General features: G+C 38.6%; 1 protein-coding gene and 3 pseudogenes across 1 annotated transcript; 1 reads left to right on the top strand and 3 right to left on the bottom strand.

The window, feature by feature from the left end:
• Positions 1 to 35,721: 35,721 nt before the first annotated feature.
• On the bottom strand, positions 35,722 to 228,067 carry ZPBP (zona pellucida binding protein). Its single transcript, XM_056138230.1, has 8 exons — positions 227,941 to 228,067; positions 226,024 to 226,104; positions 199,759 to 199,884; positions 142,748 to 142,897; positions 140,107 to 140,325; positions 84,302 to 84,378; positions 79,236 to 79,413; positions 35,722 to 35,816 (listed from the first exon to the last, which is right to left on the bottom strand). The coding sequence occupies exons 1-8, from the start codon at positions 228,065 to 228,067 to the stop codon at positions 35,722 to 35,724; spliced, it is 1,053 nt and encodes a 350-aa protein (XP_055994205.1).
• On the top strand, positions 134,538 to 136,236 carry LOC130045382 (translation factor GUF1, mitochondrial-like; annotated as a pseudogene).
• LOC130045385 (histone H2A.V-like) lies at positions 168,796 to 169,203 on the bottom strand (annotated as a pseudogene).
• On the bottom strand, positions 175,381 to 175,929 carry LOC130045384 (chromobox protein homolog 3-like; annotated as a pseudogene).
• Positions 228,068 to 230,502: the final 2,435 nt, after the last annotated feature.

Genomic DNA, 230,502 nt, shown 5'->3' with positions numbered 1-230,502 from the left:
CAAGCTACGAGAGTATCTTGCCCACATGGTAAAGCCTGGCAAGCTACCCATGATGTAATCGATATGCCAAATACAGTAATAATAATTTTCACAATGGAGATGTTACTGGGCCCACTCGAGCAAATCGATGAACAATGGGAGGACAATGCTACAGTGCTACAGTAGATTATTTAAACATATAGAAAATTTATGTGAAATTTACATGAAACCCCTCTTTGCTGTATTTATTTATTTTTGCTTTTTTGATTCACACTCAGAGAGGCTCTGGGGTTAGTCCTGGCTCTGCACATAGGAATTACTCTTGGTGGTACTTGGGGGACCTTATGGGATGCTGGGGATTGAACCCAGGTCGGCCACATGCAAGGCAAATGCCCTATCTGCTGTACTATCACTCTGGCCCTGCTACATTGATTTTAAATATGTAAAAAACATCATTTTTATTAACTCTTTAAAAGTCAATGTTACTTCAATTGCAATATGATAGGGAGAATTTATCTATGTGCTATTTGTTAACATATTGGGGTAGTGGCGTATGTAGTTATCAAGAGGAAGCACAAGATTAGTGGAAGGCTTTACTACTACCTTTGCATCATTGGATTTATCAACCAAACAAGAGCCTTACGTGAGGAATTGGGAGAACTAGACAAAAGACATGTACAGGGCCCACCTTTCACAACCAAAAAGCTAAGTACACATTCTTCTTCAGTGCATTTATGCAGGATAGATCAAATGCTGGAACACAATTCAAGCATCCAGAAATTACATAAATAGAAATTATGTCAAGTACCTTTGCAGAACACAATGCCTTAAATTGTGCTAAAACACAGTGGTAGAAATTAACAACAGAAGGAAAGTTGAAAAAGCTTGAATATTTGAAGACTGAATAACATACAGCTAAATAACAATGGAATGAAAGAGAAGACAAAATAAGAAATAAAATTATTCCTCAAAACAATGAGAATAAAGAGACAAGCTATTAGAAGCCATGTGACACAGCAAAAACACTGTTAGGCAATACAGGCTTAAATCAGGAAAGAAGAAAAAGCTCAAATCAGTGACTTGAAAAACTAGAAAAAAGAACAAATGAATATTAAGGTATGTAGAAGGAAGGAAGAAAGTAATAAAAGTTACAAAATAAATCAATGACAGAAATCAAGAGAATACAAAAGGTCAAAAAAAAGACCTTGGCTTTTCAAAGGAATAAAAGATCAAACCCTTAAGTAGACTAAGAAAAAAGAGAAACTTCAAATAAATTTAATCAGAGATGAAATGGAAGAATAACAACAGATACCTTATAAATACAAAGGACTAAAAGAGGTTACTACAAATAACTCTATGCCTGTAAACTGCAGAACCTAAAATAAATGAATAAATTCTAGTATCATACAACCAAAATTCCCCAAACTGAATTAGAGGAAACAGAAAACTTTGGCCTTTGGCCCTCCCGTTGATCATCGATTTGCTCTAGCGGGCCCAGTAACGTCTCCATTGGAGACTTTGTTGTTACTGTGTCTGGCATATCGAATACTCTCGGTAGCTTGCCAGGGCTCTCCGAGAGGGGCGGAGGAATCAAACTCGGGTCGGCCATGTTGGCCGCGTGCAAGGCAGACGCCCTACCCGCTGTGCTATCGGCTCCACCCACTGGAGAGGAAACAGAAAACTGAACATACCAATCATGAGTAATGAAATTAAAATTGTCATTTTTTTTTCAAAAAGAGAATACGCCCACAGAGATGCCTCAGCACTCAAAAGTCACCATCAAGTTAAAAATTTAATGCTAGTCGTATCACTCTATTTAAAATTTTAAACTTCAGTGGGGAGATACAACACTTTTCACACACTTTCCTCTAAGGAAACTTTTTGAGATCATTTTTAGCGGATTATTCATAACAAGGAAAACAAAATAACTTATTCAATATCTGCTTTGAGGACAGGTTTGGGTGGTGGTGGGGAAATTCCAAATCATGGTGGTGGGATGGTGTAATGGTGTTGAAGGTGTTGAAATATTGAATGTAATAAACTATTTGAACAATTTAAAAATTACTTCTCAAAATCCATAATACAGATTTTTCCCACTGCTCATTCTAGTAAAATTTTAGAGCACTCCTGAATTGCTAGTGCCTGAACTCCTCAAACTCTTCCAAACTATGAAACACGAATTCTTTCTAAAAGCTTTTGTGAAGCTAATAATACCCAAATGCACAGAGATATCACTCCAAAAGTACAGACTGATATTCCTAATGAATAGAAATGCAAATATCTTCAACAGAATCTCAGCAAACCTAATCTAACAATTAAAAAGGATTACACACCATGACACTACATGTTGCTTCATCCCAGGGATGCAAGGATGTTTTAATGTGTGCAAATAAAATAATGTAATATGCCCATAAAGGGAGTGATAAAATAATATAAGCACTTCAATAGTGTAAAAATCTAAACACGAAGAAGGTTGTGTGTTCATGGGCTCTCTGAACTGCTCTATCTTTCCACCCATGTTCCGTGCCCTAGAGCCTCTGTGTGGGCCTGAATTGGGATGGCTGTTGGCCAAGGGAAGACGAAGAAAGAGTTGAGGGCCAGGCTGGCTGATCTTTGTAGTAGTTTATTACAAGGAAGTTTATCCCATAGAAGAAATTTATGTTATGGAGGGTCCAGTTTCTCTCAAGCACATGTTCTCCTTGCTAGTCTCTCCATGGTCCATCTTGCAGCCCTGTTCTCTCCTTCTCCAGCTCCCTTGTCTCTCCACTCTCTTGGCTCCAACTCAACTCTAGTTTGGGGTGACCCTCCACCCAGTCTGGTAGCCAAATCAAAATAAGAAAGCCCTTCCTGACTGCCCCAGGCAAAATACCTCCTTATGGTGTTTTTCTCTTTTCCTCAATTCAATAAACTATCAATGATCAACTATTCCTGAGGCTATGCAGGAAGGACAGAACAGTGTTACTTACAAATAGGAATTGTGTAAAACCCAACATATATTCATGATGAAAAAAATTAAAATAGGGAAACACAAACAAATCTTGGAACAGAGCAGCTTGCTGCAGAGATGCCTTTGGACTTTGCAATAGGGCACTTTCGCAGGACTACTCCCGATGGGAGCAGATGGCTATACTTCACAGGCCCCCTAGGAATCTGGGTGGCTGCCATCCAGAACCCAACAAAAAGTCCAGGTATGTGGAGGCAATAGCAGCAAACGCCAGGCCTCACTGAACAGGGGAGGAGCCCATCTCTCTCCTCCCTGCTCTTACTCCATCCAATCCCTTGGGACTCTGAGATAACGCCCACGAACTGCCCCTGGCTACTTATTAAACTCCCAAATGACCATGATCCAGAGACACACAAAGGAATCTCAGGACCAGCAGCTCACTGCAGAGATCTTTCCAGATCCAAATTATTAAAATTTTAAAATTCCAGGAGCGAGAGGGGCCATGTGACATTATATGCTATTCATAACAAATAATACAAACCAAATTGTCTAGCATAGGCAGGTTTGAGTGGTGGTGGGAAAATTCCAAATAATAATGGTGGGACTGATGTCAAAATATTGAATGTAATCAAAGTAGAGAGAGAGTATTGTGGAAATTGTCTGCCACACAGGCAGGGGAAGGGTTGGGATGGGGGTGGAGGGAATACTGGGGATTTTGATGGTAGAAAATGTGCACTGGTGAAGGGATGGGTATTTGATCACTGTATGACCAAAACTCAAACATGAAAGCTTTGTAACTGTATCTCATGGTGATTCAATTAAAAAAATTAAAATAAGGCAAGCCCAAAGTTAACATCATTTTCAATGGCAAAAAACAAGAGCTTTTCCTCTGAGATCAAGAAAAAGGCATCTATGGATGCTAATTTTCTCCACCTTTATTCAATAAATTTCTGAAAATTCTCACCACAGTACTAAGACGAGAAAAATAAAATTGTAAAAGGTAAAACTAACACTGGTTTCAGATAACATCATAATAACATCATCACACAGAAATTCCCCAAGAATATCAAAAACTCCTATAAATGATAAATTTACCAAAGTTATCCAACTATATAATCAACACACATACATTACATTTTGATATGGAAATAACTAATTAAAAGAGAAAGAAAAATGAAACTTCATTTTAAATGGTACTTCAAAAGAACTAATGTCTAAGTACTGACTTAGTTAATGATGTGAAATACCTATATATTGACAATGTTGAGACACTATGGAAAGAAATATGGGGATAACAAGAATGAAAAATACTTTATTTTCATGAATTGGAAGAATTAACATTGTAAAATGAGCATCCTTCTCAGAGCCTCATACAGTTTCAATGCACTTCCCATCAAAATCCTGATGACATTATTCAAAGACTTGGTACCTATTTGTATAGAATCATAAGGCTGAAATAGTCAAAGGGATTATCGGGGGAAAAGAAGGTAGGAGGCATTGCATTTCAAGAATTGAAACTTGTCTGTATAGAATCATAAAGCTCCTTTAATAGCCAAAGCAATTCTCATAAGGAAAAAAGAAAATGGGAGGCATTGCATTTCTTGTCTTCACATTACATTATAAAACTATAGTTTAAAACTGTGTGATACTTAAATAAAGATAGGCTTTTAGTAATAAAATTGTAATCCCAGAGATAAACCCTCACACTCATGGCAATTGATCTACGACAAATGAGTTGGCTATATGAAGTATAGTAATAAAGTCTTTTTTAACAAACAGTGTTATGTTAAAGACTAGGACAACAACATGGGGGAAAAACAAAACCGGAACCATATTTTACAATATTCAGAAGTGTTAACTGAGTGGATTAGAGACCTTGAAACAAGACCAGAATTTATAAAATACATTGAAGGAAATAAGAAAAGAAAATACCCACTGTAAGGACACTTTGAATGAGTCTTAAATGTTTTGACTCTAGAAGCAAAACCAGCAAAAACAAGTGGGGCTACATCAAATTAAGTGTCCATGCAAGACAAGTGCAGTTGTGGAAGGATGACAGGAAATAGGGGTGATATAGATACAGTGATGGAGTGTTGTGGGGACTTTGGTGGAAATGGAAGGCAACCACTCTGTACCATACACCTTGATACTAATGTAGTCATCTAATTCAAGTTGTAATAAAATAATATCAACAGTCTTGTGACTACAATTTTTAAATAGTTACCGTATATGTCAATTTTCAGGAAATATAAACATCCTCAACTTAATAGTTTATATAATTTATTTAATCAATTTATTTTAAAAATACCCTGAGGTTCTTTTTTAAAAAAATTAATAAAAGAAGTGTGATTTACAATGAGATGATAGTTGAGATTTTGACATATAGTATTTTGATACCGAATCCACCACCATCAACTTTCCTCTACCATGCTCCTTCATGCAGGGGAGCAACTGGATCTACCACCTTGAAAGGCACATTTCAAAGTTCTTTGATTATAGTGTAGTCAGCCTATTTTCAGAGTTGTATAGTGTATGCTTTGGATATATAGTTATACCATTTTCTCGCATCACTGGTATAACCATGGGCCCCTGACCCCTGTACTCGCATTACCTCTTGTTCTCATCTTTTTCCAACTCCCCACCTTGATTTCCACCTTTCTCTGTCACTCTCCTTTCTATATTCTAGGTTCAAGGTTGATCTAGGTAATTGCTATTACTACATTCATGGTCACTGTCCTCCTGTTCATCGATTTGCTCAAGCGGGCCCAGTAACATCTCCATCATGAGACTTGTTGTTACTGTGTTTGGCATATCGAATACATCACGGGTAGTTTGCCAGGCTTTGCCGTGCAGGGGAGATACTCTCGGTAGCTTGCCGGGCTCTCCGAAAGGGGCGAAGGAATCGAACTCGGGTCGGCCATGTTGGCCACTTGCAAAGCAAACGCCCTAACGCTGTGCTATCGCTCCAGCCCATTACTACATTATACATTATATTTCTTCATCCAGTTCATTCTGTATACCACAGATAAGTGAGATCATCCTGTTCATCCTTCTTCTGGCTTACCTCACTCAACTTGTTATCCAACAAGTTTGCAGCAAATTGAGTGATTTGCTGCATCAGATTCTATTCTCTCTCTCTCTCTCTCTATATATATATATATATATATACATATATATATATATATAGTAATCCATTCATCTGTTAAGACACCTAGGTTGATTTCATATCTTAGATATTATAGTAAGTGTGCATAAATAAATAACGGTGTGCATATGTCCTTTTGAATGAGTGCTTTTCTGTCTTGGAAACAGATTCCCGAAAGTGAAATTGCTATTCATATGGCTACTCAATTCTAAGTTCACTGAGTACTCCATACTGTTTCCACGGGGATTGAAATAGACGCATTCCCATAAGCAGTGGATGATAGTTCCTTTTAAACCACATCACCTCCAACAGAACTTGTTCCCAATATTTTTGATGTGTGCCATTCTCACAGGTGTGATATTGTATCCCATTGTTATCTTGATTTGGATTTCCCCAATGATAGTGATGTTGAGCACTTTTTGTACCTATTGACCATCTGCTTGCCTTCCTCTGAGAAGTGTGTGTTCATATCCTCTCTCCATTTTTGATGAGAACTCTGGATTTGTTGTTGATCTTTGTGAGTATTCTATATATTTTAGATATCAACCCTTTATTTGATGTGTTGAATGCAAACATTTTTTCAAATTTATTTAGCCCATGTTTCTTTCACCATGTATAAATTCTTCTATTTGTTGTAGTCCCATTTGTTTAGTTTTTATTTTGTTGCAGTTGCCAGTGCAACAGATCACTAATATGACTTTGAGGTCCAAATCTTGGAGCATTCTCCCTCAATTTCCTCAGTGTTCTATATATTTCTTGCCGGCTTTCAAGGCTTTTGATCCATTTTGAATTGACTTCTGAATAAAGTGTGAGATATGTATCCATATCATTCTTTGATATGCCAAACAACAAAGTAACAACAAAGTCTCCAATGGAGACATTACTGGGCCCGCTCGAGCAAATCAATGAACAACGGGAGGACAGTGACAGTGATTATTAAATATAATATTTAATATATTACATAAACCAATTCTTTACATGTGGTTATCCAGTTATCCCAGTACCATTTGTTGAAGGGGTTATCTTTATTCCATTTTATAGTCTCACCTTCTTTATCAAAAATTAGTTGTCCTAAATATGAAGCTTTGTATTTGGTTATTTAATAATTCTGACCCATTGGTCGGAAAGCCTGTCTTCATTTCAGTGTCATGCAGTTTTGATCACTAGAGCTTTATAATGCAGTTCCAAATTAGGTGATGAGATACTTCCTGATCTTTTTTTCAGTACGGCTTTGACTAGTTTGGGTCTTTTCTGGGTGTCTTCTGATTTTATACAAACTTTACTGCTGACTTTTCTAGGTCCTTAAGGAATCAGTATGAGAATACATTGAATCTATTTAGTAGTTTAGGTAGGATGGTCATTATAACAATATTTATTCTTTTGAAAGATGAGTATGGAATTTTTTTTTATTTCCTAAAGTCTTCTTCCTCTTCCTTGAGTGATTGAACAGTGAATAAACAACACACAGTTGTCAATAGAAACCTCCTCATAATATCTTGGATTCTCAAAGGGTTGTAATTTCTCCCCTTTTCTGTCTGATCCAGTCTGTATATTTTCTCTCTTTTTCTTTGTAAATCTAAATAAAGGTTTGTCTATATAGTTTATCCTTTAAAAAAAGCACCTCTGATTTTGTTGATTCTTTTTACTGCTTCTTGGTTTCTATATAAATGATTTCTGCTCCAGTTTTTTAGTACTTCCTTCTACTATTTTTAGGGTTCATTTGTTTTTCCTTCTCTAGATTTTTGAAGTGTGTGTGAGAATGTTAACTATTTCTTCTTAATGTTAAGCTGCACATCCCCCTCGCCCCACACACACCTTAGAACAGCTATAAATTTCCCATTAGAATGGCTTTTGCTGTATCTGATATATTTTGATAGCTTATACCTGCAATCTCTTTTTTTCAAAAATATTTTTATTTCTTCCTTGCTTCCCTCTTAGATTCAGTTGTTATTTAGCAATAATTTGTTCAGCTTTCAAGTCTTGGATACTTCTCCAATTTTTTTGTGATTTCTACTTCATGGCATTTTGATTTGAACAGTACTTTGTAAAATTTTTATTTTTTTAAATTTATGTATGTTTGCTTATTATTTAGTATGTAATCTATTCTGGATAAATTTCATGTGTATTAGAGAAGAATGTGTACTCAGTTTGGGGGAAGGTGAATAGTCATGTATATAACATTAATCCAATTATTATAACTTGAAAGTTAGGGTTTTTGCATCTTTGCTGATATTTTGTAGGGTTGACCTATCTAGTGCTGAAAGCATAACATTAAGTCTCCCACTGCTATTGTGTTCCAACCAATGTTTTTTTTAAGATATGTGGGCAGAAGCTTTGAAATTTACTGATTTCATGCATAAATGTTGCTAAGAGTTAGCACTTCTGATCAATTATTCCCTTAACCAGTAAGAAGTGTTTGTCTCTGTTTCTAATTACTTTCTTTAAACATTTAATTTAATTTTTTAAATAAAATCACCATGAGATATACAGTTAAAAAGTTATTCATGATTGTATTTCAGTCATACAATGTCCCAACACCTGTCCCTTCACTAGTGTAAATTTGGTGTAATGCTATTTCTTCTAAGTATGGTAGTACTGCCTTTTTGTTATTACTGGGACTGAATGATTTCCTATGATTTTACTCTGAGCCTGCAATTATCCTATGGATTAAGGTGTGTTTTCTGATGATAGTGATCTGTGAGTAGAGTCAAGAATAATTCATGATCATCAATGGGAGGAAATAAGGAAGGAAGGAAGGGAGGGAGGGAGAGAGAGGACCCAGAGATAGTATAGTAGGTAGCCTTGCACTACCTAGGATTCGATATCCAGTCCCTCATATGGTCTTCCGAGCCCCACCCAGAGTGAGCCCTGAACACAAAGCCAGAATAATCCCTAAATGTTGGCCCAAAACAAATAAAATAATAAAAATTAAAATTCTACAAGCAGCAAGAGGAGTAGACATATACTCATTTAAAGAAATAATACCGACAAAATGAATGAAACCATAGAATTCTGAAGAGTTAAATTTTTCCATTATTTTAAAGCAAATTTAAAAGCAAATTTAAAATCTCAAAATCCGTACACATTATAGAATACATTAGGTCTTATCATGAGTTTAATAATGTTTATACTTTTATAATTTGTACAGATAATTCAAAAGTTGTACACCCTAATTCCTGTTTTTATACTCATTGTTTATCTGTTTATCTGTTCTTTATACTCACTGTTTTGCTAATATTTTAATCTTACTTTTTCAATTGTTTTAAAATTGTAATAGCAATTATTCATTTCACTTCGTATCCATAGTTGCTATTTTATTGTATTTTACCCCTTCATACTTCACTGAAAATTATATTTCATGGTAAATTTCTATTGGTGATAACATTGTTTTCATTAAATTATATATTTATGCATTAAATGGACAAACAGATATATTTTGATAGAGATGTATACTATAATTTATAAGGTAATGAGTTTTTATGTGATTGATGACTGAATATGAGTAGAAAATCATAAAGAAAGGGAAGGCCTGAGCTAAGTAATTAACAAAGTTGACTGAAGAGACAGTTAAGACAATTATTCTCTCTAAAGCACTACAGAACACACACATATATTAACACACACAAATATAGAGAGAGATTTATAAATATATGTGCACACATATAGATATATATGTAAGCATGTTCAGGGCTTACACATGGCTCTGTCCTCAGGGATCACTTCTGGTGTTATTTGAGGGGGGCTAAATATGGTGTCAGGGATTGGATTTTGGTCAGCTCTATGAAATATAAGCATTTTAATCCCTGTTAATCATTTAACCCCTTAATCTCTCTGGCCCTACAGAACAAAGTTCTTCTTTTTTTTTTTGCAAGCACATGTGGAAAATTTGTAAACAAGTTACTTTAGAAGTCATGAATTCCCTACATCTTACAAAAAATTGACATTACACAGATTATAAATCATCCATTTCACCCTCTGAATCCAGTAATAATAATTGTTTTGGGGGGCTCATACCTGACTGTGCTCAGGGCTTACAGGGATATTTGTTTTTATATGTACAAATTAAATAGAAATCCAAATATATCATAGACACTGGTCAAAATTATCAATAAGATGTAACTGATCAAGAAAAAGAAGAAAAGCAATTAAAACAAAAATGGGAGGGGCTGGAGCTATAGCACAGTGGGTGAGGCATTTGCCTTGCACACTGCAGACCCAGATTCGATTCCCAGTATCCCATGTGGTCCCCCGAGCACCACCAGGAGTAATTCCTTAGAGCAGAGCCAGGAGTGACCCTTGAGCATCACCAGGTGTGACCCAAAAAGCAAAACAAACAAAAAAAAAATCAGTAATGGGAAAAGTAAAATCACTTCAAACACTAGAGACATAAATTATATCATATTTTATTGTGGAGACTGTTGTACCATGACAGATTGGTCTCATGAGTCCTAAATACTTTTCCTAAACACTGTCAATAACACAATAAAGAAGCATAGAAAAACTAAATTATTTCACATTTGAGGAATGACACTGGTAAGTTTCCTGTTTTCCTTTTTGTCTTTCTCAGATCACATGTCAGCAGCATCAACAGACCAATATATATATACACATTTTCTTGAGATATATATAGAAAAATAAAAGGGTGGGAAAAAATAACTTAACAGAAAGCCTTTCTTGCCCAAATCATACTATTACAGGCAAACACCAAAAATGTATTGTACCTTTAGTTCAAAAAAGAGGTAGCGGGGGTATGGTTCTGCCAGCAGGTCAATCTATACCTGTGATGCAAGTGCATCAGCAGCCTGGTGGCTCCTTCAGATTTCCAGATACCCCCAAATTGCTGCTGTGCCTTTGGCCAGACCCCAAAAACTTGGGGTAAAGTTTACCAAGAAAGTAAATGGCCAAAAGTTAGGTATGTGGGAGACACACCCACAAACCACCTCTGGCTCAGCTATATAATTGGAGGCATGGCCTCTCTGGTTCCCAATCAAACTGCTTAACAGCCATGATCCCAGATACTCAGAAATAAATCTCAAAACCCAATGGCTTTTGGCAGAAATATGTCCGGTCCCTGCAGTGGATTACTAGCGCTGGGTCAACACAAGTGGGAATAGGTTTCGTGCCTTGACCTGTTGCCCCTGGCGGCCCAGTGGCCACCGTCCTCCAGAGGCCACTGGACAGTCAGGTTTGGGCCCACAGTGATGAGACACGTGGGGCCTCACGGGATGGGGGTGGGGCCGGCCCTTTCCTCCCCACCCCAACGAGACCCTGAGTCACTGCCCACGAATGGCCTCTCTGGCTCCTGATCAAGGTGCTTAATGACCATGATCCCAGAGACTCAGAAACAAATCTCAAAACCCAGTGGCTTTTGGCAGAAATGGGTCCGGACCCCACAGTAGGTTAGTGTCACCGGGCCACACCAGGGGCAAGAGGGTGTTGTCCCTCCACCTGCTCCCCCTTGGTGGCCCAGTGGCCACCATCTGCCAGAAACCACTGGACAATCAGATTTGGGCCCACAGTGACCAAACACATGGGGCCTCACGGGATGGGGGTGGAGCCGGCCCTTTTCTCCCCACCCCAATAAGACCCTGAGTCGCTGTCCATGAATGGCCTCTCTAGCTCCTGATCAAGCTGCTTAATGGCCATGATCTAAGAGACTCAGAAACAAATCTTGGAACCCCGTGGCTTTTGGCTGAAATGCGTCCAGCAGTAGGTTACTGTTGCCTGGCCACCCCAGGGGGATAGGGGTGCTGTCCCTTCACCTGCTCCCTCTAGGCAGCTCAGTGTCCGCCATCCTCCAGAGGCCACTGGACAGTCAGGTTTGGGCCCACAGTGACGAGACACCCGGGGCCTCACGGAATGGGGGTGGAGCCGACTCTTTCCTTCCCATCCCAACGAGACCCCAAGTCGCTGCCCATGTATAGCCTTTCTGATCAAGCTGCTTAACGGCCATGATCCCAGAGACTCGGGAACAAATCTCGGAACCCATCAGGTTTTGGGAGAAATCCCTCCAGATTTAAGCGTTAAAATTTCGCATGGCCACTACTGCAGCCATGCGACATCATATGTTATTCTTAACCAGGAACAGAAAACAAATTGTCTACTGTTGCCTTTTCAGCAGATCTGAGTGTCGCGGTAAAATCCCAAATAATAATGGTGGGTCTGGTGTCAAAATATTGAATGTGATCAAAGTGGAGAGAGAGTAATGTGGAAATCATATGCCCCACAGGTAGGGGGAAGGTGGGGGATGGGGGCATACTGGGATTTTGGTGGTGAAGAATGGACACTGGTGAAGGTACGGGTGTTTCATTGTATGACCAAGACTTAAACCCAAAAGCTTTGTAACTGCTCTCACAGTGATTCAATAAATAAAATGATAAAAAATGGAAAAAAAAACCCACAACAAAAAAGAGGTAACTTTGCACCTGCCACCAGCTGAAGCATATGACATTTCTAATTCCCTGCTTGAAAATGCCAATTTCATTACTGTACCTCTAATTCTATGAAGTGAGGCGACTCTTTGGTTCACTCTTCTTTGCAAATGATTCACAGGAGTTGTGGGAGGGGATTGGAGGGAAGGGTATTGAGATCCTTGGGGGAGGGAGATAGGTACATTGGTGATGGGTGTGGTGTAGTTTCCCAATCAATAAGTAAAATAGGGGTTGGAGCAATAGCACAGTGCGTAGGGCATTTGCCTTGCACGGGGCCAACCCGGGTTCGATTCCCAGAATCCCATATGGTCCCCTGAGTACCGCCAGGAGTAATTACTGAGTGCATGATCCAGAAGTAATCCCTGTGCATCACTGGGTGTGACCCAAAAAATAAAAAAAAGATCAATACCTGGAAATCAGGTTTCCAATTATGTCATGGGCAGGTATATCCCTGACCTGAAAGAATAAGCCACTGGAAGGAACTGGATATTTTTACTCTGCTGTTAAGTGTATGGTTAATATCCTTAGGGAGTAGTAGTTCCATATCTGGGACTCAGCATTATTTCTCTCTGTTGGTCATTGATGCTTTGGTAATTTTGGCATTAAGAGATGTCCTTGACAGTAGAGCTTTGGAAAATATTTGTGCTATTTTGGTCTATATACAAGCCTATCTCTAGCCTCGATTCAGATGCCCATAGTGGTTTATGGGGTAGCTGATAATGAAACTTAGCAAATGTCAATGGAAAAGACATTACTTGGTTGCTCACTGCTTCTTTAGTGCACAGTTCATTCCAGATCCTGGTCTTCATACTTGGTATCTGTGCTCAAGATATTCATCACAGTTCCTTATCCCAGACCTAGTATTCTAGTCATCTCCAGTACTCTAGTCAGTTTCCTTTAAGACCCTCAGTTACAACTAGGATACTGCTCACTATATAAGTAACTGATATTTTCTTTCTCACTGGTTTTAAGGAAATTTATGTATAATCTGGTATTATTCTCAACTGTTTTTCTGGAAATCTGTGTAACAATCTGGTAGAATCATGGGATCAGTAAAAAAGTACTAGGTTCAGAGTATAGTAATAGAATAAACATCTATTTATTCATTATTGTAGATTGTAAAGGCACATTTTCATAGCTGTCATGTCGTCATTCTGTGCTATCATAAGTCCAATTTAGGAGTACTATAGTCTTCGATGAACTTAATTTAACATAGGACTCAGACATACCTGAGAGAGAATCTATCATTCTTCCCTTTCTCTATTAACAATCTAATTTCCCCTTGATATAAGGGTTCATCGGTGCAACCAATATCCTTTATTTTTATTAAATCTTATTTGAGACACTATAATTTATAATATTGCTAAATGATAGGATTACATGCATTTAACATTCCAACACCAGAATTCCACCAGTATATACTTTCCTCCACCTTTACTTCAGTGTACCCCCATGGCTGAGCTCTATAAACTCACTATATTCTGTATACCAGTTCTCATTTTCTGCTGCCTTTGGTCATTGTTTGATTCCTTACAATATTAATTGTAGCCCATATATGAGATAATTTTATTTTTGTCCCTCTCTTTCTTAAGAACTTCACTCAGCAAGATGAAAAGTTGCATATAGATACATTCACATAGAGGTAAACTACATGATTTCATCTTATAGCCAAGTAGTAGTTCATTATGTACATATACCAGTTTCTTTATCCAGTCATCTTAAGTAACCTTCTTCTAATCAATTGGTTCAATGCATGAAGTGAAAATTCTAGCTAAAAATTCATTGTAGTTCTGGAATAGCATGTTTCCCAAACTGCATTTATACGAAGCATATTTTTTGCTAAAGAATATATAGGGTAAAAGTGAAAAATCATTCACATCATCTAATGTTCCTCCTCCAAAACTCACAAAATTCCAAGACCCATGGATCATTTATAAAAGTAAGAATGCCATATTACCTTAGTTATATAGATAGGGTTAATTCTAAGTAATTCTAAATCCCATTATAACTTTCTTACGGTAATAATTTTAAAACCACAGGTTGTAAAATCAGTGAGGGTTATCATGATCAGCTGTTATTAGTTGGTGATTCAAAGTACATATCACACTCAGGAGAACATAAGCCTAGCTTACTATATGATCTCATTCAGATAGCCACCCTATGTCTTGAACAGTTCACCTCACTATTCTATTAGTTCAGTGCCAGGAAACATGGTAAGACCAATATTACATGAGCAATAATTGCTAACCTTCATTGCTATAAATTTAGTTACACGGTCAGCAGTTCATTTATAGCCAGCATATTTCACAAGCAATGTTTTCTTGTGAAATATACTATAATAAAAATGGTTAATAAATCCAAAGTAGGTGGTTTTGGTTTAATTATGTTGTCAGGGAAGTCAAACTCATTTCATTATAAATTTTGTCCAATGTAATCAAATTGCTATCCAGAGAGCTGGCTGTTTACATGCTGGTAAATGTTACCATAATGGAGGGTTATTGTTGAATTTTGCTTTGGGAAATCTTGGTGTTCTGAAATGGCTGTAACTGGACAATGACTTTGTAACTAGGGAAACCATACATCATTGTTATTACCACTCCTTTGTCCAGGAAACAATTATCAAGAGAAAGGTTTATTATTGTACACAGAATAGTTATCTCATTCATGGGATTACTAAGGTCTCTTCTGCTGAGTTTCTCTTTAATGAGTATTCTTCCACAATTTTTGCTTATATGGAGAGATCTAATCTCATTTTCTCGCGACATCTTCATCGAATTTCCAATCTTTTTCTTTCGAAGTTTTTGACCAGAGCACTAAACTGTTGACTAATTAAAATATTCACAGATCAGGTCATACTATCCCCAACATGAAAAAAATCATTTTCTGTTCACAGTTTCTTCAAATTAGATTTATCCTAACCACTCACCTTGGGGCCATTACTGTAAGTATGGGCATGCAATTTCACTTTTGAATGTGCCGGTATTATACATAATGTTTATAAATCAGGCTCATTTCTTTTCCTAGTAATGCGTCACTGAAAAATCTCCATAAGGTCATAGATATAGAATGAAATGATAAAATTGCATTAGGAAATTTTATCATCTGTACAAACAAGTTACTCTGATTTCAGGATATGTCTGAGTTCATATCCCACAAACCAACATACCACTCCTACTAGCTAATGCAGTGCTACTGTGCATACCAAACTTTGTATCTCAGTGGTTCACACTATTACTACTTAGTGATTTGTGTGAGGAAATTTATAATTCCTCTTAAACATCTCCAATCATCATGGAATCTTTAACACAGGGATAAGCATGGTACACCACAGACAATAAGGGTCACAGAATCACCTGCAGATAAGATTATGACAGAGGTTTGAATGCTTAAATGCCTTGTAATAAAACAATAAAAATAATTCCACCTAGTCAGATAAAAGAAAACTTAAAAGTACTGAGAAAATGGCATTCATATTATCAGCAGTTGCATACCATGTACCCAGAGATCTTTTGATTTATTCTATTAAACAAACATCACCCAAAAAGCTATCTAATTATCTTTAATGCCTATTCCCCAAGATCCAAAGGCAAAATAGCTGAATTATAGTAAGATGTGAAAGAAGTAGTTTTTCGACCCCCACATTTGAAAATCACATTAATCTACCCAAAAATGCTTATTTGCTGGTTTATCAATTTGATAGGTCACTGTATCACTGTATCACTGTCATCCTGTTGTTCATCAATTGACTCGAGCAGGCCCCAGTAACATCTCCTTCGTCCTAGCCCTGAGATTTTAAAAATGCCACATTCAAGATTCTTTCAGGGTCAGGAGAATGAGACCCATCATTGTTACTGGTTTTTGGCATATTGAATAAACCACGGGGAGTTTGCCAGACTCTGCCATTTCCTTCATGCGTGAGGCTTGTCTGAACGTGTGGAGAGGGGTCTTAAGCATGGCTGTGGCTGGATCCGGAGGTCTTCAGCTTCTGGGGCTCTGCTTGGGGTGGGGAGAAAAACTCAACACATCGTCCTCCAAGGGGCCCCAGTGAGAACAGCCAGGCACGAAGGCAGGAGACTCTGCAATGTTCTCTTCCAGGAGCAGGGTTTATAGTTTCAGGCTTGGAGATCTAGGTATAGGTAATAACACTTTCAGAGACATCTACTAATTCTATTTAGAATGAGCATTGTAACCTAAATAATTGATGGAATCAAAAAGAATTTATCTAAGTGCTATTACAGCTAAACATTTTGGAAGTTAGTTAGTACTAGTACAATGATTCACACAACCTACAGCCTGATTTAAGATAGACCTGGACTTAATTGACCTCTGCCATAACATGACCCTAGTAGTTTTCTAAATTTCATGGATGGTATAAACTGAGTCACATAAAAATAATAAAATATCTGTTATTTTTATTTTCTATTATACAGTCATTTTAGCATAATACTAAAAGATACTTTTGGAAAGTCTCAAAAAATGCAGCACAATCAAATTTAGTATCTCCTTTCTCAAACAGGTCGGATTACTGTCTTCTTCCTCAAGGTTTATGCCTCACCCCTTTTATGACATATACAGCTGTCTGTGAATTGTTATGAAAATTAAATTAGCTAAGGAACCTCATCATGATTGTCATGACTTAAATCAGGCTTCTTTGCAATAGAGCACTGGTAAACAAACCTAAAGTTTAATACTATGGTAGAGTGAATTAGATCATCTCCTTTCAGTCATTTTGAGCAAAGATTGTGAGCAACTTTTCCATGTCAATGATGTTTGTGGATCAAATAAATTTGATCACTGCTTCAGCCTCTAATTCCTACCTATCACTTCCTGTCTTGTGGCACTAGTCCAGATCTATTTCAGTGACAGTATCTCGTTGCCCATTTTTTGATAACAGAGAATTACTGTCACAAAATCCAAGAAAATCAACACTTTTTCACCAAGAAGTCCTCCAAGCCTTCATGAAAGAAGTGATCTCCATGGCTCTTTGGGGTTAAGTATTGAAAGGAAGTAAAGGTATTATACAAAAATCTACATCACATTTAAATCTACAGCCTTTGGGACCTTAAACAGTATTCCAACCACTTTTAGGTTACATGCCCCTATGTAATATTTTGTGTTTTCTGTGGTCATGTGAAGCTTATTGTGAGGCTTAAAATAAATCCATTTACTTATTCAATTTCTGATAATCATTGTCATAGGAATTAAAATCTATATTTGTAAGTTAAAGCTTTCTCTTTCTTTAAATTTCTGAGTTTATTATTTAATAATAAAGTATTACTTAAAAAATACCCTGAGCTCATCATTTTCTTTCAGTAAGTGCAATTAGATACAGCCTATTTTCCACAACCCTTTTGCTTCATAATCTTTATTAATATATATTATTTCATCTACATTTGGAATGTTAGTGTCACATCTCAATAGGCATTTGGCTCCAGCTGATGATAGGTTCTGCCAATGGAAGCCATGAATTACTGATATCAGTATAGTCTATCTTTGTCTTTGCATCTATAAAAGGACAGAACTTTGTAAATAATTATTAGGAAAAGCTGATCTATGTGCATTAAATAGCAGCTAGTATGCGTGAGTCATTTAGATCTGTAGGGCAATCATTTTTCAGAAGTGACATGAATGTAAACCCAGGAAATATAAGAATTTGAGACTTGAGATAAATCAGCATCAATTGTCATCATGTTTGTTTGTTTCTGGTAATACCCAGAAATGCTTAGAGCATATTTTGACCTGTCCTCAGGGATCATTCCCATTGAGTCTCAGGAGACTTTAGACAGTGAAAGGAAAGTATTCTGAAACTCCATCTTTTAACATAGAATGAACTTCAAGTATAGCTTCCAGAATGTGGAATTTGATGAGTAAAAGATCAGAACCAAGGATCAAAAATCCTAAACTTACTTGATAGCAGGAAGACCTTTGAATATCTTATTTGAATGGATTTTGTATTGGTTAGTTTATCCATTTGGGGGGTGGGTATCTTAAGTGACTATTCTTTCTCAGATACTTCATATTGAGGATTTGGAGACATATACTGTGTCTCCATAAAAATTCTTGGCGGAATGTCAGTTTCTACAGATCACCCTGGATTCACACTTCAACCTGCATGAAGTAACTGGATCAGCATGTTGGGATATGAGTAGGAGCAGCAGAGCTTATTAATGTGAAGGATATATAATTGTATCTAATGAAAATGTGATTATGTAAGATAAATGGATAATTCACCACATATTGTATGATGGCATACATCTATTAAAGCATTATTCTCTATAAAGGGCTGTCAACAATGCACATACCTATTTTCTACTACTTTATAGTGGCAGGTAGACACATTCAGTATAATATAAAAGAACTAGATTTTTTATCCTCATTTTTAAATGAATGGTTGGCAAATTCAATGCCTGGAATCACAATAGACACATGAAACATGAAGAATAAAGGTACAACAAGAAGTATGAAACAAAACAGAGAAAAGATGCCTAAGGTAAGAATCATAAAAAGAAACACTGCAGAGTTCATGCACTAACCTTAACTGTTGGACTGGGGGGTAAGCAAGTAACTCCTGTCATTCAACAAAACTACATCAGAATTGACATAGGCTTAACCACTGACAAGGTGCACAAATATGAGGAAACTGCATTATTGACATACTTGTCTTTTTTGAAATGAAAATAATGAAAGTCAGAACTGAGCAAATGAAACATGAAAAGCTATGTGAAAAGTTTCAAACAAAATATTTCACATACAAAGAACTCAAGAAAAGTGAGAAGAAAGAGCAGATTTATTATTATATTTTAAGATAATCTCAACAGCAATAACTCACCAAAAATAAGGAAACTATTTACATTCATAAATCAAGTAACATATAGAGATGGTGCAATGAAGTAGTGCGTCATACACTGGGAATAATATCTAGGAAAAAAATCTGACAAGTTGTCTATAGAGGGTTAGAAATATATATTTACCTAATAATTCTAATTATTTGCTGGAAATAAAATTTTAAATGCCACAAAATATTAAAAAAGATGTCAAATGTAATGCTACATGAGTCAAAATTGGGGGGGGCTTGAGAGAAAACAGGGAATTTTCCTGGAACATGGATGATCTGTTTTCAATTCTTGGCACTTCATATGCCAAACCCACTAGGATTGATCAGGAGTAAGCTCTGAGCAATACGGTAGTGGCCCAAAAGTAAAAAAACAAAAGTGAGGGTTTTCTCCCTCTCCCAAGTCAGTGAATAATCTAACCCGGGATGTCACCTCCCCTGTGCCCAAGTTTCAGGCATCATATCAAACCATGGGTCGCCCACCCTCCCCTAGCACCTTCTGGTTCGTCCCCAACACCTCGGCTGGTTCTCTCTCTCTTCCAGGTCTGTACACACCCCACAACCGGTACCCATAGGGGGTGTGGCCTATTTTGGGGCTGTCAGCCACAGATATATTACCCATATCTAGCAATCTGGTGTCACATCTCAGTCTCCATATGACCACAACAACATGAAGAAATTGAGAAAATACAGGAAGAAATTAGAGCAAAAATAGGAAAGCTACGCACAGAAATGTCATGAATAAAGGATTCAGTAGAGGAAATAAAAAACTCAGTGTGTGCTTTCAACAATAGAATGGCTACGGCCGAAGACATAATTCTGTCAGCCGAAGACATAATTCTGTGAGCTTGAAGATGAGCTGCAGGAAGCGTACCGGCAACAACAAACAATGGAAAGAGACCAAAAAAGAGCTCTAGAGCAAATAGGAGTCCTAGGGGTTCATTTCAAGAGGAACAACATTAGAATCACTGGAGTACCAGAAGGTCAGGGAAGCCAAAGTTAAAGAAATCATTGCTGCAAAGTTCCCAGAGCTGGAGAATCCAGGCATCCAATTCAAGGAGCCCGAAGGGTGCCAGCTAAAAAGAGACCATAACAACACTCCAAGACATATAGTTAGAATGATGGATGCCATGGATAGAGACACAATACTGCAAGCAGCAAGGCCAAAGAAGGAAATCACATACAAAGGAGCACCCCTTAGATTCACAGCAGACCTATCAGAGGAAACCCTCCAAGGTCGAAGGCAATGGTGGGATATAGTGAAAAAACTCACTGAAATGAAGACTTCACCAAGAATACTTTATCTGGCTAAACTCTCACTCAAACTCGAAGGAACAGTACAATATTTTGTGAATAAACAACAGCTCAGGAAGTTCATAGACTCAAAACCAAACCTAAAAGAAGGGCTAAAGTGGCTACTGTAAGAAAAGACAACCCCTGCAAGCACAACAAACCCTACAGAAAGATGACACAAAACCCCATAACAATAATCTCGCTCAACATCAAAGGTCTAAATTCACCAATTAAGAAACACAGAGTGGCAAAATGGATTCAGAGACAGAACCCAACATTCTGCTGCCTACAAGAAACACATCTGAACAGTCAGAACAAACACAGACTTAAAGTCAAAGGATAGAAAACAATCCTGGAAGCTAAAAGAACCCTCAATAAAGCTGGGGTGGCCTTTCTCATATCGAACAACATAGATTTCAGGTTGAAAAAGATTAGAAGGGACAGTGAAGGTCATTTTTTATTAATCAAGGTATATGTACAGCAGGAAGAAATCACACTCTTAAACGTATACATCCCCAATGAGGGACCAGCAAAATACCTATAAGAACTGCTAACAGACCTTAAAAAGGACATTGCAAGCAACACAATAGTAGTTGGAGAAATCAACACTGCCTTATCACCTCTGGATATATCGAGATTAAAACTCAGCAAGAAAATAATGGCACTGAAGAAAGAAAAAAAAGGAGAGGGTTAATAGGTCTATCCCCAAAAGAAAGAATACAAATTCTTTTCCAGTGCACATGGAACATTTTCCAGAATAGACCATTCGCAGGGCCACAAGGCATACCACAACAGAATCAGGAAGATAGACATTGTATCAACTATCTTTTCAGGCCATGATGCACTGAAGATAGAAGTTAATCATGTACAGATGCAGAAAACCAAATCAAACTCCTGGAAATTAAACGACTTAATGTTGAACAAAGAAAACTGTCAGGAAAGAAAAGGTAAAAGGTAAAGGCACTCCCGTTGATTGTCGATTTGCTCGAGCGGGCCCAGTAACGTCTCCATTGGAGACCTTGTTGTTACTGTGTTTGGCATATCGAATACTCTCGGTAGCTTGCCGGGCTCTCCGAGAGGGGCGGAGGAATCGAACTCAGGTCAGCCATGTTGGCCGCGTGTAAGGGGAACGCCCTACCCGCTGTGCTATCGCTCCAGCCCCTGCCGAATCAACTAGCCCTGAAAATGGATGGCGCTGGAGCATCGGGCCCATACCCGGCCATCGCTGGCAGTCGGTGACGCATGAGAGGGGGACGGGAGCGTCAGGAAAGAAATCAAGGAATAAATCAAAAGATACCAAGAATAGCCGAAATAAATACTAGGAGTTTGATTCCATGACTTGGAGGCCAGCAGCACATGCTAGGGGAGAAGGCAGCTAGATAGAGAGGGGAGCACCAAGTAAAGGGTGTTGGAAGGATCCTCCCAGGATGAGAGATGCATTCTGAAAGTAGACTATAGACAGAACTTAATTGCAACTCAATGCCTCTTTTGCAAACCACAGCACCCAAAAGGAGAGAGAACAAAAGAGAATGCACTGCCACAGGGGTAGGGTGGAATGGGGGGAGGTGGGAGGGATGGTGGGAGCATTGGAGTGGGGAATGGGATGGAGTGGTGGTGGAGGGATGGGTACGATCATTGTATAACTGAAACCCAAGCAAAAATTTGTAAGTCTACAACTGTACCTCATGGTGTTTCACTAATAAATTTTTTTTTAAAAAAGAACCCTAAAACCTCTACAAAGAAACTCCTAGAAACAATGGACTTGTGTAGTAAAGTTGCAGGCTATAAAATCAATACGCAAAAGTTCATGGATTTCCTATACGCAAATAGTGAGAGGAGAAAGTGACAGGAAAAAAACACTCCCGTTCACAATCTTGCTTCAAAAACTCAAGTACCTCGGAATCAGATTTACTAAGGATGAAAAACACCTGTACAAAGAAAACTACAAAACGCTACTTCAGGAAACAAGACAGGACATGAGGAAATTGAAAGATATCCCCTGTTCATGGATTGGGAGAATTAACATTGTCAAAATGGTAGTACACCCCAAAGCATTGAACAAATTCAATGTGATTCCTATAACGATATCCATGACATTCTTCAAAGAAATGGAGCAAACACTCCTGAAATTCATAGGGAACAATAAGTCCCTACGAATAGCTAAAGCAAATATTGGGAAAAAGAAAATGGGAGGAATCAATCTCCCCAACTTCAAATTCTACTACAAAGCAGTAATAATTAAAACAGCATGGTACTGGAATAAAGGCAGAGCCACAGACCAATGGAAAAGCATTGAATATACTGACATTCCCCCCCCCCCCCATATAAGATCATCTAATCTTTGATAATGGAGCAAGAAATGTGAAGTGGAGAAAGGAAAGCCTCTTTAACAAATTGTGCTGGAAATACTGGACAGCTACATGCAAAAATATGGGCTCAGATCTCTACCTAACACCGTGTACAAAAGTAAGATCAAAATGGATTAAAGACCTCAACATCAGACTGGAATCCATATGGTACATTAAATACAAAGTTGGCAAAACCCTCCACAACATTGAAGCTAACAGTATCTTCAAAGATTTCATGCCACTGGCCAAGCAAGTGAAAACAGAGATAGACAAATGGAACTATCTTAAACTAAAAATCTTCTGCACCTCAAAAGAAACAGTGACCAAAATATAAAGTCAGTCTACAGAATGGGAAAGAATATTCACCCAATACCCCTCCAATAAGGAGTTGATATCAAGGATATACAAAGCATTGGTTGAACGCCACAAGAAGAAAACATCCAACCTCATCAAAAAATGGGGTGACGAAATGAACAGAAACTTTCTCAAAGAAGAAATCCGAATGGCTAAAAAGCACATGAGAAAATGCTCTACATCGCTAATTATCAGGGAGATCATCAGGTCAAAACAACAATGAGATATCATCTCACACTACAGAGGCTGGCCCATATCCAAAAGAACAAAAGCAACCTGTATTGGCACAGATGTGGTGAGAAAGGACACTCCATCACTGCTGGTGGGAATGCCAACTGATTCAGCATTTTGGAAAAAAGTATGGATGATTCCAAAAAAATTAGAAATTTTACTTCTATTTCACCCTGCAATATCACTCCTAGGAATATATCCCAAAGAGGCAAAAAAGTACAGTTGAAATGACATATACAACTCTATGTTCATTGCTGCCCTGTTCACAATAGCCAAAATTTTGAAAAAATTCGAGTGCCCGAGAACAGATGACTGATTAAAGGAATTTTGGTACATCTACACAATGGAATACTATGCAGCTTTTAGAAAAGATGAAGTCATGAAATTTACATACAATTGGCTCTACATGGAAAGTATCATACTAAGTGAAATGAGCCAGAAAGAGAGGGACAGATATAGAAAGACTTAACTAATCTGGGGAATATAAAGTAACAGAATGGGAGTTGAACACCCAAGACTAGTTGAGATAAGTACCAGGAGGTCTGCTACATGGCTTGGAAGCCAGCAAAACAGGCTGGGGGAATAGGCAGCTCAGATAGAGAAGGGAACACCAAATAAAAGATGTTTGGAGGATTTGCTCAGAACACAAGATGTGTGCTTAAAGTAGACTATAGAACAAACACGATGGCCACTCAATACCTCTATTTCAAACTACAACACCCTAAAGGAAAGAGAGGTGGGCCTGGGTGGGGTGGAGGGATGGCATGAGAGGGTGAGAGGGCTACTGGGATCACTAGTGGTGGAGAATGGGCACTGGTGGAGGGATGGGTACTCGATCATTAAATAACTGAAACCCAAGCACAGTGCTTTTAAGTGTACAACTGTACCTCATGGTTTTTCACTAATAAAACTAAATAAAAAGAATAAATAAATAAAACAAAATACAAACTAAAAAAAGAGTTAAATTTATTTAAGAATAAGTGAAACTTTGGAACAATATCCATGTTCAACGACATAGCACTGGAGCACTGTGTGCTATATAAGGTAAAAGGTAAAGGCCCTCCCGTTGATCGTCGATTTGCTCGAGCGGGCCCAGTAACGTCTCCATTGGAGACTTTGTTGTTACTGTGTTTGGCATATCGAATACTCTCGGTAGCTTGCCGGGCTCTCCGAGAGGGGCGGAGGAATCGAACTCGGGTCGGCCATGTTGGCCGCTTGTAAGGCGAACGCCCTACTGCTGTGCTATCGCTCATACAACTAATAACAAAACAAAAACAAAACCCCCTCAGGCACAATTACATTTTATAAAGAATATATGAGAGTAGGGCTAGAGTGAGAGCACAGTGGGTAGGGCGTTTGCCTTGCACGCGGCCGACCCGGCTTCAATTCCCAGTATCCCATATGGTCTCCTGAGCACGACCAGGAGTAATTCCTGAGTGCAGAACAAGGAGTAAGCCCTGTGCATTGCCGGTTGTGATCCAAAAATTTTTTAAAAAATAATTTAAAAAATGAATTTATGAGATTAAGCACTTTGGTTTCTTTGGGTTAGAAACCAAAACATTCAGGAAGGAGGAGCAAGCCTACATAAGTAACCTAACCTCACAGTTTAAGAGCTTGGAGAATGACCAACAAAAGGACTCCAATCTGAACAAGAGGGAGGAAATAATAAAACTCAGAGCAGAGATTAATGAGATGGAAAATGAAAAAATAATCCAGAAGATTAATGAAATCAAGAGCTGGTTCTTCGAGAAAATTAACAAGATCGATAAATCTCTAGCAAGACTCACAAAGGAACGGAGAGAGAAACCCCTAATAAACCAAATCAGAAATAAAAAGGGGGTCATTACAACAGAAACTACAGAAATTCAAAAGATCCTCAGGGAGTACTTTGAGAAGCTTTATGCCACAGAACATGAAAACCTCAAGGAAATGGATACATTCCTGGATTCCTATAGACTCCCAAGGCTGAACCAAGAAGACATGGAATACCTGAACAGAACTTTCACCATCAAGGAAATTGAAATGGTAATAAAAAGTTTCCCCAAGCACAAAAGCCCTGGCCCAGATGCATTCACTAGTGAATTCTTCCAAATCTTTAAAGAGGATTTAATCCCAATCCACTTTAAGCTTTTTCACAAAATTTAAATATCAAAAACACTTCCAAACAGTTTCTATGAAACAAATATCACCTTGATACCAAAATCAGACAGAGATACCACAAAGAAAGATAATTACAGGTCCATATCCCTGATGAACACAGACGCAAAGATCCTCAACAAACTATTAGCAAATAGAATCCAACGACTCATTAAAAAGATCATACTCCATGATCAAGTAAGATTCATCCCAGGGATGCAAGGATGATTTACATTTGGAAACTGGTCAACATAATCCATCATATCAACATAAGAAAAGGTAAAACCCATATGATCAGATCAATAGACACAGAGAAAGCATTTGACAAGATCCAGCACCCATTTATGATGAAAACTCTTAGCAAAATAGGCATTGAAGGAACTTTCCTCAATATAGTCAAAGCTATTTACCACAGGCCCACAGCAAGTATCATTCTCAATGGGGAAAAATAAAAGCCTTCCCTCTAAGATCGGGCACAAGACAAGGCTTCCCACTTTCACCACTCTTATTCAATATAGTACTGGAAGTCCTGGCCATTGCAGTTAGTCAAAAGAAAGGTATCAAGGGAATAGAGATAGGAAAGGAAGAGGTCAAACTATCACTATTTGCAGATGATATGTAACTATACTTAGAAAACCCTAAATATTCTACATAAAAGCTCCTAGAAACAATAGGTCGGTTTAGTAAAGTGGCAGGCTACAAAATCAACACCCAAAAGTCCATGGCTTTCTTATGTACAAATAACAAAAGAGAAGAAACATTTAAAAAATACCATTCACAATAGTATCTCAGAAAATCAAGTACCTCGAATCAGGTTAAACAAAGAGATGAAGGACCTATACAAGGAAAATTATAAAACACAGTCACTGTCACTGCCCTCCCATTGCTCATAGATTTGCTCAAGCAGGCCCAGTAACATCTCCATTTTGAGACTTGTTGTTACTGTGTATGGCATACTGAATACGTCACGGGTAGCTTGCCAGGCTTTGCCATGCAGGTGAGATACTCTCAGTAGCTTGCCAGGCTCTCCGAGAAGGGCAGAGGAATTGAACCCGGCTTGGCCGGGTGGATGCTTGCAAGAAAAACACCCTACTGCTGTGCTATCGCTCCAGAAATAAAAGAGGACACTAGGAAATGGAGACACATACCCTGCTCATGGATAGGAAGGATTAACATTATCAAAATGGCAATACTGCCCAAAGCACTATACAAATTCAATGCGGTCTCTATCAGGATACCCATGACATTTTTCAAAGAAATAGACAAAACACTCCTGAAATTCATATGGAACAATAAACCCCCACGAATAGCTAAAACAATCCCTGGGAAATAGAAGATGGTTTGCATCAACCATTTTGGTTGGCAACTTCAAACTGTACTACAAAGCAGTAATTAAGACAGCTAGAAACAGACCTGCAGACCAATGAAACAGAGCCAAATATTCTGTCACAGACCCCCAAATATATGACCACTTAATCTTTGACAAAGGAGCAAGAAATGTGAAGTGGAACAAGGAAAGCCTCTTCAACAAGTGGTGCTGGAAAAAATGAATAACTACCTGCAAACAAATGAACTCTGACCTCTGTCAAATGCCAGGCACAAAAGTCAGATCAAAGTGGATTAAAGACCTCAATATCAGACATGAATCCGTAAGGTACATAGAGGAGAATGTAGGCAGAACTCTCCATGACATTGAAGCTAAAAACACCTTTAAGGATGAAACAGCACTGACCATGCAAGTGGAAGCAAACATAAACAAATGGGACTACATCAGACTAAGAAACTTCTGCACTTCAAAAGAAACAGTGACCAAAATACAGAAAGAGCCTACAGAATGGGAAAGAATATTTACCCAATACCTATTTAAGAAGAGGTTAATATCCAGGATATACAAGACACTAGAAGAATTGTACAAGAAAAAACCTCCAACCCCATCAAAAATGGGGTGAGGAAATGAACAGAAGTTTCCTCAAAAAAGAAATACAAATGGCCAAAAGGCACGTAAAAAATGCTCCACATCGCTAGCCATCAGAGAGATGCAAATCAGAACAACAATGAGATATCATCTCACACCACAGAGACTGGCACACAATAAAAAAATACAAAAGCAACCAGTCTAGCGTGGATGTGGGGAAAAAGGGACACTCTTTCACTCTTGATGGGAATGTCCACTAGTCCAGCCTTTCTGAAAAACAATATGGACGGTCCTTCAAAAACTAGAAATTGAGCTTCCATACGACCCCACAATACCACTTCTGGGAATATATCCTGAGGATGCAAAAAAGTCACAATAAAATGACATCTGTACCTATATGTTCATTGCAGCACTGTTCACAATAGCCAAAATGGAAACAACCCAAGTGCCCTAGAACAGATGACTGGTTAAAGAAACTTTGGTACATCTACACAATGGAATACCATGCAGCTGTCAGGAGAGATGAAATCATAAACTTTGCTTATAAATGGATAGACCTGGAGAGTATCACACTAGTATCATGCTAAGTGAAATGAGTCAGAAAGAGAGGGACAGACATAGAAGGAGTGCACTCATTTGTGGAGTATAAAACAACATAACATGAGGCAGACACCTAAGGACAGTAGATACACAGGACAGATAGATTGCTCCATAGCTGAAAGCCTGCTTCATGAGCAAAGGGGAACTAGAATAGAGAAAGAATCGCTAAGATAAATATGCCTTGAGGAATCGATCGGGATAGGAAATGTGTGCAGAAAGTAGATAAAGGACCAAACATAATAACCTCTCAGGGTCTGTATTGCAAACCACAATGCCGAAAAGTAGAGATAGATTATGGGGAATCATGTCTGCCATGGAAGTAGAGGGAGGGTGTAAAAGAAGGAGTTATATCGGGGATGTTGGTAGTGGGGAATGTGCACTGGTGGAGGGATGGGTGTTTGATGATCATGTGATTGTAACCCAAACATGAAAGCTTATAACTATCCCATGGTGATTCAATAAAATTAAAAAACAAAACAAAACAAAAAAATACATTACAGATAACATTCTGTCATAAGAAAATAGTATAATTTAAATGTTGTGGTCACTAATAACTCCATTTTTATTATTATATGTAATGTGGCAATTAACAGCATTGGATATCATTTTTCATCCTAGAACATGATTTAGTTTCTTAGGAAATAAAACTGTTAATATAAAGTGGGATCATAACTGTCTTCCTAAACTCTGATCATTGTAACCATCATATCATGCAGTATTAAGAATTTGACAACAAAAGAACAAACTTGTTAACACTGATATATATATATATATATATATATACATATTTGCTTTTTGGGTCACTCCTGGTTCTGCACTAAGCAATCAACCCTGATGGTGCTCAGGGGACCATACGGGATGCTGGGAATTGAACCCGGGTCGGCTGCATGCAAGGCAAATGCCCTACCCGCTATTGTGTTGCTCCAGTCCCCTAAATATATTTTTAGTGATAATAAAAATTAATATTAAAAATTACACTTTGCTAGAATTAAAAAACTAAGTAATAGAAAGGCTTTATTTTGATAAAAAATAAAAAATAGATGTAACTGACTAAATAACAACAATCTCTCCTCTGTAGTGACTTATAAATTTTATCATAGTCATATTAATAAATTTCAACAATTATATAATAAATTTTATGTTACTGATCTTAGTGATATAATTAAAATATCATGTGCATGGCTACATCACTTGTATCACTTGTCACCTGTTGCTCATTGATTTACTCGAGAGGGTGCTAGTAACGTCTCCATTCATCCCTGTTGCGTGCTAGCATAGACCAATTGCATCTGTTCACTCCAGGAACACGAAGAGCATCAAACCGTTTGTTTAGGGTCTTGACGAAGAGGTCAGATCATCTCGTAGGTGGGAGGCCAGGTGTTCTTTTGAAGTCTTGTGGAATCCAGTCAGTAACAGCTCTAGTCCAGCAATCATCTCCAAATCACATTACATGTCCAACCCATGTGATATTCAACGGCTCGGCAAATGAAGCAGCATCCCTGATACTTGATCCTTGATGGAGGTTGGAACTCCGTATTCCTTCTGTCACTTGAGTGAAACGTGATATTCCAAGCATAGCTCTTTTTTTTTTTCCCTTTATTTTATTTTATTTTTTTTAAAGTTGTAGATTTACAATTTTTTGTGCTTTGGTTTCAATTATACAATGATCAGATACCCATCCCTCCACCAGTGCCCATTTTCCACCACCATGGATAATATCCCTCCCACCCCCATCCCCCCATCCCCCCTGTCTCTGTGGCAGGGCAATCCCCTGTGTTCTCTCTCTCCTTTTGGGTGTTGTGGTCTGCCAAAGAGGCATTGAGTGGCAAACATGTTCAGTCCATAGTCTACTTTCGACAAAGCATAGCTCTTTTGACTCCTCTTTGGGATATCCGAATAGCATTCTCATCCTGTTTTCGTAGGGCCCAGGTCTCTGAGGTATATGTTACTGCAGAAAGAACAGTGGGGTGGAAAAGATGCATCTGGAGCTGGAGTTTCTTCACCCTCTTAACCACTTCTTCGACGCTCTTGAAGGTGTTCCATGCCACTCTCTTCCTCCTGTGCAGTTCTGGCACCAAGTCATTCCTCATTTTGAGTTCTCGACCCAGGTACACATAACTGCTGCATTTGGAGATGTTCATTCCCTTGAGAGAAAATGGAACATTAGGAACTAGTCTGTTTCTCATGAACATTGTCTTCATGAGATTCAGCTGCAGTCCGACCTTTCCACACTCATAGTCAAAGTTGGCCAGCATTTGTGTCACTTGGGTGATGTTTGGTGTTATTAGAAGATATCATCAGCTAAGCGGAAGTGGTGTAGTTGCCGACCATCTATCTTAACTCCCATTCCTTCCCATTCCAGTCATCACATGACGTTCTCGAGGGTGGCACTGAAAAGTTTTGGTGAAATGGTATCATCCTGCTGAACCCCTCTCTTGACATCGATGATCACTTCCTTGTAGAATGGTGAGATCCTAGTGGTGAATTCATAATACAGCTCTTAGAGGATCCTGATGTACTGAGTTTGAAGGCCCTGTTTGGCTAGGGCTTTGCTGAGCGCTTTAGTTTCAACAGAATCAAAGGCCTTCTTTAAATTGATGAACGTTAGACAGAGCAGCATCCTGAACTCTCGAGAAACCTCAATGAGCTTGGTCACCGTGTGGATATGGTCCTCCTGTTGAATCCTTTTCAGAACCCCCTAGCTCGCATGGTTGTCCTTCGTCTAGTGTTCAGCCAATCCTATTCAGGATGACTTGAGTGAAGAACTACTTTTAGACAACAAACAACAGGCAGTTGACACCTGTCTTCGGAAACTCTCGAGTTCATTCACCAATGTGGTTTAGAGCGAGCCTGAGGCAATCACAAGCTAAAGTCAGAGCTCACAAAGCTCTGCAGAGAAGTGATAAAGGTGGACTTCAAAGTGCTACCTGTGTGTATGCTACTGTGTGTATGCAAGTTTCCATCCCAGTGGAAAATCACAGGACTCTTCTGTCATACAAGAAGAGAGACATCCACAACATCGGCAACTATCACATGACTACATACATGAATAAAATTATGAATGAGATTAATAATCTATAAACATCCCTATCTAATTGATTAAATGGAGATTATATCTGCAGTCAATTAAAATAAATATAATAAGCAACAAACATTGATGTTGGGATCCAAGTAAAAGTAGTAATGCTTCCTATTTTTCTCTGATTTTGTTCACTCCTATCACAAGGTTTTTTCTCATTCCTTATACTTTTAAAATCTCTGCCAAATAAAATTTGTATTATCTAAACTAAATATACTTTTTAAAGTTTTCATATGCTCAGATTAACTCTTTCATTTTGCTTTCTCACATTTTTTTTTCTTTTTTGTTTTTTATTGGTCCACTCAAAGTGGTGCTTTACCTGATGACCTGATGTCTCCACCTGTTTATTCATATCTCCCCCTCTATGGAAAAACCCTTTTATTTGAATAGCTAAAAATAAGATAAGCTGCACAACAACAATTTTAAAGTTCAATGAGATATCATATTTGCTTTAAGGCTAAAGTAGTTAGCCTTAAATAAATATTACATCTCTGTTACTTTCTTCTTTATTCACCACTTTTTATCCCAGATCCCCTACACGCCATCCTTTTAGGTTTTGGGTCACATAGTGTGGTGCTCAGTGCTTACTCCTGGATCTGTGTGCAGGGACCATTGCTGGTGAGCTCAGGAATATAGCATGCCATATAGCATGCCAGGGATTAAATCTGGCTTGTCTGAGTACAAGGCAATTGCATTATGCTCGTACGATCTTTGCAGCCCCTGACTATATCTTTTTGACCTTATTTTTATCTAAAGTCTCAGTGACTATCATTATTACTCTATCTCTGTTTTCTCAGGATGACTGGCTCTATAGACAATATATGTATTCATCTCAGGAGAATCATGTTAAATTCCTCAATAATAGGAAAAATTAATTCAAACAGTATAAAGGACAATTCACTATATAATAAATCAATTTAAGAATTTTAGCTTTTACTCCTGTAGAGTTCAAAACAGTAGATTTTTTAACACAATTATTGAAAACGTTAGTGAAACAATAATCACCAACACAGTAAAATATTACACATACAGATTAGTAGTAAGGAGAAAGGTCTCAAAAACTTACAAACACATCAAGAGCTGAGAGAAAGTACATCAGTTTAGGTGTATGCTGAAAACCATGGCTCAATCCACGTATGACATTGTTTCCCCCAGTACCATGAAGTACAGTCTTGGGAGCCACCAGGCCCTAGCAGAAAGTCCCAGGTCCTCCCTAGCACTCTGGTGCCTGAGCATAAAATCCATGGGTCCTCCCATTGAGTCCCCAGCCTACTTGGCCAAGAATCCCTGGGAGGTAGCCTGAGCAAGCCTGGGGACCCCTGCCATGCAAGACAAAAAAAGAAACACAAAAAAATTAAAATCACAAGAAAAATACATGATTGAAATCTCCAAGCTCCTTAGGGGTGGGAATGGGCTCCTCCCCCAACTCCCAAGTTTTATCCATAACTTGGCAGTCATACCCACAAACTGTCTCTGGAGCCATTTAATCTCATCAGTGGCCAAAATGCAGAGACTCAGAGATAAAGCTCCCAGAAGAGAGCAACATAGAACCTCCAGACCCTATGCCAGGCTGTCTTCACTGAAGCAACTCAAGAACAGGGGCAGGTGAGTTTCCCTCCAAGCCTGGGCAGCTGAAAACCTCCAGATCCCAACCACAGTCATGCTCAAGGCTGATCTCCTCAGGTTCAGGAGCCTCACTCACAAGGGAACCTGCAGAAAAACCCAGGTATGCGGGACCCATGACTGAGATCTCCAAACTCACTTGGAGAGGGAGATTTCAAATTTTCCAGTAGCTTGGCAGTCACACCCACAAACTGCCCCTGGCGCCATATACTCTCATCAACAGCCATGATGCCGAGACTCAGAAAAAAAGCTCCCAGAAGAGAGCATGTGGGCCTCACCATGAGTGAACCTACTGTATAATCGTATTCTAAATTTTAGAATTCCTGGATAACGCAGTCGTGCAACCTCTCATATTCTACACCACTGACGTACTAAGAGTACCACTCAACATTTGATTGGGTTTAACAAACATGTTTGTAATCTCCTATACAAAGACTCAATGGCTCCAAGATGAAATACAACAATCTTCACACACTTTAAGGAAACTTTACTGGGTCATTTTCAGCAGGTAATTCATAACAAGCAATACAAAATTATTTTGGTTCTGCTTTGGGGGGCACGGTTTGGGATCTGGGGTGAAAATATTCAAAATATGGTGACGGGAAGGTGCAATGGTGGTGAGATTGGTGTTTGAATATTAAATGTAATGAATTAATGTCAACAACTTTATAAAAGGAAATAAAATTATTTTAAAAACACGGGAAACTTAGAACATTATGAAAGCCCAAAGGAATGTTTTTGTTTGATTTTTGTGTGGGGGTTATACCTGGTGGTGCTCAGGATTTACACATGGCTCTGTACTCTGGGATCATTCCTGGCCTGGCTCAGGCACTCAAGCTCAAATCTAGGCCTGGAGCATGCCAAGTTAAGTATCACACCCAGTGTATTATCTCCTTAGCCACCAGCAGGATGTTTTTATGGAATTTCACCAGGGTTGGCTGCTCAGATTGTGGCTCAATGTTAAAGAATAAATCTTGTATTTGTGATGCCCAGGATTTAATTTAGTTTAACAAGTAGCAATAAATGGACACTGCTTTTGAAAGAGAAAGAAAAGAAATAATACCAGGCCCAACAATGGCTTCCATTTTTACTTGTCTGAGAATCTCTGGATTACATTTTTACAGAGAATATCTAAATAAGAGATTGATCTTTAACTCGACAACTAAAACTAACTGAAAAAAAAAATAGAGCAATTTGTTTTCTGTCAATGTGTTACAAAGCTAAGCCTTTTCTCTAACCTGTGATTTGTCACCTTCTATAAATATCTTTATGAAATATAGATAGCAAAAGGAAATAATTCCGTAAACAGTACCAAAGAGGATACAAATATAAATTATAATTAAGAAGTAGAGAAACTACTAATTTGGACACTTATGTATTTTCTTTGCACTAAAATCCTTAATGTTTATTATTTTTTCTCATTGAACACTAGCATCCAGAGTGAGAGATTAAGCATTAGATAAATCTAGCAATAGCATTAGTTACAGTATACTTTAACAGGGAAGGCTATAAAATACAATTTCTAATTATTGTTTGATTTCCTACGGTGTTGGGGAAAGAAATTGCTTAGTTTCTCTATTCACAATGTGAAAGTTCTAATACTAATTTAGGCACATAAAATTATTCCAGTATAAAATATTTGAAAGGACAGTTCAAGGAACTTAAAACCAAAAAATTTAAGATAGGTGAGTTAAAGATCCATATTATGATTGGGAAGAAGTTATACTGGGGGGGTGCCTAAAAAATACGCTGTTTACAAGGATGGTTTAAAGAGATAATTGGGAACTATTAAAGGTCAAACTAAAAGAAATAAAATACCATTTAAACCGAATAATTAAACAAGCTAAAATTAAAATTATCTAGTCAGAATAGAACATTATACAATTTTTTAAAAAAAATTCTTTTAGGATATAATACATTTAAAATTATTTTTTTAGAGACTAACACCCAAGAATAGCTAAGATAAGTACCAGAAGGTTCACTCCATGGCTTGGCCAGCTGCACATGCTAGGAGGCAGCTCAGATAGGGAAGGGAGCACCAAGGAAAGGGGGTTGGGGGGGATCCTGCCAGGATGGGAGATGAATGCTGAAAGTAGACTATAGACCGAACATGACTGCCACTCAATGCCTCCTTTGCAAACTACAGCACCCAAAAGGAGAGAGAGAACAAAAGGAAATTTCTTGCCACAGAGACAGAGACGGGGGTGGGGGGGGGAGGGATACTGGGATCATTGGAGGTGGAGAATGGGCACTGGTGGAGGGATGGGTACTCAATCATTGTATAACTGAAACCCAAGCACAAAAATCTGTAAGTATGCAATTGTACTTCATGGTGTTTCACTAATAAAAATTTAAAAAATAATAAAATTATTTATTTTTTTAAGACTGCACATAACAGTGTTCAAGACTTACTCCTGGACCTATGCTCATGGATCAATCCTGGCAGTGCTAGGGGGACAATAGTTAGAGTGATTGAACCCTGGTTGCTCTCATGCAAGGCAAACACTCTACCCACTATACTATTCTCCAGTTTCTTTCAAACATTTTAAAACAGCACTGATCAAGAGATATTTTGGACTTATGTGTAGGTCATCTGGCATTAGTCAATAAGGATTACCAGATGTTCCCTTCATAGAGAATTTCGACATGAGTGTTTCAATTAAAATGATGACACCACTTGTTTTTGTAAAATAAAATATATTTAATTTGGCATAACAGTGATTTATTATATACTAATATTTCAAAACTAAGTTAGTATTTCAAAATATACTTTTTCATTTAATAAACCACTGAATAAGTAAAAATAATGGCCTATAAGCATGTTTTTGCTCCAAACGCCAAGCTGTTATTGCACTGAAGACAGTGAAGTCCATCACGGGGATTATAAGATCCAGGGCTGCAGATCACTGTGAATAAAGAATAATTTAATAAGTGACATTTGCCTAAAGTGCCACATAAGTTAATTTTAAAAAGAGGATACATTTTAGAAGAAACATATCCTCCTTTTTTGATAGGAATATCATTGCTTTAAATATTAAATAAGCTTCAGGTGTAAAGCCTTATAATCAACATTTGAACATTTTAATTATTGTAAAATACTTGTAACATCTTTACCATTTTAAACATTTTAAAGTTTGCAGCTTAGCAGTATAAAATAAATACATTTTTGTACACTCAATCTACAGAACATTTTCATCTGGTGAAAACTGACACCTCACCATTTCCTCCTCTACTAACCTCTGTTAGCCACAATTCTAATAATTTTTCTATGAGTTTTGTCATTTCAAATACCTCATGTAAATAAAAGTTTAACTATTAATAGATCTTGGCATAAATGTCATAAACTAACCAGAAATGGTGAGTTTAGAATTCTCATTGGGCTACCCTGTTAGCTATAACAGAAGTTATAAAGATCAATACCACAGATGAAACCAAATGTGAAATGGGAATAATTCCTTAGCTGTAGAAATGCAGGTTTTAAAATGGGAAGGGCTTGCCTCTTATTTCTAATAATCTCCTGGCTTTAAATCCTCATCTAATAACTAAGTGATTTTAGAAAAAAAATTTTAGACTAAATTAAAATATGTTTGATCATTTCCAACATGTATCAATTACTATGATCATTTACCACATATATCTTTGCATGAGAGAAAATAAAGAAGGGCAGGAAGAAATCATCTCTGTCATAGAACTTTGAGAATCTAAAGAGTTTTGAAATATTTTCATTACATTTTACTCATTTTTAACAGTTACAAAAATAACTTACACCATACTATTATTTACAGGATTGATATCAGATTACTTTAAAGGAGAAAGTATATAGTATTATATCATAGAGAGAGAGAGGAAGAGAGAGAGAGAAAAGAAAAAAGAAAAATGCCTGGTGTAGAGGCAGACTGAGGGGTGGGGATGGAGGGAAACTGGGAACATGGGTAGTGGGAAATGTACTCTGGTGGAGGGATGGGGGTTGGAACACTGTATGACTAAAACCTAATCATGAACATTTTTCCAAGGGTCTATCTCACAGTGATCCAATAAAAATAAATAAATAGATGGTAGAAATACTTCAACAATATATTTGCATAGACCTACCTATCTACTTTAATATCACTAAAGTGATAGTAAATATATATTTACAGTAAATATTTATATATTGTATCCGGGACCGAGATCTCCAAGCCTACTCAGATTGGGGCCGAGCATCCTCCACCCAGATCCTCCAAATTCCAGTAGGCGGGGGTCACACCTACCACCTGGCCCCCTGGCACCGTGTAATCCCATCAATGGTCAAGAATCAGAGACTATAAAAACCAGCTCCCGGAAGAGAACAGTGCAGTCTCCTGCCCCCGCACCTGGCTGTCCTCGCTGGGGCCCCTTGGAGGGGAGCGGGTTGAGCTTTCCTCCCCACCCCGATCAGGGCTCCGGCAGCCGAAGACATCTTATTATGACATCTTATTATCTCATTCCTACTTTGGACAAACTGGCAGGCTACCGAATGTAGCCTGCCCACACAGCAGAGTCTGGCAAACTCTCCGTGGCGTAACCAATATGCCAAATACCAGTAACAATGATGGGTCTCATTCTCCTAAAGAGCCTGAATATAATCTCAGGGTTAGGATGAAGGAGATATTACTGGGGCCTGCTCGAGGCAATTGACAAATATTTATATATTTTATATATAAATGTCAAAAGACCCCGTGGCCGCCCACCTACCAGATGGTCAGACTTCTTCGTCAAGATCATGAACGATCGGTTTGAGGCCCTTCATGTTCCCGGAGCGAACAGATGCCATTGGGCTACACTAGCACGCGACAGGGACAAATGGAGACGTTTCTGGCGCCCGCTCGAGCAAATCGATGACTAACGGGAAGTTAAGTGATTAAGTGATAAATATATAAATAATAACAAATATATTTACTGTAAATATATATTTACTAAATCACAGTCCTCCCATTGTTCATCGATTTGCTTGAGTGGGCCTAGTAACGTATCCTTCGTGAGACTTGTTTTTACTGTGTTTGGCATATCAGTACATCACAGGTAGCTTGCCAGGCTCTGCCATGTGGGCGAGATACTCTCAGTAGCTTGCCAGGTTCTCCGAGAGGGGTGGAGGAATCGAACTCGGGAGGGCCATGTTGGCTGCATGCAAGGCAAATGCCCTAACTGCTGTGCTATCGCTCCAGCCCTTATTTACTAAATATATTTAGTAAATATATATTTACATTTACAATATAAACATTCACTACATATATATGTCACTACATTTATATGCATGTACATATATAGTCACATGAAGAACATCTACATGTATACAATTCTGAATTATTATTAGTAAATTATTATTAGTTGGATTTTTCAATGAATTAAATTTACATCATATTAGCTTTGACAAACATGAAAAATAAAACTATGAAGATTTTGAGAACATATTTGCAGATCACTTAAAATCATTTTTGGATCTAATAATGGGAACGTATTTAATGCTTTAAAAACATTTTCATAATAGGAATAAAACATTCCAAATTAATGAAGGAACTTTGTGAAAATCCAAAGAAAACATCATACTCGGTGGCTAAAATATAGCTTTTCCTATACGGTTTAAAAGATAAGTTTAATTATTATGTTTTAATTTAACACAAAATTGGAAATCTTATTCAGAGCAATTAGGCAAGAATTAGGGAATTCAAACTGAAGTGGTGAAGTAAAGTTGTCTTTGTGCATATATGATAATATCTTTTAGGAAAAATGTCCAGAAAATAGCACCAAATTATTTTTTTGAAAAAGAAGCCAATGTAACCTAATTAACAGCATTCATCAAAGTTATAGGATATTAAAAATACATGCAAAAATTAGTTGCAATTTAAGCTCTAATTACAAGAGCATAAAATAATACTTAGGAAAAAACTAAATGATGTAGGTGAAATGCTAGTATACTTAAAACTGCCAAGAATTTCTGAATTAAAGGCAGAAGCAATTGAAAAACATATGTTGGAATACTCAATATTTAATGATAACTTTATTTGTGCAATTCTGATAAAACTTTCAGAGACATATTTTGCATAATTAAAGAAATTTATTATAAAATTCACTTAAAATCTCAAGGAATAAAGATTTTAAGATCTCAGAACAGTCAAAATAAATTTGAAAACCACCAAAATTGGAAATATCACATAATATTAAAATAATACAAAGGTCAAATAATTAAAACATGGTACTGCTATAAAGACAGTCAGTCTCACAGACAGATGAAATAGAACTCAGAAGCAAACATGGAAGCATATAGTAAAATGTTTTTCTAATAAAAACTATTATTAAATGAGAAAATAATGGTTTACAAAATACTTCTAAAATAAAATTATAAAAAATGAATGAGTTTATATACAAGAATTAAATAATAATAGACAAAGGTCTTAAACATAAAACTAGTAGAAGAAAACAGGGGGGAATTTTTAAACAATAGAATTTGCAAATTTTTATGACAACAAAGCATATAGAAAAAAGACAAATTGAACTATATACCAAATTTAGAACATCTGTACATACATGAACATTATTACCAAATAAAAAGGATACCTACAGAATGGAAGCAAATATTTTCACGGCATAAACTGCCAAATAATAAGACATAAAAATAAACAAAAGTTAATCTAAATGATAAAGACTTTCAATGGGCATCTCTCAAAAAATTTTATTACAATAATTATTAACAACCTGAATAGGAAATCAAATTAACAAATCATTGGGGAAATGCAAATCAGAACCATATTAATAAGTGACTACACAATATCAAGATAGCAAGATTAAAACATGGAAACAAATAATAGTTTATCAGGGCATGGGTAAACTGCAAAAACACTTGAAACTTGAGGTTAGAGACAGTAGAGTGGATTAAAAAAAAAAAAAACCACCTTGCATGCAACTGACCTAGATTTAATTCATGGCACAGGTTATGGTCTCCAAAGATCCACTAGGAGTGATTAATGAACACAGAAAAGGAGTTAGCCCTGAGCACTGCTGGTTGTGACCCCCCCAAACTGACCGACCAAACAAATAAACCATCAAAAAAACAAAATATCCAACAAAGTCTTGTGGCTTTGTTGATGTTAACACTGTGTAGACTATGGAAAACAATATGGTGGTTCTTCCAAATATTAGAAATAGTATTGCCATATAAACCATATAAACCAAAAGCCCGCTTTTGGGTATACATTATAGATGCATGTTTGTGCCCCACCCAGAAAATTTTACATTAAAGACCTAAAGCCAGGGTGTTTATATTTTCAGACTGGTCCTTTTAGGATATAAGGTCAAATGAGGTAATCAGGATGGTACTCTAATCAGGTACTATTTTTGTTTTTCATGACTATAGGTACTATAAGATTATAAGTATTATAATTATATGATTATAAGTATTAATGTTCTTATAATAATGTAGAGCTCCCTTTCTCTTTTATTTTTCCTCAGCACAAACCACAGAAAGATCAGGAAAGAACATAGTAAGAGAGTGGTTTATTAAAATTCATTCAACAGAATTCACTAGAAATAAAATTGGCCAAACCTTTAAATTGGAACTTCTATCCTTCAGAATTGTGAAAGCAGTATGTTGTTTAAGATGTCTATTTAATAAGATTATAGAAACATACAGCCCAACTTGACAGAAATTGAAATAAAAACATGGATCAGAAAAAACAGCAAAGAGTTACATGCTATTGATTCTAGTTCGATCCCCAGCACAGTTTAGTAGTTCCTAAGCACTACTAGAAGTTCAAATGGCATAGTACATTCTTGGAGTACTTGAGGCCCTGAACTCCATTCCAAGAACTACATGGGACCCCCTGAAAAACCCCAGATGTGTGGTTTAATTTTTGTTTGTTTTCTGGGCCACACTCAGTGGTGCTCTATAATCAAGAATCACTCATAGAGGGTTCCAAATGTTCATATGAGGTGATGGGGATCAAGTCCAATTCAGCTGTTTGCAAGGCAAGTGCCCTACCCACTATACTAATTCTTTGGCCCTCATGATGCAATATTTAATAAAAAAAATTCAAGTAATTAGATTTTTCTCTCACTGTGATGCAGGGAAGATTTTCTTATCAAGAAAGAGAGATAGATCCAATCCAGGTATCGGCCAGCCCAAGGGTAGAGTTGCGAGGGACAGGAAATGGGAATGCAGATGGCTGCGGGAACCGCCCATTGTCCTCCTCCCATCCAATCCAGGTATTGGCCAGTGCAGTGGGCCTTTCCAAGGCCATAGAAATACCCCATAAGAACCATAAATTAGCCTCTTAGGTGGAACCTTCACTAGGGCATCTTAACCAGCAGGAACACATTAAACCAATAACTCATCACCTACATCTCAATTAATATTACACCACAAACACAATAGTAACAGTGAGCGTGAAGGTTTAAACCTCACAGGTCACAATGGTAGAGCAACACAGAAGCCCACCAAAACTACTTAAGAGACAAACCCAGATGACCTCAACAATAATAAAGTGCTACACAACCTCTCTGACAAGGAATTTAGAAGGGAGTTACTGAGGATGCATAGGGAGATAAAAGACGCAATGGAACGCACCACCAATAAAATACAAGAGGATTTTAAAGTAGAAATGGGGAAAATATAAATAAAACTACAAACGGAAATGTCAGATATGAAAAACCTGGTAAGTGAATTGAAAATCTCTATGGAAGGCCTCAGCAGCAGAGTAACAGCTTCTGAGGATAGAATCAGTAAGCTTGAAGATCAAGTGCAGAGACTCTCCAGAAAAGAGCAGAAAATGGGAAAGAGACTCACAATCAGAGAACAGATGTCAAAAGAAGATAGGGATGAATTCCAAGAGGAATAACATAAGAATTACTGGAATCCCAGAAGGACAAGAAGAAAACTCTGATGAAGAAACTGTCAAAGACATCAGTGTTAGGATATTCCCAGAGCTGAAAAATACATGCGGCCACATTCAGGAAGCCCAAAGGGTACCAGCTAGAAGAAACCGAAATAAAAATACCCCAAGACACATCCTGATTAAAATGACAAAAACCTAAGACAGAGACAGAATTCTGAAAGCAGCAAGATCAAAGAAAGAAATTGTCTCTAAAGGAGCATTCTTAAGATTCACAGCCAACTTGTCTGATGAAACCATCAGGGCCCAAAAACAGTGGTTGGATATAGTGAAAAAACTCAATGGAATAAATGCCTCACCAAAAATATTTTCCCAGCTTGTCAGTCATATCAGAAGGGAAAACACACAGTTTCACAGACAAACAACAGCTCAGGGACTTCACAGACTCAAAACCATGGTCACAGCAACAACTAAACGGGCTACTTTAAGACAAGACAGCCCCTCAAATATACCAAATTTTGGCAGAAAGATGGGACAAAACCATTATGGGACAAAACAAAACAATTATCTCTCTCAACATCAATGGCTAAATGCACCAATTCAAAGACACAGAGTGGCAGGATGGATCAGAAAATTGAACCCAACATTCTGCTGCCTGCAAGAAACACATCTGAACAGTCAGAGCAAATACATACTCAGAGTCAAAGGCTGGAAAACAATTATACAGGCAAAAAACTCCAATTAAAAAGCTGTGGTAACCATTCTGGTATCAGACCACATTGGTATCAGATTGAAGGTCATAGAAGACAGTGAAGGTCATTTCTTATTGATAAAGTGAACTGTACAGCAGGAAGAACTTACACTCCTAAATATATATATGCACCTAATGAGGGACCAGCAAAGTACTTAAATCAACTACTCATAGACTTGAAGGAAGACATGGACAGCTACTAGTGGGAGATTTAAACACCACTTTATCACCTCTCAATAGATCAACCAGACATAAGCTTAAGCAAGGATATACTTTATCAGAAATTAGAAATAGAAGAAAGGGACTTAGAAGATATATACAGGACACTCCATTCTCAAAAAGTGGAATATAGATTCTTCTCAAGTGTGCATGGGACATTCTCCAAGATACACCACATGCTGAGCCACAAAACATGCCTCCATAAAATTAAGAAGATAAAGACTGTTTTAACGATCTTCTCAAACCATGATGCACTAAAAATAGAAGTAAATCACACTCACAAACAGAAAATCAAATCAAACACCTGGTAATTAAAGAGTTCACTACTGAACAACGAGTGGCTTAGAAAGGAAATCAAAGAGGAAATCAAAAGATTCATGGAAACAAACAAAAATGAGGACACGAGTTACCAAAACGTATGGGACACGGCAAAAGCTGTGTTAAGAGGAAAGAAAGTTTATAGCTCTATAAGCATTCCTCAGGAAGGAGAGTGAGCCTCCATAAAAAAAACTAACTTCACAGCTCAGGAGCTTGGAGAAGGAACAACAAAAGGAGCCCAATCCGAACAGGAGGAAGGAAATAATAAAACTCAAACAGAAATAAATGAGATGGAAACCCAAAAGAACAATCTGAAAGATCAATGAAACTAAGAGCTGGTTCTTTGAGAAAATAAACAAGATCGATAAACCTCTAGCAAGACTCATAAAGGGAGAGAGAAAACCCTAATAAACTGAATCAGAAATGAAAAGGGGAACATTATAACAGAAACTACAGAAATTCAAATTTCGAATCCTCAGAGATTACTTTGAGAGGCTTATGCCACCGAACATCGAAAACCTCGAGGAAATAAATAAATTCCTAGATTCCTATAGACTCCCAAGGCTGTCAAAAAAACCTGGATTACCTGAACAGACCTAGCACCATCAAGGAAATTGTAATGGTAATAAAAAGTCTCCCCAAGCACAAAAGTTCTGGCCCAGATGGATTCATTAGTGAATACTTCCAGATCTTTAAAAAGGACTTGCTCCCAATCTACTTTAAACTATTCCATGAAATTGAAATATCAAAAACACTTCCGAATAGTTTCTATAAAGCAAATATCACACTGATACCAAAAGCAGACAGAGATATGACAAAGAAAATTACAGGCCGATATCCATGATGAACACAAACACAAAGAAACTCAACAAAATATTAGCAAACAGAATCCAAGGACTCATCAAAAAGATCATACACAATGACCAAGTAGGATTTATCCCAGGGATGCAAGGATGGTTTAACATTCACAAGTCACTGTCACTGTCACGGTCTTCCAGTTGTTTGATTTGCTTGAGTGGGCCCAGTAACATCTCCATTGTGACATCTGTTACTGTGTTTTGGCATATCAAATATGTCACAGGTAGCTTGCCAAGTTTTGCTGTGCGGGCAAGATAATTTCAGTAGCTTGCCGGGTTCCCTGAGAGGAGTGAAGGAATCGAACCTGGGTCAGCTGGGCAAGCCACGTGCAAGGCAAATGCACTACCTCTGTGCTATCACTCCAATCCATTCGCAGGTCAATCAACATAATTCATCATATCAATAAAAGAAATAATTAAAAACCATATGATCATATCAATAGATGCAGAGAAAGCATATGACAATATCCATTTGACAATATCCAGCACCTGTTTATGAGTTTATGAAAACTCTCAGCAAAATGGGCATCAAAGGAACTTTCCTCAATATAGTCAAAGCCATCTACGACAAGCCCATGACAAGTATCATTCTCAATGGGAAAAGAATAAAAGCCTCCCCTCTAAGATCAGGCACAAGACAAGGCTGCCCACTTTTACCACTCTTATTCAGTATAGTACTGGAAAATTTGGCCATAGCAGTTAGGCAAGAAAAAGATGTCAAGGGCATACAGATAGGTCAAGCTATCACTATTTGGAGATGATATGATACTATACTTATAAAACTCTAAAGACTCCATGGAAAAGTTCCTAGAAACAATAGGTCAATATGGTAAAGTGGCAGGCTACAAAATCAACACACAAAAGTCCATGGCTTTCTTATATACAAATAACGAAAGAGAAGAGACATTAAAAAAATAAAACCATCCACAATAGTTCCTCAGAAAATCAAGTCCCTTGGAATCAGCTTAACCAAAGAGGTGAAGGACCTATACAAGGAAAATTACAAAATACTACTTCAAGAAATAAAAGAGGACACTAGGAAATGGAGACACATCCCCTGCTCATGGATTGGGAGAATTACCATTATCAAAATGGCAATACTGCCCAAAGCACTATACAAATTCAATGCAGTCCCTATCAGGATACCCATGACATTTTTCAAAGAAATAGAACACTCCTGAAATTCATATGGAACAATAAACCCCCACGAATAGCTAAAACAATCCTTGGGAATAAGAAGATGGGTGGCATTACCCTCCCCAACTTCAAACTGTACTACAAAGCAGTAGTAATTAAGACAGCATGGTACCGGGCTAGGAACAGACCTGCAGACCAATGGAACAGAGTTGAATATTCTGTCAAAGACCCTCACATACTTGACCCACTTAATCTTTGACAAAGAAGCAAGAAATGTGAAGTGGAACAAGGAAAGCCTCTTCAACAAGTGGTGCTGGGAAAAATGGATAGCTACCTGCAAACAAATGAACTCTGACCTCTGTCAAATGCCAGGCACAAAAGTCAAATCAAAGTGGATTAAAGACCTCAATATCAGACATGAATCCGTTAAGGTACATGAATCCAAAGTGGATTAAAGACCTCAATATCAGACATGAATCCATAAGGTACATAGAGGAAAATGTAGGCGGAACTCTCCACGACATTAAAGCTAAAAACACCTTTAAGGATGAAACAGCACTAACTATGCAAGTGGAAGCAAACATAAACAGATGGGACTATATCAAACTAAGAAGCTTCTGCACTTCAAAAGAAACAGTGACCAAAATACAGAAAGAGCCCACAGAAAGGGAAAGAATATTTATCCAATATCTATCTAAGAAGGGATTAATATCCAGGCTATACAAGACACTAGTAGAATTGTACAAGAAAAAAAACCTTCAACCCCACCAAAAAAATGGGGAGAAGAAATGAACAGAAGTTTCCTCAAAAAAGAAATACAAATGGCCAAAAGGCACGTAAAAAAATGCTCCACATCGCTAGCCATCAGGGAGCTGCAAATCAGAACAACAATGAGATATCATCTCACACCACAGAGACTGGCACACATTCAAAAGAATAAAAGCAGCCAGTGCTGGCGTAGATGTGGAGGAAAAGGGACATTCTTTCACTGTTGGTGGGAATGCGCACTAGTCCAGCCTTTCTGGAAAACAATATGGATACTCCTTCAAAAACTAGAAATTGTGGGGCTGGAGCAATAGCACAGCGGGTAGGGCGTTTGCCTTGCACGCGGCCAACACGGGTTCGATTCCCAGCATCCCATATGGTCCCCTGAGCACCGCCAGGTGAAATTTCTGAGTGCATAGCCAGGAGTAACCCCTGTGCATTGCCGGGTATGACCCAAAAAGCAAAAACAAAACAAAACAAAACAAAAAAAACCTAGAAATTGAGCTTCTACATGACCACACAATACCACTTCTGGGAATATATCCCAAGGATGCAAAAAAGCACAGTAGAAATGACATCTGTACCTATATGTTCATTGCAGCACTGTTCACAATAACCAAAATCTGGAAACAGCCCAAGTGCTCTAGCACAGATGACTGGTTAAAGAAACTTTGGTACATCTACACAATAAAATACTATGAAGCTGTTAGGAGAGATGAATATCATGAAATTTGCTTATAAGTGTATAGACCTCGAGAGTATTATGCTAAGTGAAATGAGTCAGAAAGAGAGGGACAGATTTAGAAAGACTGTACTCATTTGTGGAATATAAAATAACATAACATGAGGCTGACACCCAAGGACAGTAGATACAAGGGCCAGGAGTATTGCCCCATACGTGGAAGCCTGCCTCATGAGCGGAGGGGAGAAGGCAGATGAAACAAAGAAGGGATTCTATGAAAAAGATGTCTGGAGGAATAAATCAGGATGGAGGATGTGTGCTGAAAGTAGATAATGGAACAAACATGATGGGCTTTCAGTGTCTGTATTGAAAACCATAATGTCCAAAAGTAGAGAGAGAGTATGGTGAATATTGTCTGCTATGGAGGCAGGGGGAGGGTGAGGAAGGAGGTGTATACTGGAGATATGTGTGGAGGGGAATGTGTACTGGTGGAGGAATGGGTGTTTGTTTGATCATTGTGTGACTGTAACCCAAACATGAAAGCTTATAACTTCCTCAAGGTGATTCAATAAAATTTAAAAAAAAAAAGAAAGAGACACACTTGAGAAAATGAGCAATATGACATAAACATTTAAATTTTATTTAAATTACAAAGAAAAATATTTACCAAAGATAATGTCCACAATATTTATAAGACAATGGAAATAATTCTAATTCTAGCTGATTTTGAACTATTCCATCTGCAAATAAGAGCAATAAATACAAATAAAATTATTTGAATGAAAATAAAAAGTAAGGGTAGCCATATATTGAAGAAATGTTAACTCTGAAAGAAGCTAACTGTACTAGAAAAATTCTTGGTATATATTACTAAAGTGAATAATCATTATTTAATATACTCGGGGGTAGCTAAAACTGAACAGAAATTCACTATATTATTGGTTTAAAAAAGGGTGAAGGGTCTTTTTAGGTATACCATGTACATCAGGGTGAAACAATGACCGAAAGCTTGGGACTTTGCACTGATAAAAATATGGGCAAGCCAAATAATGCCACCGGACTCAAACTCACCCTAAGATGGTGGTGGTGGAGGGGTTGCTAAGCATAGATTTTGCAGAACAGCGTCATGGTTATACACACTGGACAGTAAAGGGTCTGGAAGTGGCAGGAGGTAGCACAGTAGCTTTCCTGCCCTCGGCAGTAATATGGAACAACTATCTTAGAGGTTAGCCCATCTCAGGTCTGAGAAATGTCAAGGCAGAAGGGCACAGCTTAAACAAGTCTACTAACTTTGCCATGCCTGTCTCCTTGAGCTTACTAGAAATCATATCAGTTCTCTCAAAGCACTGATAAAATGAAGACATGTAAAATTAGTCCCGTGGAATAAATTAGAGTAAATTCTACGACTAACCTCTTGTCACAGAAACCCCTTATCTTTCAAGAGGGTTCTCCCAACACAGGCTTCAATATTTTCCTTCAACATGCTAGAGCATTTCTGATCTGAAGTTTATTACTTTTCATTCCCTCCTTGCGCTGAGGCCCTACAAGTTGAAACTGGTAAAAAAGCGTCTAAGGTTGCTAGAAAACCAGTATACAGTATCAAGCCTAACAGACTTAATAAAACATGACACAAACCTTTCATGAAGTAGCAGCAAATGTGCCAGTAGTATTATCTCTCAGAGCTGCCTAAGCCGAGCACTCATGCACTGGGGCCAGGGGCACTCGTGAATCAGTTTATATGCTGGCAGCTAGGGCTTATCCAAAGACATGAAACATTAACCTCAGGTTTCTACACAAGTGTGCTAAACTTTGGCTCTGCAGGTATTGCCCATAATGGAAAGTACAAATCTCCCAGCAACTATGAAGATTGACTCACTGGATAGCTATTGCTTGGTACACATGATTACAATCTCCAGAGCCTTCCCAGGAAGGCTGAGTTTTGACACCAGCAACTAAGACCCATGGATAAAACGCAGACCAGCTAGACTTCAGAACTAAAATACCTACAGAAACTTGTAACACTAATCCCAGCTGTCATGCAGGCTCAAATAAATCCAGAATCTGCTCAATTTTGCGCATGTAAGTCTCAGTTCATTGCCTAGGATAGTTCATATTCAACAATTCATAACCCTCATGAAGCACCAGATTTAGCTGTATTGATAGACTGAAATCCCAGGAGGGTATTCAAATACAACATAACTTTTCTAAACTGCCCAAAGACAATATCAAGGCATTAGTACTACCGATGTTCAATGAAATGTAGTGGAACACAGCTTAGATAAGAAATTCATATATTAAGGAAACCCACAAGACAGGGTTATTAAAATGAAACTTTTCAGGCAAAAAAAATGAATTTTGCTTTGGATTTTTGGCTATACCATGCTCCCAACACCCACAATTTAAACTCAAATATTAAGAATTTTGAAAATCATAATTCTTTCATTAATTTTTTTAAAAATAAAATATAAAAGGGGGCTGGAGTGATAGCACAGCAGGTAGGGGTTCAAATGCTCAGGTTCAAATCCCAGCACCCCATATGGTCCCCTGAGCACTGTCAGGAGTAATTCCTGAGTGCAGAGCCAGGAGTAACCCCTGAGCATCGCCGGGTGTGACCCAAAAAGAAAAAAAATGGACGGTAAAAATCTTGGTTAGAAAAGTTCATTTTGGTCAAAAATCTTTCTATCTGCCAATTTATTACTCAGATTTGAAGCAGTGAAAAATTTTTTTCCAACAAAACATAGCTTAGTCACTCACTGATTTTAAATCAGCTCTGTGAGAAAGACTTGGTCTGAGAGATAGTACTATGTGTAAGGTGCTTGCCTTGCAAGGAGTCAACTTAGCTTGATCCCAGCACTGCTTCTGACCCCTGAGCATAGGTCGCATCATATCAGGAGTCAGGCCTGAGTCCCACCGGGGAGTTTCACCAGTGTGCTCAAAAAACAAACAAAAAAAAGATATTAATTGGTCATCTATAAAAAATAAATAAATGCTACTTTGAAACAGAAAGGTACATAAAATTTATAAAAATAGGGAAACAACTAAGTAACAATGGGAACTTCAAGATTATCAGAATGACTTTGACTTTCTTTAAATCAAAAGTGAAAATAAACTTAGAACTTCAAATGTAAACTATAAAGAAATGTCAAAGCAAAAATACTTAGGAGAACTAATTAGTGGAATACAGAAGCGTATCAACATGCTAAAAGCCAGTAGCAAAATTCATATGGATAATTATGTGAACATATAATTGTTCTTCCAGGAGCTGGGTTTTATAGTCTCTAGGTCTTGGCCGTTGATGGGATTTCATGGCTCCCAGAAGAGAACAGTGCAGTCACCTGCCTCTGCACCAGACTGTACTCACTGGGGCCCCTTGGAGGAGGCTGGGTTGAGTTTCCCTCCCCACCCCAAGCAGAGCCCTGGCAGCTGAAGACCTCCTGTTCCAGCCACAGTCATGCTTAAGACCACTCTCCACACGTTCGGACGAGCCTCACGCATGAAGGAACTGGCAGAGAAACCCAGGTGTGCAGGACCCAGGGTGTAGATCTCCAAGCCTGCTCGGATTGGGACTGGGCCTCCTCCACCCAGATTCCCCCATCTTCCAGTATGTAGGCGTTACACCCACCAACTACCCCTTGGCACCGTGTAATCCCATCAACGGCCAAGACCCAGAGACTATAAAACCCAGCTCCCGGAAGCATGTAGCCACATTTGCAGCCATGTGAAATACTATTATCTAGTTCTTATTCTGGAGAACCTGGCAGGCTACCAAAAGTAACCTGCCCACACAGCAGAGTCTGACAAACTCCCCGTGGCGTATTCAATATGCCAAAAACCAGTAACAATGATGGGTCCCATTCTCCTGACCTTAAAAGAGCCTCAAATGTGGCACTTTTTAAAATTTCAGGGCTAGGAAGAAGGAGATGATACTGGTGCCTGCTCGAGGAAATTGATGAACAACAGGATGACAGTGATACAGTGATAATTGTTCTATCAGTGATGAATTATAAGGACAGATATGTTGCCATGAAAAGTCACTTTGTCTTGATTTATTTAGAGATGCATTTGACATGTTAGTTTAAAAGCAACAGATGCAATTTTCTTTCTCAGTAGTATCTTTGTCATTTTACACTTATTACTTCTATATTTTTATATTTGTATAAAATAGGTCAAATGACAAAAAATAATTTTAACTAAAAATTAACTTAAATTTTTAAACAAAAAAGACAAAGAGTGAAAAATCACAATATGATATAAGTTTACAGCTGTAACAATAAAAACAAAAATATCAAAATGCTTATGGAAATAAATTACTGTTTTTACTTCTCTGTCATAGATTACACTCTCCAATCAAAAGGCACAGAGTTTCTGGATGGATCAAGATAAAAAATCCAATTCTAAGCCACATATAAGGGAGACACACTCAGAATAAAAGATTGGAAAATAATTGATACAAGTTATATAAAGTAGGGGCAGTAACATTTATATCATACCAAATAGTATTCAAACGAAAGGAGGTAAGATGATATAGGTAATATGTAATATGATACAATATGATGTTTTTATTAAAGTAAATAAATCAATATATAAAGAAACAATATATCAATATATGAAACAAATGAAGTTTAACGATGCATTTAAAAATTTAAAACTACTAATAGATATGAAAAGACAAATTAAACAAAATCTAGTAATAGTGGGAGAACTCAACACCCCATATCATCTTTAGAGAGATCAACCAAACAAAATATCAATATGGTAACAAGAGTATTAAATGAGGAATTGAAAAAACTGGGCTTAATACATATGTTTGGGGTCGAGACATAGTATGGTGAGTAAGGCATTATTCTTTCAAATGGTTAACCTGGATTCAATCTGTAGCACTACATGTGGTATCTGGAGCTCCACAAGGAGTGAACCCTGGACACAAGCCAGAAGTAAGCCCTGAGCACCATTAGGTTTGGCCCAACCTTCCCTGAAGAGAAACCCAAAACATGTAAACATGTACAGGGCTCTCCAACTCATATAATACCCATTCTTCTGTAGAACACATAAATACTATCCAGAATAGACAACTTGGTTCTACATAAAACATTTGTCTATAAAGTCAGGAAAATGTAAAAACTATCACATCTTTTCTCAGAGAAAATGGCAGAGTTAACCATAAAAAGAAAACCAATAAATGCTCAACTATCTGTAAACTAAAAATCATACCATGGAAAGAGGAAAGTTAAAGAGGAAATCAAAGAATAAATAAGTTGGTTCCTCCAAAATAAGCCCACCATCACAGTCCTCCCATTGTTCATCGATTTGCTCCAGCGGGCCCATTACCGTCTCCATCATGAGACTTGTTACTGTGTTTGGCATATCGAATATGTCACGGGTAGCTTGCCAGGCTCTGCCATGTGGGCGAGATAGTCTCAGTAGCTTGCCTGACTCTCCGAGAGGGGCGGAGGAATCGAACTTGGGTCGGCCATGTTGGCCGCTTATAAGGCAAATGCCTTACTGCTGTGCTATCGCTCCAGCATAAGAAGAAAGATTATTTTGACAGATTTGTCAAAACTATATCAATAAAGAAAAGTAATAATCATATGATCAAATCCATTCATGCAGAGAAAGTTTTTTTAATTAAGTTTCAAAATCCATTCATGATTAGAAATTCTTAATAAAATAGGAATAGAAGAAATTTACCTCAAGACAGTACAGACTATAAACAACAACTCCACAGGTAATATGGGAATGTTTCAATAGTGAGAAACTGAAACCTTATATATAAGATCAAATCAAGGATGCCTATTTTCTCCAACATTTTCTAGCATAACATTGAAGTTTTAGCCACAACAATCTGTAAAGAAAAAGAAATCAAACATATCCAAAATAAAAAAAATAAATCAGTATTTGGAGATGAAATAATATTTATAGAAAAACACAAATATGCCACTATAATTCTTTAGAATAATAAATCAATGCAGTAAAAAAACAGTCTACAAAATAAATACACAAAATATTTTACTGCTCCACGCAAATAAAAAAATAAAAGAAAAAGAAATTAAAATAGTAACCCATTTGTCATGTTTAAAAACAAGTATTTATAAATCAATATAGTAAATGAAAGATATATATTGAAAATTATTAGTCACTATTAAAAGACACAGTAGATAATACATGTAAATTTTTTTTGTTCATGAATTAAATGAATTAACATGGTCAAATGACCATATTACCAAAGTATTGCACAAAATCAGTGTAATTCCTATAAAAATATTAAGGGTAGTTTTTTTTAATTTTTTTTAAATTACTTTTGCTTTTTGTGTCACACCCAGTGATCTACAGAGGTTACTCCTGGCTCTGCACTCAGGAATCACCACTGGGAGTGCTCAGGGGAACATATGGGATGCTGGGAATCAAATCCAGGTTGGCCGCGTGCAAGGCAAACACCCTACCCACTGAGCTATTGCTCCAGCCCCTAAGGGTAGTTTTTAGACACACTGCTAAAATTCCCATGAAATGTTAAAACCTCTCTTAATAGGTAAAGCAATTCTTAAAGAAAAAAAGAAAGATGAGAACATTGCTATTCTTTAAACAAGACTATGAAGTAATAGTAATCGAAACAGTATTGTACTGGAGTAAAATCCAACATTCAGATTAATGGAATAGAAACAAGGGCATGAAAATTAAATATGAGATGCAGGAGAGTTAATTAACAATTAAATTGAGAAAGTTTCTTCAAGATATTGCATTGGGAAATCTGGATAGCTTTGATGACGAACTGAAACTGGGCCTTATCTTACCCTATCAGCATCGATAGAGGACCTGATGGTGTAAGTACAGAAGATTAAGTACAGCATCATTGGTCTGACCAGGATGAGAAGGCATCGATCACATCACAACATTTTCAACACGGGAGAAGAACTGTTCCTTAGAACATGTGAAAATAGAGCTGTCAGTGGTGTCGGTGTCCTTGTCAACACAGACTTGGCCATGAGCCATGATTCCAATGCCTAACAACCCAAATTGGATGATTGCGCTTGAATAGATGTGGCTCACTAATGGCAGTTTCTATCTTCATCATCTACGCACCAACATCCAACTATGATGAAGAAGAAATTGAGAAGTTTGACATGATGCTGGAGAAGTTCTATAAAGAAGACCACACCTTCTACAAGATCACTGTCGGTGATTTTAATGCCAAGATAGGACCAAGAAGATCAGCCAAAGAAATCCACATCGGGACCCATGGCCTAGAATGGAACGAACAGGGTGAGAGACTGTCTGAGTTCATCATGTCGTCCAAGACCATCCATGGTAACTCACAGTTCCTGAAGGCCTATTCTAAAAACTGGACATGGAGGTCTCCCGGTGGACAGTTCCACAACAAAACTGACCACATCATATTCAATCGACAGTTTTGCCTGACCGATATCGCTGTTGTCCCCAAATTCCAAACAGGATCGGACCACCATCTCCTTCATGCAAAATTCTCCTTCACAAGCAGAAAGAAAGGACTGCAAAGTTTAAGAAGAGAACTCCCAGAATGACCACCAACTGGGAACTCTTTGGCACTATTGTGGCAACATGGGAAGATGCCATCATTTGACAACATCAATGAGGAATACAATTTACTGGTTCAGCACCTCCATGACTGCGCAAGGAATGCCAAGAGTGGAAAAGCCACAAACAGACACCTGTCTTCTGGAACTCTCAAGCTCATTTGCCAACGTGGTTCAGCATGAGCCTCAGGCAATCACAAGCTAACATCTGAGCTTGCAAAATTGTGCAGAGAAGCTATAAAGGAAGATCTTTAAGAGAGAAGAGCAGCAGTGCTGGCTGATGCGGCAGAAGCTGGGAAAAGTATTTGCAACGCCAGCCTGTCCTTAGCCAACTACAAACCAAATGACTGCCCTCCGACGTCCTGATGGATCTATCACATCTTCCAAAAGAGCAATGGAGATTATCCATGACTTCTACTCAGATCTTTTTGATAGCCATCTCCACCTTCCCACATACCAAATTCCGTAGCATAGATATGTCATTCCCAACATTCTCCCTTCCAAAATCCAACACACCATTTCGTCAGTAAAGAAGCGGACAGCACCCAGTCCAGACAAAGTCAGACCTGAACACCTAAAGAATCTGCTGCCATTACTCATCAAAGCACTGGCTAGGCTCTTCACATGCTACCTGTCTGAATGCAAGGTTTTATCCCAATGAAAAACCAGCAGGACCGTTCTATTGTACAAGAAGGGAGACATCCATGACATTGGCAACTATCGTCCAATCTGCCTGTTGTCTGTCATCCTGAATAGAATAGGCAGAACACTAGATGAAGGACAACCATGCAAGCAAGCCGGGTTCTGAAAAGGATTCAGCTTCTTCGACCATATCCACACAGTGACCAAGCTCACTGAGGTTTTGCGAGAGTTCAGGATGCTGCTCTGTCTAACGTTTATCAATTTAAAGAAGGCCTTTGATTATGTTGAGACTGAAGTGGTCATTGAAGCTCTAGCCAAACAGGTACTAGTTCAAAGTCAGTACATCAGGATCCTCCATGAACTGTATTATGGATTCACCACCAGGACCTCACCATTCTACAAGGAAGTGATCATTGACGTCAAGAGAGGGCTTCGTCAGGGCAATACCATTTCACCAAAACTCTTCAGTGTCATCCTCAAGAACATCATGCAATGATTGGAATGGGAAGAAATTGAAGTGAAGATAGACGGTCGACAACTACACCACCTCTGCTTTGCTGATGACATCATTCTAATAACACCAAACATCACCCAAGTGGCACGGATGCTGATCGACTTCAACTGTGAGTGTGGAAAGGTCAGACTACAGCTGAATCTCACCAAGACAATGTTCATGAAAAACGAACTAGTCCCTGACATTCCATTTGATCTTAATGAAACAAACATCTTTGAATGCCGCAGCTATGTGTACCTGGGTTGAGAACTCAACATGAGGAATGACTTGGCGCCAGAACTGTGCAGGAGGAAAAGAGCAGTGTGGAATGCCTTCAAGAGCATCTAAGAAGTTGTTAAGAGAATAAGAACCACTGCCTCCGGGCACATCTTTTAAACTCCACCATTCTTTCTGCACTAACATATGCCTCAGAGACCTGGGCCATATGAAAACAGGACGAGAACACTATTCCAGTATCCAAAAGAGGAATCAAAAGAGCTATGCTTAGAATATCACATTTCACTCAAGTGACAGAAGGAATGTGGAGTTCCAACCTCCGTCGACGATCAGGAATCAGGGACACTGTCTCTTTTGCCAAGGTGTCGAAAATCAGATGGGCCAGACAAGTTATGCGATTTAGAGATGATCGTTGGACTAGAGCTGTTACCAACTGGATTCCCCGGAATATCAAAAGGACACGTGGTCACCCACCTATGAGATGGTCAGACATCTTCATCCAAACCCTGAACAAACGGTTTGAGGCTCTTCGTGTTCCTGGAGCAAGCAGATGCCATTGGGCTACACTAGCATGTGAAAGGGACAAATGGAGATGTTACAGGCATCTGCTAGAGCATATCGATAATCAACGGGATGGAAAATGATACAAGTTTAGTGATCTTACCCCATTTACAAAAGTTAATCCAAACTGGATTAATGACATTTATATGATACCATAAATCATAAAATAATTTGATAACAGGTAGAATTCTCCATATCAACACCAGTGTCTTTGATTCAATTACACTAAAAAAAATATAAAATTAACCCAAAAATGAACAAATGTGACATCAAACTAAAATATTTCTGCACTGTGAAGGAAAAAATCCCTCCCCTCCCCGCAAAAAAGACAGTAACTTAATGAGAGAGAATATTTCTGTATTATGTAGTTACTATCAAGATGTACACAGCACAGTGAAATGTACAGAGCTCAGAGAATGCTGAACAACAAAAAAACAACACAACCACAAGGAAAGAGATGAAAAAATACTTCCTCAAATAAGACATGTGGGTGATCAATAATCATATGCAAACATGCTCATCATCATATGAGAAAATCATAAACTTGACAATATTACCTAACAACAGTAAGAACTATTATCCACCCCTCCATCCCTCCTTCCACCCAAAGGACACAATAAGAAACCTTTAGTCACTACTGGTGGGAATATCATCTGGTTCAGTCTCTATGCAAAATATTGTACAGATAACTCAAAGAATTAATTTAGAATTCCCATATAAACCTGTGATTTCACTTCTTGCATTTATAAAAAAATACTAAAATAACTCTAAAAGACAGATGCACACCTATTGTATATTGCAACACTTAACACAATAGTTTAGGCTATAGAATCAATCTAGATGTCCAACGAAAGATGAGCTGATTATGAACCTGTGGTATATATGCATAAAAGAATATCATGAACCTATTAGAAATGATGAAATCATTCAATATTCTGTAACTTGAATATTACCTAGAAGATACCATGTTAATGAATAAGTCAGAGTAAAAGGACAACTATAGTGATGCTCTCACTTATCTGTGGTAAACAGAATTATTGGATGAGGGAATGCAAGGTATTTAGGAGATTCATAGATCACCCAAAATCACCCTTGACCCCAGAGTATAGGAAGGAGAATAGAGATAGAAAGAAATAGAGGGGTACATAGAAAAGTCACATGGGAAGCAATGAGGCAGGAGTCAAGGGCCATTGACACATTAGTGGTATAAATGAGTGGCATACCTATATATCCAAACCACACATTTAACAATAAGGCATCAGGTTCAAAACATAAGAACTAATTTTACAATGGGCCTGTAAAAAAGAAAAAATAAAAAAAGATGGGCTTGTGTCAGGAGGCAAGCTAGGGATGGGGGAGAACTTGGGGACAATGGTGGAGAGAAGTTGACACTGGTGCTGAGAGACTGGTGCTACAACATTACATGACTAAAGCTCAACTATCAATAACTTTATAAATCATTTGCCTTAATAAAAGAGATATTTTAGAAATTCAGAATAAGCTAAAAATTGGACTTCAAAATCCTAAAGTTAGATTTAATAAAATTATATTGTAATTTAAGTTATCTGGGAAATTATAGCATTTTGATGATGTTGGTCTTCCTACAAAAGAATATCAATTCTCTTACATTTTTTCCATAAAAGCATTTGCTATTATAGCATGTTGAAAGTAAATTTTTTTCAGAGAATTTAGAGGCACAACAATTAAAACCAAAATTAGAATGTATGTATAAATAGTTAATTACTTAGAACTGTAAGGAAATAAATAAAACTTCCAAAGTAATCTAAAATATGAAAAGAATCCTGAAACTCAGAGAATTAGAAACTCTTTGAATTCAAGAGATTAAAAACTAAAAATCCAAGAAAACTCAGACAGCAACAGTTACGCTCCAGAAAGGAGATAAACATGTAGATTCAGAACACTCAACTATATGCAAAGTTTTATATAACAATTATGTACAACAAAAATCACTTGATCACTTGATATCCCGCTACTCATCGATTTGCTCGAGCAGGTGCCAGTAATGTCTCCATTCATTCCTGTTGCATGCTAGCATAGTCCAATGGCATCTGCTCATTCTAGGAACACAAAGAGCCTTAAACTGATCAGTCAGAGTCTTGACGAAGAAGTCTGACCATCTCGTAGGTGGGCAGTCACGCGATCTTTTGACATCCCGTGGAATCCAGTCAGTAATGGCTCTAGTCCAGCGGTCGTCTCTAAATCTCATTATGTGTCCAGCCCATCTGATTTTTGATGCCTTGGCAAACGAGACAGCATCCCTGATTTTTGAGCGTTGACAGAGGTCAGAATTCTGGATTCTTTTCTCATTTGAGTAAAGTGTGATACTCTAAGCATAGCTTTTTGAATTCCTCTTCGAGAGACCCGAATAGCATTCTCATCCTATTTTCGTAGGGTCCAGGTCTCTGAGGCGTATGTTAATGCAGGAAGAACAGTGGAATCGAAGAGATGTGCTCGGAGCTGGAGGTTCTTCATTCTCTTAGTTATTTCTTCGACGTTCTTGAAGGCGTTTCAAGCCACTCTCTTCCTCCTGCGCAACTCAGGTACCAGGTCATTTGTCATGTTGACTCCTCAACCTAGGTACACATAACTGTTGCGTTCAGAGATGGTCGTTCCGTTGAAAGTGAATGGAACGTCAGGAACAAGAATGATTCTCAGAAACATTGTCTTTGTGAGATTCTGCTGTAATCCAACCTTTCCACACTCACAGTCGAAGTTGGTCAGCATTTGTGCTGCTTGGCTGATGTTTGGTATTATTAGAACAATGTCATCAGCAAAGCAGAGGTGGTTTAGTTGCCTACCATCTATCTTCACTCCCATTCCTTCCCATTCCAGTTGTCGCATGACATTCTTGAGGGTGGCACTGAAGAGTTTGGGTGAAATAGTACCACCTTGCTGAACCCCTCTCTTGACATGGATGATCACTTCTTTGTAGAATGGTGAGATCCTGGTAGTGAATTCGTAATACAGCTGATGGAGGATCCTGATGTATTGAGTTTGAACGCCCTAGGCTAGGGCTTCGATGACCACTTCCATCTCAACAGAATCAAAGGCCTTCTTTAAATCAACAAACATTACACAGAGCAGTATCTTGAACTCCCGAGAAACCTCAAAGAGCTTGGTTAACATGTGGATATGGTTGATGGTGCTGAATCCTTTACAGAACCCAGCTTGCTTGCATGGTTATCCTTCATCTAGTGTTCTGCCAATCCTATTCAGGATGACTTGAGTGAACAGCTTGTAGATGACAGACAATAGGTAGATAGAGCGATACCTGCCAATGTCGTGGATGTCTCCCTGCTTGTATAGTAGTACAGTCCTGCTGGTTTTCCACTGGGACAGAACCTTGCATTCAGACAGGTAGTGTGTGAAGAGCCGAGCCAGCGTATTGATGAGTACTGACAGTAGGTTCTTCAGGTGTTCAGGTCTGACCTTGTCTGGGCCAGGTGCTCTTTGTTTCTTTACCGATGAGATGGCGTGTCGGATTTCAGAAGGGAGAACATTGGGAACGACATATCTATCCTGCGGAATTTGATATGTGGGCAGGTGGATGTGGCTATTAAAGAGATCTGAGTAGAAGTCATGGACAATCTTCTCCATTTCCCTTCTGGAAGATGTGACAGATCCATCAGAATTTCGGAGGGCAGTCATCTTGGTCTTGTAGTTGTTGAAGAACAGGCAGTGTTACAAAAATAATCACAACAAAAATAAGCATGTTTTATGAGAAAATTACCTAATGTTAGGGATAGAATCATCAGTATGATATATTAGAGGTGTAATTTATTTCAAACATCCTAAATGGTTAAACTCATAATTCACAAATTATTAGGGCTAGCAGTTAAGAATATAGTGAGATAATTAACTCTAGAATGAATAAACTCTAAATCTAAGACATCTACCATATTAGTAAAATGATACATGAAATGATCAAATTGTATTAAGTAATATGTAAACTGTTAGGGGAAAATTACAAAATGGAGAGAAAAAAATGAACAGAAACTTCCTGAAAAGAGAAATACAAATGGCTAAAAGGCACATGAAAAAATGCTCGACATTGCTAATCATCAAGGAGATATAAAACTAAACAACCACGTGATATCACTCCACACCACAGAGACTGGCATACATCCAAAAGAACAAGAGCAATCAGTGCTGACTTGGATGGGGAAGAAAGGAACTCTCCTTCATTGTTGGTGGGAATGCTGACAGGTCCAGACTTTGGAATATGGACATTTCTCAAAAAACTATAAATACCTCCCATTTGACCCAGCAATACCACTGAGAACATACACTGGGGAACCAAAAACACAGCAGAAACACCATCCTATGTTCATTGCAGTACTATTTACAACAGCCAGAATCTGGAAACAACCTGAGAACCCAAGAATAGAATAATGGATAAAGAAACTATGGCACATCTACACAATGGGATACTATGCAGTCCTTAGAACAAAAATATTTTTAGACCAAAAGTAGTTGATACCATTAGTAAAGCAAGCCTACAAAAATCACTTAAGTTATTGAAAGGCTATCTATAAAAAATGAAGCCAAATTCAGAAATAGATAAATCCCCAACACAGAAAAATGTTAACACAGCCCTTTATATAAATAATATCTCAATGTTAAAAGACTAAACTCTCATTAAAGGACACAGAATGACTGAAGAGATTAGGAAGTAAAATCCACCAACTTTCTGGTTACAGGAAACATACCTAAATTTAAAGGATAGTCACAAATCAGAAAGAACAGATGAAAAGTAATTATACAAGACTATGGTAAGGTCAAAAAATATTTGGAAATGTCATAGTTATATCAGATCAAATTGCATTTGATCTATAGAAAGAAGTAAGAACGAGGAAAGGACTGCTTATTTGTTAGGGAACAATGTTCAAGAATACTCTTATGAACATATATGCAGCAGCTGAAAAGTCATCAAAGTTTGTAAAACTTTTGCTCACAGACATAAAGAACAACATCAACAAAAACACAATAGTTGAGGAACTTCAATAATTCACTCTTGTTATTAGACTAATGGAATTCATTTGCTGATGGAATATCAGCACAGATACAAGAGCCCTAAATGAGAAATTAAAAGAACCAGGATTAACTGAAATATCCAGGGTTATCCATCCTAAAAAGGACAAATACACATTATTCTCTTTTGTGTATAGTACATTCTCCAGTAGAGATCGCTTACTAGGGAATAACTCAAACATACTTTAAATCACGAATAAATAAATTATGTTAAATATCCTCTCACATCATAATTCCATAAAGGCATAAATCAACCATAAAAAGAAGTTGGGGGGAAACCTCCAACATGTGTAAGCTAACAAAATAATGCAAATAAACATGATAAAAGTGGAAATAAAGGAGAAAATAAAGAGTAGCACCTGTCTTAACAACCCTGGGTAAAAAACAACAAATAAATCCCAAATATAGTAGAGGCAGAAAATAATGAAAAGTAGAACAAATATCACTGACAGAAATTAAGAAAACAATAGAGTCAATGAAACCATATTCTTACTTTCAAAAAGAATAAACAAGATAGAGAACCCTTTGGCTAGCTTCCCTAGGCAAAAAAGATAAAATATACATATAAATCACATCAGATATGGCAGGGGAAAAATTATAACAGACCTCTCTAAAACTATATATCATGATAAGTTACTATGAACAGCTCTGTTCTGTTAAATTAGATTACCTAGAAGAAATAGATTCTTAGAATCATGTAACCTCTCCAAACTGAATTAGGAGAAAATAGAGAACCCAAACATACGAATGACAAGCAATTAAATTTAAACAATAATTAAAATTCTTTTCATCAGCCCATCTGGATCAGAACAAAAAGTCTGATCCAGATGGACTAATTGGTGCGTTTTATCAAGCCTTCAAAAAAGACCTGCTACCTTTATTCAAGTTCTTTTGAAATATTTAAGAAACAGGAATTCTTTCTAACAGTCTCTGTGAGGCCAATGTTACACTAATACCCAAAGCAGATAGATATATTACTAAAAAATAAAGTTTCAAACCAAGCTCCCTGATGAAAATTGATGTAAGAAAACCATAGCTAATCAAATCCAACAGCATATCAAAAAGATCTTGCACAATGATGAAGTAGTATCCATCCTAGGTATGAAAAGATAGTTCAACATGAGCAAATGAAACATCACATTAATAAAATAAAAAATAAGAATTATATAGCCCAGAGAGTAGGGCATTTGCCTTGCACGCAGCCAACCTGGCTGACCCGGGTTCGATTCCTCCATCCCTCTCGGAGAGCCTGGCATGCTACCGAGAGTATCTCACCCACATGGCAAAGCCAGGCAAGCTCCCTGTGACATATTCGATATGCCAAACACAGTAACAACAAGTCTCACAATGGAGACATTACTGGGCCCACTCAAGCAAATCGATGAACAACGAGAGGACTGTTATACAGTGCTATGATCATATAAATTGATGCAGAGAAAGCTTACAACAAGATATAAATAAATAAATAAATAAATAAATAAATAAAAGCACTCAACAAAATCTTCCTCAAGATAGTAATTCCCATTTATAACAAGCCCCCAGCCAGTATGATTATTTTTTTTTTTTGCATCACACCCAGCGATGCACAGGGGTTACTCCTGGTTTATGCACTCAGGAATTACTCCTGGCGGTGCTCAGGGGACCTCATGGGATGCTGGGAATCGAACCCACGTGCAAGGCAAACACCTTACCTGCTGTGCTATCACTCCAGCCCCGCCAGTATCATTCTTAATGGTGAAAAAAAGATATAAATACCTATACTGCAGATATAAATACCTATACTACAAAACTTGTATAATACTTAAGATATAAAATAAACATTGGGAAGTAGGAAAATGCCCATGTTCTTGGATTGGAAAATTAATGTGTTAAATGACTAATCTCCTTATGTTAGTTATGTTAAACCCCTAGAACTTCCCCTGAAGGAGTGGCTTTACTTCTGTTTGTTGTTATGACAATGTTCAACCCCACACATGTGTACCCCCATTCTTCATGATTTCTATGTAACTTTGCTGTAAGGGGTAAGAGGGGTAGAGGACTTTCAGGTCTATAGGAGATTAGGATGATGGAACTACGACTAAGAATTGTGCTGTAAGGGAGAAACAGTACTACTTTGGGGAGGATAGAGAAATAAAGAGACTACTAACAAGCCTGGGGACCTGTTTCTCATTTCCCTGGTCCTTCATCCCTCCACTGCCGTGGGCCAGCCAGGGGAAACACTCTCGGCCACTGAATGCTCGAGTCACGTGTGCCCGTGCTTTTCCTTAGAAACTCACAGCATATGAATAATAAAAGCAGTGCTTTATTATTTGAAGAATTGACACATAGATCAATGAAGCATTTTTTTCTGGTTTGATAGAATATCTAGTTCTATCAAATATTGAAATTAATTCAAATATTAATATCTTATATTAATTTGTAAAAATATAAGATAAGCTCACAGAAACTCCTATGGATATAAAATAGAAAGGAACATATAGAACGCATGTTATTATGCCAGCACATTAAAAAAATGGCAGGATTACTATTAAATTCTATTCATTATGGAATTTATATAGGGCATATTCATTATAAAAAGGCAAGTAAAATGAAAGGAATAACTATCAGATGAATAGTAAAAAAAATTGGCTTTTTTAACTCTAGTTTGCTGGTGTAAAATTAAAGCCAAAAATTAATTATTAGATCCAATCAGTGAGTTAATTAGCAGAATCACTAAATCCAGGTTAACAACCCAAACCCTGCACATGTCCAGCTTGATTATATCAAAACACAAATAATGGAACCACTAATATTTTAAAACATGACCATAATCATCTTTAGGAAGACTTTAAAACTCTAGGTCCCATAAATTGCTAAATCACTGGTAGAAATGAAATTGTACAGCCACTTTAGAAAATAATTTGGTCTTTTTTTCTTTTTTATAAAGTTAAACATACACTTATCATATGACCAAGCAATCAAATCATAATAATAGGCTTTTTTTCCCAGAAGTGAAAACATGTCCACGCAAATACTTGTACAGGAATGTTCATATCAGCTTTATTTGTAATGGCCTAAAACTGGAAACAACTCAAATGTCCATCATCAGGTAAATGGATAAATAAAAGTGGTATATCCATATGGAACACTACTCAGCAATAAAGAGGAATAAAGTAGTATTTGCTATTTGATAAAGCTCCAAGTCATTCTGCGGAGTGGAAGAATTAAAGACATACACTGCATGACTATACTATAAAATAAACAAAATTTCAAAACTATAAAAATAAATACAAATATAGTGATACAATTCAATCAATATTTTTTTGAGAAAGTTGTTCAGGTAAGATAGATTGCAATGGTATAAACAAAATTTGTTATCATGTCTGAGATCCTTTTCTTTACTGTATGGATAATTTTTATAAGTATTTGTATTTTTAAGTTATTCAACTGCATAACTTCAACATAAATAACTAATTTTATATCAATGGGTAAACTCAAACCAAAGTAAAAGTTATTTATTTACTAATCATCATGCAAATATTTCATCTTTGTACCTCACTGAATATTTGAAGTATAAAACTTTACCCTATAGAAAAAAATTATCTTATACAAATAACAAATATATCCTAGAATGTAGGGAAAACAAAATTTCTGAGACTTTTATGTAAAAACTTCTATTGTGTTTTGAGTCTCTTTAAATCTCAGTATATGAAGCAAGTAGAAGAATATGAATTTTGTTTAGAAGGTGTGGTATGGTCACATTGTTTATAGTTATACTTTAAACTTTAGTTATTTTACATTTTATGGAAATTATTTTATTATTAATAAGTCAAATATATACCACACACACATACACACATTCTGTGAAAATAGAAACCACCACCAACAACAGAAAAAAAGATACTCTAGGCACAAGACAAAATAACCACAGGAAACTTAAAATTTGAGGAAAAATTATAAAAATTTATATTAGAAAAATCAAGATGAGAAAAATATTGAATTTTCTAAAAATATTTATAAAATATTTCTAAAATAGAGGTGTCCTAATATCAGTCTTTTATAAAACACTTAAAAAGAAAGAAAACTAGACTAAATTGTTTTTGAGACAAAATCTCTCAAATAAAGGCTAACACTATATATAAAATACAAGTAATTATCACATATAAATTGTACATGTTAAGTTTATGGAAGGGAAGATTAACCTTTGTGTATTATGAAACATAAAGCATTTAAAAGAATCATCTATCTGGTATGTAAACAATCTAGGACAATTGAATTTTATTCATGTTGTAAAATCAAACAGGTAATGGAACTAAATCTCCATTGTTAACTTATTAATGACATCTGTAGAGCATCCAATTGGAATCATACCCAACTGGCATAATTGTAGACAATGATAATGGATACAGGCAAAGGATACCTTATTTTACCACATTTTTTGAGCACTTTCCTGAATATTTGGGTCAGACCAGCAGAACAATAAAAATAAACACATAGTTTAAAATGTTGTGAATAAAAAACTAAATTGTCTTTACTCCCATTGACTACTGTTAATTATAAAAATTGCAAAAACAAATACTTCTTAGAACTATACTTTGAAAGGTCTTATGGAATAAAAAATGCTTTTTGAATTTTGATTAAGCAAAGTTTTCTTGAATAGACACAATATCTTTGGGTCTTAAGTAAAAAATGACAAACACAGGGTCATAAAAGTAACTTAACAGGCTGAGCTCCTGTTTTGCATGAGGGAGGACAGGGTTTGATCCCGAGCACTGTTGTGCTCCTTTCAGCATAAAGCACAGTTGTGATCTCAAAACAAAAACAGACCAAACACCCTGAATACAAACAAAAGAAGTCTTATAAAGATTAAAACATCTAGTGATTTAAAAATATCATTAAAGCAAAATATACACATTATGGACTTTTTAAAAGTATATATACATAAACCTTGAAGCTGGAGAGATACTAGAGCAAGTAGGTTACTTGCCCTGCATGCCATTAACCTGGATTTGATTCCTAGTACCCTATAAGGTCTCCCAAGACCTCAGGAATGATCCCTGATCAGAGTTTGGAGTGAGATTTTTTTGTTTTTTTGGATTTTTGGGTCACACCCGGCGATGCTCAGGGGTTTCTCTTGGCTCTGCACTCAGGAATTACTCCTAGCGGTGTTCAGGGGACCATATGGGATGCTGGGAATTGAACCCGGGTCAGCTGCATGCAAAGCAAATGCCCTACCCACTGTGCTATCTATTGCTCCAGCCACTTGGGATGAGCTTTGAGCACAGTCGGGTATGGCTCCTGATAAAACAATATATATTGTTCAAGATAGATATATGCATACATACATATAAATATATCTTAAAATAGATATATACATATATCTATCTTAAACAATACATGTTGTGAAAGAATTTAGAAGAAAATAACCTGATAACAGGATAGGTGAAATTACATGAACAGTTAGCAAAACTGTATTTTTAAGTGCCAACAGAGTGAATGATACAACTATTGATATTGTGCCAAAGCAATAGTACAGCGTCAAGGGCTTGTGCCTTACAAGCAGCTGACCACAGTCAGATCTTCGGCATCCATATGGTCCCCCGAGTAGTTCCTGAGTAGACAATCAGCAACACCTGAGCATTGCTGGATGTCCGCAGCCCCCCACCTCCCAGCCAAAAATAAGACAGCTGATATTATTAGTTAAGAGATAAATGTATATTTAAATGCATAAAGTGAAATTATCAAACCTTGATTAAGATAGCTAAATTGGGGCTGAATATTATATAGAGTAAGGCACTTGCCTTCCACAAAGCTGTCCTGGTCCAAGCTCTGCCAAGAGTGATCCATGAGCACAGAACCAGGAATAAAGGAGTAAGCCCTGAGTATAGATGGCTGTACCTCCAATTTCCCTTCCCCCAAAATATAGTGAAGCTGATCAAGACTAAAAGAATATGGAATCACTAGAAGTCTCATACACCGATGGATTTATAAAACTGTACAACTACCTTCAAAAAGCAGGGAATCTCTGAGACTGAACATCATTTATGATAGTACTCTGAAATTTACCATATTTATTTATACAGCAGAAATAAAACTGCTTATTATAAAGAATAAAATATTTAAATGGAAATATTCATGCAAACTTTACTCACAATTAGAAACAACTCAAATGTCTACAAATAGTTTATTGAATAAATAATGAAATGTATAATAAGCAATTTTAACTGCAAAGTGGCATAAAAGAACAATTAAAAGGAATGGAATATCTGATTTTCTTAGTGATATTACTTAAACAATTTAATCGCATAATAAAATGTGTACATCTGAAATTCAAACATGTACATAAAATAAGTAAACAACTTATTTCAGTTGATTAAAATTTATTTTTCTAAAAATAAAGCTCAGCCTATTATAATTTCATTGGCGAACTCTCTGAACCACTGGGGTAAAACACTATTATTACAATTTTACCAACATACAGAGGAAAGTACATTTCTATTATTTTTTATGAGTAGGGTAATCATGATGCAAAAAATCAGATGTTATAATACATGCAATAATATGATCAAACTGTAGCACTGCAGCACTGTCCTCCCATTGTTCATCAATTTGCTCGAGCAGGCACCAGTAATGTTGCCATTGTGAGACTTGTTGTCACTGTTTTTGGCATGTCAAATACATCACGGGTAGCTTGCCAGACTTTGCCAAGCTCATACTCATGAGAAAAATTCTGATCAATCATATAAAATACCACAGCTAGGATTGTACCTCAAAGTGAAGTATTTCATGTTACATTTCAATGACTGGTAAGATCAGCATATCTATTTTAATATTAAAGATTTACTCAATGTCACAAAATAGGAAAAATAAATAAATCACCTATAATTTTTAAATAATAACCACATAAGTGTTTCTGCTACCCCTGAGGTACTTGCAAAACAAATACGATTTATAGCATTTGCAGATGGTAATATTTGTTATCAAATAGTATGAATTTCATTTTAATATAATAAAATTCTAATGTAACTACAAAAATAAAGCAATAGTTGTACTTAAAGAGTCGCATAGCAGATTTATGAAATCATAAAAATATTAAATTGATTTAACTTAGAAAAATAGAAACTTGAAAACAAAAATGTCAGGTAGGAAAACTGAAAATAGTTTAGATGGTGTGGCACTGTAGCACTGTCCTCCCATTGTTCATCAATTTGCTCAAGCAGGCACCAGTAGCGTCTCCATAGTGAGACTTGTTACTGTTTTTTTAGCATACTGAATACGTCACAGGGAGCTTGCCAGGCTCTGCTGTGTGGGCGGGATACTCTCAGTAACTTGCCGGGCTCTCTGAGAGGGATGGAAGAATCGAACCCAGGTCGGCTGCATGCAAGGCAAACGCCCTACCCACTGTGCTATCGCTGGAGCATGTACCTAAAGATGATGTACCTAAACTTAACATGAGAATCATATTATATTGGGTTTAAAGATTCCAATCCAAATGTAAATAGTGACAGATTGAATTCAAAAGACAAAATCATACATTGACTAAATAAATACCAATTAAACACTGAGAAGTAAAATATTTAAAGAGGAGAGTACAACAATTACATATAATCACATTTCAGCTATCTATCTTAAGTTTGCTAAATAATATTGAAAAGACAATACAGAGATTAAGATATCTGCTTTGCAGACAGCTGACCGTGGTTTGACCCCAGGTACCAAACATGGCCCCAAAAGCATCACTAGGAGTGATTTCTGAGCACAGACAAGTGTAGCTCCCCAAACAAACAAAATCCCAACATTTTGGTAAGAATCAGTCTATAGTTATTCCATGAAAAACTAATGTATGAATTCCTATAAAGATATTTTTAAATGTGATTATGTTTATATTGAGTTGGCTTTAAGGAGATAATCTGGTGCAACCAAACAAATCAAAGTCTCCATTAGTAAAAAGAGAGTCTGACCTTGACACTAACCTGTGGGCAATAATATTCTGCCTATTTAACCTACCACTCCTGAGGATCTACCCTATGGATTATATCTTTTCACCCAAATTTTAGTAATCCATCTATATAATCAAGAGTGAAAAGACTAAGAAAAAGAAATATATAACCTTACATTAATATCTTACAAATAGAAATCAGAGGAAATACTTTACAAGTTATTAAAAACGTTTACCTTAATGATAATAGTATGAATTTAATTCAAGTAATAGTTGTCTTAATCATGTATCTATCATATGGCAAAATTTTAAAATACACAAAATATCATCAGAATAATTATTTTAGTCGCACTGTTCTTCTGTTGTTCATCAATTTGCTCAAGCAGGCCCAGTAACGTCTCCAATGTGAGACTTGTTACTATGTTTGGCATATTGACTACATCACAGGTAGCTTTCCCAGCTCTCTGAGAGGAGCAGAATAATTGAACCCGGGTCGGCCACATCTGCTATGTGCAAGGCAAACTCCCTACCTGCTATGCTATCTCTCCAGCCATTTATTTTAGTAAGAAAGTAAATTTTCTTTGTATAATTAGTTATATGATCAGATTTTAAAAAATAAACAAATATGGTGTTTAAGAGGAAAATTAAATATTATGCCATATGCCAAACATGTGTAAATTCTTGAGTTTGATCTCAGTATCATATGGTTTTCAAGTATTATTAGGTTGGCCCTTGTGGTCCCTAAGAACCACACCACAAAATTTGGGTCACACAATGTTGACTACTAGGGCAACAAGACTGCTGAACAGAGCACAGCACCTTAACACACTGAAGGGAAGATGAAGGAGGAAATAGCCTGGAGTTGCCCCAGGCCTTGGAAACCACCAATGCAACTCTTATAAATGAGTGAAGATACATGATATTTGATTAACTAGAAGAGCAAGACTCAACTATTTGGCTATGAACATGTGTTACACTTCAGGAAATAGGGGATGAGAAATCCCACGGAATAACTGCACAAAAAGGCTGACCAAGTCAGAGCTACAGTCTAAAAAGAGGAACAATGATAAAGGTAGTGACTTTCACTTCTGAGTTTCAAAATTAAAACTAATAATTCTTTTATTTGTCCCTATCTCCCATTCAATTAGTTCCTTACGTTAATCCACCATTTTATTTTGGAAGCTGAAAACTTGTTTTCTATGTTCAAATGTCCACAGATGGAGAAGAATTTTACTTCAGATGGATCACATACATTAATTAATTAAAAAGTATTTTGAAAATTACACTTGGAATTATCAGAACTGTTAACATATAGATGAGGTTTTAGAGATAATGCTCTAAAGCAATGTTTCTCAGGGGGTATGGTGCTGCCAGCAGGTCAACCTATTCCTGTGGTATGAATACATCAGCAGCGTGGTGGTGCCTTCAGGCTTCCTGACACCCCAAAATTGCCACTGTGCCTTTGGCTGGACCCCAACAACTTGGGACCAAGTTTATCAAGAAATTAAATGACCCAAAGTTAGATATCTGAGAGCCAGGCCCACAAACCACTTCTGACTCAGCTACACAAGCTCATTTATAGGCCTTATTTCACAAACCCATAGATAAATCTTGAAAGACATCAAAAGCCAGAGTTAATCTCAGACCTCAGCATGGCTGAGCAGACCAGGGTAAATCTGAGGGGGGGGGGCGGGTTGGCCTGGTGGCTTGCCCCGGCAGAGCCCCCAGCAGCCACTTGCTTCCATAATCTGATGAAAATTCAGGTATGTGGGTTTTATGACTGAAATCTCCAGGCTTTCTTGGGGTTTGAATGGGCTAGCTACCCCATACCTCCCTGTATTTCCAGAAGCCTCAGCAGTCACATCCACACTCAAAGCTTCCACCCAACTAAAAAGCTACTTCGGCCTTACCGTCCTGATAAAAAACTGAATGCCCTGAACAAATATCATGACCTCTTAGCACCTGTATTGCAAACCATAACGCACAAAAGGAAAAGGAGAAAGAGCAAGAAAGAAAGTGCTTCCTGAAGAAGGATGCTGGGGGTGGGGGGTGGGGGGTTGAGGGATGGTGGTAGGGAAACGGAGGGCATTTGTGGTGGGAATGGTGGAGGGATGGGCGCTGAATCATTGTATGACTGAAACCCGATTATTAACAGCTTTGTAATGGCCTATCTCATGGATATCCAATTTAAAAAAATGTAAAAAAAAGTTATGTGGAGTTCATACCCAATTCATCCAGCTTAATCAATGACTGAATAAGTAGCAGTACTTCACATTTAAAAAAATAATAATAAAGCAATGCTTTTTAACCTTTTCCTGATTATAGTTTTGTTGTATGGTAGAAATAAATAGAATGAGATTCACAATAGTAAACCAAAATTCCATGTGAATATTATATGAATATTTGTTAGCAAACATTTTATGAATACTGTATGAATAACAAACATTATTAACTCCCTGGAAATAATCCATATTTAAGAACCAGCAAATTGATTCAATAATTTGAAAAACATATACTGGTTATAGTAAACTACAAACAAAAGTATCAAATGAATGATGAGCATTTTTCTCTTGATATCACAAATCTGTCACTGTCACTGTCCTCCCGTTGTTCATCAATTTGCTCGAGCGGGCCCAGTAACGACTCCATTGGAGACTTTGTTGTTACTGTGTTTGGCATATCTAATACGTCACGGGTAGCTTGCCAGGCTCTGCCGTGCGGGCGAGATACTCTTGGTAGCTTGCCGGGCTCTCCGAGAGGGACAGAGGAATCGAACTCGGGTCGGCCATGTTGGCTGTGTGCAAGGTAAATGCCCTACCTCTGTGTTATCGCTCCAGCCAGGCTGGCTTTAGCTCAGTGGTTACTTCGTGATATCACAAATCACAAATCACAAATCATCCTGTTATTCGTCGATTGCCTTGAGCAGGCCCCAGTAACGTCTCCTTCGTCCTAGCCCTGAGAGTTTTTTAAAAAGTGCCATATTCAAGGCTCTTTCAGGGTTAGGAGAATGAGACCCATCATTGTTACTGGTATTTGGCATATTAGGTACGCCACAGGGAGTTTGCCAGACTCTGCCATGTGGGCAGGCTACATTCGATAGCCTGCCAGTTTGTCCAAAGTAGGAATGAGATAGTAAGATGTCATAATAAGATGTCTTCGGCTGCCGGAGCCTGGTCGGGGTGGGAAGGAAAGCTCAACCCGCTCCCCTCCAAGGGGCCCCGGCGAGGACAGCCAGGCGCGGGGGCAGGAGACTGCACTGTTCTCTTCCGGGAGCTGGTTTTTATAGTCTCTGAGTCTTGGCCGTTGATGGGATTACACGGCGCCAGGGGGCCAGTTGGTGGGTGTGACCCCCGCCTACTGGAATTTGGAGGATCTGGGTGGAGGATGCTTAGCCCCAATCTCGTGACATAAAATATTAAATTAAATCAATATAAATAATTATTTAAAAATCCTAAAATATTCAAAAAGTGAAGCTGGAAAACATATATTAAAAGGTATCAAGACAGAACATAGTCCTAGGCTAACATCCTCTCAACATGGGGATTTCTCTTCCATTTTTTCCTACTCCACCCTCCCAAAAAAAGAGAAATATCAAGAAAAATTAAATTTACTCAGTATAAACTCGACATATGATCTTCAACTGTTTACCTCTCTGTATTAATGTTATGTGAGCAAATTTATACAAGTACTAAAAATGTCTACTGATATTTTAAAAATTGCACTAATAATGCCATATTTATGAAAAAGTCATTTCAATTATGAACATATCTACTCAAGGGAAAGATATTCCCTTAAAAATTAAAAATCACAGGAGTACAGTGCCACCAACAGGTAAACCTGTATCATCAGCAGCCTGATGGTGCCTTCAGGCCTCTTGATACCCCTCTGGCCAGACCCCCATAAGTTGAAACCAAGTTTCTCAAGAAACTAAATGGTCAAAGTTTAGGTATGTGGGAGCCATATACCTATGGTTCAGCTATACAAGCTCAGCTACACAAGCTCATTTATCAGCCTTGCTTCAGAGACCAATAAATAAATCTTGAAAGAGATCAAAAGTCTCAATTAATATTGAACCCATGCAAGGCTGGACAGGGGTAAGTTGGAGGGGGTTGAGTCAGCCCGGTGCCCACCTAAACAGATCCTCCCACAACTGCTTGCTTCCACAATCCAAAATCGTCACCATGCCCCCCTCCTGACTCCACTGTCTACAATGGACCTTACCGAGATACAATCTGCTGAAAATCCGGGTATGTGATTTTGTTACTGAAATCTCCAGGCTTTCTCATGATTGGGATGGGCTACCTCTCCCCACCACCCCTATATTCCTGAATGAACCAGTAGTCACCCCCACAAAACAACTCCAGCAACACTATGTAGCTTTTTTTTACCAGCCTTGCTTCAGATAAATAAATCTTGAAAGAGATTAAAAGCCACAGTTAATCTCAGACCTGTGTGATGCTGAACAGAGGGGGATAAATCAGAGTGGGGTAGGTCAGCCTGGAACCCACCCAAGCAGCAGCAGCTTGCTTCCACAATCCAAAATCACCATCATGCCCCCAGCCTTACTCCACCGTCTAGGATGGATCTCACCAAGTTAAAATCTGCTGAAAATTCTAATATGTGGTTTTGTGATTGAAATCTTCAGTCTTTCTTGGGGTCGGGATGGGGTACCAATACCTACCTCCCCGTACTTCCAGAAGCCTCGGCAGTCACATCAACATCCCAAAGCTTCCACCCAGTTGAAAAACTACTTTAGCCTTACCGTCCCGATAAAAAACCGAATGCCCTGAACAAACATGATGACCTCTTAGTACCCGTTTTACAAACTATAATGCACGAAAGAGAAAGGAGAGAGAGAAAAAAGAAAAGTGCCTATGACAGAGGAAGGCTGGAGGCTTGGGGGTGAGGTGTTGGGGGTGTGTGGAAAGGAAACAGGAGACATTCATGGTGGGAAATGTACACTGGTAGAGGCATGGATGCTGAAAAACAGGAAAGAATGGGATGAAGTGCAAATAATAATAGAATGAATAAGCTAACTGTGCAAACAGTATGCTATCAAAAACCAATTACATAAAATATATTTTAAACAATATAAAGTTAAAGCTAATAATTGTAAGTGATATAACACATAAAAATATGTAATTTCATTATAGTGAAAATCATGAACAATTTAATTCAGGATGAGCTGAATTCCCATTATTGAATTAGTGATGGGAAAGAAATATGAATGCACATTTTTATAAATTTATACAAGAAAATTATTTTACAATAATGAACTCTAATTATGAATAGTATTTAACAGCAAAAGTAATTCAAATTCTAACAGAATGCTTACCGAATATAATTCCTTTTATTAGTAGTCATTTTAAATAAAACAAATGTGAAGATAACAGAGTAATAGGAAACTATGTTTAAAACTTAATAGTGAAGCAAAAACGTCTTAAGAGTTTCATTATTCCAAATGAATAATTATTGATATCTGTAAAAACTATAATGAAAATAAATATCATGTGATATATACACAAATAAAGGCCCATCGATTTGCTCGAGCAGGCCCAGTAACGTCTCCATTGGAGATTTTGTTGTTACTGTGTTTGGCATATGGAATATGTCACAGGGAGCTTGCCAGGCTCTGCCTTGCGGGCAAGACACTCTCGGTAGCTTGCCAGGCTCTCCGAGAGGGGTGGAGGAATCGAACTCGGGTCGGCCATGTTGGCTGCGCGCAAGGCAAATGCCCTACCGCTGCGCTATCGCTCCAGCCCTCATCTGGTAGAGCGGAGGACTATAGTTGTAGTGATATATACACAAATATTAAAAATAAATTTAAAAAATTATGAAACAACATTTGAACTGCCTTTCATGTTCTAACACACTAATATTCAAGTTTCAATGGAATATGTAATCTGTCACTGTCACTGCCCTCCCATTGTTCATCGATTTTCTCGAGCAGGCCCAGTAATGTCTCTATTGTGGGACTTTGTTGTTAGTGTGTTTTGCATATTGAATACATCACGGGGAACTAGCCAGGCTTTGCTGTGTGGGCAAGATACTCTCTGTAGCTTGCCGGGCTATATTTTACCTTTTATTATAATGTAACAGATAGTAAAAAAATATACATAAATGTACTAAATAAAAAATGCTTACAAGGAAAACCTATCTAAAAATAATTTAAGTCATAACATACTAAAGTATATGCAACTCTTCCTATGTATTGAATCACATCCCTTTCTTCTCTCCACAAATCAATAATATTCTTTTGTGTTTATGGTAATAATTTTCTTGGATTACATTATAAATTTTGTGTTAAAATACATTTCCATAGAATAATTTTGTCTATGACTAAATTTGTGTTTGAACTCTTCAAAAAATTATATTATGAAATATGCCCATATCTTTCGATCCCAATTAATTAAACATCACTATTCATTCATACATGTTAACATTAATGGAAATTTGGTTTGTCTCTTTTTGTAACAATTAGAAAAATGGTGCAATTTAATTTGCTTGCATCAAATGCTAGATCAGAGAATGTAATAGTTAAATACACCTAGTACTGCTGGGGGAGAGGGTAGCAGGGTATGTGGTACTGGAACATAAAACAGGCAAGTAATGTATACTTAAACCATTTCACCACAACGACATTTTTCCTCTTTTCCTAAATATCACCTTCATGTATATTACAGACATAAACACATAAAGGAAACTAAGTATTATAGAACATAATGGAAAACACCGTCTTCATTTTCACGAAAAATTTCCTCCAAAATACACAAAATCACAAACACAATTAAAACTTTTTTTCTACATAAAAGAACTTCAAGGGCGGAAGAGATAGTAGAGAAGTTAAGGTACTTTCTCCGCACATGTCTTTGATTTCTTTGCACTTGGTCCCCTAAGAATTGCCAAAGTGATACCAAGGCACATTCAGGAATAAGCCCTGAGTCTCACTGGGTAAGTAAATCATCAAAAGACACTGCAAAGAGTGAAAATTTAATATATACAGAAAATAAATGTAAATATATATTACTAATATGTGCATAAGCATCAAAATATTTATATCCATAATGTAAATAACTTTCACAAAATATTTTTAAAAGACAGAGTAACTTAAAATGGGAAAACATTCTGAAAACTACAGCACTAAGTAAAAGTCCAAATGGTTAATGAATCTATGAAATTATGATATCTAGTCACATCAGAGAAATGTACATTGAACACAATATAGTATTTAGATTCACAAAAAGTAATCAGTTAGATTCACTATTAGAAACTAACTAACAGTTAGAAACTGTTAGATTCACAAAAAGTAATCAGTATTATGATATAGCAGTTGTTCAAACAATTTGTCATGTCAGGAGATTAGTGAATTTACAGAACAGTTTGGCATGATGGTGAATATTAACTATGTACATACTCTGATCTAGCTTTTGCTTCAAGAAAATTAAATTCTAACAATTTTCTAATGGTTCCAACCCAGCACCCCATTCCAAAAAAATTTATACTAAATGTAGTTAATAAATGTTTTACCATATTTCATTAGGATATTACATATATCTAAACAAATAGTTACATATATTTAAAGTAAATAAACAATATCTAAACAAATTTGAGATGAGAAAAATAATATGTGTATATATGATAATTTTCCACTATTTTAAAATGAAATAGTATTTCACTGGTCATTAGAAGTACAGAATGATATTCACAGAAGAAAACATCACTATTTATTCTATTGCTAATAAAGTAAATAAGCCTCACAAATACTATTAACATGTAATTTGATTCTTCATAATTTGGCATAACCTTTACATGGCTCTTTTCAATATAAATTATTTTACAAAAGTTGGCATAAATGTGGTTCCATGCATTTCATTTTGCACATATGAATCAATATTATATATCTGTCATATAACTAATGTATACAGTCTTCTAATTCAGCAATTATCTACCTTCTAATGTACCACATGTTATTTTGAAATCGTAGAGTGGCAGATTTGTGTAATAATTGTAATAATGCCATAAATTATTGCATGCAGTGGGGCCCAAAACGCCAAATTATATATAATGACATCTACTCAATAAAGGATATGTCTTGATAAATTTGTCTACCAACTATAATAATTACTATGTTTATATGGTGGTAATTGCTCGAGCGGGCCCAGTAACGTCTCCATTGGAGACTTTGTTGTTACTGTGTCTGGCATATCGAATACTCTCGGTAGCTTGCCGGGCTCTCCGAGAGGGGTGGAGGAATCGAACTCAGGTCGGCCATGTTGGCCGCTTGTAAGGCGAACGCCCTACCCGCTGTGCTATCGCTAATTAAATGTTAATATTAAATGTTTAATTCAATAATAATAATATTACTAAAAATAAATATTACACAAATACTAGTTTACGTTACTGAGCAATAACAATTTACTTTATAAAATTCAAAAAATAAATTTTACTCGAGTCTAGTAAAATTATATAAAATAATGAAAATATAGAAAAATAAATTTTATTCTAAACTAGAATAAAATTATATAAAAACATAATACCTATGAACATGTTAAATTTTAACTCTTCTGATTTTGCTTTCAAAGTTCTTGTGATACTAATCCTCTAGTCCTGCCAAACAAAATAATTCTGGAAATTAGTTGCTTGCTAATGTTCTTCCTAATTTAAAGTGTCCTTGAACCTTGTATCACCGCTACACCTTTAAATCTCAAATAAACCAGAAAGTCTAGTCATTTTGTAAGTCCAATGTGTAAGTAAATCATCCAATGTGTAAGTAAATAAGTATTTTATTTCAGAGCTCAGTTCAACTTAATCTTTTCATTTTCTGTACATACTTAAAAAGTATATAATTATATACTTATAAAGTCTATATAACTACTTATAGAGTTTCATTGTTTCATTAATGATCTCCTACATCTCTAAACTCAATGGGGCAAAGAGTCGGGATTTGGGAGAACAAAAATTACTTTGTGACTTATAGTTAAGATTTTCTCCATAGTTCACATGGAGTCTATTACCAAAAATTTAAAAATTGTTTAACAAACTTACTAAACAATAAAAATAGAATAACGTAAATAATTACAAAAGTCACAAAATTAGCTTTGTAAGTGTTTTTGGTAAAATTTATATTGGATTTCTTGTTTGCTTTCAAGTATATCTTACCAAATTTCATATTCTTAAATAACATCAGAAAAGACTAAAGCAAAGTGTAAACAAAGTAAATGAAGAAAAGTAAAAAGATACTATTATACTAAAAGAAGCTTTGATTTTTGACCTGGGCTGGCGCGATAGCACGGTGGGCAGGGTGTCTGCCTTGCATGCCGCCAACATGGCCGACCCGAGTTCTATTCCTCCACCCCTCTCAGAGAGCCCGGCAAGCTAACGGAGAGTATCTTGCCCACACGGCAAAGCCTGGCAAGCTACCCGTAACGTATTCGATATGCCAAACACAGTGACAACAAAGTCTCACAATGGGGATGTAACTGGGCCTGCTCGAGAAAATTGATGAACAATGGGAGGACTGTGACAGTGATTTTGACCTTAATATGAATTAATATGAAAAGAGAAGAGCAGTCTGAATCGAACAGGATTATTTTAGTATTGTTTATATTGGAAACTCTTTTAAGATGTAAAATGAATTGAATTGAATGACCTAGTTTTTAAAGGTAAGGTAAAGGTAAAGGCCCTCCCGTTGATCATCGATTTGCTCGAGTGGGCCCAGTAACGTCTCCATTGGAGACTTTGTTGTTACTGTGTTTGGCATATCGAATACGTCACGGGCAGCTTGCCAAGACCTAGTTTTTAAAACAGAAATTGTTTGAAAACAGACTCAGCTTATCCTAAAAGCCTTTACATAACTGATGATGAGTGAAAAAGACACACAGCTACTCGGATTCTTCATTATAGTCAAAAGTGATAAAAAAAAACTAGTAATAAAACACTGCATAGTTACTTTAAAAATAATTTTATAAAGACCTTTGATTTACAAAGTTCTTGAGTTTTAGACATAGAGTATTTCATCACTAATCCCACCAATTTCCCTCCACTAGTGTTCTCACACTCCATCTGTCCCTCCCATCCCACCCACACTGCCACCCTGACAGACTTTACAAGTGGTTGTAGCTTAGATCTCATGTTCTCAGTGTTTTGGGACTGGGTCTTCGGTTATACTGGTGATGTGGAAAGGGGGTACAGTTATTTTATAATATCTAATATGTAACAGTAAAAATAAGAGACTTTTACATAGGCATAATAAAACTAAAATTCTTATATGTAAAAATCAAGATAATAATAGTTCATTACATACCACAGCACTCAGGACATTTTGGATGTTTCATGATATTCATTCCATACCCTGGAAAACAGCGATTAATCCAAACCATTTGGAGAGTACCTTCAATATAGTATATTTCTGGCAATGGCTCTGCACGTCTGCCGAGAACTTCTACTTGTTGATTAAAAAACCTCTCTATGATTGTTTTAGCCTAAAACAGAAATACAAAAAAAAAATTATCACAAAAACGGAATTTTTGAACAAATAAGAATGTTTCAGATTTAGAAGTAGAGGAAACAAAATTTTCATTATTTCTTATATTGATGGAATTTTAAAAAAACCTTAAAACATTTTAAATACCAGTACATTAGACTGTGCCTGAAGTGATACTAGTAACTTGATGGCAAGTATATGTAAGAATATACATTCTGAAGAAGCATGGTTTGACCCTTAGAATATGTATTTATGTAACGGAATATTATCTCACCAAAAAAATTTTAAATGTCATTTTTAAAGCTTAAGTGTTTCTAAAAGTACTAGAAATTTAATTCAAAGAACCCATATGATCATGTAAGAAATTTTTGTTGCTTTTGGATTCTAGATAACATATGGACATCTGATAAAATCAAGACAAGTCTTTGAAATTAAATTTATTTTAAAACTATATTCAAATAAAATGTTCTTGGAAAAAATATAACTGAAAACACTAAAAAGCTAGATAAAAAGGTAGTACACTCTCTAATGTAATTTGACTAAATTTTTTTGTTTTTTGGGGGGCTACACCTGAGTGAACTCAGGGCTTACTCTGAACTCTGTGCTCAGGAATCACATCTGGTCATGCTGAGGGTATGCAGTTCTCTCAGCCCTACATTCTCTAATTTTAAATAACACTACAAAACTGAAGAAATTAAATATATTTTTTAAATTTCTATTTTTTTTAATTTATTTATTGAATTACCATGACAACAGTTACAAAGCTTTTGTGTTTGAGTCTTGGTCATACAATGATCAAATACCCATCCCTTCTCCAACACACATTTTCCAGCACCAAAATCCCCGGTATACCTCCCATCACAGCCCTACCCCTGCCTCTGTGACAGATAATTTCAACATTACTCTCTCTCTACTTTGATTATATTCAATATTTTGACACCAGTCCCACCATTATCATTTGGAATTTTCCCCCAACACTCAGACCTGCCGAAAAGGCAACATCAGACAATTTGCTCTCTGTTGCTGGTTATGAATAGCAGATGATGTCGCGTGGCTGGGAGAGCGGCCATATGATCTTGGAATTCTAAAATTTTAGTAATTAGATCTAGAGAGATTTCTGTCAAGAGCTGCTCGGTTCTGAGATTCATTTGTGTGTCTCTGGGATCATGATCATTACAGAGTTTAATAAGTAGCCAGGTTGGTTGTTTGTGGCAGCATCTAAGGATCCCATCAGGGTGGGGAAAGGAGAAGGACTGGTTCGTCCCCAATCCCGTGAGGCACAGAGTGTGTCATCACTGCTAGCCTGTACCAGGATTTTCCAATGAGTTCTGGAAGATGTCAGCCGCCAGGCTTCCCAAGGAATAATTGGAGGGATGACACCTTTTCACATCTGGGGTGGCCCAGCAAAGTGGCCTAATGCAAAGTCTGGAAGCATTTCTGCCAAGAGCTGCTCAGTTTCAAGATTCTTTTGTGTGTCTCTGGGATCATGACCATTATGGAGCTTAATTAGCAGCCAGGGAAGCAGTTCATGGGAGGCATCTCAGGGTCCCATTGGGGTCAGTGAGCAAGGAAATTAAATATCTGATCTTGACTAGAATACAGACTCTTAGAGAAATGAAATAGAACTGAGACCACACAAGTAAACTCTTAGAACAGTTATTTTTTGACAAAGGATCTAGGTGAACTGGAGTAAGACAGCCTCCTCAACAATAGCACTAGGAAAACTAGTTAGCTACGTGCAGGGAAAAATAATAAAGAAAAGAACATGAAGTGATGAAACTGGACTCTTCTCTCATACCACATAACTTTAAATGTTCAAAAGGTATAAAGAACTTCATGTTAGACCCAAATCCTAAAATCTATCAAGTCAAAAATAGAACTTTGCATGTTACTGACTTCTTAAATGTCTTCAACAACTAGATTTAGCTGTCAACTGAAACAAAAACAAATGAAACTACAGAAGTTTTTTAATTGAGAAAGGAATTATGGTTAAAATTAAAAGGACATTCTACTGAATGGGAGAACTTTTTTGCACACCACACATCTGGCAAAGGGTTAGTACAGTGGATAGAACATTTGTCTTGCACATTGCTGACCCAAATTTGATCACTGGTATCACATATGGTCCCCAAGCACTGTGAGGAGTAATTCCTGGGTACAATGTCAGGAGTAACCCCTATGCATCAACGGGTGTGGCCAAAAAACAAAAAAACAAAATCTATAACGAAACTCAGCAACAAACCACCCAATTAAAAATTGTAGAGAAAATTTGAACAGGTTACTCAAAGACATAGATGACCAACCGGCATTCTTTTAAAAAGTTTATCATTTCTGATTATAAGGAAGAGGCAAATCAAAATGACAAAGAACTATCACCTCACATAAGTAAGAATGTCCTATTCTCAAAGCACTGGATATAACCAGTATTGGCAGGGCTGCACTTAAAAAAGAGACGTTCATTCAGGGTTAGTGGGATTGCCCATTGGTTCCTACTCTATCAAAAACAGTATGGAGATCTCAAAATATTTTAAAAAGAGCATGACTTCAGCAATTTCACTTGATGATACTGATATCAAGAACACAAAGAAATTAATTTGAAAAAACATGCACACCTATATTTGTTACAGCTCTGCACTGTAACACTGTCCTCCTGTTGTTCATCAATTTTCTCGAGCAGGCCCAGTAACATCTCCATTTTGAGACTTGTTACTGTGTTTGGCATATTGAATACGTCACAGGTAGCTTTCCAGGCTTTGCCATGGGGGTGAGATACTCTCGGTAGCTTGCTGGGCTCTCTGAGAGGGGTGGAGGAACCAAGCTCGGCTCAGCCAGGCTGGCTGCTTGCAAGGCAAACGCCCTACAGCTGTGCTATCACTCCAGCCCGTTATGGGGTATTACTATTGGTAATAAAGTAATAAAGTAATACTAATAAAGTAATAAACTTTAATAGTAATAAAGTAATAAAGTAACTTTATTACTAACAATTTTATTAGTAAATAAATAAAGTATTAGTATAGTAATAAATAGTATTAGTAATTAGTAATTTATTAGTAATAAATAGTAATAAGTAATTAGTATTTAGTATTTATTAGTAATAAATAGTATAGTATTAGTAATAAATAGTATTAGTATAGTATAGGGCAAGGTCTGGAGCGATAGCACAGCGGTAGTGCATTTGCCTTGCATGCAGCCAACATGGCCGACCCGAGTTCGATTCCTCCGCCCCTCTCGGAGAGCCCGGCAAGCTACCGAGAGTATCTCGCCCGCACGGCAGAGCCTGGCAAGCTCCCCGTGACGTATTCGATATGCCAGACACAGTAACAACGAAGTCTCCAATGGAGACGTTACTGGGCGCGCTCGAGCAAATCGATGATCAACGGGAGGGCCTTTTTTTTATAGTAATAAAGTATTAATAAAGTTATTAGTAATAAATTAATAAAGTAATACCAATAAAGTATTATTTTATTAGATAACACTGATATAATGCTATTTTTGGATAAAATTAAAATGGTTGTGAGTTTGCTTTTAAAAATAATAGGGGCTGCAAAAGGAGAGAGAGAACAAAAGGGAATGCCCTGCCACAGAGGCAGGGTGGGATGGGGGGGGGTAGGGGTGGGAGGGATATTATCCATGGTGGTGGAAAGTGGGCACTGATGGAGGGATGGGTATTTGATCACTGTATAGTTGAAACCCAAGCACAAAAAATTGTAAATCTACAACTGTACTTCATGGTGTTTCACTAATAAAAAGAAAAAAAATGGAAAAAAAATAATAGGGGCTGGAGCAGCACAGTAGGTAGGGTCTTTGCTTTGCACGTGGCTGACCCGGGTTTGATTCCCAGCATCCCATATGGTCCCCGGAGCACCACCAGGAGTAATTCCTGAGTGCAGAACCAGGAATAACCCCTGTACATCACCTGGTATAACCCCCAAAGCAAAAATAAATAAATAAACTAGTAAGTTGATCATATCTTATAGGAAAATGTTCCAAAGTGAAAACTACATACAGTCAGACAATTATTTTAAATACATTCTGTCTCAGGGGGCTGAAGCAATATCACAGCAGGTATGGAATTTGCCTTGCACATGGCCAACTCAGATTTGATTCCCAGCATCCCGAACACCACCAGGAGGGATTTCCGAGTGCACAGCCAGGAGTAATCCCTGAGCATCGCCAGGTATGACCCAAAAAAGGAAAGAATAAATAAGTAAATAAATAAATAAAAAATAAAAACATTCTGTCTCATGTTAGAAATAGAATAAAAAGAATAATATACACTATTGTTAGCAAATGAGCAAAAAATTATGAAATAAAATGAAATTTAATTAAACAGAATTAGGGATCAGAGAGATAGTATAGAGATTTTCCTCGTATGTAGCTGGACCTTAGTTCTTTACTCAGTATTTCATATTGTCCCTGGAGAACCACTGGAGTGACTCCTGGAGAAGCCACTGAACACTTTTAGGTATGGCCTAACAATCTAAAACAACAACAACAACAAAACCACAATAACAACAATTAGAAGAAGTGGCCCAGATGGTGAAGACTGCCCATTATCTGCACCAGGTACAAAAATGATCAACCAACCAAGCACTGTGAGTGTTCCTAGAGAAAGTGTGCAGCAGTGATCAGCAAACATCTAGTGAAATTTTCATGGGAAGAACCTCCAAACAGGAGAGAAATCAGCAGCACAGCCCAACGCAGACTCAAGAACAATGCTTGTTCTGATATGTATGAAGGTTGTTTTGGTAAATTTGTATATCTTGTTCATTGATTTATCTTATTTTTGGATTCCTTAAATGTTTGAGTTTTATGCATATGAATCTATTATGCTTACTTACACACTGGCAATTTCTTATTCTTTTATCTAGTGTCACGTAACATACCTTAGTCAGTCTTTTGGTTGGTTCACAGTTATGGTCTTTACATGGCTTGGATCCTTTTGCATTTTCTAGAGATGAAACTGAGAAATTATATTATATTTTTTCATGGGTATAAAGCACTAAGTTATAATATTTAAATTTTCTTTTTAAATAGAAAACAAATTATTTAATATTTCTCTTCCATTAAGAAACTACACTACATAATCACTCTTATCAGCAAAAACCCCATTCTACAGATTTGTTTTATATGTTAGAAAAATCTTACTTTAGACTAACCTTAATAATTAATCAGTTATAGTGCTGGGATAATAGCTCAATGGAATGGAGGTTATGATTTACATGCAAGAGGCCTAAGTTCTAAGTCTGGTGACATATAGCTCCCTAAGTACTGAACCATATTCGTACCTGAGCTGGGTATGCATCCCCCAAACAAATAAACAAAAAATAGAGCTAGTCAATGTTCTTGATAGTCCTTGATTATTGATTTTATGTACTATTAACAAATCATTTGAACTTTTTGAAACAAATACATGCATATACAAGTATAAAGATCTCTAAGTCTACCCATAAAATTTATTGTGTATCAACTGACTAAATCTATTTATTCTCCACAAAATTATAAACCATGACAATATTAGAGAGGGCATAAGTACAGACTACTATAGTGACAGTACTAACTAAAACAATATTTCATGAAAGTAATTATCAGGAAATTACTATACTCCAGGAATTATTCCAGGATTTTTGGGTACGCAAAGTAATCATAATTTTTTAAATATCTACCATTTTGAAAATTACATCATGATTCAAGTAGAGATAGCAATAAACAAGCTATACATATCATGTCATGATAAGGTGGGAAGTATACTAGTTAAAAATTTGTAAGTCTACAACTGTACCTCATGGTGTTTCACTAATAAAAATTTTTTTTAAAAATTAATGGGGTTGAACTGATAGTACAGGGTAGAGTGCTTGCCTCCTAGTCAACCCATAAAATTGACTTACCAGGGTTCAATCCGTGGCACCTAAATAGGGACTGTAAACCCCACCAAGAGTGATCTCTGAGTGCAGAGCCAGGAGTAAGCTCTGAGTATTGCAGAGATGGCCCCCAAACAAAAAATAAAATAAAAAGACAAAAAGCAGGAGTAGGACACCTCCCTCTGGGTGCAAGTGCAAGTAAATAGGGAACTGGTGGTCAGCAACCACAGCTCCTTCAGTGTCCTGGTGTGTGGGTGTATCAAGCACCCTTTTCCTATACTCTTTTCACCAACTTGGACCACGGAGGTTTGCATGGGTGAGCTCCCAACTAAATAGCAGCAGCCCCAGCCCGCCATCAAGTCATGCTCCCCTAGGAGCTACAGGAGCAACTTCTGGGCATCACAGAAGCAGCACTCTCCTGCATCTATCACTCATGGCACATGCTGCTCTTGGGAAAGAACTCTAAGTCTCTGTAGAGGGTTTCACTACCACAAAGACAGACTCTTATTAGCATAACATTAACTCTAACCATATACCAGAAACATTCACAAAGGTAATAATAGTCATAAGAATTATTGAACACTATATTATGTCAAGAGGATAGAAAGGGCCAAGATCATTGAAAATATTTTCAGAATCAGCGAACCTCTGAGTCCTGGCATCCAATATGATACCCAACCACCAGAGGCCAGGAGTGATTTCTGAGTGCCTAGCCTAGATTAACCCCTGATCATAGTCACAGGAAGGAAGGAAGGGAGGAAGGAACAGAGGGAGAGAGGGAGGGAAGGATTCCTGGAATTTTCATATGGAACCCTAAGCAACTAGTTAGTAGTAACACAATTGGCTAGAACAGCTCTAGCTGGGAAGGAGATGAGGCAACACTTGTCTCATTTTCTCAGAAATCTTTCTGGTAGAAGGGCAAAGTAGAAAAACTCATGTCCAGACTTCAACAAAACCAAAGTGAAAACAGCACAGAACCTTAACAAGCTCACTGAACAAAGACAGTAGCAGGCTGGAAGACACTTGCAGTACTAATGTTAGAAACAAAGTATAGCCATTTTAGGCATGAACCAAAGAGCAGCCGTTTTAGTTATTAGTTGACATTTTAGCATTCTGTATGATTATGTAACTGACAGCTGAACTGGGCAGGATCCTGAGACCACATCTTGGGAAAAGGAACAGAACTAACAAAATTTACAATGCTCACAGCAGCCGTGTGTCAGCCAATCATTAAGAAGCAGGAATCTAGTGGTCAGCCAGGCATGGATAAAAATAGAACAAAGGGGCACCCACAGGTGTCACTAACCTATCAGCTTACAGATCAGTTAGGGAGAAAAAACAATTTGGTTTTAGGGTACTTAAACCCTTCCCTGCAGTTGGTGGGGGTCGTGCCCCAACCATTTCTCTATGGAGTGCAGCCCTGGCCGGGGTCAGTCCGTAACAACTTTCTCTCTTCTCTCCTTTCTCTCTCCTCTCTGTCTCTATCTCTGTCTCTCTCTCTCTCCTTTCTTCCTCTCTTTATCCCTCTCTCCCCTCCCTCTCTCTCCCCTTACCCCCCTCCTTCCCGCCTCTGTCTCTGTCTCTGTCTCTGTCTCTGTCTCTGTCTGTCTCTCTCTCTCTCTCTCTGTAACAACTCTCTTTAATAAAATCTCTGCAACTCCTTATGGGTGTCTTGTGTTCGAATTGTGGACCCTAATATTTGGGGGCTTTCCCAGGATTTGAATAATGGCCCATAAGTAGAAAGCCTCAATAGGTAAGTCTGTCTCAGACTGGTTGGGGCCCTGAAGGTCAGTCTAAAATTGCGAAAAATTGGATGCAGTATGGTTCATAGAGACCCGAACTCCAGGGGGAAGCCCCTATTGTTTGTTGTCTTCTCCAGGTAGGAGGGGAGTCAGGTTTCTGGGTTCTTCTTTTCTTTTGAACAGTCTTTAATTGTCCTTTGTAACCATTTTTCTCCCCAGCAGGGGATGTTTTGTGGAGCATAGTCTTCGATTTGTATTGCTGGTGTCTTGTATAAGTCTGTGTCCTTTTAAGTATGGGTCAGGAAAATTCAAAAGAGGCTCCCAAGCCCCAGGATTTTGTTCTAAAACTTTTCAAAGATTATCAGTGTAAGGTTTCAGAATCTAGTGATAAAGTCTATCCTGACAAACGTCTGACCACCTTAGGCCTACAACTTTGCCAGTATTGAGTTTGCAAGCTTTATATTAACTAAAGAGTTTTCTTGACACGTTTTAACAAACAGAAAACAGACTGGTCAGGTGGGGAAACAGGGGAGGAGGTTCCCAATTGACTGATAGGGCTAATTTTGCCCTGGGGACTGCTCATTCCTTTCTCAGTCCATCGGATTTCTCCCTGACATTCCTGAAAGGTTAGATTGATCAATCAATTGCACATGTGTGTACATATATGTAATGTATGTAGTCAGTGTGTCTGTCTGTGTGGAACACTTAAATGTGAGAGCCCAAAGAAGAAGAGAGATAAGAACTTTTGAGACAGCACACAGCTTTGCCTTGTAAGTCTCAGCTAATTTTAATGAGAAATTACGCTATTTAGTTTAATAACAGAGGTACAGAAACTGTCAAAATTAAATCAAAGAAAGTTTTCTCATGGTTTCATAAACACTGACACTACAAGTGTTTTAATATGCTAGTGTGTCAAAATGTACATAATTGTCTTGTTTCTGTATTGTATTATTAGAATATCTGACCAGAAAATCTAGTGAGTTGAAATAATTGTGGTACATAAAAATCAGGCTCAAAGAGTAATAGTTTAGTTCAAAATGAGAGACTCTAGAGTTATAAAATTGGTTGCAAAACTTTCCCCTACCAGTGTTTTACTTGATCTCTGAGGTTTTCGGTAACTTTCTCAAAGAAATCTGAATGGCATGAAGGCACATGAGAAAATGCTCTACATCACTAATCATCAAGGAGATGCAGATCAAAATAACAATGAGATATCATTTCATACCACAGAGATTGGCCCACATCAAAAGAACAAAAGAACCAGTATTGGCGTGGATGTGGCAAGAAGGGGACCCTCCTCTACTGCTGGTGGGAATGCCAACTGGTTCAGCCCTTTTGGAAAACAGTATGGACAATTCTTAAAAAATTAGAAATTGAGCTCCCATTTGACCCAGCAATACCACTCTTGGGAATATATCTCAGAGAGGCAAAAAAGTATAGTCGAAGTGACATCTGCATTTGTTTGTTCATTGCAGCACTCTTTACAATAGCCAGAATCTGTAAAAAACCTGAGTTCCCAAGAAAAGATAACTGGTTAAAGGAACTTTGGTACACCTACACAATGGAGTACTATGTAGCTCTTAGAAAAGATTAAGTCATGAAATTTACGTACAAGTGGTACTACATGGAAAGTATCATGCTAAGTGAAATGAATCAGAAAGAGAGGGACAGACATAGAAAGATTGCATTTATCTGGGGAACATATAGTAACAAAATAGGAGACTAACATCCAAGAATAGCCGAGATAAGTACCAGGAGGTTTACTCCATGGCTTGGAGGCCAGCCACACATGCTAGGGGAAAAGGCAGCTCAGATAGAGAAGGGAGCACCAAGTAAATGGTGTTGGGAGGATCCTCCCTGGATGGGAGAAGCATGTTGAAAGTAGACTATAGACCGAACATGATTTCCACTCAATGCCTCTTTTGCAAACCACAGCACCCAAAAGGAGAGAGAGAACAAAATGGAAAGACCTGCCACAGAGGCAGGATAGGATGAGGGGGGATGGGAGGTGGGAGGGATACTGGGATCAGTGGTGGTGGAAAATGGACACTGGTGGAGGGATGGGTACTCGAACACTGTATAATTAAAACCCAAGCACAAAAATTTGTAAGTCTACAACTGTACCTCATGGCGTTTCACTAATAAAAATTTTTTTAAAAATTCTAGAACTATTTATCAAAGAGTTAATAATGAGTTATAATGGGCTGGAGTGATAGCACAGCGGTAGGGCATTTGCCTTGCACACAGCCAACATGGCCGACCCGAGTTCGATTCCTTCGCCCCTCTCAGAGAGCCCGGCAAGCTACTGAGAGTATCTCGCCCGCACGGCAGAGCCTGGCAAGCTCCCTGTGACGTATTCGATATGCCAGACACAGTAACAACAAAGTCTCCAATGGAGACGTTACTGGGCCCACTCGAGCAAATCGACGAACAACGGGAGGGCCTTTACCTTTTTACCTTTTAATGATAATAATGGATATAATAGCACTGTAGCAGCCTGATAGTCTGAAGCCACAGAATTATACCTTGGTACAAGTTTTAAAGATATGAGGCTTTCCTGCTGGAATTCCATACCAGCTTCAGAACTTCTTAGTGAAAAAAAAAAAATGAGTCACTTTAAAATTCAAGCAGTTAACAGCCCCTTTGGTTTTAGTGGTTTCTGAGAAAAAACTGTGTGGGTAAGGTGCAAGGCCCTGAGCTGCCCCAGAACACAAGTAGATGCCAGTCAAGAAAATAACTAGTCCACTAGTGGGGGGACATCCGCCGCAGCTCCAGCTCCTTGGGACAGTCCATCACCTAATTGGCCCCTCCTCTCCAGGTGGGTAGGGGGAGCCCAAGCCGGGAGCTGCTCCTCCCCCCCATCCCCACGCCTTTTTTTGCTGAACCCCAGAGGGGGGACACCCACCGCAGCTCCAGCTCTGAGGGACTGTCCACCGCCCCTCCTCCATTCCAGGATCCCGGATGGGAGTGACTCTGGGACGGGCTAGGGGCGTGGCCACTACAAAGGGGCGTGGCCTCCCAAAGTGGGCGTGGCCTTCTCCTGGGCAGGCTACCACTTACGAGGACACAGTTATATTTTCCACTCCGAGCACTCAGAACTTTTATCCCATACCTTGTCACCTAATACCGACTAAAAATTTCTGACCACCTCTACTATAATACAAAATGCCTACTCCATTTCTAACAAAAGACCTGTTTGAAATGAGCTGTACAAACTCAGTACGAAATAGCACCTCCTCCAAAGTTTCACTCAATGCCGGTTATAAAACAAAGAATAACACCTGATTGAGAAGAAAATCGGACTCAGAAAGGTAGAAGGGTGACTACCATTGACCAACCTTATCCAAAATCCTTTCCCATGGTAAGAGGGAATAGCACCTGTGATTTCAGAGTTCTACCTCTAGGCAACCAAAACAACATGAAAAAACAGCTCAAAGAGAATGCGAAGAAAAGAATCCCGAATCCTCAACCGAGGTTCTCCAGAAGTATGCCCTCTTCGATAAAGAATTCCAGGATGAAATGCAAAGGGTGTTCAAGGATCTACTCAAAGAATCAATGGAAGAGATATCCAGAAAATAAAAGAAGAAATGAAAGAAACAACAGAACAGATAGTCAAGAAAATACAGGAAGAAATGAGAGCAGAAATTAAAAAGCTACAAAAAGAAGTCTCACAAATAAAGGATTAAAAAGATGAAATTAAAAAGTCAGTAAGTGCCCTTAGCAATAGGAAAAGTGCAGCTGAAGAGAGGATCAGCGAGCTTGAAGATGAGCAACAGAAATTCCATAGGGAACAACAAGCAATAGGAAAAGACCTCAAAACAGCTTGAAGGAGAATCAGAGACCTAGGGGATAATGCCAAGAGGAACAACATTAGAATCACTGGAGTACCAGAAGGACAGGGAGACAACCCCAATGAAAAAGCTACAGTCAAAGAAATCATTGCTGAAAAGTTCCCAGAGTTAAGGAAGGCAGACATCCAGATCCACAGAGCCAGAGAGGTACCAGCTAAAAGAGACCCCAGGAAAAACACTCCAAGGCATATCATAGTCAGAACGATGGATGCTGTGGACAGAGACACAATATTACAAGCATCAAGGTCAAAGAAGGAAATTACATACAAAGGAGCACCCTTTAGATTCACAGCAGACCTATCAGAGGAAACCCTCCAAGCCCTAAGGCAATGGTGGGATATAGTGAAAAAAACTCAATGAAATGAACACATCACCAAGAATACTCTATCCAGCTAAACTCTCACTCAAATTCGATGGAACAATACACCACTTTGTAGATAAGCAACAGCTCAGGAACTTCATAGACTCAAAACCAAATTTAAAAGAAGGACTAAAGGGACTCCAGTAAGATAATAAGGAAAACACATAAATACAACCAACTCCTACAGAAAGATGGCACAAAACCTCATGACAATAATTTCCCTTAATGTCAATGGCCTAAATGCACAGACCAAAAGACACAGAGTGGCAAAATGGATCCAGAAACTAAACCAACATTCTGCTGTCTACAAGAAACTCATCTGAACAATCAGAGCAAACACAGACTCAAAGTTAAAGGATGGAAAACAGTCCTGCAAGCAAACAGCTCTCTCAAAAAAGCTGGGGTGGCCATATTAGTATCCAACAACAATAATTTAAGGCTGAAAAAGATCAGATGGGACGGTGAAGGCCATTTTCTCTTCATCAAGGGATACGTACAACAGGAAGAAATCACACTCTTAAATGTATATGCACCTAATGAAGGAACAGCTAGATACTTAAAACAACTGCTAACAGATTTTAAGGAGGACATTGCTAGCAACACAATAGTAGTTTGAGACTTCAACATTGCCTTATCACCTCTGGATAGATCAACAAGAACAAAAGTCAGCAAGGAAACATTAACTTTAAATGAAGAAATAGAAGAGAAAGGACTTATAGACATATACAGGGTTTTACACCCCAAAAAGAAAGAATACACATTCTTCTCCAGTGTGCATGGAACACTTGCAAAAATAGACCATGTGCTAGGCCAAAAAACATACCTCAATAGACTCAGGAACATAGAAATAGTACCAATAATCTTTTCAGACCATGATGCAATGAGGATAGAAGTGAATCACACACAGACATAGAGAACCAAATCAAACACCTGGAAACTAAACAACTCACTGCTGAACAACGAGTAGGTCAGGAAGGAAGTCAAGGACAAAATCAAAAGGTACCTGGAAACAAATGAGAATGAAGACAAGAGCTACCAGAATTTATGGGATGCAGCTAAAGCTGAATTAAGGGGAAAATTTATAGCCCTTCAAGCATATCTCAGGACGGAAGAAAGGATGCACATAAGCAACTTGACTTCACAGCTCAAGATCTTAGAAAAGGATCAACAGAAGGAGCCCAAATCGGGCAAAAGAAAAGAGATCATAAAACTTAGAGCAGAAATCAATGACATGGAAACCAAAGAAAAAATCTGAAAGATCAATGAAACCAAGAGCTGGTTCTTCGAGAAAATAAATAAGATAGATAAACCACTAGCAACACTCACAAAGAAACAGAGAGAGAAAACCCTAATAAACTGAATCAGAAATAAGAATGGGGATATCACAACGGAAACCAAGAAACTCTAAAGATCATCAGAGACTACTTTGAAGGTCTGTATGCCACGAAACAAGAGAATCTAGAAGAAATGGAAAAATTCCCAGATTCCTATAATCTCTCAAGGCTGAATCAACAAGATCTACAGTACCTGAATAGACACATTCATATCAAGGAAATTGAAACTGTAATAAAAAAGTCTTCCCAAAAACCAAAGCCCAGGTCCAGAGGGATTCACTAGTGAATTTTTCCAAACATTTAAAGAGGACCTACTACCACTCCTTCTCAAGCTTTTCCAGGAAATTGAAAAAACAGAAACTCTCCCAAACAGTTTCTATGAAGCCCATATCTCTCTAACACCAAAAGGAAACAAAGACACCACAAAAAAAAAAAGAAAACTACAGGCCAATATCCATGATGAACACGGATGCGAAGATCCTCAACAAAATACTAGCAAATAGAATTCAACAACTCATCAAAAAGATCATACACCATGACCAAGTGGGATTCATCCCGGGGATGCAAGGATGGTTTAACATTCGGAAATCAATCAACATGATCCATCATATGAACAAAAGAAAAGATAAAAACCATACAATCATATCAATAGATGCAGAGAAAGCATTTGACAAGATCCAGCACCCCTTTATGATGAAAACCCTAGCCAAAATGGGGATAGAGGGGACTTTCCTCAATATAGTTAAAGCCATGTACCACAAGCCTAGAACAAACATCATCCTCAATGGGGAAAAACTGAGAGCATTCCCCCTAAGATAAAGGATGAGACAAGGATGTCCACTCTCTCCACTACTGTTCAATATAGTACTGGATGTACTTGCAATAGCGATTAGTGAAGAAAAAGATATTAAGGGCATCCAAGTAGGAAAGGAAGAAATCAAGCTCTCACTATTCGCAGATGATATGATACTATACTTAGAGAACCCTAAAACTTCTACCAAGAAACTCCTAGAAACGATAGACTTGTATAGTAATGTTGCAGGCTATAAAATAAATACCCAAAAGTCCATGGTTTTCCTATACACAAACAGTGAGAGAGAAGAAAATGACATGAAGAAAACAATCCCATTCACAATTGTACGCCAAAAAATCAACTACCTAGGAATTAGTTTAACTAAGGAAGTAAAGGACCTGTACAAAGAAAACTACAAAACGGTCCTTCTTGAAATAAAAGAGGACTCGAGGAAATGGAAAAATATCCCCTGCTCATCGATCAGGAGAATTAATATTGTCAAAATGGCAATACTTCCCAAAGCACTGTACAAATTCAATGTGATTCCTATTAAGATACCCATGACATTCTTCAAAGAAATGGAGTAAACACTCCTGAAATTTATATGGAACAATAAGACCCCTCGAATAGCTAAAGCAGTTCTTGGAAAAAAGATAATGGGAGGAATTAACCTCCCGAACCTCAAACTCTACTACAAAGCAGTAAAAATTAAAACAGTATGGTACTGGAACAAAGGCAGAGCTGCAGACCTATGGAACAGGGGTTGAATATACTGACATCTCCCCTCAAACATATGATCATCTAATCTTTGATAAAGGGGCAAGAAATGCAAAGTGGAATAAGGAAAGCCTTTTTAACAAATGGTGCTGGAAAACTGGATGACTACATGCAAAAAACTTGGCTTAGATCTCTGCCTATCACCATGTACAAAAGTAGGATCAAAATGGATCAAAGACCTCAACATCAGACCAGAATCCATAAGGTACATTGAAGACAAAGTTGGCAAAACCCTCATGACATTCAAGCTAATGGTATCTTCAAAGATGTCACGCCATTGGCCAAGCAAGTGAAAACAGAGATAAGACAAATGGAACTATCTTAAACTAATAAGCTTCTGCACCTCCAAAGAAACAGTGACCAAAATACAAAAACAGTCTACAGACTGGGAAAGGATATTCTCCAAATACACATCTGACAAGGGGTTGATATCAAGGATATACAAAGTCCTGGATGAACTCCACAAGCCAAAACATCCAACCCTATCAAAAAGTGGAGCAATGAAATGAACAGAGACTTTCTCAAAGAAAAAATCCAAATGGCTAAAAGGCACATGAGAAAATGCTCTACATCATTAATCATCAGGGAGATGCAGATCAAAACAACAATGAGATATCATTTCATGCCACAGAGACTGGCCTACATCCAAAAGAACAAAATCAACCGGTGCTGGCGCAGATGTGTCGAGAAAGGGAAAGGTTGAACTACAGCTGAATCTCATGAAGGCAATGTTTATGAGAAATGGTCTCGTTCCTGACATTCCATTCACTCTCAATGGAATGACCATCTCCGAATGCAACAGCTATGTGTACCCAGGTCGAGAAGTCAACATGACTAATGACCTGGCACCCAAGCTGCACAGGAGGAAGAGAGTGGCTTAGAACGCCTTCAAGAGCATCGAAGAAATAGCTAAGAGGACAAAGAACCTCCGGCTCCGGGCACATCTCTTTGATTCCACTGTTCTTCCTGCATTAACATATGCCTCAGAGACCTGGGCCCTACGCAAACAGGATGAGAACGCTATTTGGGTGTCCCAAAGTGGAATTGAAAGAGCTATGCTTGGAATATCACGTTTCACTCAAATGAAAGAAAGAATCTGGATTTCTGACATCCGTCGACGATCAAGAATCAGGGACGCTGTCCCGTTTGCCAAGGTGTCAAAAATCAGATGGGCTGGTCACGTAATGATATTTAAAGACGACCACTGGACTAGAGCTGTTACCGACTGGATTCCAGGGAATGTCCAAAGACCGCGTGGCTGCCCACCTACCAGATGGTCAGACTTCTTCGTCAAGATCATGAACGATCGGTTTGAGGCTCTTCGTGTTACTAGAGCGAACAGACGCCATTGGGCTACACTAGCACGCAACAGGGACAAATGAAGACGTTTCTGGCACCCGCTGGAGCAAATTGATGATTAACGGGAAGTCAAGTGATCAAGTTACATCTGCGCTTGTGTGTTCATTGTTTCACTGTTTACAATAGCTAAAATCTGGAAAAAATCCAAGTGCCCAAGAACAGATGACTAAATAAAGAAACTTGGACATTTATACAATGGAATACTTTGCAGCTGTTAGAAAAGATGGAGTCATGAAGTTTGCATATAAGTAGATCAACATGGAAAATATCATGTTAAGTGAAATGAGTCAGAGAGGGACAAAAGAACTCATCTGTGGAATATAAGGTAACAGAAAGGGAGACTAACACCCAAGAATAGTAGAGATAAGGACCAGGAGGTTTACTCCATGACTTGGGAGCCAGCCTCAAATGCTGGGGGAAAAGGCAGCTCAGATAGAGCAGGGAACACCAAGTAATGGGTGTTTGGAGGACCTGCTCTGCTCAGGTTGGGAGATGCTTGCCAAATGTAGGCTATCGATCAAACACAATGGCCACTTAGTTTCTCTATTGCAAACTACAACACCCAAAAGGAAAGAGAGAGCAAAAGGGAATGCCCTGCCACAGAGGTGGGGTGGGGTGGGGGTGGGGGGATATTGGGATCATTGGTGGTGGAAAATGGGCACTGGTGGAGGTACTTGATCACTGTATGACTGAAATATAAACACAAACATTTGTAAGTCTGTAACTGTACCTCATGGTGATTCACTAATTAAAAAAAAAGAAACAAACAAACAAAAAAACCTTTTAGTATGTTTCGGTTAATTCCTAATGTGAAGTGAACTTTTGCCAAAGGAATATGTGTTATAAGAACTTTAATTTTGGGCACTGTAAACCTTTTTGGACATCTAAAGAACTGATGTAATGCTTTTGAAATAGCACTGCAGAGTACAGGTTTCTCATGCTAAATGATAACAGTGATTGGCAATTTTGTGTAAAGGAAATGTGTAGAAAATTTGAGGTTGTGTTTGAGAGGAACTGAACAAATTGTATTATTATAAGAAACTCAAATTATATATGCAGAATTGTTCTAGTACCTCTGTGGCAAGATATGTGGAAAAGATTATTAGATGGGTGATCCAGACTCCTGATGCAGAGCTCTGAGACTATTGGAGTCTTTTAAAAGATTACAGGAAATCAAGGTTTTCAACATGGGATTGAATAAACTAAACATGATGTTAAACTGTATCCTTTATCCCTACAGATATATAGTTTCTTTTGACCAAGACTCACAGCAAACAGGTGTATTGCAACTCATTGTGAGTAAAGTGGAGGATTTACTTTTCTCTTTTTTGAACCTTCTGCATGTTAGTTTGCATAAATCCAGATAAAAGTCCTTCCTCTCTGTAATAGAGTCTATCTCTCTTGCAGACAGGAAAACCAGCCCTGGGACCCCAAAACCCTTTTAGGGAAACAGTCAAAGGGAATAGTCTAAATGACAGAAGCAATTAAAATAAACCTCATAGAGACTCTAAAGGCAAGCCAGCTATAGGATGGATTGGAAAAAGTCCCTGCTATGAAAATAATCAATCTGTAGATCTGCAATGACTGACCCAGCCTTGGCCCTACTCTCAGCATCAGAATCCTAGAAATCAAGATCCCGCTCAGCCTTGAAGAGGGGATGGGATGAGCTCCTTTCTGCCAGGACCTACAGAAAGTAATATGTCCAGGGAAACCTCCAGCTCACCCTGCAGGCACGAGATCACCTCCAGCTCATCATGGGACCTGATCTTCACATCTTATGGCCAGGCCTGGGTAATTCTGATGTGTCAGATAAAAAAGAAATGCCACTATTTGTGTGTCTCCTGTCTTTAGCCAATCCCCAGGACTTCTCAGTAAATAATGGGGTACCCCAAATGGAGAATTCTCCAGTCTTGCTGATTTATGCAAGGGAACAAGTCTGATTTATTAAGTCATCTGGCAAATTTAAAGTGAAAATGGAGAGTAAATCATGTTTCTGTAACTTGCCTCTTTTGTAAAAATCAGATTCTATTTCCACAAAAGTTACTGAATAAATGCTAATAGGCTTGTTTAAACAACTATCTAACCTCTCAGACAAAGAAAACTGAAATTACATGCTGAGTATGATTTAATGACCTCAAAGAAAACAGTGAAACAGGTTGCCAATAAAGGATAAGAGACTACAAAAGAAGAAATGAGAGCAGAAACGACAAAACTGCTATCAGAATTAACAGAACTGAAGAGTATGACAAGTGTAATTAAAAATAATGATAAATGTAAAGTATGGCTGCAGAGTGTCTCAATCTGAAGATAAAATCAGTGAGATCAAAGATGAGATCAGTAAGCTTCTAAAAACAAAACACAATGGAAAAAGTCTCCAAGTAAATAAATAGCACACAAGAGAGCTATGGAATAAGTTCAAGAGAAATTTGTTACTGTGTCTGGCATATTGAATACTCTCGGTAGCTTGCCGGGCTCTCCGAGAGGGGCAGAGGAATCGAACTCGGGTCGGCCATGTTGGCCACTTGTAAGGCGAATGCCCTACCCGCTATAGAACAATTATCAGAGCCCCTGAAGAAGAGGAAGATAATGTTGATGAAGATCATTAGTCAAAGAAATCACAGATGAAAAATTTCCAGAGCTGAGGAGTGTAGATGCCCAGATTCAAGAAGCCTAAAGGATCCCAACCAAGAGAGACCCAAATAAAAATACTCCTAAGCACATCATAATCAGGTCAGAAAAAAATGGCAGGAAACTGTTTAAAAATTCAATGATACAAATGCCTCATCAAGAATAATCTACCAAGTCAGACAATCATTCAGATTTGAAGGATAAACACAAAGCTTCACAGATAAGTAACAGCTCAGGAATTTCATAACCTCAAAACCATTTCTACAAAAACTGAAGAGCTTATTTAAGAAAAAAAATCCCAAAACACATATTCCTTCTACACAATGAGAGCAAAAATCTCCTACCTGTCAATGACTTCACACAATATCAATGGTCTAAATGTACCAATCATAAAACAAAAAGTGGTAAGATGGATCAGAAAACTGAACCCAACATTTTGCTGTCTATGAGACATATTTGAATAATCAGGGGAAATACAGGTTCAAAGTCAAAGACTAGAAAACAGTTTTTCAAGCAAGCAATACTCTTAAAAGGTAGTGGTGGCTATACTCCAATCAGACAACATAGACATGAAGTTAAAAAAAAAAGGCATAGGGATAGGGATGTCTCTTCTTAGTGATCAAAAGATATGTACATTATAAAGGACTCACACTCTCCCATACATTGATACACCTAAAAATGGGTCACCAAAACTCAAAAAGGAAGCACTTGCTTTGAAGAAAAATAATGGAAGAGATGGCCTTATCAGCCACATATAAAGCAAATATATGTTCTTTTCAAAGCCAAATACACATTCTTCTCAACTGCATACAGGACTCTCTCCAAGAGAGACCACTTGTCCGGTCAAAAACCATACATCCAGATCTTCACAGCTACTACTGTGTGGGACTGCTGGCTTTCAAAGAAACTGCATACCTCCAAGAGTATGACTCCTGATTCCTGCTTTAAATTAGGTTTTTGATCTGAAACCCTTGGAGCAGAGCCCAGCTGATGCTACCCATATTAGATGCAGTAAAGACAAAGGCTGTGTGTGCTTTCCACACCCAGGCCTGTGGGGAAGGCGTTCTTTGCCACAGCCTCCTGGAGCCCCCCTGGGGAAAGCAGTGGAATCTGGAGTCTAGATGGGTCTCCGATGCCCAGATTTCCTTGGCCAGAGTGTGGCCTCTGCCCACGGAGAAATACTTGCAACCACATATCAGACAAGTGATGGGGTTTGTTTTCTGACTGACTAGGAGCGAGGGCAAGGAGCGAAAGACACGACCCTGAAGGAAGATTTTTTTCTATGGGCAACCATGTGGTTTTGAAGGGACACTGGACGCTCCTAATGCTTGGTTCCTCCAACAGGTAAGAACCAATGGTGGGTGTGGTTTTCCCAGCGGGCAGTCTTCTTAGTGGCTGCTAATTTCTCCCACCATATCCCATAAGATCCACAAATTGGCCTCTTCTACATAACTCTCACCAGGGCAGCCTTCCTACCCCAAACATATTGCCAAAACTCTGTTAGCCCCTACTCCAATAAGCATCCCTCCCAAATCCACAAAAGTAACAGTAAGCATAAGAAACAATACAAACCTAATCAAAAAGTAACAGAGATGAAATGGTGAGATATTTAATGAGCTCAAAGAATCAGTGGAATGGATAACCAATAAAATACAGGAGGACACAAAAGAAACAGTGGAATGAGCATTCAATAAAATACAGGAAGATATGAAAGCAGAAATAAGAAAACTACAAGGTTAAATATTAATAAAAAATCAGTAGTTGAAATGAAAACCTCAATGGATGCCCTCAACAGTACAGTAACAGAAGCTGAAGACAAAATCAGTAAGCTTGAGTATGAGCTGCAGAAAACTTGCAGATGATGGAAAAAGACCTCAAAATAACCCAAGGGCAGACAAGAAAACCATAAGATGAATTCAAAGGGAACAACATAAGACATATCAGCATACCCAGAGGGACAGAAAGGCAACCCAGTGAGGAAGTTATAGTCAAAGACATCATTGCTGAAAATTTCCCAGAGCTGGAGAATGCAGGCATCCAGATCCAAGAAGCCCAAATGATACCAGCAAAAAGAGACCCTAATAAAAAGACTCCAAGACATATCCTAATCAGAATGACAAATGCCATACAGATGCAATACTGAAAGCTTTAAGATAAAAGAAGGGCATTTCAAACAAATGAGCATCCCTTAGATTTATAGAAAACTTACTGTATGAAGGGCTGGAGCGATAGCACAGCGGTAGGGCATTTGTCTGTATGAACCCCCAGGATACAGGTCAATGGCGTGATATAGTTAAAAAATAACTTAATGAAAGGAAGGCCTCACCAAGAATACTTTATCCAGCTAGACTCTAATTCAGATATGAAGGAATGATACACAACTTAATGAAAACAACACCTCAGGAATTTCAGAGACTCAAAACCAACTTTAAAAGAACTAATGGGACTACTTTAAGACAAGACAAACCCCAGAAACACAACAAATATCTAGATGAAAAAATAGCACAAAAACCTATGACAATAATCTCTCTCAACGTCAATGGTACCAGCGCCTGACTGTCCTCGCTCGCCGGGACCCCTTGGAGGGGAGCGAGTTGAGCTTTCCTCCCCACCCCGACCAGGGCTCCGGCAGCCAAAGATCTCCAGGACCAGCCACCACCATGCTGAGACCACTCTCCGCACACATGAAGGTACTGGCAGAGGGACAAAGTCACGCAGGTTCCGGGGCCGAAATCTCCAAGCCTACTCGGATTTGGGCCGAGCATCCTCCACCCAGATCCTCCAAATTCCAGTAGGCGAGGGTCACACCCACCAACTGGCCCCATGGCGCTGTGTAATCCCATCAGCAGCAAAGACTCAGAGACTATAAAACCCAGATCCCGGAAGAGAAGAGGCAGCCGCGTGACATCTTATTATGACATCTTATTATCTCATTCCTACTTTGGACAAACTGGCAGGTTACCAAATGTAGCCTGCCCACAGGGTAGAGTCTGGCAAACTCCCCTTGGTGTACCAAATATGCCAAATACCAGTAACAATGATGGGTCTCTTTCTCCTAAAGAGTCTTGAATATAATCTCAGGGCTAGGATGAAGGAGACGTTACTGGGGCCTGCTCGATGCAACGACGAATAACAGGATGATTTGTGATTGATTGATTGATTGATTGAACGTCAATGGTCTAAATACACCAAATAAAAGACACAGATTGGAAAAATGGATTAAAAAGTTGAATTCAACATTCTTCTGCCTACCAAAGAATATCTGAATAGTAAGACTAAATACAAACTCAAAAAATAGGAAACAATTTTTCGAACTACTTTTACAAAAAACACTGGTAATCCATAATATTATATGATAACATAGATTTCAAAATGAAAAGATTAGAAGAGACAGTGGAGGTCATTTCTTAATAAGCACGGGATACTTACATCAGAAAGAAATTACACTGCTAAACATACATGTACCCAATGATGGAGGAGCAACATACTTAAAACAACTACTAATCAAAATCAAGGGGAATAATGGTAGTAACACAATAGTAGTTGGAGACTGCAATACTGCTTTGTCACCTCTTGACAGAGCAAAGAGACTAAAACGCAGCAAGAAAATACTGTCTTTCAAGGATGAAATAAAATAGCACTGTAGCATTGTCCTCCCATTGTTCAGTGATTTGCTCAAGTGGGCACCAGTAATGTCTCCATTATGAGACTTGTTACTTTTTTTGGCATATCGAATATGTCATGAGTAGCTTGCCAGGCTTTGCCGTGCCGGCAGGATACTTTTGGTAGCTTGCTGGCTCTCTAAGAGGGGCAAAAGAATTGAACCCGGGTCTGCTGCCTGCAAGGCAAATGTCCTACCCACTGTGCTATTGCTCCAGTCAATAAATCAGCAACAAATCAAAATATTAAAGCTATATCAGTTTAAAGACATGATATCACTGAATTGGTTATATATTAATGAATAAACTGTGAATATGTATAAATTATGCCAACAAGGGTTAGAAGGAAATAAAGATAAGCCAATATTTGCAATATATTGATGCAATCAAATAATCAAGACATTTTGCAACCCCTTCTCTTCTAGTCAATATTGAGATGGAACCTCCAGGGCTAAGAAAGGAATCATACCAATTGGAGACTTGTGACTTGGACCATAGGGAACTCCTTTCATGGAAGTAATGACACAGTTAGATTCTCTTGACTCCGGAACAAGACATAACTTGAACAATACCTTTGTACTTATGAGGACCACAGGCCCTGCCAGAAAACCCCCTGTGGAGACTGTGAAGTAGAGATCTCCTTGACTGAGCATCATATTTTTTTCTCAATACCACGGTTATAAAAATGTTACTCTACCTTTTCTAGACATACACTGATAATTCTTCCACTGCACAATTTCATGACTTCCCCTCATAAACATGCACTATTTTCCCTGAAAAATTCTAAGACACACACAGACTATTATGTCACCCGGACTCTACTGTGTATAAAGCCAAATGCGACACACCTACCATGCCCCCTCATTTCACCCCAAATTTCTTATTCTAGAAGTGTTTCCCGAAGTAAGATGTGTAAACACAAAAGGGGCTGCAGCGGTGTTCTATCTCTCCCCGCTGCCGGAAGTTGATGGCGATGGGCAGGCGAAGGAAGGAAATGAAGGCCAGGAAGGTTGGTGTCAGTTGCAGTTTATTCCATTCCCATCTCCATTCTCCTGATTCTCCTCCTGCTTCTTCTTCCCCCATGCTACTTAATTCTCCTCCTCGATTCCCCTTCATTCTCCTTTTGGCTCTGGATTCTGGGTCCCCCAGTCCACTCTTAGAGTCTAGTTAAATCCCCAACATGAGGGGTTTGGGCTTACACATAGGTGTGGTCATAATTAATAGGGATAAAGTTCTTTCCCTCAGGGGATGCTTCTAGAACAGATACTCTTTCAGCAGGACCACCCTGCTGAAATAGAGAGGGTTTTATTGAGAAAGATATAGATATGGATATAGGTTATATATATAAATATAGATAAATATGGCCCACATGGATTTACTAGTGAATTTTTTCAAACCTTTAAAAAGGATCACTTTCTAATTCTTTTCAAGAATTTTAGGAAATTGAAGAAACACTCCCAATGAGTTTTTATAAGGCAAATAACACCATGATATTAAAAGTAGACAGCAACACTACAAAAAAAAAGAGAACTTAAGTCTGATATCCCTATGAGAACAGATGTGAAGGGACTTGACAAAACTCTAGCAAACAGCATCAAAAACTCATCAAAAAGATGATATGTCATGACCAAGTAGGATGCATACCAGGATTGCAAAGATTTAATACCCCCAATTCAATCAACTAAATATACCATACCACTCACTCACCCAGGGCCCCTTCCCAGGGCCACGCGTCTACGGTTTTCATCCTTGATCTGTGGGGGATGGGAATTGAGGCACACCGTGCTAGCCCAAAGCTGAGCCCTTACGCCTCCTTCTGCTCACTCACCCAAGTCTGTGGACTAGCATCTGGACTGGCTGGGGGTGTGACCACCACTTAGGGGGCGTGGTTTCCTCGAAGTGGGCGTGGCCTTCCCCAGGGCGGGCAGACACTCTCGGGGCCGCAGTTATATTTCCCACTCCCAGCACTCTGTATTTTCATACGAGCCTTTATCACATAATTCTGTGAAAAAAAATCCTGGCCACCTCAACTACAATACAACAATAATCCGTTGGCCTTCTCCAATTCTAACGAAACACCAGTATGCAAACAAGCCCAATATTAAAGAGCACCTCCTCTAAAGTTTCACTAGATGCCTGTCATAAGCCAAAGAATAATGCCTGAGAAGAAGGTTAGACTCTAGAAAGGGAGAAGAGTGACCACCATCGACCAACCTTATCCAGAATCCTTTCCCACAATAAAAGGGAACAGTAATAGTGAATTTCAGGGTTTTACCACTAGACAACCAAAACAAAATGAAGAAACAGCGCAAATATCCACTACAAGAGGAAGAAGAAAAGAGTCCCGAATCTTCAACCGGGGTTATCCACAAATATACTCTCTCCCAAAAAGAATTCCGAGACAACTGAGCCTCTGCCTCTTCCTCTTCGTCCCCAATGCTGTGCTGGTCTTCTTCCCCACCCAGGTCAGTTTATCCACGAGTATTCGAATCCGGGACTTGACTTTCTCTGTGCAAGCGCCCCAGGTGTCCTCTCGGACCCTGGGACAAAAGCAATCCTAGCCTCTTCCTCTTCCTCTTTGTCACCAACGCTGTGCCAGTCTTCTTCCCCAACCAGCCTTTACCCCTCCCACACACCAGGTTCCCGTGGGGGCGCGGCCTCATCAGAAGTGGGCGTGGCTTCAGCAGAAGTGGGCATGGTCTAATTTTATGTTGGCCAATGCTCATGTGGCTGCAGGTAGTTTAGTCATACCAAGAATATCTATTGTAACATTACAGTCTCCATACCTACACACCAACATGAAGAAACAACACAAATCCCCACCACGTGGGGAGTACAATGAAAAGAGTTCAGAAGCCTCACTAGGTGCTACTCACCTAAGGGACCTCTCTGACAAAGAATTCAGGTATGAAGTCATGAAGATGTTCAATGAACTCAATGAAACAGACAGATATCCAGTAAATTGAATGAGAACATCAAAGAAACAATGGATCAGACAATCGAGAAAATCCAGAAAAAAATGAGAGCAGAAATTGGAAAGCTATGCACAGAAATGTCACGAATTAGATTCCGTAGATGACATAAAAACTCAGTCTGTGCCCTCAACAGTATAATGACCACAGCTGAAGACAGGATCAGTGAGCTGGAAGATCAGCTGCACAAACCCAACAGGCAACAAAAACAATGGCAAGGGACTTCAAAATAGCTCTAGAGCAAACCAGAGTCCTAAGAGATGATTTCAAGAGGAACAACATTAGAATCATTGGAGTGCCAGAAGTTCAGGGAAACAATCCCAATGAAAAAGCCATGGTTAAACAAATAATTGCTGAAAAATTCCCAGAGCTGGACAATGCAGCCACTCAGATTCAAGGAGACCGAAGGGTGCCAGCTAAAAGAGATACTAACAAAAACACGCCAAGACTCCATAGTTAGAATGATAAATGCTCATCAACAGTAAAACGAATTTAAGGTGTGGACAAGTCAAGAGGAAGAAGAAGAACCAAATTGCAATGCCCTAAAAGCTAGACAAAATTGGTTTTTGAAGGGAGAGGGAAGCAGACTCCAGCGTAGAGCTGGCCACATTCCAGTTTGAACTGCATAATTCTCTTCCTTTCGTTTCGGGGTCTCTACCTCTCATCTAGTATTTCCTAAGTAATATTGTTTTTCTTTAAAAATAAAAAGGGAGCCGGTCTTCTTCCCCTCCCAGGTTCAGTTAACGTGCCAGTATTCGAACCCGGTACTTGGCTTTCTCTGCATAAGTGCCCCAGGTGTCCTCTAGGACCCTGGAATGACAGCATCCCTGAGCCTCTTCCTTTTCATCCCCAATGCTGTGCCGGTCTTCTTCCCCACCCAATCAGTTTATCCACCAGTATTCGAACCCAGGACTTGGCTTTCTCCATGCAAGCGCCCAGACATCCTCTAGGACCGTGGGACAGAAGCATCCCTGAGCGTCTGCCTCTTCCTCCTCATCCCCAGTGCTGTTCCGGTCTTCTTCCGCACCCAATAAGGAGTTTACTGTGCAACAGGTTAGACATTCATTTATAGAAGCTGAAACACAATTTGCAGAGAGATTATACTGAATGTGTTTAATATTAGTTAAATTGGTGTGTCCCCCAAAACAAATATATATACATATATATTATAATATATACATATATATTATTAAATGGCTGGAGCGATAGCATAGCGGGTAGGGCATTCTGCCTTGCACATGGCTGACCCGGGTTCTATTCCTCCATCCCTCTCGGAGAGCCCAGCAAGCTAACAAAAGTATCCCGCCTGCACAGCAGAGCCGCACAAGCTCCCTGTGGCAAATTCGATATGCCAAAAACAGTAACGAGTCTCACAACGGAGACGTTACTGGTGCCCACTCAAGAAAACTGATGAACAACAGGAGGACAGTGCTACAGTGCTATTATTAAACACATTCATAGCATATCTATGTCTTATGTACTTAGTTTTGGGGATACTGCCAGTGGTGCTCAAGGCTTATGCCTTGCTCTGTGCTCAGGAATCATAACTTGACATGGTTCAGAGACCAAATGTCAGGAACTGAACCCAGATAAGTGATATGCAAGATAAGTCCCCTACTGCTATTTCTCTGGCCCTGATGCACAAACTTTAAATGGTTATGGTCAATGTTTTGTTATGAGCATTTAAACATAACCAAATATAAGAAAAACAAAAATAAAATGAGCAAAACAGACTTTTATTTAGAGACCCTGCAAGAGGGCAGTATAAATAACACTTAAGAAGTGTCAAAAGAAAAACATAACACCTGAAGCCAGAAAACTAAATCCTTCAAATGTGCCTAGAAAACATATTTTCAAAGAATATTGCTATTTTGTTATCATAAACTCTGTCTTCCAAGAAATGTTAAAATAAATTCCTAAAAATAAAGAAAACAATAGCTAACAAGAGTTCACATAAAATTAGAGAAAAGAGGAACACCTTGCAAGAAATCCAAGTTCTGTCTTGGACATGTATCTCTCTTTTCCCCTCACATTTAACTAAATAAATTTATGTCTTATTTTTAAAGATACTTACAAAGGTAGATATACTATTTATATACCATTTAAAAATCTTTCAAATTAAACAGAACCTAAATGGGAAACAAAGATTCTAAAACACATTTACTGATAACTTATTTTAAGGTATTTAATCAAAAGACAGTCACTTAACACTTGATCATTTGACCACCCGTTACTCATGGATTTGCTCGAGTGGGCCCCAGTAATGTCTCCATTTGTCCCATTGTGTATAGAATGGCATTTGCTCATTTTAGGAACACGAACAGCCTCAAACCGATCATTCAGGGTCTTGACAAAGAAGTATGATCATCTCGTTGGCGAGCAGCCACGTTGTGTTTTGACGTCCCGTACAATCCAGTCGGTAATGGCTCTAGTCCAGTGGTTGTCTCCAAATCTTATTACATGTCCAGCCCATCTGATTTTCGACACCTTGGCAAATGAGACAGCACCCCTGATTATTGATTTTGGATGGAGGTCGGAACTCCGGATTCTTTCTCTCATTTGAGTGAAGCGTGATATTCCAAGCATAGCTCTTTTGATTCCTCTTTGGGAGACAAAAATAGTGTTCTCATCCTGTTTTCATATGGCCTAGGTCTCTGAGGCGTATGTTAATGCAGGAAGAACAGTGGAATCAAAGAGATCTGCCCAGAGCTAGATGTTCTTCGTCCTCTTAGCTATTTCTTTGACGCTCTTGAAGGCTTTCCAAGCTGCTCTCTTCCTCCTGTGCAACTCAAGTTCAGGTCATTCGTCATGTTGACTTCTCGACCTAGGTACACATAACTGTTACATTCAGAGATGTTCAGTTCATTGACAGCAAATAGAACGTCAGGAATGAGACCATTTCTCATAAACATTGTCTTTGTGAGATTCAGCTGTAGTCTGACTTTTCCACACTCACAGTTGAAGTCAGCCAGCATTTGTGCCACTAGGCAGATGTTTGGTGTTATTAGAACGATGTCATCAGCAAAGAGGAGGTGGTGCAGTTGCCTACCTTCTATCTTCACCCCCATTCCTTCCCATTCCAGTCACTGCATGATGTTCTTGAGGGTGGCACTAAAGAGTTTCCGAGAAATGGTATCACCCTGCCGAACCGCTCTCTTGACATGGATGATCACTTCTTTGTAGAATGCTAAGATCCTGGTAGTGAATCCATAATACAGCTCATAGAGGATCCTGATATGTTGAGTTTGAATGCCCTGATTGGCTAGGGCTTTGATGACTGCTTCTCTGATCAGAATCAAAGGCCTTCTTTAAATCAAAGAATGTTAGACAGAGCGGCATCTTGAACTCCGAGAAACCTCAATGAGCATGGTTATCATGTGGATATGGTCGATTGTGCTGAATCCTTTGCAGAACCCCGCTTGCTTGCATGGTTGTCCTTCATCTAGTGTTCTGCCAATCCTATTCAGGATGACTCGAATGAACAGTTTGTAGACGATAGACAACAGGCAGATGGGCTATAGCTGTCAATGTCATGGGTATCTCCCTTCTTGTATAGTAGTACAGTTCTGCTGGTTTTCCATTAGGACAGAACCTTGCAATCAGAGAGGTAGCATGTGAAGAGCCGAGTCAGCGTATTGATGAGTACTGACTTCAGGTGTTCAGGTCTGACTTGTCAGGCCTCCTAAAGAGGAATTGAAAGAGCTATGCTTGGAGTAGCATGCTTCACTCAAATGAGAGAAAGAATCCGGAGTTCAGACCTCCATCCACAATCAAGAATCAGGGACGCTGTCCCATTTGCCAAGGGGTCGAAAATCAGAGGGGCTGGACACGTAATGAGATTTGGAGACAAATGCTGGACTAGAGCCATTACTGACTGGATTCCATGGGATGTCAAAAGATCCCGTGGCTGCCCACCTACGAGATGGTCAGACTTCTCCGTCGAGACCCTGAACGATCAGTTTGAGGCTCTTCACATTCCTAGAACCAGCAGACGCCATTGGTTCCACTAACACGTGATAGGGATGAATGGATAAATTACTGGTGTCTACTCAAGCGAATCGATGAGTAACGGGATATCACGTGATCAAGTTAGCGAAAGTGTTATTAGACAAAAATAGTTATTGAAACCATTAGGAAACAAAATAGGATACATTCAATAAGAGAATATGAGCATTTAAAGTAAATAAATACTTGGATTTTGGAAAATATCAACATGTTATTGATACATCTATATGTTAATTAAGAAAGAGGAGTAAATTTATAAATTTATAAATTACTTATATCAGAAATGAAATGTGTTTTTAGTGGAGAGACTTACACAGCAGTACTCATGGCTTACTTCTGACTCTGTACTCATAGATTAGACCTGGCAGGTTCTCGCGACCATTATGTGGTGCCAGAGATCAAACCCAGGGTTGCCTTGTACTTGCTCCAGCTAAGAAATGAGTTGTCCTAAATACTGGTCATATAATATCAAAGTAATAGAATATTTTTCAACAACGCTGTACCCATGAACTTAATGATACAGATGAAATGGATCAATTGATAGAAACAACCTGCCAAAAACCAAACAAGAAGGAAAAGATCATATGACTAGGTCCAAATCAATCAAAATATTAATAAATAATGTTCAGAAGAGGTAGAATCTGGCACATTTATGCATAAAATTACCAAGCACACAAGTAAATAAACTATACTAATTTATAAACTATAATTCACAAAACAGAAACAAAGAAAATATTTCCTAAGGCATTATATTCTAACCATAATTATCCTAATACAAAAATCATGGGAAGAAATACAGATGGTAAAAAGGCACAAAACAGTGCTGAAAGATATTAAAGAATTATTGGTTATTATAAACAGTGCCCCAATAAAGACAGATTTACATATGTTATTTTAGATTATGTGAATTATTGTACTATTAGAACAGATACAAAGCAGTGGGAAAAATATGATCTCCCCTTTGATAATTTTCAAATGTAATACCAAGATCATAAACATCAGAATAAAAACTAAATGAAAGTTCATTAAAAATAAAAATCCATTTTATATTAAAGGACACTATAGAGTGTAATGGAATCCATAGAATAAAAATATTTCCATACAATATATATAATACAGGTATAGTATGTAGTCCATATTAAAAACATTAAAATTATTCAACAAAAAAGACAGACAACACAGATTTTTAATGGGTAGTGTAGTAAATAAATTTAAACAATGGAACCACCAGTCACGTAACAAAGCTATGTATTGAATCAACTAGAACTGAGTCCAGAGATCAACTAGTAGCCTCATTATATTCTGGAGGGTCCAGGGCAGAGCCAGCCCTGTGCTCAAGTATAATTCCTGTCGATGCTATGTAGAGCCAGGGATGGAACTAGAGCCGGTTATGTGCAGTATACCATCTTTCCAGTCCCTGGCCTCAGACTTCTTCACAAAATTATTAGCCCTATTTGATCAGAAAGTACATACCACATCCCCACTTGAAAATGAAGTCTGCCAGCTGACTTATGTAACAGAAGAAACTGTAGGCAGCATCTCCCCTGGTCTCAGAGAACAAGTAGTAAATTCCTCCAAAAAGATACCTACATACTGGGGCTGGAGAGAGAGTACAGGGATTAAGACCATTTCCTTGAATGTATGCTAATTTCAGGTCAATCCCTGGTACCTCAGATGGCCACTGAAGCACCACCAGTAATTATTACTGATCGCAGCTCCAGGTGTATGTCCAGCACACTGCCAGGTGTAGGATAAACTCCCCTCTCCATGCCCTTCAGAATATACCTGGATAGCAAGTTCTGTCTACACTAGAATACTTCTAACTGACCAATTCAGAATCCCTGGGTGAGCTGATTTACCCTGCTAAAGTGAACATGAAAGAAATGGGAAAAATAAGATAATTTCCTCCATTATGTAGTTACCAACTCAAAGACAATAATCACAAGGAAAAAGTCAATAAAGTAAATAATAAATACATTTATCTTATGCATTATAAATGTAAATAAAAGATAAATGAGGTAAACAAATCTCAAACTAATAAGACCATTGCAAAACCAATAATAAATGGAAAACTAACATGAGCTAAGTGTCAGAAAACTAGAAAATGGCAACACCAGTCAAAACTAATAAAACTCCACTAACTTAAAGTAAAAATTAGATACCCATATGCTGACAGTTTGGAATAACTTTCTTAAAGAAATCATTGATCACATCCTCATTAATCTCATCCTATACAATGCTGGTTGTCTCAGAAAAGGACCCCCATATACTGTTGATGGGAATGCCACTTGGTACAGCCTACATGAAAAACAGGAAGACTTCTTAAAATATCCCCACAAAGCTTTCATATGACCTAGGGATCCCACTTCTCAGGACCCAGGAACATAAAATGATAAACTGGAAAAGATGTATGCATATCTATGTTCACTGAATTGCTAAGTATAACAGCAATAGAAATAACCAAAATGTCCAATAACAAATGGATAAAGAACCGAATAATATTAAATTGCAAAATGGGAAAAACAAAAATATTACAAATACTAAAGTTGTGTGTTTAGGAAGATAAACATAATTAACAAGTCTTTAGTCAAATTTATTTAAGGTTCACAAACTTATTTGTGTCACTGGCTTCCCCCTTCTGAAAAACAAACAAAATAGTAAAAAAACATCCAGTATCACCCTGGAAATCTATCCTCTTCAAGGAAGCAAAAAAAAAAAAATGACCCCTGCAATTGAACCTGAGGATATGAACATATGCCAGGAATGTTCTAGCACTACCTGGGGGAAAGTATTCTCCATTTGGTTATGAGCTAGACCAACAAAGGAAAGGGTGGACCCAAATAAATAAAATTATTAGAGAAATAGAAGACAGTTACAGAAATTTTAAAAAGTCATGGGGCTGGAGCGATAGCACAGCGGTTAGGGTGTTTGCCTTGCACGCAGCCAACATGGCCGATACAGATTCGATTCCCAGCATCCCATATGGTCCCCTGAGCACTGCCAGGAGTGATTCCTGAGTGCATGAGCCAGGAGTAACCCCTGAGCAACGCCGGGTGTGACCCAAAAAGCAAAAAAAAAAAAAAAGTCATAAGAGAGACTACTGTAAATAAACATATGCCAAAAAAGTTGAAAAGCTAGAAGAAATAAAATTTTAGAAATACTAAAATTGAATCCTGAATTGAACATATAAAATAATAATTAAGAATACTCAATCAGTAACTTAAAAAAGATTAAAAACAAGAATTTAAATACCAAAAAATTTTACTGATGAATTCTACCAAACATTAAGGAAAATTTCAGTCCTCCTCAAACTCTTCAAAAAACAGAAAAGATGTTAAAATATAAAAACACACTGTATAATGCTTATATAAGCCAGATATCAAAATAAGATAAGGACTGCAGCACTGTCCTCCTGTTATTCATTAATTTGCTCGAGCAGGCACCAGTAACTTCTCACAATTGTTGTGAGACTTGCTACTATTTTGGCATATCGAATACATCACGGGGAGCTTGCCAGGCTTTGCTGTGTAGGCTGGATACTCTCAGTAGCTTGCTGGGCTCTCCGAGAGGGGTGAAGGAATTGAATCCAGGTCAGCTGCATGCAAGGCAAACACCCTACCTGCTGTGCTATCACATAATAAGAGAATTTACTACAAACAAATATCCTTGCTGTATGTGTGTGTGTGTGTGTATACCCAGCAAGATATATATATATATATATATATATATATATATATATATATATATATCTTGAATGACCCCTGCAATTGAACCTGAGGATATGAACATCTGCCAGGAATGTTCTAGCACTACCTGGGGGAAAGTATTCTCCATTTGGTTATGAGCTAGACCAACAAAGGTCAATGAAGTTAATCTGTTTAGTTGACAGATATGACTGTGCAGTATATATATATATATATATATATATATATATATCTTGCTGGGTGTATATGTGTATGTGTGCATATATATGTATATATACATACAACTTTTTTCAACAAAAGTAGCAATCCAAATTCAACATAGGATGTATAAGTATAATTCAAAATACATGAATAAATCACTGTACTGTCACTGTCCTCCCATTGTTCATTGATTTGCTCGAGCTGGCCCAGTAACATCTTCATTGGAGACTTTTGTTGTTACTGTGTTTGGCATATCGAATACATCACGGGTAGCTTGCCAGGCTCTGCCATGCAGGTGAGATACTCTCAGTAGCTTGCCGGGCTCTGAGAGGGGCAGAGGAATCAAACTCGGGTCGGCCATGTTGGCTGCGTGCAAGGCAAATGCTCTACCGCTGTGCTATCACTCCAGCCCACGAATAAATGTGACACAGAAATGTATTTACAAATCACACAAGTTTCTTGGTTGATATGAAGAAAGCACTGCCAAAATTCATGATAAATTCTTATTAAATTGGGTAAGCATCAGCTAATATGACTCAAAGATAAAAGTCCAAAAGATTTTTAAATTTTCAATAATAAGGAATTTTTTCATCATTATTATACTGAATGTCACCTGAAAAGAAAAAAGATAAAAATCAAAATAGAAGTAGCAGAATAAAAATTATCTATTTTCAGTTTTTGAGACCATACAAACAGAAAATCCTCAACATTTTGTCAAATAACTGTCAGATATAACAAGTAAGCTGCAGGATACATGAAAATATATAAAACTCCCTCACCCTCTCACCACAGACAGGCTCTAGACAGGGAGCTGCAGAATCTGGACACTAAGTGCTCTCTTCTCACCAACCCTACCCCTAGATCAAGGAGTCACACCATCTGACATCAACTCTAATTCTTCAAACCCCATAATCCTATCCACATGAGATAATTACTGAACACATTTCATACTGAAGCCAGTGAATGAAAAAACCACACTTCACTAACCTTATACAGTCATATCTGTCAACTAAACAGATTAACTTCATTGACCTTATAGAGCCATATATGTTAGTCAGCTAAGTAGACTAACTTCAAAAACCCTTATCATCATCTAATATCACTACATGGTAAAGAAAATAATCTGAAACAACAGAGGTATTATCAATAGCCCTCTCATATAAATAACTGTGCTTATCAGTTCTCAAGTGACTGGGAATCCTGTGTAACTCCAACATTAACACACAGAAAAATCAAAGACTAATGTGTAAACTAAGTGATTTAGGCAGGCAGGCAGATAGGGAAGTAATTTCCTGGAAATTGCAAAAGGCCAACCTTGCAGAAAACAAAAACCTAAGACCTGGAAAGATTCTCACCTGGAGGCAGCAACGGACCTTCAGGAGGCTGAACCCCACCTCCAACAGAAGCTCCAGCAAGAAAAAATATCAGGAAAGAATTTTCAAAAACACCATCGCCACTCCCATCCCTATCCCTCTAGGCTACCTCCTTAGCAACAGACTTTGACCTAGGTAGAAGCCCTAAGTAGGGGCAGGTTGGAAGAACCCTATAAAAGCGACCTGAACAAAGGAAGGGTGGGAATATGCTGCCTGAGCCCATATGCTGCTTGCACCCACGTTGCAGAGCATATGTGGTGCCTAAGCACTAGTGCTGCCTGCATCTCCCCGCTCTTGAGATGTATACTTTCATGCTTTGACATCTAAAGCTGGGGTGTATGTAGGGACTCTCTCCACCTTTGGAGAAGCTCAGGTTCTCTCTTGAGCACGTTACTCTCCACTCTCTTTCCCACTTTCTCTCCCTTCTTTCCTTCAAAACCTCCAAATAAAAACTGTAATTTCACTGCTGTCTACTACTGAAATTCCTTTCTTTGAGGCAAGACAAGAACCCAGTAACCCTGGGTCCTGTGTGGCAAAGGTGGATTGGGAGAAAGTGACTGTCTTTCTCCGCCCCTCCACTTCACATGAGCCACTAGTGGGGTCCACCGACATCAAGTGGAATTGAACTGCTACATCAGACAGTGTTAGTAATCCAGGTAAGTTCTGAAGCTCATTAAACTCTGGAGCCTGGTCAATAAGGAACAGAAACCAATACTCATTACACTAGCACTCAAAATTAACCCAGCATGGGCAGGAAAATTAAGTAATCACTAGATGAGAAATTCAACCAATTCAAAGAACTGTTACAGACAGTAGATTCCATGCAAAATGAACTGAAGAAACTAAAGAATACAAAAGCAAGATATAGTAGAAGGACTGTACAGGTAGAGAACCATGTAAGGGAAGTTGAAGACAAAAATATAATACAGCACTGGTAGGGAACTACAAAAGAAAGAAAACACTGGAATGAAAGAGAATGCAAGGACCTTAATGTTATCGATGTTGGGACAATGACCTAAGTGATTTAGGCTTCATCAGTGAATTATCCCTGAGAGATAGAAAAGCAAAGGCAGTCCCATGACAGGCTCATAAAGAAGCCAGAAGAAGCTAGGCCTAGGTTTCAGTTCCAGAATTCCTGGAACTGAGGACAGATACCTGGAATTGAGTCATGATTTCCCCAAAGTGAGACAGCCATGGTCAACTAAGGGTTACCAATCAGACACAGGTAGGGAAGCCCCCCATATAACCCTTATGTAACTCTTATGCAGTAGCTTATGTAGCTCCAATTATAACAAATCAGCTAAGCACAAGTAGTGGAAAGCCCCTAAGACTGAGACCAAAAGGGTAGTCCACGGAAAGTCCCACTCATTCCAAGAAGACTGCCACTGTGTCAGTGAGCCCTAGCCCTTGTAGTTCCTACAAGGGCCATAGCTCTCACTAGCCAAGCTAGCCAATAAAGACTCCTTGCTTATTGCATCACAACTTGTCTTCATGTGATTCTTCTGGGAAGATCTCTGCCAGGTTTAACACCCCTTTTCCTCCTCCCAGAGAAGCTTACCATGCCCTTGCTAGCATCCCTAATTCAAAGTTTATCTTTGACCTTTCGTGTTTTACCTCTCATTGTCACAGTTCCCCAAGTCAGTCTTGATTACTTATAAGCCAAAACTTTCTGGTAATTCTGATCTTTGTATTTGTGGTGCTTTGTATTTGAAGTGCTGTGTACTTGTAACTGCTTTCGTATTTTCCATATAGCCTTTCTATATTTTACTAGACAGCAATGTTCTTTGCTTAAATACAAACAAACACTGTCCTCCCGTTGTTCAACGATTTGCTTGAGCGGGCCCAGTAATGTCTCCATTTGGACTCTAGTTGTTACTGTTTTTGCCATATTGAATATGTCATGGGTACTCTCGGTACCTTGCCGGGCTCTCCGAGAGGGGCGAAGGAAATGAACCCGGCATGGCCGGGCTGGTTGTGTGCAAGGCGAATGCCCAATACAGAAAGACCTTAATGCTATGCTTCTATATTTGGAAGCTGTTTGACTCTGAAAAATACCTACTCCTGGGCATTGGTCATAACTACTTGACTCAGGCTTCAGTTGATGTAGTTTCTAATATCTCAAAAGTGAGGTCCCACGAAGGGACTGGTTGCCATGGGACTAAGATGAACCAGGGGGTGAGTGGCAAAGCTATCCCAGCATCTAAACGGAACAGTCTAGAAAGCATCACTCACATACACACTCACACACATACACACCCCACCCCCAGCAACCTCCCACTCCCATCCTCTCACCACACACACCCACTCACACAACCCACACATGCACACACACTGTGTCTATTATATTTAGATTATGGATCAAAGGAACCGGCAAAGGGCAAAGTCCATAGGGCACTCCTACTGATACAGCGGCCCCCCCATGCCCATTTCCTTCCCCCTATTGTTGTTCTTGTTTCTGGGCCTCACCTTCTTGCTCATGGAGCAGAGGGAATCAGGTGTACCAGCTTCATCAGGCTGCTGGAACAAGCGATGGAAGACAGGGTGGCTGAAACCCCCAGCATGAACTGTCTCCTTATTTCAGAGGCCACACATCAGGGCATGCCCAGGGTTGCCCCCTGGGACTGTGGGGTGTTGTCCCGGGCCACCTCCTCCCACCTGTCTCCATAGGATCCTTCCTCCATGTAAGTCTGTGCATGGTCTTGATGCAATCTGTTATGACTTAAAAGACAGGACCCTCATGAGTAAGGATAAGCTGAACTGGACTGGGGACTTAGTCTGGGATTTAAGGTAAAAGCCTTGCTTGCTCTCAGAGCTCACAGAACTAAGTTTTGGAATCTTTGTTTCTTACTGTGTTTATCCAAACAAATGCAAGTATTGATAAGATGTATAACTACAGGGAAAGACAAAAGCAATGCTACAGTCCCTGGAGACAGAATGTTTCCTTGAGTTATCTCCCCAAGAGAATTTCCTATGTAAATGACCTATGTATTTTTCCAGATATTTTAGCTATGTAAATGATCAATCACACCTATGTCCTCACCTCAGCCTCCTTCAGATGTACCTTAAGTTTACTAGCAAGTCTTCATTAAACAGATCATTTTCACCTTATGCTGTGGTCCCCCATCTCTCTGTCTCTCTGTCTCTCTGCTGGGGAGGCCTGGGGAGGATGGCAGACAGCTCTGGGCCACTGAAAGAACAGGAGTCATCTCAGCAGCCCCTGCACACGAATTTGTAAAGTCACGCTTTAGAAAAAAATCCAGCACCCAATCATGAGAAAAACTATCAACAAAATGGAACTGAAGGAAGTTTCCTCAATGGAGTCAAAGCCATGTACCACACGCTGACAGCAAATATTATTTTCAACAGGGCAAAGCTAAAAGCTCTTCCTCCAAAATCAGGCAAAAGACAAGATCACTGATTCTCACACATTTCTAATAAATATAGTACTGAGAGTATTTGGCATAGGAATTAGGCAAGAAAAATATATTAATAACATCCAGATAGAAAAGGAAGAAATTAAGCTAGATTTGCAGATTACATAATACTAAGAAAATCCTAAAAACTCTATACAAGAGCTTCTAAAAACAATTAATTTGTATAGTAAATTTGAAGGCTGCAAAATTATATGCAAAAGTTCATGGCTTTTCTATACACAAATAATGAAATAAAAGAAAGAGATATTTAAAACACAACTCCTTCACAATTCTTTCTCCGAAAATCAAATACCTCAGAATCAGGTGAAGTAAAAAGGTGGAAAATCTATAAAAAGAAAATTACAGAACACTACTTAAAGGAATAAAAGAGGACATAAGCATATAAAAGCACCCCCCCCCCCCCCATCATGGATCCAGAGGATTTATATCATCAAAACAGCAATACTCACCAAAGCCAAAGTCCCTATAAGGACATCCATGACAGTTTTCAAAAAAATAGATAAAAAGCTCCTGAAATTCAAATGGAACAGTATCCCTACTCCCACCCCAGCCCCTGTCCCATGAGCTAAAAGAGCATGGGTGCTGCAGCAAACTGCATTCAGGTGGCAGAGAGCAGCCTCCTGTCCTCCCCAGCAGAGAGACAAAGAGAAGGGGGACCACAGACTGATGGTGAAGATGGTCCTTTAAAGCACAGCTGTTAGCATACGTATAGAACATCTGGAAGGGCTTAAGGTAAAGAACATATGTGTGATTGATCATTTACAGAGATAAAACATTTTAGCAGAGGCAAATCTCTAGGGGAGATTAATTCAAGGAGATACTCTTGAGATATCTACATTGCTTTTTGTCTTTCCCTCTAGTTGTATATGTTCAACAATTAAGTTTATTTCTTATCAATTCTTGCAACTGTTTGGATAAACCTAGTAAGAGATAAAGATCCCAAAACTTAGTTCTGTGGGCTCTGAGAGCAAGCAAGACTTTTTACTTAAATCCCAGACTAAGTCCTCAGGCCAGTTCAGCTTGTCCTTCCCATGGGGGTCCTGTCTCTTAAATCATAACAGATTTAATCAAAACCATTCATTTATGCTTTCTAGACTGTCCCATTGGATGCCGGGGTAGCTTTGCCACTCATCACTCGTCCATCCCAGTCCCACTGGGACCTCCATTTTGGAATATTAGGAACTACAGCAACCAAAGCCTGAGTGAACCAATTATGACAGATGCACATGAGTAGATATATTTCAGAGTCAATCAACTCCCAGGTATTAGGAGCATAGCACTGAGGTCTTTCTGTGTTTAAGGAAAGAATATTACTCTATAGAGTAATATTACTCTATTTTACTATAGTAAAATATAAAAAGGCCATAGCGGAAATAGAAAAGAAGATACTAATACACAGCATTTCAAATGCAAAAGCACTACAAATACAAAGTTCAAAATTACGAGAAAGTTTTAATTTATAAGTAACCAAGATGGACTTGGGAAACTGTAACAATGAGAGGTAAAACACAAAGAAAAGATGAAAGATAAAATTTAACTAAATTAGGATGCTCACAAGAGCACAGCAAGCTTCTCTGGGAGGAGGAAAAGGGGCAATTCACTGATGAAGCCTAAAACAGTTAGGGTTAATACCCAACAACCTCACCCCCCAAAAAGCAGGTCTTGGGAAAAGGAAGATGAGAGCATCACTTTCCCCAAATTCCAAATGTATTACAAAGTGGTCACTGTCATTGTCACTGTCCTCCCATTGTTCATCAATTTGCTCGAGTGGGTCCAGTAACATCTCCACTGTGAGACTTGTTTCTGTGTTTGGCATATTGAATATGCCATGGGTAGCTTGCCAGGCTTTGCTGTGCAGGCGAGATACTCTCAGTAGCTTGCTGGGCTCTCCGAGAGGGGCAGAGGAACCAAACCCGGCTGGGCCAGGCCTGCCGCACACAAGGCAAACGCCCTACTGCTGTACTATCACTCCAGCTCCAAAGGAGCAAAATACATGATGTAAAACAAGGAAAGTCTCTTCAACAGGTGGTGTTCGAAAAACTGGCCAGCTACATGCAATAATGTAAACACAGACCTCTTTATAACACCATGCACAAGAATCAAATCAAAATAGATTAAGGACCATGATATCAGACCTAAAGCACATGAGGCACACAGAGGAAAATGTAGGAAGAACTCTCCATGATATTAAAGTTAAAGGCCTTTAAAGATCAAACTCCACTGATCAAGCAAGAAGCAAAGATAAGCAAATGAAACTATACTACATGAAGAAGTTTCTGCCCTTCAAAGGAAATGATGACCAGAATACAAAGATAGCCGACAGAACAGGAAAAATATTTTACCCAACACTCATCTGAGAAATAGTTTATATTCAAGATAATATAAGGCACTAGTTGATGTTAATAAGAAAAAGGTATACCACTCTATCAAAAAAAAATGAATAAGAGATAAACAGAAACTTCCTTGATGTAGAAACATAAATGGCCAAAATGAAGAACCAAAAAGTTCTCTATATCACTAATTATCAGGGAGATGCAAATCAAAACAATAATGTGATATTATCTCACACCAATGAGATCAAAAAGAACAACCAATGCAGGTGTGGATGCAGAGTAAAAGGAGCTCATTCACTGCTTAGGATAATGACAATTGGTACAGACTTTTTGGAAAATACTATGAACCTTCCACAAAAAAAACTAGAAATTGAAGTTCTATATTGTGTAAACACAAAAAGATGGCAGCGGCCTATCTCTCCTGCCGCCCAATTTCGGTAGTCTCATGCCCTTCCCCCACTCCAGGGAGGTTGATGGCAATGGGCAGAGCGTGATAGGCAGGCGAAGGGAGGAAACGAGGGCCAGGCTGGTTGGCCTTGGTAGCAGTTTATTACAAGGAAGAAATTTATGTCATGGAGGGCCCAGATTCTCTCAAGCACGTGTTCTCTAGAAAGCCCCAAAAATCTCCTTATATAGATCATGGTACCTCTAAAGGGCACAAAACAGTTGATGTCATCAAAAGGAGTTACAGAAAGAACATTGGGCAAAACATACATTGTTCTGTTACATATGCAGGCCAGCAATTTTCTGGTAAGAAGATACAAAACCAAGACTGAAACCTTTCACAAGCACTTCTGATGTAGGCAGGTAGACAGGGAGGGCTCCCTCCCGAGGCAAAAAGCCAGCCCTGCAGAAAATAGGAAAACAGGAACTAAGGCTTGATAAGACCCTCACCTGGCTCCAGCAACAGACCCAAAGAAGCTCCTCTAGGAACAAAAGGCCAGGAAAGGAATTTCAAAGAAGACCATCACCACTCCCATCCTCCCTGGTAACCTCCTTAGCAACGGGACATTTACCTGGGAAGAAGCCCCACGTGGGAGCAGGTTGGAGAAACCCTATAAAGGCCACCTTGAACAAAGCCCGAGCCCATGTGCTGCTTGCGCCCACGTGGCCGAGCACATGTGTCGCCCGCATCTCCCCTCTTGAGATGTGTACTTTCATGCTTTCGTGTCTAACTTTACTCTCTCACTCCCTCTCCCTCCCTCCATACCTAAAAATCCTCCAAATAAAATCTATTTACTTCACTGCTTGTCTACTCCTGAAATTCCTTTCTGCAAGGCGAGACAAGAACCCAGCACCCCTGGGTCCCGAGTGGCAGAGGCGGGTGGGGAGAAAGTGACTGTCTTTCTCCTCCCCACTTCACATAAGTCACCTGTGGGGCCCACGGACATCACTTTCACAAGCTACAAGCATTTTGATTTGCATCCCAAAGACCAGTCTGCTAGAGCTTGGAATCTACATCTCAAAGACAAGTATCTGAGCTTTGCATCCCAAAGACTAGCCTGGCTAGAGCTTGGAATCTATATCCCAAAGATCAAACCTGGCTAGCACCTGAGATCTGCATATCTAAGACCAACTATGTTTCTGTGAGAAAAGGAAAACTGCCTCTTACAATATACTGAAATTATTTACTGAAGGCAGTAAAGGGGAAAAATGTTCAGTCTCATCCAAACTAGTCAGGACACTCAGGAAAGCTGCTTCTAGGACAGATTCTCATTTAGCAGATCAAGTCACCTTAGACGGAATCCCCTGAGTGTGTTTCTCCTCTCCTTGTCCAACAAATGTATAAGCATACATGATGTCGGTGGGCCCCACAGGTGACTTATGTGAAGTGGGGAGGAAAAAGACAGCCACTTTCTCCTCACCCGCCTCTGCCACCCGGAACCCTGGGTAGGCTAGGACCGGTAAAGTCTGCAGTGAGCACCTGCTCGGCACGGGCCTGAGCCCCGCCAGCCCCACGAGGTGGCCGTCAAGCCACACCTGAAGTCCGCTTGATCTTCTCGGCACGGGAGTTAATCCCCGCCACCCGATTGCTCGGGGAGCCACGGACTCAAGCTGGGGCAAGAATTTGCTCTTTGCAGGAAAGGAGAGACCAGTCCCAAGCCTTACCCGAGGTTTCTGGGGTTCTTGTCTCGCTCGCAGAAAAGAATTTCAGGAGTAAACGAGCAGTGAAGTAACAGGTTTTATTTGGAGGCTTTTGGAGAGGGAGAGGAAGGGATAGGCAGATAAGCGGGGGAATGGAGAGTAAAAGAGAGAGAGTAACGCGTCCAGAGGGAACGCGGGCTTCTCCGAGGGTGGAGAGAGCCCCAACTGGGCTCTTGAGCTGGCTCTTATAGATCCTTCCGACTCAGAATGTTCTGGAATCTCCTTGGGGCTGGGTCACTGGAGTCAACCGGATTGAAAGCGGGTTCGAGAGTCATCTGACTTGGAATGTCCTGGGGTCTCCTTGGGGCTGGGTTGCTGGAGTCAACCGGATTGAAAGGGGGTTCGAGAATCATCTGACTTGGAATGTCCTGGAATCTCCTTGGGGCTGCGTCGCTGGAGTCAACCGGACTGAAAGGGGGTTCGAGAATCATCTGACTTGGAATGTCCTGGGGTCTCCTTGGGGCTGGGTTGCTGGAGTCAACCGGATTGAAAGGGGGTTCTCAGAAAGGAGGAATTTCATGGGGAGGAGGCCCATATTTTCAGGGTCTGGGGATGGTCTTATCAAGTCTTTATTCTCTGTGTCCACAGGGTGGGTCGGTCCTAGAATTCTTCTATGAGACTTTGTTTCATTGCAGAGAGCCTTTCCCTATCTACCTGCCTACATCATACATAATATAAATCATGTTGTATGGACACAGAAGGAAATACCTTAAGCTTATAGAATTGCTCTCCTAGGGCCATCTCAATCTCACACTACAGTGCTCAGGCCAGATATCTTTCCTATCCCTAGCAGGGTCCTAGTCTCGTTGTTACTTTTGGATCATGAGAGCATTTGTCTATGATCAAACTCCTAACTTATAGTTAAGAATCATGGCACTTTGCCCTGGCCCATCTCGATGCCAGGGTAGCACATAGCTTACCCGCTTGCCCTGGTTCCATCTAGTACCTCATCGGGACCCTGCTCTTGGGGGCGCTAGGAAGTGAGGGCAACTGAGGCTTAAGCTGAGAAAGCAGATGCCCGGGAGTGAATAATATTCAAAGTCAATTAAATCCTAAATTACAAAGCATAATATTATCTTCCTGTATCTATACAAAAAGGACACTGCATTAAAGTAAATGATTCAAAAGACATAAGGAGAGGAGAAAGGCAATATTAACTTACAAGTTCAGTGTCCTAGAAGGATTTGGCCTTACAAATTAACAGATTCTGATTAGGGGAAAAGCTAATTAACTGGTTGGGGTGGAGAGCATAAAAGTGTTTACAGACAAATAAAGTAATGGGAGTAACTCGGGAGCACTGAGATGGGTGCAACCTGATAAACCTAAGCTCCTTGTATTCCAACACCATATGACCCAATAATACCACTCCTGGGAATATACACTAGTGGCCCAAAAACACAATTCAGAAAAGCCATCTACACTCCTATGTTCACTGCAGTTCTCTTCACAATAGCCAAGACTGGATACAACCCAAGTGGCCAAGAACAGATGAATGGATAAAGAAACTACACAATGGAACACTGCATGACTCTAAGAAAAATAAAGTCATGAAATTTGTTTATACATGCATGAACATGAAGAGTTTCATGCTAAGTGAAATCAGTCAGAGGAAGAGTGGCATCGAATTACTGCACTCATTTACAGAATATTGAAAAAGGTAACGTAAGGTAAAGACCCTTCCGTTGTTCGTCGATTTGCTCAAGCGGGCCCAGTAACGTCTCCATTGGAGACTTTGTTGTTACTGTGTCTGGCATATCGAATACGTCATGAGGAGCTTGCCAGGCTCTGCCGTGCGGGCGAGATACTCTCGGTAGCTTGCCGAGCTCTCCGAGAGGGGCGGAGGAATCGAACTCGGGTCGGCCATGTTGGCTGCGTGCAAGGCAAACGCCCTACCGCTGTGCTACAGAATATTGAAAAAAAAAAATAATTTGTGAATAATACTCAAGGACATTAGAAACCCTACACAGTAAAAGGCAGAACAGCCCTTTATATCACTAATTTCCTTGAATGCCAATAGACTAAATTCTTCCATCAAAAGGCACAGAGTGCTGGGTTAGATCAGGAAACAAATCCATCTATTAGCTGTTTATAGGAAACACATGTAAGAGACAGGCCCAAAAATGGACTACCACCAGAATTAATTTAGCTTAGCTTAATAGGAACCTGCATTGCAAAATAACTTGTTTTTCAAGGAACAGGTCTAGATAAACTTTTTCAGATCCGCTTTATAGGAACCTGCACTGCAAAATAACTGGTTTTTCTGCCCCTGAGCAAGGAATTCAGATACAGGTACTCGAAGGGTGGGGGTCAGACAAGATAACCGGTTGTCTCTCATAAGACCCATGTTGCAAGACCCAGGACTGCCTTAAAAACCTGCCAGTTCCTAAGCACCGACGCAAAATGCTGATCTTTAAACTATAGGCTAAGAAGTGATGCACCCTTAATTGGATTGGTTAAGAAAGCATATGTTGTTACAAATCTACTGGCTATGAAATGCGCGGGCTTTGCTGTAAAGGCCAGTGAAGGCCTATATAAGATACCCTTTGAAGAAGTTCGGGGTCTTGCCTCACCTAACTGACCTGCGTGTCTGTGTAGGCAGCTTGACCCTGGCTAGCCAGTCTTACAATAAACCTTGCTTGCTGTTTGCAGTCTCTGGAGTCTCTTTGTCATTAAAGGGAGATCACGATCCGCGCCTTAACACACATCTAAAATCACAGTATAGACACAGGTTCAGAATGAAAGGATGAAAACAATTATGCAAGTCAATAGAGGGGAAAAGAACTAGGATGGACATACACATATAAAAAAAATTGCATTCAATCTAAAGAAAGTAATTAGAGACAGAGATGGATGCTACTTATTGATCAAGGGAAAAAAAGACCAGGAATACTAACTCTAATCAATATATACACACCAGATGTTGGATCAGCAAAGTTTATAAGGCTTTAGCTCACAAACCAAAAGAAACACGTGGATGACAACGTAGCAGTGGAAGACTTCAACACCCCACTATTACCACTGGATAGAGCCATCAGACAGAATATCAGTGAATAAACCAGATCCCCAAATGCGAAGCAAGAAGGACTGAAGTGGTGGATGTATACAGGGCCTTTCGCCCTCAAAACACTGAATGTGTGATCTTCTCTAGTGCACATTAAACATATTCCAGGACAGATCACATTTTTAAGACATAATTCTAAACTACATAACTTCACAAACTTAGAATCAAACCTACTACCCAATTAGATCACAATGCTGTGGAAACAAAAATTATCCATAAAAAGGATATGGGGAGAAACTCTAACACCTGTAGACCGAGAAACATGCTGAGATGTAACAGCTGCATCAGAGAGGAAATCATGGAAGAAATAAAAAGATTCCTTAAGAAACAAGTTAACAGTCGGAGACATCAACACCACGTTACCACTTCTTGCTAGATCAAAAAGACTGAAACTCAGCAAGGAAGTACTGGCTCAAAGGAAGAAATGGAAGAGAGAGGGCTAATAGATGTATACAGGGCTTTTTATCCCCCCAAACCAAATACACATATTTTCCAGTGCACATGGAACATAAAGAAGACCACACCTTCTACAAGATCATTGTGGGTGATTTTAATGCCAAGATAGGACCGAGAAGATCAGCTGAAGAACTTCACATCGGGACCCATGGCCTACAATGGAACGAACAGGGTGAGAGACTGTCTGAGTTCATCATGTCGACCAAGACCATTCATGGTAACTCACAGTTCCAGAAGGCAGAATCTAAACGATGGACATGGGAGTCTCCCGGTGGACGATTCCACAATGAAATAGAGCACATCATATTCAATCTACGGTTTTGCCTGACTGATGTCGCTGTTGTCCCAAAATTTCGAACGGGATCGGACCACCGTCTCCTTTGTGCAAAATTCTACTTCACAGAGCGGGGAGAAAGGGCTGCAAAGTTCAAAAAGAGAACTCCCAGAATGACCACCAACTGGGAACTCTTTGGTACTATTGCGGCAACATGGGAAGATGCCATTGTTGACAACATTGACGAGGAATATGATCAACTGGTTCAGCACCTCCATGAATGTGCGAGGAACGCCGAGAGAGAGAGATAGCCACAAAAAAACGCCTGTCTTCGAAAACTCTTCAGCTAATTCGCCAGCGTGGTTTGGCGCTTGCCTCAGGCAACCGCAAGCTAACGTCCGAGCTCACAAAGCAGTGCAGAGATGCGATCAAGGAAGACCTCAAAGAGAGAAGAGCAGGAGTACTGGTAGATGCGGCAGAAGCCGGGAAAAGTATTCGTAACACCTGCCTGTCCTTCGCCAACTACAAGACCAAGATGACTGTCCGACGTCCTGATGGATCCATCACATCCTCCAGAACGGCAATGGAGAAGATTATCCATGACTTCTACTCAAATCTCTTTGATAGTCATGTTCACTTGCTGACATACCAAATTCCACAGGATGGATATGTCGTTCCCAATGTTCTCCCTTCCGAAATCCGACACGCCATTTCGTTGGTAAAGAAACAAACAGCACCCGGCCCAGACAAGGTCAGACCTGAACACCTGAAGAACCTGCCATCAGTACTCATCAATACACTGGCTTGGCTCTTCACTCGCTACCTGTCTGAATGCAAGGTTCCGTCCCAATGGAAAACCAGCAGGACCGTACTACTGTTCAAGAAGGGAGACATCCATGACATTGGCAACTATCGCCCGATCTGCCTATTGTCTGTCATCTACAAGTTGTTCACTTGAGTCATCCTAAATAGGATTAGCAGAACACTAGATGAAGGACAACCATGCAAGCAAGCCGGGTTCCACAAAGGATTCAGCACCATCGACCATATCCACACGATAACCAAGCTCATTGAGGTTTCTCGGGAGCTCAAGATGCCGCTCTGTTTAACGTTCATTGATTTAAAGAAGGCCTCTGATTCTGTTGAGATGGAAGCGGTCATTGAAGCCCTAGCCAATCAGGGCATTCAAGCCCAATATACATCAGGATCCTCCGTGAGCTGTATTGCGGATTCACTACCAGGATCTCACCATTCTACAAAGAAGTGATCGTTGATGTCAAGAGAGGGGTGCGGCAGGGTGATACCATTTCTCGGAAACTCTTCAGTGCCACCCTCGAGAACGTCATGCGACGACTGGAATGGGAAGCAATGGGAGTGAAGATAGATGGTCGGCAACTACACCACCTCTGCTTTGCCGATGACATCGTTTTAATAACACCAAACATCAGCCAAGCGGCACAAATGCTGGCCGACTTTGACCATGAGTGTGGAAAGGTAGGACTACAGCTGAATCTTACGAAGACAATGTTTATGAGAAGCAGCCTCGTTCCTGACGCCCCATTCGCTCTCAACGGAACGACCATCTCCGAATGCAACAGCTATGTGTACCTAGGTCGAGAGGTCAACATGACAAATGACCTGGCACCCGAGCTGCGCAGGAGGAAGCGAGCGGCTTGGAACGCCTTCAAGAATGTCGAAGAAATAGCTAAGAGGACGAAGAACCTCGGGCTCCGGGCACATCTCTTTGATTCCACTGTTCTTCCTGCATTAACATATGACTCAGAGACCTGGGCCCTATGCAAACAAGATGAGAACGCTATTCAGGTCTCCCAAAGAAGAACAGAAAGAGCTATGCTTGGAATATCACGTTTCACTCAAATGAGAGAAAGAATCTGGATTTCTGACATCCCTCGACGATCAAGAATCAGGGACGCTGTCTCATTTGCCAAGGTGTCGAAAATCAGATGGGCTGGTCACGTAATGAGATTTAAAGACGACCGCTGGACTAGAGCTGTTACTGATTGGATTCCACGGGATGTCAAGAGACCGCGTGGCCGCCCACCTACCAGATGGTCAGACTTCTTCGTCAAGATCATGAACGATCGGTTTGAGGCCCTTCATGTTCCCGGAGCAAACAGATGCCACTGGGCTACACTAGCACGCGACAGGGACAAATGGAGACGTTACTGGCGCCCACTCGAGCAAATCGACGACTAACGGGAAGTTAAGTGATTAAGTGGTGGAACATTTTTCAAGTAGACTATATGCTGGGTCACAAAACATATCTTAATAGAATCGGGAAGATAGAAATTAAATCAACTATCCTTTCAGACCATGAAGCACTGAATACAGAAGTTAATCACAGAGAGAAATGGATAATTAAATCAAACACCTGAAAATTAAACTGCTCAATGTTTAACAACCAGTGGGTTAAAGAGAAAATCAAGGAAGAAATCAAAAGATTCCTAGAAACAAATGAGTATAAAGACACGAGCTACCAGAATCTGTGGGATATAGCTAAAGTAGTGTTAAAGGGAAATTTATAGCTTTGATAGTGTTTATCAGGAAGGAAAAATGTCAACAAGTTGATTTCACAGCTTAAGATCTTAGAAAATGACCAACAAAAAAAATAGCCCAAACCAGGAAGGAGGAAAGAAATAATAAAACCTGAGCAGAAATCAAAAAGAACTCAAGGATTCCCAAAAATAAATTTGAAAGATCAATGAAACTAAGAGCTGGTTATCTGAAAATATAAGCAAGATTGAGAAATCACTAGAAAGACTTACAAAGAAAGAGAGAACCCTAATAAACCGAATCAGAAATGAAGATGAACATCACAACAGAAAGCAAAGAAATTCAAAATATCATCAGAGATTACATTGAAAATCTATATTCACAAAACATATGTCACAAAACAAGAGAACTTAGAAATGCATAAATTTCTGAATTCCTCCGACCTCCCAAGGCTGAATAAAGAAGATGTAGAATACTTGAATAGATCAATCATTGTCAAGGAAATTGAAACAGTAATCAAAAATCTTCCCAAAAACCAAAGTCCGGTCCAGATGAATTCACTAGTGAATTCTTTCACACATTTACAAAGGACCATTGCCAGTTCTTTTTCAAGCTTTTTCAGGAAATTTAAGACTCACTAACACTCCCAAACAGTTTCTATGCGGCACATATCACCCTAATACCAAAAGCAGGCAGAAATACCACAAAAAAGAGAAAATTTCCAGTCAACACACCTGATGAACATGGATACAAATATCCTCAACAAATTATTAGCAAAGAGAATTCAAAGACTCATCAAAAAAATCATATACCATGACCAAGGGGATTCACCTCAGGATACAAGGAACGTTTAACATTCGCAAATTAATCAATATAATGCATAATATCAATAAAAGAAAATATAAAAACCATGTGATCATATCAATAGACACAGAGAAAGCATTTAACAAGATCCAGCACCTGTTTATGATGAAAACTCTCAGCAAAATGGGAACTGAAGGAACTTTCCTGGAGAGAGCCAAAGCCATCAACCACAAGTCCATGACAAGCATTATCCTCAACAGGGAAAAACTAAAGCCTTCCCTCTCAGATCAGGAACAAGACAAGGCTGCTCACCCTCACCACTTCTGTTCAATATAGTACAGGAAGCACTTGCAATAGCAGTTAGGTAAGAAAAATATATTAGGGACAACCGGTTAGGAAAGAAGGAAATCAAGTTCCCACTATTTGCAGATGACATGATACTGTACACAGAGAACCCTAAAGCCTCTACCAAGAATCTCCTAAAAACAATAGCCTTGTATATATATTGGAATGATTAACATCTCCAAATGGCAATATTCCCCCTAAACATTATATAGATTCAGCGCAATCCCTATAAGGATAACCATGGCACTCTTCAAAGAAATTGATCAAACCCTCCTGAAATTTATATTGAACAGTAAGACCCCACAAATAGCTAAATAAATTCTTGGGGAGGAAAATCATGAGAGGCATCACCTTTCCTAACTTCAAACTGTACTACAAAGGGGTAATAATTAAAACACCATGGTATTGGGAAAAGACATTACAGACCAATGGAATAGGGCTGAATATCTTTACACAGACCCTCAAATATATGATCATTTAATCTTTGATAAGGGAGCAAGAAATATGAGGTGTAGCAAAAAAAAAAAGCCTCCGCAACTAGTGGTGCTAGTAAAACTGGACAGCTATGTGTTAAAAAAATAAAAAAGAGGCTCAGACCTCTATCTAACACCATGCACAAAAGACAGATCAAAATAAGTTAAAGACCTCAACCAGACTTCAACCGGGTGTTTTTCAAAAGCCAGCAGCTCTCTCTCTCTCTCTCTCTCTCTCTCTCTCTCTCTCTCTCTCTCTCTCTCTCTCTTTCTCTCTCTCTCTCTCTCTCTCTCTCTCTCTCTCTCTCTCTCTCTCCAACTAGTGGTGCTAGTAAAACTAGACAGCTATGTGTTAAAAAAATAAAAAAGAGGCTCAGACCTCTATCTAACACCATGCACAAAAGACATCAAAATAAGTTAAAGACCTCAACCAGACTTCAACCGGGTGTTTTTCAAAAGCCAGCAGCTCTCTCTCTCTCTCTCTCTTTCTCTCTCTCTCTCTCTCTCTCTCCAACTAGTGGTGCTAGTAAAACTGGACAGCTATGTGTTAAAAAAATAAAAAAGAGGCTCAGACCTCTATCTAACACCATGCACAAAAGACAGATCAAAATAAGTTAAAGACCTCAACCAGACTTCAACCGGGTGTTTTTCAAAAGCCAGCAGCTCGCTCGCTCTCTCTCTCGCTCTCTTTCTCTCTCTCTCTCTCTCTCTCTCTCTCTCTCTCTCTCTCTCTCTCTCTCTCTCTCTCTCCCAAGCCCACTCTGATCTTACAGTCTTAGTTTATATAGCAATCACATAGGGTGGTTATACAAGGTGGGTTGAACATTAATAAATCTACAAAGACCTGGTAAAACCACTCCTCCAGGAAATTAACTCAAGGATAAAATCTCATCTAAGGATATTACTCCAGATTACTAGGCAATCCACTCAAGGGTTAGATCCCAACGAGGGTGTGTCACTTCTTTCCTCAGCTAGTAATCCACTTAAACAATTATAAATCTACTTCTAATATTTCTAGCAATGTCATTCTGTATGAGCATAGTAAGAGATATAAACTTAAGGTTTGGTTCTTCCTGAGGACAACTCACTATATATTCAGCAATATATATATATATATATATATATATATATATATATATAGAGAGAGAGAGAGAGAGAGAGAGAGAGAGAGAGACTGCAGTCCTCAGGCCAGGTTAGTCTTCCTAACACCAGCAAGATCCTAGTCTCATCGTTACTTTTGAATCATGACAGAATTTGTCCATGATCATGCCCTCAACTTATAGTTGAGTATTGTGGTGCTTTGGCCTGGCCCATTTCAATGCCAGGGTAGCTCACAGCTTGCCCTGGGTCCATTCAGTCCCTCGTCAGGATCCTGCTTTTGGGTTGCCCTAGGAACTAAGGGCAATTGAGTCAAGATAGCAGATGCCCAGGAGTAAATATTATTTGGAGTCAATCAACTCCCAAGTTACAAAGACATATTAACTGTCTTTCTGTGTCCATACAGAAAGGACATTGCTTTAAAGTAAACTATGAAAAGGACAGAGAAAAGCAATATTTAACTTACAATTTCAATGTCCTAAAAGAATCTCATCTTACAAGTTAACAGAATCTGATTAGGGGGGAAAAGTGATTAACTGCTTGGGGAAGAGTGCACAGAGACGAGTTTACAGATAAACAGAGGAATGGCAGTGTCTCCAGAGCACTTAAACCCAAGCTTTCTATGGCAAGGGAGGAAGGACACACCAATGTTATTCTAAAATGTTTACAGCTATACTCCAACACTCAACATCAAACCAGAATCCATAAGGTATACTGAAAAAAAGGTCAGCAAAACCCTCCACTATATTGAAGCTAAAGATATCTTCAAAAATAAAACACCACTGACCAAGCAAGTGGAAGCAAAGATAAACAAATGAGTCTATCTTAAACCAAGAAGCTTCTGTACCTTTAAGAAACAGTGACCAGGATAAAAAGACAGCCTATGTAATGAGAAGGGATATTTACTCATACCATTCTGATAAAGGGTTAATATCAAAGATATACAAAGCATTCGCTGAACTCTACAAGAAAAAAAATCCAATCCCATCAGAAATTGGGGTGATGAAATGAAAAGAAACATTATAAAAGAAGAAATACGAATGGCCAAAAGACACATAAATAAATCCTCTTCATCACTAATCATCAGGGAGATGCAGATCAAGACGACAATGAGTTAAAGGTAAAGGTAAAGGCCCTCCCGTTGATCGTCGATTTGCTCGAGCGGGCCCAGTAACGTCTCCATTGGAGACTTTGTTGTTACTGTGTTTGGCATATCGAATACATCACGGGGAGCTTGCCAGGCTCTGCCATGCAGGCGAGATACTCTCGGTAGCTTGCCGGGCTCTCGGAGAGGGGCGGAGGAATCGAACTCGGGTCGGCCATGTTGGACGCTTGTAAGGCAAACGCCCTACCCGCTGTGCTATCGCTCTAGCCCGACAATGAGTTATCATCTCAAAAAAAAGCAAAAGCAACCAGTGCTGGTGTGAATGTGGGGAGAATGGAACTCTCATCCATTGCTGGTGGGAATGCCAACAGCTCCAGCCTTTTTGGAAAACAATATAGATGTTTCTCAAAAAAACTAAAAATTGAGATCCCATTGTAGCCTGCAATACCATTCCTAGGAATATACTCTGAGGATCCAAAAACACACAGCAGAAACACCAACTGCACTCCTATGTTCACTGTATAATATTCACCATAACCAGAATCTGGAAATAACCTAAGTGCTCAAGAACAGATGAATGGATAAAGAAACTATGGCACATCTACACAATGGAATACCATGCAGCTGTTAGGAAAAATGAAGTCATGAAATTTGCCTATAAATGGATAGACATGGAACATATCATGCTAAGTGAAATGAGTCAGAAGGAGAGGGAGACAGATATAGAATGACTGTATTCATTTTGGTATATATAAAAACATATACGATAGAAGACTAATATCCATAGTCAGGGAAAACAGAGGCTAGGAGAACTAGTTAATGGAAATTAAAGAGATACAAATTGGAAAAGAATAAGTCAAACTATATATACTTGCAGAAGGCATGATGATATACATTGAAAACCCCTAAGAGTCCACTCAAAAGATCCTAGAAACAACAAACCAATACAGCAAAGATGCTGGCTACAAAGTCAGTACACAAAAATAAGGTGCATTCCTGTACAGAAATAATAAATCAGAAGACAAAGAAATCAAAGTGTATATTTTATTTAAAATACTGTCTAAAAACATCAAGTACTTGGGAATCAACAAAAGAGGTGAGAGATCTATACTATAAAATACTTTAAAGCACTCGAGAAAGAAACTGAAGATCTTAAGAAATGGAAAAACGGTCCATGCTCATGGATTGGAATAGATACAACGTATTCCCTATTCAAATTCAGACATTCTCAAAGACTTAGAGCAGTCAGTTATAAAATTTGTGTGGAACCATGCAAGTCCTCACAGAGCCCAAATTATACTGAAAATGAAGAAACTGGGAGGCATTTCACTGCCTAACTTGAATCTATACTATAAAGTCATCGTGTCTTTCCCTCAAATAAAACAAAAAAACACAGCAAGTGCTGGGACACTCCTTCTTCATATCTTGTGAAGAATAAACATTGAAATCTTGTACTGAAAGCACTCTACACTAATTTGGCTTCCTCAAGCACAACCATAGTTACACAAAATTACTCCCAGCTCCAATGTGTTAGTCTCACAAAAACTCACAAAGGCAGTAAAAGTTAAAAGAATGTGGTAAAAGTTAAAAAAGTTAAAAAAGAATGTGGTAGTAAAACATCATAGAACTATAAATTGCAGCTGGTTGTAGTGACCTTCCTGGAACCCTTGCATGAAAATATAAGCAACTAGTAATAGCAAATTTGGTAAGGATAGCTATGATAAGAAAGCAAAAGATGAACTCCAACCTGGGTTCCCTTGTGTTCCTGGCAGGGGACATGAGAGGTGAACTAGGAAAACATATCCCCAGACTGGAACAGACACAATAAAGAGCAGCACAAAATCCCACTATGCCAGTGAGTGAAGAGAAAAGCCTGGAAGACTTGATAAATAGAAACCATCTCTAATCTTTCCGATAAATACTTTAGAGGAACATGTTGAAGATATTATTAAGCTCAAAGAAACAAGAAAGTATGAGGTCAGAAATAAGAAAGTTTATAATCAAAAAAAAGACAAATAGTTTGGTAGGTGCACTTATAAAAAAAAATAAAAAGCAACGAAAATCCCAGTCAGTAGAGTAACTCCGAAATGAGATGTAGGTAATCTCTAGAGAAGAGCAGAAGACTGGTCATGCACGTCATTGCGTCACTAGGGTGCCCAGGCGAGCTATGCAGACTAACGTTGCCCACTGAGTCTTGGACTGGTATGTTTCCGAGGACAGCGCTGAATCGAGTCAGTGGGCGTCTTAGCGGAGATGGTCCCGCGACCAAAGCGAGCCGCGGGTCATGGCGTGGTCGCGGCTCCGGACTGTCTCCCGACGCGACGGGGGCATGTGGATCATCACTGGTTGGGGCTGGTGGCGCGGGCGCGCGGGCGCTCTGCAGGCCACCGCGGCCCCGACTCCCTGGCTGCTAGTGCTCCTGCGCGCGCTGTCACTGACTCCAAGTCGGGGGTGCAGCTCTGCGGAGCGCAAGGAAAAAGCTGATGTCTAGAATTGCTGTTGAAAATATTAGAAACTTCAGTATCACTGCACATGAGGATCATGGCAAAAGCACTCTGGCTGACAGACTCCTGGAACTAACGGGGACAATTGATAAAACAAAAATTAATAAGCAAGTTCTTGATAAATTGCAAGTGGAATGAGAAAGAGGAGTCACTGTTAAAGCACGGACAGCCTCGCTCTTCTGTAAGTGGAAAGTAGTATTTTTTAAATCTTATAGATACACCAGGCCATGTTGATTTTAGTTATGAAGTGTCTAGGTCACTTTCTGCTTGCCAGGTGTTTACTTGTAATTTATGCAAATGAGGGTATTCAAGCCCAAACTGTAGCAAATTTCTTTCTTGCCTTTGAAGCACAACTATCAATAATTCCCGTTATAAACAATATCTAAAGAATGCTGATCCTAAGAGGGTTGAAAAGCAAATTTTAAAAGTTTTTGATATTCCAGGTGATGAATGTATTAAGATTTCTGCTAAACTTGGAACAAATGTTGAAAGTATCCTTCAGGCAGTCATTGAAAGAATACCCTCGCCTAAAGTACATTGCAAAAATCCTCTAAGAGCTTTGGTATTTGATTCCATTTTTGATCAGTATAGGGGAGTAATAACCTATGTTGCATTATTTGATGAAATGGTTTTCAAAGGAGGTAAGATTGTATCTGCACATACTCAAAAAACATATGAAGTTAATGAAGTAGGAATTCTAAATCCTAATGAGCATCCAACTCATAAGCTGAATGTACCCCACAGATGAGTCCGAATAAAACAACCTTAAGAGTACAGTAGAAAAACTGACTTTAAATGATTCCAGTGTGACAGTTCATCAACAGTAGCCTTGCCCTTGGGGCTGGCTGGAGGTTGGGATTTCTTGGACTTTTGCATATGGAAGTTTTTAATCAGTGACTAGAACAAGAATATAATGCTTCTGTTATTTTCACAAACCCTAATGTTCTATATAAAGCTATTCTTTCATCAGCAAAATTGATAAAGGAATATAGGAAAAAAGAAATTATAATCAATCCTGCTCAGTTCCCTGATAAATCAAAAGTAATGGAATATTTGGAGCCTGTTGTTCTAGGAACCATTATCACACCAGATGAATATGCTGGAAAAATAATGAAGCTTTGCCAGTCTCAAAGAACAGTTCAGAAGAATATGTTATTTATTGATCAAAATAGAGTTATGCTTAAGTATCTCTTCCCTTTGAATGAAACTGTAGTGGATTTTTATGATTCTTTGAAATCCTTGTCGTCTGGATATGCTAGTTTTGATTATAAAGATGCAGGCTATCAGACTGCTGATCTTGTAAAAATGGACATTCTGTTGCATGGAAATATTGTAGACAAGCTAGCAACTGTTGTACACAAAGATAAAGCATACTCTGTTGGTAAAGCTATTTGTGAATGTCTGAAGGATTGTGTTCCTAGGCAGCTCTTTGAAACAGCAATTCAAGCTGCTATTGGAAGTAAAATCATTGCAAGAGAAAATGTGAAAGCTTACAGAAAAAATGTTTTGACAAAATGGTATGGTGGCAATATTACTCAAAAAATGAAACCTCTGAAGAGGCATGCAGAAGGAAAGAAAAAAATGAGGGAAATTGGCAATATTGAAGTTCCCAAAGATGCTTTATAAAAGTTCTGAAAACACAAGCTGGTAAATAATTGGTGGAAAAATATAGTGCATTTGCATAAAAAAGAAAAGAAAATAGCAGAAGACCAAAAAATAAAAACCAACAACAAAATGGCTTCAAAATAAATAGTAAACAAAAGAACTATGGAATAAATTAAAGAGTAACAACATGATACACTTTCAGTAACAGTACTGCAAAACTAAATGCCTGAAAGGAAAAAATAAAAGACAGAAAGAGAAATTTCTGCCCTAGACAGGCTGGCAGGGCTGGCAGAGGGATGGACACTGGGGATACTGGTGGAAAGCAAGGGACACTGGTGAAAACATGGTTCTGGAACACTACATGAAGGAAACTCATTTATGAACAGATTTATAATGTTGTGTCTCAAGGTTATTCCATTATAAAAAAATGAATAATTCTTTTTAAACAATCATGGGAATTCCTGAGGAAAGAAGAGGAAATGTCAAAGAAAAAATAGTAGAGGTTTCCCAAAGTTGATGAACACATTCAACCAGATTCAAGATGTCTGAAAGATCACAGCCAAGAGAGACCCAAGTAAAAACATTACAAGACATGTCATAATAGAAATGATAAAATCCAAAGATATAGAATATTGAAAGCTGTGAGATTAAACACAAAAATTATTTACAAAAGAGTTTCCTGAAGTGAGATCATGAGGGCCAAAAGAAATTGGTGAGATAGTTAAAAAATACAATTTAATTGGTACCTCATCAAGAATACTCTAGCAGTTAACCTACCATTTAGATATAAAGACAATATACAGAGTTTCATGGCAAAACAACAGCTTTGGCCATAGCTCTGAAACCAACTTTGCAGGAAGCAATAATGATTTTTCAAGGGAATGAAGCATAGTGATCTTGCTCGCATTTTTCTAATGAAACAACTGAACATGCTTTGTGTGTGTGCATTCATTGTTGCAAGGAAGGAAGGAAGAAAGGAAGGAAGAGGGAAGGAGGGAAAAAAGAAGGAAAAATGAAGAAAAGGAAGGGAATAGAAGGGAAGGAGGAAAGGAGGAAGGGAGGAAGGAAGAAACGAAGGAAGGAAGGAAGGAAGGAAGAAAGGAAGGAAGGAAGGAAGGAAGGAAGGAAGGAAGGAAGGAAGGAAGGAAGGGGGAGGGAGGGAGGAAAAGAGGGATGGAAAGAGGGAGGAAAGATGAAGAAAAGGAAGGAAATAGAAGGGAAAGAGGAAGGGAAGGAGGGAGAGAGGGAGGGAAGGAGGAGGGGCAATAAAAGGACATTTCAGTTAAAAACAAGAATGAAACCTATGCTACTGTGACCTAAAAACATGATGGTTATTTCTAAATGATCATTCATAAATGCACTTTATGGTATACTGGAACAGTAACATAGAGGGTAGGACACTTGCCTTGCAAGTACACGACTGGAGTTCAATCTCCAGTACCACCTATGGTCCCCTGAGCCAGTCTAGATGTCCTCCCATTGTCCATCGATTTTCTCAAGCGGGCCCAGTAATGTCTCCATCATGAGACCTGTTGTTACTGTGTTTGGCATAGTGAATACATCACCGGTAGCTTGCCAGGCTTTGCCGTGCGGGTGAGATACTCTCAGTGGCTCGGGCTTCTCCGAGAGGGATGGAGGGATCGAAACTGGCTTGGCCAGGCCGGCTGAGCGCAAGGCAAACACCCTACCACTGTGCTATCGCTCCAGTGCTCCCTGTTCCTCCCGACCCCTCCACTCTAGATGTAATCCCTTAATATAACCAAGCCTTGAAATCTACTGGGTGTGCCCCAAAACTAAAGAAACAAGGCACTTTACAAATCTAAATTCCTTAAACATAAGTCCAATTCTTTGTTTTCAAGAAAACAAATGACCTCATGCGAAATTATTAAGAAATGTTAAATTGGCGTATATGCTGCCTGAGCATATGTGCTACTAGTGCTCTTGTGGCCAAGCACATGTGTCACCTGCATCTCCCCTCTTGAGATGTGTAGTTTCATGTCTAATGCTGGGATGTGTGTAAGGGCTCTCTCCACCCTTGGAAAGGGCCATGTTCTGTCTTGAGCATCTTTCTCCTCTCTCCTCTCTTCTCCCTTCCCCGCTACACACACACACACACAGACACACACACACACACACACGCACACACACACACCTTCAAAAGGCCTCCAAATAAAATCTGCTTTACTTCAAAAAAAAAGAAAATAAAAGTTAAATTGTTATAATGTTCTCTCTTTTGAAGGAACCATCCTGACAATATTTGTAAATGATCACCCTGGGCAAGAACTGAGTGACTCAAAGGAGGTAAAGTGATACACAGGATAACCTTTCAGTAAAAGTACTGCAAACTACAGTACAAGAGATGGGGACACCGGGACATGGCGGGGAAATTACTGGTGAAGGGATTGGTGTTAGAAAAATGTATGACTAAACCCAATCATGAACAACCCTCTGACTGTGTATCTTGGTAATTCTATTTTAAAATGTCTGCTCAGGGCTTGAGCAATAGTACAATGGGAAGGGTGTTTGTCTTGCATGTGGCCGACCCAGGTTTGATCCCCAGCATCCCATATGGTCGCCCAAGCACCACCAGGAGAGATTCCTGAGAGCAGAGCCAGGAGTAATCCCTGTGCATCGCCGAGTGTGACTCAAAAAGCAGAATAAAAGAAAGAGGTTCTTTAAAAGAATTGTTTATAAATAACTAAAAATAAAAATGTCTGCTCTTTTCTCTAATATCTTACTACAAATTGATGATTTTACAAATTAAAATTATTAGTATGCTAAATATAACTGATATTATATTCCATTCTTCATAAATGATAAACTTTAAGTTGTTCAAGAGAATAAAGAGAGCCGGTCCTTCTCTTCCCCGGCCTGAACGGACCCTGAGATGCTACCCATAAACGGCCTACCAGCTACTTATTAAGCTTCTAATTCATGATCTCAGAGGCACACAAATGAATCTTGGAACTGAGCGGCTCTCGACAGAAATGCCTCCAGACTTTGCATTAGACCTCCTTCACCAGGTCACCCCAGATGGGAGCAGGTGCTGGCCCTCTGCCTGTTTCCTGGGGATCTCGGCGGCCGCTATCTTCCAAAGCTCATTGGAAAATCTAGGTATGGGCCAGCAGTGATGATACATGCCAGACCTCACGGGATGGGAGAGGAGCCAGTCCTTCTCCTCCCCTGCCCCATGGGACCTCTGATGCCGCCCACAAATAGTCCTCCTGGCTACTTATTAAGCTCTGTAAAGTTCATGATCCCAGAGAAACACAAACAAATATCAAAACTGAGTGGCTCTTGGTAGAAATATCTCTAGACCCAATCATTAAAATTTTAGAATTCCAAGATCACATGGCTGCTCTTGCAGCTGTGCGACATCATATGCTATTCATAACCAGCCATAGAAAACAATTTGTCTAATGTTGCCTTTTTGGTAGGTCTGAGTGTTGGGGGAAGAATCCAAAAAATAATGATAGGACTGGTGTCGAAATATTGAATGTGATCAAAGTAGAGAGAGCAATGTGGTAATTATCTGCCACAGAAGCAGGGGTAGGGGTGTGATGGGGGGTATACTGGGGGTTTTGGTGGTGGAAAATGTGCACTGGTGAAGGGATGGGTGTTTGATCATTGTACGACCAAGACTCGAACACGAAAGCTTTGTAACTATTCTCACGGCGATTCAATAAATAAATTGAGAGAGAGAGAGAGAGAGAGAGAGAGAGAGAGAGAGAGAGAAGAGAAACAACTTCAATACATCTATCACTCAGATTTAATTTGGGGGATTTATGAACTTAATGAAAATAAAGAATATGAAGGAGATTTGCAATATTTACATTCTAAAATACTTCTGGTAGTTTATATGTCCATAAAAAATGCTTTTTGTTCTTAATTTTTTTCTTTAAAAAACTACTTATTCTTACCTGAAAATGTAAAAAACAATTCATTTTGCAAACCAGCCCTTTGCATTTTAACACGATGGCATTCAGACTTAAGTAGGGAAACTTCACATGACAGATCAAGGACCAATTTGCTTAAAATCTGGAGAAGTTTCTTCTCAAAAGAAATATTATAAATACTATTACAGGGAGCTGCATGATATCGAGCTGTGAACTGGTAATAGTAACGAGGTTCACGATAGGCTGTTAAAAACAGAGAATAATAGAAATGATTATTTTAGCAACTTAAATATATTTAGACTATTCAAGAGAAATTGTTCATATTGCTAGTATGATTTTACGTACCTATTATCTAACAATTACTTATCTAGCAGTTACTGAATGGAAAATTGCATGTAAAGTACTTATAATAATTTCACCTATCATTCGATATGCCAAACACAGTAACAACAAAGTCTCCAATGGAGACGTTACTAGGCCCGCTCGAGCAAATCGACGATCAACGGGAGGGCCTTTACCTTATCATTGAAATAATTATTAATTTTATTTTCCGACAATATTTTTTGTATCATGAGAAAATTAAGGGATACAATTTTGTTATGTCGCATGCCAAGTTATCAAAACTAAGATTAGAGAGGGATTCTGGCCCTAAAATTTCAATCTAAGTTTCTAACCCAAGAGTGTGTCTTAAGCCAATATGGTCAAACTCTTTGAAGTTTTAATAATGTTAAAAGTTGAATAAACCGCTAAATAAGTCATATAATTTTTAACAATAGATAAAATTATATTATAACAAATAAATTTTCTTGAATTCCTCTACTATATTCAGACTTGTAAGCATTTTCTATCATTTCAAAATCTCACTAAAATTAAGCAAAAAATATAAAACTTATAAGCATACAGCAAGTTGTCAAATCAGATATTCAACACCTGTAATGGTGTGATGAAATGAAAAGCAAATTTATCTTAAATAATCTAGATATTTGTTAAACAAAAATGTTAACAGGTCTTAAAGAGTTAGGGTAGGGCTGAATGATTTATCTATATATTTTTTTACAAGACCAATTTTTGAAAAAAAAATTATGAGACATGGAAAGAAGAAAGAGTGACACACACTATAAAAGAAAAAACCCAGATTGAAAACCATAAAATATCAGCAGTAAAAGTAAAAAAATTCATATAAAATTTTTTTAAAAATCAGTATTTATTGTCTTCCATAAATATACCTTTAGAAGAAATTTTAAAATACATATTTTTACAAACAAGATAACTAAAATAATGACATGTGGCATAACAAAATTTTAACAAATTACTTCTTTAGTAAAATTAATTCAATTTCTCATAAAATTTGTCTTCATTTTCTTTTCTAAGTGATCAAAATTATGAGGAAACTACTAATAATTCTATCATTAGATTTGCAACTCAGATACAAAAAAAGTATTTGTTTTCTATTACTACCATAACAAATAATCACAAATTTAAAGATTTAAAATAACAAAAATTTATTAGAGTTTTTATATAAAAGGCCCAAAATTAATCTTCCAAGACTAGAATCAAGCCAGATTTCTTTAGGAAGGCATACAAGGAAATAAAGTTTGGGGCCATTTCTAGCTCTTAATGGCAGCATACCTTGGCTTTTTCTCCTATCTCTGTCTTTATTAATTTTTCTTTGTTTTGGGGTCACATCACATTGAGCTCAGGGCTGTTTACTGGCTCTGATCTCAGGGATTAGTTGGGATGCCACCAGGGTTTTAATCTGGTTAATGTGATAAAAGCCAGTACCTTACTAAATGTACTATCTCTCAGCCCCTCCTCTCTCTTGTCTTTAAAGAAAGTCATCCAGATCTATTCTTTCATCATTATAGATCCTTCTTCTGTTTTTTGCCTTCCTAAAAGGAGTCTACAGGGATGATTTAGAATATTCTCTATTTTAAGATTCTAAGTTATATTTGTAACTTATGACATTGTATGGTAGATAATCACAGATATTGGAATTTTGATGGGGATTTATTTTATATATAATAACACAATGGTCCTCCAAATGAAATGGTATTTAAACACAAGTGCTCTCAATTATTCCCTATTAACTCACCTCTCCTAATCTCAAAAGAAGAAATCATTTTAGAAAGGATTTTATAGCTGCACAAAATTATATTTCTTTCTGGATGTCTGGGAGTATATTATAAATCATGCTACTTAGAATTTATAGTAGTATGAACTACGGTGACATCACAACATGCTAAAATATTTCTATATTCCATTCCTTCACTCATTGACTTAAATTATCTGTGTATATCTGTGTATATGTCAACATTCCCCCGAAGATAAGTTATCTTTTTCCTTAACCTCTTACAAAGTACTTAGAAAAATATACAGGAGGACAGTAACTTTTCTTTAAGTAGACTAAATTAACAAACTTCCACTATTCTTATACATACTTTATTTTTTATTTATTGAAGCAACATGGTTTATATTAGGGATCACGCTTAAGCTTTGACATATACACTGACTGCACCACCACCACAGTACCAAAGATCTTTCACCTAGGGCCTTCCTAGTTTGATTCTTTAACAGTTCCCCTCCAGTGTCTTTATAACAAACTTCTTAAAAATGTAACATTTGAAAACCTTAAGAAATGTTAAGATGCAACAAGTATTCTTCTTACCATATACAACATATTTTAGTTGAAAATTTTTAACAACTTCTTCCACAGTGGGTTTATACTCAAGGAAACATGTGTAAATTCCAGTCATACTCTCCTCAAAGTTCTGGAATATAAGGCTTCCTGTGTTTGTTACTTGTACCGTGCTGTTTTCTAATAAAGGAATAAGACTCATCATTAGTTGCTTCAATGAAATGAGACTGGATACTCTCATGAGATACTTTTCAAACTACAGAGTATTTTCTAAACAGTAAAATAATCAGAATTTACCACCAAAATCACTAAAATGAATTGGAGCATAACTAATAATTTCATATGAGGACAGCAGGTGCCAGAATAACCACCTATGTGTCAGACTATCACTAACCAGAGTTCAAATGTATGACTATCCAGATAATAAGGTGCTAACACTGACATATACATATCAGGTCTTTGCCTGGAACTGGTTATTTATATATGTCACACACACAACACGTACAATCATATATGATTGCATGTACATATTTTAATGAGATATGTGTTTTATTTTTACTTATTTCTATTATTTTTCTACATTTGGTGGGGAGGGGCAGCACGCTCAACAGTACTCAGGGATCACTCCTGATAGTGCTCATCAGATCATATGTGTTACCAGGGTCATACCTGGGGGGAATTATATGCAGGGCAAGTGCCTTCAATACTATACTATCACTCAGGTAATGCATACATATGTTATGATAAATTATGCCCTCAGTAAGCTTATAAAGTTCATATGGAAAGATGAAACAGTGTTCCACAACAAAGGCTAACCCAATAAAATCACATTAACAACTAGGAATTTCTTGCCACTACATAGGACAAAGTTTGGATGTAAATTTAAGCATTGCAAAGGTAAAACAGAATAGAGTCATATGGATAACAGAGGTATGTTATGAGAAGTTAGAAATCTATATAAGATCTCTTTGTATTTTGACATGTTTCACGAAGTATCACACTGAAAGAAAGCTACATTGTGCTTTGGGGAGAAAGTCAGATTTAGAGGAATTAAAAACAAAGTACATATCTTTCCTCTCAAAACTATGTAATTATAGGGTAATACATTAATCTTTCTCAAGTCCAGTTTCTTCATTTGTAAAACAAATAATTATTATGAATTATGCATATCACTGATTATATGTAATACAATAAATGTTGAATTACTAGGAAAAAAATCTATAAATTATTAAGCAATCATTAAGCAATTAGGGCTGGAGCAATAGCACAGTGGTAGGGCATTTGCCTTACAAGCGGCCAACATGGCCGACCTGAGTTCAATTCCTCTGCCCCTCTCGGAGAGCCCGGCAAGCTACCGAGAGTATCTCGCCCGCACGGCAGAGCCTGGCAAGCTACCCATGACGTATCTGATATGCCAAATACAGTAACAAGTCTCATGATGGAGACATTACTGGGCCTGCTCGAGCAAATCGATGAACAACGGGAGGACCATGGTTGATTTGATTAAGCAATTCAAGACATTATTCTTAAAAGTCACAGCCAAAGAATGCCCGAGGAATACTATCTTCAGGAGAAAGCTTGCAGTTTACAGTGGAGGTGTGTATGGGAAAAGGAATGGCTGGAGGGTGGGGAGAACAAAGGGAATACTGGGACAATGATAGAGGGAAATGAACAATCTGGTACAGGTTGTGGGGTGCTGGAATGTGTTGTTGCAGGCAGAAATATGGGGGAGATGGGCAGGGGTAACGTTATCTTGGGAATAAATATTGTCTGGAGCCTAAAATCAGGCCAAAGGCATGAAGGCCTTCAAATCAAAAGACCCATTTCTGCAGCGCAAAAAACCACTGAGATGCAGAATTACAGGCCAGGTAAAAGAGCCATGCAAAGAATATCAAAAGAGCATCAGCTGCTTCAAGCTTGGCATTCAACCCAGTAATGGATTGAGAGGGGTAGTTCAGAAAACTCTAAGTCAAGTTTGACTCTCTTGTCTCTTCAGCCAGAATCTGAGACATGAACTTTTTTACTTTGGGGCACCCATTCTGGAAAACCAGCGTGCACAGTCCTGCTTGGGATATGGACTTGCACTTTTCTACGCTAGAGAAGCCAGCATTTTCTCCTGAGCATCTTTCTCTCTCTCTCTCTATTTATTTCGAGAATAAATTTGTTTTATTTCACTATTTATCTCCTCCTGAAGTGCTTTTATGTAGGGAAGGCCAGGATATGAAACCCCTAGGTAATACTTAGGCCTGATTTTCCTTTCATGCAAAGAACAATTCCACATCTTAGCCAGAAGTCCAAGTCTTCCTGAGAAACTGGGTGTCAGGGATCATTTCCTGTTCTGGGCAGAATAAGTAGGATCTAGAAACGATTTGGTGGCTGCCTCAAGGGGCTGATGAAGACAGAGTTCAGTAAAGTGCAGGGGCTCTTGTAGATTCTCCTTGTCTTAGATTTTCCTAGGCACTTTCCCAGGTACCTTTCCTTCTGGAGGATGCTGCTTCCTCAGTCCCACTTCCCATAAGCCACATGGGAATACTACTGTTTCACTGGTGGGGAGTCAAGTCTCTCCCAACTACAGTGTTACACATGAACAGTATTGTAAATGAGTTACTAAAAGTCCAATAAAGTAATGTGCAATTTATCATGGTGCAGGTAGATAGAGAGCTGAGGTACCAAAGCTACGCCATGACAAGCTTCACTAGTGGAAGGCAGCTTAGAACAGAGTTTCCATTTACTGAAACTTTAATAGCCCATTCTGAGAAAAAAGGACCCCTATCTAGAAACTCCACAGGGTGCCTAAAACCTGAACCTTCCAGGCCACAGTTAATCTGAAGCACCCTGCCAGGAGCTCCCAGCACAGATAGTCCTCCTAGATTACATGCAGGAGCTAGTAAATGGCTAAGGTTGAATGTAGCCTATCATGTAGCACCACATTCTTAAAATTGTAAAGATCAACCAATTCTGTTATAATGCTGCTTAAATTCCCCACTTCCCATTGTAAATCCTACATAAAACTTGCTCCTTAAGAGCCCAAGGCTCTCAGCCTCAACCCACTGCATATGTGTTGCCCAGGAGACCAAGCTTGAGCTTGCAATAAAGACCCTCATGTATTTGCATCAAAGCCGGCTCTTTGGGAAACTGAGTCATGAGAGTAACATGAGCAAAACAGTTGGAAACCTAAACAAGCCCAAAGACATGTAGTCCTTTGAGACAAAAGGCTCACTTGATGAGACAGAGAACTCTTGAAAATATAAAATCCCAGGTCCAGAGTCAGGAAGGGTGTCCTGGGAGTAAATACAACAGAGGTCTTGATAAGAATATCAAAAAGATCAGGAACTCCAAGCTCACCCTCTTGACAACAACCCTAGCAACAATCTTTGGGGCACTTTGGGAAAATATTTAAGAACTAAATTGGCAGGGGAATAAGTGTGCATTACCCTGTATCATTACCTGAGATGTGTACTTTAGAAAATAATTTTATTATCTAAGTAAATAATAGTTTATCTATTCTTAAAGTAAGTAAAGGAAAGGCCCTCCCATTGATCATCGATTTGCTGGAGCGGGCCCAGTAACGTCTCCATTGGAGACTTTGTTGTTACTGTGTTTGGCATATCGAATACATCACAGGGAGCTTGCCAGACTCTGCCGTGCGGGCGAGATACTCTCGGTAGCTTGCTGGGCTCTCTGAGAGGGGCGGAGGAATCGAACCTGGGTCGGCCATGTTGGCTGCGTGCAAGGCAAATGCCCTACCGCTGTGCTATCGCTCCATTCTTATTTTAATTAAACCATTATAAATATCAAGTTGAAATATTTCTTATAAAGAACACAAAATATTAACATTTTAGTAATGAAATTTTCCTTGCTTATTTGTTCAATAAGTCATGGTCACGGTCCACCCATTGTTCATCGATTTGCTCAAGCAGGCCCAGTAACGTCTCCATCGTGAGACTTGTTGTTACTGTGTTTGGCATATCGAATATGTCACGGGGAGCTTGCCAGGCTTTGCCGTGAGAGCAAGATACTCTCGGTAGCTTGCCCGGCTCTCCGAGAGGGGCAGAGGAATCGAATTTCTAATATATGCAAAGTTCTAGTTCAGATACTGAAGGAGAAATGAATATATGGAAATACCCACCCACATATAGATCTTCTTGTTTTTGTTTTGATTTTAATTTTTCATTTAGTCACAATGAAATACAGAGTTATAAAGTTGATAATGGTTGGGTTTCAGTCATACTGTGTTCTAACACCCGTTCCTCTACCAGTGTACATTTCCCATCAAAAATGTCCAGTTTCCCTCCCACCACCCTGTCTCTCTCTTTCCTTTTTGGGGCTACCATACTTGTTTCTTTACCTATTTTCGGCACGCATTTCTTATCCAGAGTGATCATTTCCAGCTTTGCCATATCTTTGTCATAGTGGTCCCTTCTCTATGACAACTGCCTTCTATGCCAGCATTTGAGACAGGTTTCTAAACATGGACCAATCCTCCTGGAACTTTTTCTACTGTCCTGAGTATTGGTCTCATATTATGCTTTCATATATCTCACAAACGAATCTAATCATTCTATGTCTATCACTTCTTTCTGACTCATTTCACTCAGCATATTCTCTGTGTCCATTCATGTATAAGCAAATTTCATAACTTCATTTTTCCTAACAGCTGCATAGTATTCTACTGGTATCATGGTTTCTTTAACCAGTCATCTGTTCTCAAGAACTTGGGTTGTTTCCAAATTCTGGCTATTGTGAATAGTGCTGCAATGATTATATGAATATAAAATAGAACATTTCTGCTGTGTTATTTTGGGCCCCCAGGCTATATTAAAAGAAGTAATTTTTGCTGGGTCTTATAGAAGCTCAATTTCTAGCTTTTTGAGGAATGCACATATTGTTTTCCAAAAAGAATGGATCAGTTTGCACTCACACCAACAATGAAGAAGAGTCTCATTCTCTCGGCATCCATTCCTGCATTGGTTGCTCTTGTTCTTTTTTGATGTGTGCTTGTCTAGGCGGTGTGAAATGATTTCTCATTGTTGTTTTGATTTGCATATCCCTGATGATTACTGATGTAGAGCATTTCATGTGTCATTTGCCATTTCTATTTCTTCTTTGAAAAAGTTTCTATTCTTCTCCCCATTTTTTGATGGGTTTGGGTTTTTTTTTCTTGTAAAGTTCTACTGGTGCCTTAAATATATTGGATATTAACCCCTTATCAGATGGGTATTTGGTATATATTTTTCCCTATCTGTGGGCTCTCTTTGTATCTTGGTCACTGTTTCTTCTGAGGTGCAAAAATCTTTTGGTTTAATATAGTTCCATTTGTTTGTCTTTGCTTCCATTTGCTTGGTCAGTGGTGTTTCATCTTTGAAGATGCTTTTGGCTTCAAAGTCTGGCTTCAATGTCATGGTGGGTTCTGCCCACATTCTCTTCCATGTATCTTACAAATTCAGATCCAATATTGAGGTTTTTAATCCATTTTATTCTGACTCTTGTGTCTGGCATTAGAATAAGATTTGAGTTAATTTTTTTTGCATGTAGCTGCCCAGTTTTCCCAACATTACTTGTTGCAGAGGCTTCACTTGCTATTTTTTTGTTATATTTCTTGCTCTTTTATCAAAAATTAGGTGATCATATATTTGAGGGTTGGTGTCAGAATATTCAACTCTGTTCCACTGATATGCAGATCTGTCTTTATTCTAGTACTAGGCAGTTTTAATTTCTACGGCTTTGAAGCAGAGTTTGAAGTTGGAGAAGAGGATGACTCCCATGTTTTCTTTCCCACGGATTGCTTTAGCTATTTGTGAGGGTTTCATATTCCACATGAATTTCAGGAGTGTTTGATCTATTACTTTGAAAAATGTCAAGGATTTAATAATACCTTCTAGAAACTGCATTGAATCTGTATAATGCTTTGGGGAGTATTGTCATTTTGACAATGTTAATCCATGAGTAGCAAATGTTTCCATTTTCTCATGTCCTCTTGTATTTCTTGAAGTAGTGTTTTGTAGTTTTCTTTGTATAGGACCTTTACCTCTTTAGTTAAACTGATTTTGAGGTACTAGATTTTCTTAGGTGTGATTGTAAATGGTATTGTTGTTCTAACACTTCTCTCTTCTCTTTTATAGTACATATATTGGGAAGCCATGGACTTCTGGATATTAATTTTGTAGCCAGCCACTCTACTATACAAATATATTTTTCCCAGGACCTTTTTTTGTGGATTCTTTAGGATTTTCTAAGTATACTATCATGTCGTCTGCATATAATAAGAACTTGACTTCTTCCTTTTCTATCTGGATACCTTTGATATCTTTATCTTGTATAATTACTAAGGCAAGTTTCTCCAATACTATATTGAATAGAACTGGTGAGAGTGGGCATCCTTGTCTTGTACCTAATCTTAGAGGGAAGGCTTTTAGTTTTTCCCCATTGAGGAAAATGCTTGATGTGGGCTTGACGGCTTTGATTATGATGAGAAAAGTCCCTTCAATTCCCATATTGTTGAGTTTTTATAATGAACTGGTGCTGTATCTTGTCAAATACTTTTTCTGCATCTATTGATATGATCATATGGTTCTTTATCCTTTCTTTTGTTGATATGTTGTACTATGTTTATTGAATTATAAATGTTAAACCATCCTTGCATCCCTGGGATGAATCTTACTTGGTCATGGTGTATTATCTTTTTGATAACTTGTTGGATTCTTTCTGGTAATATTTTATTGAGGATTTTTGAATCTTTGCTCATAAGGGATATCTGTCTGTAATTTTCTTTTTACATGGTGTCTCTGGATATTTCGGGTATCTGGGTGATACTTGCCTCACAGAAACTGTTTGGAAGTGTTTCCTCTTTCTTCAATTTCCTGGACAAGCTTGAAAAGGATTGGCAGTAGGTCCTCTTTAAAGGTTAGAAGAATTCACTATTGAATCCTCTGTGCTTGGCCTTTTGTTTATTGGTAAGACATTTGAGTACTATTTCACCACAAAGAGTTTTATGCCTCGAGAAGTCACATTTTTATATCCTGAATGAAGCTAAAAAGGTGATATAAATTTTTAATGTATTTCTATAATAAATTGTTTCTTTATGAACATTTTTAGATGAAAGATTACAAATCAATCATAATATTATCTTTTTTAAAAAACATGAACAAAGTCTCAATTGTTTTCACTATATATATGGAAGATACTGAGAGATAATCCATAAAAAATGATAAAAGGTGAAAATGAATATTAAAAGTCTTGGAATACTATGTCAGCAATGACCCTATATATAAAATTTTCAAAACCTGAAGTATGCGAAAATATTTCTGTATTTTAATGTCTATGTTAAACATGAGAACCATAAAATTAAGTAGCATGTAATAAATACATGGTATCCTATGTTCTTAATTCAAAGAAGTTAAATAACACATTCTTAAATGATGGCCAGAGAATTTCATAGCCCATAGAGAACCTATAATATAGTATCACTATAATATATGTTGGGCTGGAGCGATAGTACAGTGGGCAATGCATTTGCCTTGCACGCGGCAAACCTGGGTTCGATTCCAATGTTCCTCTTGGAGAGCCGGCAAACTACTGAGAGTATCCCACCTGCACGGCAGAGCCCGGCAAGCTCCCTCTGGCGTATTCAGTATGCCAAAAAATAGTAACAAAAAGTCTTACAATGGAGATGCTACTGGTGCCCGCTCAAGCAAATTGATGAACAACAGGACAGTGCTACATAATATATCTTAAGTAATTAAATGGCATCATGAAACCAATGAATTTAACTAGAAGAACAAAACAAGAGCAAAAGGTTAATAATATAATGGAATAAAATGAATACTTCTTTCTCTATATATTAGGTATATTGCTAAAAATTCCATTAAGTTGATTTCTACAAGTCTATGTCTTAGAGTTCAAAACTTAAAAGCCAAACTTTTAAAAATTTTATTTTATTTTAATGATGTTCACAATATTTGATTACATTTAATATTCAAATACCAATTACACTTTCCCACCATATTTCAAATATTTCCATCCTAAACCCCAAACCCTGCCCCCAAATCTTAACCAAAATAATTTATTTTGTACTGCTTATAGAAATAAGCAATACAAATAATACGCTAAAAATGATCAAAAAATTTTTTCTTAAAGGAGAGTATGTGAAGATTCTTGTATCTCACCCAGGAGACATGAGACAGTAAGCCCTTGTACAAGAGATTAGTAACATGCTGTTAAAGATTGAGCCTTGCGCACTTACATATATATTCCTCCGCCCCTCTCAGAGAGCCCGGCAAGCTACCGAGAGTATTCGATATGCCAGACACAGTAACAACAAAGTCTCCAATGGAGACGTTACTGGGCCCGCTTGAGCAAATATATTTATATATATTTATTTATTTAAACACATATATATGTATATTTCCCTTTAAACCCCATCTTCCAGTATGTAGGTGTTACACTCACCAATTGCCCATGGCGCCGTGTAATCCCATCAACAGCCAAGACCTAGAGACTATAAAACCCTGCTCCCGGAAGAGAACAGCACAGAGTCTCCTGCCTCTGTGCCTGGCTGTCCTCACCAGGACCCCTTGGAGGAGGGCTGGTTGAGTTTCCCTCCCCGCCCTGAGCAGAGCCCCAGCAGCTGAAGAACTACATCTTATTATCTAGTTCTTACTCTAGAGAACCTGGCAAGCTACTGAAAGTATCCTGGCCGCACGGCAGAGTCTGGCAAACTCCCCGTGGCGTATTTAATATGCCAAAAAAAAAAAAATAACAGTAACAATGATGGTTCTCATTCTCCTGACCCTGAAAGAGCCTCGAATATGGCACTTTCTAAAATCTCAGGCCTAGGACGGAGATGTTACTGTGCCTGCTCGAGGAAATTGATGAACAGGATGACAGTGATACAGTGATAAACCCAATGAAATGTTGTGTGCTACTCTTGGTATATCAGTGACATAAAGTATAAGATGCCCAGTAATACATTCACTCATGGGTGAGGATCATCCAAGGATATGGAGATAGGCCACGTGCAAGGCAGCGATTGAGTTCTGGAGGTTTTTGGCTGCTGGGGCCGAATCCACTGGGGCAGAAAGAGGAACTTACCCGCTCCCCGCTGGGTTGCCCCATATGAAACAGTCTGTAGAAGGGTGTGGATATATGCCAAAATTTAAAGAAGCCAGATAGCCCCTAAGCAGTTGTAGCCTCTACTAAGAAGGGGGAATTATATAGAGACATACTGACAGGAGAAAAATAGGTACAGTAAAATCATAAGGAAAGGTAGCGAAGGAAAATTCCTGAGAACTGGCCCAGGAAATACACCCAAGATATAACAAAGATACATCAACATCTTTCAAATATTCTGCTCTTTCCCTCTGTGCCTTTTACCTTTCAATCTTGCATCTGTAATACATATAATTTTATAAAATAAAGTTTCCATATGAGACTCATTCCCAAGAACAGTAAAAGCAAGGACTAAGAGGATTGGTCCATGGTTGGAAGTCTGCCTTAAGTGCTGGGAGAAGGAAGTTGGGATAGGGAAGAGACCATTATATCATAGTTGAAAATGATCACTACGGATAAGAACTGTGTGATGAAAATAGGTAAAGGAACAAACATGATAACCTCTCAGTATTTGTGCTGCAAACCATAATGCCTAAAAGAGGAGAGAGAGAGAGAGAGAGAGAGAGAGAGAGAGAGAGAGAGAGAGAGAGAGAGAGAGAGAGAGAGAGAGAGCCTACCATGGAGAAACACTGGGGGGGTGCAGAAGGGAAACTGAGGACACTGGTGTTGTGGTAAGAAACATACACTGGTATGGTAGAGGGATGGATGTTGGAACATTGCACGACTGAAACCTAACCATGAACAGCTTTGAAACTGTGTATCTCATGGTGATTCAAATTTAAAAATGAGGTTTTTCCACCATTCTCTGGGATTCCCATGTAACACTCTATTCCCAGTTTCCTTAGTCTTCTTTTTTTTTATCTCAAAGTTTCTACTGAATTCAGAAAATAGAAAGTCCAGTTTCTTTGCAACTTATGACTTTTTACAAAAGTCGTAAAACATTGTTTATGATTTTTGCTAGATAGCGAAATTGTGAAAAATAATATAATCAGTTTTTTAAGACTATATTATTAGGTTGTGCAGTATATAAAAGTGTTTTCTATCATTAAAATAACTTTATGTAAGCTTTGTCAATAGATATTAAACCTAGTCTTGGCCTAAAGAAAGCTTTATCCACAAGTGTGAAATTCTTGTTTCTTGGGAACCTTCCAAATGTCTTAACCCTGTAATATTTGTGCTTTCCTAGAAATCAAAATTCTAAAGATGAAACTTTTTAGGATGTTCTCATTGATTTCTAATGTGGAACAAATATATTGCCAAGCGCATTATGTGCTATAATACATTTAATTGTGAGCAGCCTAAAGCCTTTGGACATCTATAGAACTGAACCGATTTAATGCTTTAAAAGAGTACTGCATCTCATGGGAAGGCGGACAGTACCGGCTTGTCCTTCATGCCCTATCGGGGTCATGAGTTGCCCCCCACAAACGGCTCTCTGGCACGGCCACGGTTCCAGAGGCAAAAGGACTTAGTCCAGAGCCGAGCAGCTTGCAGAAGAAAAGCGAATGGACCATGTGTTAAACTATGGTACCATGCCTCCCCAGGAGGGAAAGGGTGTTGCTCCCTTCTGTCTTTCTCCCCCACTGGCAGCAAGATGGCCACCGCCTCAGAGCTTATAGGAAAGCCAGGTACGAGCTGGTGGTGATGGGGCAACTGCAGTATCATGGGAAGGGGTGTGGTACCGGCATGTCCTTCACGCCCTACCAAGGTCACAAGTTACTCCCACGAGTGGCTCTCCAGCACGGCCATAACACCAGACACACAGAAACCAATCTCGTAATTATCTCACTCTTTGCAGAAATCCAAAATCGTGGCTGTGTGACATTATATGATTCTCATAACCAGCTATAGAAAACAAAATATTTCACAATGCCTTTTCAGCAATTCTGATTGTTTGGGGGGAAATTTTAATGGTGCATCTCTTGTCAAAATAAACAATGTAATCAGTGTAGAGAATAGTTAAGTAGAAATCATCTGCCTCACAGGCATTTGGAGGGGTGGGAGGGGGGGTATACTGGGGTTCTTGGTGGTGAAAAATGATTACCAGTGAAGGGAAAGGTGTTTGATCATGGTATGGCCGAGACTTAAACCTGAATGTTTAGTAACTTTTCCCACAGTGATTCAATAAATAAATATAAAAAGAAAAAAATAAGTAAAAAAATTAAGGTGGAGTTCATGCCCAATTCAATCAGTTAATCAGTGGCTGAACAAATAGCAGTACTCCTACAAAAAATAAATAAATAAAAGAGTACTGCAGAGTACAAAGATAGGCAAACTTGTTTTCAAATTTCTTGGAAGATAAAGCTTTACTAAATTTAGTAAATAGATAAGTCTCTAATATGTGACTATAAGGAATACAGTTTATATACCAAGAGTATCTAACCCACACGGAAAAGCCTGGAAAGCTCCCCATGATGTTTTCAATATGCCAAAAACAGTAACAACAAGTCTCACAATTTGTTCTGAGCTGTTACTGGTGCCGGCTCAAGCAAATAGATGAACAATGGGAGGACAGTGCTACAGTGCTGCCATAATATAAAATGTTTTGTAATATATTCTATATCATATAGATAGCACAGAGGGTAGAGCATCTGCGTTACATGCAGCCAACCCAGGTTCGATTATTTTGCCCCTCTCGGAGAGCTCGGCAAGCTACCGAGAGTATCTCGCCCCCACAGCAAAGCCTAGCAAGCTACCCATGATGTATTAGATATGCCAAAAACATTAACAACAAGTCTCACAAGTTGTTGTGAGACGTTACTGGTGCCCACTTGAGCAAAATCGATGAACAATGGGAGGACAGTGATAGAGTAATACAGTGATAGAATATAAATAATAAGTAGGAAAAATAATGAATATGGATAAAGATAATGTTATGTCATTGGGATAAAGAAAAGAACCCTATTAAAGTGAAGCTGGTTTTGAAATGGAATGAAGAAGTTACAGAATGAATGTAAAGGAAATTGTAAAAGGTTTGAGATTGTGTTTTAAGGAAATAAATTATTATAAAACTGAGATAAAGAATTGTTTAAATTATAAATTCTTTGAATTATATCTGCAGAGTTTTTCTAATACCTTTTTTGCAAGGTAAATGGAAAAAGATAATGGATGGATGGTCCAGACCCCTATTATAGTGCTCTTAGATAACTGGACACTTTAAAAACTTAATGGAACAACAAGTTTTCAACATGGAATTAAATGAATTAAATATGATGATGATAAATCATATGTTCTACCTCTACAGATTTTAACAATGCTTCTTTTGACTAGTACCCACAGCAAATGGATATATTCATCTATTGTGAGTAAAATGAAATGATTCCATTTCTCTCTGGGCACCTTCAGTATGATTTTGATGCCTAATGGCTCTATGTTGGTTTGCATAAATACAGATAGGAAGTCTTTCCTCTCTGCAGTAAAGTTTGCCCCTACCACCAACCAAGGAAATTTCAAGACAGGAGACATATTTGATATGCCAAACAAAGTCTCACAATGTTACTGAGTCCACTTGAGCAAACTGATGAACAATGGGAGGATAGTGCTACAGTGCTACAGTATGGGAGGTCAAAGCCCTCTTCCAGGGAAACAGATTGAAAAGGGGATGAGAAAAAGGAGAGAGACAGGTCCAGTAACGAGACAGCGTCGCATGACATTCTCGAGGGTGGCACTGAGAGTTTTGGTGAGATGGTATCACCCTGCCGTAACCCCCTGTAGATCAATGATCACCTCCCTGTAGAATGGTGAGATCTTGGTAGTGAATCCGCAATACAGCTCACGGAGGATCTTGATGTATTGAGCTTGAATGCCCTGTTTGGCTAGGGCTTCAACAGTGGCTTCAGTCTCAACAGAATCAAAGACCTTCTTTAAATAAATGAACGTTAGACAGAGCGGCATCTTGAACTCCTGAGAAACCTCAATGAGCTTGGTTATCATGTGGATATGGTCGATTGTGCTGAATCCTTTTCAGAAATCCTTTTTTCCAACTTTGCTGTATTAATGCACAAGGACAAGTCAGGTTTACTAAACCATCTGGCAAATTTAAAGTGAAGGTGGAGAGAAAATCATGTTTCCGTAACTTTCCTTTGGAAAAATCAGATTTTAGTTTTACAAAGGTGACTATAAATGTTTTTTTATTAGGCTTTATCCCTCTTGGATAATCCAGATAAAACTGGGTTTATTGACTCTAGGCAGTAGTATGGTTTATAAAGATTATAAAACTTTATAATTTATAAAAAATACTTTATTCAATATGCCAGACACAGTAACAACAAAGTCTCCAATGGAGACGTTACTGGGCCCGCTCGAGCAAATCGACGATCAACGGGAGGGCCTTTACCTTACCTTTACCTTTATTTATATATAAACAAAATGTATATGTTATCATTAGGCAAATAAAATAGAGAGGAAGCCAGAAAGAGATTTACCAGGGGGAACTTCAGCTGAAAATGCAGATATGTGCTTTTCTGAGCCTGCTAATGGGATGAGGACTTTTAAGTATTTGCTCTTAGTTCTATGTGCACATACAGTTGTTTGGGGGCGGGGGGGAGGACAGGATTTTTTTTATAGCTAAAATAATCCAAAATAAAGCGTGGAGTAGAATTCCTAAAACTATTGGACGCAGTGCAAACCCCTAAGGTAATGGCAGTTAAGCACTGAAGAGGACATCAGAAAGGGAACACTGTGATGATATGAGGAAATCATCAAAACAGACACCATAGCTAAAAAAAAATAGTAATTCTGTTCCATCATGGAACTAATACCCCATCCGGAGAATATTTCCTCTAAGCGAAAATATTCTGCATAAGAGGAACAATGGGCATTGGAATGAGGTTTTCATAAGGAAATTAATGGATTGTGTACCAAACAAGGTAAATTGCTTATTCTTAAACCAATGCAGTGGAAAATTATTAAGGGATTACATGAAGCTTCCCACCTAGAAAGAGATGCTTTAACATTAGTGAAAACTATCTTCCATGGGAAGGGGGGCTAAACAGGGCAATAAGAGAAGTAATTCTGAGCTGCTGCTCTTTATGTGTTATCAATGAACCAAGTGCAAGTCCCAAGCCTCCTCCCTTAACTCTGCTGTTCAGCATGGAAGAAATTCTCCAGGGGAGGATTGGCAGTTTGACTTCATACAGATGCCTAAATGTTCAGGGCATAAATACCTAATTAGTTCTTATTGACACCTTCATGGACAGGCAAAGGCCTTTCCAAGCCATACTGAAAATAAAAAGTGTCTAAGTGTCTAAGGAAATAATCCCTAGATTTGGCTTGCCAAAGTCAGTAAGTGACAATGGTACTTCTTTTACTTCGAAAGTCACCAAATATTTATCCTCTGCTTTAAAGATTAATCATCAATTCCACACATCCTGGCATCCCCAGTTAGCAAGAAAGGTAGAAAAATTCAATTAAACTCATAAAGGGATATTGTGGGATCACAATCTAAAGACCAATGGAGAAATTAGAATTTCCAGGAGTCTTTATTGACAGCAACTGTCAGGCTGTCCTACTAGGTACAAGCAGCAGTCTAACCACCAAAGCACTGGTCTTTTATTAGGAAAAAACTCATGCTGATACCCTGAGAACTTTTTCTGAAAAAAACTGTTTTGCCCCCCAAGGTCCACAGACTGGTGCCCAGTAAGTTCATACAAGTACAGAAAAGCAAGTATTGTTACAGAAATGAGAAAAAGTGGTTAGAGCAGGAGTCTGTGAAGCAAACCAGTTACCTTTATTGTATCCCCTTAGGACCGGTATCCACTGTCCTGTCCATAGTTGTTGGGCTTTGTGGGAAGTTCAGTGTTCTTTTGGAATGACACAGTCAAATCAACAAAAAAATAAATTTCTAAAAGAGTGAACATCTTGTTTCTCTCTTTAAGTCTCTCTTTTACAGATATTAGGGAAACCGAGTCAAGAAACCTCTGAGTTGTGGCTTTCCCTTTGGCCTACGACCCTGATCAGATACAGAATAGGCCCAAGAGCAAAACTTCAATTTAGGGTCTTGGAGCTGCTATATGGAAGGCCCTTATTAATCACAGATTTTGTATCCGATTCAAAAAGTTTAGAACTAATCAAGTATATTATTAATCTGGAAAAAGTATAGCAGGCAATTCAGAATACAGGAACGGTGTTTTGCCTCACCCAAATAAAGAATTATGTCCAAATGAAACTCAGCCTAGTAGTTGGGTCTTACTGAAAACTTGGAAGGCTGGATTCCCTTCAGATCAACTCTCACCTAAGTGGAAGTGACCTTAGTAAGTTATCCTCAGGGCTCCCTGGCTGTGAAGCTTAATGAAATTTCCACTTAGGTTTACCTTCCCAGGAAAAAATCAGATTCATCCACACCAGGCTATGACAAGGCTCTGACAACCAACCTACTCCTGTGAGCCCATCAAGGACTTAAAAGTTCTTTTATTTATGTTTTTGACATTTAATGACTTAATAAGTCATTCTTGGTTATACAAATGCCTTGTAATGCAAGTTATACAACTCTTTGGAAAAACCAACCTGGTTGGAGACCTGAATGAACTATACAGGCTGTTTCCAGTAATCAAATCAACTAACTTTATGAAAGTTCTTTTAAAGAAAACCTAGGAAATACTCCTCATCTAAAAGCTAAGTATCAAAGTATCATGTCTTTTCTTTTTTTTGTTTTTAATTTTTATTAGTGAAACACCATGAGGTACAGTTGAAGACTTACAAATTTTTATGCTTGGGTTTCAGTTATACAATGATCAAGTACCCATCTCTCCACCAGTACCCATTCTCTACCACCACTGATCAGTATCCCCCTACCCCCTCATCCTCCTATTCCCACCATGCCTCTGTGGCAGGGCACTCACTTTTGTTCTCTCTCTCCTTTTGGGTGCTGTGATTTGCAAAAGAGGCATTGAGTGGCAATCATGTTCAGTCTATAGTCTACTTTCAGCATGCATCTCCCATCCTGGGAGGATCCCCCAAAAAAGTATAGTCAAAGTGACATCTGTACTTGTTTGTTCATTTCAGCACTGTTTACAATAGCTAGAATCTGGAAAAAAACTGAGTGCCTGAGAACAGATGACTGGTTAAAGAAACTCTGGTACATCTACACAATGGAGTACTATGTGGCTGGTAGAAAAGATGAAGTCATGAAATTTACATACAAGTGGTAGTACATGGAAAGTATCATGCTAAGCTAAATGAGTCAGAAAGAAAGGGGAAGAAATAGAAATATTGCATTCATCTGGGGAACATAAAGTAACAAAATAGGAGACTAACACCCAAGAATAGCAGAGATAAGTACCAGGAGGTTTACTCCATGGCTTGGAGGTATCATGTCTTTTCATCTAAAACTGATCCTATAATGATTGGTCTGCAGTCAACAAAAAGAGGACCCAACGCATTCCTGCAATGGGTCTACCCTACCCAAGAGAGAGATAAGAGTTCATGCCCTGTACCCAGGCTCATGCTTCTATCTAGCCTCGGGCCACCCCTGTGGGTGTCCCCATTTCAAAGAACAGACTGGGTAGCAATTCAGGAGCTCCTATCTTTTTAAGAAACTATTGCTTTCTTTAAACATCTTCATTGTCAAATCCAATGTAAGTGAATGGCCTGGTGTATCCATGTCTATTAGAGAACTTGGGCAAAATATGTCCTTGTGATTCCTGGGCAATTGGTCACCCACATCTCCTCTGATATGTGTACTGGAGCTCTCTCTGCCTTTTGAGAAGCCCATCTTCTTTCTTGAGCAAACTACTCTGTCTTTTCCTCTCTCCTCATCCTCAAAAACCTCAAAATAAAGTCTGTTTATATGTCAAAAGGAAAAGAAAAAGAAAAATGAACTGAAAGTCACTTTTACAGGAAAGTCAGCACGTTTACAGGACGGTAGCAAGAAACCTGGAGAGACTTGTAAGAGGTCAAGGGATCAAGCCCAAAGGTGCCACAACCTGGCTGAGCACAGTATCAGTGTGAGTTTGTACACTTGAGTCCTTTGCTAGATAGTAGGGAGACTGAAAGTAGAAATTCTAACTTACTAACGCAGGTTGGAGAAGTGGCAGGCAGATAACTTGCTAAAGCAATTTTAATTAAACAAAGTCCAAAACCAATCTCTCCTTCTAGGATCAGTCACAGTGAGTGATGCTGCTTGTTGAGGCAGTGAAAGCTAGGCAAAAATCTGACTGACAGTGATGCGAAAGGTAGGCTCAAAAAACCCCTTTCTCCACATCTAATTGCAGCTGCAGCACAGGTACTATCTGATTGTTTTGTGAGCAAGAGAAAGTAAAAAGCTGATGGTTAATTGTGCTTCCTAGAGAAATGACACAAACCTATCCATTCCCTTGCATCTTGTGTAAAACAAGCATTATGCATTCATATGAGAGCAAGAGAAAGGTGAAAATTTGATTCTTAGCAGGTTCCAGCAGGGAGTGGCCCCAGCCGCACTGCAGCATGAGTAACACACACTAATCTGAGCAGGAGTGGAGTGGAGATATGACTGTCAAGAGTGTCCCAGTTGAAGGCACCTGGAATAGAGAAGGGATCACTAAGAAAGTGATGACTGGAGGAACCGGTCAGGATGGGAGATGTGTGCTGAAAGTAAATAATGGACCAAACATAATAACTTCACAGTATCTGCACTGCAAACCATAATGTCCAAAAGTAGAGAGAGAGTATGGGGAATATTGTCTGCCAGGGAGGCAGGGGGAGGGTGTGATTGTAACCCAAACATGAAAGCTTATAACTATCTCATGGTGATTCAATAAATTTTTTTTTAAATAAGTGTCCCAGGTATAGGAAACTTAAGTCAATCTTATTCTACCACATCTAGCATCTAGTTGACATGCCTATTCAACCACCAGCTGATTGCATAACCATACAATCAGAGACCAAGCTTGTTCAGATACAGGAAGGAAATCAAGCTATTGATGCCTCCTTGTTCTACTTGTAATAGACTTGCAGCATAAAATGGTAAAAAGTAGCTAGCCACATGGACAAGCTTGGAGATGAAGAGCACTATTTATCACTGGAAGCCCAAAACTGCTTAGATGATACCACAGTTGAGGTAATACATATGATCACTGGGTGGCAACAATAGGAAGTTTGTCCTCAGAGTTATAGCTGATTCAACAAGCTTATAACAGAAAATTCCCAGTGGTAACTAAGTGCTTTGGGAGGGCAGGAAGGAAAGGGGGAGTTTTGTAAATAGGAACCACACACTGCTCTCAGCCCCAAACTAGACATCACAAAGACCACTGTCATCACACCAGATAAATTGGAGCTCTGGAGGCATCTGACTGCTCTAAGCATTGAAGATTTAAAAAAAAAAACTACTCTAAACATATACAATGTCTCTACTACCACTTATTACAAGGAATACAAATCACTTTGGAACCACTGCTCACCAAACTGAAAAAAATAGGAGGGAAGCAACAACAAGGAAAGATGAAGTGTAAGAGAAGTTCAATCAGAAATCACAACTTACAGGAAAGTATAGTAACACACACACACACACACACACACACACACATACACACACATTGGAGGATCTAAATACCAGAGTAACAGGTTGAGTAATCAGTATGCGTGAAGACAACATGCAAAAAATAGCCCCAAAGAAAAAAAAGAACCAAAAAAAAAAAATAAAGAAAACATCAGACATCAGAAAAAACTTTTTTTTTTGGTTTGGGTCCACACACAGCAGTGCTCAGGGGCTACTCCTGGCTCTGTACGAAGGGATTACTCCTGGCAGCCTCAGAGGATCATGGAGATGCCAGGGATCAAATTCAGGTTCACTGAAACTAAGGTAAGACACCTACCCTCTGTATCCTCCCTCTGCCCCTTCCCCATGGGATAACTTTAAAAAGAAATATCTGAATTATAGCAATACCAGAGAAGGGAAAAGAATGAGGAAGAAATTGTGGTTGAATCCAGACCTAAGAATTTCAATCAATTTTTGTTTTGGTTTAGTTTTGGGTGTTTTGGTTTTGGTTTTGGTTTGAACCTGAGTGTTCAGGGATTACTACTGATTTTGCACTCAGTAGTTACTCCTAGCAGGCTAGGGGGAACACATCAAGTATCAGGGATCAAACTTGGGTAAGGTGTGTCCAAGCCAAATGCCCTACACACGGTACTGTCTCTCTGGCCCCAGAATTTCAGTGAATTCTAAACAAAATAAATCCAAACAGAAAACACTGAAGATGCACTGTAAAAACAGAAATGGGGGGAAAAAGAAGGTTTTACAGGGAGAGGTATTGGGTGGGCTAGGAATATACAATGGGAGTTAAAAAAAAAGTCTGAAAACTAAGCCAGCCCAAAGCCATGAATCCTTTTGAGACACAGAATGCATCTGAGACCTGGAAACCACTGAGATGCAGAACTATAGCAAGTCTGGACTAGGACGGACCATCAACAGCTCCAAGCCGGCAATCACCCTAGCAACTGACTTTGGGGGATGATTTGGGAAAACCGTATATAAACTAACTTGGCAGAGACAAAAGTGCACTTTCCTCATTCTGTCTGTTGTGCGCCCCTGTCTGTGATGTGTTCTAAAGCCTATCTCTCCATGCCAGTTCAGTGTACTTTCTTACCTTAGTAAGAGTGACTTGTCTGCATCTGTCAGAGAAGGACTTTTTAACTTTATGGCAGGCATTCTCCATCTTGAAAATTGCAGATACACTTAGAATATGTACTTTTGCAACTTTGAAAAAATCTGTTTTACCTTGAGCATGTATCTCTCTCTCACATCCTCCTCTCATTTCCCAAATGAAATGATCTTCAACTATTCATCTTGTCCTAGAATTCTTCGTTGTGAGGAAAAGTGACAGTTCTGGAAAAGCCTGGGTAGAATCTAGGACTAAATTTTCCTCCCTGCTCCAGCTTGAGTTTTCTAGCCCCCTAAGAAACTGAGAGATCATTTCCCACACTGAGCAGAACAAGTGGGACCAAAGTGTGGCTTGATGGCTGCCATATTGGTCTAGTGAGAGGTAAGGTTTGTACCATGCAGGTACTCCTAAACAGACTTCCCTCAGTCCTAAACTTCCCAGGTGATTAAGGAACATAGAAAGGGAAGAAGCACTCCCTTCTCAAGGCTGACCTCTCTCCTTTCCACTTCATATAAACACCCACGTAATTCTACTTCTACTGTGAGTCTCCTCTTCCACCTGAAACAAGAGCAAAACAAAAAATCACCTATAAAGAAATCCCACCAAGACTGACAGACTATCAAACGAAACCCTATGCGTAAAATTACATAATCAACACACTGAAAAAACAGATATTCGAACAAGAATACTGTTTTAGCTATGTTATCATTTAATTTCAAAGAAATACAGCTTCACAAACAACACCTAAAATTTATGATTGCTGAAACATTGCTGCAACATACAATAAATGATCTCCTAAAAGGCAAATGAAATCCAACAACAGTCTAGTAAAGAAAATGTAAGGTTTACATGATTCAAACTATTGAGGGGACAGTAAAAATAGAACTTCAAAGGCAACTGAACAGGAGTGTCAAGGAAAGAACTTAGCACAAACAAAGAGACAAGTGAAAACTGACCACTCCCAAGAGAGGTATCAAAGTAGAAGGAAAAGACCTTTGTAAAATGACAAAGCACTTCCCTCTTAACAGGACCTTTGTTGTGTTCCATATGTTCCAGTAACTTGTGTCTTCAGTCTCATCTGAAGAGAGATGTTTCCAGAAATCTTCTGATTTCTTTTCTGATATACAATTTGTTCAGTAGTAATTTTTTGAATTTCCAAGTGTTTTATTTCCCTCATTTTATGTTTAAGATTAATTTCCATTTTAAAATGGTCTGAAAATATATAGGTGATATAATTTCTATCTTCTTTATTTTATGGAGATATGTTTTGTGACCCCATGTGTTGAATATTTTGTAGAATGTCTCATGTGTACTACAGAAGAATGTGAAATCAACATTTGGGGAATGAAGGAAGGAACCATATATGTGTTTGTGTGTGTGTTTGTGTGTGTGTGTGCACATGCATGCCTCTGTGTGTGTGTGTGTGGGTGTGTGTGTGTAGGTATGTTAAATCTTTTCCATTTATATCTTCAAGGCTAGTGCTCCCTAGCCTAGATTTTTATTAATCTATCAAGCAGTGACAGAGAAATGTCAGTCTCTTATAACTAATGCTATCAAGATTTCACTTTAGGTCTAACAGAAGCTAATTTAAATATTCTACAGGCATATAATTAGGTGCATATATGTTTAGCAGTGTGAGTTGTTCTTAATATATTGATATGTTGTTCATTATGAAATGGCCATCATGGTACCTTATAATATTTTTAGATTTAAAGTTCATGTTTCTGATATTTCTATGAGTACTCCAGCATTGTAAATGGAATTGAATATCTATAAGATTGTTTTTGAGCCTTGACTTTGAGCCTGTTTTACCCCTAATATTCAGACAATTCTTCATAAGCAGCAAAATGTTTGGTTCAGTTTTCAAATCCATCCCGCTACACTGTGTCTTTATTGGTGAACTTGAGATTAATGACATGTAGATATTAATTGACATATTATAAAAGTTATGCATATTTTCACGTTGAAAAAGATTACAAGGGTCAGCGAAGGCCATTTTCTCTTCATCAACGGATACGTACAACAGGAAGAAATCACACTCTTAAATGTATACGCACCTAGTGAAGAAACAGCTAAATACTTAAAACAACTGCTAACAGATTTTCAGGAGGACATTGTTAGTAACACAATAGTAACTGGAGACTTCAACATTGCCTTATCACCTCTGGATAGATCAACAAGAACAAAACTTAGCAAGGAAAAATTGACTTTGAAGAAGAAATAGAAGAGAAAGGACTTATAGACCTCTACAAGGCCTTACACCCCAAAAAGAAAGAATACACATTCTTCTCGAGTGAGCATGGAACATTTTCCAAAATAGATCATGTGCTAGGCCACAAAACATACCTCAATAGAATCAGGAAGATAGAAATAGTATCAACAATCTTTGAAGAACACACAAACACGGAGAACCAAATCAAACACCTGGAAACTAAACAACTCAATGCTGAACAACGAGTGGGTCAGGAAGTAAATCAAGGACGAAATCAAAAGGTACCTGGAAACAAATGAGAATGAAGACAGGAGCTACCAGAACTTATGGGATGCAGCTAAAGCCGTATTAAGGGGAAAATTTATAGCTCTGCAACCATATCTCAGGACAGAAGAAAGGATGCACATAAACAACTTGACTTCACAGTTCAAGATCTTAGAAAAGGATCAACAGAAGGAGCCCAAATCAGGCAGAAGGAAAGAGATCATAAAACTTAGAGCAGAAATCAATGACATGGAAACCAAAGAAACAACCTGAAAGATCAATGAAACCAAGAGCTGGTTCTTCGAGAAAATAAATAAGATAGATAAACCACTAGCAACACTCACAAAAAAAAAAACAGAGAGAGAGAGAGAGAACCCAAATAAACCGAATCAGAAATAAGAATGGAGATATCACAACAGAAACCAATGAAATTCAAACGATCATCAGAGATAACTTTGAAAATCTGTATGCCACGAAACAAGAGAACCTAGAAGAAATGGATAAATTCCTGGATTCCTATAATCTCCCAAAGCTGAGTCAAGAAGACCTAGAGTACCTGGATAGACCTATTAACATCAAGGAAATTGAAACTTTAATCAAAAGTCTTCCCAAAAACAAAAGCCCAGGTCCAGAGGGATTCACTAGCGAATTTTTCCAAACATTTAAAGAGGACCTATTGCCAGTTCTTCTCAAGCTTTTCCAGGAAATTTAAAAAATAGAAATTCTCCCAAACAGTTTCTATGAAGCCTATATCTCTCTAATACCAGAAGGAAACAAAGACACTACAAAAAGGAAAACTACAGACCAATATCCCTAATGAACATGGATGAGAAGATTCTGAACAAAATACTAGCAAATGGAATTCAATAACTCATCAAAAAGATCATACACTATGACCAAATGGGATTCATCCCAGGGATGCAAGGATGGTTTAACATTCAAAAATCAATCAATGTAATCCATCATGCCAACAAAAGAAAAGAAAAAATTCATATGATCATTTTAATAGATGCAGAGAAAGCATTTGACAAGATCCAGCACCCATTTATGATGAAAACCATCGCCAAATTGGGGATGGAGGGGCCTCTCCTCAATATAGTCAAAGCCATTTACCACAAGCCTACAGCAAGCATAATCCTCAATGGGGAAAAACTTGAGACCTTCCCCCTAAGATCAGGGATGAGACAAGGACGCCCACTCTCTCCACTACTTTTCAATATAATACTGGAAGTACTTGCAATAGGTATTAGCAAGAAAAAGATATTAAGGGCATCCAAGTAGGAGAGGAAGAAATCAAGCTCTTACTATTCGCAGATGATATGATACTATACTTAGAGATCCTTAAAATCTCTACCAAGAAACTCCTAGAAATGATAGACTTGTATAGTAAAGTTGCAGGCTATAAATTCAATACCCAAAAGCCCTTGGCTTTTCTATACGCAAATAGTGAGAGAGAAGAAGATGACATGAAGAAAACAATCCCGTTCACAATTGTATGCCAGAAAATCAACTACTTAGGAATTAGCTTAACTAAGGATGTAAAGGACCTGTACAAAGAAAAATATAAAATGCTGCTTCAGGAAATAAAAGAGAATGCGATGAAATGGAAAAATATCCTGTTCATGGATCGGGAGAATTAACATTGTCAAAATGGCAATACTTCCCAAAGCACTGTACAAATTCAGTGTGATTCCTATTACGACACCCATCACATTCTTCAAAGAAATGGAGCAAACACTCCTGAAATTTATATGGAACAATAAGCCCCCATGAATAGCTAAAGCAATTCTTCGGAAAAAGGAAATGGGAGGAATCAACCTCCCTAAATTGAAGCTCTACTACAAAGCAGTAATAATTAAAACAGCATTGTACTGGAACAAAGGCAGAGGTTCAAACCTATGGAAAAAGGTTGAATATACTGACATCTCCCCTCAAACATATGATCATCTACTCTTTGATAAAGGAGCAAGAAATGTGAAGTGGACTAAGGAGAGCCTTTTTAACAAATGGTGCTGGCAAAACTGGATGGCTACATGCAAAAAAGTGGGCTCAGATCTCCGCCTAACACCATGTACAAAAGTAGATCAAAATGGATTAAAGATCTCAATGTCAGCCTGGAATCCATAAGGTACACTGAAGACAAAGTTGGCAAAACCCTCCATGACATTGAAGCTAATGGTATCTTCGAAGATGTCACACCACTGTCCAAGCAAGTGAAAACAGAGATAGACAAAGGGGACTATCTTAAACTAAGAAGCTTCTGCACCTCAAAAGAAACAGTGACCAAAATACAAAGACAGTCTACAGAATGGGAAAGGATATTTGCCGAATACACATCTGACAAGGGGTTGATATCAAGGATATACAAATCACTGTTGAACTCCACAAGAAGAAAACATCGAACCCCATCAAAAAATGGGGATACAAAATGAACAGAAATTTAATTCTCAAATAAGAAATCTGAATGGCTAAAAGGCATATGAGAAAATGCTCTACATCATTAATCATCAGCGAGATGCAAATCAAAACAACAATGAGATATCATTACACACCAAAGAGACTGGCCCACATCCAAAAGAACAAAAGCAACCTGTGTTGGCGCGGATGTGGCAAGATTCCTTCACTGCTGGTGGGAATGCCGACTGGTTCAACCCTTTTGGAAAACAGTATGGACGATTCTCAAAAAACTAGAAATTGAGCTTCCATTATATCCAGCAATACCCCTCCTGGGAATATACCCCAGAGAGGCAAAAAAGTATAGTAGAAGCGACATCTGCTCTTGTTTGTTCATTGCAGCACTGTTTACAATAACTAAAAACCTGAGTGCCCGAGAACAGATAACTGTTTAAAGAAACTTTGGTACATCTACACAATGGAGTACTATGTAGCTGTTAGGAAAAATGAAGTCATGAAATTTACATACAAGTGGTACTACATGGAAAATATCAAGCGAAATGAGCCAGAAAGATAGAGACAGACATAGAAAGATTGAATTCATCTGGGTAACATAAAGCAACAAAATAGGAGACTAACCCCCAAGAATAGCTGTCATAAATACCAGGAGGTTCACTCCATGGCTTGGAGTCCAGCCGCACTCTCTAGGGGTAAAGGCAGCTCAGATAGAGAAGGGGGCAGCAAATAAAGGGTGTTGGGAAGATCCGCCCAGGATGGGAGATGCATGCTGAAAGTAGACTCTAGACCAAATATTATTGTCACCTAATGCCTCTTTTGCAAACCCCAGCACCCAAAATCAGAGAACAAAAGTGAGTGTCCTGCCACAGAGGCAGGGTGGGATGGGGGGGGGGAAGGATATTGGGATTCTTGGGGGTGGAGAATGGGCACTGGTGGAGGGATGGGTACTTGATCATTGTATAATTGAAACCCAAGCACAAAAATTTGTAAGTCTACAACTGTATCTCATGGCATTTCACTAATAAAAATTCAAGGGAAAAAAGTTATGCATATTTGTGAAGTCTGTTATTATCTTTTTAAATTTTTATAAAATATGGTTTATCAATTCCATTTTTTTTTTGCTTTTTTGGGTCACACCCAGCAATGCACAGGGGTTACTCCTGGCTCTTCATGCAGGAATCAGTCATGGCAGTGCTCAGGGGACCATATGGGATGCTTGGAATCGAACCCAGGTCAGCTGCGTGCAAAGCAAATGCCCTACCCACTGTGCTATCCCTCCAGTCCCTATCAATTCCATTTTTGTATAAAATATGAGAGAAAACTTGCCAATCAGCACATCACTTTGCCACATTAAGATACTTTCATCCAGCTTAGAGTCTAAGATTTCTCTGTCCTCTCTACAATAACCATCTATACGTCCCACTAAAATGCTCTCACCCCCCCCATGGCCCCCTCATCTTCCGTTCCACCAACAGCACGATGCCAGACCGGAGAGTCGAGGAAACGGCCTAGGCGGTATTCTGCTGCCCCTTCTTCCTGATCAGAGACTTGTGGATGTGAGGGATCACACCACCACCAGCTATGGTAGCCTTGATGAGAGAATCCAGTTCCTCATCACCACGGATTGCGAGCTGCAAGTGGTGCGGAGTGATCCGCTTTACTTTGAGGTCCTTGGAAGCGTTCCCTGCCAGCTGGAGCACCTCGGCAGTGAGGTACGCCAGGATGGCTGCACTGTACACCGCGGCTCTGGCGCCGACTCTCTGTGGCTCGTGGTGAGTGTCTTCAGGTGTCTGTGGATGTGGCCCACAGGAAACTGCAGCCTGGTCCTCTGGGAGCGAGACAATGCCTTCACGTTGGCCTTCCCACTGTCCTTTCCAAGTTTGCCTTCAGCCATGGTCGTGGCCACCCCCGCCCAATGCCGCTGCTGCCGTGCTCCTGCAGCACCAAAGTCTGTCATTATCTTTTAAAGAAATATTTTAATCTTTTTTTAAAAAACTTACTTTAAGGCCACAAAATGCTTAAACTGTTGTTTGTTCAAGGAATTTATAATTCTTTAAAATCTTAATATAGCTAAACTCATTTCACTGAGTTTTGGGGTTGTTTTCTTTATTATATCCCATCATCCTCTTCTGTTCCTTAGAGTCTCATTTGATAAATAAACTGTGAATCTTATGGCATAAATTTGTACGTGATTTATTTATTTTATTTTGTTTTTAGTACTGTCTTTGGTTTTGTCATTCTTCTTGGAGATTGTTGTTGCTTTTTCCATTTAGATTTATTTAGGCTGAGTTCCTTTGGGTCTCCTAAATATGGGAGTATGCATTCTGAACTCTGAGTAATTCTGCTAAGATTTCAATGACTAGTCTCCTCAGTCTCCCTTTCTTGTTCCTCAGAAGCTCCCTCCTATGATATCCTGAACTAATCCCCATATCCTTGGTGTACATTTACTTTCAAACATTTCTCCAACTAACATTATTTTTATAGTTTCCTGCATCTCATCTTGTACCTCAACAAGTTTTCCCTCAGCTGTTGTTACTCCACTGCTGAGGCCTTCCACTGAGGTGGGGTTTTGTTTGTTTGTTTTAAATTTTACCTACAATACCCTTCAGTTATGTTCCTTCTGTTTGGGGGAGCTTTTTTTTTCTTTGTGAGAGGACGGATTCTGGGTTTATCCCTGGCTTTATGCTCAGCCCTCTGTGGCAGGGCTCAAAGCACCATATGTGGTGACAGGGATCGAACTTCGGTTACTGTTTGCAAAGCAATTGCCTTAGCCACTGTACTATCTCTCTATTCCCAAGTTCCATCATTGGATTAAATTCACTCATTTCTACTCTCTTTTGCTTATCTTACCTTGTTTCTTTGATTCATTCAACATGGCCATTATGATATCTCTAAAGTTCTTTTCTCAGAGAATATAGAGCTGTTTGGTGAGTAAGGCACTTGTGCTTGTGCTTGACCCAGGCTCAATCCTCAACACAAAATTTCTATGAACCACTAGGAATGATGCCTGAGTGCAGAGCTAGGAGTAAGACCTGAGCAGTACTGGCTGTGTCCCCCTTTGATATATTTTTTTATTTCACTATAGAAGTAGCTGATTTTAATAGAGCCTCCTGAATTATTATCTTGACTTGCTTTGGTGGGTTTCAATGTTGTTTCCTAACTGTGTCTGCTGTGCTCTGTTAGTAAATCTTTACAGTTTGTCTGATGGGAGTTCTCTGGTGTATTAAACTAAGCTTCTCTTGTCCTTCCTAGCCAGTTCTCTCCCAGTAACTTTTGGCTGCTTAATGGCTTGTGACTTTTGAGGACCAATGATGATTATAAAGTTACACTTACAAAACTTATCAAGTAAAAACAATCCATTACAAAATGGGTGGGAGAAACACCCAAAAGAGAACAGAGGGGAATGTTCTGCCACAGAGGCAGGGTGGGAGGGGGGAATGGGGAGTGGGAGGGACACTGGGATCCATGGTGGTGGGAAATGAGCACTGGTAGAGGGATGGTTACTTGATCATTGTATAACTGAAACCCAAGCACAAAATTTGTAAGTCTACAACTGTACCTCATGGTGTCTCACTAATAAAAAAATAAATAATAAAAGGCCTTCCCGTTGATCATCAATTTGCTCGAGCGGGCCCAGTAACGTCTCCATTGGAGACTTTGTTGTTACTGTGTCTGGCATATCGAATACTCTCAGTAGCTTGCCGGGCTCTCCGAGAGGGGCAGAGGAATCGAACTCGGGTCGGCCATGTTGGCTGCGTGCAAGACAAACGCCCTACCACTGTGCTATCGCTCCAGCCCTATGGCCAAACCTCGCTAAAAAAAAATAAACAAATAAATAAATTTTTAAAAATTTAAAAAAATAGATAAATAAATAAAAACTGGTTTAGTGGGAAATTTGCTGGGAAATTACACTGGTGGATGGGTGGCTGCTAGACCACTGTATGACTAAAATGTAATCATGAACAATTTTGTAATGCTCTATCTCACAGTGATTCAATTAATAAATAAAAACGGGTTTAAAAATGGATGGGAGAGATGAACAAAAAGCCTTAATGAAGACATGAAGATGGTCATTGTATATATGAAAAACTGCCCTGTATCCCTTATCATCAAGAAAATGAAATCAAATCAACAACAAGGTATCATCTCACACCAGTGAGAGTGGCAAGTATCAAAAAGAACAAAAACAAAACAGCTGTTGTGTGGATGTGCAGAATTGGAATCTTCATTCGCTCGTAGGAAAGTCAACTAGTTCAAACTTTTGGGGAAACAATTTTGGAACATCTCACATATAGTAAAATTTGAGATTCCATATGGCCCAGCAATTGCACTTCTTAACCTCTATCCCAAGAGTCCAAAAGCTCTATTCAAAAAAAATGAGAAAGGGGTGTGTGTACGTGCGGGGGGTGGGGGGAGAGCATTTGTACTCCTGTGTTCATTGCAGCACTACTCACAATAGCTAAGATCTGAAAACATTCAACTATCCAAGAACAGATGACTGAATAAAATTACAATACACACACACACACGCAGTGGAAGACTACTGAGCTACAACAAAAAATAAAATCATGCAATCTTCTGTTAAATGGATGGATCTGGAGAGTATCATACTAAGTGAAGTCAGTCATAAGGAGGGGAGACACTCAAAATAATATAATATGTGGTTATATATAAATAAACATAATAAGAAAATTAAAATGCAAAAGGCAACAGAGTCTCTGAACTGGTCTTCAGAACTGAACTTAAAATATACAGGGAACAGTGGTATGTGTATGTTGAGGAAGGCTAAATTGGGGGACATTCTGATGGAAAGTGTGGTGTTGGAACTTAGTACTTATTATAAACAGTACTTTAAATTATGGCCCCTAAAATAAAATTAAAGGGCCAAGCTAACACTAAATGTATAAAGCCCCAGATCTGATAAAATGATAGTGATAAATATATCTCAATAATTACCCTTACCATCAATGCCTGGATGTGCCAATCAAAATGCACAGAGTGGCGGGATGGTTCAGAAAACAAAAACCTAACTCTTTGCTGCTTATAAGAGACATACTTGGAAGTGTTAGGATAAAGCAATCATAATAGAATTTTTTTTTCAAAAAAAAGTGGATTTGCCAAACATATCAAACCAAACACATTTCAAATGAAAAAAAGACAACAGAATACAAATATAATGACTAGGGATCTAGACATAAATACTAATGGATGTATATTTATAACATAAGTGAGTATCAAAATTGTGGTACCCCTAACAACAACAACATTTTGTACTCCTAATAACAACAACAACAAAAAACCCTCAAGGATAGGATAAGCCCCTAAGATAAAATAGTTCAGGTATGAGAATGCAGAAGAGTTTGCAAAGGTGCATCCAGGATAGAATAAAATGGCACGAAATATTAGAATACATAACAAATATATGCTAATGGCCAAAATGTGCCAGGCAAGCATAGAAAAAGACTGTTTAGAGTCATTTAGATACAAGGGCAGTATGGGGGAAAAGTGGAATATGAAACTCTCAGGAGTTAATATTTTAAGTGTGCCTCTGATAGTTATGTAAAATATTTAACCCTCTGATTTTCATGTATCTATGTAATGTTGATATGTTTACTAACTCTTCTTGATGTCTCGGTCAAAAATGGCTCACCTGGGATCCTGGAGGTGTTGGGAGTGCCTATTTTATTGAATAAATAGCCAGCATGTGAGACCTCAGATGGCTTAAAACAAACAAACACAAAAACTAAAAGTCATTCCTCTAAGAAAGAAAAAAAGATATCCACATTCCACACTATAACTCAACATTATACCAAAGCACTTAGCCACAGAAATTAAGCAAGTAAGAACAAATTAAAGGAATAAAACTGATAAAGATGTTAAAAGATTATAATTTCACATGACATTATTTATACATAGAAAAGAAAATCCCACATAAACCTACTAGAAACAATAAATATTCACAGTAAAGTAGCAACTGACAAAATTAATGCTCATACATCTGTCACAACCTGATTTTGAGAAAGCAGCAGTCAAAAACATCATTTCAGAGAAGTTACCAGAGCTGAAAAGCATGCACCAAGATGCTGGAGGCCCAAAGGATACCAGCTAAAAAGGACTCCAAATAAAAATACTCCAAGATACACCCTAGTCTGTTTTACAAAAACCACTATAGATACCTACAGAACACTGAAAGTAGCAAGACCAATGGAGAAAATTATATAGAAAGGAGCATCCTTAAGATTTACAGCGAACTTATCAGATGAAACACTCTAGGCCCAAGGACATGATGGAATATAGCAAAAATACTCAATGAAACAAATGTCTCACCAATAAACAGTCAGACTCTCATTAGGATTTGATGAACAACTAAACAGATAAACATATCAGGAATTTCATAGACTCAAAAGCATCATAACAAAAAGATCTAAACAGACTACTTTAGGACAAGACAATCCTCTAAACATGCCAAACTCCTGCAGAAAGATAGCATTCCATACAAATAATCTCTAAGTGTCATTGAGATAATTGCACCAATTAATAGACAGAGTAGAAGGATGGATGAGAAAATTGAATCCAACATATTGCTGCCTACAAGAAACACACTTGAGTAGTCAGAGCAAACACAGACATAAAGTCAAACAGTGAAAGATAATTATTAAAGAAAGAAAAAATCTGCAAAAGGTTAGCGTGGCTATCAAGCAGAAGAAGGTTTAAGAGACAGTGAAGGTAATTTCTTTTTTTTAATATAAAACTATTTTTTGACCACTGTTCACCAGTATTTACAATAAAGTAAACAATATACAGTTGGTTAACATTTTGATTCCTATAAAGTTATCATTTTTCCTGGCTTCTGCTGAACCAAATACTAAAAAGATTGAGCCTACAGGTTAGGAACAAGTCAGGGCAAACAACAACCACAGGTAAGACTTTAGATGACAAGTTTTTGTACCCATTTATTCCAGAAAGACCTATATTACCAGTATCAAAACAGTAGGTTTCCAGAAATAAAGTTTTAGAAGTTCCAAGATTTCAACTTTTTGTAAAGGAATGGTTATAAAAGAAAATATTAAGTGTCGGTATACAAAGTCTTGCTTGGTTAATTAAAACAACAGGGATTTAATTAGCTTGTCTGGGTAGAAATAAGATTTTCCTTTTAGAGAATTTTCAAATAAACTCAGATTTACATGACTGCAGAACAGGATGATCAATTTTAGATATAGCTGCTTTTAAATTATCCAATCACAAAACAAGCTATTTGGAAGGTTAAAGTTTTAGGGAAAAATTAGGCTGTTCCAAACAATGACAACCTAGAAACAGGGTTTATTCACGGTTATAAAAGGTCGTAACATTTGGTGAATATTTATTTCAAGAATGAAAACCATTTACGTATGTATTTTATGCATAAATATACACACATACACAAAATAAAAAACAAAATGAACAAAAAGTCCAGAATGGCCCTTAGGCATATGAGAATTAAACATAAATTCAGAATTAATGATTATGATAATTTCCTTGCAATAATTAGTAAAGCTGTTCTCTAATGCAGAGAAAATATACCATGGCATCAATGTTATTTTCTGGTTAAAAAAAAAAGCAACCATAGAAAGCTTTATTTGTTCAAAGTAACCAGTGCTATTAGATGCAAAAAAAAAAAAATCCAAAAAACTAACCCCACTAACCCCCCACCCAACAACAAATGCTGACAGTACTTGGAAACCTGAAGAAAATTTAGATTGTCCAGAGTTGATTGAAGCATTTCTTAATTCTCAAAAAGCTGGGAAATTAAAAGAGTCTGGCATGTTTAGAGGATTGTTTTGTCCTCCCGGGTCCATACTACTTGAAATGAATATATCAAACTTGATTTTCAATAAAATGGAGTTATTTATTCACACTAGTACATCAAAACCAAAACCCAGATTAATATATATATATTTATATATGCCTGGTAAGCTCCCCATGACGTATTCTATATGCCAAACACAGTAACAATTGTCACACTGGAAATGTTACTGGGCCCACTCGAGCAAATGGATGAACAACGGGAGGACAGTGACAGTGACAGTGACAATGACATAAATAGCAATGCGTACAATTATTGAGCTTCATCTTCTGGATAAGAATGACAAGTTAGTCTCTCTTCATAAAAAACAATTACAATTTGAGGACATTTCATATTTACCTCTTTTGCCAGCACCAAGACAGCCTCATCTCAATCTTTCCACTTCATGAGAAACATCAATTCTCCACTGCTGTCTGTGGCACCAATTATTCGTTCAGGATCCAGACCTCTGGCAAAACCTCTTGGTTTGTCAGCAGCATCTCTTTTCTTCTTTGATTTGCTATCATCAGATTCACTGTCAGATATTTTCTTTTTGTACTATCTTTTAATTTCCCAGCTTTTTGAGAATTAAATAATGCTTCAATCAACTCTGGACAATCTAAATTTTCTTCAGGTTCCCAAGTATTCTCAGCATTTGTAAATTCTTTCCACTTCAGGAAATATTCCACCTTCCCATTTACTACATGTCCACCCAGTACTTCTTCCACCACAAATTCTTCAGGCTCTTCCTCTTCAATTTTTTTCTCTTTCCATTCTGTTTCTTTCCAAATTTCTGCAATGTAGTTTTATTGGAAGCCATGTAGTTTTATTGCAGACTTGAAGAGCAATAATTCACCGCCTATTTGCTGCTCTGGGTCCCGCGTCCACGGAGTCTATGGCCCTGCACGCCTACCACTCCAGCCAGAGCCAAGGGGGTGGGGGATGAGGGCACCACTGAAAGTAATTTCTTAATAATCAAGGGATATATACGTGATAAAGAACACTCACTCCTAAACACATAGGCATTTAATGAGGGGCCACCAAACTATTTGAAACAACTGTTAATTGAAGATTGAAGAAAGATGCTGACAGCAACACAGTAGTACTTGGAGATTTTAACACGTCTTTGGATCTCTTGATAGATCAACTAAAGTTCAGCAAGGAAATACTTTAAGAAAAGAAAGATTTCAGATACCCCAAAATTGCTGCTGTGCCTTTGACCAAACCCCAAAAACTTGGGGCAAAGTTTACCAAGAAAGTAAGTGGCCAAAAGTTAGGTATGTGGGAGACACACCCACAAACCACCTCAGCTCAACTATATAATTGGAGGCATAGCCTCTCTGGTTCCTGATCGAACTGCTTAATGGCCATGATCCCAGAGACTCAGAAACAAATCTCGGAACCCAAAGGACTTTGGCAGAAATGCATCCTGTTCCTGCAGTAGGTTACTGGCGCTAGGCCACTCCAGGTGGGAATAGGTTTCATGCCTTGGCCTGTTCCCCTTGGTGGCCCAGTGACCACCATCCTCCACAGGCCACTGGACAGTCATGTTTGGGCCTTCAGTGACAAGACATGCGGGGACTCACCAGATTGGGGTGGAACCAGCCCTTTCCTCCCAATCCCAGCAAGACCCCAAGTCGCCACCTACAAACGGTCTCGCTGGCTCCTGATCAAGCTAATTAATGGCCATGATCCCAGAGACTAAGAAAAAAAATCTCAAAACCCAGCGGCTTTTGGCAGAAATGCATCTGGACCATATACAAGGTGGCCGCCACCTCAGAGCTTCTTGGAAAGCCAGGTACGAGCCAGCAGTGACAAGGCAACTGCAGTCTCATGGAAAGGGGGGTGGTACCGGCTCAAGTTGCCCCCCACGAGCGATTCTCTGGCATGGTCATGGCTCCAGAGGCAAAAGGACTTAATCCAGAGCCTGGCAGCTTGCCGCAGAAACATGAATAGACCATGTGTTAAACCATGGTGCCATGCCTCCCCGGGAGGAAAAGGGTGTTGCTCCCTTCTGCCTTTCTCCCCCCTGGCAGCAAGGTGGCCGCCACCTCAGAGCTTACTGGAAAGCCAGGTATGAACCGGCAGTGACAGGGCAACTGCAGTCTCATGGGAAGGGGGACGGTACCGGCTTGTCCTTCATGCCCTACCAAGTTCACAAGTTGCCCCTGACAAGCGGCTCTCCAGCACCGCCATGGCTCCAGAGGCAAAACGACTTAATCCAGAGCCCAGCAGCTTGTGGCAGAAAAGTGAATGGGCGATGTGTTAAACTATGGCACCATGCCTCCCCGGGAGGGAAAGGGTGTTGCTCCCTTCCACTTTCCACCCACGCCCTCCACAGCAGCAAGGTGGCCGCTGCCTCAGAGCTTACTGGAAAGCCAGGTATGAGCCGGTGGTGATGGGTTCAACTGCAGTCTCATGGAAAAGGGGGTAGAACCGGCTCATCCTTCGCGCCCTACCAAGGTCATGAGTTGCCCCCCACGAGCGGCTCTCCAGCAACAGCCATAACACAAGACATACAGAAACCAATCTCATAATTTTCTAGCTCTTTGCAGAAATCCAAAATCGTGAGGCCGCTATTGCGGCCATGCGAGATTATATGATTTTCATAACCAGCTATAGAAAACAAAGTATTTCACAATGCCTTTTCAGCAATTCTGGTTGGTGGGGGGGGTGGGGGGATTCTAAACAATAATGATGCATCTTTTGTCGAAATGATGAATGTAATCAATATAGAGAATAGTTAAGTGGAAATCATCTGCCTCACAGGCATTGGGAGGGGTGGGAGGGGGGTATATTGGGGTTCTTGGTGGTGAAAAATGAGTACTGGTGAAGGGAGAGGCATTTGATCATTGTGTGTCCGAGACTTAAACCTGAAAGCTTAGTAACTTTTCCCACAGTGATTCAATAAATAAATATAAGAAAAAAAAAGAAAAGGAAGAGACGGATACATATATATATGCATATATGTATGTACATATACACATATGCATATGTGTGTATATATATGTTTATATATATATAAAATGTGTATTCTGCCGAATACAAATTCTTCCATGTTCTGGGACACAAAACATACCTCACCAGAGTCCAGATCACAGAAATTATGTGAATTATCTTCTCTAACCATGGTGAACTCAAAGTAGAATGTTAAAAGATCCACAGAAACAAATGGGGACACTACCTACCAGTAAAAGTGGTAATAGAAAGTTTATTTGCTATGCGGGATTCAAAGGGAAGGAAAAAATGATCCACATGATTAACTTCACTGCACAACCTAAGAAAAACTGGAAAATGATCAACTAAAGGAACTCAAGGCATGTTGTAGAAGGGGAATAATAAAGCTTAGAGCAGAAATAAATGAACTGAAATCTCCTCCCCACCCCACCTCCCCCCAAATTCTGAAAGATCCATGAAACAAATACTGTTTTTTTAAAAAAAAATAAACCAAATCAACAAAAGAGTCACAAAGAAAGGGAGAGACAAAACCCTAATAAACAGAATGAGAAATGAAAAGGGGGACATCACAACAAACACTATAAAAATTGAAAGGATGTTCAGAGATTGCTTTGAGAATGTTTATGCCACAAAAAGAAAGAACCTAGAAAAAATGGATAAATTCCTGAACTCCTACAACTTCAATCAACATAATAAACCTCATCAATAAAAAGCTCTGCATGCTTAGGAAGAATCACTTGATCACTTGACTTCCTGTTAATCGTCGATTTACTCAAGCAAGCGCCAGTAACGTTTCCATTTGTCCCTGTCGCGTGCTAGTGTAGGACAATGGCGCCTGTTCGCTCCAGGAACATGAAGAGCCTCAAACCAATCATTCATAATCTCGATGAAGAAGTCTCAACATCTGGTAGGTGGTTGGCCACAGGGTCTTTTGACATCCTGTGGAATCCAGGCAGTAACAGCTCTAGTCCAGCGGTCGTCTTTAAATCACATTACGTGACCAGCCCATCTAATTTTTGAAACCTTGGCAAACGAGACAGCATCCCTGATTCTTGATCGTCGACGGAGGTCGGAACTACGGATTCTTTCTCTCATTTGAGTGAAACGTGATATTCCAAGCATAGCTCTTTCAATTCCTCTTTGGGAGACCTAGATAGCATTCTCATCCTGTTGCGTAGGGCCCAGGTCTCGGAGGCATATGTTAATGCAGGAAGAACAGTGGAATCAAAGAGATGTGCCCTGAGCCGGAGGTTCTTCGTCCTCTTAGCTATTTCTTCGACGTTCTTGAAGGCATTCCAAGCCGCTCTCTTCCTCCTGCGCAGCTCGGGTGCCAGGTCATTTGTCATGTTGACTTCTCGAACTAGGTACACATAGCTGTTGCATTCGGAGATGGTTGTAATGTTGAGAGCGAATGGAGCGTGAGGAACGAGGCTGTTTCTCATAAACATTGTCTTCGTAAGATTCAGCTGTAGACTGACCTTTCCACACTCACGGTTGAAGTTGGCCAGCATTTGTGCCGCTTGGCTGATGTTTGGTATTATTAAAACAATGTCATCAGCAAAGCGGAGGTGGTGTAGTTGCCGACCATCTATCTTCGCTCCCATTCCTTCCCATTCTAGTCGTTGCATGATGTTCTCAAGGGTGGCACTGAAGAGTTTCGGTGAAATGGTATCACCCTGCCAAACCCCTCTCTTGACATCAATGATTACTTCTTTATAGAATGGTGAGATCCTGGTAGTGAATCCGCAATACAGCTCAAGGAGGATCTTGATGTATTGAGCTTGAATGACCTGATTGGCTAGGGCTTCAATGACCACTTCCCTCTCAACAGAATCAAAGGCCTTCTTTAAATCAATGAACGTTAGACAGAGCAGCAACTTGAACTCCCGAGAAACCTCAATGAGCTTGGTTATTGTGTGGATATGGTCCATGGTGCTGAATTCTTTGCAGAACCGGACTTGCTCACATGGTTGTCCTTCATCTAGTGTTCTGCCATTGGGGTAGCGGCAGCGGTGGCGGCGGCGGTGGCGGCGCAGGAGGCTGGGCCCGGGCACCGGGGGACTGATGGACGCTGGGGCGGGCGAGCCGGGAGTCATGGAGCGCGGCCCGGAGGCCGGGGAGCGCAGGCTGGGACGGCTTTCCGTCATCAGAACATGGACACATGTAGCTGCCAGGCTCTCAGGGGCTCGACTTGGACCATGATGGGAATGGGCTGTGGCCCCCTAATGGGGCTCTTGTCTGGGGCGGCAGCCTGGGGGTGCCCTCCGCCCGGCCCTGGTCTCGGAAAACCCCCGTCCCTCCTCCCGAGCCGCGAGCAGCCCACCCTCGGGGCCCGGGGCCCGCAATGAACGGCCTGTCGGTGACCGAGCTGTGCTGTCTGTTCTGCTGCCTGCCATGCCCTGGCCGCATCGCCGCCAAGCTAGCCTTCCTGCCGCCCGAGCCCACCTACTTGTTCCTGCTGGAGCCCGAGCCAGCCCCTGGGGACGCGAGTGCCACATCCGCGGGCTCCCGCTCGACCAGCAATCCCGGAAACTGGAAGCTGCATCTGCTGGACCGTGCTGACTTCCAGTACAGCCAGCGCGAGCTGGACACCATCGAGGTCTTCGTGACCAAGAGCAGCTGCGGGAACCGGGCGGCCTGCATGTACGTGCGCTGCGTCCCCAGTGCCAGGTACACGGTGCTCTTTTCGCACGGCAACACCGTTGACCTGGGCCAGATGAGCAGCTTCTACCTGGGGCTGGGCACCCGCATCAACTGCAACATCTAGTGTTCTGCCAATCCTATTTAGGATGACTCGAGTGAACAACTTGTAGATGGCAGACAATAGGCAGATCAGGCGATAGTTGCCAATGTCATGGATATCTCCCTTCTTGAACAGTAGTACAGTCCTGCTGGTTTCCCATTGGGATGGAAACTTGCATTCAGACAGGTAGCGTGTGAAGAGCTAAGCCAGTGTATTGATGAGTACTTACGGCAGGTTCTTCAGGTGTTCAGGTCTGACCTTGTCTGGGCCGGGTGCTGTTTGTTTCTTTACTGACGAAATGGCATGTCAGATTTCGGAAGGGAGAACGTTGCGAACAACATATCCATCCTGTGGAATTTGGTATGTCGGCAAGTGGACATGGCTATCGAAGAGATTTGAGTAGAAGTCATGGATAATCTTCTCCATTGCCTTGCTGGAGGATGTGATAGATCCATCAGGACGTCGGTGGGCAGTCATCTTGGTCTTGTAGTTGGCGAAGGACAGGTGGGCATTACGAATACATTTCCCAGCTTCTGCTGCATCTATCAGCACTTCTGCTCTTCTCTCTTTGAGATCTTCCTTGATCGCATCTCTGCACTGCTTTGCAAGCTCCGAAGTTCACTTGTGGTTGCCTGAGGCATGCGCCAAACCACGTTGGGGAATAAGCTCAAGAGTTTTCGAAGAAAGGCATTTTTTTGTGGCTATCTCTCTTTTGGCGTTCCTCGCACAATCATGGAGGTGCTGAACCAGTCGATCGTATTCCTTGTCAATGTTGTCAACAATGGCACCTTCCCATGTTGCCGCAATAGTGCCAAAGAGCTTCTAGTTGGTGGTTGTTCTGGGAGTTCTCTTTTTAAACTTTGCAGCCCTTTCTCCCCGCTCTATGAAATAGAATTTTGCACGAAGGAGACGGTGGTCCGATCCCGTTAGGAATTTTGGGACAACAGCGACATCGGTCAGGCAAAACTGTCGATTGAATATGATGTGGTCTATTTTGTTGTGGAATCGTCCACCAGGAGACTCCCAGGTCCAACGTTTAGATTGGTCCACAACAAAGGAAGACAAAAATGATCGTCTGTACTTTCAATGTACGTACGCTAGCATCAGATGCATCCATTGAGGACCTGATGGTACAAGCGCGAAAGATCAAGTACGACATCATTGGTCTGACCGAGACAAGAAAGCACCAATCTCATCATGCCATTTTCAACACTGGAGAAGAACTGATCCTCAGAACAAGCAATAAAAGAGGTGTCCTTTTCAACACAAACTTGGCCATGAACATTGATTCATTTGAATGCCTAACAACCCAAATCAGACGTTTACATTTGAATAGATGTGGCTCACTGCCGGCAGTTTCTATCTTCGTTGTCTACGCACCAACATCTAATTATGATGAAGGAGAAATTGAGAAGTTCTACATGGTGCTGGAGAAGTTCTATAAAGAAGACCACACCTTCTACAAGGTCATTGTGGGTGATTTTAATGCCAAGATAGGACCAAGAAGATCAGCTGAAGAACTTCACATTGGGACCCATGGCTTGAATGGAACGAACAGGGTGAGAGACTGTCTGAGTTCCTCATGTCGACCAAGACCATCCATGGTAACTCACAGTTCCTGAAGGCCGAATCTAATCTTAGGAAGAATAAAATCACAAAATTTGCTTATACATATTTGGACTTGGAAAATATAATACTCAGTGAAATTTGTCAGAGACTTAAGGGACATACTTAAAAAAAAGAAAAATAAATCTGTCACATTATTCTACATAATCAATAATACAAGAGAAAAATAATTTTTTCCTAAATTCAATCCCAATGTGGTCAGTAAATCTTCACAAAAGTGGCAGAAAATATGATGTGGAGAAAGAAAAAGCCTCTTCAACAAATGGTGCTGGGAAAACTGGTTGTCCATATGCAGAAAAAAAAATAATGAACCCTGACCTCTAATGTCATGCACAAAATCAGTTAAAATTTATTAAAAACCTCAATATCAGACCTAAATCCATAAGGTACATAGAGGAAAACATGGGGAAAATTCTCCATTACACTGAGGCTTGCAATATCTTTCAGGATAAAAAGACCCTGGCCAAGCAGGAGGAAGAGAAGAAAAAATAAATAAAACTATGTTAAATTACAAATCTTCTGCACTTCACAGAAAATGAGGACCAGAATACAAAGACAGCCCACAAGCTAGTTATTTGACTATCTTTTTTCTATTGATATCCAGTACAAATTAAACACTGAATGAAAAAAGTCCAACCCCATCAAAAATGGGGGGGAAGAGAAACTTCTCAAGAAGAAATACAAAGAGCTAAAGTCATATGAAAAAAAGTGCTCTATGGGGGCATGGTGCCGCCAGCAGGTCAATCTGTACCTGCGAGGTGAGTGCATCAGCAGCATGATGGCAACATCAGACTTTCAGATACCCTAAAATTGCTGCTGTGCCTTTGGCCAGACCCCAAAAAATTGGGGCAAAGTTTACCACAAAAGTAAACAGCCAAAAGTTAGGTATGTGGGAGACACACCCACAAACCACCTCCAGCTCAACTATATAATTGGAGGCATAGCCTCTCTAGTTCCTGATTGAACTGCTTAATGGCCATGATCCCAGAGTCTCAGAAACGAATCTCGGAACCAAAAGGCTTTTGGCAGAAATGCATCCTGTTCCTGCGGTAGGTTACTGGCACTGGGTCACTCCAGGTGGGAATAGGTTTCATCCTCTGGCCTGTTCCCTCTAGCTGCAACTGCAGTCTCATGGGAAGGAGGGTGGTACCGGCTCATCCTTCACGCCCTACCGAGGTCATGAGTTGTCCCCCACAAGCGGTTCTCTGGCACAGCCATGGCTCCAGAGGCAAAAGGACCTAAACCAGAGCCTGAAAGCTTGCGGCAGAAAAGTGAATGGACCATACGTTAAACTACGGTGCCATGCCTCCCCAGGAGGGAATGAGGGTTACTCCCTTCCGCCTTTTTCCCCCCTGGCAGCAATGTGGCCATCACCTCAGAGCTTATAGGAAAGCCAGATATGAACCGGTGGTGATGGGGCAACTGCAATCTCATGGGAAGGGGGACAGTACCGGTTCATCCTTCACGCCCTACCGAGGTCATGAGTTGCCCCCCACAAGTGGCTCTCTGACAAGGCCATGGCTCCAGAGGCAAAAGGACTTAGTCAAGAGCCGAGCAGATTGCAGAAGAAAAGTGAATGGACCATGCATTAAACTATGATGCCATGCCTCCCCAGGAGGGAAAGGGTGTTGCTCCCTTCCGCCTTCTTCCCCCCCTGGCAGCAAGTTGGCTGCCACCTCAGAGCTTATAGGAAAGCCAGGTACGAGCCAGCGGTGACAGGGCAACTGCAGTCTCATAGGAAGGGGGGCGATACCGGCATGTCCTTCACGCCTACTGAGGTCATGAGTTACCCCCCATGAGCAGCTCTCTGGCACAGCCATAACACCAGACACACAGGAACCAATCTCGTAATGATTTGGCTCTTTGCAGAAATTCAAAATCATGGCCACGTGACATTATATGATTCTCATAACCAGCTATAGAAAACAAAATATTCACAATGCCTTTTCAGCAATTCTGACTGTTTGGGGGGAAATTCTAAACAATAATGGTGCATCTTTTTTCGAAATAATGAATGTTATCAATGTTGAGAAGAGTTAAGTAGAAATCATCTGCCTCACAGGCATTTGGAGGGGTGGGAATGGGGAGATACTAGGGTTCTTGGTGGTGAAAAATGGGTACTGGTGAAGGGAAAGGTTTTGATCATTGTATGACCGAGACTTAAACATGAAAGCTTAGTAACTTTTCCCACAGTGATTCAATAAATAAATATAAAAAGAAAGGCCCTCCCGTTGATCATCGATTTGCTCGAGCGGGCCCAGTAACGTCTCCATTGGAGACTTTGTTGTTACTGTGTTTGGCATATCGAATACATCATGGGGAGCTTGCCAGGCTCTGCCATGCGGGCGAGATACTCTCAGTAGCTTGCTGGGCTCTCCGAGAGGGGCGGAGGAATCGAACTCGGGTCGGCCATGTTGGCGGCGTGCAAGACAAACTCCCTACCACTATGCTATCGCTCCAGCCCTACGCCCATACCACCCTGAACACGCCCGATAAAAAGAAAATAAATAAATAAATAAATAAATTAAGGTGGAGTTCATGCCCAATTCAATCAGCTAATCGGTGGCTGAATAAATAGCAGTACTCCTACCAAAAAAATGTTCTGTATCATTAAACATTAGGGACTGCAAATCAAAACAGCAATAACACAATAACATATCGCTCACACCACAGTGACAGACACTCATCAAAAAATAAAAAATAAACTAGTTGGCTGTGGGTGTGGGGGAGAGAGGTGATTCTCATTCACTGCTGGTGGAAATGTGTGGAGTGGGCCAGCCTTTTTGAAACACAACATGGAGATTCTAAGAGAGGAGAGATTTGAGGAGAGGAGATTAGAGGAGAGGAGGGGAAGGGATAAGATGGGATGGAAGGGGAAGGGAAGGGATGGGAGGGTACAGGAGGAAGAGAAGAGAAAAAAGGAAAGAAAAAAGAATAGAAATTGAGTTTCCATATGGACACAGCAACTCACTCATCGAAATATATCCCAAGGGCCCAAAAACATAATACAGAGAAAATATAATACAGAAAAGATATCTTTACTCTCGTATTCATTGCAGCACTATTCACAATAACAAAACCTCAAAACAACCCAAATGCCAAAGAACAGATGACTCATTAAAGAAGCTATGGCAAACACACATCTGTATACTATTTAATCATAATAAAAGATTAAGAAGTCATAAAATTTGCTGCTGTGCTGATGGATCTGCAGAGTGAAATGAGATAGAGAGAGGACAGACAGAACAGTCTCATTCATATGTGGGATATTAAGATACACAGAAGGGGAATAACTAATACTAAAAGAAAATAGAAATAAATAGCAGTATTGGTCCTTAGTAGGAAGCTTGGCACTGATGGGGGATTGGACAGGAGAAGGAGTTGCCAGGGAAGGGACCACTATTGAAAGAGGAAGCTTCAGGTTCCCCTTGCCAACAAAGAGGTGCCCACAGTTTTCCCTTGCCAGCAGTTCCATTTCCCTCATCAACCAACCACGCTTCATCCCCAACATTTCTGTAGTTCCCCAGCACCATATGCTTCTGTCCCAGAGCTAGGAGTCACAAGACTAAGATAGTGAACAATACCCGAGGCAAGTGACCAGAAAGACAAACCAGCTCTACCACTCTGTGGATTTCCTGCATCCTCTGTCAAACAAAGAACCCGTTTTCCTATAAAAATCTCACATCAAGAGTCATAGGTAACTTAGTCATATACTGAGTTCTTCCTCATTTGGGGATCTTCTTTCCTTTTCTCTTCTTTCCAATAAGCTTTTCTACTTTCCAACTCTGCGTCTAAGCATCTTTTTTATTCAATATTTTCATTCTTGAAGATGAATAAAAATAATGAAAAAACTGGAATTGCAACCAAACACAGCCACCACCACTTCTGCCTTACCTACATCACTATCATAATAATCCAGGGAAGTGGTCACTCTGAAAAGAACTGAGTACTAAGAGAAAGTAAAGTGATGTGCATGATACCCTTTCAGTAACATTATTACAGACCACAGTACCTAAATGAGAAAGAAAAGGGGGTGGAATGTGCCTGCAATAGAGGCAGGTTGGGGAGCAAGAGGAAAACTAGGGATCTCAGTGAAGGGAAGTGGAAACTGTTGATCCAAGAACTGACTGTGGAAACTGTATGCCTGAAACTCATCATGGATATCTTTGTAACTTTGTAATTCACAGTTATTGAATTAATTTTTAATCAATTTCATTCATCTCATACTTAACAGAAAACTTAGCAAAAGATGTAAAAGACAGTGAATATTATAAGTTATTATTGAAAGAAATGACACAAAAGGAAATGGAAATATAATCCTAGTTCATGAAGAATTAATATAATCAACATAACCATCCTTTCCAAAGCACTGTACACATTCAATGCATCCACTATCAAAATCTCCATGACACTCTTCAAGGACTAGAACAATACTCTAAAATCTGTAGGGAAACATAAAACTCACCAAATAACTGAAGAAATTATTAAGATAAACACGAGAAGTCTTGCATTCCCTTATATTTTTTTTTCTGTAAAGCTATAGTAATCAAAATGGCATGGTACTAGAATAAAGATAGAGACTCCAAGACTAAAGCAACAAAATTTATAATCCAGAGGCAAATATTCAATTATATGAATAGTTATCTACCATAAAAGGTCTAATTGTAGGAAGTGAAACAAAGCCTCTTTCACTAGATGATGCTAGGGAAACAGATTAACTACATGCCGAAAAGTGAAACTGAACCCCTACTTCAATATCATACAAATGCTTAATCAAAACAAAGACCTTGATATGATATCTGAATCCATAAAATACACTGAGAAAAACAAGGCAGAACTCTTCATGAGAGTAATCCAGAGGAGTGACTTCAATGTGGTTAGATCATATCCTACTAATACAATATTTACATATAATTTATTGAAAAAATGGCTTATACCAAAGACATATAAAGCACAAAGATCAGCAAAAAAATCCCAAAAAGTTCTATAACATCATAGGGAAAAGAAGCTTCCTCAAATAAGACATACAGCAGACCAACAAGTATATGAAATATACTTATAATATCAATTATTAGTAAGAATATTTCAAAATGATGAGTTATCACTTCACATCAGTAAGTATGGTCTTATAAAAAAAGAAACAGTGATGGAAGACTGTAGGATAAAAGAGAAAAAATAACAACCTTATATTCACTGTTGGTAGAAATACTGTGTGATTTTAGTATTTCTGAAAAATAGTATGGATATTCTAAACAGGTCAACTTCTATATGACAAAAAAATTATACCCAAGATATTTACCCAAGAACACAAAAACATTCATGCATAAATATGATCATGCACTTATGTTTGATGCAACACTAATAATAGATAATATTTGGAAACAATAGATGAGTAAATAAAGAAACAGCAGTACATGTATACAATGGTATACAATTAAGCTATGGAAAAACAAAAAATAATGCAGTTTGCTTCAGCTTGGATGAAATTGAAGGTATCGTGATCAGTGAAGAGAGCACAAAGATTAAATAAATGGTTATCTCACTCATAAGTGAATTATTAAGAAACAAAGAAATGAAATAATGACCAATGTAAGCAAAATCTTAGATATTGCATATTGAATTAAAAATAAATGCCTAAGAGTTCAGGGAAAGGACTTAAGATCCAATAGCTGAGAGATACTAGCACTCTGGTGGTAAGGCGCAGCAGAATGTATCAAACAACAATATTAATACAACTGTGTACCATAAAACCTCCAAGAAATTGTAGCACTGTACTGCACTGCCCTCCCGTTGTTCATCGATTAGCTCGAGCGGGCCCAGTAATGTCTCCATTGTGTGACTTGTTGTTACTGTGTTTGGCATATCAAATACGTCATGGGGAGCTTGCCAGGCTTTGCCATGCAAGCAAGATACTAACGGTACTTTGTGGGGCTTTCTGAGAGGGGCGGAAGAATCAAGCCTGGGTCGGCCAACTGATCCTGTGCAAGGCAAATGCCCTACCTGCTATGCTATCACTCCATCCCTCTAAGAAATTAATCTTTTTAAAAACAAAAGGCTAAATTTGGGGAAGTTATTTTTCTAAAAGAATTAATGCATAAATTAGACAGTATCTCTTTCTCTCAATTATTTACAACTACTATTTTATTACATGTGGTCAAGATAACAGACTGACATTGATGGTGGAAAATATACACTGGTTGAGGGATGACTGACCCAGATAATGAACAGACTTGTAACTGTGTTATCTCATGGTTACTCAATTTTTCAGAGAGAGAGAGAGAGATTTTCTGAGCCAATGTGATAGTACAACAGATACGGTATTTGTCTTGCACATATTTGCCTTGACCTGGGTTTGAACCTGTCACCCCATATGGTCTCCTTGAGCACCCCCAGGAACATTCCCTGACCTCAGAGCCTGGAGTGACTCCAAGACAAAGAAACAAGAATAAAATTTTCTCAGGTGAGATCATAAAGGAAAAACCAAAGAAAAGATTAGACATCAGACACAAGAACATTCATTGTATGAGCCAGCCTAAAACTTTAAAATGTTTGAGGTATTTTTTGTTTCAGAAGCCACAACAACTTATACCAAACTCTTCCAATTCCTACTTAACACAAATTCCTAATATTGAGCATCCAGTGGTATTATTTAAATATTCTTCTCAAAGCAAAAAAAAATAAAATAAAATCTGCTACTACGTTCTATAATAAATATTAAGAACCACAGAGAAATATATGACACAATTCTCAAATACCAAACATTGCTCAGTGCCAGACTAATATTTGACTTGCTGCCAAGACAACATTCCCAGCAGCAGTAGATTGGGTTCACTTTTCGCAAGTTTCCCACAAAGATTGTCTACAGTTTTTTTTTTTGATTAGTGCTATTCTCACTAATGTCTCATTGTCATCTTGATTTCAATTTCCTAATAATTATTAGGATGTTAACTTTCTTAGGTGCCTAATGCTCATCCACACGTTTTCTTCATTGTCTGTTCATTTATCTTCCCAATTATTTTTAGGGGTTTTTGATCATTTTGCTGGATTTTTGAGAATGCTTTGTATATCTTGTATAATAATCCTTTTATCTCACCAATGAGGACAAATCTTTTCTTCCATTCTGATGGGAGTAGCAGTTGAGTGCAAAACTAAAAGAAACCCAAGGTCTGATCTCAAGTTTTTTGATTCTTTTTTGTATAAGGTGTGAGATATGGATCCAGTTTCATTTTTTTTACAGTTATCAGAGTTTCTCAGGACCATCTGCTGAACAGGCCATCTTTATTCCATCTCCTGTACTCAGGGCCCTTCAAAAATTAATCAAAGACCTAGAATTTGTCTTTGAGTACTGGATTCTGATTGTTTATAGAGCCTATCCTTATTCCAGTACCATGCTGTTTTGGTCACTATGGTTTCAAGTTACATAATGGCATACATCTCCTGGGGAGTGGAACAACTCTTGTGGTCTCCCCCTTTCTTCTTTGATTTGATTTGGGAGCAATTTTCTCTGTTCATTCTTCTGAAAAAGCCAAAGGTATGTCTGTCATGGTTATTCATTTGAATAATGCTCCTGGTTTCATTGAGTCTTCCTGCTTTCTTGATCTCTCTATTATTGATTTGTTTTTTTGTTTTAATTTTTAAAATAAAAGTTTTTAATTTTAAACATAAAAAAAGTTTGGTTATTATTTTTTCTTCATTTACCGGTTTTGGGATTTTGTAATGCCTCTCCTAGGTGCATAAGATGTATTTTAGGTTGTCAATTTGAATTTCTCCCTCCTTTCTTACAACTATGTTCAGCTTTTGCTGTAACCCATAGATTCTAATAGTTTGCATCTTTTTCATTCTCATCAGTTTCAAGGAATCTTTTTAATTCTTCTTTGATTTCATTTGATTCAGTTTTCATCTAGCAGTTTTTGCTCAGCTTCCAAGTTTTGAAGTTTTTTCTCATCTTTTATGATTTATTTTTACTTTCAAGGCATTGTGGTCTGAGAGGAAGCTTTACCTGATTTCTGTATTTGTAAATTTATGTATGTTTGAAATATGACCTGACATATGATTTTCAAGAATGTTCCATATACACTACAGAATGTGTTTCTTCACTAAAGAGGGCATTTGCATGATATAGGGCACTGAAAGTTTCAATTAATCACAGTACTTTTAATTCTTCATTCAGGCCTCTTGTATCTTACTGATATTGTCTCGTTGATCAATCTTATGGCAAAAGTGGAATGCCGAGACCTCCCACTATTACTCTATATCCATCGGCCTTCTTTCTTGAGGTCAATTAGCAGGAGCTTTAAAACTGTGCAGCCTTTTAATTTGAAGCATGTTTTGATAAGAGCTAGTATTTCTTGATCTATTATTCCTTGAATCAATAAATAGTTTTCATTCTAGCTCTAATTGATTTCATTAGATTGACTGTCACTTGGTCTAATATAGTATGGCTTTCTCAGTCTTTTAATCTATCACTTGCTTATATTATTGTTTTTGATCCTTTAACTCTACAGTATATTTATCCTGTGAATTTAGGTGTATTTCCTGTAAGCAACAAATTGATGGATTGTTTCCTGATATTTCCATCCTCTCTATGTCTTTTAATGGGAGAGTTTAGTTCACTGACATTTAAGAGAATTATTGGTAAATGAATTTCATAATTATTCTGACAATCTTATTTATTTATTGGTTTTGAAACCACAATCAACTATGCTCAAGGCTTACTCCTGCCTTTAAACTCCGGGATCATGCGTGGTGCCCTAATCACATATTGGGTGCCAGAGATCCAACTTGGGTTGGCCATGTGTAAAGCAAGCGTCTAACCCACAGTGGTATCACTCTGGGTCCTTGGTGTTCTATTTGGTTATGCTTTCCTTAGTAGTCTTTGGACCTCCTGAATCTGTGCACAGATCTCCCTCAAAGAGTTGGAGGATTTTTCAGCTACTATCTATCTCTTCCATTATTCTTTCTTCCCCTTTCTCACTTTCCTCACCCTCAAAGACTATCTTGCTGTTGTCAATGAAATATTTATGTAAATATTTATAACATTTATAATATAAATAATTAAATTATTTACAATTAATATTATAAATATACTAAAGATAATATAAATATTAACATTTCTTCCATTTTTTGAAATTACTTTCCTATTTCACCTTCTTTTGTGATGTTAGCCTATATTTTGTCTACAAGGATACTGATACAGTCTTTGAAATTCTAAGTTCTAGTGCCATGACTTACTAGTTTATTCTTTATTTCTTTCAATTCCATTTCAATGCATTCTTTAATATTTTACATAATTTTTTAAAATTTCTCTTCTAGAGCTCTCTTCATTTTTTTTTCTATCATAAGACTATTGCTCTGACATCCTCCTTGAATGGTGTTAAGGAATTTGGTGAGCTTAAGAACACCCATGGGCTTCTTTCTTCTTGTGCTTTAGGAGATAATTTCTTTGTACTTTTTATTGTTCTGTTTCATAGATGGTAAGAATGGAGGTGCAGGCAAATACACGAATCGAGTTAGCCAATTCCCATCAGGGACCCAACTACTGGAGGAGGTTAGACAAAAGGGAGTAAACTCTGAGGCCCAAAGAAGGAACAATGGACAGTAGGTCCCATAATTTAAAGGAGCCAATCAAAAGGGATTCCTGATGTATTCAGTGAGTCCCCATGATTTTCCAGTTGCACGTAATTCTAGGGGAAAAATTCAGAAATGACTCTGAGGTGAGGATGTTGTCCTTTACTGGAAAAAAAAAGAAAAGAGAGGAGAGGAGAGGAGAGGAGAGGAGAGGAGAGGAGAGGAGAGGAGAGGAGAGGAGAGGAGAGGAGAGGAGAGGAGAGGAGAGGAGGAAAGGAAAGGAAAGGAAAGGAAAGGAAAGGAAAGGAAAGGAAAGGAAAGGAAAGGAAAGGAAAGGAAAGGAAAGGAAAGGAAAGGAAAGGAAAGGAAAGGAAAGGAAAGGAAAAAGAAAAGAAAAGAGGCAGAAGGAAGGTCATAGTTATCACTGTATGCCAGATTCTACAAAAACTGGGGTCTGGACAATTCAGATCTAAGATGGCACAGGTAGGAGGGACCGTGAATGTTTCTAACTCACCTAGATGTACTCTGCAGGTGCCAGCTGTAAAGACTACAATCTTTAGAATGTTGAAAGAAAATCCTGCCAATTCAGAATTTTACCACTTCCCGAAAGATAAAAATTAAATACTAAAAGATAAGCAAATTTAGCCCAAAGCAAAAAAAATATATAGTGAAAATAAAATACAGAAATAATGAAATTGCAAATAAAATATTAAAGAAATGTAAATCAAAGAAAATCTAGTCATTTAAAAGAACCAATGGATGTAATTGTCTGACCTGTAGCCAAAGACAGGAAAACATGAGAAAAAATATAACCACTATCAGAAATGAGGAAGAGCACATCGTCCTGTATATATTAAAGCATAATAAAAACAACACATTATTTAGAGTACATTGAACAATTTGTGGGAGGAACATTCAGGAAAATTTCTTGACAGACACAAACTATAAAAACTCACTAGTGAGAAAAAGCAATCCAATCCCTAGGTTATTTTGATTTTATCTCTAAAGTATAAACATGATGTTAGTACTGTACCTTTCTCTCTCAACTCTGTTTTTCTTACATGTAAAGTAAGATTTTGAAAATCTGCTGTAATTTTTTTAATGGAATACTGCTATTTATTCAGCCATTGATTAAGCTGATTGAATTGGGCATGAGCTCCACATACTTTTTAGAAAACATTTTTTAATTGGAAATCTGTGACACAGACCATTACAAAGCTGTTTGTAATTCAGTTTCATTCATATAATGATCCAGGACCCATCCTTCCACCAGTGTACATTTTCCAGCACCAATGTCCCCTGTTTCCTTACCACCACCCCCCAACCTCCTATCCCCCACCCCAGCCTCCCTCTATGGGAGGCACTTTCCTTCTTGCACTCTCTTTCCTTTTCCTTTTGTGCATGTATTAATTTAGTTAATCTATATAAATTGCTTATAACCACAACTGATACAAAGAATATGGTATCATTGTATAATCTTGCACAAAGACACACAGGTATCTGTATGTATTTATATACATGTAAGAGTATTAAGAAAAGCTAGGGAATAAAGATGTTAAACACCAGGATATTGCTTACCTGAGAAGTAGTGGAGTATAAAGAATGTGTCTTCAATGGGGATAAACAGTACAGTGAATAGGGTGGTTGTTTTGCAACCTTCATTTGATTCCAAGCAACCCTGAGCCCCAACAGGAGTAGAGAGCCAGGATTAAACCCTGAGCACAACAGGTATGACCATCTCCCCTCATAAAAGAGGTAAATAAATATAAAATAATTATTTTTAAACAACTTATTGAGACATTCAATAGTCTCAATAATGGTATACTTTATTATAGCAGGTTCAACAAAAACTATTATTGTGTATCATATCTTTCAAATGACATACATCAGATGATTCCTAATAAAAATATTAATATAAAAGTTTGAGTATAATCCTAATAATAAATCATTACATTTTAAAAGATATAAAGAGTTTGGTTAAAGGATAAAACACTCAACATATGTAGATGCACTTATACATACTTGTGTGAACATTTAAAAAACTGGGTGACTCATACCATTATCACAATAGTATTAGAGTTAAAGCAAAGTCCAAAATTTACTTACCTACTTTCCCTTTTCAGATAAAAAAACTACTCAACACACAGTGTAAATATTCCTTCTTTAAGCAAATTAGGAGAAAGTACCCTATAATTCCATCCAAGGCAATTACTGCCACCCTCTTAACTTTTCAGTGCCTTCAATGGCATGATACTACTCAACTTGGAAAACACAGGACTAGAGTATAAGTCTTTTTGCAAGAACAACTCATTATAATGGCACAACAGTCGAAAAATTTGATATGCCATATAAACAAACAAATATAAAAGTCATATGATTATATCAATGGGCATACAGAAACTTTTGGCAAATTTTAACATAATTAAAAAACCTTTAACAAAATAGGTACATAAAGACACTTTCTTAAGGTAGTAACAGCTATTTACAAGTCCACAGTCACAAGTATACTCCTCAGTGAAAAGCTAAAAACCATGAGACACATATGTCCACTTTTCCCACTATTGTTCAACTAATGGAACTTGAATTTCCAACAGCTAGTTCAACTTGAAGTCCTAGCTGCAACAATTAGTCAAGAAAAAGAAACCAACAGGATCCAATTTAGGATAAAAAAGCAAACTGTCACTATTTGCAGATGACATAATAATATATGCAGAAAGCTCTAAGGATTCCTCTAAAAAACCTTCTATAAACAATAAAACAGCAAAGTAGCAGGCTATAAAATCAATATACAAAGTCTGTTGCATTTCTATATGAAAATAATGAACTAGAAAAGAGGTAAAAAAGATTACTTAATTCAAACAATGCCCAAAAACATCAACTAGAATGCAATAAAAGAGGAAAAACCTTTACCCTAAGAAATATGTCACATATAAAAGAACAGAATTTTAGGAAATAGAAATCTATTCCATTTTTATAAATTAGAAAATAAGCAGTTTCAAAGTGACAATCTGACAAAAATAATTATATAGATTGGATGTAATTACCATCAAAATTCCCATGACATTCTTCAAGGACTTAGAACGCTCACTAGTACAATTTACATGGTAACATAAAATATCTCAATAGCTTAATGCCATTCTGAGAAGGAATTGGAGATATCACATTCCATGATTTGAATCTATATTACTTATTAAAGCTATAGGAATCCCAAGATAGCATGGCGCTGAAATAAGGGTAGAATTTATTAATAATGTGTTAGATTGAGAAACCAGTGAAAAACCAGTGAATAACCCTTAGATGTCTGGATAGCTAATTTTTAACAAAGGGGCCAAGCACATGAAATGAAGTAAAAATAGCTTCTTCAACAAATGGTGTTGAAAATTAGATAGCTACATGAATAAAATGAAACTATCTGTATCTAATATCTTAAAGAAAGTCCATTTAAAGTGGATTATAGGGTGCCTGAGCCCATGTGCTGCTTGCGCCCACGTGGCCAAGCACACGTGTCGCCTGAGCACATATGCCACCCGAGCACGTGTCGCCCGCATCTCCCCTCTTGAGATATGTACTTTCATGCTTTTGTGTCTAATGCTGGTATGTGTGTGTAAAGGCTCTCTCCATTCTTGGAGGAGCCCACATTCTTTCTTCAGCACATTACACTCTTTCATTCTCTCCACTCACTCCCACTACCTCGCTCTTCTCCCCTTCAATACCTCCAAATATATATGTTCTTCTTCAAAAAATAAATAAATAGAGTGGATTTTAGGCCCTAATATTTGACCAGAACCCATAAAATACATCAAGGAAAATATAAGGAAAAAAATTGCCAGGATCGGAACCTCAAAGGTTTTTAAATAGTATAATTCCATAGGCAAAAGCAACAGAAATAAAAATAAAATTAAAAAGTCAAATAAAAATCAAATTAAAAAGTCTCAATGACAAAAGGAATACAGACTAAAATTAAGACACTCTACTGAATGAAAATATTTGCATGCAATTCATCAGATAAAGGGTTATTATCCAAGATATATAAAGCACTCACAAAGATCAAGGACAACAAATCCAATAACATCAACAAAAGTTATGTGGTCATATTTCTAATATTCAAAGCTCAATTATACCTACTTTAATTAGCATTAGAAATGGCAAAAACTGGTAAGGCATTTTAAGAAAAGAGAAATCTTCAGATTCTTATTTAAAATCAAATGACTGACAAATGACAACAAAAAACTCAATATTTAAATATTGCTATGTTTAAATGAACAAAGTTCAATGTAAAATCTAACTAAAATAAACATGTTTGGTTGCATTATGTATCAGAGCAATCAAAAATAAAATTTGATTAAATTCACAGTTCTGGATGCTTTTATATCTGGCCCATTTCTTTGATTTATACGGACTAGTCCTTTAGGATTTCAGTTCTTGAGCTCTACTTATTTATTCCTTCTACATTACTCAAGTAGAGTTTATTCTTAATCTTTGCACCTCTCACAAAACCTATAACAAAACCTCTGTAGTCAGTCACAAAAAGCTAAAAAATTCAGCACGGCTAACCAAGAAATTCAAAACTTATGTGCAGAGTAAGGAGGGACCAATCCCCAGGAAAGTCTCATTTCAGATGCAGCAGGAAAGAAGAAGCCAAGTCTGAATGACAACTTGTCCCATGGGTACCAGTGCACCCTAGCTCTATTCTTGTACAATCCAGAGGAATATTTTTATCAATTGTTTTATAAATTCAAGTATTTTATAAGTTCTAGAAACATTTTTAAGAAGGAAGGAAGCCCATCTTATCCCATTTTGTGAGGAGGTTAAAAAGTGTTTTGGTGTTTATTTTGGGGAGCACAACCAGAGAATAGTGGAATATTGGATATGGAGGCTTTGAATGTCTTGGGTGTAAATATTTTCCTAGATGGATGGCAGCTTATTATATCCTATATATACATAGCACAAGAAGTCGCAGTTTGGGGTCACCATTGCGCATGGATAGGTTTGAATATTTTCAATGACTCTCTTCCTGGGCTGAATTTGGTAGAAATGTTTACTAAAGAAAATCACCCCTTGGTCTTGGCTTTCCCTATTAGAATTTCACAAGTACAATTTAACATTGTTGGTCTTGGCCATCCAGTTTTGCTAGCAATTTTGTAATTGTGCTGTCTAAGGGAAAGAATTTGAGAATGGTAGTGCATATGATGCTAAATTGTGAATTAGTAGGGGTTAATTTGTAACATCTTATCAGCATCTATATGAAGATACTGGTACTTGATAAGTTCAAGAAAAAACATAAGTTCAGGAAAAAAATGCCTCCAAATTATAAGGTAAAAGTCACTGTAATAACCATTTAAAAATAATTACACTCTATGATTTTGCATATTCTCAGTACGAAGATTAAAAATTGTGTACATAAAGATCAAAATGTATCAAGACCTCAACATCAGACCGAAATCCATAAGGTACATTGAAGAAAAAGTTGGCAAACCCTCCATGACATTGAAGCCAATGGTATCTTCAAAGATGTCATGCCACGAGCCAAGCAAGTGAAAACAGAGATAGACAAATGGGACTATCTTAAACTAAGAAGCTTCTGCACCTCAAAAGAAACAGTGACCAAAATACAAAGACAACTACGGAATGGGAAAGGATATTTGCTGAATACACATCCAACAAGGGGTTGATATCAAGGATATACAAAGTGCTGGTTGAACTCCACAAGAAGAAAACATCCAACCCCATCAAAAAGCGGGGCTACAAAATGAACAGAAACTTTCTCAAACAAGAAATTTGAATGGCTAAAAGGCACATGAGAAAATGCTCTACATCATTAATCATCAGGGAGATGCAGATCAAAACAACAATGAGATATCATTTCACACCAAAGAGACTGGCCCATATCCAAAAGAACAAAAGCAACCTGTGTTGGCACGGATGTGGCGAGAAAGGGACCCTCTTTCACTGTGGTGGGAATGCCGACTGGTTCAGTCCTTTTGGAAAACAGTATGGATGATTCTAAAAAAATTAGAAATTGAGCTCCCATTTGATCCAGCAATACCACTCCTGGGAATATACGCCAGAGAGGCAAAAAAGTATAGTCAAAGTGACATGTGCACTTGTTTGTTCATTGCAGCACTATTTACAATAGCTAGAATATGGAAAAAACCTGAGTGCCCGAGAATGGATAAGTGTTTAAAGAAACTTTGGTACATCTACACAATGGAGTACTATGTAGCTGTTAGAAAAAAATGAAGTCATGAAGTTTACATACAAGTGGTACTACGTGGAAAATATCATGCTAAGCGAAATGAGCCAGAAAGAGAGGGATAGACATAGAAAGACTGCATTCTTCTGGGGAACATAAAGTAACAAAATAAGAGACTAACAACAAGAACAGCTGTGATAAATACCAGGAGGTTCACCCCATGGCTTAGAGGCCAGCTGCACACTCTTGGGGTAAAGGCATCTCAGATGGAGAAAGGAGCACCAAATAAAGGGTGCTGGGAAGATCCGCCCAGAACGGGAGATGCATGCTGAAAGTAGACTCTAGACCGAACATGATTGCCACCCGACGCCTCTTCTGCGAACCACAGCACCCAAAAGGAGAGAACAAAAGGGAGTGCCCTGCCACAGAGGCAGGGTGGGATGGGTGATGGGGGAATGGGAGGGATACTGGGATTCTTGGGGGTGGAGAATGGGCACTGGTGGTGGGATGGGTACTTGATCATTGCATAACTGAAACCCAAGCACAAAAACTTGTAAGTCTACAACTGTATCTCATGGTGTTTCACTAATAAAAAAAATTTGTACAGGCTAAAATATTTCTGTATTGATCCTCAAAACAACCAATTAAATCTTATGAAAGAATTTAAGAGGTTTAAAAGATAAGAAGACAGAAAACTAAAAGTAAATAAATTGTATGCCCCCCAAATAGTGAAAGTATTTTTCTTTTCAAATAGATAATAGCATTTAGGTTAAATAAAAATATATTTTCCTATCATAATTTTGTCCAGGGCTGGAGCGACAGCACAGCAGGTAGGGCATTTGTCTTGCATGTGGCCGACACGGCTGACCTGAGATCAATTCCTCTGCCCCTCTCAGAGAGCCCAGCAAGCTACCAAGAGTATGTCGCCCACATGGCAAAGCCTGGCAAGCTACCTGTTATGTATTCTATATGCCAAGAATAGTAACAAGTCTCACAATGTTACTGGGACCACTCAAGCAATTTTGTCCAGGAATAAAAGATAAAAATATAACTAGGTCTTGTGGAGAGAGCTCAGGCAGTAGAGCATACACTTAGAATATGCACAGCCCTGAGTCAATACCCAACACACCCCACCTTCCCTCAGTATAAGTTGGTACCTGCCCAGAGTCAGGAGCATTAAATCTAATTTTATCCCCTTATTGAGATTTACTTATTAAAAATCATTTATAATTCATGCTCAATGGGTTGACATGCATTTTCAATGACTGTGAAATGGATATTTTCATTTTCACAAATATTTTATTTACAAATTCTGACTGAGGTGACTCAATTCATTTTATTAACTTAAAAAGTAAGATTATTTTTCAAACGTATATACTTATAAAACTCATATTGTATGTTTTCTGGTATATCTACAAATTAAAATTTGTCAAAAAATGTTGGTAACACAAAAAGAAATCCATGAAAAACAGAAGAAATAGATAATGTGCATGGTACAAATATATTTTTATTGTATTTTCAGATATATTATCTTAATTATGCTAATTGAAACAAAATCCTACCTGAAATAATTCTTCCTTTTGGCCCATGCCACTGGAATGATGGATCTATCAATTCAGAATTCCGCAATCGTTGAGTTGTACATAACACATGTGGACTCTTTTGGTGAACCATAACATATACGTTTACTAAAAAGTAATATTAAAACGTTTCAATTATACTTTGTTCTTTCATTTGCTATAATCTCCAATTTTATGCTTTCATAAATTATCTTTGGATTATTTCTAAAATTTGATAACTGTATTTCATTACATTCATGTAATTTGCATTAAAAATACATAGAAATACATTATTTGGCTATATATGTATTTAATCTAAGCATTATGCATCAGTGTCTTTATTAACTTATGCAAAGTTAACATATACTGTTATTTTATTCTCAGAATATTATTTTATTATGTTAAAATTCTGTCTTGCAAGCAGCAAACCAGAAAGAAATTGAGAAGAGAGAGTATTCCCACTGGAGAAATTCAGAACAATGTATAGTGTACATTTTATTGGCACCTTGAAGATGAATAAGTAGCTGAACACTGAATGTCTAAGGCATAAATATTAATACTATTTCAAAGCATTAAAAGCCATGTTAACATGTAAAACAAGTTAACATGTAAACTCACGTAAAACAATAAATTATAGAACATAAATAATTTTGATGTTATTTTTCATATTTTCTTTAAAGTTTAATGTTTCCTGATAATTAAACATGAAAACAAATTGGAGATACAAATGAAACACAGTAATTATTCCATTCTATTTTTATTTTCCTGCTACACCCAGCAGTGCCCTGGTTTATTCCTGGTTCTGCACACAGGGATCACTCTGGTAGACCTGGTGGGGACTTCTGGGATGCTGGGCATAAAACCTGGGTAAGGCGCATGCAACACATTTCCATGATCTGCTATACTATTCCACTTGCCTCTTTGTTTCTTTTTGATTAAGTTGTTTTAGGAGTCACACCTGTCAGGATCAGGGCCGAAGGCCACTCAAGGCAGTGTTCAGTGTCCCTTGTATTTTCAGGGCTATAAAGCAGGATCCCACACATGAAAGGCATGTGCTTGGCAGATTAAGCAAAATTCCTACCTATTCTTCTGAGTTCACTCAAAAGTAAGTTTGAGAAAAGGTTACAACAAATACAATTACACGTCAATGTTTCACTATTTCACCATATACAAAACATTTTGTGATCCATTGAGATAAAAATTGGTTTTGAGACTCAACAGTATTACTACTACTACTACTACTACTACTACTACTACTACTACTACTACTACTATTTGGTTTGGGTCCACACCTGGTGGTTCTTAGGTATTACTTCTGGCTTGTGTGATCAGAAGTCATTGGAGTTTTGGTAGTGTTCAGGAGACCATACACAGTGCCCAGGATCAAACAGGGCCAGTCACATGCTAACCCCTGTATTCTCTCTAAAACCAAGAATCAAAATTCTTAACTTTAAAGTGATTGCCTCTGAAGTTTTCCATAAAGTTGTTCATTAAATATGATAGACAACCTTCCAGAGGTGAAATAAGTTCCACTATACCTATGATAATAGGTTTAGTCATAAGCTGAATTTTAACAAATTATTTTCAGTATTAATCAATTTGATCATGTTTTTATCCTTTTAATTATACAAATGGAATGATTTATACTAGACTGCTTTCCTGAAATATTTCTGTTGATCATGCTCTTTTACATAAACACTACTGGGTTCAATTGATAATACTTTGATACTTTATTATGTTGTCCTTTACTAATATCAGTAAGAAGTACTTATTCAGTATTCAGTATTAAGATAGGCATGAAGGTTAAAATAATAGCATACAAACTATATTATGACCATTTTAAGTTCTTTTAAAATTGATCACTGAATAACTAAGACCCAAGCACAAAAATCTGTAAGTCTATAACTGTACCTCGTAGTGTTTCACTAATAAAAAAATAAATAAAAAGTGTCATCAGAATGCAAATGAGGATTACATTAAATCTATGTAATTTGGTGAGAATAGTATGTTGACAATATTGATTTTTCCAATCCATAAACAGACTATTTTTCTATTTTCCAAATTCCTCTTCTATTTCTTTCATAAATCACACACTTTTAATAACATGGATCTCTCACATCTTTTTAATTCCTAGAGTTTTGATGTTTTTAGATACAGTTCTAAGTGGAGTGAACTTCTTGATCTCTTTATTCTGGCTTATTATTTGCATGTAGGAATGTGACAAGCATTTGGGAGCTATTTTGTAACTCACTACTTCTCTATATTGTTTCTAGGAATCCTTTAATGGACTCTTTTTTGTGTGTGTGTGATGTTTATTTTTTTTTCTTTTTTTCCCTTTTTTTATTAGTGAAACACCATGAGGTACAGTTATAGGCTTACAAATTTTGTGCTTGGGTTTCAGTTATACAATGATCAAGTGCCCATCCCTCCACCAGTGCCCGTCATCCATCACCACGGGTCCCAGCATCCCCTCCCCCTATCCACCCCCCCGCCCCGTCCCATCCTGCCGTCCCATCCTGCCTCTGTGGCAGGGTATTCCCCCTTGTTCTCTCTCTCTTCTTTTGGGTACTGTGTTTTGCAAGAGAGGCTTTGAGTGGCAATCATGTTTGGTCTATAGACTACTTTTAGCATGCTTCTCCCACCCTGGGAGGGTCCTCACAACACCCTTCATTTGGTGCTCTCTTCTCTATCTGAGCTTCTTTTCACCTAGAACGTGTGGCTGGCCTTCCGTTCATGGAGCAAAATTCCTGGTACTAATCTCAGCCATTCCTGGGTGTTAATCTCCCTTTTTGTTGCTTTATGTTCCCCAGATGAATGCAATCTTTCTGTGTCTATCCCGCTCTTTCTGACTCATTTCGCTTAACATGATACTTTCCATGTAGTACCACTTGTATGTAAATTTCATAACTTCATCTTTTCTAACAGCTACATAGTGCTCCATTGTGTAAATGTACCAAAGTTTCTTTAACCAGTCATCTGTTCTTGGGCACTCAGGTTTTTTCCAGATTCTGGCTATTGTAAAGAGTGCTGCAATGAACAAACAATTGCAGATGTCACTTCGACTATACCTTTTTGCCTCTCTGGGATATATTCCCAGGAGTGCTATAGCTGGGTCAAATGGCAGATCAAATTCTAATTTTTTGAGAGTCGTCCATACTGTTTTCCAAAAGGGTTGGACCAGCCGGCATTCCCACCAGCAGTGAAGGAGGGTCCCTTTCTCGCCACATCCGCGCCAGCACCGGTTGTTTTTGTTCTTGTGGATGTGGGCCAGTCTCTGTGGTGTGAAATGATATCTCATTGTGGTTTTGATCTGCATCTCTCTGATGATTAGTGATGTAAAGCATTTTCTCATGTGCCTTTTTGCCATTCGAATTTCTTCTTTGCGAAAGTTTCTGTTCATTTCCTCACCCCATTTTTTGATGGGGTTGGGTGATTTCTTCTTGTGGAGTTTAACCAGTACCTTGTATATCCTTGATATCAACCCCTTGTCGGATGTGTACTTAGTGAATATCCTTTCCCATTCTGTAGGCTGTCTTTGTATTTTGGTCACTGTTTCTTTTGAGGTGCAGAAGCTTCTTAGTTTAAGATAGTCCCATTTGTCTATCTCTGTTTTCACTTGCTCGGCCAGTGGCGTGACATCTTTGAAGATACCATTAGCTTCAATATCATGGAGAGTTTTGCCTACTTTGTCTTCAATAAACATTATGGTTTCTGGTCTGATGTTGAGGTCATAAATCCATTTTGATCTTACTTTTGTGCATGGTGTTAGGCAGATATCTGAGCCCACTTTTTTGCATGTAGCCATCCAATTTTGCCAGCACAGTTTATTGAAGAGGCTTTCCCTGCTCCATTTCACTTTTCTTGCCCCCTTATCAAAAATTAGATGATTATATGTTTGGGAGGAAATGTCAGTATATTCAACTCTGTTCCATTGGTCTGCAGCTCTGCTTTTGTTCCAATACCATGCTGTTTTAATTATTACTGCTTTGTAGTAGAGTTTGAAGTTAGGGAGGTTGATTCCTCCCATTTTCTTTTTCCCAAGAATTGCTTTAGCTATTCGTGGGGGCTTATTGTTCCATATAAATTTCAGGAGTGTTTGCTCCATTTCTTTGAAGAATGTCATGGGTATCCTTATAGGGATTGCATTGAATTTGTACAGTGCTTTGGGAAGTATTGCCATTTTGATGATGTTGATTCTCCCCATAGGGTCTTCTATGTATATTATCAAGTCATCTGTTCATCTGTAAACAGTGATAAGTAAACTTCTGTTTCTCCCAATTTGCATTCATTTGATTCTCTATACTTGCTTAGACTCAGTATCAGTTACAAAAACTTACAATACTAAAATTGAATAAATGTGGAGGCAGAGGGTATAACTGTCTCATGACTGACTGATCTCATATGCAATGCACTGTAGCATGTAGCACTGTCCTCCCATTGTTCATCGATTTGCTCCAGCGGGCACCAGTAACATCTCACAACAAATTGTGGGACTTGTTGTTACTGTTTAGTTATTTATTTTTTTGGCATATTGAATACGTCATGGGTAGATTGCCAGGTTTTGCCATGCAGGTGAGATACTCTCAATAACTTTCCGGCCTCTTCGAGAGGGACGGAGGAATCAAACTTGGGTCGGCCACAGCTGCATGCAAGGCAAACGCCCTACCGCTATGCTATTGCTCCAGCCCCACCTTAGTTTATTTATAGCATTTTTGCACTCTCATTATACTCTCATAAAATATTTATCCAGGTTAGAATGATAGTGCCCTTGACTCCTGTCCCTATTGCTTCTCATGTGTCTCTTCTCCCCTTTTCCTTCACTCTATTTCTTTACTTCTCCTCTCTATACTCTAGGGCCAAGGGTGATCTAGGCATACCCTCTTTAAATAATTAAATTACATATAAAAACAATTGCTTCACCATACAAATAAACATACAAAAAATAAATAATATTCCTCCATATTGAACCATTCAGTAGGTAGAAAAGACAATATTTGGAAGGAAAACATAAAAAACTAGTAAACATCAAAGATGATTATTTAGAATAAGTAAAAAATAATTTAAATCACAATGTCATAATCAGTGTATACTTTTAATTTTAATGTCGATTTATCTCTCATTACTGTACATAACTGATAGTAGAAACCAATTCCCCCCAAAAATTGAGACTATTGAATTATAAATTATATTTAAATAATTAAAAATCAGTAAGTTGCTAATAAAAGTTAATAAAAGACAAGCACAGGAGAAACAGCATTATATTATATTAAATTATAATGTTATGCCCGTTATAACAGTATGGCCTAATGTAGAAACAAAGATACAGATCTAGAAGCAGCAGACACAGACCAGAAAATTAGCTCAAAATGCTGAACACATGCTTTTCATGCAGAGATCCAAGTGTTCCATAGCACCAAATGGTCCTCTGGAAGCATGTTCAGTAATAAGACACCTGAGCGTTGCCATATGTGTCCTCCAAATCAAAATAAATAAACATAATAGAACCACTCTATGTAAAAGTAACATATTCTTTTAAATAGGAATAAAATTTTACTCCATGAGTGGAGCCAGAGAAATGAAAGATCATTTAAAATTCATGTATAATTTGCATTATAGGATGTTCTTTTGACAGCTACAGAATACATATCTTGTGATGGTGCTGCTACAGTTATAGAGAACACCTTCACTGCAGTGAGGTCTTACAATATTATGCTTTCTGTAATACAGGGGATTCATCTAGTGATGGGGGAGGGCAGTAAATGTGTACATCAATACCGTAAACTTTAACACTATCGTAACCAGGCTAAACTATAATAAAATAAATACCATCTATAATAGCAAAAAAAATTCAAGTATAAAATGCTTGAATATACAATAAAATTGAACTAAATTTAAACCTTACTAGCTTATTTAAAAAGACACTCGAAAAGACTGAACATTTTAAGATAAAATTACTAACTAAAGAAAACTTAAGGGTCCTGAGAAATAGTACAGCAGGTAAGGTACTTGCTTTGCATGTACCAACCTGGAATTTAGTATCCCATATGGTTCTCAGAGCTGCTCCAGGAGTGATCCCTGAGTAGAGAGTCAAGAGTAATCCCTGAGCATCACCAAGTGTGACCACCCACTTAACCTTCCCCTAAAAACAGAAAATTTCAATAATTTTATGTTGATATTTAGAACATTTAGGTGGAGGGCCTCCAAGAATACTCATGGGCCAACAATACATTTTTCAGCTGTACAGGTCTGATAGTTAAGTGCTCAGCTGCAGGACACCAAGGCTATACCCAGGTTATATTCTTGGTGGAGCTTAGGCGGTCATGAAATTCCAGAGATGGAACCTGGCATCAAGCACATGTAATGATACACTCCAGTCCTATAAGCAGTAGTCCCAGCACTAGAAAAATCTTTTATGCAAAAAGAGAGTATTTATATTTTCAAATAAATGTTTGTGTTCTTGGAAAAGATACATACCTACACAAATCACAGCATTACTTAAAATAACCAAGATCTGGAAACAGGGGTTGCGAAATGATACAGAGGCATGTACCGAAGGAAGCTAGGTTCCACCCCTGACACCCCAATATGGTCTCCATGAATCTATAGTGCTGAAGGAGTCTAAGTACCACTGAATGTGGCCCTGAAGGCCTCAAAGCACTGCTGGGGTGGTTGTGGTGTTCTCCAGTACCACAGAGTTCAAGTAATTCTGCATACATCTTTAGGCACAGTACTGAACCAATGACCCACTTAGCCAAGTATTTTCAGGAATGACCATGGTTCCCTGAGGACAATTAGGGAGTCCCCATACCCATACAAAAGATCTGAAAATAACACAAATTCTGAAAAAAAGTGGTGGATAAAAAATGTTCTAAGTACATATACACAATGGAATACAATTTGGCAAAAAGAAAATACGTAGCCTTTTGCTTCAACTTGGATAGACTAATTGAAATAAGTCATAGGGAGGATAGATGTCAGATGATCTCACTCATGTTGTAGCATATAAATAAGCAAAGCAAACAATAATAATAATAATAATAATAACAATGGAATGAAAACAAAGTTTAGACCAAGATAACATAACTGAACAATTTTGAAATACAAAAAAGGGGTATATGGGGTGTGAAAGGAGTTGGGAAGTGGCCTAAGAATGGTGTTAGAGCATTTCTTGCACTTTGGTAATAAGGGCATATTAAGTGTTTTGTACACTGTAACTACTAACATTAGCACTACTTTATTTTTATTTATTTATTTATTTTTGCTTTTTGGGTCACACCTGGCAATGCACAGGAGTTATTCCTGGCTCATGCACTCATGAATTACTCCTGGCGGTGCTCAGGGGACCATATGGGATGCTGGGAATCGAACCCAGGTCGGCCGCGTGCAAGGCAAACGCCCTACTCCCTGTGGTATCGCTCCAGCCCCAAGCACTACTTTAAACAATGGTACTACAATAAGAATTTTTTAAAATTTGCAGTACTAAACATACACACACATTAAAAACAAAATACTTAATTTATAAGGATTAACAATTTTCATCTAATCTTACATAAAATATGCAAAGTTACATCTTACCAAAAAAGCAATCCCAATTTGACATCTGTGAGAACATAGTTGAAATAAAGCTAATGATAAATTTATAATGCATATTTTTCATATAAAAGTAACTCTTTAAAAATCAATCAAACTATGGATATATGTATGTGAACTTTTAATTTAGTAACATGGAAAAGTAGCATTTCATGCTGGTGAGGGTCAGAGAAATGGCTCAAAATTTTGGAGCTGATGCTTTGCAGCAGAAGCCCCAGATCCAATCTCTGGCATGTGGTCCCCACACAATCCTAAAAGAAACTCTGAGCACCAAGCAGGAGTGGTCTCAAGCACCATAATGTGCATTCATGGAAAAAGAAAAAATACAAAAGGAAAATGAAACTACTTCATCCCAGGGAGGATATGGAAGAATTTCACTTGTAGAAATAGCATTTTAAGAAGATTGGGAGTACTCAACTCCTATGATAAACTGTTTATCTTGGATATAAAAATATAGATATAAAAACAGATTTTTCAGTGGATGCAAAAGAAATATATAAACTGGACTGGAGACAAAAGGCTAGAATACATTCCTTGCATGTTGGGAGTTCTGATTCATTCCTGGCTGGTGAGGGTTAAGGACCTGACTTTGGTCCCCCAAGCACTGCCTCACAAATTTAAAGCAATATACAAATTAGCATTAATTTAACACTTTACAAAGTTGAATTAACCTAAAGGAAATCAAATATTCATATGATAAATTACTAGGAATTACTATCTGGGCTGGGGGAGGGGGGAGACCATTTGAACATACTTTGTATGTATGCATACATACGTACAAGACCCTAAGTTCAATGACAGGCATTTTATGATGCACCCAGCATGACCCTCAATAGCCTTGTAGTTCCTAACACACAACTGGGCATGATCATCATGGCCCCATGTACTGCCAGGTTGGATCTCCACAATGTTGGGTATGCACTCCTAGAGCATAAGTAGGAATGGTCAAGAAGGTCCCTTAGCACCACTATGAATGGCCCTGTATTCACACAAAAAGAAACAGGTGCATAATTAAAGAAGTGGTCAATAAACAGAAAAAGTGCTAATATAGACAGAAATATTCTGGGAACTTTATGACAAAACTAAAGAAATTCTAGGCAAGAATAACAGGTTTTTAAAATTTTCTGGAGTCATAAGTAGAAAAATATATAGCAAACAGTGCTAGGGTATTGGAGCAGGCAAGTGGATCCTGGGAAGATCCCTTGTCTCTCCCATCTACTTCTGATAGAGGTAGAACACTGAAAATATCAAGATCAAAGAAGGAAATTGCTTATAATGGAGCATCCCTAAGATTCACAGGAGAATTATGAGATGAAACACCCTCGGCCCAAAGACAGAGGTGGGATATAATGAACAAACTCAATGAAATGAATGTCTCACCAAGAATACATTACCCAGCCAGACTTTTATTCAGATTTTAAGGAACAATACACAATTTCACAGATAAATAACAACTCAGGAACTTCATAGACAAAAATTATTGTTACAAGAAGAAATAAATGAGCTGCTTTAAGATAAGACAAGCCCCACAAGTACACCAAACTCCTACATAAAGATGGCACAAATCCCCATCACAATAATCTTTTTCAATGTCAATAGACTAAATGGACCAATCAAGAGGCACAGAGTAACAAGATGAATTAGAAAATTTAACCCAACATTCTGCTGCCTGCAAGAAACATATCTGAATAATCAAAGCAAATACAGGTTCAAAGTCAAAGGCTGGAAAACAATTATCCAAGCAACCCCCCACCCCTCAAAAAAGCTGGTGGCCACACTGATATCAGACTACACAGAATTCAGGCTGGAGAAGGTTATATGAGACAGCGCAGGTCATTTCTTAAAGATCAAACAACCTGTACACCAGGAAAAACTCACACTCCTAAATGTATATGCAGCTAATAAGGGGCCAGCAAAATACTTGAAATGACTAATAGGCTTGAAGAAAGACATTAATAACAACATAATAATAGTTGGAGACTTTAACATCACTTTGTCACCCCTCCATAGATCAAGCACACTAAAGCTCATCAAGGTGATACTTTGAGAAAGGAAATAAAAGAGAGGGGGTTAGTATATATATACTGGACTTTTCATCCCCAAAAGCTGAATATACATTCTTCTCCAATGCACAGAGGACATTCTCCAAGATAGAACACATGCTTGGCAACAAAACATACCTCCATAAAATGAAAATGACTTAAATTATACCAACTATCCTATCTGACCATGATACACTGAAAATAGGAGTGAATCACACACAGAAATGGAGAACCAAATCAAACAACTGGAAATTAAATAGTTCACTACTGAAGAACTTAGAGAGTAAATCAAAGAGGAAATAGAAAAATTCCTGGAAACAAATGAGAATGAGGACATGAGCTATCACAACTTGTGGGACACTGAAAGTTTATAGCTCTGTAAGCATTCATCAGGAAAGAAGAGAGGGTCCAAACCAATAACTTAACTCCACAGCTGAAGATCTTGAAAAATGACCAACAAAAGTAACCCAAACCTGGTAGAAGAATTAGAGCAGAAATCATTGAGCTGGAATAAAAAAAAAAAAAGATGAATCAAAATATCAACAAAACCAGGAGCTGGTTCTCTGAGGAAAAACAAAACAAGATCAAGATCAATAAAACCACTAACAAGATTCACAAAGAAAGAGAGAAAGGAACCTAATAAACCATATTAGAAATGAAAACGGGTGTATAACAACAGAAACTGCAGAAATCCATAGGATCATCAGAGATAACTTTGAATATTTTTATGGCACAAAACAAGAGAACCTTGAAGAAATGAATAAATTCCTAGATTTTTATAACTTTCCAAGACTGAACCAGTAAGATTTGGAAAACCTGAACAGACTATTACTATTGAGGAAACTAAAGTGGTAGTCAAGTCTTCCCCAGGGCTGGAGCAATAATATAGTGGGTAGGGTGTTTGCCTTGCATGCACCTGACCTGGGTTCAATTCCCAGCATCCCATATGGTCCCCTGAGCACTGCCAGGAGTAATTCCTAAGTCCAGTCCAGCGCCCTGTGCATCGCCAGGTGTGACCCCAAAACAAAACAAAACAAAAATTCTTTCCCAAAACAGAAGTCTAGGCCCAGATAGATTCACTAGCGAATTCTTCCAGACAATTATAGAGGACCTAACTGTCAATCCCTTCAAACTTTACAGTCTCAAACAGTTCTGAAGATGCAAATATCACCCTGATACCCAAAGGAGACAGAGACACCACAAAAAAAGAAAACCAATAACCCTGATGAACACAGATGCATAGATTCTTAACAAAATATTAGCAAATATAACCCAAAAAGTCACCAAAAAGACCATACCATGATCAAGAAGGATTCATCCTGGGGATGCAAGTTTGGTTTAACATTTGCCGAGTCAATCAACATAAGAAACCATTTTGATAAAAGAAAATGAATCTCGGAAGAGAGTTGCATGCTGCAGAGATGTCTCCTCACCCCACACCAAGTTGATTTCACCAGGGCACTTTGGAGGGGGACAGGTGTTTCCCTCTACCTGCTCCAAATGAACCCCAGCAGCCGCAAACCTCCAGAACCGAACTGCCACCACGCCCATGGCTGATCTTCACAGGTTCATCCCATGCCCCTCACGCATGAAAATGAATCTGATGAAAAACCCATGTATCCTGGACCTGTGACTGGAAACTCCAGAGTGAGGAATGGGCCATCTCCTATGCAGAGTCAGGAATGGGCCATCTCCTCCCATCTCCCCGTTATGCCCACGAACTGCCTCAGGGCACCATTTCAGCATATTAATGGCCACAATTGTGAGATTCACAAATGAATCTCAGAAGAGAGCAGCATGCTGAAGAGATGCCTCCGGAACCCAATTATTTAAAATTTTAGAATTCCAGGAGCACACAGCTGCTTTGACATTTTGTACTATTCATAACAAGCAATAAAAATAAATTATTTAGCATCTGCCTGTGGGACAAGATTGAGTGATGGTGGAAAAATTTGAAATAATGATGATGGGAAGGTATAATGGTCGTGGGACTGGTGTTGAAATACTGAACATAATCAATTTTGTGAACAACTTTATAAAAATAAAATTGAAAAAATTTTAAAACGCACACAATCATATGAATAGATGCAGAAAAAGCTTTTGACAAGATCCAGCAACCATCATGATAAAAACTCTCAAAAAAATGGGAGTCAAGGGAACTTTCTTCAATATAGTCAAAGACATCCACCATGAGCAAGCATTATCCTCTATGGAGATAAACTAAAAGCCTTCCCTCTACTATCAGGGACAAGACAAGGATGTCCATTCTCACAACATCAATTTGATATAGTACTGGAAGTATTTGCCATAGCAGTCGGGGGTGGGGGGGGAGTTATTAATGGCATACAGATAGGAAAGGAAGAAGTCAAGCTCTTATTATTTGCAGATGACATGATGCTATATTTGAAGAACCCTAAAGTCTCTACCAAAAGCTCCCAGAAACAATATATTTGTATAGTAGAATGGCAGATTACAAAATAAGTACCCAAAATTCATGGCTTTCCTAAGTGCAAATAATGAATGAGTAGTGATCTTAAAAATAAATGGTGCTGTTCACAATTTTTCCACAAAAAAAAATCACTAAGAACCACCTTAACTAAGGACATAAAGAACCTGTACAAAGAGAACTACAAAACAGTACTTCAAGAAATAAAAGAGGACACAAGGAAATGGAAACACACCCTCTGCTCATAGACTGGGAAAATTAACATTGTCAAAGTGGCAATACTTCCCAAATCATTATACAGATGCAATGCAATTCCTATAAGCATACCCATTATAGTTTTCGAGAAACAGATCAAACACTCCTGAAATTCATATGGAACAATATACCGCCATGAACAGCTAAGGCCATTCTTGGAAAAAAGAAGATGGGAGGCAACACCTTCCCCAATGTCAAACTGCAGTATAATACGGTAGTACTTAAAACAGCATGGTACTGGAATAAAGACAGACTCGCAGGTCAATGGATAGAGTTGGACATCCTGGCATAAATACTCAAATACATAATCACCTAATCTTTGATACGGAATAAAGAAATATGAAGTGGATCAAGGAAAGCCTCTTAAACAAGTGGTACGCAGAGAATAAGACAGCTACATATAAAAAACAAACTGACTTCTACCTAACACCATGCACAAAAGTCAAATAAAAATGGATTAAAGATCAACATCAGACCTTAATCCATAAAGTGCATAGAAGAAAACAGAGGCAAAATCCTTCATGACATTGGAGCTCAAGGCATCTTCAAGGATAACTGATCAAGCAAGTAGAGGCACAGATTTACAAATGGGACTATATTAAGCTAAAAAGCTTCTGCACCTCAAAAGAAACAGTGATCAAACAGCCCATGGCATTTGAAAAATTATTCACCCAATGCCCATCTGATAAGGAGTTAATATCAAACTGTTCGAAGTGTACAAGAAAAAAATCCAACCCCATCAAAAAATGGGAAAAACAAATGAAGAGAAAATTCCTCAAAGAAGTAATTCAAGGGGCCAGAGTGATAGTATAGCGAGTAGAGTGTTTGCTTTTCACGCAACTGACCCTGGTTTGATCCTCGGCATCCCATATTGTCCCCTAAGCACTGCCAGGAGTAATTCCTGAGTGCAGAGCAAGGAATACCCCCCAAGGCATCTCTGGGTGTAACCCCTTCCAAAAAAAAAAAAGAAGAAGAAGTAATTCACATGGCCAAAAGACACATAAAAAATGCTCTACATCACTAATCATCAGAGAGATGCAAATCAGAACAACAATGAGATATTTCATACCACAGAGACTGGCACACATACAAATGAACAAGAACAACCAGTGCTGGCACGGATGCAGGGAGAAAGGGACCTCATTCATTGATGGTAGGAATGTCAACTAGTTCAGCCTTTTTGGAAAATAAAATGGGTATTCCTCTGAAAACTAGAAATTGAGCTCCCATTTGACCCAGCAATACCACGTCAGATAAAATACCCTGGCGGACCAAAACACACAGCAGAAACACCATCTGCACTTCTGTGTTCACTGCAGCACTATTCACAATGGCCAGAATCCGGAAACAAGCTGAGTGCCCAAGATAGATGACTGGATAAAGAAACAGTGGTACATGTACACAATGGAATACCCCCTCCCCTCTATAGTATTCCATTGTGTACATGTACCACTGTTTCTTTATCACTTGGAGGGGAGCGGAGGGGAGGGGAGGGGAGAGGGGAGGGGAGGGGAGAGGAGGAGGGGAGGGGAGTGGGGAGGGGAGGGGGGAGAGGGGAGGGGAAGAGGGGGGGAGGGGGGAGAGGGGAGGGGAAGAGGGGGGGAGAGGGGAAGGGGAAGGGGAAGGGGAAGGGGAAGGGGAAGGGGAAGGGGAAGGGGAAAGGGGAGGGAAAGGGGAAGGGGAAGGGGAAAGGGGAGGGGGAGGGGAAGGGGAAGGGGAAGGGGAAGGGGAAGGGGAAGGGGAAGGGGAAGGGGAAGGGGGAAGAGAAGCTTGCCCGGCTCTCTGAGAGTGGCAGAGGAATCAAACATGGGTTGGCCTGGGTCAGCCGCATGCAAAGCAAATTTGATTATTATTTTGTAAAGCATTAACATATTTCTTCACTGAAGGCTCCAATTCTTAAGAGAAACTGAAATGTTACTGGGGCTTTCTCATTTATCATAATTTTTTGACAGATGCGTTATTGAGAAAATGAATAAAACATATTTTCCTTTGTGTATATCCACATACTATCTGTGAAGCACAGTGTAAAGAACATGTTTGCACATATACACAAACATACATTTTTCCTGTTCTTTATTGTACAGTAAGTCTGAGAAAATATGACCCAAAATTTCAACAGAGGAATCAAAGTAACATACGACATGACACATTGTTTCTAGTATTATGAAAATTTAGAAGACTAGATTAATTTTGCAGAGAAATATTTTCATGGTTGCAGAGGTAATTTAGTTGGGGTTTCCACACTGGAAAATATCGGTTTAAATAGAATTAATTTTTTAAAAAATTTAAAAAATATATATAGCAATCTCCTTGGTGATATAAGAAACGAATGCAGAATTAAAACAATACATTAATAAATATAATGAATATAAATACATTTATGTATAATAAATATAAATATAAATAATTGTGTTTTAAGCATAAAGTCAAACATATCCAATAGAATTTAGCAATTAAAAGTAATTATAAATAAGCTATAATTTTAGTGTAAAGTTGCAGGTATTATTTTTAAGTTGTGATAACACTTTGATATCAGTGAAAGTGGCAGATTAAGAAACTCACTTACTGTTAAGAAACAACAGACCCACTGATACAACTCTATCTATAAAATTTCACAATGCTTATAGTTATAGTCCCTATCACTGGGTTAAGATGGGCATGGAAGGAAAAGAGAAATCACCAGACTAATTCTTCAGAGTCTCGGGGTGGGGGGGGGATAACAACAATGATTCACTCTAAACACAGGAGAAAGACTCAAAGATCATTGGGAAAGTTGTTTAGAAGCCCACCAAGTTTAATGAGCAGAAACAAGAGGAAGGTTACAATATCTACCAGCTCCATAAATACTCAGAGGATGATGTCAGTGGCTATGATAAGGATGCTTAATGAACCAAAGAAACAACAGTAGTCAGAAAATCAGAAAAATATAACAGTCAAGCTAAGAAACTACAATCAGAAATGACAGATAGGTAACACAAATATCTCAACAGAGGAGTCGGAAGGATAATACGGTGGGTATTGCACTTGCCTTCCATGCAGCCAGCCCGGGTTAGATCCCTGGCATTCCATATGGTCCCCTGTGCACCTCCAAGAGTAATTCCTGAGTGCACAGCCAGCAGTAACTTTGGAGCATCATCGGGTGTAGCCCCCCTAAAGACTCAATAATACCTTCATGTACATAGTCAGTTAATCTTCTATTAAGGACCAAAAAATATATGAAGGGGAGCAAGAAAGGACTCTTCAATATGTGGTGGTATAAAAACCGGATGGCTGCATGCAAAAAATAAATAAATAACTCAGACTTGTTTCCAATACCAGGCACGAAAATTAAATTAAAATGTATTAAATGCCTCAATTAATATTAATATTGATAAACACCTCAAAAAGCCTGATCGGTTCAGGACTGGGCCTTCCAGTAGCTAGACAGTTATACCCACCAATTGCTGTGTAACCCCATCAATGGCCAGGATCCAGAGACTATAACACCAAGCTCCCAGAAGCGCACGGCCACATTCGTAGCTGAGCAACTACTTATTCTCTAGTTCTCACTCTCAGAGAACCCAGCAGGCTACTGGGAGTATCATATCAGCACATATGCCTGAATAGGAACACCTGCAAAGTTTGTGTTTTCAGGCTACCAAAGACAGCCCACCCACACAGAGCCTGGCAAGCTATCCATAGTGTATTCGATATGCCAAATCCAGTAAATACAATGGGTGTCATTCCTCTGACCCTGAATACGGCAGCATTGAGAAGGATGTGGAAGGAGAGGCTGATAAAATCTCAAGGCCAAACTAGGCTGCCAAAATGAAGAAAGACAAAAATGACTGTCTATACTTTCAATGCACGTACACTGGCATCTGATGGTACAAGCGCGAAAGATCAAGTACGACATCATTGGTCTGACCGAGATGAGAAGGCATCAATCACATCATGCCATTTTCAACACTGGAGAAGAACTCTTCCTTGGAACATGCAACAAAAGAGGTTTTGGTGGTGTCGGTGTCCTTGTGAAAACGAAATAAGTCATGAACATTGATTCATTTGAATGCCTATCAACCCGAATCGGACAATTACACTTGAATAGATGTGGCTCACTGCCAGCAGTTTCTATCTTCATTGTCTACACACCAACATCCAATTATGATGAAGGAGAAATTGAGAAGTTCTACATGGAGCTGGAGAAGTTCTATAAACTTTCTACAAGATCATTGTCAGTGATTTTAATGCCAAGATAGGACCAAGAAGATCAGCCAAAGAACTGCACATCAGGACCCATGGCCTAGAATGGAATGAACAGGGTGACAGACTGTCTGAATTCATCATGTCAACCAAGACCATCCAAGGTAACTCACAGTTCCATAAGGCCGAATCTAAACATTGGACATGGGAGACTCCTGGTGGACAGTTCCACAAACAAATTCACCACATCATATTCAATCTATGGTTTTGCCTGACCGATGTCACTGTTATCCCAAAATTCCAAACAGGATCAGACCAGCGTCTCCTTCATGCAAAATTCTACTTCACAGAGCAGGGAGAAAGGGCTGAAAAGTTTAAGAAGAGAACTCCCAGAACGACCACCAACTGGGAGTTTTTTGGCTCTTTTGCAGCAACATGGGAAGATGATGTCATTGACAACATTGACAAGGAATATGATTCACTGGTTCAGCACCTCCATGATTGTGTGAGGAACACCAAGAGAGAGATAACCACAAAAAAAGAGCTGTCTTCTAAAACTCTTGAGCTTATTCGCCAACATGGCTTGGCGCATGCCTCAGGCAACCGCAAGCAAACATCTGAGCTCCCAAAGCATTGCAGAGAAGCGATCAAGGAAGACCTCAAAGAGAGAAGAGCAGCAGTGCTGGTAGATGTGGCAGAAGCCAGGAAAAGCATTCGTAACACCCACCTGTCCTTTACCAACTACAAGACCAAGATGACTGCCCTCCGACGTCCTGATGGATCTATCACATCTTCCAGAAGGGCAATTGAGAGATTATTCATGAATTCTACACAGATCTCTTTACAAGCCACGTCCACCTGCCCATATACCACATTCCGCAGGATGGATATGTCATTCTCAATGTTCTCCCTTCCGAAATCCGACACATCATATCATCAGTAAAGAAACAAAGAGCACCTGGCGCAGATAAGGTCAGACATGAACACCTGAAGAACCTACCATCAGTACTCATCAATACACTGGCTTGGCTCTTCACATGTTACCTGTCTGAATGCAAGGTTCCGTCCCAAATGAAAACCAGCAGGACTGTACTACTGTACAAGAAGGGAGAAATCCACGACACTGGCAACTATCGCCCAATCTGCCTATTAGACTTCTACAAGCCCAATCTGCCTATAGTCTTCTACAAGCTATTCACTTGAGTCATCGAGAATAGGATTGGCAGAACACTAGATGAAGGAAAACCATGCAAGCAAGCCAGGTTCCACAAAGGATTCAGCACGATTGACCATATGCACATGATAACTAAGCTCATTGAGGTTTCTCAGGAGTTCAAGATGCTGCTCTTTCTAACGTTCATTGATTTAAAGAAGGCCTTTGATTCTGTTGAGACGGAAGCGGTCATCAAAGCCTTAGCCAATCAGGGTGTTCAAACTCAATACATCAGGATCCTCCATCAGCTGTATTACAGATTCACTACCAGGATCTCACCATTCTACAAAGAAGTGATCATTGATGTCAAGAGAGGGGTTCGGCAGGGTGATACTATTTCACCAAAACTCTTCAGTACCACCCTCTAGAATGTCATGAGACAACTGGAATGGGAAAAAATGGGAGTGAAGATAGATGGTCGGCAACTACACCACCTCCGCTTTGCTGATGACATCATTCTAATAATACCAAACATCAGCCAAGTGGCACAAATGCTGACCAACTTCACCATGAGTATGGAAAAGTCAAAGTACAGATGAATCTCACAAAGACAATGATCATGAGAAACAGTCTTGTTCCTGACGTTCCATTCACTCTCAACAGAATGACCATCTCCTAATGCAACAGTTATGTGTACCTAGGTCGAGAAGTCAACATGACAAATGACCTGGCACCTGAGTTGCTCAGGAGGAGGAGAGTGGCTTAGAACACCTTCAAAAGCGTCGAAGAAATAGCTAAGAGGATGAAGAACCTCCAGCTCTGAGCACATCTCTTCGATTCCACTGTTCTTCCTACATTAACATACGCCTCAGAGACCTGGGCCTTACAAAAACAGGATGAGAATGCTATCGGGTCTCTCAAAGAGGAATCGAAAGAGCTATGCTTGGAGTATCACGCTTCACTCAAATGAGAGAAAGAATCCGGAGTTCCGACCTCCATTAACACTCAAGAATCAGGGACACTGTCTTGTTTACCAAGGCATCGAAAATCAGATGAGCTGGACATGTAATGAGACTTGAAGATGACCACTGGACTAGAGCCATTACCAACTGAATTCCACCGGACGTCAAAAAATCGCGTGGCTGCCCACCTATGAGATGGTCAGACTTCTTTATCAAGACCCTGAATGATCGGTTTGAGGCTCTTCGTGTTCCTAGAACAAACAGTTGACATTGGGCTATGCTTGTATGTATAGGGATGAATGGAGATGTTACTAGTGCCCGCTGGAGCAAATCAATGAGTAAGAAGATATCAAGCGATCAAATGCCTCAATATCAGACCTAAGTTTATATTATACATAAAGAAAAACATGGGCATAACCCCTCATGATGAAACTAGAGTTAGCTCTAAGAATAAAATGCCACTGACCAAGCAAGTGGAAGCAAAGATAAACAAATCAGACCTTCTTAAATTAAGAAGCTTCTTTAGTTCACAAGAAACGATTACCAAATACAAAGAGAACAGAATTGGAGAAATTAATTGCTCATTCACTAAAAGCTTAACATCTAAAATATATAAAGCACTGGTAAAACTTTACAAGAAAAAAATGGAACCCTATCAAAACATGGGGAGAAAAGAGGAACAAAAATTTCTTCAAATAAAAAAAAAACAAATGGTCAAAAGGCATATTTTAAAATACTCTATAACAATCATCAGGGAGATACAAATGAAAAAAAATGAAACACCACCTTATACCACTAACTGTCTCCATCACAAAGAACCACCACCACCAATGCTGGTGAGAATGTGGGATTAAGAGTCCCTCATTCACTGCTGGTGTAAATTTCGACTGGGCCAGCCTTTTTGGAAGACAATATGGACATTCCTCAACTAGGAATTGGATTTCCAAAAAGACCCAGCTATTGTGCCTCTGGCAATATATCCCGAGGGCCCGAATGCACAACACAGAAAAGGTATCTGCACTCCTATGCTCAATGCATTACTCTTCACAATAGCCAAAATCTGGAAACAACTCAAGTCCCCAGGAACAAATGACTGGATAAAGAAGTCACAGTACATACACACAATGAAACACTACTTGACTGTAAGGAGCCATGCAATTTTCTGGTGGATCTGGAAAGCATCATGGGGAATAAAATTTAAGAGGGAGGGGGGCAGACACAGAAGGAACTCTCTCGTATGCGGGATATATAGAAACTTAGTAGGGGAGTAACACATAGCCAAAGACAATAGAAAGGAAGAACAGGGTAACTGCTCAGTAGGAAGCATGCTACTGGTGTGGGAGAATAACTTAGGGAAGAATCACTGTCACTGTCTTCCCGTTGTTCATCGATTTTTGTTCAAGTGGGCCCAGTAACATTGTGAAACTTGTTATGTTTTTGGCATATCGAATACGTCACGGGTAGCTTGCTAGGCTTTGCGGTGCGGGCAAGATACTCTCTTGGTAGCTTGCCGGGCTCTCCAGGAGGGGTGGAGGAATTGAACTCGGGTCGGCCATGTTGGCTGCATGCAAGGCAAACGCCCTACATGCTGTGCTATCACTCCAGCCCAAGGTAAGGATACATTAGGATATAGTGGAGGGGAAAAAATGCCTGACATAGAAGCATCTGGATGAGTGGGGCGGGGGTGTGAGGGAAACTGGGGACATTGATGAAAAAAGTGAAAGGATTGATTTTGGAACACTGTATGCCTGAAACTTAAGAACAAGGAATTTTGTAACTTTGTAATTCATGGTGATTCAATTTTGAAAAAATGAATTCTTTTAAATGTTTTAAATCTCCACAGAATTCTGAGCAGCAGAACAGGAGCTAAGGGAAAGATTGAGAAGTTCCAAGATGAAATGTAGGAAACCTCTAGAGAACAGAAGATGAGGAAAATTCTGAAAATAAATGCACAGCATATCAGAGAAAAATGTAATGAGTTCAAAAGGAACAATATGAGAATCGCCAGAGTTTCTAAGGAAAAGGGAAGCAAAAGTAATGGAGATCCAAAAGTTAAGAAATAATAGAGACACTGGAGTGGAATGATAAGGGCACTTGCCTTACATTCAGTTGACCTGGACTGGGTATTCAGAAACCCCGATGGTGCCAAGTCCACCAGTGGTGATCCCTGAGAGTAAAGCCAGGTTTAAGCCCTGAGCATTGCTTGATGACCTCCAAACAAACAACAACGATAATAAAAAGAAAATACATATATATTTCCCAGATCTGAGGAATACAGGCACTGAGATCAAAGAGGTTGAAAGAGTCCTAGCAACAATAGACTAAATTAAGAAAAATCCAAGACATAATGTGATCAGAATGGCAAAAATCAAAGACAGGGACAGAATGCTGAAGGCCTTAAAGATCAAAAAACTAATTTACAAAGGAATGTCTGTAAGATTCACAGCACATCTATCAAATGGGACTCTATGTGCTAGAAGAGAATGGAGAATATAGTATAAAAACTCAACACCGTGGAGTTCATGCCCAATTCAATTAGCTAATCAGTGGCTGAATAAATAGCAATACTCCTACATAAAAAAAAAAAACCTCAACACCGTACCAAGAATATACTATCTGGCTAGAGCTTCAAGGGAAAGCAATAGCTTAGGAAATTCATAACCTTGAGACCAGTTTTGCAAGAAGTATTAAAGGAGCTTCCTTAAAAGACAGGATAAACTTCCCAGCACATGGCACTGAGTACTGCTGTACTCCACTAGATTAAGAAAGGTGATTAGCTGTATTCATCTATATTTGCATAGGTGTCACACCTCCACAATAAAGAGAGAGAGGAGGAGGAAGAGAAAGAAACAGAGACAGAGAGACAGAGACACTGCCTATATGCAGAATACAAAAGAAACAGAGTAAAAGAAATGCAAATGGCCAAAGTCATCAAAGTTAACTGTTATGTCTGTAAAACTGAGCTTACACTGCAAGGGCTGGGAGGGATCCTTGAGACACCAATGGAAAGAAACAGGCTCTCTGGTGTTTGGATGTGGTATTGAAATGATGTGTGCATGAAAAGTATGATTAACAGTATTGTAAATCCAGGTACATCATAAAAAAAGGTTTTAAAAAACTGAGAAAACTAATCAGACTTTCAGTAATCTGTAAGAATATTAATGAAGACAATCAACTGAATATTGATGTGATAATTTGAATCATATAGCCCCACACAAAAGCATGTTTTTGAAGTTTTAATCCCCATTCCCTAATAATGAATTTCTTTCTTTTTTTAATTGAATCACTGTGAGAACAGTTACAAAGCTTTCAAGGATAATGTATTCTTTTACATAAGTAATCAAGTTAAAATGAGGTAAATAGAATGGACCCAGGCCCAATATGACACAATTCCTTAAGACAGAGGGACATTTGGGCATAAAAACAAATGCAGAGGGAAAAAAATCATAGACAAAAGAAGAAACCCACCAAGCTCAACTGAGTGAAAACAACAAAGGCACAAACAAGTAAGTTCTTAGACAATGTCTTTGTGATACTATGTGAGGATGTTCAATGAGTTCAGAGTAATGACACCACAAGCAGTCAACACCTCACCAAGAATTCTCTATCTAGATAGACTGTCATTCAGATTTGAAGTAACAATACAGAGCTTCATGAACAGGCAACAGCTTAAGGAATTTCATAGCCTAGAAACCAGTTTCACAAGAATCATTAAAAAAGCATCTCTAAAGGATAGAACAAAGTTCCCAATATGTGGCATTAAATATATCACTAACACAGGATCGCCCTCTACTAAATTAGGAAAGGTATGTTTAATCCTTGCTTTCTAAGGGATTTTACACATTTTCAATAGTTAATTAAAATTTTATGTTGGTTAAAATCACAAGAAATTAATCATCACTGACTTTTATTGATTTATTTTCTGACAATCCCATTTGCCATTCTCTTAAGTTTTATTGGAGCAATTACTATGAAATAAATTTGTTATAAGCCTGTCAAGGAGCTGGCTGAGGAGTAGGAGGGAACCTGAGGACAAGTGTGGAGAGAAACAGGCTTATAACAAATATATTTCAAAGCAACCAATAGACAGTCCTTGATGAAGACCAAAGGTTGGTCAAGAATTTAAATGTTACTTTAAATATGAAAGAACACCAGTAAAGTATGAGCATTGTCTCTCCAAATAGAAAATACTAATAAAGATAAATTATTTTAATAACCAAAAAAAGAAATTCTGGATTTAAAGACACATTTACTTAAATGAAAAATAATTACTGTAAGGAATTAACAAGTCCTAACACGCAGAAGAGAGCATCAACAAATTTGAGAGAAAGGGTAAAAATAAATATGAAGGGAAATCATCAAGCATACAGTATATACAAAAAGAAAGTCCCATGGAAGAATGGAAAGTGAAAGAATATTTGAAGAAATAAAGGCAAAACTTCACAAGATTAATGAAAAACATGAATAAACCCATTTAATAATGTTAGGGCGCGGATCGTGATCTCCCTTTAACGACAAAGAGACTCCAGAGACTGCAAACAGCAAGCAAGGTTTATTGTAAGACTGGCTAGCCAGGGTCAAGCCGCCTACACAGACACCAGACACGCAGGTCAGTTAGGTGAGGCAAGACCCCGAACCTCTTCAAAGGGGATCTTATATAGGCCTTCACTGGCCGTTACAGCAAAGCCCGCGCATTTCATAGCCAATAGATTTGTAACAACATATGCTTTCCTAACCAATCCAATTAAGGGTACATCACTCCTTAGCCTATAGATTCAAAGATCAGCATTTACGTACATAGGCATTGTGACTAGTGGGCATCAGGTAACTTGGACATTTGGTTATCACCTTGCTTCCTCTGATTCTCAGCCCTGCATTCCGGAGGTGGATAAGGGAAGAGTTCTTAAGGGAGGTAACAGATAAGGAGGGCAGGAAAGGGAGAGTTAAAATTTATAGAGTTTTAACTCTGGAATCTCCCTCAGGGTCCCTAGGGACCTAACAATAAGTCATGTGAATTACTAGAATGCAACTGAATGAGAGTCATTCTACACAGACTTAAACACATCATTAAATTGTTTACTTATCTTCAGAAGCCACATGAAGTGGAAAATATAAATAAACCTAAATTACACTCCAAATAAAATTAGAATTTATCGAAGTTTTATCTAATATAGAACTTGTCAAAGTGTGCCTTTAAAAGGATATTGTTTTAAAACTCTGACAAGTTATCAAATTAGTCATCAAAAGCTTTCCCCCAAAAAATTTCCAGTTAATTAGATTCATGGTAAATTTTGCCAAAAACCAAAAAGTAAAGGAAAATAAAATTAACAATAACTACTCATGATGTTTCTCAAAAAAAAAAAAAGGACTTCCAACTGATTCTGATTCATTCTATGATGACAATTAAAATCAAAGACATCATAAGAAACTAAAAACCAATTTCCATTTTGAACTGGAGATCTAGTTCAAAATGCAAATATCAGGATGGGAGAGATAGAACGGATTTTAAGGCTTTTGCATTATATGTGGCCAGTCCCACAAATATTTTGTTCAAGCAACAGCAGAAGTGACCTCTGAGCACAGAACCCAAAGTTAATCCTGAGTACCTCCAGTGACCTCTCCTTCAAAATAAGTAAAAGCAAAAAATCAATATCATACCACAGTAAAAAAGGACTAAAACTATATGGCTATCTAAACATGTTTAGAAAAAGCATCAAACAAAACCTAAAATCCTTCACAATGAAAACCAGCAAACTAGGAAAAGAAGAGAATTTTTTAATATTATAGAGTGCAATTATAAAAAAGTCACAACATATAATAAAAAAGTGCACAATTAATATAAATATTTATAAACCCTTCATTTCCCACTAATATCAGAAATAAGACTTCTGCAATTATCAATACTGAACTAGAAAATCTTGCAATTGGCAAGAAACTAAAAAATTCAGATTGAAGAAGGGTTTAAAAACTATACTTGCAGATTACATAATATTATATATACCAGGGTATGATTCTATATAAAACCCTAAAAAAAAAGCACAAAAAAAAAACTATCCTCAGGATAGAGCTATCCTCTGTACAGTGGAGAGCTCCTATGACTATCCTCAATACAGTGCGGAAGGCACTTATCTTGCATGCTGTCAACCCAGGTTTGATCCCTGGTATCCCATATAATTATGTGCCCTAAGCACTATCAGGAGTAATTCCTGAAAGCAGAGCCAGGAGTAAGCCCTAAACAGTGTCAATAAGGAAAAAGGAAAATAGGAAAAGAAAATGACTACTCTGCCCCACCCCAAAATGGAGCTAATAAATTGACAAAGGTAATACGATAGAATCCAATAGACGCTACCAAGAGTATTCAACCTGCACAGCAGAGCCTAGCAAGCTCCCCGTGTTGTATTTGATATGCCAAAAACAGCAACAAGTCTCATAATGGAGACGTTACTGGTGCCCACTCGAGCAAATCAATGAACAACAGGAAGACAACACTACAGACGGTGCAATACAATAGAACATCAATTTATGATTTTATTTCTATGCAATAGCATTGCACAGTACAAAAACCCATGTAAAAATAATTTATATTAGGATCAAAAACAATAAAAAATTTTGGAGAAAAATTTTAACAAAGTAAAAACATTTAATAAAGTATCATTAATGTTTAATGAATACTTTAATCATTGATAAAAATTTTAAAAGCTCGAAATAAACAGAAATAAAATCCACAATGTCACTGGAAGACTACACATTGTTAAAGTGGTAATATTCCCAAAACTGATAGATTCAACATAATACCTACCAAAATTCCAGTATGTACATTTACTGAAATCAGCAAACTGATTCTATTATTAATATGGAATTACAAGGGATCCAGAAAAGCCAAAATAACCTTGTAAAGATTGAATCTGAAGGAGTCACACTTAATAATTTTAAGATTTACTATATATAAAGAAACAAAATTAAAACAGCACAGTACTGGCATAAGTATGGCATCAATGAGGTCAATGGACAGAATTTAAAGTACAGAAATTAATAAAAACATTTAGTCAAATTAATTTGTATACTAAGTACACCAAGACAAATCAAAACCACAAGCAAATGGTTGAGGATGCAGTCAATGGTAAAGGCCGTGCAAGCTCATGAGACCCGAGTTCTATTCCTGGAACCCTACTCCTTCCTCTCCAAAAGAGAGAGAAAAAAAAAAAGAATATTCACATGTAAAACAAAAATCTTGATCCCTACCTTGCACTACTTACAAAAATTTAATTCAAAATATATTAAAAAGTTGTACATGACTACTGTATGATAAAATCTTGTGAATCTAAAATCTTTGTTATTATTTGAAAATAAGAAAAAATTATAGCACATTTGATCTGTACAAATTTAATATTGTTACCAATTATTACATAATAATAAAAACCATTATATGTAAATTCAGTTAAATAGCTTTTACAAAAATATTAAAGCAGCTAAATCCATGTTATACATTGATCAGTCTAATATGCAAAAATAACTATTTCATAGAAGGACAGGGGTGTAGGAGACAAGAATAATTGTGTAAATATTAATCTTTTGACCAAAATGGTTAAAATTTAAACAAATATTACTTTCTTAAAAATAATGAAAATATATTATTACCTGGAAAATTTGGTGATCCCACTATTTTCGTTGGTTCTTTTGTCAAATGAAAACCTCTTGGTAACCGAACCAAATATGCAACTATTGGAAACAAAAAGATCAACAATTTGCCTTTTTAAAAATCCTAAAATTTTTACAGTACAGTATCACAGCACATTGGATGAAGAAAACCGTAAATCAATCTCCTTTAATATGAGCTATCCCAAGTGTACTACCCCTCACATTCTCAAGGAAATTAATCTAGCAATGACTTATTTTATCTTACCTCCTGAATATTCCATTTTAAAGAATAAAACCCTGTGTTAGAGCATTGTATGACTGAAAGCCAATCCTAAACAACTTTATGTTTATCTCATGATATTCAAAAAATTACAAAGAAATTAAAATAAAGTACAAAAATCCCTACTCTTGTATATCTACATTAAAAATTCCTCTTCTTTCACACTTTATCACTTCTTATGCTTTTGTAGTGTATCAACGTCACTTTTCTTGTAAGTTATTTTATATTCTATCAATTCCTTGTGCACACATTAGTTTTCCTTGTTATCATATAATTTACTCAAACTTCATGGATTGCAAGGGCCAGCATTCCCGTCAATTTACTACAATCAGTAAAAAGCACTCTAAACCTGGCATATAGTGAATAGTCAGTAAGTTTTAGAACTGATATATTCTCATTGTTTCATTGTTAAATGTACAAATGTTAGTGATGCACAACAGTGAAATGAGCAGTATAAAAATGCAATAAAGCATATACCCAAATAACCTTTATCAAAGAAAAAAGTACAAAGTGTGGAACTCAAAATCAAAAGAGCTGAATTTATATCCTAACTTTTCAAATTATCGGCTTTAGAAAGGTAACTTTCATCTCTAGAAACTTCAGTTTTATGTTCAAAACAGAATTAAATTCAAACATTAAGTTATTCCTGTAATTGAATACAATATTTTTGGAATTGAATGCATAATAATAACTGCTATTATGCATGTCTAATTTTAAAATGCTGTATATCAGTCCTCACGATTCAATTTCTTTTTTCTTTTTGGGTCACTCCTGGCGATGCTCACGGCACTACTGGTTTTGCAATCAGGAATCAATCCTGACAATGCTCAGGGAACCATACGGGATGCTGGGAATCAAACCCAGGTCTGCCACGTCAAGGGAAACGCCCTACCCACTGTACTATCACTCCATCCCCTGTTCACGATTCAATCTTAATAATTAAAGTAACACCAACTTATTTTTCTTACACCCTTAAGTTTAAAGGGTAGTACACACCATCTATCAGACATCGCATAATAATCTATGACAGAAACCCAGGAGCATCTTTCTTCCATAGAACGGTAAAATATTATTAGCTGTTCTATTTTACACTAGAATGAATTTTGGACTCCCGAAGTCAGGAAGTTCGCATCCTTTCGGGTCTCTGTCCACTCCACCATTTCTTTGCTATCGTCTCCCTCCACCGCCTTCACACCCTCGGAGACTCCTTCGTTCAAAGCCTTTGATGCCCGCACAGTTCCAGGATGCTGAGCTCTGCAGGCCAGGACCATCCATCTGATGGAGTCTGCGCAACCATGGGCTTACACACACATCCCGCTCACAGCAGGGCTTCGCGCTTACGAAGGACACTCCAGCAGGACCGTCCCCAACTCCCGGAGTAACCACTGCCTGTGGGGGAAATACTTCTGAATACAAGATCTGACTCCAAAACCATGCCAGTGAAACATTTCCAACGGGGCAGGGAGCACCGTCTCCCTGTCAAGGCCTGGTCGTCAGTATCTGAAAGGCGTTTCAGAAAGAAAGGCTGCGCATTCTGTTCTCTGGGGGCAGGAGCGTCCCCGTCCCATCAGGCGAGGCTAGGCCGCCCATCCCTAGAGAAGAAGGCCTCCAGGGAAGCCGCGTGTGTTGTGCCTCACCTGAGCCCCCGGGCGCCGGAGCCACTGAGGCGGAGAGAAGGAGGAGGATGGCGGCCCAGAAGAGCAGGCAGCCAGCACGGGCCCGCCGCCTGCCCCGACGCGCCCGGCGGGGGCCCGACGCCTCCATCCACATCACCACCTCGGCGCGAAGGGCGTTAGGCGCGCGCCCCGCCCGCTGTGGGAAGTTGAGGGACCGGAAAGGGCCCTGAGAGCCGGCAGGCACTTCCGGCCTGGTGGGCGCGGGCCGGCGTTGAGGCCCAGGGCAAGGGGCGCGAGCGGGCGGCACTTCTGGCCAGACTGGCGCGAACCAGGAGGTGGCGTCTTTACTGATAAGAGCACGGCGCTGTGATTGGGAGTGGGAAGGCGGTGGGAGGGACCTGAAGGGCAGTTAGACGTTGTCCCCATGTGTTTCGTCCCCCACGTGCCTTCGTTCTTGCGCTCAGCCAAGACGCTCACCCCTCCTGCTCTTGGTAGCCTGAGGGTTCCTAGGGACCGAGCCCAGAAACAGAAAGGAACCAACACACCAACTTCTCTCGGAGAATCAAGTGGCTCTACTTGCAGCGTGTGAACATCGATGAAATGATTATAGTGCAACATTCCAGCGATAAATGAAATGGGAGGTCTTCACGCTCAGGAAGACACTGACAGAATGAATGAAATCACTTTAGCTGGAATAAGCTTCAACGTTTTCACCTGGAAGATCATCTTTCTCCACCAAAGTCCAGGAAAAATGTGCAAAATCATTATCTAGAGGCCCAAGAGGGCTTTTATACAACCTATGAGAGTCTTGCCTTAACTTTATTTTTTTTTGGAAGCCTGATCTACTTAAGCAGAACAGAGACTGATAAAATCAATCTTATGTTGTCATTTCAAATACATTGAAGAATGAAGTTTAACCAACTTTACCCAGAGCACATTAAAAACAATGTATATTGTTGCTTTTAATAAGAAGAAATGAGTGACTGAATGACTTAAGAAGCATTACTGGATATACTGGCACTTGATAAGTAATTTCAAATAGCCTTAGTCCTCCTTCCCACATATTGTTTATATTACATTTATATATTGACATTTATATTACATTTATATATTGACATTTATATTATGTCAATGAGTCAATATATTTGACTGTCAATTTATATATTGACATTTATATAACATTTATATATTGACATTTATATTATGTCAATGAGTCAATATATTTGACTGCCCTCTCATTGTAGTACAGGTATCATTGTCCCTTGATGTCTGAGTCTTGATTTACATAAATATGTGCCTGGCTCTACAAAACCCTTTTGCCATGTTTTTAACTTCAACTCTTAGCCTACTGGCCTATAGTATATAAATGCCAGGTGTTCAAACAAGCTTTATTTTTTTGCTTCCTAACTGAACTAAAAATAAAAGGTTCTTTCCAAACTAGGACAAGCATGGAAACACTTCTGTAGAACTACATAAATATTTTCAGAACACCCTGGTTCTTAATAACAAAGAAACCTCCACATATTTCTGAGTTTTCTGGTTCTATTTATGCTTGTGTCAACTGGCAAACTAAACAGTACAATTTATTCCAAGGACCCCATTTATTTATTGCAAAATTCTAATCTGCACAATCTTCTAAATTCAGGCTATTGAGACATGTTTTAGTGAACAAAAACTTAAATAATTTGACTCAGGGCAGTGTTTGGTCAAAATGTTGTAGTTCATTTAGGCATATTTAAAGCAAATATAGTTACTGAATAGTATCAACACTTATTGAAGTATATGCTCCTAAAAGCCTTCTTAATTTTTTATAATAATAAACTTATGATATATAATTTTTTTTGCTAAATCAAAAGTTTGTAGACTTCTTGAGAAGTTTGTAGACTTCTTGAGAATATTCATACCTATAATATTTGTCAAAGATGAAAGTAAAGATAAAAATTAAGAATCTAGATATATCACTCGCATTTTTATTTTTACCGCAGTTGAAAAGATTCTAAGATTATGAACTTGTACTAAAACTCCACTACAGCAGGTACTTAACTAATGATTTCATTGGCATGATGATGGGGAAGAACTCTATTTACTGTAAATATGCCAGCCCTACTTTCATTATATGTAGTATCACTTAACTCAAGTTTTCAAGAAACTGTGGATGATCTTAAAAGTCAAGAATATGTGTGTCTTCATGTAAAACTAAAACAGCTTAACTGGAAGGGTGAAGTGCTCGTTGACTTTAGTAGGTCACTTTAAATTTTACCCATGAAACAAGTAGCCTATATAACATGTAGCAAATAAAAATAGGTAATGGGATGTCTGGGGTGAGAGATGGCAGTAAATAAAAGCCCCCCCCCCCCCCAAAATCACCACCACAAGCTATTGCCAACTACAGGGTGAGGTAGGGTCTATACCCTGATGACATATTCAGATATTCAGGCTGATAAAGAATTTGAACAGTACAACAAAAAAATTCCTTAATCTTCTGAGCTTCTATACAAATCTTACATAAAAACACTCAAAAACCACCAGCTCAAACAAAAAATCTACCTTTGCGCTAACACCAAAGTATCTCAATGAACAGTA

The sequence above is a fragment of the Sorex fumeus genome, unplaced genomic scaffold, assembly GCF_029834395.1.
Source record: "Sorex fumeus unplaced genomic scaffold, SorFum_2.1 ptg000128l, whole genome shotgun sequence".
In the NCBI taxonomy this organism is placed as follows: domain Eukaryota; kingdom Metazoa; phylum Chordata; class Mammalia; order Eulipotyphla; family Soricidae; genus Sorex; species Sorex fumeus.
The sequence above is the reverse complement of the archived record's forward strand: the minus strand, read 5'-3'. Positions and strand labels throughout refer to the sequence as shown.

Coding starts and splice junctions, on each gene's coding strand:
- ZPBP (XM_056138230.1), bottom strand. CDS start 228,067: ATGGAGGCGTCGGGCCCCCGCCGGGCGCGTCGGGGCAGGCGGCGGGCC. Junction 142,898..199,758: donor AAAAGGAAGAATTATTTCAG/GTAGGATTTTGT, acceptor TTCCTTTATTAG/AAAACAGCACGGTACAAGTA. Junction 84,379..140,106: donor ATTGTTTTTTACATTTTCAG/GTAAGAATAAGT, acceptor ATAATTTCTCAG/TTTCATCTCTAGAAAATGCA.